The sequence below is a fragment of the Macrotis lagotis genome, chromosome 4, assembly GCF_037893015.1.
Source record: "Macrotis lagotis isolate mMagLag1 chromosome 4, bilby.v1.9.chrom.fasta, whole genome shotgun sequence".
Taxonomy (NCBI): Eukaryota; Metazoa; Chordata; class Mammalia; order Peramelemorphia; family Peramelidae; genus Macrotis; species Macrotis lagotis.
The window spans coordinates 73,535,303-73,823,660 of NC_133661.1; the positions used below are offsets into that span (position 1 = coordinate 73,535,303).

At 37.1% G+C, this 288,358-nt stretch overlaps 2 protein-coding genes and 1 long non-coding RNA gene across 6 annotated transcripts; 2 read left to right on the forward strand and 1 right to left on the reverse strand.

Annotated features, from left to right (window-relative positions):
- Positions 1-18,206: 18,206 nt before the first annotated feature.
- ERCC6 (ERCC excision repair 6, chromatin remodeling factor) lies at positions 18,207-124,486 on the reverse strand. 4 transcript variants are annotated; one of them, XM_074233134.1, is made up of 21 exons: positions 124,400-124,486; positions 122,019-123,849; positions 111,975-112,095; positions 109,249-109,357; positions 101,786-102,509; positions 74,043-74,171; positions 70,041-70,199; positions 63,322-63,457; positions 52,949-53,119; positions 51,278-51,454; positions 48,732-48,848; positions 46,238-46,333; positions 41,229-41,447; positions 40,289-40,399; positions 40,058-40,177; positions 39,415-39,509; positions 31,786-31,931; positions 30,994-31,698; positions 29,863-30,067; positions 28,142-28,220; positions 18,213-27,106 (listed from the first exon to the last, which is right to left on the reverse strand). In XM_074233134.1, the coding sequence occupies exons 2-21, from the start codon at positions 122,438-122,440 to the stop codon at positions 26,684-26,686; spliced, it is 4,464 nt and encodes a 1,487-aa protein (XP_074089235.1). In that variant the 5' UTR covers positions 122,441-123,849; positions 124,400-124,486; the 3' UTR covers positions 18,213-26,683. The 4 variants fall into 4 exon arrangements, with proteins under 4 accessions (XP_074089238.1, XP_074089235.1, XP_074089237.1 ...); XM_074233136.1 differs by having other exon boundaries at positions 122,019-122,454; positions 124,400-124,474; XM_074233135.1 differs by lacking the exon at positions 124,400-124,486 and having other exon boundaries at positions 122,019-122,454; positions 123,390-124,021.
- LOC141521035 (uncharacterized) lies at positions 65,752-82,732 on the forward strand. Its single transcript, XR_012477832.1, has 3 exons — positions 65,752-65,902; positions 77,154-77,317; positions 82,580-82,732. It is a non-coding gene; the product is annotated as an uncharacterized LOC141521035 (long non-coding RNA).
- A 124,894-nt stretch (positions 124,487-249,380) lies between the features above and the next one.
- LOC141522672 (putative vesicular acetylcholine transporter-B) lies at positions 249,381-250,985 on the forward strand. The gene has a single exon (XM_074236190.1). The coding sequence runs from the start codon at positions 249,381-249,383 to the stop codon at positions 250,983-250,985; it is 1,605 nt and encodes a 534-aa protein (XP_074092291.1).
- The last annotated feature ends 37,373 nt before the right edge of the window (positions 250,986-288,358 follow it).

A 288,358-nucleotide genomic window follows, 5' to 3' on the forward strand; every position in this document is an offset into this window, starting at 1 on the left:
AAACTCAGTAGCTAAACCAGATTAAATATAAAATTGGGAAATTTAAATAAATTAAGATGCAATACAACACAGATCATGTTAATTTGTGGTAGGTGAGTTTGACCATTACACATCATCCCACTTAGTTGAAGCTTCAGTTCCTTCACCTCCCACTTATAAGCTTTTAATAGTGGGCAAATCACTTAAGTTCTGACTCTAGTTTCCCCATCAGTAAATTGGTGAGGAAAATACCTATAATACATGTTTTTCAGGATTGCTGGGAAGCCTCCCTTAGTTCATGCATGTAAAATACATTGGTGACCTTAAGATATTAGATAAATTTCAATTTTGATGAATCTCTGTGATTCATATCCTCAAACCCAGGGACCTCCCTTCTTCTTTGAAGATGAGTGGTAGTGGTAGTTAATATTAATAGATAAATGAAAATTAAATTAACTCTCAGCTTCTACCTCAAAGTCTTCAGTTTGACAAAGTTGACAAAAAATGGAAAATGAAAAATATTAGTGCTCTTAGAGTAATTCTAAAGTGGAGAAATGGCACTGTTGTGGAAGCTTACTTGCATTTTTCTCCCTTTCAGGTAACTTGGGGCTTTATTCTTCAGCTGAACCCCAGTGAGAACTGCCTGTCATAGAAAGATGTGTCATTAAAAGTGTTCATGGGGGGCGGCTAGGTGGATAAGTGGATAAAGCACCGGCCTTGGAGTCAGGAGTACCTGGGTTCAAATCCGGTCTCAGACACTTAATAATTACCTAGCTGTGTGGCCTTGGGCAAGCCACTTAACCCCATTTGCCGGGCAAAAACTAAAAAAAAAAAAAAAGTGTTCATGGAGTGAGTGAGAATGTCATTGAAGAGATTCTTGTACTGATTAGGAGATTAAACTTAGAAGGGGTTCTTAACCTTTTTTGTGTCATGGACCCCACTGATAGTCTGATAAAGCCTGTGGTTACATTCTCAGAATGATGTTTTTTAATGCAAAAAACAAACCACATTGGATTATAATGGAAACTGATTATATTGAAAAATTGTTACCAAAATATAAATTTTTTAAAAAGTTTATGTTGGGCAGCTAGGTGGCATAGTGGATAAAGTACAGCCTTGGAGTCAGGAATAACTGGGTTCAAATCCAGTCTCAAACACTTAATAATTACCTAGCTGTGTGGCCTTGGGCAAGCCACTTAACCCCATTTGCCTTGCAAAAAAAAACCCCTAAACAAAAAAACAAAACAAAAAAAGTTTATGAAACCCAGATTGAGAATCTCTGGAAAAAATAAACCATAATGTCATTTCCAATGCTAAGATTCTGAGAATTTCAGTTTTCTAAAACTCCAGATTCCAATGAAGCTAACTTCATTCCCTTAGGTGACCCAGGTGATTTTGATCTATCTCCAATAATTCCTGCCTGAACTATAGAGGGTTTTTTTTTAAAAAACACAATCATTTCATACATATTTGAAATTATACAAGAAAATTGGTTAAATCTTTTCACCAATGATTCTGACTTCTGGGCTTTTTCCAGAAAAGCTAACATGGACCAAAATAATCATATAGCAACACCTGTGGCAATGAAGAAGAGGGGAACAAAGTACCCATTGCCTAGGGAATAACTGGGAGGGAAAAAACTGGAGTTCATAAATAGAATAGAATGTTACTGAGTAGCAAGATATTATTCATTTGAGGCAATCAGAGAAGCATAGGTATGTAGGTAAGTCACTTAACCTTGTTTGCCTTAGTTTCCTCATATGTGGAATTAGCTGGAGAAGGAAATTGCAAACCATTCCATGATCTTTGCCAAGAAAACTCCAAATGGGGGCCACAAAGTTGGATACAATTAAAACCTGAAATAACTGAACAATAACAGTACCATGCTAACTTCTGATGATCAGAGAAGCATAGGAAGATTTGTTTGAATGGATACTATATGACTCAAATAACAAAAAAGAAACTGAATATTGAGCAAGTGAAGAACCAGTAATGGCTCTAGAAAGTCTTCTCCCTAGAAGACAGACAGGGATTATTGGAGGAGATTGGTACATGTATTGTCAGATAATGTTACATTTTCAGGGATTTTTGTAGATGTGTTTTTCTTAGAAAATATCAGGTAGGGGCAGCTAGGTGGTGCAGTGGATAGAGCACTGGCTCTGGAGTCAGGAGGACCTGAGTTCAAATCCAGTCTCAGACACTTAATAATTACCTAGTTGTGTAGCCTTGGGCAAGCCACTTAATCCTGTCACCTTGCAAAAACTAAAAAAAAAAAAGGTGTATTTCTGTAAAATTAGGTGTATTTCTTTCTTAGAAAATGTCAGATGCATTTATTTTTGGGGGTATTTTCAGATAGCCAAGTGGTGAATGGTAAGAGTCCTGAACTTGGAGTCAGGAAGATCTGAGTTCAAATTCAGACTCAGACACTAGCTGTGTGTGACTCTGGTCTAGTCATTTCATCTCCACCTACCTTAGTTTCCTCATTTATCAAATAAGGAAAATAAGAGCATCTACTTTCCAGGGTTGTTTTGAGGATCAAATGTGACGATTTTTGTCTTGGTTTGTTTTTGTTTTTGCAAGGCAATGAGGATAAGTGACTTGCCCACGGTCACACAGCTAGGTAATAATTAAGTTACCGAATTTGAACTCAGGTCCTCCTGACTCCAGGGCTAGTGCTCTATCCACTGTACCACCTAGCTGCTCCCAAAAATGTATATTTTATTCTAGATCTTTACCTATATAGCGAAATTGGGGAGAGGATGAAGGTGGTAGGGAGATGGGGACAAGCTCTCCTTCTTCATATTGAGTTTCAGATGCTGATGGAACAATTCCAGATGACCAAAAGGCAGTTGATATGAAACTGAAGCTCAGTGTATTTAGATCTGGGAATCATCCTTACACAGGAGTTAGTCAAATTGTAGAAACTGATGAGATCACCACATTAGATGGTTTGGAAGGAAGAGAGGAGGCTTTTTTTTGTGTGTGTAAGGCCCTATACATAATAAATATTTAATGCATATTTGTGAACTGAATCAAATTCAGAATGGAGGATTCTGTAGAGAAAGGCATGGATGACCAAGAAAACCAAGTGACCCAAAAGAATAAGGATGAAGGGAATTCAAGGACTGAAGACTGTAAATAGGTGAATTGGTTAAGTTATAGCTTCAAGATGGTGAAAGGAAAAAAATATCAGAATGATGGAATTATGGGAAAACAGGGATACCGAGAGATCACAAATTAAGTTGGAGAAATGAGGTGGAAGAAAAAGGAGATTGTGATCTAGGAAGGGAGTTTTAGAATCCAGGATCTTGACAGGAACAGTGATGCATGATATTGAGATAAAACGATTGACCAAAATTCACCAAACTGCTACTTCAAGTCAATAATCATTAAGTGTTAGTCATTATGAAGTCACTGGGTGGCACCACAGTGCAGAGTACTGGGTCTGGAGTTAGGAAGACTTTTCCTGAGTTCAAATCCAGCCTCAGATACTTACTAGCTGTGTGACCGTAGGTAAGTCATTTAACCTTGTTTACCTCAGTTTTCTCATATGTAAAATTAGTTGGAGAAGGAAATGGCAAACCATTCCACAATCTTTGCCAAGAAAACTCCAAATGGGGGCCACAAAGTTGGATACAATTAAAACCTGAAATAATTGAACAATAACAGTACCATGCTAACTTCTGATGATGCAAAGAAAGCAAAAACTATAGTCCCTATAGAAGTTCAGTCTAACATACAACAAGATATGTACAGGATAAAGTGGAGCTAATTCACAAAAAGGAATGGCACTAATATTAAAGGGGATTGGGAAAGATTTCTTAAAGAAAATAGGATTTGAAATGGGACTAGAACTCCAAACATCAATCTCCAAGATATCGTCATACTAGCCTCATCCACCTTACTATCATGTTATCCAAAGTCACAAAATATTACTCTGATAAAATGTTTAAAAACTTTTTTTCAAGACTTGTAGTGTCTTCTTTCACTGCACGATGAATATGGATCTATGCTTAGCATGGTTATACATGTATATCCTATATTAGATTGCTTTCTGTAAGAGGGATGGAAGGAGAAAAATGTAAAAAATGATGGTTGAACACTATCATTGCATGTAGTTGGAAAAAAAATAAACAATTATTTATTTAATTTAATTTAATTTAATTTGTTTAATTCATATAAAAAAAAGAATTGGAGTAGAGGGTGAGATTGAAGCAGAAACAGAATTAAAAAACAATCATTTCCTATAATCCCCAATAAAATTTTATGTCTCTTCAGAGTGTGGGAATTTTTATAGATACTTGGGGATTAGTAGGTCAATAAACATTTGTTAAGCTCCTACTATGCATCCATCATTAAGCATCCATTGGTGCGGACATAAGATGGAAATGTCAAAGCTTGATATGAGACCCCAGGACCCCATAGGAGTGCCGTGTGGCACTGATGATAATGTGGAATTGTCTCTGAATTTAGACTTATCTGAGTGGTTTTGATCCACTTATGTAATCCTAAATTAAACAGTTGGAAGGGGAACAGAATAAACGAGTATATAATGCCCACCAAAACCTGACATTGTGATAAGCACTTTTCAAATATTATTTTATTCTCATAAACTATTGTTACTATCCTCATGTTGCATTTAAGGAAACTGAGGCAAACAGAGATTAAGTAATTTGCCCTGGGTCATACAGCTAGTTTCTGAGGTTGGACTTCAACTCAGGTCTTCCTGATCTATTCCATAGGCCACTATAAATTCTAAAATCCTATGATTCTATTGACCTAGTTTATATACAAATTGATGAAAAATAGTATTTTGGTATTTATCATATCAGTATTTACAATGATCTATACTGCTCACACACCAGGTGCCTCTTAGCTCTTGAATTCATGAGGAAGGTGCTCTAGCATTCATTTCTTTTCAAATCAACCATAAGACATAGATTTGAGTTATTCTCTGGGTTCTGGGGTAAAGGAGAGATCCTTTGTCACAATCTAAATACAGGACTACAGCTACTAGGTCTGTATTCTAAAGAGATCAAAGAAAAGGGGAAAAAAGACTTATTTGTACAAAAATATTTATAGCAGCTCTTTTTTGTTGAAGCAAAGAATTGAAAATTGAGGTGATGGTCATTCATTGGGAAATGGCTAAACAAATTGTGATCTATGATTGTAATGGAATACTACTGTGTTATGTGAAATGTAGAGCAGGATGGTTTCAGACAAGTCTGAACAGACTTACGTGAGCTGATGAAGAGTGAAGAGAGCAGAACCAGGAGAACATTGTACTCAGTAAGAGAAGCATTGTAGATGAACATCTATGAAAGATTTAGGTACCATGATCTAAACAAGAATCCAAGACAATCCAAGACAGGACACCCAGCTCTAGAGAAAGAATTAACTCTAAATGTAGATTAAAGCATACTTTTTTCACTTTCTTTAATATTGACTTCCTTTTCTTTGAAGTTTGACTCATGTGAAAACATGTTTTGCCTGACTCTATATACAACTGATATTATATTGCTTGCCTACTCAATGAGTGAGGAAAGAGCTAGAAGAAAGGAAAGAATTTGTAACTAAAAAATTGTTAATGAATGTTAAAAAAATGTTTTAAAAAGATATTTTGCAAGCCCTGTATCATCATTAAAAAAATCAAAATAATTCTCCACTTCAACCTTAAACCTTTCACTAATGGTATAGAATGTGGAATATTGCCTTCAGGTGAAAATCTGTAGAAATCCCAAGGAGAATGAAAGATTGAGAAGTATCTCTGAAAAGGGGAAAAGCAAGAGATTTTCTGAATCTTTGGTTTTGAATTAAACTTGCTTTATATCCCTAGCTTCTAAACTAACAGGCTAACCTATCCACACCCTGGGGGCTAATGCAGAACTATTTAAGTATTCATCTTAATGAACTCAATGAAGTAATTTCCCCTACCTTTTTCCCTATACCCCTAAGCCAATTTGAAAGAACCATGATTCTCAAATGACTACACTAGCAGCCCCAATTTAGGTTAGGTAAGATAGATGTATACTTAAACGGGTAATAAATAGAAAAGGAATCAGAGGAGGAAGAGAACAATTCTTTTCTTCCTTTTAGAAATGTCAGCTACTGAATAAATTAGGAGAAAGCAATCATTTATTGAACACCTAATATGGGTCAGATACTATGTTAAACACTTTACATATAATATCTCAATTGATCCTCACAACTTTGTGAGATATACCACGTATTTTATAGTTAAGAAGATGGAATCAAATGGTGAGGTTAAGTGACTTTTCTAGAGTCACACAGTCAGTAGGACTCTGTACTGAATCTGAACATGGGACTATCCTGACACCAGATCCAGAGCTTTAGCCATTGCCCCAATGGAGGGAGGAGGTGTTTAAAAGATTGGGATGCTCCTTTAGCATCCGGACCCAGTCCAAGCACCATCTTTCTGCAATAACCCCTTCTTATGTTGTTCCTGGTTCTACTTTCTAGGGTCAAGCAGAAGTTTAATCCTTTTTTCCACCTGCCTTCAGATATATTAAGAAAGCTGGCCTTCCCTTTCACATTTTTCCCTTTTGAAACTTAAACATTCCTGATTTTTTTTAATCTTCATATAGCATAGATTATGGGTTTTCTCCCATCTTGTCTGGTTTCCTCCAGTGCTCCCCAGCTTATCCAGATCCTTTATTAAGTGGGATCCCCAGAACTGAGTACAATATCCTTAATACTGTCAAACTAAGGCAGCCCTATTCACAGTATCTTTCCCTGCTATCTAATATTGCTTTAACATTCCTGGTTACCATATTGAACTTTCTACCAGAGCCCCTAGTTATTCTGCAGACAAGGTATTGTCTAGTAACAACCCCTTGCTCCTGCAATTTATACTTATAAAATTTATTTATTTTATTTTTTGGTTTTTGCAATGGGGTTAAGTGGCTTGCCCAAGGCCACACAGCTAGGTAATTATTAAGTGTCTGATATCGGATTTGAACTCAGGTCCTCCTGACTCTAGGGCTGGTGCTCTATCCACTGTGCCACCCAGTCACCCCTAAGGTTTATTTTTGAAGTTAAAACTTTGTATTTGTTACTGTTAAATTTTATATTATTGTATTCAATCCAGTGTCTAGACTTTCAAGATTCTTTGGGCTCTTCACTCTTTTGACTCTTATCATGTAATATAATGATTTTCAGCTTTGAAATGCATGGTATTTGTGCTTTCATCCACCTCAGTGATAAAAATGCTAAGGCTAAGCTCAGATCACTTGAGACTTCCTTTTTGATTTGACAATCAAACCATTAATGGACTCTTAAGAGATATGACCATTCTTCCTATTCTGAATCAATTTCTAATAGTGCCCATTTTTTCTATTATTGACTGGACTCCTGGCATGTATCTCTTTGTTATTTCTCTTTTTTTTATGAATATCATAAATTCTCAATCAAGGTCAAGAACATATGTGTGTGTGTGTGTGTGTGTGTGTGTGTGTGTGTGTGTGTTGTTAAAAGTGACTGTTTTAAACATATTTCTTGTCAAAGTTGGCTTTTCTTCCTCTATTACTTGAGTATAAAAGATGTCAACTTTCTCCTTGTCTGAGTTACTGATAGGGACTATGGGTCCCTTATTGAGACAGGATGGCACAGATTCTCTCCAGAGAGAGAGAGAGAGAGAGAGAGAGAATTGCTTTGCGGAAATCTGCATTTGAAAGGTCTCTGATTTCCTGAGACAAGATAAGACAGTCTTTCTGGCTAGTGACATGAGGCCAGGCTCCTGAATCAGGGAGAAAAACCATAACATTTATGGCTTTATTGTCTGCTACTAATCATCTGATGGTCCTTCATCTATTATATAAATAAATGGGTCTTAAGATCTTACTCCTGAGGGATCTGGTGGTCCCAAGTTGGACTCTTCCCCCCAATCCCAGACATGTGTTGTTTTTTTTTTTTTATCACAGAGTCAAACATGTATGTGTTTGTGCTTTCTTAAGCTCAAACTCTGGGAACTAACACAAGTTTGGCTAATATCACTTGTTCTTTATTAGGGCAAACTCTGGAGATTAAAATATATAGTTTTATTTTTTATTAGGGTCAAAACTCAGGATAATTTTCCTCATTTTTGGTACTGTGATTTGGATTGGGCAACAGAAATGGAAATACCAGACCTCCCATCTTTGACACACTCTGATGGGTGCCCCCCAGCTTCTTAATTGGAGTCATGGCTTTGAAAGAGGGATGTCTGTCTCTTCCTCCCTTTCCTTGCTCTAACTTGAACCAGTACTAATGACTCATGCTTCTCCAGTCTCTGTTCTGGGGGACAAAAATCATGCTTAAACAGGTGAACTCATTTCCTCTGGGAAGGATATCTTCTGGTATTTGTTTTCTTTAAACTGGAACCTTTGCTGTATGATTTGTTGTTTTTTTTAAAAACTGGTACCTCTGTTCTCTGTAGCTCTGATAATCATAAACATTACCAGTGCATATACAATTAAGAGATGGTCCCAAATTATTCAGTCTTAATTTGGATTGATCTCAAAAAAGGAATTAAAACTATAGAGGTCTAATTGCTACAATCTTTGGTTTGTAGAAGTGTCTTTTCTTCTCCCACAAACTTGTCAGCTCCCTTCCTCACTCTTTGCCCCTCATTATCTATCCCTTCCAACCTCTCACTTTCTCATCCCTCTGGGCTCCCCTAAGAAAGGATCTCACCCAGTCTGTGGACTCTTCCCCTCTGGTCGCTTTTCTGAACTTAAGTTCTGAACTTAAGAACTTGGTTCTTAAGTTTTAAACCTGGGAAATTGGAGAGATGAGAAGAGGACCTGGCTCAGCTCTCCCTCCAGTCTCCCCTTCAAACTTCCATCATAAGGAAAGTGGCTCTGCCCATCTCACTTTCCTGCTCCCATTCCTGCTTCTGTCCAGGAAGAATAAATAAGTCAGAATTTGTTAAACTATTTGGCATCAAGATAAACTGGGGAAATGCATGGATTTGAAACCTGAAATAAGTTACCTCACTTCTATACTTTATGATTGCAAAGTACTCAACACACTGCCTAGAACAGACACTATAAAAGTTAACTTATTATTTTATTAATTAGATGTAATTGCTTTATTCTTGTGAAATTTGGTAATTGTATCAGCTAATAATTACTAGTAAGGGCAATTTCTCTTATCTGCACATTGTGAGATTAAAAATTGTGCTGTTGGAAAAAAAGAATGGGTTAAGTTAAAGTATTGTAATTTAAGGAATAATAAACTAAACTGTACTAAAAGGAAATTAAAGATTATTTGACTGTAAACTTGAGATTGTTGACTGAGGTATTTGAAGTTATTGATCAAATGTTTATATAGTCCTTTAAAGAAGAAACTTGGTGATTGTACAAAGAAAAAGGAAACTTTATAATACCAAAAAAGGATTTTTAGAAGTTAGATTATCTCTAGTGATATATTTAAAGGCAAAATTTATTTCAGTTGGGGTGGCTAGGTGGTTCAGTGGATAGAGCACTGGCCCTGGAGTCAGGAGTACCTGAGTTCAAATCAGGGCTCAGACACTTAAGAATTACTTAGCTGTGTGGCCTTGGGCAAGCCACTTAACCCCATTTACCTTGCAAAAACCTAAAAAAAAAATTATTTCAGTTGTGCAATTAAAAGTTTTCTAGGCAGTCAGATTGAATGGATGAATCTTAATTTAGAGTAGAGTAAGGTTTGTTATTTTGATAAAGATTTTGCTTTTTCAGAAAAACAATGAAATGATTCAACATTTTAGGTCTAAAGTCAGCAATCTTGCCTATTTAATTATATTCCAGAACCTAAAATAAGAATCAACTCCAGAAGAATCTCTTCCTTTATAAAGTTAATTTTAAGAAACTTTTTGTTGTTTTGTTTTTGTGCTAAGAAATAAGATTTAAAAATGTTATGTTAGTGAAAAGTAATCTGATATTTATGTTTGGTTGCTTCATCTGAAAATAGAACATATGTAGAAATGTATACAAATTACTTAAGAATCACCTAAAGATGAGGGCGGAGCCAAGATGGCAACAAGAATGGATCCTGTCTTAGGCTCTCTCTCAGAAATCATCAAAACTAAGGACTTTAACTAAATTTTCAAGAGACAGAATGCACAAAGGGTCCCAAGGAGGCAGTTCTCCTACTCAAGGTAACCTGAAAAAGAGCAGAAAGGCTCTGCTCCCAGAGGTCGGAGGGGCGGCCTGCCAGAGTGGTGGCCCGCCAGAACAAAAGAACTTCAGCCTCCCGGAGGCAGCTCCAAGGCTCTGGGAGCTGCAATCACAGCAGCGGGGGAGTCTCCTGAGCTACACCGGGGGAGCACGGGGCACAAAGTGGGGGAACAGCGGGGGACCTCTGCCAGAGCGAGCACATGAAGCCCAGCCCTCAGGGCACACAGCGAGCAGGGAGCAGCAGTGTGGCCAGTACAGGAACCAGAAGCTGGAGGAGTTGGTAAGCAGGAGCCCCAAGGGCATGAGCCCATTGAACCTAGGGAGGGGAGTGAAGAGAGACTGCAGAGCTCTGTCCTCTGCCCCTGGAACAGGACACTGGGGTTCTGATCACATTCAGATCCTGATCGCAATCTAGACCCCCACCATACAACAGCAGCCCCCCCCCCACCTCAGCCCCATGGCAGAGGGGGGCGCTTATGGTCATTCACAGACCAGGAGGGAGGACAGAGCCTCACACACTGAGACCCTTGTGGGAGTGTCCCAAAAGCTCAGAAAGCGCCCCAAAACAGCCTTAGGCTGGGAAAATGAGCAAGCAGAGAAAAAAGAGGAACACCATTGAGAAATATTTTGCATGTGAGCCCAAGAAGGATCAAAATACTCAGTCTGAAGATGAGAAAGCACAAGCTCCTGCATCTAAAGACTCCAAGAAAAACAGAAATTGGGCTCAGACTATGACAGAGCTCAAAAAAGACTTTGAAAATCAAACGAAGGAGTTAGGAGGAAAAACTGGGGAAAGAAATGAGAGAGATGCAGGAAAAAACATGAAAATTAAGTCAGCAGCCTAGTCAAGGAAATCCAAAAAAATGCTGAAGAAAATAGCATGCTAAAAACCAGCTTAGGTCAAATGGATAAAACAGTTCAAAAAGTTATTGAGGAGAAGAATGCTTTAAAAAGTAAAATTGGCCAGATGGAAAAAGAGATAAGAAAGCTCTCTGAGGAAAACAAATCCTTCAGACAAAGAATAGAACTCAGGGAGATTGATGAATTTACAAGAAATCAGGAATCAATACTTCAAAACCAAAAAAATGAAAAATTAGAAGAAAATGTAAAACATCTCATTGAAAAAACAACTGATATGGAAAACAGATTTAGGAAAGATAATTTAAAAATTATTGGAATACCTGAAAGTCATGATCAGGAAAAGAGTGTTGACATCATTTTCAAAGAATTACTACAGGAAAATTGCCTTGATATCCTAGAAGCAGAGGGGAAAACAGAAATGGAGAGAATCCACTGATCCCCCCAAGAAAGAGATCCCAAAAATCAAACCCCCAGGAATATTATAGCCAAATTTCAGAACTCCCAAGTCAAAGAGAAAATATTACAAGCAGCCAGAAGGACACAATTCAAATATCATGGAACTGCAGTCAGGATCACACAGGACTTAGCAGCAACTATATTGGAAGCTCATAGGGCTTGGAATATATAATATACCGGAAGGCAAAAGAGCTTAGAATGCAGCCAAGAATGAACTACCCAGCAAAGCTGAATGTCCTCTTCCAAAAAGATGGACTTTCAATGAACCAGGGGAATTTCAAATGTTCCTGTTGGAATGGCCAGAGCTTAACAGAAGGTTTGATCTTCAAATACAGGACTTAGGTGAAGCATAGAGATTGGAGGAGAAGGGGAAAATATGAGGGACTTAATGATGATGAACTGCACATATTCCTTCATAGAAAAATGACACTGACAATACTCATATGAACCTTCTCAGTTAATAGAGCAGGTAGAGGGAGCTTTTATAGTTGAAGCACAGGAGAAAGCTGAATTTGAAGATAAAATATGGTGCAAAAATGGAGTCAATAGAAAAAAGGGAAATGTAATGGGAGAAAGAAAAAGGAGAGGGGAAATAGGCCAAGATATTTCATATAATAAAATTTTTCTTTATCACAATGAGCTATTGCAATGTTATGGAAGGGGGGAAGGCAAGGGAGAATGAGGGAATCTTTGCTCTCATTAGAGGTGGCTAGGAGAGGAAACAGCATATGGGGTATAGGCATCTGGAGTAAGAAGGTGGGGTGGGGGGGGGATGTGAGTGATGGAGGAGAGGATGGACCATGGGGGCGAGAGTGGTCAGATATAACGCATTTTTTTTTCACTTCTTGCAAGGGGCTAGGATTGGATGGCCTGTCCGGGACCATAGGGCCAGGTGGATGCTGGGCCTAAGGGGTGGTAAGGGGGCTCGGGGCCTCTTGGCCCCAGGACCAGGGATCTGTTTGCTGTGTCACTCAGCTACCCTACAGCAGAGTCAGCATGAAAGTAGAGAGAAAATATAGTACATGGTAGTGGAGAAATATGAAAGGAGGGAGTTGCAATCAGCAATGGCAATGGTGGAAAAATATGGAAGTAACTTTTGTGATGGACTTATAATAAAGAATATGATCCATCCTCGACAAAGTTGTTGGTGTTGGAACAAAGACTGAAGCACATTTTTTATTATTATTTTTAGGGGGATGCAGGGAAAATGGGGCTGGGTGGCCTGCCTGGAGCCGCATAGCAGGGTGATCATTGGGTGTCTGAGGCCGGATTTGGACCTGGGTGCTCCTGGCTCAAGGGCCAATGCTCTGTCCGCCACCCAGCCACACCTACTATTATTACTATTTTATTTTATTTTGGGTTTTTTTTTATTTTTTTGGTTTTTGCAGGGGAGTGGGGTTGGGGTGGCTTGCATGTCACACAGCTGACTGATTATTTGGTGTATGGGGCTGGATATGGGTTCGGGTGCTCCTGGCTCCAGGGCTGGTGCTCTGTCCATTGCGCCACCTGGCCATACCTACAATTATTACTATTTTTTTAATTTTAGTTTTTTTCTCTCCCCTTTACTTTATCACTCAAGCGAGTCTATATTTTTTTGGGAAGGGGGTATTTTGTTTACTCTTAAACAAGAATATTTTATTAATGTATAAAACACATTATTTGTACAAAATGAGAATAAACATTAAATTAAAAAAAATAAAAAAGAATCACCTAAAGATGTTCTCATTATCTAAAGGGATTCTGACAGCAGAAGTTTGTCTATTTTAAAATTAGTAACAGAATATGTCTTACTATAGACAATGTTTTATAAAAATCTGTTTTCTGTATGCAATATAGGATTATTGTATTTAAACATCCCAACTATTTTGTTATTTGTTAATCATTTTAAAGCAAAATCATTTGTGTAACAATGATAAAAAAAAAAGTTGATTTTTCTGTGGTATCTTGCTGTTGCCAATGTGAAATTGTAGACCCATTATTTAAGATATTTGATCTTTGTAAGCTGAACTCACTGAAACTGATTGTTTGAACTTTCTATTTCTATAGAAACTTGTTATAGAAAATATATTAACTGATATTGTTCTGAGTCTGACTCCAAGTATGATCATCAAAAGGAAACTATTGAAGGGGCGGCTAGGTGGTGTAGTGGATAGAGCATGGGCCTTGGAGTCAGGAGGACCTGAGTTCAAATCTGGCCTCAGACACTTAATAATTACCTAGCCATGTGGCCTTGGGCAAGCCACTTAACCCCATTGCCTTGAAAAATCTAAAAAAAAAAAATTTAAAAAAAGCTACTGGGTCAATGATCTCTCATGGCATCAACTCTATGGGGCTTTGATGTGCATAAACAGGAGGTGGAATCCTTGTGGGAAAGGCTGGGTGAACACCTATTTGGCATTGCTCAGAAAGGATTCTCCTTACTTAATTTCCCCAATATGATATTCACAATGTCCCACCTGGCAAACTTTCAGCTTGGCTCAAGAAATTGCTTATATCTATCTTTGCCTAGAACTCATGTCTAAATAAATAAGAGAACTTTTCCCTTTATGTCCTGGTTCTTTAAATTACTATAATCATGTCAGGTAATCAGTATAAAAACAATGTGAGAGTGACAGGACAATGTGTGGTGCAGAGTGCTGGACTGATCACAGACTCGTCCTCTCCAAGCTAAATATTCACATTCAACCAAAGCAGACTAAAGACAAGAAGAATTAATGTCAAATGATTAGATGGTCTCTCTGAGCAGGAACTAACTTGGAAGGAAAACTGAGCTAACTTGGAAGGAAAACTGAGCCACACACAGTCTACAACAGTGGAGCAGAAAAAGGGTGGGCAACTTTCAGAGATCTGGGGTACAGTACACTGCATTTACTCATCTGGGTCAGAAGACTAGCAAACATTAAGACTGGTTTGATGAAAATGATGGGGAAATACAGAAGCTGCTAAATGAAAAACAAGAACTCTACAGCTTTTATAGCAGGATAGTTCAGCCATTTCTAAGAAAGCAGCATTTAATTCCATCAAAAGTAAAGTACAGGTGAAGCTTAGTGAGATGCAGGACTCTTGGCCTAATAAGCAAGCAGATGAAACTCAGTTTTTTGCAAGTAGTTAACAAACCAAAATTCTTTTATGATGCCCTGATGGCTATTTATGGACCAAAGACATATGGTGCTTCTCAACTACTCAGTGCTGATGGATCCACATTGATCAACAACAGGAACATGATCCTAGAGGTATGGGCTGAGCACTTCTGTTATGTTCTTAACAGATCATTAATCAATGCAGAAGCCACTGACATTTACCTCAAGTTGAAGTCAGTCAGTCCTAGTTGAAGTTCCAATTGAAGAAGAGGTTTTGAATGCCCATTAGGTTCCTTTCAAGTGGCAATGCACCTGGTGCTGATTCTTTCCAGCTTAGATCTACAAAGCAGAGGGTCCACTGCTCATCTAAAAACTAATTGAAATTTTCCAGGTTATATGGCATGAAGAGGTTATCCCCCAAGAATTCAAAGATGCCTCCATCATCCATCTCTATAAAGATAAAAGGAATAGATTGCCCTATGACAATCATAAGGGTATTTCTCTTTTCAGTTACTGCTAGTAAGATTCTTGCCAGAGTCTTTCTCAATAGGCTGATCCTTCACCTGGAAGATAATTGCCTCCCTGAGAGTCAGTGTGGCTTCAGAAAGGGATGAGGAACAGTTGATTTGGTGTTTACTACCTAACAACTCCAGGAAAAATTCCAGGAACAGAAGAGAGGTTTGTATACAACATTTGTAGATTTGACCAGAGCCTTTGATTCAGTCAATCGTGAGGGTTTATGGAAAATTATGTCAAAATTTGGTTGCCTGGAGAAATTCATCAGTATTATATGTCAATCTCATGATGGCATGCATGCCCAGGTTCTGGACAGTGGATAATGCTCTCAAGATTTCCCAGTCACCAGTGGAGTGAAACAAGGTGTCTTTGCTCCTGGCTTTTTAGCATTATGTTTTCAGCCATGTTATCAAATGCCTTCATAAAGGATGAACATGGCCTTAAGGTCAGCTACCACACTGATGGCAAACCTTTCAACCTGAAAAGGCTACAAGCCAAGACCAAAGTGGAGGGAATGTTGGTGCAGGATCTTCTGTTTGCAAATGATTGTACCCTCCATGCAGCCTCTGAAGCTGAGACAAGAAAGTATGGATGGATTCGCTGCTGCTTGTATTCATTTTGGCCTAACAATTAACACCAAGAAAACACAGGTGATCCACACCATCCATATGTGGAACCATCAATTATAACAACTGTAGAAGTTTTGAGTACTGTGGACAAATTTATTCACCTTGGCAGTGTCCTTTCCAGGGAGGTACACACCGACAATGAGGTGGATGCTCATGTTGCCAGAGCTAGCTCAGTATTTGGGAGGCCCCAAAAGAAAGTGTGGGAGAGAAAAGGTATTAGACTACAGAGTTGTTGTGCTGACCTCATTGTTCTATGCCTAAGAAATCTGGATAGTCTATCAGCACCAAGTAAGGAAACTAAATCACTTCCATTTAAATTGTCTTAGGAAGATTCTGAAGATCACTTGGCAGAAGATACCAGATACTGAGGTTCTTTCTGGAGCTAAACTGTCTAGCATTCCCACATTACTGCAGAGTGCAACTACAATGAGTTGGACACGTTAGAATGCAAAAAAACTATTTTATAGTTAACTCACACAGGGCAAACACTCACAAGAGAGTAAGAAGAAGTGATACTGAGACACCCTGAAGGTCTCACTTAAGAACTTTGGAATTAATTATACAGCATGGGAGACATTGGCACAGGACCACCCAGCATAGTGTGCCCTCATCAGAGAGGGGGCTTGCACTCTGTGAGGAAGGCAGAAATGAAGCAGCTCAAAGGAAACGTGAAATACTGAAGTTCAGAGTCCCTACCCCAGGAGTTCACATGAACTTTTGTGCCTGACCTGTAGTAGAACATTCTGAACTTGTATACATCTGATCAGCCACAGTCAAAGACACTGTAGTTGTCTCAAACATAGTGAGATGCAGGACTCTTGGCTTAGTAAGCAAGCAGATGAATGAATAATGCCAAGTACAAAATAGGGTTTTAATTTTCTATTTGTAACTGACTTTTCTGTGTTTATCAGCATGACAATTGGCCAATCCAAATTGTAATATCTCTAGTCTAAGGTTCCAAATTTCATTTTCTAATAATAGAAATAAAAGTTTTGACCTGATTATTTCACAATGAAAAATTTGTGCTAAAGATGTTCTTTTGCCAAAAAATCTCTCCAAGAGACCTAAATGGATGAAATTACATCTGAACTACAAGGCAGCACTGAAGTTTACAGAGGAACTGATCTGATTTGCTTCAGTGTGACCCCCACCCCCTTTCTATTTCCCCTCCAGTGCCTTATTTGTAAGGTTCATTATCCAAAGGGGACTACCCCCCCTTTTTTTTGGTCAATGTGTCATCCATCTTTGAGCCCCATTACAGATCTTATTCCATCCTGACAACCCTAGTTTTAGGAGTTTTTGCTTCAAGGTAGCCAGTTAACTCCAGTTAGCCTCTATTTTTGTATCTGGAAAAGGGGAGTAATAATAGTACCTACCTCACAGAGTTGTTATAAGATCAAATTTAACATTTAACGTACTTTGCAAACTTTAAAGCATGATATAAATATTATTATTATTATTATTATTATTGCCAGAAAATCCTTTCTTCCAGGTTATTCATTGATAGTTTGTCCGTGGAAAACTCTAAGTCTTCTCCCACTCCAGGTAAGAACCTATAAGGGGATGCTTTTCCAACCTTGCTAAAGTTCAAAGTTGTTTTTATCTCACCTTCAGTCTATGTACACAGAGCAGATGCTGAATAAAGATTTTTGATTCTGATGGTCATTTGCCAAAATTTTTGCCCATTCACAGAAGAAAAATAAACTGTGAGAACTTCTACAATTTTACAATACAAGGAAGGCATCCTTGTTTTCATCTAAAATGGCACAAGGTTGCTTCTACCTGTCCTCAGGCTGGTAAGGCCATGCCACTGTTTTCATTTAAGACTGAATAAACTTTGAGCCTCATGGAGAGCTGGCTCAATGAGCTTCTCCAGGTCATCTGTATCGGAGGGCATATTTCTGCCTATCTTCCTTTTCTCAACTTAAAAACAAAGCCAAATGAGATAAACATAAGCCCTTCTGACATGCACTCTGGTTCCTTGCTAAAGGACATGTCACTATGAATGGATGTCTCTTCTTGTTTGGGCTGTTGGTCATCTTTGTGTCAACCCCTAAATCATAAGAACTGAGGGATTGGTCAGAAGGTGCTGGTCTTGGGTTCCCAGTTCTTTGTGCTTGGTCCATAATGGCACCTCATCAGTGGTTATTGACTGATGCTAGGAGAATCATAGAATGTTACAGTTGGAAGGGACCTTACTGGACCCTCTAGTTCAACCTTCTCATGTCTGTGTGAGGTTGAATCTCAGAGAGGTGAAGACACTTGAAAGAAGCATAGTAACAGAGCTGAGGCTCAAACCCAAACCTCAACTCTAAATCCAACATTCTTTCCATTAGACACCAAGTGGACTGAATTGAAGTGGAATTGGAGAACACTCTAGGGACATTCTTAGCAAAACTAGTGTGGATTTCCAATCAAACATTTCATATGCTTTAAAAAGAAAGACAACAGAGAGCCTCAAAGTGACACCTAAATTTTACATTAAAAACATGCTAATTAACTTAATTTATAATCTTTGCCAGATTGCAGTGATGACAGATCACTTCAGTTAAAGAGAGAGTTGAAATGTTTTCCTGGCTTGAATGAGGCTGCTTAAGGCAGAGGGTTAGGAAAGTGATCTTGTCGTGCTCATTAAATAAGGAAGTGGGTAATGGGGTTCTACTTAAAATCAGCAGGAGACATTTATATCTCCAGTCTCTAGAGTTTTAAATGGAAGTTTATCTTAACCATCAATTTAACACAAAATGAGACTCAAGCCAAGAAATTCAGTTTCATCAAGATTATCATTTCCCAAACTTGTTCCTTAGAATCTAGGTTTCTATAAAAACAAGTCTATGAAAAGTGAAACACAAACACATGCTAGTGACATTTTTCCTTACAAATGATCAACATGATATTATATATACTTGTATGAAGACATAATTGCCTTAATTTTGCCAATATAACTTGAGACAATGCCAGATATCTTTGTGGAAAATTAGGGAAAATCTATCAAGATGTGATACAGGGGAGATGATTAATCCCCTATTAACAGACAGAGAGTTGACTACCACCCAGGTCATCTGAAGAAAATGATGGTGCGCCTGGAGAAGAAAAGACAGTGTTACAACAGCTATCTTTAAAAACATCACATAAAAGAAGTATTAGATCTGTGTTCCTTGGACCAAGAGGGAAGAAGTAACTACATGAGGAAGGGAAGAAATAGTTATATATGCCAGTCATTATGCTAAATATTTTACAAATATTGTCTCATAAGTACCTTATTCTCATTTTACACTTGAGGAAATTGAGATAAACAGGTTTAGGTGATTTACTCAGGATCACACAGCTAGCAAGAATCTAAGGCTGGATTTGAACTCAGATCTTCTTGACTGCAGGTGGGCCCTCTACCCATGTCACCACTTAGTTGACAAGGTGGAAAGAGGCCATTTTAGGTTTGATGGAATAAGGAAAAACTTTCCAACCACCATACTCATCCAAGAGGAATGGATTCCCTTCAGGTTATCATCAGGATAATTAGCATTTATATCTTGCCTGAAGGTTTGCAAAGTAGTTTCCATGTTATTTTGCTTTATCCTTACAACAAACCTGTACTATTTATGATTCTCATCTTACAGGTGAGAAAATTGAGGTCAAGAGAATCACAGCTCACAAGCATCAGATCCCAAGCTCAATCAATACTCCATCCAAGAGGGTTGAGTGTCAACTGTTCTGCCAGTGGCTGAATAATCTGGAGTACTCCTTCAACCAGATTAAAATGTAACTGGGAAATAGTTATCAAAATAAATAAAACTACAATTGAACATGAGAATGTAACACTGTCTAAAATAGACCATTATTGGTGCCATTGAGAATCAACAGATTTTAGCTCTAATGTTGTTTCCACTGGGCATCGAAGTGGCACCAATGTGCACAGTGACAGGCCTGGCAGCAGGAAGACCCATCTTACTAGTTTTCTGACCCTGGGCAAGTCACTTCATCCTGTTTGTTCCCTCATCTACAAAACGAGCTGGAAATGGCAAAGAAATACTCCAGTATCTCTGCCAAGAAAACTCCAAATGGGGTCACAAAGAACCGACAAGACTGAATAAGGATTGAACAATTCATTGTTTCTATTGTAACAGATTCTTTATTGGGCAGATCCACAATTTCTTGCTTTTTTAATGATTTCCACATACCTCCAACAATAATCTATTTCATTCCAATCCAAGTGGTTTTGAGAAGCTTATCAATTAAGGAGCATGTGCTTTCATTGGGGATTTAAAAAAAATGGAAAGTGTCTGCCCTCAAGGTGATTACATTCTAGGAAAGGGGGAGAAATGGGGATTTTTCCAGTGCTCTCTTATTTCCTGAGAGTGAGCCTGGGTTTTCAAAGATCACATCTATAGAGTGTAAACTCCTCAGAGGGTGCTAATAAGTTAGAAAGATTTGAGTACTGGTTGGGTAAGGGATTCTGGGTCTGTTGTCAAGAACCAGTCCAAGTTCAGAACATGCACCACTTGAAGAGTATCTGTTAGAGGGTGATTTATTTTTTTTTATTTGATCATCTGTGGGGAAACAGGAATGTTGTATCAGTGATGGATCCCTAAGGTATCAAAAACTTGGAACTAAAGTTAGTGTTCTTTGAAGGAATTCAAGAAAAATGAGAGCTTTAGCTTTTGTTAGTCATAAAAAAAGTTGATTTAAATCACCTCCATTTCTGTGAATTATTTCCTTACAAAATAATTTTTAAAAAATCATTGTCACCATAGACAGCCTACTTTAAAAAGATGCTTTTATAGGGAATAGTGATTAGGAGAAAGTTCCATCTATAGTAACTCTGATGCCTTGCTAGTTATCACATAGTTAAAACTGACTCAGATTTTATACTAGTTTATCAACCAAAATATGAGAGGGGACTTTCCAAACTTTGCAAAATTCTTCAGGATTCAAGAACATTATAGACACCAGCTTCTCTCCATCATAATTTCAAGATCCTTCCCTACTCCCTACTTCTAGGATGCCACAAAGTTCCTCAGAGTTAAGTTTTTGGGGAAAATGCTGATTTAGAATCAGAGATGAAAATCATAAGTTTGCAATAACCCTAATCAACTAATATAATCAGTGTATGCCATTGATCACAAGATGTAAAGGAATGAAGGAGTGTGAATGGGTCAAAACAAACTATCAATACTAGTGAGCTAATGAAAGGACTGAAAACCACTGATGGTGACTAGTGTCATTTTTTGATAAAGGAGATTCCCCCCCCCCATTCACTGGTTTTGTGGGGGGAAAAAATCTCATTGGGCATGAGCCCAACAAACTCAATTCTCTTGGACAGAATAGTTCTGCAACATTACCTGAAAATTAATCAGCTGCTTCTTTGTAGGTTTATCTCAATTACCCTGACCAGGTGACGAAGGGTCACCTGATATACATAAGGATTTATATATCTAAATCTATATTTTCCGCACAAGTTTGTTAAAAAAAAGTCATGATTAATTCGTATGGATCAATAGCAAAGTAGGTATCTCAGAAAATCTCAATCAAAAACAAGTAGTGCAATATATCTCATACAACATATCTCATACAAATAGTAAAGGGGCCCTTAAAATTTCCCTTAAAAATTGGAAGTTAAATCATTAGTAAGGACAGAAGAAAATGTTTAAAATTCTGAGACAACATATATCAGATACTCTGGAATAAACTGAGAGACTCAAAACAGGGTAATAGAAAATGGAAGAGTACCTTTTCCCATTTACTATAATCTTTAAACAATCATTTTTTTTTTTTTAGCCTTAGAACTTCCCCATCTTGGGTATTTTCTCTTCAAATAAGACTCCTCCCAATGTTCTCTAATCTAAGACCTCACAATCCCAATGGAAATTTGGTTTGAAAATTAAAAGAAAGTTTTGTTATTATGACCCGTATTTCAAGTGTGCCATATTTTCCTCAGGACCAATGAGCTAAACAGTCTTGTTAAAAAGAGCAGATCAGACCTTATTCAAGTAATGCATGGCCAGTCATAAAAGTATGCTATTTTCTACTCTGGGAGATCATCAAGTTTTTAAAACTTGGGAGAGTTTTGGGAGAAGAAGGGCAAAGTAACTCCACTCTCACCTGATTTTCTTAATAAACAATACAGTCTCCCACGTTATATTCTTAAAGTTATTTCAAAAACTATTTAAAAATATATGAAGTTCCTTTTAAATAGGAATTGAGAGATAATGTAAGGAATGGTAATGACAATCAAATCTTATGTTGATACTAACAATTAACATGTGAATTACATAATTATTTTTAATACTATAGGCTGTACTTTAATACATAGGCTGTACTTCGCAGACCTATGGGCACAAGGATCAAAATTAATAATTAGGAAAAGCAAAATGATAGAAAGCAAAAATCCAATCTAAATCAACAGAGGAGTTTCTGAAGAAATTAAACCATCTCTTCTCTCTTCCAAGCAAATCATAACAAATTTAAATATTCTTCCCTGAAAGAACTAGAGGATTCTAAGAATTTTCTTCCTCCATCCCTCATATTCTCCAGACTAGATCAGAATTAAGAATTTACTAAATAAACCAAATTCATAAAGAATCTTACTCTCTATCTCAGCAACATATAAAAGGCCAATCTGTACAACTAATGGGTTTAGTTGCACACCAGTATATTTTTCACACTGAAGTTTGAATTTAATAAAAATAATTGACACCATAGAAAATGGCTTTCTGTGTTGGTTATGGGAGATGTAGAGAGTGCTGTTCATCTTAATATTAGAGTAATCTTTCTATACGTTATTCCTGGGTATGAATGCCATCACATTCCAACTTATCTGAGATATAAAAATTTTACTGAATGTCAATAATTTAAACAATCTACTGAAACCTATTAGTTCCTAAAAAACAACACAAGAAACAAAAAGTTCTTTAGCAAACAGGCTATTTATATCTTGTCAGTGAGGATTAACCTGAATAAATGAAATTTCAAGGTTCTAGCCCATCAGCATTCACTAGCAAAAGGTACATCCTTGTCTTCTATATAAAACTTAATTCTGAAAGAATTAAATCTGAATTGTTATTTTTAGATTTAAACACATACTCCTATATTTTTGGACCAACTTTTGCCCCTACTTACAAATATTCAGTTCCCATCAGCTCATTCAATCACAATAATGAATGTACTACAAGGTAGATTTGCTTTCTTGATTTGGAATTTTTCTCTTCCTCTTGAATTTCCATTAATTTCATAGGAAAAGTTATATAGTAAGGGGTGGGGAGCAAGTTGGGGAGGGTATGAATCTATATATAGTGAAAGAAAATGCCCAACTTCTGAAAAAGACAAAGACATAAATAGAAAATAAGTTTCTACTTAAGTAAAAAAAAATAGTCTTAAAATAACTCCTTGGGATCTAAAAATAGAAAATGTATGTTAATATTTTAAATTATTACATGATAAAAGAATACCTTTATAGGTATTTCCCCAAGAAATCAATAAGTATTTATTAAACAATGCTATGTGCTGACACCTTGTTAGGTTCTTAGAACACAAAGGAAAAAAACGAAATAGTCCCTGCCCTCAAGGAGCTTCCATTTTAAGAGTGAAATTACATAGACATTAATAAGCAAATACAAAAATTTATATAATAGAAATACAAGCTAATTTTAGAGGCAATCACAAGCAGCAGGGAGGCCTCCTTTAGGATGGAGGCAGCCCTTGGCTTCAGCTGAGAAAGAGGTTTGGAATTCTAAGAAGCACAGGGGAAGAGGAAAAACATTCCAAGCATAGAAATTAGTCAGCCTGGGCAAGAACAGAGAGATGGAATGTCTCTGTGTGTGAGGAACAGCAAAGAAGCATTGAATTAAATTCTAGACTCTATAAAGACAAATACTGTACAGGAAGGATAGAAAGGTAGATGGACACCAGGTTGTAAAGGGTTTGAGTTCCAAGAGAGGAATCTATATTTATTATCAAGGCAATAGGAAGTCACTGCAACATTGAGAACAGATGTAGTCAGACCTATGTCGTAGGGTTATCACCTTGGCAGCTATAAAGAGGATGGAGAGGAGAAGGTATAGTCTTGAGGCAGGGAGAGCAGCTCAGCAAGAAGGGGGCAAAGGGTCCAAATTAGGGTTCTGAGCCCATAAATAAAAAGAAGGCAATGGATATAAAAGATGTTGCAAAGAATAATCTACAAAACTTAGCAATTGTCTGGATATACTGGGAGAAGGGGAGTGAGGAGTCAAGAAAGACTCTGAGGTTGAGAACCTGGGAGGTTAGAAGGAAGGTCAAGTCCTTGACACAAACAGGGAAGTTTGTGTGGAAGAATAATGAATATTTCTGAATATGCTGAGATCACCAAAAGATTAAAAATATGTCCAGAAGAGAGCCACAGGGTGTACTCCCATTGAACAGGTGGAACATGGATGAGAATGAATTCATACATGAAAGATCAGACAGGGAGGAAGAAAACAAAGACTGGTGTCATGAAAACCAAGAGGAAAAGAGAATCCAGTGGGAGATAATGCTCCCTAGATTCAAATGCTTTAGATGTCTAAGAAAAGGGACCATCAGACTTGGAAATAAAGAAAGTGCCCCAGGAGAGAACAATTTCAGTTGAGTGACAGAGTCAAAAGGTAGACACAGCAAGAGTGAGGAGTGCAAGGAAGAAAAGGAGATGGTTTTTTTCTAAAATTTTAGCCAGGAGAGGGAATGGGAGATTTTCTTAAGATGTGGGAAAGGCCTGGATGTGTCTGTAGGGAGTAGGAAGGAACAAGAAGATCAGAAGAGACAAAGGAGGGAGATGACCAAGGATGAAATCCGGCTTGGGCCTCTTAACCACCTGGGTGACCTTAAAATCTTTGTGTTCCTGTAAAACGAAAGGCTTGGCCTAGATGGTCTACTCCAGCTCTCAATCTATTAAGATTAGAAAATTAGAAAAGACTATGAGGGGATCCAGGTCACAAGTGGAGGGGTTGGTCTTGATGAGGCAAGGGACAATGGTATCTTCATTAGAGTGTAAAGAAAAGGAGAAGATGAAGGAGATGCGTCAAGGAATTTTGGGAGAGGAAAGAAGGAGGAGCTCAAGGAAAATAGTCTCTTTTCTCAGCAAGGTATGAAGTAAGGTGAAACTACAGAAAATGGTGTGAAAGAATTGAGGAAAGAAGTCTGAAACAGCTGTCATGGAAAAACTGACAGTGAGTCAATTAAGGAAGAATAAAAGGAATGTCTTGGGTCAATGAGGGCCAAGTTGAGATGAAGAATAATACAAATCTGTAGTGGATCTAGTCTACATAGTAAAAAGAATCCAGAAAGGAAATGGTAGTGAAATGCAGAATTTGGAATTCACAAGCCAAGGGATCTGAAAGTAAAGGGCAGAGTCATGTTGAAATTATTAGCAAGAGTCAAGGTTGGGAAAGAAGAAAATGAAGTAGTTGTATACCACTATTGAACATGCTTAATAAATAAATGAATAAAAATACATAGAAAACATAAGATAAATCTATATACATTTCATTGCTGGATTTTCAAAAGAAAAAGGAAAAGTTGAGTGATTTCATCAAAGTACAAACTTTCTCTGATGAAACAATTTTGACAAATATACATTTGGCACCTTTCATCTTTATTAAGCCCTTTAATTTGTGAGGCATTATTGCCAAGTTGTTGACAAATAGTTAAACTGAGGAAAAGAGTTTAGTGACTTGCCCAAAATCATAATAGTTCTATAGCTGAAGAGAGATGAAAAATTTATCTCCCATGATAAAAACTTGACAATATTTCTGATTAGAGAAGGTTACAGCTTCTCTCAATAGATTTTATCCAAAATAGGAATGAGGACAACTGGACATGATGCCCAAACTCTTCAAAAATTATGAACACAATGAGCCTAAGAAGACAAATTTGTGAACAGTTTTGGGGCAAATGAAACCCAAAACATCCACAGTTATTACATTTGCCCTGAACATTTTTGCTTTTATAGAATTATTATTGGTACAAAGTAGATAAGGCTTATATGTTTCATTAGGTTTGTCTAGATCCTGGCTTAACCACTTAAGGTATAGAACTTTACAACCCTATTTTAGCGTTACTTGGTAATATCTTTGTTTGAAGCAAACGCATTATAAGAGAAGTTTTCAATAACTTTCTTTTAGCTCTTTGTAGATACTATAATGCATTATCTAAAGCTTTCATTCTTTAGGACGAAAAATCCTTCATAATTTAAGGGAAAAACAGGCAATAGCAATGCACAAGACTAGTAATAAAATGGGTTTGGAGAGAAATTTACTTTTCTTGATGGTAAATCTAAAAAAACACTTTAAAACTGAATATTAAAATAATTATTACTATAATATATTAGCAATTTGATTTGTGAAATAAGACTGATCAAATGGGGAAAAAAGTTTTTGGACCAATAAAACTAAACTAATATTCTGGAGATCCTGCTTAATAAATTTTATAATAATAAATTACAATGCTTTCCCTGATATCCTTTTATGAATGCTCACAAAATATGCGTAACAAAGAAACTTCAAGGAGATAAGTGTGAGGTCCCCGAATACATCCATGGATCTTACCAAATATGCAAAGGATCTTTATCGGATCCTGGTGTGAGCACCCTCCATCAATTTATCTCAGTAGATCTCAACTTAACTTAGAAGAAAAATGCTAGGAAGTGGTCCCCTGAGGATCATAGAGGTTAAGTGGGTGATCCTGGGTCTGACAGTGAATAAAAGCCAGAGGCAGGACATGACCCCAGTCTTTCCTGATTTCAATTATGCCACACTGTCTCTCTGCTACATGGTTCTTATTGCAATTTTTAAAAAATAATTTTTAGTCAGCATCATGACTTTTAGTTAGCATCTTGACAGCAACTTGGAAGTTGGATCAGAATTTTTCCTTCCTTGAAGTTGCAGTTATGAGGTAGATTCAATATAAAGTCAATGTTAAGCACTCTGAGTTTACATCATTTTCTCAATATATCTGTTAAATAAGACTCATCCACAAATTTCAGCTCCACCGACAGTTGTGGTCAACAGAACTCGGGCTTCAGCTTCCAAACGCCTTCGCCATCCAGACCTCGGTGAAACGTGCAGAGGTTCCTCAGCAGTTCTCGAAAGACACAAGACTGGGAGGCGGATAACTTGGACTCAAAGGCCTGCAGTATCTCCTGAGTGCTGGCCTGTCCATCCACGCGGGCCTGGAAAGCTAGGAAGTTTCTCATTTCTACCAACAGGTCATCATGCTCTGTGGCAGTGGGAAGGGGGGCAGAAGCCTGCTGGAGGGTCATATTCTCAGTTTCTGCTCTCTGTGGCAAAATAAGATGGTTTCTAGTTCTCATTTTAGCCAACAGTGATGATGAAGCTAAAGCACCAGCTGAAGATTCTCTGTCTTCTTCTTTCCCACTAAAATGTGTTCGAAGGGTACTTTTTTCATCTTTTTTAAAATCAGTATCCTAGAGAGAGAAATTTTTAGAGTTAAATCTTGATAGCAACCAAATCAGTTATTACAGAACATTTTAAGTTTAACTCAAAATGCAAAAGGCAAACCAAATGAAAAATTAAAATGTGTTCGAAGGGTACTTTTTTCCTTTTTTAAATCAGTATCCTAGAGAAAGAAATTTTTAGAGTTAAATCTTGATAGCAACCAAATCAGTTATTACAGAACATTTTAAGTTTAACTCAAAATGCAAAAGGCAAACCAAATGAAAAACAAAATTACTGATTTTGTTGTTTAAGTAGACAGCAACCCAAAGTTTATCTAACCTGGAGTGCCCGTACATAGATTAAGCATGAAAATTATAAGCAGTACTATTGAAGTTAGAGTAGACAAAACACATTAGGGGATGTAGAAACAAAAAATTACTCTGGAAGTGTTAATTATCTTCAATATATCCTTAGGAGTTTCTGCCATCTTGTCTGAAGTTGGGGAACAATCAATATTTTAAAATGATTGTTGCTCATGCAAAACATGTTCCAAATACACCCCTAAAATGAGATTTCATTTAAATGGGAAAAAAACTACAAACCCATTCACTGAAAAATATTTAATAAAAAATACAATAATAGAACATGAAATTTTGAAAGAGTCTAGAAAAACGTGTGATCTACATATAAACCAATAAGACAGATCTTCATTTGAAGTGGCTAAGGGTGGAGAGAAAAAACAAAAATTGAATATAAATTTCTATCTTCAATCTACCTTTGACTTGGTACCTTCAGTTTTTAGATTACTGCTCTCAGAATGTGGGTATCAATTTAGTTTTCACAGAGTTGACAGAAGTGAGAAACACTCTAGGGAACAGTAACAAATTTAATGGTTTCAAGATCAAATGATTTCTGTTCCTCAACATGAAAAAACTTTGCAAACTGTGAAGTACCACCCAGGTAGAAGATGTGCGGTGGCAAACATATACTGCTCCCCAAGGGACCCAGTGGAACCTTCTATTTTCATCCCATCAAGCCCCTCATGGGTACGATGAATATATTACCTGGCACTTCTCTTTTGTAGACTTTGAAGAAGGCTGTGGAGCAGGAAAACTAGGATTCCTCTTCTGCCCAAATCTACTCCTAAACAAGAAAAATAGTCACATATTTTGGAGCCAAAATATTCACCCCACCCCACCCCACACACACATATACACACACACAAGTTTCCCCTGGGAAGATTTTAGTTTCCTGGGAATTTTTGGGATGGAGTGGGGGCATCAGCATGCCATGGCAATCATGTGGCCCTGCTCAGAAACCCCTCACATACTTTACATTGCTAACGTTTTCCCGCCATCAAATAGGAATTACCAAATTAAATCACCATTCCTGGTCTCCTTTGACTCTTTAGATGAGGGGTGCTCTTCTAACAGCAGACAATCTCACCAATTAGCCAACACACTTAAAGGTTTGATAAAAGGTGATGAGAGACCACAGGCCTGGGAACAATTTTCATAGACGTTATAATTGCACCCCATGGGAGCTGAGATCACAAACTGAGACAGTACAGGGAGAAAGGAAGAGAAGATCCAAGCAGAGAACCTTAAGGGACACACCATGGCTGATCAAGGCTGGGTCAAGACCCAGAAAAAGAGACTATGGACTGGTCAGACACGAAGGAGGCAAGATAGGGCAGAGACACTGAATGTAGAAGAAAGCTAAGAGACCTAAGCTGGGAGCGACCAGGTGCTTGCCAACACCAAGGAAGAGACTGGGAGACAGCCAGAGACTGGAAGTCAGAGTGGGAGTAATCTGCTAGAAGGGATAGAAAGGCTCAGAAGTCTGGGTCTATGCAGAGGGGTGGCCTTTGTCACCGAAGGGCCAGCTCTTTAACGGAGACATGAGTGCAGAAGGCAGGGAGAGATGATGGAGGACAGAAGGTATTGTCAGGGAAATGAGGAGGACAGGGAGGGAGGTGGGAGGGGAGGAGGTGGCATCAAAGGCAGGGAATCAATTAGGGAGTATTACAGGTTTGCCTTGCTGCAATGAAAGTCCAGTGTATATTAGAACAGCTGATTATGGCAAAGTGGTTAATGATTTTACAAAATTTTAATTATGTTCTAACTCCTATCATTCCTTTATAATGAAGTGTTCTTTTCATATCATTTCTACATTTGGGGAAAGAAATAAGCAATAGATAATGGAATGAGCATCCTAGCTCCAAAATGTGTGTTGAAGGAAAATTGAGTATTTGTACCCCTATTTCTCAAAATCAATGAGATCCAGTCTAAGGATAGCCCACAGATGGTCAACTCCGTTTAAGAGTCACAGTTTTTTTGTTCGTTTTCATTTTAGCAAGGCAACGGTCAACTTGGGACAACTTGCCCAAGGTCTCACAGCTAGGTAATCATTAAGTGTCTGAGGCCAGATGTGAACTCAAGTCCTCCTGACTCCAGGGCCAGTGTTCTGTCCACTGCACCACCCTGCTGCCCCCTTACACATAGTTTTAAGAGGAACAACTTCCCCATTTAGGGTTCACATATGACAGGAAATGATCATGTATTATCTTTCTAATGAAAATATAGTATTTGGAAGTTTCCAGTATTTGATAGATTTGGATGACTAAACCAAGATAATAAAGAAGCATAGTATAGTAGAATAAGCAATAAATATGAAGTCAGTGGCCCCAGGTTCAAGTCCCGCCCCTCTCATTTAATGAACCACCTCATTGGTAAGGCGTGAGGTTGGACTAGAAAGCCTCTTCGTCTATGTAACAATTTCTTACTTTCCTCCAGCTGGTGCACCCGACAGACCACTGCTGCCCGTCCATGTGGGCACACCGGAGAGAGCACCCAAACACCGCTGGCGAGATATCTTCAAGGCTTTCAAGGCATCCTGGGCCACTCGATTGGCCTCTGCTTCCACCAACACATAGTCTGGACTGGAAGCCTCCATAATAGCATCATGCTTCATGACACTGTGAACTCCTCCTAGAGAGACCAATCAAAACAGCATGGGCTGGTCACTCTTAAGGGGAGGCAAAACGTCTTATGCTCAAATTTTTAAGTACAGAAAAAAACAGGACCTTGAAAGAGTTTGGTCCTATATTTTATGTAAATTAAAAGGAAGAAAAATTTTCTCTATGGAGAAAAATACAAGGAATACAAATTTGATTATTCTAATAAATCTCTTTAGTGTCATTGATATGAATATAAATTATTTTATTAATTTGTAAAACACTTTCATCACCTGAGGCTATCTCTATACCACTATACTTAATTTTTTGGGGGGGTTTTCAGTTTTTCCTTCTTCTCTTTAAAAACTATTCCTAGCTGCTATCAGTATAAGATTTTCATCTCCTCTTTCTAACATGTCAGACTGGGAAATCTCTCTCTGATCTCTTTGAATTGGGAAATCATTGAACCAAGCTTGTTATAAAACTGTGTCTAAAATTACAGTAAAGAAGTAAAGGCCCAAGGGCTGTTCAAAGTTCATTTTACCTAGGTCTGGACTTTTACCTAATAAATTAAATTAAATCTAAAACTTTAAATGAAATCTTAAATCACTGGTAGGCTGCAATTTTTAAAAAGCATTAAAAATTGAGTCATTTAAAATTAATTTCTGAAATTATGACATGCAAATAAACTGGTTACTGTTTTTCATACAGCATCATAATCATTCAAAAAATTGGCTATCTCTGTAAGCAGTTTATTGCTATAAACTGAAATCTAATTTTTCTAAAACCTCCAAGTTTTTAGAAAGGAATAAAGGTGCAACTATTTCCAAGAAGAGAGAGAGAACTGAAATACAGAAGGAGGAATATTTGGGGAATTCACAATACTGTTGGTCACCATTATAGTAAAGAATTTGTTTTTGATTCTGGCACCTCTATGGAAAATTCAATGAAAAAGATTACCCGATCTTCTGAAAAGCTTTTCTAGAACATAATCATCATTTTTTTGCTCGCTGTCCTCTTTCTCCTCATCATGCTTCCGGTACTGTTTCTGTTTGACCAGATGTGGGATGCGGGTTCCCTCAAACTTAGCATCTTTGGAACGTCTGGAGGGTTTAGAGTTGGGCTTCTGCCCTTGGCATTTCAGAGCCTTGGGTCCTTCCACTAGACCATGCTTTGTTTTCGCCTTGTGTTTACAGAGCCGGTTCTCAGTCTGCTCGCTCTCAGGGCTACAATCCGGCTTGGCCTGTGAGCTTCTCTTTTCACAAGCAAGATCTTGTTTTGTATCGACACCTTCACCACCAGCTGTCGGGCTGGTTTCAGTAATACACAAAGAGTTTAAATTTTCCCCATTCCCTGAAATTTTTGATGGTTCACCTGATAAAGATGACATATTTGTATGTGTACAATTATCTTTTATAAGATGAGCTTCAACACTCTCCATTGGATTGCTTTGGTTGCAAGTTCCTAAATTTACATCTGTTCCTTTTCCCTGATATTCTCCTTGAGATGAACCAGCAGTTGCCTCAGAAATGTTGGTATCGGATAACATGCTATGTTCCAGAGAAGCATTTGCTTGGTGTCCATCTTCTTTGTCAGCAACGGGAGAGGAGTTTTGAAATTTTCTTTTCAAATGATGTTTTGGTGCTTGGACATCTGAACCAGTTCCTAATTTATGGATTAAAAAAAAATCACTCAACATCTTGAATGAATTAGGAGTATATTTCTTTTAAGAGTAAATATTTTGTGTAATACCTGCAAAAATAGCACTAGTTTCAGTGCCTTGAGATTCATCAGGACTACTAAGAGTAAATAGCTCATAAAGATCGTTGGACTTGAAAAAACGCCTTTGTTTGGGATCTTTCAGTATCCTATTTGTTAAAAACTGCTTGAAGATTTGCCTAAAAATATAGGGGGAAAAAAACAATTGGTGTAAAATAATATCTCACTACACCCGAGTACATAATCTTTAAAATGCAACAGAAATCTAAAATAATTTTACCCCAAAGAGTTCTAAAGCAGTGCAAGAGATGTGCTATACTCAGTTACATTTTTAACCACTAAAGTCAGTTAACTTTTAAGAATTTCTATTATGGGGGTGGAGCCAAGATGGTGGCGTGAAGGCAGGAATTCCTGGAAACTCTTTCCCCCCAAAACTCCAAAAGCTTTCAAATTATGACTCTAGTAAAAATCTAGAGGGGGCAGAACCCACAGAAAGACTGAAGGATACAATTTCCCAATTCAAGACAACTTAGAAGATCTCCAGGACAGGTCTGTTCCACCAGGACCATCGGTTGGAAAAAGCTGCAGTGCAGCACAGCCAGGCTGGGAGCCCATGGCAGAAGCCCATTTCCAGACAGCTTGGCCCAGGGATCATCAGGGACACCCGGAAGGGTGGTGAGAGAACTGCCACACCAGAATGAATATGGAATAGCCCAGCAGTGAGAATTTGCAGCAGGAATCAGGGAAGCCAGCCTGTATCTCTAAAACAGAGTCCACAGACGGTAAGGGGGTTGTGGGAGACTGCAGAGGTCTCTGTTCTCCCGGGGGCAGGACTTAGCTATTTACCCACACTCAGATCCAGGTTGCAGTTTGGGCCCCACAACACCTCCATAGCAGAGCAGGGACATCCTCACAGCTCCGAGGCAGAAGGGAGAGCCTCAACACAGGGAAGAGAGCAGTCAGAGGCTCTCATAAGACCTTGAAAGAATTAAGGTCCCTGTGGGTTTTTCCAAAAAAACCTCAAAGCCTTGGAAGTGCAGGCAATCAGTCATAGGCTGAGGAAATGAGCAAACAACAGAAAAAGAATCTGACCACAGAAAATTTCTTTGGTCCCAAGGAAGATTTGGAAGACGACAAAATTGAAGCTTCTGTATCCAAAACTTCCAAGAGAAATAGAAAACAGGCTCAGGCTATAGATGAGCTCAAAAAAGAGAGAGCAGAGGAAAAATTGGGAGGAAAAATGAGAGCAATGCAGATAAATCATGAAAGCCAAGGCAGCAACTTGGTGAAAGAAAAACAAAAATACTGAAGGAAATAACATTAAAAACCAGTTTAAGCCAAATGGGAAAAAAAAGCAAAACAAAAGGCAAATGAGGACAACAATGGCTTAAAAAGTAGAATTGGCCAGCTGGAAAAGGAGATAAAAAAGCTCTCTGAAGAAAATATCTCCTTCAAAAAAAAAATATCTCCTTCAAATGCAAAATGGAACTAAAGGAAGCTGATGACTCTGTAGGAACTCAGGAAGAAATAAAACTAGCCAAAAAAAACCTAAAAATTAGAAGAAAATGTGAACTATCTCACTGGAAAAACAACTGACCTTGAAAACAGATCCAGGAGAGATAATTTATAAATTACTGGGCTACCTGAAAGTTATAACCAGGAAAAGAGCCTAGACTTCATTTTTCAAGAAATAATACAGTAAAATTGCCCTGAGATCCTAGAAGCAGAGGGTAAAATAGAAATTGAGGGAATTCACCAATACTCTCCTGAAAGAGATCCCAAAAGAAAAACTCCCAGGAATATTATAGCCAAACTCCCGAGTCAAAAAGAAAATACTAAAAACAGCCCGAAACAAACAATTCAACTATAGTCAAGATTACACAGAATCTGGTAGCATCTACATTAAGGACTCATAGGACTTGGAATATGATAATCTGGAAGGCAAAAGATCTTGGTTTACAACCAAGAATCAACTAGCCAGCAAAACTGAACATCCTCTTTCTGGGGAAAAGATGGAATTTCAATGAAACAGGGGACTTTCAAAGTTTCCTAGTGAAACAACCAGAGCTGAACAGAAAGTTTGATCTCCAAGTTCAGGACTCGGGTGAAGCATAGAGGGATGGATAAGAGAATAACTATGAGGAACTTAATGGTTGAACTGTTTGTATTCCTGCATGGGAAGAAGACCCTGATAACTCATATGAACTTTCTCAATTATAAGAGCTGTGAGAAGGAGCATATATAGACAAGGCATAGGAGGGAGCTGAATATAATGGTATAATATAGTAAAAAGATGGAGTCAATGGGTGATAAAGGAAAGTACTGGGAGGAAGAGGAAAGGAGAGAGAAAGAAAGGACTAAGATTTCACATAAGGGTCAAGAAAAAGCTTTTTCAATGGAGTGGAAAGGGGGAAGGCAAGGGGGAACAAGTGAGCCTTCATTCTCATCAGATGGCTCAGAGAGGAAATAACATACACAATAGGGTGAGGAAATCTATCTTACCCTAGGAAAAAAATGAGAGGAAAGGGATAGGATAAGGGGGAATGGGGGGAGGGAAGGGGGGGGAATAGTTGATAAAAGAGAGGGAAGGAAGATCATGGGAGAGGGTACTCAGATACAACACACTTCTAAGCAGGGACAGGGTGAAAAGAGAGAGAGAGAGAGAATGGAATAGATGAGAGAGGGGAGGAATAAGGTGGAGGGAAATACAGCTACTAATAGCAACTGTGGGAAAAATAGTGAAGCAACTTCTCTGGGTGGCTATGATGGGGAAGGCAACTCATCCCAGAGACAGAGTCATTGGAATCTGAACACAGACTGAAGTACACTTTTTTTTCCCCTTCTCCCTCTATTCTTGAGGTTTCTCATCTTTTTGGGGGGAGGGAGATTTATGTTTACTCTCATAACAAGATTATTGTAATAATATAAAATAAATAAGCAAAAAAAGAAAAAGAAAGAATTTCTATTATGACAATTACATTAAAGTAACAGATAACTCTAGTCCATATTATTTAGATTCTAAATGAAGAACAGTTTTAGCTATAATGAAAGAGAGGTTTTCCTCAAATTCAAAAAATTTTTGAATTCTAAGAAGCAAATTTTCAAAACATGAGGAGCCACTATAACCATTAGCTGAAGCAACAGGATAAGCGTCTATTGTTCATTATTTCTTTGAAGAGTTACAGGAGAGGTCCTGGTAAAGTATACTAGGATTTTCAAATGACTCATAAATATCAGTACTTCAGCATTTAGACTTTCTGCTTTTGTTCCTTTCATTTAAAATAATTATACTGTTTTAAAGATTTTCTAAAGTTCTGAATTCAAAACTTTCTCCTTCCCTCCAGGCTCCTTTCCCATGTGGAGAAAGTAATACAAAATCTATTATTCCTATGATGTTATGCACATCATATATCTATATTAGCCATGTTGGAAAAAAAAGCAGTTTTTTAATTGTGAAAAACAATATGCTTCAGGGCGGTTAGGTGGTACGGTGGATAGAATGGGTCCTGGAGTCAGGAGTACCCAAGTTCGAATCCAGCCTTAGACACTTAATAATCACCTAGCTGTGTGGCCTTGGGCAAACCACTTAACCCCACTGCCTTGCAAAAACTTAAAGCCAATATGCCTCAACCTATATTCAATAATTCATCTGGAAGAGGATAGCATTTTTCATCACGAGTCCTTGGAATTCTCTTGGATCATGGTTACTGATCAGAAGAACTAGGTCTTTCACAGCTAATCATCATTATACTATTGCTGCTACTGTGTCAATGTTCTCCCCACTCTCTTCCCTCTGTATGAATTCACATATGTCTTTATAGGTTTTTCTGAAACCATTTCCCCCTCATCATTTCTGTGTGTGTGTGTGTGTTTGTGTATGTGTGTGTGGGGGGGTATATGTGTGTGGGCAAGACAAGCAGGATTAAGTGACTTGGCCATGATCACAGAGCTAAGTAACTATCAAAAATCTAAGATCAAATTTGAACTCAGATCCTCCTGACTCCTGGGTCAATGTTTTATCCAAAGCACCACCTACCTGCCACTCCCCTCATCATTTCTTTTTTAAAAATATCATTTTATTTTTTCATTTATATGCAAAGTTAATTTTCAACATTCATCCTTTTACAAGGTTTTGAGTTCTACATTTTTCCATCTCCCTCACCAACCTCCCCACTCCCCATGACAGTAATTTGATATGGGTTATACATATACAAATATACATAAAATCATGTTTAACATTAGTTATATTGTGAAAGAAGAAATCAGAAATAAAGGGGAAAAACCCACCCTTCATCCTTTCTTAAAGCATAATAGTATTCTGTCATAATTATATAATATAACTTTTTCCAGCCATTCCCCAACTGATGAGGCAGCAACCTCACAATTCCCTATTTTCTTACTATGTACTTTTTGTTTTCTTAAAGACGTTAACTCAAACCATAGAAATTAAGTGCAGACAATGAATGCAAATAAATCTTAAGTCCATATGTGAATTACCTCTTTTCAAGTTTAAGAAGGCATAAAAATTTTCCACTACAAATGCATTTGTGAAAATGAGACCTTTCAAAGGAGAGAAAATATTCTGTTAATCAAAATTCACAAAAGTAAAAATCCTCCAAAATCTTCTATGATGAGGGTATTCAGTATTCCCTCCAATGATGGAGAAGGTAAGCTATTTATACCTATAAGTTTAACCTTCTCTTTTACTGGCTCAATGTCCTTGTTTCATCCCCTAACTGTGATTGTTCCCCAAGGCTATCCTGGGGCCTCTTTTTTTTTTTTTACAGTATTTCCCATGAGTTATTAATTATCTCTATGAGGCTGAATCACAGATTCATATATCTGATCAAATTATTTTGTATTTGAATGCATTTATTTTCTTCAGATGTATCCTATAAATAATTTATATATGTATCTGTTATCTTCCCCATTTGAATACCAACTATCATTTCGGAACGCCACTACCCCTTACGTCTACTTGCCCACCCTTCACCTACACCAGCATGAGTGCCTCTCCTGTTTCTTCTTTTTCAGCAACATGCTGCTACCTAATGATGTGACATCCTCGACCTGACCTCTTGTCTCCGTGATTATCACATTCCCAGTCTATCACAGATAATCTCTCCATCCCAGTGGTTCAGATCCCCTATCATGCAAACTTCCTTCTCTATCTTTTACCACCCACCTATTCCCATATCCTTCCATATAAGCCCCATAATATCCCACTTTAAAATGAACCATCCTTTCCCGTGTTCTTTGAGATGCCAATTCCAGAGGTAACAAACCTGTTCTTCCTCAAACCATTTCTTCATAGAAATCTCACCCCTTCTGCTGATGCGGTGCCCCTGGCCACCCTTCGTAGCAGCGTCTGAAACTTGACTCCCTGTGGAGGGGGGCACCTTCAGGGGGTCTCCATTCCTCGGGGGTTCCCTCCACCATACCACCTGGCTGGGGATCCTGTAACTGTCCTCCTGACCACCAGGATCCTCTCCTCTCCTCTGGCTCCCTTGCTTCCCTCCCCACCACTCACCCTTACTAAAGTGGTCAGTCTGATACCAGATCAAACACTCTAAGCTCTCAAGTCCTCATTCCCCACAAGCTTCCACCCCACTCAGCTACACAGAAAGAAACCCTATTCTCCATTGCACCATCATCTAGAAGCGTTCCATTTTCATATTCATAAACTTTGAAATTTCCTTATTTGAACAAAACATACTTTATGTCACCTTGCCTCTGCCGTGGAACTCCAACTCTGGTTCCATCCTTACTGTGGCCTCAGAGCCTCCATCCCTCTGTTCTTTTCCAGGCCAGCATTCCAGCATTGGCCAACTTTCCTCTTTTCCCCATCCTGTGCCCTTGGGGGACCATTCAATTCTACAGCATCATCCCCTGCCCAGATCCTGTCACCTTAGACCTCAGGTCTCAGCCTCAGATGACTCTAACCCACTGCAGCCTTCAACCCAGTTCACATGATGCTGAATAGAACTGGAGAAAGTCATCATAAGACAGTGTTGATGGGCTCCACTCCAAGTACATGTTCTCCATCCAATTTCTTGTCAGAATTCATTGACCGGATTTTCCTTTTTGATGGCTAGCCCCAACTCTTTTGAATGGTTATATACTTCCAAGGTAGGTCTACAAAGTTCCAGAGTTTGATGCAAACAGTACAAGGTGATATGTTATAAGGAAGCATTTACCACCACACAGAATTACTCTTAAACTTGGACTCCAAACCTGATCTCCTCATTGCTGATGGAAAATACATCTCATGATTTACTGATGCTTTACCTGATATTTAGGATCAGAGAATCAACAAAATTTTCAAGAAATCATGAATAATCTTGAGGTATGAATGAAAATCCCTTTGGAGGATGAGAACCTTTAAAGTGGCATTTTGCTATATTGAATACAATAGTTTTTATAATAAACAAAAAGTAAATATAAAGGGATCTTGTACATGCTTTCCATTCTTCAGTCAACATAGCAGTTGAAGAGACATAATGCACCATGCCTGTTCTCAAGCATACCTGCCACTGAAGATGCCCTCAATTTATGTGCAAATTATTTTCATAAAAACCTCACATTAGATAAAAAGGTAGGTGTATATGTTGGAAGTTATTGATGTTCTCTTGGTTATTAATTTTTTGTTATTAAGATATGGGGGGGGTGTTCAGGTTTTTGGTAAACCCCCCTCTCTAGGGACACTTTGTGAACTAATCCTTCACTATCCTCACAACCATCACCTGGAACCACAAATCTCCTCTATGTTCAATTTGTTGCTACTTTTCTCATCTTTGTTTTCTTTAGTGCTATTGCTGACTCTGTGATGACAGAATATAATAAATGTGATGGTCTACTGTCCTCAATAGTGAAAAAGTATATGTTATGAAAAGTTTTACAGATCTTTTCCATTTTCCTTGTTTGTTGTCTTTCAATTTTAATCCTTTAAATATACAGATATAAAACTTCCCCTAACCTTAAACATATAACAATTATTTCAATTAAGTAGAAAGACATTTAAAATAACATAACCTGTTTCCCATCCCCTTTTAAATTCTGGCTCAATTGAACATTGGTTCAATCACTGGAAAGAAATTTGAAAATCAAACTGAAATGCTAAAATGTAACTAAAATAACCAAGCTTATTGCCCTAGAAATAACACTAAAAGGCAAAGGAAGTCAAAGATAGAAGAGTCCTTTGGATAACAAAATATTCATCATTGTACTGCTAATTGTGGCAGCAAAGAACTAGAAACAAAGCAGGCTCCCATAAATTAGGGAACAAATTGAATTACATGAATCCAATGGCATATTTTGTGTCATAAGAAATGAACATGAAGATTTGAGGAAACATCAAAACACCTTCTCCTTGCAAAGCAAACAAAACCACGAAAAAACCCACATACAATTAGAGAAGAGCTGAAAAGACAAATCTCCTTTCCTCTGTTGCAGAGGTGGATAGAATCCCACATATACCACCACAGTTAATACTCTGGTAAGTTGTGCTGCTCATTTTCTCTTTCTCTTTAAAAAAGGGCGGGCTTGTGCGATGAGGGATACATGACAAAAAGCATCAATTAATTTTTTAAATTGGTTTGATTCCAAACATAACTAATCACAGTGGACAGTGCTATGAAGAATATGATTGTGGATTCTGCTCACCTGTGATAAATCTTCTCTTCAATGGTACCTGCCGTAAGGAGCCTATAAACAGTCACTTGCTTCTTCTGGCCTATTCTCCAAGCACGCTCTCGAGCCTGTTACAGAAAGGAAGCACTTCATCTTAGTGGAGCGTTCAATTCAAAGACAAAAGTTGCGTCCTTCCACCCCCGCCAAGTTAAGGCAACAACCTCTGAGAGAAACAAACAGGCCTCATGACCACAAACAAAGATGGACAAGTGAGAAATCTAAAATGTTTACATTAAACCTAAAACATGCAGTTCAGCAATCCAAATTTTATCAAGAGTATTCCACTATTTAAAAATATAGCAAATATCCAGAAATACTAAATTCATGATGAATCTATCTGATTATATGATTTTGGATACAAAATATTTTCCCAAATGGTAAGATACATTAATTGCACACTGCCCCCAAACTTCAGGAAATGTTGCTGTTCTTAAAGCTCAAACATAATTATTATAAGGATGCTTCATCAAAGCAATCTCGGGCATAAATTTAATAATAGTTATAAAAACATACACAGCAATTTTTGCAGATACTTAGCTCATGCCAAATTTCTTATAAAATTCACATTTAAAAAATAAGTTCCTGGTTTTCAACTTTTATTTGGAACACAACAAACCTGTGTGTCTGTGCTGGGATTCCAGTCAGGGTCATAGATAATAACTCTGTTTGCTCCTGTCAAGTTGACTCCTATACCACCCACACGGGTGGTAAGAAGAAATACAAATATGGAAGTGTCCTGTGGACAACATACAAGTCATTTAATATTTAAATGTAAAATGAGTCATTGAGGTTTAGTAATTTTTTTTGCACACTTCTTGTCTCATTTTAATGACTGATAAGATCTTACCTCATTGTATCTTGTGATCAGTGGCTGTCTTGAAGCTATTGTAGTAGTGCCATCCATTTTGAGGTAGGAATATTCTCGTGCTCTAAGAAATACTTCAAGGAGATGTAACATCTGAAGGGATTTTAATGAAATAGTATACAATAAATGATTATAATTCTAGTCCTTTGTTACCAAAGAAGATGAAAAGGATAGTGATCTATGTTAGAGACAAGTTACAATATATCTAATTGTGGCTGATCAGACCAATACGAGTTCAGAATGCTCTACCACAGATTGTGCCCAGATAGTCCAGGTGAACACCTGGGATGGGGAGTGGAGGAGCCGGGTGAAAGAGTGGAAAGAATGCTGGCTCTGGAAAAGTCACCTTCAGGAGTTCAAATCTGGCCACAGACACCACTAGCTGGGTGATCCGTGGCAAATCACTTATTTTGTCTACAAATGCTTTACATCTCTAAAAACATCTTGCCTCTTCCAATCAGAGGTTTCAAGGTAGACAAATACAACTTGTGTTCTACTGAGAGACTTAATGTACTATTCCTTTTAAAAAACGTTTTATTGATAGCTTTTAGTTCTCACATCATCTTCACTTCCAAATATGCTCTTTCCCCATTACTCAGGCAGCCCTTTGGATAGAGAATAAAAAAGTGTTTGACATCCAAAAATCCTCTATCTTTACAAAGAAAAAAGACAGTTGTTTTTGTCTTCTGCAATGGAGTTAAGTGAGTTGCCCAAGGTCACACACCTAGGTAATTATTATGTGTCTGAGGCCTGATGTGAAGTCAGGACCACTCTATTACTGCACCACCTAGCTGCCCCATCTATCCAATTTTAATGAAGAAAATTACATTTATTTTGGATTATATCCTCCCTTTTAAAATTATATTCACAGAACTCCATCTTTAGAAATAATGAGCTTCTCGTATGGAGCTCATACACTTACCTGTCTTGACTGAGAAAACAGTAACACTCGATGACCTTGCTTATGCCATATTTTTAGCAAAGATTCGACCACTATCATTTTCCCAGAACGTTTCCAGTAGCCAAACTGGTCACCTTCCTCTAACTCATCCTCTGGAATACCTTTTATAATCTTGGGACCTCCAGAAAAGAGATCAGGGTGGTTACATATTTTTCGTAATGCTACAAGTCCTGAAAAAACCTACAAAAGAAATAAAATTCTTAAAGTCATACATTTTCTCATGCTGATGTTTAAACAAGAAGAACACGTAGATATTAACATTCAGGAGATATTAAATTTTATTTCTCAGCATCAAAAGTCATATCTTCTCAACTCCTGGTCTTTTTCTGAATATATATATTTCCATTTTGCTACAAATTTTGTCAAATTTCATTTGATGTTGCTCAATTTAGAGTACCATTACATTTTTGGTGCCTTTATTAATTTATTTCAGTTTACTGATGCTTGAGCATGCTATCTAGTGGTAAATGAGAGAAACTGCATCCCTATTTTCTAAAAGGGCAGTAATAAAAGATAATGGAATTGGTCCTGAATATATTTATTTATAAGGGAAAGGATTAAATTCAGAATTCCTAAGATATCATTAAGAGATCTGGGTCATGGGAATCACTACCCCCCCACTTCCACCATCCAAAATCCAATATGGCAAAAAAAAAAAAATTCTAGGCAAAGCAATGGGTAGAGCAGAAGGAACAATGGTCTAGGAATCAAGAGACTGCAGCTCAGGTGGTTTCAACTCTGCCACTGGCTTGTTGGGTGACTTTTGGAAAGTCAAGGAAGGGAGCCAGATTAGACATTATCTAGGTCCTTTCTGACACTAGCATTCTCTCCTTTATGTTTAATGTCTAGCTAACATGTTAATTTTAAGCCAAATTTAGGGCATAGCAAAGCTGTATTCTTTAGGTAATATTCACAAACACACACACACACACACACACACACCCCTTATATAGTACATTAAGGTTTATTACAAAAAAACACATTTCCCACATACAACCTGTGGGACCCTAAGAAAATTTCTCTCTCTCTCTCTCTCTCTCTCTCTCTCTCTCTGGGTTTCAGTTTTCTCTTATATAAAATAGGAATGATGGTGGGGTAGATGATTTCTGAGATTCCTTACTGGGGGCAGCTAAGTGGCACAGTGGATAAAGTACTGGCCCTGGAGTCAGGAGTACCAGAGTTCAAATCCGGCCTCAGACACTTAATAATTACCTAGCTGTGTGGCCTTGGGCAAGCCACTTAACCCCCATTTGCCTTGCAAAATTCTAAAGAAAAAAAAAAGATGCCTTTCTAAATCAAAACTCTTGTGCTCCATTATATAGGTATGAGAAAATAATTTTACAGGTGTTTTTTAAAAATTGGACTTTTTGATTTAATAATGTGCTATTAGTTTTTTATATTTCTATATCTCTATCTTTCTATCTATATGTATAACACTGGGAAAAAATCATGCCATGTGCAAGTTTCTTCACTAAATACAATGCAAAAGAAAGAATGTTCTGCAACTAACACCTAATAATCCTAAATTCGTTGATCCTGGCATTCTAGGCCCTATAGTCTTCCTGGCTTTCAGTCTTCACACATGCTCTTATCATTAGCATCCTCTAAGTAACCAAAATGTACTCCCTCCTATGCTCTATTCATATTCTGTCCTTTCTTACTTCCATGAATTTGCTTACTCCATCCACCATGTCTATAATGGACTACTAATAATCTTTCTCCCCAAGTATTTTATAATCTAATGCTGGAAGAGGAGGAAGAGGGAAAAATGTGCATAAATAACTGTGATGTAAGGGACAGGGAAATAAGAATGCAAGGGCAAGGTCTAGGTAAAATAATAGCTATATTTTAAGAAGTTAGAGATTAATTTCTAGGGGTATCAAGAAAGCCTTAACTGAGGAACTATGAAAGATGTCAACAGATAAAAGAGTTAAATTACATAAAAATTAAAATGGAGAGATGGAAGAATAGGGAAGAGTTGAGAATCTGACATTTCCAAGTCTGAAATAAAGGATCTTAATTTATGATATTTAACCTATATGTGACCAAAACTGCAATCCCCGCCCCAGGATATTCTTTGTAATTAAAAAATACATTTAGTGATGTGACCTCTATTTCATAATCTTTATTTAATGTGACAGACAACATTATTTAATGATGTATTGAAAAAAGAAAGAAAATAAATCTCTATGGGAAAATGTGTTTACCTCAAGACAAGAAGTCCTCAAAATCCATTCTGGTACTCTCCTACTAACTGCAGGAAGTCAGATAGGAAGGAGTATCAAATCTTTTAGGAACCAATGCTTCTTCTCTAAGACTCAAAAGGCAGCAAAGCAAGAGTGGATGGAAGAGGCAAGGTTTGGAGTTGGGGATCTGGTACAATCCTACTTTGGTAAATTATTTAGAAGATTTTTGGTCAAGTCAGTTTTCCTCTTCAGTGAAGGGGATGGAATATAAAATCTTTGAAGTCCCTTCCAATTCTAAATTTATGATCCCAAGAAAAGGTGGAAACAGTTGTAACACTGAATGTTTAAAAATAACTCTTACTGTCTGATAATGAATTTCATTTTCTCATTAGAAAAAAAATTAGGTGTTAAAAGAATCTAAGGTATTACAAAAATTGGCATAAATGAATCCATTCTTTGAATACATACTGATTATCCTGCCACCTAAAAAGATAAACCAAAACTGGCAGATTATTTGCAGGCTAACACTAACCCTGGTTATCTATCATTATAATTAACCAAAAATTCTCAACAAAATAAAGGAATTAGACTTTTATGTTCCATTTTCTTTAAATATTTTGGCTTTTATTGCAATGTAAAAATAATTGCCTGTAAAATTCATTAACTTGAGAATGATAGCTAAGGCTAAAGTCTCAAGAGGAGACACTAATTAGACCAGAAAGGACTTAAAAGTTGTAGTTAGTACACTTGAGCTTCAAAATTCATTAATTCCATCTCTGTGCCAGCATAGGAACATAGAGAACTACTAGTCAGCAGACAAATCATGAACCATCTTCACTTTGTCTCAGAGTCTACTAATATTTGTAACTGAAATTATGAAGGAACGGCCTTTAAAAATCTCAATTTACTTTACAGAAATCCCTAAATTTAAAAGATCTCTCACCTATATGCCAATTGAGACAAAACACTTCCTAAATCGAGAAAACCAAAATAAAAGGATTCTTCATCAAAACATCAGTAGAATATCTTAAACTAAGTCTGAATTCAAATGATTCCAGTAACAGAGCTTAACTGATAAAGGTCTAAAGCATTAATAAATAAGCAATGTCTAAAGAATTTCCCAAAATACCAATCAGGATTTCTTCAGAATTCTAGGATTCAAAATGAGAACACACAATTTGGAAGATATGGAAAATATGGAACACATTTCAGAAAAACTAATGAATAACAATACAAATTACTGAGATAACTATTATAATCAGTGGCATACTACACAGAAATCATGATAGAACTATAAAAGCATTAAAACTTAAGAAATGTAGACTTGGGATACTGACAGGCAGGAAGTTGTCATCTCCATTCTTCTCTCTGTCTCCTGGCTTCTTTGGCTTCCTTCAAGTCTCAGCTAGTGACAAAAGCAATTCCCAATCTTCCTTAATCCAAGGGCCTTCACTCTAAGATTATCTCTAATTTAACCTATCTCTATCTTGTTCGTATATCATTGTGTGTATGCTGTCTCCCCCATAAGACTGGGAACTCCTTGTGAGCAGGGACTTTTTTTTTCCTTTCTTTGAATCTTTAGCAATAAGTCATAATCAGTTGTTAGCATACATTAATCAATGCCAGCTGACTTATTCTAAGGATAGTAGATAATGATTCTGTTTCTACTGGGAATTAAACAAGAGAACTGGAAACAAAAATGTGCCCCACAAAGACAATTCTTTTGCATCAGGGCTACTAACCACCAGAGTATGAGACAGAGAGATCTTTTAAAACGTCTTCTCTCAAGGATCTAATGTATCTGATATGGCTAAAAGAAAACCCACAGATTAAATAATTTCAAAGGTTCTTCTAGCTCTAGAAAGTTACTGATGTTAAAATAAGTACCACAATTCCTTTTTTGGGAAGCTAAGCCCAAAGGTACTAATTTATCTAAAGCTTTAAAGAATGACTGGAAATTGATCAAGGGCCAAAACTTACAGTATACATATGTATCAAATGGCCATGCCTGCTCATGGATAAATAACAATACTGAAAATCATCAAGAGTCTAATTGCCCATTATTTTTATTTTTATTAGTTTTTCTTCTGTGTACTAACATTAGAAGTTCTCTTTTCCTTAAACTGGTTAATAAAAAGCTTTCCGAATTCTTGCAATATTTATCACTGGAAATTGCCAAGATTATGTCAGATAATGTCCTTCATCCACTGAGCCAAGTTGTCAAGGAGTCACCTAGTAAACATACCCACAAGCACAGGTATAGAGAAGGGACAACGTTTTTAACTGTTGCTTTACTTATTTCAGATGGTGCTTCAAGTTAAAACTGGCATTGGACTTATTAAGAAAAGAGAAAAAGGTAAAATCCCTGTTGTAGCAGCTAGTATTTTCCTACTATAAAAATTGATACTCAAGTCCCACTGTGTAAGCTTTGGCTGAGTTTATAATGATCCTATCAGTCAAACTATTATTACAAACTCATTACTATTTAAAGGGCTTTGGGATTAGGTGAAGTATGAAAGGTGTTACAACAAACCAAATTCCATTCTATCACATATCATTTGTATAACAGGACTCTCCTGAGAAAAGAATATCTATTACTCTCTGAATTCTGAATTTAGTGTTGCTGTTGAGAGAAGAATGACTTAATAATAGCAAGATTAGAGCAAAGATGACTAAATTTTTTACATGCGGGGCACAATTTGGGTTCCCATTGGATGCTAGATATCAGTGCTTTTCTCTCTTGGGTCCATTCACTACTTCAGGGTTGTGATTTCTTCATCTAACCTGAATTTCTCCATTAAGAATTCTGTAGACTTCTTTGGAATCTATGAAGTTTTGATATACTTTCCGTTGCTCATCTGTCAAGCGGCAAAATAAGACCTTAAAAAAAGGCATAAATACATATGAGAACTTTCATATTATGTCAAAGGAAACTGTAAATAAAAAATCTGGATGAAACTATTGTTGTAAACAACAATGTTTACATTTAAAAAAAAACAACTTTAAAAGAAATTTTAAAAAATCAGGCTGCCATGACTGTACACTATACACAATATCAGGAGAAAAAAACCACAAATAATACAACTGCTATATCATCTTCAATAGTTAGTTGATAGCATATCATTTTTATAATCTATTGGGATATTTTTAAAATTGCAAGTCTCTTAATTCATAAGACTTTGAAAAAGAATAAAATAAATATTTTTAATTTAAGTGTAATATAAATTATTTCTGAAATCTTAAAAGATTTCTTCAAAGTCTCAATTCAAGTTTTATTGTCTTCTCAGATTATCCCAATCCATACTAATCTCAATTTTCTTGGTACATGTGTACAGAGTTTCTCTACCATATAGTAGAATAATTATATACTCTTCAATTATTTTATAATTAATTTATGTGTATTGGTTCCCCAGTTAAGATTCTAAGATTTTTGAGAGCAGGGGTTAATCTTTTTTTCTTTTTCCTTTTAACTTTAATTTCTCTTATTTCCTCTCACCCATTTCTTCTGATCCTCTGAGCTCCTTTGTCTCTCCTTCCATCTTGTTTCCTCAACTTTTTTCTCATCTAGTATTTTATTGCAGTTTTTCTTGACATTCGCTACCCCCTTTTTTGCTATTTCACAGTATTTTTGCAGTGTTCTTGCTAGTTTCATAAACATGTTGTTTAAGTGCATTTGTGTCTATACAAATACTACTGAAGAATTCAATGTCTGTAAGAAAAGAGCAATCTTCACCACTCTTCTCTTTTCATCTTGCAGAGTACTGGCATCTTTAGCTGAGTTTTCTAAAATCTTGTTTGTTGGACCTAACTCTCCCTCCTTCATGGGATTTTTGCAGGAGGGGGAAAAGTCAACAGAAGCCAGTTGGGATAGAGATCAGGAAGAGGCCAACAAGGCTTTCTGGTCGGTTGTGGCTGCCAAGTCACTCTTGTGGCTACAGAGGCAAGGAAGAAGTGAGACAAGCCTAGTGGCCATGAGCCGCTCCCAGTAAAAATTTATGTAATTGGTTTTAAAATATGCAAAACTGGTATAATCCTCTTTACTGTAATTTCAGACTTCAAAAAAATAAAGTATTTGGATACATGTAGATTTACTTTTAAAAATTTTTCTTCCATTCTTTGTTGCTTCATAATTCTGTCAGTGACTCTAAAGAAAGGTGTTCTTTTCTCCAGGCCTGTTTGATCTTAAAATACCTTTTCAATTTGATCCTCTTCACTTCTCACCTGGATTTGTTGTTCTTAGAGAAACATCTCTTGGACAGCTTCTGGCTTTCTTGCTCAGTCAGGGATTTTTAAGTTCAAACCCTCCTGTCAAGGGTGGGCAGTCCTTTACTATTTTTCCTTTACAATTTTCTCTACTCTGTTTCTGAGTGTATTCTGAAAAAGCCACAAGCCATCAAGCCTTCATTCCCCCACATCAACCTTCCCCCAGGTTCCACAAGATCTTCCTACTTTACCTTCACCTTTTCACTTTTATTTGTCTCTTAAAGTCACTTTGCCTTATCTCATCCCTGGTTTGCGTACTGCTTTCAAGAGTACACAACTTCATTTTTTTCCATTACATGTATAGATAGTTTTCAACATTGATTTTTTTTTTTTTTAGGTTTTTGCAAGGCAAATGGGGTTAAGTGGCTTGCCCAAGGCCACACAGCTAGGCAATCATTAAGTGTCTGAGACTGGATTTGAACTCAGGTACTCCTAACTCCAAGGCCGGTGCTTTATCCACTACGCCACCTAGCTGCCCCCCAACATTGATTTTCTATAAGATTTTGAGTTCCACAGTTTTCTGCTTCCCTCCTCTCCATGACAGCAAGTAATCTGATCTAGGTTATACATGTAAAATAATGTTTAACACACTTCCATATTAGTCATGTTGTGAAAGAATCAGAAAAGGGGGAAAAATACCATGAGAAAGAAAAAAAAATAAAACTAATTTTAAAAAGTAAAAAGAGTAGGCTTTGGTCTGCATTCAGACTTCACAGGTTTTCCTCTGTATATGGATGGTATTTTTTAATCACACGTAAAAGTACGCAATTTTAAATACTCTATTCAAAAAAAAGCAGAATTTACTTTTGATTTTGTACAGATAAAGATGCGTATGGAAAACTGTGAGCTTCATGAGATACTTGTTGTATACGAATGAGCTATTTAAAGTGATCACAGGCTAAACTATTTAGTAAAGTGTATTCAAATTAAGAGTTGAATGAATCATATATGTTTGATTTAGGAATGTTTTGTTAAAAAAAATAGTTAAAAGTACATAGCATTAAGTTTCACAAACCTGCTCATTTTTATCTGGCAATGAAAGGCTCATTTTCACGTCTGATTTCATTCTACGCAGTAGATAAGGATTTATGGTATCTCGTAAAACACAAGCACATTTATAAGCAGTTTTAACCTTTAATAAAGAAAAAAGGAAAAAATCATTACTGCATAATATAGTAAGAATTGTCATTAAAATGTTTCCTATAGAAATGATTCATTAGGTCAACAATACAAAAAAATTTATATAATTATAAAATAATATACATTTATATAATCATAAAATAACATAATGGTCACCTAACAAGCTTTCTCAAATTTAAGATAGTGTGCAAATTAATATGGGTGAAGGAATTTATCAATTTAACCAAAATTGCATGGAAAAATGGAATCAGATCTGCTCTATTATAGTTTTGCATTTTGCAAAAAAGACTAAAAATCAAAGTTTTATATGATTCTAAGAGAAGTACCACTGGGGGAAAACTCCTTTTAAATGAATCTTTCACATAATTTTATTATTGACCAAAAGCTAAAAGAGAACTGCTAATCTACAAGATTGAAGATCAAAAGCTAACATTAGTAGCAGGCTGTAGTCAAGGGAGCTGTCAGACAATAAGCAAAGATGACTGCCCACCTGAGACTATGAAAATAATTTCAAGAAAATCCCTGTGATCAGAAAAACAAAAGGCTACTCTGGTCTTAAAGGGAGCATATGGTTCTATAATGGATCACGGCTACATGAGACGGGTATTAAATATAGATAATGGCTTAAAAAAACACATAACCCAGAAAAAACATCCACTCTTAATTCACTTAAAGGCAAGGAATTCAATAAATAATTGATATATTTTTGAAAATTCTAAATTGGCTTTCTAGTTTAGTAAATTGCCAGTCAATGGAATGGGAAGAACCTTACCTAGAGTTCAAGTGTCTGAAACTTGGCTTCATAATTCAAGATCATCAAAGTAAACATAGAAAAGTCACATAAAAGAAAATACTTTAAGCAATCCTAACAAAAGTTCATATAAATCCTTTGCCACCTATTCTTTTTTTAACTGGGGGAAAATAGCTAATGTCAAAGTTTTTGAACTAATAGGGAATCTCTATTTTTAATGTCTCTTCATTCAATATATCATTTACTCATTGATGAAAATTTTAAGCTAAAAAACAAGGCACACTATGTCTTAGTTATTGGAATTAGTAATATGTTCCTCTCATGATAAGGAAGACTTCTATGAAGTCTTCTCTTTAGTTCCTCCAGAAATATAGAGTGTGAATCATAAATAAATATAATTTCAATTATATTTCTGATGTGACATAGTGTTAAGAGCACTGGATTGAAAAATAAAAGAACTGAGTTCCAGTCCATCTACATGACCTTGGAAAAATCATTAAGCCTCTTTGACTCTATTTTCTTTCATCTGTCAATTGAGGGTCTGAACTGGATGTTCTCTAGGGTCCTTTTTAGAACTAAAATTCTATAATTTTAGTCTTTGATGATATAGAAAGAGCTCATAAATTCTCAAAGATGATCATGATCTACTTTTTTTAAAAACTAGACTTGAAAATTACTGAATTATTTTTTTAAAACACTATTCAAATAGTTTTCCTAGTTCTCTACACAGGAATCTTTATTCCATTTTTTTTTTTGCAAACCTTCCTCACTCCCCCACCCCTTCTGTTTCCCTCTAATATTTGATGAGAGCACTGAAGATAATTAAGCTTCTGTTAAAGAGAAGTCTATATACTCTAAGAGATGAACAAGAAAGAGAAGCAACATAGAGTTGGGAAGTCCTGAGTTCAAGTCCCATCTTTAATACATTCTGGCCAAGTGACCCTAGGCAGAATCATTTAACTTTTCAGTGCCCTTAGCAACTCTAAAATGATCAAATGCAGAAAAGGTGCCAGTCTTCTTTGGTTAAGAGAGTTCCTCTTCAAGAGTTCCCCAAAGTCTGTGAAACACACTTCTAAGCCCTATCTGTTGTGTTTCATTCCCCATACTGAGAGGCAGCACTGAGTAGAGAGAAAGGACTAGTGGATGGGACCAGGGTTCAAGTGCTGCATCTGACACATACTGATTCTGGGTTCAGTTTTCTGGTCAACTCTCTAAGACTCTTAATTTACAACTGACCTGGGGATCTCAATGACAGGAGTGCAGGGGACTGAGACTTTCCTCTATTTCTATTCTTATATTTCCTATACCCATAATACCTCCCTTCCCCATACTACTTTACACTTTCCCTCAGTTATTTCCAAATACTTCTTATTTTATGAGTTTTTCTTTTTTCTTCATATTTAAACCAAGCTTTAAATTCCCATTTCAAATTTAAAAACCTTTTCTATTAAAACATTTTCACTGTTTTATCTACTGTGAATTTAAAGGTTTAATTTTTATATTATGCCTCTTTGATTAAAGAGGTAAAACCTAATTTTAAATATTAAAATCTAAATTAAATATCAAAATAAAGCAAATTAGAATATATACTTCCTGCCAATAAAAGAAAACTGTCATCTTTAAATTGATTGCTATAAACCCTAAAAATATTTGTTACCTGAAAAACTTACCTGCACAGGAGAAGCATTTGAATACCCTCCCATGGTAATAGGAACAGAAAATTGTTCCATGAAAACTGGCAATGTTCCCAATTTTCCCGGGAAGACAAAGTCAAAGAGAGACCATAGTTCTTTGAGGTTATTTTGCATAGGAGAGCCAGACAAGATAATCCGATGAGGAGTACGGAACTGTATTTTTAAAGACAAAAACAACTGCAGTAAAGAAAATGCAATTTCATTTTCCTAAAGTTATGCTTTAGTATATATTTTTCAAAGAATATTTCCACAAACTAAATCTGTACCACTCAATATTAACCTGAGTCCTTCCCCAACATAAAAATTCTACTTCTGTAATGAAAGATTTCCAAATTAATACAAAGGTCAGAAAATAAAGAGGATAGAGCATTCATTTTTAAGCTAAATTTAGTTCTAATTTGAATTAAATAAAATTGAAGTGAGGTTTGTTCATTCAACAACTGAAAAACAAAAACAGTGATAATCTGCTAATAAAAAAGTTCAAACATATTCAGCATTTTCTAATTGTTATGAAAAGGCACATGGAAAAATCTTTAGTTAAAAAGTAGATTCCAACTTATCACCAATGATGACTTAAAAAGGTATGTATGTGTGTGTGTGTGTGTGTGTGTGTGTGTGTTTATCAAGGTAACTATAGCAGATGTTAAGAATAAGAGATAGTTGGAGCAGCTAGGTGACACTTGTAGATAGAGTACCAGTTCTGGAGACAGGAAAACCTAAGTTCAAATATGGCCTTAGACATTTATTAATTGTGTGTGACCTTGGGCAAGTCACTTAACCCATTGCCTTAAATTAAAAGGAGGAGGAGGAGGAGGAAGAGAAGGAGGAGAAATAGTCTGAGCCCCGAGAGCTGAGGTATATGCTCCATGAATTTATGGTTAGGAATCACAAAGTTCGAGGTTTGGGCACACAGTGACCTCCACCAGTGGAGAAAGTACCTAAATCCACATAGATAAGTTTGAAGGTTGTCCTTCACTCTGGAACAAGACCCTGACACCAGGGAGGTGATGCCATGACAAGTACATGGCTTGGATTTGAACGAGACGGGTTGTGCTAAGTCACCAGATTCATTTTCTCCTCCAAGGATCCAGTGACTAGATATGAATCAGGACTACTGGAGACAACTCTGGATGCAAGGCAGTCAGGGTTGAGTAACTTGCGCAAGGTCACACAGCTAGAGTGGTATGTGTCTGAGGCTGTATTCGAACTCCCATCCTCCTGACTCCAAGGCTAGGGCTCTATCCAATGCACCACCTAGCTGCCCTGATGTATAAGATGTATAAGATTATAGAATCAGTGAAGCATATTATATTATACTGAAGTATAACAGAAAGGATTCTGTTGTCTGGCAGAACATCAGCCAAAGTTGATGATTTGTGTGAACTATAATACATCCCTGGGCCTGACATCAGGAAAACCCAAGGTCAAATTCAGTCTCAGACACTTATTAGCAGTGTGACCCTGGACAAGTTACTTAATGGTGTTTGCCTCACTTCCCTTATCTACAAAATGAGCTGGAGAAGAACACGGCAAATCATTCAGGACCTTTACCATGAAAACCCCAAATGAAGTCACAGAGCTGGACAACAACCAAAGCAATGAACAACAAATGGGAAATAACTTTTATTCCACTTGAAAGGGCTATACCTGTTTGCAAGCAAGTGTCACTGCAGCATTGGGGTTCCGGATTTTGTGTCCCTCATCCAAGATCACATAGTGCCAATCATGATTGTTAATATTATCTTGCATCAATCGAATGTAGGAATAGGAAGTAATCAAAATTCCATGACATCTTGCAATTTCTCGAATGAGTTTCACCTAAAATAGCAATGGAATATTTTTGTAAATTTATTAGCAGGAGTCATATTAAACAAGAATAATTATACAATGATCTTTCATCCTAGCAGATCCCCAAACACTTCATGAGTATGCATATAGTTTACTAATCATGTGTTTATCAGCACTGACAATTTACTCAGCACTTACTTTATTATACAGAACCAATATTGCCCCATAGACCAACAATTAAAATGAGATTAATACAATCATAAAAAACCTTAAGACTACAAAATCTATCAGATGTGACAAAGCAGTTTCAATGCCCTCAAAATGTTTTTGCTTTTAACCTCACTGGACTTAAGGGCTCAATATCAGGTGAAAAGGAATGACTAAAAGATAACTGCAAGTTTCCAGAGAGAATTCAAAGAGCCCTGTTAGTCAGAAGAGGCAAACTGTATCAAGTCATTTCAAGTCGAGAAATATTTATTAAGTGTGCATTAGTTGTAAGATATATGATTTATAAAAAGATGCAATTCTTGACTCAAAATAATCAGAATTTTTCTTTTCCCACAGTTTTTACAAGGTAAATTATGTTATTTCTTTGTTTATGTTTTAATAACTAACCTGATAGGGCTATTCAAGTAAATATTGCACAGGGTAAAACACTAATTTGGACTATATGTTTCAAGGTTAATTTATCAATTTTGTTTCTGTATAAATACGCATGATAATGTGAACTGAACTAGTTAGTGTCAGTTTCTAATTTACAGATTTTGAATCTGTGAAATCAGAATTAAGTTTTAATACAGGGGCAGCTAGGTGGCACAGTGGATAGAGCACCGGCCCTGGAGTCAGGAGGACCTGAGTTCAAATCTAATCTCAGGCACTTAATAATTACCAAACTGTGTGACCCTGGGCAAGTCACTTAATCCCACTGCCCTGCAAAAACAAACAAAAAAAAAGTCAAGTTATCAGAAAACAGTAAATCTTCCTGGTCTACCAAAATTGGGGAAATCATCACCATTATAACCAAAAAAAAAAAAAAAAGAGGAGGGAAGGGAAGGGACCAATCAGTTGGGCTAAACCACACACTAAAACGTGTCCTGTCTTTTCTATTTCATGGTCCTTCCTCCAGCCCACCCCAAACCGACTTTGAAGGAAAAAACGAAAAGGTAGAAGTTATTTGAGCAATACTAGAGTTCCACCACAATAAGACTAACATGCCAATTAGACTTCCTCACACAAGTGTAGGGTTTTATTTATAATTCTGATCCCTATATTGAGGGCAGACAAGTGATCTTTTGGGTATGTTTCTGCTACTAAATAAATATATACTTATGATTCAAAGTCAAATTCTTCTGTCTATGGCAGAGAATGATATATATACTTTAACACAAAAAGTTATTTACATCACCCAATCATCAATCATTGATTAACTGCCTACTAACATGCCAGGAATATAAAGACAAAAGTGAAATAGCTCCTGCTTTCAAGGAAGTTACAATTTACTAGAAGGACAACCCATATGTGCAAAAATGGGCACAAAAAGAGATGAATGTAACTGGGGAAGGAGAGATGACAGAAGTTCTGGGAGGGAGAAGGCACAACTCTTGCAGTTCAGAAGGAAGCCAGGGAAACTAAGAGCAGAAAGAGAAAAGAGAAGGTGAAAGAAATGGGAAGAAGTCCAATAAAGTCAATGTAGAGATCTTGTAGAAGAGGAAAGTATTAAGAAAATGGAGAGGAACCAGGGAGGAGTTAAATCATGAACAATTTAAAACAATTCCTCCTCTATCCTCTTCCTTCCCCTTCCAAGAGAATGATTCTATACAATAGCTTTTTTTAAGAAAAAGAAAATGAGGGCGGCTAGGTGGTGCAGTGGATAAGGCACTGGCCCTGGAGTCAGGAGTACCTGGGTTCAAATCCGTTCTCAGACACTTAATAATTACCTAGCTGTGTGGCCTTGGGCAAGCCACTTAACCCCATTTGCCTTGCAAAAACCTAAAAAAAAAAAAATGAAAGGGAAAAAAAGTCAAGAAACCAATCCAGACACTGAAAAAAATCTGAAAATATATGCCATGTTACAGTTCCATGGCCTATTTTGAAAAGAAGTAGCTATCTTCTAAAATCTCTTCCTTGAAAGCATTTTTTTCTTTGTAATTTTCTATTATTCACTTTTTTGTGGTTGTTTTAACATTTTAAAATTTGAATTCAAAAACCTCTTCCTTCCTCCAACCCCTCACCCACCCACTGAGAAGGAAAACAATGACACCCTTATAATACATGTGAAGACATGTAAAACTTATTTCCATCTTAGTCACAGTACACATCCCCAATAATAAATCAAGAAAAATAAAGTTAAATAAATATGACAACATGCCCTCAGAATTCAGTTTTCTCTCTGGAGGTGGGTAGCATGCTTCATCAGGAGTCCTCCGATCAGTCACTGTCTTAGATCATTTCACTGATCAGAATAGCTAAGTGTGTCACTTATATTCCTACCCTACCCACAATATTGTTTACAATGATCTCCTGCTTCTGCTCACTTCCCTTCACATCAGTTCATATAGGTCTTCTCAGGTTTTTCTGAAATAATTTCCCCCCACATTTTTCACAACACAATAGAATTCCATTACAATAATACACAACCGTTTGTTCAGTCATTCCCCAACTGATAAACATCTCCTTCATTTTCAATGCTTTATCACTATAAAAAGAAATACTTTTGAATATCCAGGTATATCCTTTTCCTTTGATCTCTAGGATAGAAACAAGAGACATCATGGTGCTAGATTCAATCCCTGCTGCAGACCTCTTCTCTCCAGACCCTCAGCCCCTACCCACCACAGGCTCTCACCACCTCTCAAACCACTGTCACCGGGTTGCCTTCCTTTAAGCCTCATTCCATTTCTTTACCGGTCACCAGGTACTCAGATGTTTTTTATTTATCTAGCTGTTGTAGTGATACTTCACACTAACAGTTTATTGATGAGAAAAGCAATGCAAACAAATTCTAAATATAAGCTCGAAAATAAAACCCGGAGTTAACTGACCCGTCTGGTCCTAAATGGACTAAAATAGGCCATTTACCTTCACACCTTCCTTCATTAAAATCCCCACCCTTCCCACTTGAAGGGCATCCTACAAGTTCTTTATTTTAGAAGAAAAAGAAAGACTCCAAGTTGCTTTCCAACTCTTTTCAGACTGGACTTCATTCTTTTGGTACCTACATCTACCAAGGTATTTGGAGAGGGACAATGGTTTTTATAAGTCAGAGTGGATGAAAAACAAGGGAAACAAAGGACTTCTGTCTGAAATTATCTACCCACATTTCCAAACTATATAGAAAGCCACAAGAAGTTGAAAATCTTTTAAACTGTTTTTGTGCCTCAAATAATGGCAGGAAATGATGCTGCCTCTCAAAAGGTTCATCACATTTTCTTATCCATCTCTAGAGGAAGATTTTAAAATACATTCCTCAGTTTTGGTTTTTGAAAAATACATATTTTTTCCCATTATAATCATGAGGAAATCCAACAAATAAGCCAAACTAAAATGACATTTCTTTCTCCAGCCCTCCTCAAAAGTGCCATCGACCCTGCTCTTCATTCAGTCTCCAAGGGCACTCTCCACATTCTGGAGCGGAAACCCATCAAGTTTCACTGGATCTGATACCAGCATTCTCCAACAGTAGGGAACTGGAGTTCCACAACAGTATATTGCCACAGACATCACTATCCAAACACTTAAGACAAATCATCTCGGGCGATTTCAAATTAAAAGCTTGTAAAATATGTAACCTCTCCTAGTTTTTGCAATTAATAGGGTACGTCTGCAATTAGGCTGACTTCCTGAACGCGGGGCCGCTGTCATTAAAAGATGTCTTGTGAAAGCACCGCTGTTGTTGTGGAGGCTCAGGAGACCAATCCCTCCTAGAGGGCAGAGAGTGGACTGGTGGAAAACAAGAGCCATAAATCACACTGTCAGGAGCAGAGAGAACAGGAGGGAAACATCGGCGCATGAAGGCCATTCGCTGTAAACACAGCGCAGCAGCTTCCCAGGCAGGATTGACTGAACCTGTAATTAATTAAAATTTCCTTCAAGCTAAATCTTTAATAAACAAGGATTTGTGCTGACAATGAAGAAAAAAAGTCTCCTGTAACACAATTTTAACACTACAACTCACAAAAATAGCAACACACCATTTCCAATTTCCCCTAGCAGGCACACATTTATTTACTCTTATCTACAGGAACATGAGTCAAGCAACTATACTGCCATCGGTTGGTTTGGAACATGTTTGGTTTGCTTTGTTGCAATGCTTCGGTTCTTTCAGGAAATGAGACTCTTTTGGGTATGGATCTCTTTTCTTTTCAGAATGCTTTCTTCATAAGACTCTAAAACACCATGTCTTAATGTTCAAGTACCTCAACCTGCAGGTAATAATTAGGGTTAGGGTTAGGGTTAAGATGGTCATAGTTGACTGTATGCCATTTTATATTGAGATCAAATAGTTACAGATTTAGGTTTCAAGGAAATGTTCATGAATGTTTGATATTTCAGTAAAGAGCACCAAAAAAATCTTGTCAACTATTTCTCTTAATAAACTTTGCTTTTTTCATCATTTTCACTATGTTGTAATTAATCATTAAAACCAAGAGTCATCTTTAAATTAAAACTATGACATACTTTGTTCCTACTCCACATGATATAATAAAATACTTCAATATTGGACAAAAGCTTTAAAATTACCTAAATGGTTTTACAAAATTCGAAGGATAACCTTAGCAGGAAAAACAAGAGGTTATAATAGATTATCAGAATAATTTATTAGATAGGTAGCAATCCTTCAATGTGAATACATATTTTACTAAGATGGTAGGTTCTTTGAAGGAAGACATTTAGTTTACACTTCCTTATATCCAATACATTGAGTTTTAGGCATTAGTAGAAATTCAATGAAAACGTGGATCAATTAGTGTATTAAGTATTTCTATATTGGGAAAGGAATTAAATAAGATTTAATGTGAAAGGGAAAAATAATCTAATTTCTCCACTAAAAGCACAGTATCTGATACTTAACAAGATTAAGGAGACTCAAGCAAAAAATTTCAGAAAGAGGGGCAGCTAGGTGGCACAGCAGATAGAGCACTGGCCCTGGAGTCAGGAGGCCCTGAGTTCAAATCCCACCTCAGACACGTAATAATTACTTAACTGTGTGACCTTGGGCCAATCATTTAACCCCACTGCCTTGCAACCCCCCCCTAAAAAATTGTTTTTAAAAAGTTACTTTAAGGTTTTATTGAAGTAAAACGGATATCTTTTCTAACATCACTCCAGTTATATAAACAGTTCTTTTCATAGAAGGGAATGTTATTGAAAATAATATAAGATAGAAATGCGATAGAGTAAAACAATTTGGAAACAAATGGACAGAGATATTTCTTATTTCTTTAACACTTGTCTACTACGTGGTCTCTTTTTTTAAGCCCTCAAGTCAAACAAGCCAGCAACAAATTGGATTAAGAAAAGAAATCTAAACTTTAATGACAAAGAACAAATAATTTTGCATAAAAGAAATATTCATAGAGAACTTTCCTATAGTCTCTTTCTTTTCCAAACCTATATGGCACAACTGGCTAATAAAAATTTCCAAGCTGGAACAATGAGAGAGAAAATATTAAGATGTTTCTATGCAAAATAGAAAGTGACCAGGTGAAGTCTGTCATTGGGTGATGAGTTTTAGTAGGCAGCTCAAAGCAGTTAGAAATAAACTGAGCATAATGACAGTTTATAAAGGAAAAATATATGGTAAAATAAATTTTACAAGGAAACTATGTACAAATTTATACATACACATATGTATATATATGGATACATATCTTCATAGACTTAATATAAAAAAACAGCATAAAAGATATACATCAGATAAAAGAAAGGGAAAGAATAACAGATTATGTCTATGCTCCTAACTGTAGGAAAAAAAAAACCAGAAACTTCCTGCATTTCTAGATGGATTATAGGTAAAATATCATTTGTAAAAGGATGTGAGATGAGGGGCGGCTAGGTGGCGCAGTGGATAAAGCACCGGCCATGGAGTCAGGAGTACCTGGGTTCAAATCTGGTCTCAGACACTTAATAATTACCTAGCTGTGTGGCCTTGGGCAAGCCACTTAACCCCATTGCCTAGCAAAAAAAAAAAAAAAAAAATTAAAAAAAGGATGTGATTTTGAAGTTACTAGTTTTTTTTAAAGTGTGTATGAGTGTGTATATGAAACACTGTTTTCACATGGGAAAGGTGGCTCTACTCCTGTTCTTTGAATAAACAGACCTCATTTGTATGCAAATTGTGTGTAGCTCAATTCAAAAGGTTGAGTCAATGTTTTGGAAGAGTTAATGGCAAAAAAATATTGCAAAAGAAAAACAAGTAAATATAATTGAAAAATAAGTTTTTTAAATGATGAAGTTTGGAATTACACTATTGTTAGAAAGATATAAATGAAAAATCCTTTTAATATCTCTTATGGATACACCATCTCCTCTATGGATTTTTGTAACAATTGTTCTATGGTGATTCTCTTCCTCTAACCAACCCCATGGGTCACCTTTGAAAGATCATCATCCAAGTCCTTCCCCTTAGTCATGGGTGGTCCTGAACCACTCAGCTCCCATGAAGTCCACTATTATCTCTATGCAGATGACCAGCTCTGAATTGATGGGCCATAGGCATTTTTAATTCAATATATACAAAACAGAATCTGTCTTCATCTTGCAATAAACTATAAAAGTTCCATTCCCATCCTCATAAACTCTGAAATTCCCTTATCTGAATAAAATATATTACCCTTGTGTGGCTAACCTCCTTGAAAAGAGGTTAACCCTGGAACTGGTACTTTGCTTCCTTTCCTCTCTCTTCTTAACTGAAGTCTGGCTTCCAAGCTCATATTCAATTGAAACTGCTCTCTCCAAAACAACCAATCGTCTTTCCCCAGTTACCAGCTGCCAAGTCTAATGGCCCTGTCCTAGTTCTCATGCTTTTCAACCCATCTGTGGCCTCTGACACTACTGATGACTCTTCTCTTCTAGAGTTTTCTCGAGCTTTTTGTGATTTGCTCTCTCCCAGGTCTCCTCCTCCTCCTCCGCCTGACTCCTTCTTCGTCTCCTCTGCCCAGCCTTCAGATTACATCTGCTAAAACAAAGTTCAGCCAGGGCTGTGGTCTAGGCTCATTTTCTTCTTCCTCCATGCAATTTTTGTTTGGTGACCTCATGAGCTCTCATGGATTTAATTATGAAGCTGATTCTCAGAAGTGTTGTCTAGCCCTAATCTCTCTCCCATCCTCTAGTCTCCTGTCTTCAACTGCCTATTAAATAGCTTAAAGCAAATAGATACCTTAAACTCAAGATATCTTCCATAGATATCTTGAATTCAACATGTCCAAAATAAAATTTATTATCTTTTCCCCAAAGTGTCCCCTTTTCTTATAGCACCATTATTGTTGAGAGTTTCACCATCTAAGGGCAGCTAGACGGTAAAGTGGATAGAGCACTGGCCTTGAAATCAGGAGGACAGGAGTTCAAATCCAGCCTCCGACACTTACATGCTATGTGTCCTTGGGCAAGTCATTTAACCCTGACTGCCTCACACCCAGGGTCATTCCCTATCATCCTGATCCATATCTGGCCACTGGACCCAGATGGCTCCAGAGAAGAAAATGAGGCTGGTGGCTTAGCACAGCTCCCCCTCACTCAAATCCAATTCACATACTTGTCATGGCATCACCTCCTGGATGCTGTGGTCTTCTTTGAAAATGAAGGATAAACATAAGACCACCATCTGCCCAAGATTCCTATCTTTGCAGGTCTGGTATCATTTTTGACCACACACATACACACAGACTCACACACACTCACTCCCCTTTAATGATCATATCAAAGTCAAGTCTTTCAGTTTTTAGGAGGGGAAAAAAAGGGAAGAAAGGGGTAGAGAAAGGAGCTGAGAAGTTCCATAGACACAAAAATTACTGAGAATAATTTCAAGTGAGTTTAACAGAAACTTTTTTATGAATCTCATTTCCTTTTAAAACTAAAATTCTTTTATAAACTAAATATTAATAATGAAATTGCAGTAGAGGAAAGAGGGAGCAAAATCTAGTGAAAATATTTGGTTTCCTGGGTACGTTTCTCAACATGGTAAAATATTAGAGGGCTTTCACTGCACACCTCCCCATAAGAATTTATAAACTCAAATGGTTGTACTTGTGGCAAAAATAAAAATCTATAATGAGCATATATTCTGGAAATATTATTACTTGAAAATGTTTAATTACATACCCATAATTTATTAGAGTAATTTGTAATCTAATATTTTTTATGGCATAGCTATCAACAAAATTATAAATAGGTACAGTCTGACCATGGTATTAGGCCACGTTTTAAAGGACAAAAGGAAATTAAAAAAGAAGACTATAATAAAGTCAGTACTCTATTAGCATAATTCTCAATGTAATATGTTGATTTTTATCAATAACTAAACAGAGGCATTCATTCCAGACATTGCAATCTATAAATACATAGTATTTGTTCTAATTGCTATTTTTGGAGTCTAGATTTTGTTAATGCTTATTTAGCATAGGAGAAAACTTAATAATTCAATAATCATTTTTAATACACCTACTGTGTGAAAGGTCCTAGGTGAAACAAAGGTGAAAATGAAATAGTTCCCAAAATTAAGGAATTCCGATCCTACTGGGGAGGATAATACATTTACATAGATAATTCAATACAAAAAAACTCAGTGGAGTGTGAGGAATCACTAATAATGGGAGATCATTGGAGACCTGAGCCAATCCCCTGAAGGAAGGCAGGAATTAGAAGAGGCAATGGTATGGAGGAAGAGTACTTCAGGCATTTAGGACAATCTATTCAAAGGCACAAAGAAGACAGAATGCTATGTACAGAGATCAGCAAGTAGGTCAGTCTGGCTGGAAAGACAGTGTTTGAGGGAGACTAATGTGAAATAATTACAGAATCTGGAATGCTAAGGCAAGGCAGCAAGGGACTTTAAATGTCAAGCATTCATGCTATAGATAATGGGAGATACTCAAGATTCTTCCTCAGAAAGTTACATGGTCAAGCCTGTGCTGTAGGTAGATCCTTCTGACCATGTTGAGGAAAATGCATAAGGGAGGAGAAACACTAGAACCAGGAAGATCAATTAAGAGACCATTACAGCTGCTCAAACAAAAGATGACTAGGGCTGCTGGTCATGTGAATGAAAATGGGGATGGGTGCGACAGATACTGTAGAGGGAGAACTGATAAGTGATAATTAATTGGCATCAATTAGATGGAGGATGGAGAGGTGGTAGAGAGAGAAGAGATAACAAAAATTAAAGCTCAGTGACTGGAAGGACTGGGGTGCCCTCTTCAAAAACAGAGAAGGAGAAGGAAGGGTAAGTTTTTTTTAAAAAGTTAAGTTCTATTTTTAACATACTAAATTCATAACATACTAAATTCAATTATACTCAGGTGATTGAAACCAGTAAGAGAGATGAGTGTTGCACCAATTTAAAGAGACTAATCTTTCCAGAATGATACTTAAACTCAACCGAGATAATGAGAGCACCAAGACAAAAAGACTAGAGAGGGAAGAAAAAAAATTTTCCAGAACAAAGCCTTGAAGGCAAAACCATACTCAAGACTGAAAAATGGACGATGCTACAGCAAAGTAGACAGAACACTTGGGCAGGAAGAGCCAGGAGAGTGGCAACAAAATGAAAACCCACAGGAAAATGAATGATAAAGATTTAAGTTCATAATGTATATCAGATATACCAGGTATTAAGTGCTGGGGAATGCGAACACAAGAAAGCGGACAGCCAATTTCATTGGGAGATTTGACTGTGAGCTCTTGAAGAACGGGGGCTGTCCACCTTTTTTGTATACCCACCACTTAGCAAAGCAGGCACTTCATAAATAAATGCTGAATGCATGAATGACTTTTCCAAGCCACTCTATTATTTCCTCACATATACAATATTCATATTAAAAATATCCCCCCAAAATACTAGAAACAAGACAAGGATAATTTTAAAGCGATCTGAAAATATCACAATAAAAAAGTATGAAATACAATAATAAAAATCTAGAATATATGTTTCAGAAACAAATGAAAAAATTCAGAGAAATAAGATCAAAGAATTTAAAATGGAAAAACAAGAAATACTATATTAATATCAATATTACCTTTTTGTTTGCATATGATCCAGTTTCATGTAAAATTGCAACTCTAAATGGAGGCCACCAAGTGTGAAATTCTCTCACCCACTGATGCATTACTGTTGTTGGGCACACAATTACAGTTGGACCCAATCCCTCAAATCTAAAATAAAAACATTTAATTAGAAAACCCTTTTGAGAAAAAAAAATATATATAGCAGAAGGTGTTTGATTAAAAAAGACTTAACAGGTTATAAATAAAAAAATACTGGCTATAGAAACAATTGTCATTTTCTTTAATGAAAAAATTTATTGGGTTTTACATGATGAAAGGTAAATACCTATATCTCACATCACGGAGTAGTTAATGGATGCAGGTATCAAAGTAGTGACAAAATTTTGAATGTTTCTATGGTACAGAATTATCCTATTTGGACACAAAATGAATAAAAAGAAAACTAAATTGAAAAAAAACTTGATAAAAACCTTTTTTTCTTATTTTATTATATAGAAACAACTGCTGTTCAGCCATTTTTCAGTTTGTGTCTGATGCTTCATTACCCCAACTAGGGTTTTCTTGGCAAAGAAAACTGGAGTGGTTGCCATTTCCTCCTCCAGCTCATTTCAAAGATGAGGCAACTGAGGCAAACAGGGTGAAATGACCTGCCTAGGGTGACACAAGGCTGGATTTGACCTCAGAAGGTGAGTTCTCCCACCACTCCATAGACCAGAGAATATGATGTACTTTAAGTTCTTTATAAGTTCCACCAAGTATCTTTGCACACATGATTCAATGTGCAAGATCTTCACCTCAACCTCACAAGGAAGGTACTAGTCTGATTTTTCCCAAAATCAAATTCAAGAGGCAAAATGGACACAGAGAAGGAGAGGACAGATTTAAGGTAAAGTCTCTAAAAGCCCTAAAATCAGCATCACTTTCTATACCATTACAGCCCTTGATAAATAATACTTTAGGCTCTCAACAACTGAATTTTCCAGATAACTGAAATTTGCCACCTTCAACAAGAATTGAGGAAATGTTAAATGCCTTTCACCTGAGGATTCCCTTGCAAGTCACTCAGGATACACAGTTCCTTTCCTTAAATAGCTTACATTCTACAGAAAAGATCCAGTCTCTCTGTGGGCACGTGAAAACAGTCACTTTAGAAGAGGGGAGATAAAAAACCCTGACCCTTTGGGGCCAAGGAGAGCTCTTCGGTAGGATGGGGCACTGGCACTGAACCCTGGACGATGCTAAGAATGCCAACCACACTACAGAGGTCTTGGCAACAAAGGGGAGGAGGGCTGGCATTCTAGGGATGAAAGCCTATTGACCAAAGGCAGAGAGAGAGAGAGAGGGGAGGGCAGGTTTTGCAACAGCACAAGAAGAGTAAACAAGAGTTTAAAAACATCCAGGATGAAGATAATTTGTTAATAACAACAGATCTTTAAAAATTTGTTTTAAAAAATTTTTAAGAGGTTGTTGTGTGGATTTGGTTTGGTTTGGTTTTTTAAAGAGGCAGGGGAGGAGGATTTATCTTACAGACTTGGTAGATAACCTATGTAAAAGGGATAGAGACAGGAAACAGCACCTCAAGTTTAGCAACAACTAGTATACAGAGCGGCTAAAAAGGGATCCCATGAAATAAGAAGGGCTGGGAGAAGAGAGAAGAGGAGACGCTATATACGCCCATAGAGGATGTCTGAGGAGGGGTAACGCGGGCATGCTGGCCTCCAGATGTTAGTTTCGCAGCTGGGCAGAGGATGGAGACAATGAAAAGGAGAGGTGATCACATGAGTAGAAAGAAGGGGATTCAATCTGGGGTGATTCACATCCATTGAGCCAAAGAAGGAGGTCTGGGCAGAAAATAGCGAATTTTGAACATGCTGAGTTTGAGATACCCTTTGAGCAGGCACATGAAGATGTCCCGTGGGCACTGTAGGCCTGGGATAAAGGAGAGAAATTATCAAGGCTGGAGACTGAGATTTGGGAGTGATCTGCCTAAAGAAAATATCCACAGAGGGAGTCTAAAAAGATCACCACCAAAGGACAAGAGACAAGGTGGACTAGTATTCTATTTTAGGAAAGTACTGTCAATTTGGGGGAGGTAAGTAAATGATAGAGCAGCATAAGAAACCGAGATGGAACAGAGAAAGACAGAAAGAGAACCAAGATGGGGCCGCATCACAAGGGGAGAAACCATGTCTGGAAAAAAGGGGATAATTGACAGTGTCAAAATGAATGAATGAAGACCAAAAAAACACCAATTAAGCAATTGTTAGTGACCCTGGTTATAGTGATTTCAGGCAAGGGGTCCAAAGCCATAAATGTGCCAAAAGTGGTGAAAAGTGACAGAAGAGAAGGACCTGAAGGCAACTCTAAGTGGGACTAGACAACCCTTCCTATAATTTTGTATTTTGGATGTGAGAAGATATAGGACAACAGACTAAGGGGATAACTGGGTCAAATGAAGCATTTAAAACTGGAGGTGGGGGAGGATGTATTTGTAGTCGATAAGGGAAAAGCCTATGGATGGAGAGAAGTTGAAGCTGAAGGAGAGGGAGCAAAAGGGGGACCAGTTCTGAAGAGAGACAAGAAAGCATGAAGGTGGGGCGCCTAGAATAGCGCGCTGGCTCTGGAGTCAGGAGTAGTTGAGTTCAAATCCAGTCTCAGACACTTAATAATTACCTAGCTGTGTGGCCTTGGGCAAGCCACTTAACCCCACTGCCTTGCCCAAAAAAAAAAAAACCCCTAAAAAAAAAAAGCATGGAGTCAAGGATACAGGGAGAGGCTGAACCCACTTCTCTTGACCAAAGTTCCCTCCTCTATAGTAGAAGTTAACAAGTCATATTTATAAACTCATTAAAGATTGTAAAATGTTTTACAGACATAATCTCATTTACTCCTGAGACAGAGGTATGGGTTATTACTTTTATTCCCCTTACACAGATGAGGAAATTGAGGCTAAGAAAGTGACTTTTACAGAAAAACACAACTGTGAAGTAACTAAAGTGAAATTCAAACACAGGTTCCCTTGACTCAAAGTCTAGTGTTCTATCCACTAATCCAAAATTGCCTTGTTTGTAAAATCAGAAGATTAGACAAGATTATCTCCAAAGGTTCCTTTCAGTTTTTTGATCCTATGATAAACTCCATCACAACCTGGGGGCAGGAGAAAGGAAATTTCTAAAATTGCTTTTAAAAAAAAATATTACAAACCACAAAATTCCTTATACCACTAAATAAAACTAAAAATTTGTCAAATTTAAGGGGGAAAAATAAGTTTAGTTTGTTTCTGAAAGGAAAAAGAAAGTTGTATATATAAATGAAAATTTAAAAATAGTGCTCCTATTCCTATTCTTTTCCCATAGAGTGTTAGAAATATTCTCTTCCTCAAAGAAGAGAAACTTTTCACCTTGCACAATGTAAAGACTTAACTGAAATAAATTGTTCAGCTGCTACCACTGCCAAATTCCCTTGTATATTATGCGGAAATCTGAAAATGGTGCGAGATGGAGAAGTTAGGGAATGGTATAGCAATATCTGTAAAATAAGCCTTAAAAAAATTTTGTTTTGATGTTAAGTCCCTTAGATATATTTCCACTTACGGACGGATGGACATGGACATGGACACACACACACACACACACACAGCATGTATATTAAAAATTATGTGTATAGTTATCTTTCATATTGTTCTGGGAACAGTGATTCTTCTCTGCCAACCTTTCTATATAAACTTGGGTTTCCATCAAAATATCATGCAGTTCAGTTCTACCCTATACAGTGATGAAATGGAATGTAATTAATGTCAATACAATGCTCATTAAGCATCTAAATCTGATTAAAAACTGTCTGCAATTTAAAAACTATTTTCAAATAAATATTTGCACATTTTTGAGGCTTCTAAAACTTTTTTTCTGTCTAGATTCTATAATTAGATAACTGAATGATCTCTTAGCTTTTAAAAAGTCAATGTAAGGGGCGGCTAGGTGGCGCAGTGGATAAAGCACTGGCCCTGGAGTCAGGAGTAACTGGGTTCAAATCTGGTCTCAGACACTTAATAATTACCTAGCCATGTGGCCTTCGGCAAGCCACTTAACCCCATTGCCTTGCAAAAAAAAAAAAACATTCAATGTAAGAAAAATTGTAGTAAAAAAATTTCCAAGTTTGGGTTATTACACCCTTTGATTTCTCTTTCTGTATTCTCTTTGTAATTGAGTCCCATTAAGTTGAAACCTGAAAGTGGTTGTCCTAGAAAGGTAAGAGGGGGTCACTAATAAGCATACGTAATAAAATGAGCCATTTCTAATTCCTAACATCAACAAACTAAAAGATCAGAAAATATTTTAATACATATTAGTGACAAGGAGCAATCCTGACCAGATTTAATGATTATTTAATCTCTGTCTATGACTGATTGTGCATCTATGCCTCAGTCTTTTTTAACCCACGTCCACAACCTACAGTTTATCAAGTCTTTTAAAAAGTTAATTTGAGGAAAAAGTCATATTTTCAAATTATAGTAATGCTCCTACCAGAAATCATTTAAAAGTGCACCCTTTGAGGTTCTGTATTAGAATAAGAATTTACTAAATGACATACAATGAATCTAAAAGAATTAACGTCAATATGAAAAGTGAACTATTTACTCCCTATCTGTAATTAACTTCGGGTCTAATATTTCTGTAATGTTACTACTCCAGAAGCCAAAAGGAATCATGGAATTCATTAAGAAAAGAGAGCATGCTGACCGGAAAAAGGTTTTTGATTTTATTTTGTTTTAACAAATGCAGTGTTTCATCTTTTTTTTTTAAGGTTACCTATTGCTAAGACTAACTACTTTCCTTTGTCCATTACTTTTGAAGTTATGACTAAAGATGAGACGTGTGTTGCATTTTCTATTTCGTTGGGTCTAAGATATTTATAGTCTATTAAATATATATATATTATATATATATAAATAATGAGAAAATATGTAACAGCTATTCAATATCCAATGAAATAGCGCCTGACAATACCATTATTCTCAGTTCCTTTATCTTTAGGTCATGAAAATAAAGTAGTTATCCAGCTTCAAAGGACAGGGTAGGTATAAATTATTTTCTTTTGTAATTTTCCATGGCAACATGGGCACATTTAAAGGGACTATGCTCCTGAGTATATCTCCATTCATAAATAGCCCAGTTGTTTGGGTGATATATAACCACATTCACTGAAGCCATTTCCACCGATACTATTTTAATAAAGATGATCTGGGCTATAATCCAATATGCCATGCTATTTCATTATGGAACAGAGGATATGAGCATTGATAGTTAATTGATTACAGCTGCTGCTCATTATTAGTACTGACTTCAGCTACTGATAGAATTGTTCCTACTCAGGAGAGAACATGTTTTAATTTTTATATCCAAACAGCACTGTAGGGAAGAATTTAGATTTCCTAGGCCCAAAACATAAGATCCATATAAGTTTTATAATATTGGAAAGAAAAAAAGAAAAGTTCAAAACTCACTCTATGGACAATTTAGGGAAATTTAGTTATCAAAAAGAAAATCTCGTTGAAGTACATAAGCCGATGGAGGGACTAGTCCTGAATAAACATAATAATATAATGCTAAATTATAGATAGTTAAAGATAAGAAGGTGCCAAAATAACAGATTTTCAGGGCTTTATAAGTTCTTTCAAATAAAATTTTTTCATTGTGGTTTTTATACAAAATGCAAATTTATGTCTAAGGTTCAAAGGAAACCCACTTTATATCTATTATGAGAAGGCAGTTACTCAAAAGACCATCTTGGATTACCTAGTTTCATAATGTAATTTAATCTATCACAACTTTTGTCCATATATAACTGTCTTTCAGTTATGCTTTTTAAAAACAAATTCTTCATAGCTTGTTTACTAGATTATAAAAGAAATCAATTTTGCTATATAGAATAATAAGTTATTTGATTTCTTCAGTATACCCAAATGAGCAGAATTCCACATTTAGATTATATTGATCACCTATTTTCAGATTCTCTTGAGATGAGCTTTTAAAGTGTTGATTTTCACACAATTCTTTAAAGATAAAACTAAAGTAAAAATATTAATATTCTCTATTATTAGGATTTATTCGGCAGATTTAGACTGCCAGAGTAGGTAGAATAAATGATAAACAAATAAACAGCAGCTTTACAAAGAAAACATACCTAGAAATATTTTTATACTGCATGTTAGTCCTAAAAGAAATTCTGGATAGCTGCTTCCAATTTCCTAATCCAAAGCTCCAACTTTCCCCATGAATAGACTTTATGTTTCCTGTAGTGCACACCTGGTGTTTTGCCAGAACAAATATTTTAATGTAAAATTTAATAAATGGAACAAAAGGTATTATATCTAATTTAAAATTCCATATTGTGTAAACTATTGATATTAATGTAATTGAGTTTGTAAACAATCCATTTGTGGAAGCTAACCTTAGACACTGTATTGACCCAAAATATCTAGTGGGGCTCATCTGCAAAATGAAGCATCAATGCCTGGAATTCATTAAAAGTGTTACATGTTTAATTTCTCCTGCCCTACAGCTCCATTGTCTCGTAAAAATTTTCCTTTGATGTCCCCCACTAAAAGAATTAAAGGAATATTGTAATTGAAATGTCATCAATAATTCACCAGACCCTCCTCCACCAGCAATACATCTGATGAAATATTAATTGAGCTCCACAGACTGACAGTCTGCAGAGGAGCACTTGCCTGTAATTTGAACCGCGAGTCCTGATCTTGCTGTAGCTCAGACCTGCCAAGAAGGCAATTATCTGGATGGTCTTGCCCAATCCCATCTCATCTCCCAGAATGCCTCCTGCCTGCTGGCAGTGCAATTCCCAGAGCCACCGAACACCTGTCTGCTGGTACCTACAGCAACGTGCCCCAACAAGAAAAGAGAAAACAGCAAATGTTTGACAACTCTGATCATAACAGAAAGTTCTCATGAATTAATCATCTGGCAAGATTCGAGTACCAGTTACAGAAACATGTTGGATGTGTTTTACATGAGGGCCGTATTTATAAGGTCATATATTATTGATGTTCTCAGCCATAAGATGTCACAAATTTGTTCTTTATAGAATACTAAAGCATTTCTAATTAAACTGACAGATCAGATAATAAGGAGCTCCTTTTATTTTTTTTAACATTAGGTCTAAATTGATGAGCTGACTGCTAAGAGATGAAGCTTCTTGTATTGCTGTCTAATTTAATTTTTGTTTATATGGAAAGAGCCATAAAAATTATAAATGAGGAAAACAATGTTCTTATTTTTATCTCAGTCTAATAAAAGATCAAGATAGGCTATGTTGATAATGCTTGCTATTGATTATGTATCAAGCAGAAATCCAGTTAAGTGAAATAATATTTTTCAGTAAGAAAATTAAATGAAAATTATTTTTTAATATCGTTAACAAATATAAAGTATTAAGTATGTTTTCAACAAATGGAATATTAAATTTATTCTGATACTATTATCAGACCTAGAAGGAACAGAGAAGATAATTTAAAAATCTGCCAACAATTTTAAATGAAAAGTAAGACTGTGTGAAGTCAAGGCCTTGAAGATTATTTTGGTTAAAAGGCCTTTTATGAGATTTTTATTAAGTGCATCTCAGATTACAAGAGGGTCACAAATTCTTTTTAAGAGTTGGCAATAGGAAAAAGAAATATATTCCCTAGTTAAAGGATGTATGTAATTTTTTTCTTCTGTAAATATTGAGTAATATAAAGGTCAGATACAAAGGAGGAAATTGAAAAGTTTAAAATGAAACATCTAAAAAAAAGTTTAAGCTTTCTTTTAGACCAAGTGGCAAAATAATTGAGCATTTCCTTACAAAAAAAGGAATTTCCTAGTTTCCACAGTTTTTGCTGTACACTAGTGTTGTGCCTACCTGAAATTTGATATTAAACTTAAATTTATCATCTTTCTGCTAAACTACTATGACCCTTATTTACCCTTATATTTTAGACATAAGTAACAAAAGTCTGAGAGGAAAAATGTGACTGACTGTGACAAAAGGAAAAGCCCTAATTAGAAAAATTACTATTCATTAAGTTTGCTAACAAAACCAAGTTATGTGGAGGGACAAGTAATCAGATGAACATCATAAGATTTAACAATAAAAATAGTAAAGATGAAACAGGAAAGAATACATATAAAAATTCTCAGATATGATAGGTTGTCTACAAGACAAAAAAAGGACCAAAATCATAACAAAGTTATATAAATTAATTATATTGATCAATTTTTTAAAAATGGCAAAATTAAGGTACACAGTTCAAAATCACTATATATTTACTACCCTGATTCTGCCACTGAGTAACCTCAGACATCACCTAACTTCCTTGAGCTTCAGCATCATCTATTAAATATCTCTTTCTTTCTTTAAGAATTTTCCTTTTATTTTAATGGGAAAACTAAAGCAGTTGAAATGACTGGGCTTGAACAGATGAAGGTTATAAAAGAAAAAATTAACATTTACTGAAGCAACCATACTGTATTGGGGCATCTTTATGTACAGAAAGGATTATCTAAGGGATGATGTGGAGGGACTGTTCTACAGTTCTGTGGGAAGTAGTAAACTACATAAAAGTAATTTCAGTTACCCATTAAAAATGATCCCCTATTATAACTGTGAAACTTTAACAACCCTTATACCATGGCAGATTGCAAATGTACTTTTCTGGACATTTCAGAAACAAAGAAATAATAACCAGTGCAGAAGAACTCAAAGATGATCATTACACTATAGATAATATGGCAAATGTGGCAAAGGACTATTCTGATATTTGTTCTTGGTTAAATACTTAATTTGTGAATTTCATGAATTTGAAGTGATTTTACTATATCAAATTGATATTCAGGAATCTTTCACAAATTTCAACTATTGAGGTCATCTCTAAATTATTATAATATTTTCATTTTAATTTGGGATAGAATTTAATTTTAAAATAAAATATAGTTTTACTATAGTTGGAAGAAGAGCCAGAAGATTAAAATTTGACTTCTCAAAGTTGAGTCACAATAATAAATAACTATAGAACAAACTTTCAACACAAAGTTTTAAAATTTAAATATGGTTCAAACTGTTGACTATTCTACTACACTAAACACTAGAAAATTTAGTGGAGGAATTACTCTATATTCTAAACTCCTTTCCCCTGTGTATTGCGCTATGCTCTCTTACTTTTATTTCAGTAAAGTTGAATACAGTAAAAATACACTTACAGTTTAAAATTCAATTAGACTGGCTAAAACTTAATTATACAAGAGAAATGAGAAATTTATCAGCCTCATCAATCCCTTCCTATGCTAAAGAGAAAAATATATATGGTTTATTATTGTTTATAAAATATTTAAAGTTCCATATTTTCAGAAGTAAAACAGATTCAATAACTAGACAATTAAACTAATTAGGAACTATTTGTATTGACTACCATAGGTGTCATTTTCTAACTTAATAAAATTTTGTTTCAATCAACTATGAACCACAATGTGATAAAAATCTTGACATTTAAATCAAAATAATCATTCACTTGATTCCTCTGACTTCTTATGACTTCATGACAGAGGACATTAAACTACTAGAGATACACTATTCTCCATTAGTCAGACTATTATGAATTTTGTTGGTGGCAAATTTCTTACCTTCTTTCTTTAGGTTCTAATTCCATTAGCACTACTTATTTATACTTTGCTTTTGCTTTTAAATTACATTATGGAAGCTAAATCTCTTAATAAGTGAAGATTTTAGATGAGATGCCAACAAGTTATTCATTTTACCTTTCAACAACTGACATTTTTGAAGTCAATGAATGAAACAATTACCTCTTTGGAATGAATACTACACTTGCATTCAGAATTAAAATTCTAGCCCTATTTCTTCCTCTAACAACTTTAGTTGTTGTTTTCGTTGAATGAGGGTAACAATACTCATTCTTCTCTTTTCTCACACTCCCACCCAAGACAATTACTCAGATTAAGAAGAAAAAACATAGATGACATGATTACAGATCTTTGGAGTAAGAGGGGAAGCTATGTTAATACATACTAGTAGTAAGCAGACAACTTGACACAATGACTGTTAACTAAGTCTCAATAAATAATTAATTTTTAACTGTCTCAATGAAAGTTTTTCCTTGGTAGAAAAAAAAAATCAACTTTTACTAGAGATAAATACCTAGGAGTTAAGGGTACAAGTAAGTATAAAGAAGCTATATAACGCTTTAACCTTCTTTACACAACTCAAATGGTTGTCATCAAAAGTAGTTTAAGGGGGGCAGCTAGGTGGCACAGTGGATAGAGCACCGGTCTTGGAGTCAGGAGGACCTGAGTTCAAATCCGGCCTCAGACACTTAATAATTACCTAGCTGTGTGGCCTTGGGCAAGTCACTTAACCCCATTGCCTTGCAAAAAAAAAAAAGAAATTAAATTACCCCCCCCAAAAAATTTCCCTGCTAACTGTTCCATACTGTCTTTAGCCTCCAAACTATTTCTGTGCAGATTCATCAGCTAACAAACAAGTCCAATATTCACTTTAGTCAATTTATTATCTTTTAATTTTAATAAATTTACATTTGACTATCTATTTACAACAAACTGTTAGAAGTGCTTTGGAGACCACAGGTGACTACTACAGTATTCTTTAAATTCTAATTTGCACTTCACAGGTTGTAGGTAGAATATAAAGAAATATGTATAATACATACTTAAAAAGCTTTTTGAACAAGAAACCTGGCACTCTAAAACCTTCATCAAATTCAGCATCACTTTCCTCAGAGTCTTCTTCAGCCTGTCTACGTTGCTCTTTGTCCTCCAATCTCTGTTTATTCCACCTCCTACCATGCAAAAAAAAGAAAAAACATGTTTTAATGAGTATGGTTACCAAAGAGAATCTGAAGCCAAAAGAATCCATACAATATCTATATCAAGAAGTAATTAATGAGGCCATAAAAGCAGGGGCTTCAAGATGTCAGTTGCCATCCTTACCCAAAGTACTGGATTCAGAAGAAAAAACAAATCTCTATACTCACTGGCTTCCATTTCAAACCAATTCTTACCTGCAGTACTTTAAATTAGACCTTATTCCCCTGAGAAAAAAATAGTTCCTCTTATTTCAAAGAATACCCCAAATCAAGAATTTCTGTAATAGTTTCTTTTTTTGTTTTGTCTTGGTTTTTTTGGCAAGTCAATGGGGTTAAGTGACTTGCCCAAGATCACACCGCTAGGTAATCATTAAGTGTCTGAGGTCACATTTGAATTCAGGTCTTCCAGGGCCGGTGCTTGATCCACTGCGCCACCTAGTGACCCTCTGTAATAGTTTCTAAGATAAACTTAAGTAATTTTTATAAAATGTCAAAGAATTCTGGTCATAAAAATCTACATGCATCTACAAAATACAGCCAATATGACATTATGGTACAATGAAAAACTTCGTTTATCTCTACCCCCCAAAATCATTTTAACTACATTTGATCTGTGCTTAATATTTCTGTATGTGGCTTTCACTATAAAAATTTAAGTATTATATTACTTTGTACAATAGAGTAAATATATAATCAAATTTATCTTAGGTTCATCTTTTGTTAAAATAATTGAAGGGACAGTTATTTAATTTAGAAGTACTATTTGCACATAAAACAACTGAACTTACATAAAGATAAGTTTCTTGAATAAAGTTTTATTTTAAAAAACATTTTATTAACATCTTTTGTTTCTTTATCAAATTCATTTCCAAATCTGTCCTATTCACTGATACCTCCTCTCCCTGCAATCTTTGCCTTATTCTCAGGTCATCCTTTGTTAAGAAAGAATAAAAAGGGAAACAAACAGTTCAGAAAAATTAACCACCATATCCACCAGGCCTGCCAGTATAATAAGAAATGTTCCAAATTTAACACTAATTCCCATCCTCTCCCAAAATACCATTCCTCTGTAAAGAAGAAATAGAGGTACATTTTCCCCCATTTCTTTTCTAGGCTCAAAGCCTGGTCTTTAAACTATGCAACGTTCGGTTTTGTTTTATTTTGATTTTTTTTTCCAATTATATTGCTGTGGTCATTGTAGACACTGTTTAAGTGGTTCTGCTTACCTCACTTTTGCATCATCTGTTTATATTCATCATACCCTGCAGACTTCCTTTTCATCATTTCTCACAATATAATAATCTTCCATGAAATTAATTTTACACAATTTGTTTAGTCATTCTCCAATTAGATAAAAGCTACTTTGTTTCTAGTTCTTTTCTACTACAAAAAATGCTGACAAAAATATTTTGGTATATATGGTGCTTTTTTTTCTATCTTTGACTTCCTTGAGGTACATGCTAGACAGTGGTTTCTTTGGGTCAGAGTATGGTTATTTTATTCCCTTGCTTAGCCTAATTAAAAATTGCTTTCTAAAATGATAAGACCAATTCAGTATTAATTTTTTCCCTTTTCTGCATCCTCTTTGCAAAGTTGTCAAGTATAAGTGAACTCTCAGAGATTTATATTTGTTTTGATGTCAACAATTCTGTAGTATTCTTTTATATGGTTATTATTTTTAAATTCTTTTTAGACTTCTTCAACCACTCAGAATAAGGTCTAATTGATATAGAATTTCACAAAAAAGGTATTTTTTCCTAATTTTTAAGAAGAAAATTGTAGATACTAATAATTCAAAATTGTGAAAGTCATGGCAAATGGTTTAAGATGCTTTTCTATTAATATGATCACAAAAGTTATCTTTTCAATTGAATATTATTTTTTGGATATTCACAAAACATTGAAGATTTTTTATTCAATAAATTTTAAATCAAAAATACATTTCTTCAGCACCTAAATGAAAAGTCTCACAAATGGAAAACTAGATTCATCACTAAAAGAATAGAAAAAGATTTTGTTTTTGCAAAAGTAAGATTCAATTAGAAATAGTACAAGTTCATACACAAGAAGATTCCTAGAGATAAAATTCTATCTAAGCAATCACAAAGTTTCTTATGAGGAAGAAAAAAGAAAATTTTTCAATTTTTTAAATTTGTTTCAGGTTTTGTTTTTTCCTTTCATGTTCCACCACTCTTGTTCTGATTCTTCTCTCACCAAATGACTAATACTGAAATATGCTTAACATAGTATAACCTATATCAGATTATTTGCTGGCAAGGGGAGTGGGAAGTAAGGGACAGAGGCAGGAAAATGTGGAACTTAAAAGCTTACAAAAAGTGAGTGTTGATACCTTTACATATAACTGGGAAAAATTTTTTGAAAATCAGATTTCTAAAAATATTTTTAAAAAATTATGTGTACCCTGGGCTTGAAATAATGCAAGTCCATACAAAAAAAAAGATTCTAAGAAATAAAATTCTGTCTATGCAATCACAAATTTTCTTATGGGGGAAAAAGTAAGTAATGGCCCTATACAGGTTTCTCTGATGAGAAGATGGAGAGAGGTACATAATTAAAGAAAAATTGAGGACCAAAAAAGAAAGCACAAAACTCTAAAAACCACATCAGAAAGGTGTAAAGTTCAAAATGAATTGTGACTGATGAAAAGTGGTAATGACAGAAAGTGCCTTTTAAAATTTTGTTCTAAACAAGCATAAACCACATTTAAGTGAAGAACAATGCATAACATAACAATCGGTTGGACATTTGTTCCAACATGATTGATATGTTAGTAAACAATGTGAGCATAAGGCAAATTTCATATCTGATCGTGAGCAATTTATGAGAGCACAGTAAAGTGCCCCACTTCCCATGACCTCACCAGTTACAACACAGCCCTTCCACGGTCTTCCACAAGCAAAATTCAGGTCTTTTTAATTGTATTATCTTCTACAGCAGTGATGCCGGAGGAGCTATAGGTTGAGGAGGGCTGGTCCTCAACCATGAATTCTACTGCATCCCCGGAGATACAGACTGCCGAGAGCCACAAAACCTAGAACTAGACACAACCTAAACAGCAGGCTGAGGCCACGGATGCAGCCACTATTTATCAATACACAGTACTTAGGTAATCTTTCAGCATGTTCTACATATACAACTGGGCTGCCATTTTTATTAGGTAGGAATCTAATCTTTTTTATGTTGCTGATGAAGTTTTTGAGTGTTAGGCCCTTGATCTCATTCCCGCCCCCCCATAAATCCTGCAGTTTTACTATAGAATTTTGTACAACACAGTGATTTTAAAAAAAATTTTAAATTAAGAGCTCAGAAGTACTAGCAAGAAGGACTGGAAAAATCATAAAGAGAAGAAGACATGTTAATAGATTGGTTTTCAAAAGGGAAGAAAAGATTAGACCAAACCACCATGCATTTCAAAAGGGGGTAAAAAAAGTAGGTTCTAATAACTACAGGTAAAATTTCAGATATATTTCTAATCATACTGGGAGCATCTAGAATATAAGAAAGATTCACTAACAACTTATTTTCTTTCTGATGATACAACTTTATTAGCTTGGTAGATCAAGGAATGTCATAGGCATGTTATACTAAAATTTAAGCAAAATATTTGATGGTCCCTCATGTCAACCTTGTGAATAAATTAGTGATCTAGATGATAGCACTATTAGGTAAATTAGCAACTGAACAGTAATAGCTAAAGCAATGATGATGAACTGATGTGCTGTCCATGAGGAAGAAGTTCAGAATTTTAGAGTGCAAAGCAACATTTTGGATTACCTAAAACTCCTTTATTTTAGAGATAAGGAAAGTTAACTGCTTTGTCTAAGATGAATCAGCTAGAATATGCCAGAGCTGAGTCTGTAATTCAGCCAGTATACACCACAATACCTACAACAAATACTAAACCTTATTTATTAAGTGCAGAACGCTAGGAAGCATCAAGTTTATATAAGACACATTCCTTACCCTCGTGGAACTTAAGGTCAAGAAATAATCTGAGAGAACCACAACAAACAAATTAGATAACAGCATTAGAAAGGCATACAATAAAGGTTACAAGATATCTGAGGAGGAAGGTTATGAACAAACAAGGAATCGCAAAGTACGGCAATAACATTTCATTTGGACTTTGGCATAGGAATTATTTGGGGAGCAGGGAATAGTCTTAAGTTGGACTAAAACACAGAGGGAAGAAGCAAGAAATGTGGGAAAATTCTGAAAAGATAGAATGACACCGGACTGTGGAGATATTTGAATACCAAGGAAAGGAAAATGAATTTCACCTGGTAAGCAAAAGGAAACAAAATGACAATATCTATTTCTAAAAAAGATTATTCTTGCAATGGTAATGTTTGTCCTTCATTTTCAAAGAAGACCACAACATCAGGGAGGTAATGCCATGACAAGCAAGTGAACTGAATTTGAGTGAGGGAGGCTGTGCTAAGTCTCCCCCAGAGTTATCTGAGTCCAGTGGCCAGATCTGAATCAGGACAACTGGAGATGGCCCTGGATGTGAAGCAATCAGGGTTAAGTGACTTGCCCAAGGTCACACAGCTAGTAAGTGTCATCAGAGGTTGGACCTGAACTCCTATCCTCCTGATTCCAAGGCTAGTGCTTTATCTACTGTGCCACCTTATAGTATAAAGACTAAAGAATTCTAAAAAGAGAAACCAGAAAATGGTTGGGAAGCTATTGTAACAGTTCAAATAAGTGGCAAAACAGCTTGTATCAAAATGGTGAAAGTGGAAATATAAAGGATGGGATAGATAGGAGAAGGTAAAATTTATAAGATATGGATATGAGAAGTGAAGGTCGCATTTAATTCTAAGATTCCATAATTTAACAAATGAAAAAAGAAATTTAATACTAATATCTTTTATTACAACAATTTTTCCATCTCCAGTATGAAAATGTTAGACAAAATGCTATTTTTAAATATGTCTTCAAAATGGATCATTCATTTCTTCATTACAATACTGGTACTAAAGATACCTTCATTTCTGAAAAACCATTAAGGTAGTTTCTTAAGTTGCTAGACAAGAATATCAGAGAAAGGTCAGAACTACAATAACATAAAAGAAACCTGATTCTATCACTATGCTAAGGTCTTACAAATTTAGAATAAGAAGGTCATTGGATATTTTCCAGTAAAACGATGACACCTACTGAATTTTGTTAAGCAAAGTACATTTCCTCAGAGTTATCTGTTAACTGCTAAATTTCCCTGAATCTATTGAATCTACACTTTTCGTTTGTTTCTTTTCCCTCTTTCAATTGTGAGAGAATTCTACAGTCCTGGGCATAGAACCACTGAAAACCACATAAACTATTATAAAAATAATTGTATTTCCATGTTTACTATTCCTTAAAGAAAGATGAAAAAACTACACATATTTTTTAAACGACCAAATGACCACTAGAAGTGGTGAATACAATTATCAGTGCATACAAGCATTTGAAATCTATAGAAACAAGTTGCCCCAATAGAATCACAATTATATTGCACAGACAAGTATGCCTGCTAACCATGTGCATATAAAGCTGAAAGATTCTTTAGTCACCTGAAGTACGATTCATACTCTATTCAACTTTGTGGATTAAAATCAATACCAGCACCATAGTAATAACAAATGACTACAAAGCAATTAGCAAACTTTATCTCTTTTGAATCCCACACTATATCCATGAAGCAGTCCCTCTAGTGAACCATGGGCCAGGCACTAATGTTCTAAGTGCTGGAGATAAAAGAAAGGTGAAAAGTCTGGGTCCTCCTTACATCCTAATGGGAGACAAGATGCAGACACCCAGGTACATACAAGATCCAGAGGGTCCCCAAGGTCAATGGAGCTAATGCCTGAGGCCCATAACATTCCAGAGCCATCCCCCAAGAGAGGGAGATTGCCAAAGAAGCAGAGGATGAGACCAAGAAGGGCTGGCCACATTCAAAAGACCAAAAGGGCAAAGCCTGGCCCTAGCACACAGCCCCATTCAGGAAGTAAAGCTGGGAAAATGAGTAATTTTAAAAAAAAAATCACAATATAAAAAAATTATTGCGAATCTAGATTCTCTCTCAATCACTCCTCCCACCCCCAAGAAAAAGCTTAAGTAACTCTGTAATAAATGAAAGTAGATATTCAAGGGAAGAAAAGTGGATTTTCCAAGAAGGCTACTTGGATAACTAGAAGAAATAAAAGAATGAAATTAAAGCTATGGGGAAAAGAACTAAAATGAAAATAAGTAGCTTAGAAGAGAAAGCGTTAACCCTTATGCAAGAAAGGGGCTTTCTGAATTCTATAATAGATCAAAAAAGATAGCAATAGGTAAAAGACAAAGATTTACACATATGGATAACTTATACTGAAAATAGGAAGACAATCCTAACAGGAGGATGGGAGGGAATGTACCTTTAATAGAATATAGGGCTTTTAAGTATTTTTAATGAAAAAGTCAATGAGAAGGAATTCTGAAATACAGACTCAAGATCAATCAATTAATCAATAAACATTTATTAGATATGCCTGCTATGTCCCAGGCAGTATAATGAAGAGCAAGAGGAAAGAGAAACCGAGAAATGCAAATATATTTGAATAATCGGAATGAGTTTATTATGATGTAATGGGGAAGAGAAATAAGTTTATCTTCAAAACCTTAATGTCATGAAAGGGTAACCATAACAGATACAATAAAAGTGGCCGATTCTGTTCTGAGGGTTTGTAAAGGGTAAAAAGAGGAATATATCCACAGTGGAAGGAATGGGTCAGAACCTGATAGTTCTCAATATTGTGACAAAAGAGTCAAGGAAGTCGCAGAGTGGGCATGAGACAAACTTCTCTCTTATCTGAATAGACAGTTTGGTGCAGAAATAAATTCAACTTAACAAAGGAACATGCAGGGAGAGGGAACATCCATTAATCCTGAAAGGGAATAGTTACAAGCAAAACCACTTCCTGACTGGAAGAACTAAAATCCAAGGTGCAGACTGTCTCTTAGACAATTGGGGACTGTCTAAAAAAATAGTATACAAATTCAATTTTGTAAGAAATGACAAGAGAAAATCCCATTGTATGAATTGATGAGCAGAACTAAAAGAAGAATTTATGCAAGTATGATAACACGGTCACATTTCCAAAGGATCTACATTGAAGCCTACCTCCTGTCAGAGAAGTGATAGAAGGTGCATAAAATTTTGGGCGGCATGATGACTGATTTGTTTTGCTTGACTAAGCTTATTTGTTACAAACTCTGTCCCCCTCCCCCCTTTTTTCCTCCTCTTCCTTCTCCTAGTTTCTAAAAGCTGGGGGTTGAGGTGGGGTAGATTTAGCAATAGTGAAGGCAAAATTAAGAGGGTCACTATAACCTTTTTTAAAAATACACAACTGGGAAGACTTACATGAACTGATGGAAAATGAAGTGAACAGAACCAGGCAAACATTATACACTAATGACAAAGCTGTAAGGATCAACTTTGAAAGACCTGACTACCCTGATCAAGATAACGATCCAAGACAATTCCAAAGGACCTCAAATGAAAAATGCTATCTACCACCAGAGAGAGAACTGATTAAACCCTGAGAGTATTTGGAAGGATACTTTTTTAAACTTTATTTTTCTTGGATTTGTGTCTTTTCTTTTGCAACATGGTTAATAAGGCAATATGTTTTGTATGACTTCATATGTATAGTCAATATCAAATGGCTTGTCTTCTCAATGGCTGGGGGGAAGGTGTGAGGGAGAGTATTTGGAATTCAAAAATCTATCTTAAAAAAATTTTGTACATATAATTGAGAACCTTTGATGAAATAAAAATATTTTTTAAAAATACATATTAAAGTAGAAGGAAATTCAGAAGGAGGTACACTTAAGCAGGATAATTTTGTTAACAACACAAAGTACTGATTATATTTTTGAGGTTGAAGAACAAAATAAAAATTCATCATTTGATGTGTAACCCTCATTTCATGGTTTGCTATGTATCACAATTGTTTATTGGTTTTTAGTTCAGAATAAAAAAAAAAGAGGGAAAGATCCTATATATACACCAATATAGTTACAGCAACTCTTTTTGTTAAAGTAAAAATCTGGAATCAAAGTGATTGCTCATAGATTGGAAAATAGTTGAAAAAATGGCTGTAAATTAATGTAATGAAATATTAACTGTATCACAAGATACAGCGAATATGAGGAACTCATAAAACACTTGAATAGATTTATATGAACTGCTACATTCAGAAAAGCAGAACCAAAATAGTAGATCCCAGTGACCATAAAAATAAATAAAAACATCTCTGTATGATCTTATTATATAAATTAATATCATGACCAATGTTGATTAGAGAACTAATGGAATTCTCCTTTCTCGGTAGAAAGCTGAAAGATGATGATGATGGGCAAGAATGCTACACATGATGTCAGACAAAGTCAACATGTCTGTTTTGCCTGTTTTACTACAATGGACAGCTCTATTTGGGCAGAAGTGACAGTGATATATCAGGGGGAAACATTAATAAAACTTGAAGATTCACCATAGTCATGTCTTCCAAGTGTTTCCTGTTTCTCATATCTTGGACAGCTGAGCAGTATATCCTGATAAACCAGGCTGCCCTGGGGAAAATACACACAACAGAGGGAAAACACATCTAAATATATAAAGTGAAAGACAGTGAGGAGCACCAGAATCCAAAGTCACAGTAATCTTCTAACTACAAGGTCACTGGTAGTTGTCCTTCACTCTTGAAGACAACCAACCACAACATCAGGGAGGTGATGCCATGACAAGCATGTAAATTGGATTTGAGGCGGGGGGGGCTGTGTTAAGTCACCAGTCTCACTTCATCCTCCAGAATCACCTGGGTCCAGGGGCCAGGAATGAATCAGAATGACTGGAGATGGCCCTGGAAGCGAAGCAATCAGGGTTAAGTGACTTGCCCAAGGTCTCACAACTAACAAGAGTCAAGTGTTTGAGGCAGGATCCCAACCCCCAACTTCCTGATTCCAAGCCCAGTGCTCTATCCACTGTGCCACCTAGCTTCCTCAACTACAAGGTTATACCTGTCCTTTATACCTCCTCACTCAGTATCAGCTTCAGTATAAGTAGAATTTAAAATAAAATAGTCAAACAATAAAGTTGATAAACTTGGAACTACTGCCCCATGGTACGGTTACCTCAACTTTCTTGCTATGCTAATAAAGATTGTAGAAAGGGACCTTATATTTATCTATAACCTCTAGAATTATCTAAACACATAACTGAAACAAATTTGTTCATTTTAGAGGCTCCTAGAACATTTCTTGCAGATAGCCTAGGACCCTCAACACAGTAGTCTTGGAAATAGCAACACTCGCAGCCCACTACTGTCAGCCATCACTCAGGAAGGCAACACCTGCGTTCAAGATGTGGTCTGCCAATGAGGAGTTCTTGCAAGTGCTACAGCCATAGCTATTGAAGACTCAAAAAAGAAAGCTATCTCCAAAGTCCTCAGCCTGTCAAATGGCTCAACATCAGGGACAGATATGATCTTATCAATGGACATAACATTCAATAAGCAGCACTGCCATCTGCTTTGCCACTCTGCCCAAGGTCCATGAGACCTCTGCACCCAACTGAAGCAAAAGCCTAAAGCATGCATGTGAGCTCCTGAAGAGCTGACCTAGGGTTTAGCATAGTGCTTTGAACACAGTAAGTGCTTAATAAATGCTTTATTATTCATTCTTTCATTCATAAAACAGCATTCTGTAAATTATTTATTACACCAAAACATCACTGTACAAGGTAAAGATTCCCAGTCTCTAAGTAACACAAACTAGATCATTACCTTCATTTTAAAATTCTGCAACAGCAAGTTTCTTCATACATAAAACCACAGTAGAATTATGCAAAACTGTATAAGCATCTTTATATTGGAGGAAACAGGCACACGGTGGTTCAATAAGTTGTCTACATACACAGAGGGAGCTGATACCAAAGCCAGGATTCGAATCCAGATTGTTGAGTGGCCAAAAAAATGGAAATAGCAATGGAAATGTCTCAATTAAGTAACTGTATCCAAGAAACAACAGGGCAGCTAATATAAAGAATCAATAACTTAAGCAGGCTCGGTTATGCTTTGTTTAAATTGGGGGGGGGCACTTAAAAAAATCTTCCCATCACCAAGCTAAAAAAAAAATCACATAATAGTCACAGCTGCAACCAAATAAAATGAAGGAGGCATGTTGTTCATTGGCAGCTTTTCTAACTACACAGACTACTATCATATTCAGCCCACCCTCCAAATCTATTGGCATCCTTCTACAAGGAAACTTAGCAATAAAATTAAAATACTGATCAAGATGGAAAATTTGGTATGAACAGCACATTCCCCAGTTTCCCCAAGATACTTGAAGCAAATTACGAGGCCCCTGACTGGTTTCTCAAAAACAGTGCATTATGAACAACTTTGACCAAGGGACAAAACACCAAAGAAATGATGGCAGGAATAGTTTAACTGCCCAAGCTGTCCCTTGCAGTTGTTGTTTTAACATTTTGTCATTGCAGATAGTCAAAAGGGCTTGAGTTGCTTCATTTTGCAGCCAATTTTCCACTAGTACACATTCAAAGTTATACATGAATAACAAGAAAAGAGGGAGCAAAGAAGACAAAGAGAAACAACATTTGCAGTCCCAACCATAACATAATTTTTCAAAGAGCACTTATAAAATATAGTTTGACAATTTTCTAACCCATTTTGCCTTACTTTTTTGCTATAGTCTATCCTGCCTGCTGGTTAAAAAAACAAACAACAAACTACCAAAACCTTTACAAGCTATATGCTATTTTACATCTCATGAAGAAAAGGGTCAACTGCAAAAGAACAACCCGAACACAAACCAGACCTGCCCAATTACAAAGCAAGGTTTGATTAGAGCTTTTTAAGGGAAACGTAATTTTTAAAAAGTGCTATTAATCTAGACTTTAGACTCTGTTGGAACAAGATATATGAAAACTGGACAATCTGTTTTCCAATTTCCAAATCTGTTTTTTGACAAGCCTTAGGACATAGGCCCTTAAGGGTAGCATTACACAGAGGATGAGCAATTTAGTCATTTTTCTCCTACAATTCTAAACTGTTTTCCAAAACAGTTGTTTATTCAGTCCTCCAACAATATTAAAACTCAGGTTGTACCTTCAACAATAACTATGTTGTATAGATCCTCAAAGGCTAAGCCAACAAGGCTTCTCCTGTCATAATGATCTCTACAGTCAATTTTAAAAAGGCATCACCAGAAAGTTAGCCTTCAGTCACATTGCCTTGGACTTACTCTGATTGCACATTACAAAAGGCCATGGTTAGTACAAATAATGAAACCTGAGAAGTCATATTATTCATTTTTGAACTATAAATAACAGTTCTATGTAAAATATGGTTAATGGAAATATATAACAAAAAATATGTAATGAAAAACTTTAAAATTAAGTCCTTATCTGTTTACTTGCATAAAACAGGAAAGTTAAGACTACCCTGAGTCTAGTCACATCCCCAATTCTGGATCCATTTATCTATACTATCTTAAGAGGTGATTTCTATTCCTTTTTCCCACATGAAAAGGATAAGACATATTAAAATACTTTATTAAAATATGGTATGCTAAGACCAAAGTTATTATAAAGTCAAAAGTAGTTATACAGAAAGCACAATTTTTAAAATTTAATTTACTAAATATTGTACAGAAAAGACTAAAATGAAAATATGACAAAAACATCATCATTGTTTTAAAAATATTTTAGCAACATAGACCAAACTGTCTTTCCTTCCTTTATATCTCCATTCACACATTGGGAGTGGTAGAGTGTTATCTACAATTTGTGATCACACAATCATAATGATCAAGTATGGCTGGATGCCCTAGGAGATCACCTAAAATAGTAAAGCTTTAAAAATAATGTTCTTGCAATATTTTTCAAAAGCTGGGCTAAAATAAATTGAAACCTAATCTTCAAAAACAGCTCTAGCTGCCCACGCTTTCTAATCTGACTGCCAAAGAAGTGGAATGATAGATGATTGGACCCTCTCAGAAAACAAGGATTTAAAAACCCAATATATAAATAAATGAAAATCCCTTTATTACCTCCCAATAGAAATGTTAAGAGATCTTTAGACCTAAACTTTAGATCTGGGTTTTTAGTTTTTTGGAAATGTCAAGTGCTGGAAGGCATCTTTTTTCCAAAATGAGTCTTTTTCATCCACATTAAAAATGTGCTGATCAAAGTATTCACATCCTGTTATTTTCCCAATACACCAGGATACTTAGCTATTGCACAACATATACATCCACATGCAATGACAATGTTGAAAACTCTTCAATGGCTCTCACAAATCACATTAATTGAATTTGACTGGCATTAAATGTGGCCTAGTAACATTTGATAATGTGTACTACACTGAATTTTGTATTATGGCAGCTTACATTGTGATATTCATATTTATCTCCCCTGGAGAGACTGTAAGTTCCACAAAGGGAGGAGCTACTTCATTTCTTTCTTTGTATTCTTGCATCTAGTATGGTGCTTGCACATACTAAATGATTAATGTTTTGGGGTTTTTTATTAAATGATTTACCAATTAAAAAGGGTTAAGAAAGTATACATATTAACCTTTGAAGTAATGAGATATAATTTTTATAAGAACTCCTAAATTTAAAATGACTCGACTGGTTAAATGTCATGCCTCAAAGGTTCCCTGGTTTCCATCTGCTGTTCTTTCCTCTGCTATCTGGGGTCCAGAAGAACAGTCAAATCCCCAAACACTTGAAAATACCCATCATGCCCCTTTGAGTCTTCTCTGCTCCAGAATGTAAACATAACCAGTTCCTTCAGTCATGCCTCACAGGGTGAAAATTCCAGGCCCTTGGCCACCCCAGTTTTCTTCGATGTCCTCCATCAGTGGTGGTGCTAGAATCAACCACAAACCTCCAGAGTGGGGTCTGACCAGAGGAGAGCTATGCTTGTCCACTTAGTCCTGGAAGCTCTCTGAAGAGTAGAGAGGAAGAGGAAGGGAAATTCCTGCCTCTCAACAGAGCCCAAGACTAATTAGATCTTTGGCTGCCATATTACACCAATGATTCAGAGTTTGTAAACCATGAAACCCCTAAACTTTTTTTTCAAACTTTTAATTCTGCCTTGATCACCAGGTTCTTATGAAGTTGATCTTTAAAATCCAATGATGTTTTCCATTTATCCCTGGGGAATTTTACATTAGTCTGTCAAGATCCTTTGGGCCCCTGACTGTCATCTGGTGAATGAGCTATCCCGGCTAGTGTTGGGTCATCTGTGCTAATTTTGAACTTCTTCAAAATCATCAGGCCTCCAGGTTGGGTGGATTCATTTAACTGTATTATCATAGGGTCCTTTTTCACAAGAATATGTGATCAACTACTTTGTTAAAATTTATATAAATCTATTTCCATAGAATTTCTTAATGTATTAGTCTAATGTTAATGTTCCTTCGGATTCAACTTTTGTGATCCCAAGATGCCAAAATTGCCCCTGGGGTTTTTCTTGGCAAAGATACTGGAGTGACTCACCATTTCCTGCTCCCGTGGATGAGGGCAAACTGGGATTGAGTGACTTGCCCAGGGTCATTCAGCTAGCAAGAATCTGAGATTTGAACCCAGGTCTTCCCAAATCCAGGCTCATTGTTCTATTTACTGAGTAACCTATCTGCCCAATGATTTAATAGTCCATTTCAATACAATGCTATAAGGTTAGTCTGACATAAAATATTCTTTTAGTTACTTTTTTATCATGTATTTAAACACCAAATAAAAGACATTTCCATTCACCATGTGGAATATAAAAAAAAACAAAGTTTCTTTTCCTTTTAAATATATTAAATTCAACATTACCTATTATTTGTTTTTTCTTCCTCTTCTCATTTACCTTCTCCCCCATTATATATAACATGTTCTTGATTAATCCATTCTGGCTTTTTTTAAAAAATTTAAGGTAATGGGGTTAAGTGACTAGCCCAAGGCCACACAGGTAATTATTGAGTGTCTGAGGTTGAATTTGAACTCAGGTCCTCCTGACTCTAGGGCCAGTGCTCTATCCACTGTGCCACCTAGCTGCCCCTCACTTTTTTTTTACCAACTCTTTAATGATCCACTATAAACTTTTGCCAGCAAAGTCCTATCACTATCCTAAAATGTGCAGACTATTTTTTTCCTCATTTTGAAAATCAGGATAGTGTCTTTTCTTCCAGTCATATATAATTTAAAAAAATGTTTAAGTAGAAAACAAAGCCAATCAATGCATAAAAAAACTGACAATATATGCAAGGCTCCACATCTGTGTACCCATCCCCCTCCACTGGAAAGGAGTAGAAGAAAGTTTCTTCTCATATTTTCTATATCTTTTCTTTTGAGTTAAGTTTGCTCTTTGTAATTTGGCAACATTCATATTCAATTTATATTATTTTTTCAAGTTTGGAAGAAATTAATTGTATCTTTTCATACTAGCATTTAAAAATCCAAAGATGCATGGAAAAGTAAAGCTCTTAATAGTGTTTAGCAAAGTAAATGGTAAACCAAGCAATTTACATGAGAAACAAAAGTCTAATCTTATCCTATATATGATAAAAGCTAAAGAGTAAGTAATCAAATTTTAGTCTCCCTAAGAAATATATAATTCTTTCTATTGTGTGTATGTATATGAAAGCAATAACAATAATTACCAATTGACCCCACCCACAGCTACTGGTAATATATTAACATAGCTTTTAAATCACTAAAATAAGAACCTTAATAATTAGACTAAAAAAGAAAATTCATCTTATTTGAGAACAATAGATTACTAAAAAGAAGAGATCATATATAGCTAATGGTTATTTCATTATTCCTATCAGTAATACTAATGGAGTGACAAATATAGCTATTTTTCCAAATATGTAATCATCTAAACATAAAATTATTTTCATAAAAACCATGTTTCAAACATCTTAAAGATCATGGGACCATAGCTTTAGGAGTGAAAAGAAATTTAGAGAACATCTAGTCTAATTCTCTCATCATATAGAAGAGGAAAGTAAAGCCCAAAGAGGCAAAAGATTTCATTTATTCATTTTTGGATAAATCATTATGACTTCTTACTCAGGAGAGATGTTTCACACCACAAATTAAACACTACTCTAATGAGATAATATTTATGAAACCCTCAGTAGTATCTAGAACATAGTAGGTAATAAATAAATGTTTACCCCATCTCCTTCGCTATTCTATGAAAGGTGTGTTCATCGACTGATTAAAAGAAATGTTTGGCTTGAAGTTTTCAAACATATGTCATTTAAAAAAAAAGGTCAAAATTCATCAACAAATTAGCTCCCTAAACAATATCTCTGAAGGAGATTGAAGATATTCATTTATATTATTTTGTTTTTTCAAATATATTTTATTGGGGTTTTTTAACATAGCTAAATTTCTTACTGTGCCTTTCCCTCATCTCAGAGACATCCTATGTGACAAAGAATTTTTTTAAAGAGGAAAAAAAAATCAGCCAAGTATTTAGTAAACAGCAAAGCTAAGATTTAAAATGAAGTTCTCTGAATTCAAAACAGTATTCTTGCCATTATTACACGAGTTACTGTTGTTTTCAGAATTGGTTGGACTTCAAGGAAGATGAGAACATGATTTTGATCAGTTCCAAGTATAGGAATTTGTCCAAATTAAGAATCAATAAACAGTTTTACCAAATATTAAAGTATTTTTCAAATTCTAAAATTCCTAAACCATCCATTTTTGACCTCTTTTTACTTCCAAAATAAATCTTTGTAACATACATACATACTTTGAAAATCTCAAATTAGAACTGATCATCTTCAATAATTTGTCTGCAACTAAAACTTCACCAGAAATGTAAACATTTTCAAAAAAAAATTTTTTTAGAATTTTCCTCCCTATCTTCATCAGATCCTTAGACTTCACCGTGGGAGTAGAGGTTTTTCAAGAACCAGACTTTCATGCCTCTTCCCAACCATCCCACTTTCCAGGTCCCTTTAAGGTAGTGTGTTCTCCTATTAGAATGAAAGCTCTTTGAGGGCAGATGCAATCAATCTCCTTCGCTTGCATTTGCATCCCCAATTCTTAGTACAGTGATTGGCACAGAAAGCTTTTATTAAGGGCTTACCAACTATGTGCTCACTAAGAAGATACCAAATATAAAATTAATCAACACAGACAATTGTTTATAACATAGAAAAATTATCTGCTTTCTTACATATTGATATGTACTTTGAAGTACAAAATATTATCAATATATTTAAATAAGTCATAAAAATGAACATATAGTCTTCAAAATATCAATGAATTCACAGAACATACTATTTGATGACCTTACTGCTATACAGCTTTAATTTTATGTTGTCAAGGATCACTGACCCAAGAGCAGTTTAACTCTGCACTGGTTGTGAAAAAAAGCTATCTATCATGCAGTTAAATCATTCTTAATATAGTATTACATTTAGATAGCAAGCTTGTTTTCCACTTATTGCAATACCCAAGAAAGAATTCCTACAACAAGCAGCACAGTAATGAGTACAATTTGATTTTTTAAAAATATATTCAGGCACCAAGCTGGGTATTTAATATAGTTTGAATTTCTGTAGTATAATATGTTTTCTATTTCAGACAGCTAAGAATCCCTTAAAGATGATTCTAATTTACTAAATTGAGATACTCAGTGTTTTATTTTTCTTATCTTCCTTTTTATGGTCTATCTGGGTGGGTTTAATTGGTACATACTAGCAGATGAAATACACACAGTTAGTAGCATAGACCTTACATACTAAATTAAGACTGATGCAGACAATTATGCACTTGAGCTTAGAATGAAAGGTGTGTTCATCGACTGAACCAGAATCAGTCTTCATTTGTGTCTTAGTTTTGTCATTTAAAAGAACAGTCAACCTGCTCTCTAAGAAAATGTCCTTAAGGGAATATCCCTATTCCTTTTTTATTCTACCTTTAAAATACAATTCCCTAAAAGCCCAAAAATGTTAAGGTAATAAGATTTATTTGGACAAAAATGGATTTCTTCAGAAACTGGTGACACAGACAAGTGCCACTTTTTAAATTTGTTTTTATCTGTCTTGGAAAATCTGCAATATCCAAATTTCTAAAGATTAATTTGTTTTAAAATGAGCAGAGAAGTCAGGAATTTCAAAATTAAATTGTGTCTTTGATATAAAAAAGACCTAATCAGATTGGTTGAGGCAAATGTAGCTCCCTAGATTTAAATAAATTAGCTATTTCTTAATTATCCTATTATAATAACTTATCATATGAAGACTGTTAGAGATAAACATTTTAAAGATTTTATTAAAATCCAATGATAATGCAACATGGAATATTAATCTTCATGATTAATATTAATCATGATAACTCAGAAAGCCGATTAGGTAGCTTCCAAAAGCAAAATGAAGTTTATATAAAGGAGTTGCCACTGAAGGTTTTGTGAACTTTTTTTAGAGTTTAAAAAAAAAAACTTGGCAAGTTTTAAATTTTAACTTCCTTTTGCCAAAGCAGAATTACAGACTTATAATAAAATAAGATTAATTTAGGCAATTAGAAGCTTTTAAAATATTATTATGAATACAAAGCAATGTCAAAACTAGAACAAACAAAACTGTTTAACTTTCAGTTTAAGTATTTACCCTTCAGAAATAAGCAATCACTTCAAATCAGGGTTTAATATCTTGTGTTATTGATTGTCTAGATTTAAGAAAGTGCATTAACAATACACATTAAACTTATATTTCCCTTCCCACATCCCAACTCTGTTGTTAAAACATTCACCAGCATACTCCTTCCCTATCTTGCTATATAAACTTTATTTACATTCAGGAGTCTGGTAGAAGGCTCAGATGGGAGACTGGTGGCTGTGGGCTAATGACAACAATCCTAATTCAAGACACTGACAGCGTGTTCTAAGGTTTGCTCATTTGAGGTTCACAACTGCCCTGGATACAATAGTGTATCATTTCAGTCCTTTCTGACTCTTCATGACCCTATTTGGGTTTTTTTGGACAAAGACACTGAGTGGTTTGCCATTCCTTCTCCATTTTACAGATGAGGAAACTGAGGAACAGGATGAAATTAGTGTCTGAGGCCAGATTTGAGCTCAGGAAGGTGAAGCTTCCTGTCTCTGGGCCCAGCGCTCTATCCACTGAGACACCCAGCTGCTCCTCTTGCTTATTAATTTTTTTTATTGTTGGAAAAACTTTCAGTTTTATATTACCATCATTATAAACAGATCTGATGATCTTTGAATATATTATTTTCATCTTAGTCACCATAATTCAGGGTCTTATCAAGCCCATTTCTAGACTATGATGGCTGTGTTAAAGAATTTGAAGGGTCGTCACTTGGAGGAGTAAGAGGTCAATTCAGAGGCAGGACAAAACCTCCCACCAATCAAGCTGTCCAGTGTGAGAACCGCCACAGAGGTCTTCCAGGAGACGCGACACGAGCTGGGTGCGGAGCCATGAGGTCCCTCCCAACCCTCCCAACATCAGCCTCTCTAAAGTCAATTAGCCACACCAAGTCTCATGAATCAGGCCCAAGGATCCTTTCATTTATGTGTGTGTGACAAACACATGTGTCGGGGGCACAGGAAACAACTCCCAACACTACTCCACTCCAGGATCCTACAACCACCCCACTGACCTATGAGCCCTAAAGAAGCCCTGACAGTCTTTCACAAAGTATGAATGAAAGCTGGGAAGCCAGGACAGGGACTTAACACCTGAAGGCTTCTCAGGGACAGGTAGGTAGGTGACTATGGACAGAGCTGTGTGACCTTGGCTAAGTCAAATAAGCACTCTGGGGTTGAGTTCATCTACAAAATGGAGGGGACGGAGCAAGTGAACAATCCAAAGAGCCAGAGTTCTGGAAGGCCGGTCTCCAGGCACCTTCTTGCCATAAACTGCATCTGCTCCCAAGCTCCGTATCTGCCCGAACCTCAGGCTCAGATCTGAGCTCACTACAGAGACAATATCCAACCCATCTCATCTGTGGAAATGCCTCCTGCCTCTCTCCATTCTGATCACAGAAGAACCCCACCAGCTCCAGGGGGTCCCCTCACCTCCACCTATTAGATCAAAGTAGTCAATGGCAACACAATTTTGTGGACAACAAAACATCATGATTATGACTTGCTCATAATATGCAATCAATAAATAATTACTGAATGCAATGCTTGTCAGTACTCACCAACTCAAATATATAAAAGAAAATAACTAAAAAATGACCGAATGTGAAATCAAGGAAAAAACTCTGTAATCAATGGTGTCCTAGAATCCCCATAGATGTCCACACAACATTAATCAAATTCTCTGTCCTAGCACTGGCTTGGTCAACATTCTCAGAAGACCAGTGTTGCCCAACACCCATATACCACACATACCATACACCCACATACACCCACACCACACACATCAGACACACCATACACACACACATACATCACACACCACACTCTACACATAAACACCACATACCTCACACACACCATATAAACATCACACATACACCACACACACCCCATATAAACACCACACACACACACACACATACACCACGAACATCAGACAAACACCACAACACACACACACACACACACACACACACACACACACACACACACACAGAATTCTTTTCCTCTCATGAATGCCGAGAAGCAGATTAGGCTGAATGACTGCACCATCTTGTGATTATACCTGGAAACTGCACTTTGCCCAGAAAAGCTCCAGGTCTGAAAAAGAGCATTTGTTCTTCCCAGCTCCAATTCCTCTTCTCTCCCCACCATGCCTGCTTCCACGGTCACCACAGAAAGAACCAAGGACAGCAATATGCCAGACTTGGAGAGTCCAATCAAAAAAACAGCACTCAGTCAGTACTTGCTACAGGGGCCTAAAAGATGGGGTTAATACCATTCTCCAACACTAATATTATAAAAACAAAAATTTTAAGCTGTCGTATTACATTTATGACAAAAATTAATTCTACAACAGACCAATACCTGTGCACTTCCAAACTATTTTGGGGTGTTCTCAAGCTTCTGCTGATGGAGAGACTGAGGCTGGGGGTATCCAAGGCAGAGGGAGCTAGGCCCGGCTGGATGTCCCACCCTAAGTCTGGTGAGCCAGCAAAGCCCTCAGACTGCCTAAGATGGGAAAGAGAAGGCAAATCAGCCCAGAACAGAAACAGAAGAGAAGAGGTCTGTGCTGATAAGCAATGGAGTCAGCAACATGGTCAACAAACATCCAGTTTAGTAGAAATAAGGAGACTCAAAACAAAAGTTTTTTTTGGCAGGACTAATAAAAATATATGTTTTACTTTACTACACATTTTTGTTACAAGAAAAATTGTGAAAAGCAAAGCATTTTTATTCCCAATGACAAGGGAAAGTGGAAGGGAAAAATATCTTTTATTACAAAAAATTTAAAGAATGTGTTCATCATACTTTCTCAAGAAACTTGTTTAACATGAATCAATTAACTGATTTTCTACCATATATTTTTCAATATGTAATATTTAATAATAAAAGAACAAAGACAATTTTGATGCACAAGCTTTATCTACATAAATCAGACATTCAAATAGACAAGAGTTACAAGAATGTGTATACCATAGTATATTATTATAGTTACCAAATAAAAGCAGGCAACCTATATTTAAAAGGCTATACTGAAAAATGAATATAAAAATAAATCAAACATAAATTTGAGATTTGGGGATTTATGTTTAAACTGAATTAAAAATACTAACTTTAACCCTACCCATGAGAGAAAACTAAACTATGATCTTTCGGTCTTATAATCCAGGAGATGTTTAGCTGGAAGAGCACTAATTACTCAGGGAAGGGATATTGGGGGGGGGTAAGGAAGGAGAGATGGTAGAAAATGAGTGGTTCCAGTCGTCAGGGCAATTTAGACAAGTCCCTTGGGACCCCTCAAAGTTTTTCTCAGAGCTCATTCCAGTCCAACTGCCCCAACCACCATGCTCCAGGACACCAGAAGGTACTGACTCTGCCTTAAGATTTGCCCCATGCCTACTACCACAAATCACCTCTCCTTAGTGGCATGAGTGCACCCCTTTTTATTAAAAAAATAAATTCTCACAGAGTTTCAGTTCCATAAATCCATGCCTAGGATTTATGATAACAGTCAACTGGAATAGCAAGATTCCAGAATAATGGGAGACTCAGAAGCTGATACCTACTGTTCTTATTTAAACTTTGTACCCATGTCAAAATAGCAACACAAATCCAAGACAAATTAAAAAAGGGAAAATATTTCCCTCATCAGTTGTTGAATCACAGAGTAGCAACAAGACAGAATTTTCAGAAAACTCAAGGAATTAATCCACCAAAGCACATCTCAGAATTCCTCTCTCAGAATTTGTCATAACAGTACATAGAACAAATACAATTGATCTCAACATTTAACTTTATAAGTGAGGGACTTATATGAATATATGTCCAAATCTAAATGTTTTGATGTCAAGGACTTCACTTAAGTTTTCCAGAAACCCTAAAAACCACTCCATAGCAGACACTTTCATGCAGTCAAGATGAAAATGAATGAGCAAATATGACCTTGCATATCAATAAAGGAATGAAGATAATGCCTAAGATAAGAAATGAAAATAAATAAAACTGTTCATCTTTATTTTTCTTCATAGAAATAGTACAAAATGGAATATAAATGTGTATTTTTTCAAGTTTTTTTGATACCTTTTGGTACCTTGATCGAGTTCTAGAAGTCTAAGACAAAACTCTTAGACCTCTATTTTTCTCAACATAGCTTACTTAATCACAACATATTTTAATCCATTACAGTTATCTATAAGAATTAGAAAGAATTTTCTTCATCTAATTCTCTTCCTATAGTAACAAATTTTTGGTTCCTATTTTTTCCCTTTCTGCATCATTTTTGTTAGTTTTCATTTGTATGAATATAGTGGACAGAGTTCTAGCCCAGAAAGACCTAGGTTCAGATACCACACTGGACACTTAAAACTTATTTGACCCAGATTGAAGCATTCAGCCTCTTTGTGTCTTAAGTCAATTCTAAGACTGACCTACTAAGTCAAATAATTTGGGAGCAAGTTCTTGTATTAGGTATGGTGAAACTATTGATTCTTTACTGTTTGTATCTGTTAAGAACTACTAGCTATTTTCAAGATTGACTATTTCTGTTAATTAGACAGTTCCTGTCTTCTTTAGTCATAATTTTTGAAAAATTTGTGTAAATAACAAATTTAATAAGTATTGTTCAAGTTTAAAAAAGAAAAGAAAAAGCCAAATCTAACATCTTTAATGGGGTTGTTAGCACAAAATATTGACTCAGAAAAGCCTTTACCTAATAAGAAGACAAGTAGTAAAAAACAGCTTTTAAAAAAATATTTGTTACTTCAGAAAGAAGAACAATCTAATTTAAGAGGCATCAAGTTTCAATTTTTGCAGTTCAGAGTGGATATTGTTAAGCATGTTCCTCCCAGCTTGATGAAATAGGCTTTTTGGAGATTATATATATATACATATATACGTATATATATATATATATATATTTCTAAATTTTATTTAAGGAAAAAAACTCATTTTCTGAGTTTCAAAATGTGTAGCTTTATACTGATCATTTATCACCAAACCATTGCTAAGTTAAGTAATCCTAAAGGTCTTTTTCCTCACCTAAGGGAATACTGCTATAATTTCAAATGGATATTTACATAAAAAGCTGAAAAACTTTATGGAACAAAATATAAATAAAAGTGAATATCTAAAATGTTCTTAATATACTTCCCAATTTTGAATATTTTATTTTTTTATTACATCTCCCAAACTGAGAAGTGTCTAGGGGTGTTAGCATAAGAATTTCAACTATGGACAGCTACAGTTTAATAGCCATAATAACCATAGCTGTGAAATTTCAAGACATGGAATGTTTTGGTGGCAATTAAGAGTTACTGGCATTTCTGAAATTCATTTAAGATATTATTGTAACTTTAATAAAAAATCAATCTAGGATATGGCTGTGATTATTTTGTTTTATAATTTTAACGTTTAAGAATAAAATCTATTTCATTGAACTTAAGCAAACATTTTAGAAGTGTTCTAGGTTAGAAAGGCTATGCTATAAGGCAATAAGGTACAACAAGCTCTGGCAGGTCCTAAAATGACAAAAATGTCTGAATACTGATCACATAGATGAAATCATAGAGCCTTGAAATATGGAAGTTTAATCAGGTTTTGATCAAAACAATGATCTAATCTTTAAAAAATAACAGTAAAAAAAGATTTTCATTAATATCATTCTTTCTTTACTCAAAAGTCCTTACAAATATTTTATGGTACTTATTCATATCTGACCAATATGAAATGATTCAAGGACAAATACTTCTATTAAAGAAGATTCATATCTGACCAATACTCAATAAGTCAACCACAAATACTTCTATTAAAGAAGGACCTATCAGTACAGCACAGTCCTTTTCTATGTTATGAGCTTTAACATTGTCAGATCCTTCCTTTTGACAGAAAAGTATATTTGAACAAAAAGGTAACAAACTCTATAACTCAATTCAACATACACTGAATAATTTATAAATCTACAACTTGAAAAGGGATTATACTGGATATTAGGTTCACAAAGGAAGATAGTTCTCTCATCAAGAATTAGATATAACTGCTCTCCATCTAATTGGGGAAGTAAAGAAACATAAATAACTATGAAATGAGGTAAGGAGAGGTAAAAAATTTGAAAATAACAAAGATCAATCTAGGAGAGAAGGCTGGTATCAGGGAAGGCTTCATGAAGGGTATGAGCCTTTGAAGGGAGAAATGCCAAGAAATGGGAATGGCAAGGCAGAAGACGGAGTCATTGCAAGCAAGGGGTGAGGAATGACAAAGGCAAGGAGAGGAGAGAGAAGGTGACCAGGAGGATAGTTTAAATTATACTGAAACCAGATCATGAGCAGACCTGAATAAAAGAGTTTTATATTTTATTGTGTGATGCTTTACGGTTTATATGTTAACTCATCTGATCTTCACAAGTATTCTGGAAAGTCAGTCCTACTATAATTCCCATAAGATAAAAAAAACTGAGGTTAAGAGGGTTTTCCCCAAGACACACAGTTGCTAAGTGTCTGACACAGGAGTCAATCTCGGGTCTTCCTGACTCCAAACCCAGCCCTTGATCAATGGCCACCAAGTTTTGGAAAGTCACCAAATTTGGAGTAGGAAAAAGACACCAGTATGATTAACAGACTGGAGAGAATGATGATAGACTGAATCACAGAGGAGACTGGTAAAAAGGATAGGACACGGCAACTGATTGGACAGGGAAAGTAGAAATATAGATCTGGAAATTATTTGAATAAAGGTAATAACTGAATCTGCAGTGTAGATAAAGAGGAAAAGTATAGTGAGGGGGGAAAAAATTAAGGACAAAATATTGGGCTATACTCAAGTATGAAAAGAAAATAAGGGACCACCAAAAGATATCAAAAAAGAGTGGTCAGAGGGCCAGAATAAGAATTATGAGAGAAGTGTCACAGAAGTCAAGGGAACTAAGGATATCAAGAAGCAGAGAGATCCACTGGGTCAAATTCTTCAAAGAAATCAAGCCATATAAGAACAGATAAGGATTAGTGACAGGGAAATCACCAGTGACCCTGCTACTGGAACCCATATTGCAAAAAAGATAAGGAAAGGGGATAAAAAGAAGTAAAAGTTGAAAATAAAAATGACTTTTAATAGGGAACTGAAAGCAAAGGAAAAAAGGATGGAATAATAGCTTGAGCAGATAATAGTCAAGGAAAGGTTTCAGTTAAAATAGACCTGCACATGTCTTCAGGCTGAAAGGAAATATCTGACAGGGGTAACTTTCATTTTGCCTGGAGAAAGATGCCTATCCCCTTCTCTCTTCTACAGGATGCAGACCACAGTTTAGCTCCACTACTATCTGGTTTTCAGCTGTTTAGTGGGGAGACAAATGTTGATCAAGATAGACAAATTCAGTACTAACAACTGTGATGGCAGACCCAACCATGAGTCCAATGGCTGCAGGTCTGTGCCCCCCAGCTGGGAGGCCACCTGCTTCAGGCAAGACCCTCAGACTGTCAATGTCCCCCAGGGCTGGGTCCGGGGCCCCTTCCTCTTCTCCTTTATACTCCTCCATTCAGTGCTCTCATCAGTTGCATGGATTTCATTGCCGTCTCTTTGCTGATGATTCCTGCCCTCACCTTTGCTGAACTAAATCTTGCACTTACAACTGCCTTTCAAAATCCCCTTCTCTCTCCCACTAAGTTTTCCTATTTCTACTGAGGACCACAGCATCTTGCCAGGCTCTCAGGCTCCTCCCCCTCCCATCACCTAATACTGCGCTCTGACACAGCCCACCCCACCCAGGGGTCCAGGCCTTATCACCTCCAGGCACCCTCCATTCAGAGCAGGTCCACACTCAGTGAACCTCCGGCGGCTCCCTATAGCTGGTCTGGCATTCAAAGTCCTCTGGAACCTAACCCCTCCTGCTTGTCAGGCTCCAAGACAGATGCTCCGATCCAGTGACACTGGCCTCCCAGCGAGCCACAGACAAGATGCGCCGCTCTCAACTCTGCACTTTCTTTGGCTTCCCCCCAGACCTGAGAACTGTCATTCCCCTGCTCCAACCAGGGAACTCCCACCTTCCTCTACAGGAAGCGTTCCTTTCTTCTCTTAATTATGTCCATTCATCCCATAAACAGCCTGCTTGGGATCTATTTGTTTCCGAGTGGTCTTCCTCCTTAGTTAAGAGTTCTGGCAGACAGCAGGGGCTTACATTTATATAGCAGCTACTATCCACAGTGCTCTATACACAGGCAGTATGATGCAAAGACAGGAGTGTTCAAAGATATAAGCATGAAGACAGGAACCAAGGAGGAACAGACAGAGGAAGAAAAGATGGGCTTCAAATTTTAATGATCATTTTTTAAATAACTGAAAAAAAATTATACTGTTCTGTTTTAAAGTATCAATAAGTATTTAAATTTGACACAAGTCTTTAGTATCTCCGAATGACAGATCAGGAACAACAAACTAACTAAGCAGAACTTTGGAAATATAAAATCCCACATAAAATTTAGTCTATTACCATCATCATCATCATCCTCATCATCATTATTATTATTTAGTCATCATCATCCAATGAAAACATACAGTAAATACAGTTAATTTTCCTCGCCTGAAAGAATATTTATTTGCAACATTGATTTCATGCAAATTTAACTGAAAAAGCATGCTAATCTGCTTTAATTTATTTATATAAACTAACCATATTACTTTGATATCAGAGATATTTCTCAAAGAGAAAATGAAAGCTATAAAGAAAAAGAAATTCAATACATATCTTCTATATTTTCTAAGTATACTTCCAGAATTAACAGTTTTTTATAATTCAATAGATAACTTTAAAATTAAATCCTAGGAATACTTCACTTATTTGGAGTTGCAGGAAAATGAGAAACTCTATTATAGGTGAATTTCACAAATACCAGAAATCTATCTCTTTTAAGTATCTTACCCATTTATTTATGTTTTTCCCCAAATGAATATGCTCCTTAAACATTTTTCTTGCTAACTATTATTAGCTTTCTCTTCCTTTATCTAGAAAATAAGAAGGCTGGTTAGATGATCTCTAAGCATTCTACAAGTTCTGGGTCTGTAACTCTATGATGAAATGAAATGCCATTTTGCTTTCTCTTTCCTTGCTGTCAGGCTTTCCAAAGTCACTTCTTCTATCAGAATAGGACACCCCATAGAAGTCCACCAAAATAAAATGAAGAATTTTTATTATCATTACAACTCTAACAACTAGAACAGAGGCTTAGACATCACATCCTCCATGAGAATGTGTTAAGGATATAGTTACGATCTCTCCAAGTAATAATGGATAATATTTCCAGAAGTTTCAGAGGAAAGGAATGCAAGCTTTATGATTTCTATTTTACAATGAGGAAATTGGGACATAGATACTGAAATGAGCAACTTGCTAATCATTTTGTAGCTAGCAAATAACCAGGATCCAGAACAGAAGTGAAGGTCTTTCAATTATAAAATTAGTACTCCTCTACTTTAACTGGAATATTATTAAATAATATTTAGAAGTCTTAATTTTTCTTAAGCTTGAAGGATTCAATTTTCACATGCAGCACTGCAAAAAGAAACAATTTGTATTATGATGCAGTGTGGTAAAATGTTTAGTGTCAGACCTGAAGTCAGGAAAATTTAAGATTTGAAAATTCCACCTCTTCAATAACAATGGGCAAAAAACAACTTCACTGAGGCTGTTTCCTCATCGAAAAATGGAACTATTAAAACCTATAAATAACTATTCCACAGAACTGTGGTGAGTCTCAAATAATGTATAAAAAAAACACTCTCCAAAGATTAAAGTGCTATTAAAATATTGGCTATTATTACTATTATTAGTAGTACAAAAGCTGTTATACAACTCAACAATGTTTAGCCCCTCAATGACTCCTTCAAGCCCAACTTAATGACTAACCTTAATCGTTGCTTATAATAATCCTCATCTCCATCATCTAGGCATCTCTTGATTTTACCATTTCTTCCTATGGGTTCTTCTTCTTCTCCGGAGCTGGGAAGATAGTCATCATCAGTTTCATCTGTTGGAATTTTATTCTGCCGCTTCCTGTGCTTGGATAAAAATTTTGGCTTATGATCACGCCTATTTGTCGCATGGAGTGCCAGATCTTCTTCTTCCTCCTCCTCTTCAGGGTAGAGAAGCTCATCACTGGGTAGATACTCTGAATCTTCACTTTCATCTCCATGACCATACTTGGGTTTCTTTGGTTCCAAAGGTTTCTTTTCCTTTAGAAATCCTACTTTACCCTGGAACTGAAAAGCCCTACTTTGAAGTTTCTTAATATGCTTTTTCAAACGCTTATCTGTTTTCAACTGCTTCCCATTGGTCTTGTTCTTTTCTTTTTTATCTGAAGTTGGAATAACATTTAAATCAACTGAAGTCGGAATTTTCTTCTTTTTTTTCTGTAGGCATTGTTTTTTCCTTTCAAAAGATAATTTTGCCTGATCTGCCAAGTATTTTTCAAAGTCTGATGCTTCATTAAGCATTAATTTTCTAGGCTTTTTCTCTTGATTCTGAGAGATTTTTGTGCCAAAAGGGGTCATCTGGCCAGTCCGAATGAGCTCCTCCCATTCAGTTTCCTGAACTGGCATGAGCATGCTCCCAAGAGATGATGGTCCAGGTTCTGCAAGATTAGAGGAAACTCATTTGTGTCTGACATAAAATGTTCTATGTCTGAATATTATAGTATGGGTCTTGAGCCAAGACAGAAAACATGTCAAAAAAAAAAAAATCAAACAAGTAAAACTTATCATTTGTGTCAAAAAAAAATCAACAAACTCCCCCAAGCATTACTATTTTCATATACATTGCTTACATATACAGAGTAAATTCTACTAGTTTATGTTCAACATTAAAATTTCTCCATTCACAGTGCCTAAATACTGTTACCTTGAATGGTAGGAATGAAATGAGGGAAAAAATTGTTACCCTGTATATATCACATATCTTTATCACACCCATACATTCCTAATGATGATACTTTGATTGACAAATGGTCAGGGGATGACAAAATCATAAAGTACTAAATCACATGAAGTGCTTGTACTTTACTCTGAGCTAGCTAGATGAAAACTAGAACACCATATTCAAGTCCATGGATCATATAGTGAGGAAAATGACATGCTGGAAATTTTTCAGTGAATCAATGGGGAAGGTAAAGGGACTTGAAATAATGTCATATGAATACTGGGAATGTTTATAAGAAAAAAAAGAATCTGATTATTATTTTCTAATGTGAAAAGAACTATCGTGTTGAACAGTCATAAGAATTAATCTCAGAATAGGGAGCAAATGCAGAAATTACAGGAACAAAGAATTTAATTCCACTTATGGAATATTCTAAAAAATCAGATCTGTCCAAAAATGAAATGACCTTCATACTGAAATACTGAGTTCAACATCCCTGATGATGGTCAAGCACAAGCTGTATGACTACTTTCAGGCATACTACTTTCAGGATTCAAGTATCAAGTGGAAAGGTAACAGAACTACAGAATCCCAAAGTTAGAAGTTACCTAGGGGCCATCATGAATGATACAAGAATCCCTTTCAGTGTGTGAAAAACCACCACCACCAGTGGCTGCCCTTTCCACTTTCAGACAGCCCGCCTCATGAGAAAGCTTTGACTGATCTCAAAACTAAATCTGGCTCTTTGAAAGGTCACCTATTACTCCTAATTCTGCTTTCTCAACCCAAGCAGAAATCCACTCTTTTACTTGACACTCCCTGAAAGGCCTTTAGAGCACCATCATGTCTTCAAGTCTTTCTTCAACCAACTCTTATGGCACAACCTTCAGACCTTTACACCATCCTACCTGCCCTCCTCTGGTCGCGTCTCAGATTAACAATGTCTTTTACACAATCTTGTCACACAGAACGAATACCTGATCAGGGCAATATACAGCAGGACTATTGACTCTAGTTATATGTTTTATGTCCATCTTAAGAGCGACAGGTCATGCCTGCCCCACCCCCTTCCCCTACCCTGTAACTGTGAAGCTCATTTTTCCTTTTTTAAAATTTTTTTTTTTTAATTTAAGGCAATAGGGTTAAAAGTGACTTGCCCAAAGTCACATAGCTAGGCATTTGTTAAATGTCTGAGGCCGCATTTGAACTCAGGTCCTCCTGACTCCAAGGTCTATCCACTGCGCCACCTAGCTGCCTGAGGTTCATTTTCTGAACTCAAATAGAAGACTATGTTTTCATCTTATTTAGTTAGTGTCATGGTCTAGATCATCCACCACCTCTCTCAATTCCACCTCTGTCCGATCTTTTTGCTATCTGCCTCAACTTTGCATCATCTGCAGATCCAAGGACATTGCCCTTGTCAAAATCATTGACAAAAATAACCAGCCCTGAGCTAAGTGCAGAGCCCTTGGGCACGCCGGAGGACAGACATTAATTGCATTTCTGGGACTAACTGCTCACCCAGTTCCAAACCTGTACTATTTCTTCATCCACACCTCTCCATTTTTGTCTGCAAGAAAAGCGATAGAAACATAGTTAAATGCCCTGCTAACATCTAGCTACCTGATAGTTACAGAATTCCTGAGGGGTACTAGTAGAGTGACCCTATTAAAAAAAAAAGGAAACAAGATTAGAGGGCCATTGTGTATGATCAAGGAGGAGGTCCCCCCCTACCCTTTGTGATGACTGTTCTCTTCTTACTAACCATCTTTTAATAACACCCTTTCCAATCGACTGTCTCAGGTTTACACAAATTCTATGTGTCACTCTCAGTCTATGATACCTCTTGAGATTTCCAAAGTGATTTAAAGCTCACTTGGCAAAAATAAAAAAGGAACACACTTATTCTCTCCTTACCTACTTTAGGGAGCAACTCTTTTTAAATGCTTTTCTATCCTTTCACGTCTAATTCATGACAAATAAGTATTTAATATCTCCTATATATGCCAGACATACTGGGTTAGATACTGGGGACATAAATACAAGAGTTCTATCCCTGCCCTCAGGAGATTACATGCTCCTGAGGAGATACAAAGTGAAAAGATAAATACAGAAGGAGGAGGAAGAGGATGTGACAAGCACATGAACTGGATTTGAGTGAGGGAGTGCTGTGCTAGGTCACCAGCCTCACTTTCTCCTCCAGAGTCATCTGGGTCCAGTGGCCAGATATGGATCAGGATGATTGGAGATGGCCATGGATGTGGGGAAATCAGGGTTAAGTGACTTGCCCAAGGTCTCACAACAGTAAGAGTCAAGTGTCCGAGGCTAGATTTGACGTCAGATCCTCCTGACTCCAGTGCTAGTGTTCTCTCTATTGTGCCAAATACAGGATATATCCAAAAGAAATATATTATGATTTGGAGGCAAAGATACTAACTCTTGGGGTGATAAGTAAATGCCTCTTGAAAAAAGTTTCACTTAAGCTAAGTTGTGAAGTGAAGGGGCTTGGGGAGGTCCCAAGGGACAGAGGGGAGAGAGTTAAGGTATTGGTCTTTGCTAAGGCCTGGAAGCGGGAAATAGGATGCCATGAATATCCAAGAGAAAGTTGGCCAACCTGGATAGAGAGCACAATGCAGGAGGAAGGGTGATGGATAATCAGTCTTAAAAATATAATGGTATTGTGCTTTAAAAATTGGTAAGTACAATGATCTTAGAAAAAACATGGAAAGACTAGCACAAAATAATGAAGAGTAAAATGAACAGAACCAAGAGACATTGTATACAGCAATATTGTTTTAAGAACAATTTTAAGCAAATAAGTCATTTTGATGATTATTAATACTCAAATTAACAACAAAGGACATATGAAGGAAGACACTGTCTACCTTCAGAGAAAGGCCCACCACCTACCACCAAACTTCCAGTGTGCTTTGTCTGCCAAGAGACACCACTGATTGATACCAAGATTACAGCACTCCTATACCTCTGATGATGTGTGTCCTTCCTTTTTGAAGACCACCAAGATATCAGGGAGGTGATGCCATAACAAGCATGCAAATTGGATTTGAGTGAGGGGAGCTGTGCTAAGTCACCAGCCTCACTTTCTCCTCCAGAACCGTCTGGGTCCAGTGGCCAGATAGGGATCAGGACCACTGGAGAGAACTTCCTACATTTTTCCAAATGAAATATTATTTAACAACCTCTTTTTGTGCAACAGACTTTAACTGCAAGTGTAAGACTTTATGGATACCCTTACTGAATTTCTTCTTATTAAATTCAGTTATAGGGTTACAGATCTAGAACTGGAAGGGACTTCAGAAGCCATTTAGTCACCTCTTCAATTTACAGTTGAGGAACAGGAGGCACAGAGAGGTTAAATGATTTCCCCAAGTAACTGCTGCGATTGAAATGCAGACCTTGGTTCCAAGTACAGCACACTTTCCCTTGTACCCCACTGCCTCTTGACATCATGTCACCCTGAAAAGATTTTTTTGAATTCTGATGGCCAAATTATTAGCTATCCTTCAAAATTCTGAATCATCTGCAAATGGAAGTATATCATCTATGCCTTCATTCAGATCATCTGATTAAAGAATGCTGACCAGCAAAGGATCAAGGGCAGCTCTCTGGGATACTCCACTAAAAACCTTTTTCCAATCTAACCCTGACCATTAAACCTTATAAAATACATTTTATGCTTGATCAAAAGCTAATCAGGCCAATAATTTGAGTCACAATCCAGAAACCTAAATTCCCGTTTTTAAATACTATATAATTAACCAGCAGTTCCTTTCCAAAATCTACCTATTTCTTCCAAAATTTAAATTGCCTCTAACTTCTAACATTTTCAGTTTCTTGTCCAGAACTTCATAATCTCTAGCAATATCTTTGAAATTTTTTTCAAAATTTAACTTAAAAAAACTGAACAACCAAAGGGTATATTTCTAAATAAGGCAGATTGATGGTGATAGTTCATTTTTCTTTTCTAGAATATGTAATTAAGACCACCTTTCTTTCCCCTTCAAACTCTCTAATGCTTGTTCTAACATGGACCACCAAGAAATACTTGTGGATCACTGGTATTCAGCACTTCAAACCTTTGAGCCATTTAAGGTCTAAGAAGATTGCAAATTTTCTTAAAAGACGGATTACCTCCTTTTATTCATCTACTTTATAATTTTGAAGTAAAAGTTTATTAAATGCAATCAAATAATTCTAACTAAAGAAAGCTTTGGTCAAAAGGGGTTTTATAAGAGCAGAATGAAAAATGGTCCTGGCTGAACTACATGTGCTTAAAACTGGATTGCTCAGAATACAGGGGACCTTAAGAAGAGGCTAAACTAGGCTCTAGTTTATTTTCATTTCATTTTTAGAAGTTTCCTAAAGTTTCCTAAACTTCTAGTCAGGTTCTCTGGGAATCTGAGCCTCCCCAAACTCTCTCTTAGTCCATGGCTGCTTTACTAGAGACTTCACCTAGCTAGAGTCAATTGGGACCTAAGCAATAGCCAGCTGGCCTCTACAGCATTCTAGATACCTGGCTGCCCCTAAAATCTCATTGGATCGCCCTTGCAGTCAAAAGGTGGAGGCTCAAGGACCTCTTGTTACCAGCTATCTGATCATAGGCTACTTAAATCTGCCCACATAAGTTGCAACTATAAATGAAGATGTCGAACTAGGTGATCTTTGAATTCACTTGCAGCTCAATATCTAAAACCACCATAAAAATCCTCCATTGAGAATTCACCATGGACGTCAAATGTTCTTTAAACAGGTTTCTATTGCTTGTCATTCGGGGAGTCTTCTCACCCTGAAGGATGCTGGCACCACTATGCTACAGCAGACTTATCAAGCTGAAAGATTCCTTTGCCTCTGAAGCCTCTTCTTCTTACTGGTCAGTTCCTCCTGGAACTCTACCCTGCCCCTGCCCCTCCCAACTCTTTGGAGTTCTCTCCACCAGGGGCTCCCCCTCTCAAACTCCCCAGCACATCTTCCCAGGTACTGTTCCTCACCACCCACCTTTCCCTCCCCCAATCTGTCTCTGCCTCAGAGCTACCTGATATTTTTATCTGCTGTTAGAGGAAAGTTGCAGTCTACATGGATGGAACATCCTAAGCTGAAAAACCACAGATCATTTTCATACTGCCTACCTTGCATCTCTATATTTATATTTACACACACACACACACACACACACACACACAAACACTTCAGGGCCTTAATTCTGGTCCAAATATTAGCATATAAAAATAAAAATATTCTTAAGCTTAGATTTTAGTCACTACCTATTCCAAAATAAACAACCATAAAATGTTAATGAAAAAAAGGAATTTTTAAAATCTCACATTGTGGACCTTATATGACCAGACACAAACAAGAGGTTTTTAGAAGCAGAAACAAAGTACATCAAAACAGAAGAAAGCACAGAACAGGTTCCTTATGAAGTGATATCTCAAGTTTTAAAGATGATATAAGAGAAATATTTTTCTAGCCAGCAAACCAGCTTTTCTTTAAAGTATTATTTGAAAACATCACCAATTATTATTTTGCCAAGTGATAGATTAAATACATAAAACTATTTCCTCTCAGAGATTTCAATGCAAATTCATAAGTTGCTATTTCAAGTAAAGTTGAGCTCCCCTTATAGCAGATGGTTTCTATTTTAGATTATCTCCCCTCTTTATGTCCTTCTCTGGAAATTACTATCTGTTCCATGTCTGGGCATCAGAAGCTTCCCCAATCAATTGTTGGTGACTCCCTTTCTTAGTATCAGGAAAGGAAAACCAGGAATGGTACAATATGAAATGAAATTTGGATTTAGACTTAAAGAACTTTACCTGTATAACCCTAACAAATAAATTGATGTGCTGGCCTCTCTAAGACTCTGTAAGGGGGCTGGACTAGAAGATCTCTTAAAATTTTCCCAGCACAAAATCTATGAATTTATAATACAGCTCTCCAAAAACCTGCATATTCATCTTTCTCCAAGATATATTTGAACAAACCCCTTGCCTGTTCCCTATAAAACTTAGCAGCCATTTACAGGATGTTGTCAGGAGAAACTCTGCCAAAAGCCTGGATTTGCCGAGTCCAACGCTGGCTTCTCATAAGCCAATCATCAAACTTCATGAGAACCAAGGCACAGCAATACTTATTTCCTCACTGAAAACACACAAAAGTGCCAAAAAATCGTATAGTTTCCACAATGTATGACACCAGGTTTTGTGAACCTCCTCTGTATCTGCTTTCTCACACTCTTAAGTGTCTATGTAATGACTTAAGCCTTTACTAGACTTCTCACGTAAACTTCCCCAAGTCTCAAAACAATGAATAATAATAAAAACATACTGGCAAAAAAAAATTATCCTATCAATTATCTTTAATATCTTATATACTTCTATAACAAAGACAGGAGAAAAGTGGTAATAACAAAGAGAAAGAAACATTTGTTCTCTCACCTTCATCCTCTTCTAAATCCACAAGACTTGCTTCAATATCTTTCTCTGTTCCACCAAGGATGGCTTGAAGACGTTTTTGTTTGGCTTTAATCTTCTTTAATTGTTTTTCCTTGAATAACAAATATTCAATTTAGAAAAATGTTATCAGGGAAGATTTTTTTTCTCTTAAATTCAAAAGGTTGATATTAATATCTATAACACTTTGAAACATGACAAAATGATAAAGAGGAACCTTGTGCACATATATTCTTAACCTCAGATTACTAGCATTTGTCTTTTCAACTACAGATATCCAAAATATTTTTATGCAATACTATCAGTCCCATGCTATAAACATCAAATCGATATGTAAAATAGGACAATATGAAGCTTCAACAAATTTGATACAAAATAGGCTTTGAAAACTATATTTTCAGTTTCTCCTTCTCAAGTATAATTTCCACACTTATTCCAAGACAGTGGCAAGACAATGAAATGATTAACATGATAAAATGTAAATTTCTAACAATGGAGTACTGTTGAAACATAAATGTTCAGGTAGTGAAAATGATTAACTAACTTTGATTATCTATTTATATCTACTTGTATTTTTCTCATATTTTTGAGAAAAAAAACAAGATAAATAACTCCACCCCCTCCAATAAAATCCTAGCTTAATGATTCATGTAGAGATAGTGCAAAGTTCTCAAAGACTACGCCAATGAAGATCAAGCTCTGGGAAGTCCTACCAACCTGGAGATAATTCAAGTATAGAACTGACCACAAGGCCTTAAAGAGATCATCTGAGGTCCACTAGACCCATCAAGTTGGCCCACTGGATGATGAATCTTTTGACTACAACAATACACAAAGATCATCCAAGAAAGGACTACAATCAGCACTGGTGAATGCAATGTGCCCATACCAAAATAAATAACCAATCCTTGAAGTATAAAGTACAATCTTCTCCCTAAAATCTCCCTTTTTACCTTATCTCTCTATTTCCCCCCTAGGCTTTTACCTCACAATGTACCTCCAATCCTGTAAAGAGCTAAGTAAGGCAAAGAGTTAGGGAGGAGATAATTTCTTTGGTCTTCTTCCCCTGAATTTCTAGGATATTAACTTGAAAAGAAAGGCAATCCTGAGTCTAATTATCACCTTTCAATCACTTATAAATTTCCTCTCTAGTTTTATTTTCTCATATTAATATATCTCTCTCGCTCTCATTTCAAGAAGACACAATTTTGTATTCTAGAGAAATTGTTGAAAGAAAAAAATGTTACTAAATTGAATTAATTTTATAACTATTTGAGTAACTGTTCTTTAGAAAGAAAAAGAGAATTTTTTTAAAGACTGAAAAAGGCTTCAGCTTCTAAAAGTGGCATGTAGCTCCAGGTCTACATGCCTGAAAAATGTCCTCCACAGATTTTAGCAGAGAAACAGTGGTAAATTATTAGTCAAGAGAGGATGATAAATTTTAAAGATACTGTTGTACTGTCATCCAAAGAAATGATTGGTTCAGGGATAAGAACTTCTACCCCTCCCTGCTCTCTCACCTATCAATATTTTTCTTCCTTCATCCCTAAAAAGGCTTAGGACCCATTTTACCTTCACTTGTTTGCCTAAACACCACCATCTACACTATCTACATCTGTCACATCTACTTTACTTCAACTCTCATAAACCCTACTTCTAAGATGTCTCCATACCAAACTAATTAGTGAGTCTCACTTCACCCATCTACCTAGTCACCTATTAAGACAGTTAAACCAGTTTACCACTTGTCTTTTCTAATTGCACACTGTCTCCTCCAGGTGCCATCTCTGACCCGCTATGAAATGCTCCAGACACTGGGTCTGTAAGTTATCAAATAGCCCCCTCTCTGATTTCCCATTCCCCATCCCTTCATCCTTTGATACCTTCCAAGAATCTCACAGTCCACTGTGTCTGGATATTCTGGCCGCCACAGCAAATCAAAAGAAAGCTGGGGGAGAGACAGAAACTCACAAGTCTATAAAGAAGGACTGTTCTGGTACAGTAAAGAGAAAACTTCAAGGTGTTTCCTATCACATGAATCAATCGATAAATATTTATTAAGCAACTACTATGTACCAGACCCAGTACTGGACACTGGAGATACAATAGAGTAAAAGGGCCCTTCCTTCAGAAAGTCTCCATTCTATGGGGAAAGACAAATGAGTACATGTATGGTTAGATACAAAGCATAGAGAAGGTAATGGGGGGAGGGAGAGGAGGATGGGAGCTCAGGCACCAGAAAAGACCTTAAGTAGAAGACGAGCTTCCCTAAGTCTTGAAGGAAAGTAGGAATGCTATGGTTCATACGCAAGACAGGAACACAGGACATAAGGCAGGAGACAAAAGTGTTTGCATAGTATTAAGTAAATACAGGATAGGATAAGGACTTTGAATGTGAAAATGGGGGAGTCGGGAGAAAATATGCAAGTAAAAGGAAACTGGGTAAACTCAGGATATTCAATTCCATAAAAAACACCATGCTGGCATAAACTTGGGAAAGAAATTTCTGTGTTTCTGTAAATGTTCAAAATATTCATGCAATGATAAGGATGAAACAGTTAAAAAAATAAGAACTAAAAAAAATTAAGCTAAATACAAACTGACTTCCTTTGAAACATGTATAATACTGTGTTCAATGCTCTGTAAATGAGCAAATCATCCATGTGCTATCTTTTTATGAGAGAAAACATTGAACATTTGTTTCCAATTACCTTGTTACATTTTTGTCTCTTTACAGAATCTAGTTTTCTGTTGATGTCTTTATTGTTGACAGCTTGAGGACTAAGATGTTCAATAATTGTATTAATTTGCTTTAGAGATGTTGTACATGACCTGAAAAATAAGGGGAAAAAATATTTTCTACTCTACTGTATTTTTCAACTTTAATAAAAGGTAGATGCCAAGAACCAATAACATTCCATATCACATTAAATAGATATAAAATGAATAATAACTATAATTTTTACTGTTAGCTTCAAAACAACTAAAAAAAGAATCATGGGAGGCCCAAACCCAGTAATTTTCATTCGTATGGCTATTTTAAATGCAGCACACATTCAAAAACTATTAAGTTAGTACCATTTGTAAGTCATATAAAAGGAATTGTCTATTAATAAATATAGAAAGTTTGAGTTTTAAAAACTCATCATGGAAGTCTCCTAAATTTGGAAATTTTCTCTGAATTTTTAAATGATCACTATTTATTATCTGAATTGTATCAATGACAAAAGAATAATTTATTTTTCTTCCACCCAAAACAACTATCTATTATTACATCTGGTTATATGTAGCACAAAAGAGGCAGTACAGTGTAGTAGAAGGCATCAGATTCACTTGTAGCCCAAACCAGATTAAAATGTAACTGGGAAATGTTAAATGAAATAAATAAAAACAAAACATATATAATGTTAATCTGTGAATTATCATGTTGCCCAAGGTTCTTTTTCCATCTGAGTTTGACATTACAGGTACAGTGGATAAAGTGTTGCACTTGGAGCCAGAATGACTGGTCAAATCCCACCTCCCACCTGCATGACCATGACATGGAATCTGTACTGGTGAAAGGAATTCCCCTGACAAGAAAAATCACAGAACTCTGAATTATTATTGTTCATCTAGATTCAACGAAAACAGGCATGAATTTGACACTCAATTTTACTAATTCCTTCTTCAAATTTTTGCTATTTCACTTTGAGAGAAACTTGTTGCCCAACATATGGCAGCCATCTAATATTATTTCCAAAATAACTGGAAGTAACGATTTAATTTTCATAATGCAGATTCATGTAATTTGTTATCCTTGTTAAAATATTTGTGATAAATGTGTTAAAAAGCTTTTAGATCTTAGAATCTAAGCACTAAAAAAGAACCTCTAAGGTCATCCCCTACAATAATCCTTCCCTAATAAATGAAGGCCTACTTTTAACATTTCTGATAACTAAACCAGCCAGACTCGATATACTCACAGTGAATGATCAATAAAGGCATGTTGACTTAAGTCTCTGTATCATCGAGGAAATGGTTCATTCATTTTTGATATGAAGTTTTTCTTTCTGTTCCCAGTGACTTTAAAACAACTATAATGTCTCCCTAACATCTAGTCTTTTCCAAGCTAATTCCCTCCACTTCATTCAGTCCTTCCCTAGATGACAAATTATACACATAAGAATCTGAGCATTTAGCCAAGGAAAGACTAAGTCCAACCAGAGTTGAACCAGAAAGAACTAAAAGCACAGGGACAACCAAAAGAAGCAGAAAATAGGATTCAGCAATACCAGAGAAGGAAGATACCAAGGAGGGCCCCTCAGTCTTCAGGGATATCAGAGCAAGAGATTTGGAACTCATATCACCAGTTGTAACCAATTCCTCCAAGAGTAAGACAAGCTGCAAGAAAGTCTATTCTTCACTTAATAATTACCTAGCTGTGTGACCTTGGGAAGTCACTTGACTCTCCATTGCCTTGCAAAAAAACAAAAAAAAAAAGAAAGAAAAAAGAAAAATAGAAAGTCTATTCTTTTCCCAGGTGTCCCTTCTAGGACACCATCAATAGACACCAAGATATATTCTGCTGCTTCTTTACCCAAATTCAGGTTTCCAGTAACCTGGAATTTTGTCTCCATCACAAACTGGACAGGAATCAACTTGAGATAGAGATACAGTCTAAATTAAATCAGAGAAACAAACTTCTGCATAAATGTTAATTTTCCTGAGGGCTTCAAAATTATTGTGACTAAACTTCTAACCTTTTGTCTATTAGAAACTTCTCATCTTAAAACAACAGAGGAGGGAACCCACATGAACTTTAGAGACCATTGCATTGTCCCTAGCTTAAAAAAAAAAAAGCTAATCTGTAAAACTGGATGTTAAAATACTCACTACAAAAAATGTGAACATGGAAGCCTCCAAGACATGATCTAAGCTGAGAATAAAAAAAAGGATTTTTAGCTCCCCTAATTCTGGTCAACATATTGCTGTTAATCACATTAGGATTGGGGTTTTCTGTTTGTTTGCTTTTTGGTCAACCATACCAATGACTCATAAGGAGCTGGTATTCAATTAAAATTCCCAAATATTTTTCCCATCAACTTCCCAATTCTCTTAGTATTTGCTAAGTTGATTTTTAAACCTCTAGGAGGACCTGATATTTACCTATATCATTATATTCTAAGATATTTTAGATCCTGATTTTGTCATAAAACATATTAACTTTCTCTTCCACCTTAATGATACTCACAAATTTGATAAGCATGCTGTGCAAATCATTTGTTAAAAAAAAATACATACACACAAATATAAAACACAGAGCAAAGAATCTGGTTCTGTGGCATGTCACAAGCACAAGGGGTTTCCTTTCAGGTTGATGACAAATGTTTCACTTGTTCAACCAATTATGAATTCATTTAGTTCAATATCTAGCCCAAAACCCATTTTCCCCACTTTGTCTACAAGGAAATCAAGAAAAACTGTCTCCAACGGCATCCTGCAATAGCCACCACTTCTAGAGCCACTTAGGTGGCCTGGGTGACACAGCGGCTAAATGCTGGCTGGAGTCAGGAATGCTCATCATCCTGTGTGACCCTGGGAAAGTCACTTAGCTCTATGTGCCTGGGTTTCTTCATCTATAAAATAAGCTAGAGGAAGAACTGGCAACCACTCCAGCATCTTTGCCAAGAAAACAAGAGTAAGACATGACTAAACAACAACTACAGACACTTCCTTCATCTACCAGGCTAGCAATCTTCCCCCTCAAAAAAGAAAGGGGGGGGCGACTAGGTGGCACAGTGGATTGAACACTCACTGGCCTTGGAGTCAGGAGTACCTGAGTTCAAATCCAGCCTAAGACACTTAATAATTACCTAGCTGTGTGGCCTTGGGCAAGCCACTTAACCCCATTGCCTTGCAAAAAAAACTTTAAAAAATAAAAAAAGGAGGTTTTGTCTAACTTATTTTTAATGCACCCATTCTGGCTCCTAGAGACCACAGCTTTTCTTTCTAAGTGTTCATATACCATGTGATTACTGGTATTTCTTTACAGAATCTCTCTTCACTTCCTCTAGAAATCTTACTTACAGATTACACCTCAGTACCTTGGGACAGAATTCATCCAGATCAGAAAATGTAAACCCATTTAGAACATCTGGTGGCCTCTTATCTCCTGACCAGTCTTAAGTTTTATTTCCTTTTTAGGAAGTTTGTTCTACATTTTCCTGTCTAAATACCATTCACCTTGGCATAGGAGATATGAAATAACCCAGAGTTACTGGACTCAATTCTTTGTCTAGTTAGCAAAACATCATCTGCCCCAAGGAATGGATTCCACTCCTTCACTGTTCCTGTTTTAAAGGAACCACAAAATAGTCATTTTTTTAATGATGCTTTAACATTTTCTTATGAGTTTTAATTCATACCAGACATTAACTTTCCCAGCACTGATCCAAGAAATTTTTCTGCATTATCACTGGTTCCATGTTCACCCTTCCATCACTTGTAAATTATTTTTTAAATATGAACTCAGAATTCCCCAGACAAAGACTCTTCAAATGTTTCTACATTGAGAATTATTTGTGAAAATATAATCAGTATTTCATTTTTGAAAACCTCTCTTTATGTTACCTATTTAATCCTCCCAATGACATATCTCCTAGTCTCATTTTACAGTTGGGGAAACAGGTCTAGAGCTTAAATGACTTGTCCAGAATCCCACAGCTAAAAAGTTTCTATGGAAAGATTAAAACTCAGATCTTCACATTTTTATTATATTAACACATTATCCCACAATTGATGGCCTTTATTATATTCTGCAATGTTCCTGTGCTCTACATATTCATATAAATCTTCATTAAACATTCAAGTCTTTATGATAAAAACATAAATGAGAACTATGTAAGTTAAATAAAGTGAGAGTTCTTGGATATAGGAGTCAGACAACAGTAAAAAGAGATTACAGGGACCCTTTACTGACTACTGGGTGCAGATGGCACAGAGTAGAAAATCTATCATTAAGGTGGGTCACAGTTCCAGGGCAGAGAGAGGTCCTTATGGTTGACCACAAGGATAAAGGGACCCCGGTTATAGTTCCAAGGCAAAGAGAAGGACATGTGGCTGCAGGAGCAGGGGTCCATCCTGAGTAAAGACCTGAGCAGTAACCACACTTCTCCCTGGGTCATACTACTGTGGATGCATTAAAAACTTTACCCTTGAACTAGTTTCAAAAACAACACCACAAAAAAAAAAAGGGCGAAGCTTGGGACAGTGCCTCCACTCCTAGATAAGCACCTGCTTAGCTGAAAAAAAATGAGCAAACAGCAAAAAATCAGAACTTAAAGCTTAAAAAGCTATCACAAGGGCAGAAAGACAAGACACAAAACAGAAGAAAACAACAATGTGAAAACCACTACAATCAAAGCTTCAAATAAAAATATTAATTGGTCATAATCTAAACAAGAATTTCTGGAAAAGTTAAAAAAAGAGATGAGTGGCAAAGGAAAAATTAGGAAAGTAAATGTGAGGCAAAAAAATTATGAAAAGAGAAATAAGTTGGTAAAAGAGGCACAAAAATTCACTTTGAAAAAGAACTCTTTAAAAAGGAGGATTTGCCAAATGGAAAATGAGTTCTAAAGTCTCACTGAATAAAATAATTCCTTGAAAATTAAAACTGGGCAAATGGAAGCTCATGACTCTGACACCAAGGAACAATAAAACAAAACCAAAACAATGAAAAAATAGTAGAAAATGTGAAATAGCTCATCAAAAAAAAATTTACCTGGAAATAGAGCAAAGAAAATTTAAGAATTATTGGGACTACCTGAAACTCATGATAAAAAAAAATCTATATATTATATTTCAAAAAATTATACAGAAAAACTGCCCTGAGAGCTGAGACTAGAAGGTAAAATTTTGTAGGAAGCTACTGATCACCTCCTAAAAGAGATCCTAAAATGAAAACTGGCATGAATATTAGTGTCAAATTTCAGAACTCTCAAGTCAAACAGAGAAGAATGCTAGCAACCAGAAAGAAATAATTCAAGTATCACAGTGCCATAGTCCAGAACACACAAGATTCAGCTGCTTCCACGTTAAAAAAAACAAAGGACTTGATATGTGATGTTCCAGAAGGCAAAGGAGTCAGTATTACAGCCAAGAATAATCTATCTAGCAAAAACTGCTTATAATCCTTCAGGGGGAAAATGGGCAAATAATAAAAGAGGACTTTCAAGTATTCCTGATGAAAAGACCAGAGCTGAATGAAAATTTGATTGTGAAACACAAGACTCAAACAGAAGATAAACATGAAAGAGGAATTATATGGGATTCAGTAAGGTTAAATTGTTTATTTCCTATATGGGAAAACGATACATGTAATTCCTAAAAACTTTATCATTACTAGGGCAGTTGAAAGCATTCTAAACAGACAGAGGGCACAAGTGTGAGTCAGTTAATATGGGATAAGCTCAAAACAAAAACCAATTAAGAAGATAAAACTTGCTTAGTTGTATGGCCTTGGACAAGTCACTTAACCTTTGCGAAAATCACACACATAAAAAAAGAGGTAAGAGAAGAATATACTGGAGAAGGAGATAGAAGAAGTGGAAAGGGGAAATTTATCTCATATAAAATAGGGACAAGGAGGAGCTATACAGGCATTTAAAGAGAAACAGGATAAAATAAAAGAATGATTAACAGAAGAAAATAAGATGGAAGGAAATACACAGTAATCTTAATTGTGAATGTGAATGTGATGCACTCATCTATTTAACAGAGGCAGATTAGCAGAATAAACCGAAAACCAGAACCCAACATGTTTACAAGAATGACACTTGAAACAGAAAGCAAAAGCAGAGTTAAAATAAGGTAGATGGAGCAGAAAATATTATATTGATCAAAGCAAAATAAAACAGACCTAATTAGAAGAGATAATCAAAGAAACTACATTTTGCTAAAAGGCAAATAACAGGGAAATAATACCAAAAAATTTGACAAGTTTAAGAGGTCTGATAAACACCTTTTTTTCTCAAATAAAAAAAGAGTTTGTACTATTGTTCTATTACAAACCAGGAGGGATGGGAATTCAGGGAAGCCTGGAAGGATTTGCATGAACTGATGCTGAGCGAGATGAACAGAACAAGAAAAAACAGCAACATGGGGGTGATGATCAACCTTGATGGACTTGCTCATTCCTTCTGTGCAACAATCAGGCACAATTTTGGGCTATCTGCAATGGAGAATATCATCTGTATCCAGAGAAAGAATTGTGGAGTTTGAACAAGACCAAAGACTATTACCTTCAATTTAGAAAAAAAAAAATTATCTTATTATGCAATTTTGTGATCTCTTATACTTTATTTTTCTTCCTTAAGGATATGATTTTTCTCTCTCATCACATTCAATTGAGATCAACGTATACTGTGGAAACAATGTAAAGACTAACAGAATGCCTTCTGTGAGGAGTGGGGGGGGGGAGCAAGAATGGGGGGAAAATTATAAAATTCAAAATTAATAAAATCTTTCTGAAGAGGGAAAAAAAGCATGTTTCAGTTTTAAAAAAAGTTCTTGAAAGTCATCTCAAAAATCAAAAACTTTTGACTATTTCATCACAACAATTTTTTTTTTTTTTTTATCAAGAACACCTTGCCTGGGGCAGCTAGATGGCGCAGGGGATAGAGCACCAGCCCTGGAGTCAGGAATACCTGAGTTCAAATGTGGCCTCAGACACTTAATAATTACCTATCTGTGTGGCCTTGGGGAAAGCCACTTAACCACCATTTGCCTTGCAAAAAATAACATAAAAAATAAACCACCTGGCCTAAAATACTCAAGAGTATACATATGGGAAAAATCAACAGGGAAGAGTAAATATTCCTTAATAAGGAATTCCTTTATATTTTGCCTGACCGCATGTGTATACAATTTTTATCAAGCTGCTTACCTTCTCAAGAAGCAAGAAGGGGAAAGAAGAAAGGGAAATATTTAGAACTCAAAATTTTTAAAAATGGATATTAAAAACTGTTTTGACATGTAACTGAAAAAAAAAAACATAAAAATTTCCGAACATAATTGATATGTATTGTTGATACTGAGTGTCCCTATCTCATCAAGGCTAGAAAGCAGCAATGACAGAGGGGCCTGATCTCTCTGTAGAACAGCAGAGAAGCTTTGTCCAGCTCCATTTCCTCTCTTGGTCAGTGTGTCCCAACTTAAGCAACTTAACAGCACTCTGATCTGGGGGTCTCCTCAATATCAGGACCAGACACACACCCTATCAGATTTAGTCCTATAGCAGCTCAGAACTCCTTAACTAAAGTGATTCACCAGCTGCAGTCACAGATTATATGGCAGCATGACCAAGTCACAATAAAATGATTTAATTTATCTGAGGTGTAATTTTTAATGAGACTGATTTTTACAAGTGACTAATGAGCAACTCATTAAATTAAAACCACACTTGACAATTTGGATCAATGTACACCTGGAAACAATGTAAAGACTGGCAAACTGCCTTCTGGGGAGGGTGGGGGGGAGAGAAGTAAGATGGGGGGAAAAATTATAAAACCCAAAATAAATAAAATCTTTAAAATAAAAAAACACACTTGACATTATATTTATAGTTCTTCTACAAAATATTTTTCAAAAGCTACAAAAAATTTAATTTATATAGGGCCTTCACAAAGATCCTGTATAATTTTAAACTTAAATGACCTAGTTATAGATATAACAAAAACATTTCAGAACCTCTGACATAATGGTCATCATAAAATGAGTATCCTTTACCTAGCGGAATGGAAATCCACAATGGCTGAGGTGAAAATTCAATTTGCTTTAAATACTACAACACTAAGAATGTTGGACTAAAATTATGAAACCATTTCATATGATTAAACAAAAACCAGATTCAGGTTAAACAAGTGCATATACTAGACCTTATGTTTTGTGTGTGTGTGTGTGTGTGTGTGTGTGTGTGTATAAAATGTATATATAAAATGTACATTGTCCTTAGGCAATTTTTAAACTTTTAAACTTTAACAACTTTTTTCAAAAACAAAAGTAAATTTTATTCTATCTCCTTAAGAGAAGGAACTTTATTATCCTACATATGGTCAATTGCCATCCAGGTATTATTTCTAAAATATAGGTTTCTATTTTCATACTGCAGATTAAAATTATCTGCTTGACATCCCAATTTGGGATTTTATATCCTTTCTGAAGATTTTTGAAAAGATATTCTGAAAGAGCAATTACCTCATAAAATAACAAGATTTAAAAGTTGGTAGTATTTTCACCAAAATATATTTATTTAAAATGGACACTACATAATCTTGAATATACTAAGTCACTTTTAAACTAAAACACCCCAATGATTTATCAGATTTTTTCCTGAGGTCTATGTGCCACAGTATTTCTAACTCGTCAATCCTATTTCTCATTCAGATGACCCACTTAAAACATATTTAAAAACTTATAATAGTACAAACACCCAGGCAATCAAACCCTAGTCTGATATTGTCGATTTCTACCAAAGTAGTAGGGCACGGGTACCAAACTTCTACTTAACATGATATGGGTAGGGAAGAAACACTGTCCTATTGTGAATTCTCCTTATGAGAATGGTTCTGATCTTAAGTAACTGTGGTGTTAAAGATAATCGAGTCTCTTCTTGGCTTTACCACTAACTCCCTTTCTAAACCTGGGTACTCCTAGACTCTCTGGGCCTAGGGTCCCTCACCTTTAAAGTGAGGGAATTTGTTTTCTGAGGTCTCTTCCCACTTTAAAATTTAATGATTCTAATTCAATTAGTCAAGACAGTCAACAAGCATATATCTAGGCTCCCAGCTAAGAGACAAAGAAAGGAAGAAAACAGTCCCTGTCTCATGGAACTCACAGTCTAATAGCGGAGACAATAGTAGACAAGTAGGTTAAACACAAGCTACTCATAAGCACATGCATAAATTACTTAACCTCAATACAAAAAAATAATAATCAGTAAGTCAGAGATCTAAAGTCAAAATAATCCTACAAGATCATACAGTTAGGCCTGAGAAGTTAAGTGATTTCCTCACACAAGGGCAGTGAGAATTCCTGATATGGGTCTTCTAGCTCCAAATTCAGCAAGCTTTCCACTACACCATGTGGTCTACCAGATGACAGAATGCAGCAATATTTCTTTCCAGCTTAAACTTTTATAAAATGAATATAAATTACAAAATTTTTTTCCTTCAATTAAATATATGCGTGTATATATATATATATATATACACACATGCATGTACAGATAGATAAGATAGACAGATAGATATATAGTAGATAAAATGCTGAAATGACCAAGATAAAAAGAAAATGACAGACAATGATTTTTAAGAGGCAGCGCACAGTGCCCAAAGAGGACTATATCCGATGTCAGAAAAAATACTAGGTTTAAATCCCTGCTAAGGGTGAGAGCTGGAGTTAAGTCTCCTCACTTGCAAAACTGGACTATGATGCTAATTCCCTTTCTGCCTTAGAGTCTATGACCCTATAAATTAACCTATAAAAGTTTAACAAAGAAAACAATTATGTGAGTCAAATAAGTAGTTCAGCAGAAAATTATTCTGTCATCATCCCTAACTTCTTCAGGGTAAAGTTTAATAAAATTTAAAAGTAATAAATTCTACTTTAAATAGCACACATTTGAATTTTCTCTAACTTCTAAAATGTGAGTTTTTTTTTAATTTTTCACACAATTCTTAAACACAAACTCCAAGTCAAAGATTATATTCACTCACCTGAGATCATCTAAAACTGAATGGTATTCTTTTTCTGCTTCGGCTACTTGAGCTGCCCTGTTAGCTTCATTAATTGCATCATCTACCTGTTGAAGCACTCCTTGCTCTAACACATCTTGGTCGTAGACATCAACTCCCAAACCTTTGAGTTCAACTGCTTGAGCACTGTGCTCTACAGATTGAATTTGCTGTCTGTTTATATGCAATACTGGCTGTCCTTTCCTTGGGACTTCAAACAAACCATCCACTGAAGTGGATGGCCTATTATTACAAGCAGAAGGGGTGAAACATTCTTCCATTTTATTAAGAGCGCCACCATCTTCTGGCCCAAGGGCTGTTTCTTCAGCATTACTGAAATGCTGCCTATCTAAATCATCTTTCTCTTGAGTTTGACCTGAGTGGTGAGAAGTCTCATTAGGCATCTTCTGCAGAATATCTGAAAAAGAAAATTTGCAAGTTAAATCTTTGCCCCAGCAAAGCCTGAGAATTTTACCTTGTTACTGAAAGCAGAAACCAACTTTTCTGAAAGGTAAAATAATAATTGTGTAATTTAGCATTTTATAAAGTCAGAGTTTTAAATGCATATGGATTTTCTTTAAAAAGTTTATTGGACTGATTTTGAATACAATAATAACACAATAAAACTGATACCTAGTTTGAAAGTTGGTCATCTAAAATACTAAGTTATGCTACATTTTGTACTCTCTTTTTAGTTTTTGCTTTTTTTTTTTGCAAGGCAATGTGGTTAAAAGTGGCTTGCCCAAGGCCACACAGCTAGGTAATGATTAAGTGTCTGAGGTCTGATTTGAACCCAGGGACTCCGGACTCCAGGGCCAGTGCTCTATCCTCTGTGCCATCTAGCCGCCCCTACAGTTTGTACTCTCAATAAACAAAAGTTTATTCAGTTGATCAAGAAAGCAGTGGTCAGTTTGAATCATTCAAATGTGCATTTTCACTCTGCTGAGTCATAAACAATATTGTAAATTTTAAAAATCAACCTCTGAATCCAAAAAGAGGGGAAAAAAATCCTAGTAGTATTCTAATACTAAGAACCTCCCATGGGAAACAGCAGAAGCCGCAACAACATATAAAAGAAGCAGACATGGGGCGGCTAGGTGGTGTAGTGGATAAAGCAACGGCCTTGGAGTCCGGAGTCCCTGGGTTCAAATCCGGTCTCAGACACTTAATCATTACCTAGCTGTGTGGCCTTGGGCAAGCCACTTAAACCCATTGCCCTGCAAAAACCTAAGGAAAAAAAAGCAGACAGAAGAGGACTGAAAAGACCCAGATTCAGCCCTTACTGCTTGTTCAATCCCAGACAGATAACTTAATTTCTATAAATGTATAAAGTGAAGTAATAATGACACTTGCCTTACAGAATGTGAATTGGATCAAAAAGGAGAATTTATATGAAAGCCGCCTGTCAGTGACAACCCACAAACCAAAACTGTAAATATGCATAAGAATCTGAGCAGTTAATTTCGAGTCTTGCCAGTCTCCCTTCAATGACTACAGTTGGGACGGCTTATCCACAGAGGTGGCTTAAGATGGAAAAAAACAGACTAAAAGATCTGATCCCCATTGTCAGTATGGGATTTTTTGTGAAATAACAAAGCTCGGCAAGCAACGATATGATCAAATTCTCTTATATATAGGCAACCATAAAGTCATCAAAGCGCAGAAAGCGATGATGGTTGGGAATGATGCGTCTCGCTTTTCGGACTGGCAACCAGAATTGCGGTCATCCCAGGAACGTGCTTCTCCTTGTAATTAGGGAACACCAGCTCCTCAACATCACTGTTTCATCCGGTCCCGACTGTCAGTGTGACTTCTATGAAGTAACAAAGTGCAGTAATATTGCAACATCATCAAATTCTCTCGGACCCGGGAAAAGTTATAAATTAGTCCAAGTACAGAAGCGGAAGAAGAGTCTGGCAACTAAGTGGCGCGCGCCGGGCCGGGGAAGGCCAAGCGCACCAAACCTGCGGTCTCAAGTTCAAGGCTGGACGAGGAGCCACCCATCCGCCTCTGGGCGTCCTCCACACACACTAGTGGGGGCGGCCGGAAGGCTGAGTCTGGGCCCCGATCACGGGGACGCGGCTCCGAGGGGCCGGGCCGGGCCGGGGCATCGGGGCTGGGCCCCGCCCCGGGCCGGTGAGGAGGCGCCCCCCGCCAGGGCCCCGCACGCAGCCGCAGCCGCTGCTCCTGGGGGAGAAGAGACCTCGCCGGCCTCGGGGTCTCCAGGCCCGGCTCGGCCCGCGTCTGGGGCAGGAGGCCGGGGCCCTGGCCCTCGGGGCCGCAGCCGCGGCGGACGCGGCTCGGAGGCCCGTCCGGCCTCCCCGGCGGCGCGAACGCGGGGAAGGGGGGGGGGGGACACTCACGGGAGCCTGGAGACCCGGATGAAGGGGCCGCCGCCGCCGCTCGCCGTTGTGTCTCCGGAACAGGGCCGGACGCCGGCGGAGGGTTACTGCGCGTGCGCAGAGAGAACCGACGAGGACGCATGCGCGGCCGCTCCTGGGCGCCCCGGACTCGTTTTCATGTAGGGAGGAACACATCCGGGGCGGGATGGTTGTGCCACCGTGCCACCCTGCCCCGTCCTCAGGCTAATCCCCTGCAAAATAGCGCGCCCGAGGCACGGGGGACCCGAGGAGCTACCAACTGCAAAGCATGAAAGCATAAAGACTCTTTTATTTTTTCCCAATTGCACACCGAGGGAGCTTTCAGCATCGTCCTTCGGCGCGTCCACATCTTGCTACCTCCCTCCCAACAGTCTGGTAAAAGCGGTCCGTGTCGTCATGTTGGGAAGGAGGAGTTGGCACAAAGGGGGAAACTAAGAAAGAAAAAAACATAAAGAAGTTTTAAAAAGTGGACGCAGCCTGCTTTGGCCTGCATTCAGACCCCGCAGAGGTCTGCAAGCGGATGGCATGGTCCGGAGCGGGCACCACGGAACTGGCCTCGATCTGCCCAGAGGAGCTGCACCCATCCTGGTCACAGTGTTCTCTGGCTCTGCCCCCCTTCACTCAGCATCAGGCCATGAAAGTCTTTCTAGGCTTTTCTGTTCTGTTTGCGAGGCTGTGGGGTTAAGTGGCTTGCCCAAGGCCACACAGAGTTATTACAGAAACACTAGTGAAAATCGTTTCCCGGATTTCTCCATTCCTTATCATTGTGATTGAATTGGTTTTATCTGGGCACACTTTTTCTTCCTCCATCTGTACTTTTCTTTCCCTTTCCCCTTATCCCTCCTCACCAATGTTTTACTTCTGCCTGCTGCACATTGGCCTTTCCTCTGTTCCCTCCTTCCCTTTAAGTAGAATAAATGTCTAAACCCAACTGGGTATGTATCATTACCTCTTTGAGGCGAATCTGTTGAGAGTACGATTTACTCAATATTTACACTCTCCCTACTTTCCCTCTACTATCCTAGACACTTTGTGCTTTTTCATATGGGGCTAGTTATCCTCTAATGTCTCTACCTTCTTCCAGTAAAATCCTTTTTTTTTTCAGATCTTCTTTTAAGCCTATCTTGTACCCAGATCCTCTGCCAAAGTATAATTCTTTAAACTATCCAGATAGAAGTAGACTCATAAACATTATCACATAATCAGTTTAAGTATCCTCCAACAGTCCCCATAGAAATACAACCCTCAAGGCGGCTAGGTGGTACAGTGGATAGAGCACCAGTCCTGGAGTCAGACCTCAGACATTTAATAATTACCTAGCTGTGTGGCCTTGGGCAAGTCACTTAACCCCATCTGCCTTGCAAAAACCAAAAAAGAAATACAACCCTCATGAGGTTAAGTATAATATTTTTAACTGAAATTTTATTTCATTTTCCCATTTACATGCAAAAGTAGTTTTCAATATTCATCCCTGTCCTCATCACAACATGCATTCCACATTTTTCTACATTTTCTTCCCTCCTCCATTCCATGACAGTGAACAATCTGTAAAAGTTGAATATATATAATTTGTTTAACATATTTTCATATTGGTCATGTTATGAAAGAGGAATTAGAACCAGGGAAAGGAAAAAACATGACAAAGAAAAAAATTGAGAAGGAAGTTCAAAAAGAGTAAACACAGTATGCTTTGCTCTACATTCAGACTCTAGTTTTTTTAATCTGGATGTAAATGGTATTTTCTAAAGAGTTCTCTCAGGATTATCCTTGATCACTGATCTGGTGAGAGGAGCTGAATCTACCATGGCTGATCATCTCACAATGTTCCTCATTTGCAAAATGAGTTGGAGAAGGAATCCAGTGTCTTTGCCAAGACTTAGACCCAACTAAAATGACTCAACAACCATTTAAAAAGAGGACTTAATTGATAGTATACTAGATTTATTTATTCTACTTACAGAAAAGGGGAGGAATGACCTCAAGAGGGTTCTTCCCACAGTTACCAATAACATCTCCCTTATTTCCTGGGCTTGAAGATAAAAGGGCATTTAAGAATAGCTATTTCAAAGGGAGCTAAAACTCCATCTTGTCTGCTAACTTGTTCTAGTTGGCCTTGCTATAAAGATAATAAAGAAAATGACCTTTTTTGTTTTTCATTTTCTGGATTTTGCCACCAAGTCTCAACTACCATCTCCTATCACTCTAGGGATTCCTTTCTTCCATAGTGGATTCTTCCTAGAGCCTCCATTTTGAAGAAGAGCTAAGGACCAGTCCCATTTTACTCTCTGAATTTTCCATCATTGCTTTCCATTGTTGCTGCTAGCTGGTACCATATTGCATGGAGCTCCAAGCTTGTAGTCAAGAAAATCTAAATTTAAATTTGGCCTCAGATACTTATTAACTATGACCCCAAGGTCATATGACCTTGGGGAAAGTCATTTATCTTTTTGTTCAGTTTCCTCATCTGTAAAAGGGGGGTGAAAATAATAGCACCTTTCTTACAGGGTTGTGAGAATCAAATGAGATAATAATTGTGAAGTGCTTAGTACAGCAAAGTCTGATACAAACTAAGTTTTCCTCCTTCTCCTCTTTCTCTTCCTTGTCCTCCTCTTCCCCCTCCTCCTCCTCCTCTTACTATTTTACCATAATCCCCTTCTCATTTTTAGTTTTCTTTTATGTGACTTCTCCCATTAGAATGTAAGATCCTTGAAGGCAGAGAATTGTGTGTGTTGTGTGTGTGTGTGTGTATCTCCCTCGTATTTGTATCCCCAACACTTAGCACAGTGCTGGCTCATAGTGAGGATTGAATAAATGTTTGTTGATGTCTGTCTTTAGTATATAGAGAAACCTCAGGTTTGGCAAATAAACCTCATTCCCCTAAGATACTAGGTAAGACAGTTTATCAAATTGTCAGTCAATCAACATTTTTTTTTTTAGGTTTTTGCAAGGCAAATGGGGTTAAGTGGCTTGCCCAAGGCCACACAGCTAGGTAATTATTAAGTGTCTGAGGTCAGATTTGAACTCAGCTACTCCTGACTCCAGGGCCAGTGCTCTATTCATTGCACCACCTAGCCACCCCCAATCAACATTTGTTAAGCATCTTCTAGGTGCCAATCATTGTACTAGAGGCTAAGGATAGGAAAAGAGGCAAAAGGCAGTCCTTGTCCTTAGGGAGTTCACCATCTAATGGGGAAGATAACAAATAGACAAATGTGTATGATAAGCTATATACAGGATAAATAGGAAATAATTAAAATAAGGATAACACTAAAATTAAGAAGAGTTTGAAAAGGTTTTCTATAGAAGATTGAATTTTAGTTAAGAAATAAAGAAAGCCAGGGAAGCTAGCAGTACAGGATGATGCCTGGACTATGGATAAATAGCTCATAGCTCTACACTCTGCCTCACCACCAAGATCTATCTTTGCCTTCTTCCTTAAACTCATAGTTACTCTTTTTTTTAAAAAACATTTTTTAGGGGTTTTTTTGCAAGGCAAATGGAGTTAAGTGGCTTTCCCAAGGTCACACAGCTAGGTAATTATTAAGCGTCTGAGACCGGATTTGAACCCAGGTACTCCTGACTCCAAGGCCAGTGCTTTATCCACTATGCCACCTAGCCGTCCCTCACAGTTACTCTTAAATGGCATTAGAGGAAATGGAGGTGGAAACAAAAGTTTCTTGCTTAGGCAATTCCCTGCCCTGGGAAATCCTCTTACCATCTCCCTTTCATATGTCTTGTGTCATTTTCATTGATTTAATTTGAAACTTTAATAACATTTGAGGACTATCTCTTATAGTTAAATACTAGTAATTTTGGAACATGATAGAAAATTTCAAAAGTAATAAATTAAGGCATCAGCATACATTTGTTCACACAGTGTATGAAAGTGCCATTTTATTATGCATAGTATAAATTAAAGATTTAATTTTCTTTTTAAAGATAGTGCTACATCATTTTCACCAACCAGGTAAAATAATTTAGAAATGCTTTATTCTTTTTTCCATTTACAAATGTGACAAATGCTACAATTCATTTGATGAATATCCCATGTGACATCTAAGGTGTTTCACTGGGAATTGCAGCCCATACCATCTTGTGTAATGCCTCCCATAAACCTATAAAGGGAAATGGAATCACTTTAATAATTAGGAAGGGAGTACCATATATGATTTTCTCATGAATGTCACTGTCAAGTGGACTTAGCAAGGTCTCTCTGACACATGCAAAAAAGATTTACTCTAATGTACATATGCAATCTTTTCATATTGCCAATTTGCACATATTCAAACAGCTTGGAAAAAAAAAAAGAAATCTTCCCAGACTAGCTTCTTAATTATAGCCTAGAAGTTGACACAAAATATTCCTTGGATTAAGTAAAAGACAAATCTTTAGCTCTAAATCATCTACCTTGAATTGTTAGTTTAGTAGAGATCCAGATTAAAATTTAGCAACTAACATCCTCTTACATGGTGATAATGGGAAATACTTAGCATCCCTGGTCCTCAGTTTCTTCATCTGTGAAATGACAGGTTTGGATGAGATTGCCCTATGAAGCCCCTTCCAGCTCTGGATCTATGATCCTATGAAATTTAATAGCTCAATTTTAACTATTTGAATTTATATTACATAGGCAATCAACTTTTCAAGGCCATTTAGTTTATTTAATACAAAGAAGATGCAAGGAGAAAAGTTTCTTCACTGCTATACTGGTATGCCATTTGACTCTATTCCACCATCTTCTGATAGCTCATGGACAGGTAATAGAGGATTAGTGCTAGTATCCAGGGCCCATCTCTAAATCCTGGATTAGAATAGTAAAAAAGGAGGAATTGAGGTTAAGGGGCAGCACTGAAACCCAGAGAAGTAATTTATTTTCAACAAGATATATAGATGAGTCCTGGAGCTGAAACTTGAACCCAGGTCTTCAATTCTCCCTTATTTATTCCACATTTGTTGGCATTGTGCCAATTATTCTGTTTGAGAAAGTTTACTTTCCTGATTTTAATAGAATGGGAAGATTTCAAGATACTGTGCTAAATATAAACAAGAGATTCAAAGGTAAAACCCCTTTCTTCAAGGTTCTTAGTTTTTCAGGAGAATTCTGCAACAGCATCTTATGGTTTGTGTCCTTCATTATTGAAGAAGATCAAAACAACATCACTCTGAGACAAATTACAGTGTATCTGACTGACTGATCAACCCAATCCAAACTCGGAATGCTCTACCATAGGTTGGCCTCAAATAGTCCATGTGAACACCTAGGGTGGGTACTCTAAAACTACATATGTCACATTTCCTTTGGGCTGCTTCCATTCTGTCTTGGTTGTAGCACCTCACTGATTAGGGCACTGCCTGCTGGGCAGTCTTGTGCCAGTGTCTCCCATGCTATACAATCAATTCTAAAGTTCTTCAATGAGATCTTCAGAGTGTTCCTATATTGCTTCTTCCGACCCCCTCTTGAGGTCTGGGTGAGCTCTCCATAAAATAGTCTTTTGGACAAGTATACACCAGGTATTCTAACAATGTGACCAGTCTATCCTAGTTGTGCTCTCTATAGTAATGTTGGAATGCTAGACAGTTTAGCTCAAGAAAGGACCTCAGTGTCTGGTACCTTCTCCTGCCAGGTGATCTTCAGAATTTTCCTTAAGACAATTTAAATGGAAGCAATTGAGTTTTTTTGACATGGTACTAGTAGACTGTTTCACATGCATACAGCAGTGAGGTCACCACATTGGCTCTGTAGACCTTCAGGTTGGTAGTCAGTCTAATTCCTCTTCTCTCCCATACATTTTTTTGGAGCCTCCCAAATACTGAGCAAGCTCTGGCAATGTGTGTGTGTCAACCTCATTATCATTGTGTACCTTCCTAGAAAGGACAATGCCAAGGTAAGTGAATTTGTCCACAGTGCACAAAACTTCTCCATTTTCTGTAACTTTTCCATTTTCTTTCAGTTGCACATAAGGATGATATGGAGCTGGCTGATGGAGCACCTGTATTTTCTTTGGTTAGACCAAAATTAGCACAAGCAGCAGAGAATCAATCCATTCTTTGTTGTCTCAGCTTCAGAGACTGCATTGAGTGCAGCTAGGTGGTGTAGTGAATAGAGAACTGACCTTGGAGTCAGGAGGACAGGAGTTCAAATCTAGTCTCAGCCACTTGACTCTTACTAACTGTGTGACTTTGGGTAAGTAGCATAATTGCCACACATCCAGCGGCATCTTAAGTCATCCTGATGCCACTGGATCCAGATGGCTCTGGAGGAGAAAGTGAGGTTCATGACTTATCCTAGCACTCCCTCACTCAAATCCAATCTACATGCTTATCATGACATCACTTGCCTGATGTTATGATCTTCTTTGGAAATGGACAAAACACAAATCATCTGCAAACAGAAGATCCTGCACCAACACTCCCTCCACTTTGGTGTTGGCTTGTAGCTTTTTCAAGTTAAAGAGTTTGCCATCAGTGTGGTAGCTGACCTTGAGGCCACAGTCAACCTCAGTGAAAGCACTTGATAACATGGCTGAAAACATTGTGCTAAAAAGCATGAGAGCAAGGACACAATCTTGTTTCACTCCACTAAGGACCAGGAAGCATCATCCACTCTCCAGAACCCAGGCAAGCACGTTATCATGAAATTGGTGTACAATGCTAGTGAACTTCTGCCAACCAAATTTTGACATAATTTTCCATAAACCCTCATGACTGATGGTATCGAAGACCTTGGTCAGATATACAAATGCTGTATATAGACCTCTGTTCTGTTCCTGGCATTTTTCCTGGAGTTGTCAGACAGCAAACACCAGATTGAATGTTCCTCAACCCTTTCTGAAGCCACACTGGCTCTCAGGGAGGTAACCATCTTCCAGACTGAAAGATCAGTCTATTGAGAAAGACTCCAGGGGGCGGTTGGGTGGTGCAGTGGATAGAGCATCAACCCTGGAGTCAGGAGTACCTGAGTTCAAATCCAACCTCAAACAATAATTACCTAGCTGTGTGGCCTTGGGCAAGCCACTTAACCCCATTGCCTTGCAAAAACAACAAAACAAAAAAAGAAGAGAAGAACTCTAGGACCTTACCAGCAATGACTAAAAGAGAAATCCTCTGTGATTGTCATAGGACAATCTATTCCCTTTATCTTTATAGAGATGGATGATGAAGGCATCCTTGTATTCTTGGGGGGTAACCTCCTCATGCCCTATAACCTACAAAATTTCAGGCAACTTTTGAATAGCAACGGACCCCTCACCTTATAGATCTCAGCTGGAATAATGTAGCCCCTTCCTCACATTAGTAGGTAAGCAGTGTGATCCTTAAGGGCTGCTTAGTAACCCAGGGGACTGCCAAATCTCTCTGCTGCTTTCAGTGAGGAAATGATCCTATGACCTGGGTTGCCTGTGTGCAGAGTTGTGACTTCAGCTCCCAATGTAACTGCACTTGCCACTTCATCACTTGTCTGTTGCCACTGGACTTTGAGATGGGAATGGTAAAGTGGAATAGGTGATGTCTTTTGTTGCCTGCATAAATTGTATTTAAATGAGGCAGAGCTGCACAAAGTCATCCACCTCACTCTTCCACAGTCATCACGATCCAGCAAGCAAGATGAGTCAAGACAACTGGTGATGACTCTAGATGCAGTGGATGACCTTGGCGTCTTCCATATCTAACTTTGATGTCTCTGTCCTCCACATCACCTGCTTCAGCTGGCTTCATGGCCATTGGAATGAATTGTTCTCTTCTGCCCATTCCACCAAGTGGAAGACTTTACGTGCTTGGGGTGGACACCCCTGACTATTCACTAATGAGTTTGAGACTCCCTAGGTTACCCTCGACCTATTTTAGCCCACCTGCCAAAATGATTTGTTGGGGTATAGCTGCTGTGCATGCTATGGCTTCTTGGAACCACTGGTGAAAGTGGCTCAGATAACAAAAAAGGCTTTGCAGCCCTGAAAAGAGCTCAGCATCCCTCATACCAGATGTACTAGTCTTCCTTAAACACACCCTATACCTCATGTTAATTGCTATGAGCACTGATGACTTCTCTCTCCTTTATTATTTTGTTGTCTTCCCAATTAATTCCATTCACTCTATCTGCTTTAAAAATTCAATTATGAGTTTTCAATTTGCTGTGCAAATGATAGTGCAATTGTCTCAAGTGATAGTAGAAACACTGATAAGTGTCACATTCCTGTTGAGGTTTTGAAATTTCCATACCCATTGCAATAGCTTCTTTTCTTTTTCAATTGAAATTTTATTTTATTTTTCCAATTACAAGCAAAGATAGTCTTCAACATTCACCCATCTGCAAATTTATAAATTCCACATTTTTCTATCGCCATTTATTCCTTCCCCCTTCCTCCTGGTGATGAACAATCTGGTAAAAGTTGTACATATACATTCTTATTTAGCACATTTCCATATTAGTCATGTAGAGAAAGAAGAATTAGAACTAAGGAGGGAAATACCTGAGAAAGAAAGGGAAAAAACAAAAGAAATTTTTAAAAGTGAACATATGGGGGGTGGCTAGGTGGTGTAGTGGATAAAGCACCGGCCCTGGAGTCAGGAGTACCTGGGTTCAAATCCGGTCTCAGACACTTAATAATTACCTAGCTGTGTGGCCTTGGGCAAGCCACTTAACCCCATTTGCCTGGCAAAAACCTAAAAAAAAAACCAATAAAAAGTGAACATATGCTGTGTTCTGCATTCAGACTCCATAGGTTTTCTCTGTATGTGAATGACATTGTTCACAGCAGGTGTCTCAGGATTATCCTTGATCACTGAACTACTGAGAACAGCTGCATCCATCATAGTTGATCATCTCACTATGTTGTTAATGTGAACTGCTCGGGGACCTATCCTGAGCCGTCACCTGGATACATACCTCTTCCCCATCTTCGGATGTCACGAGCCCTCCTTGGGGATGGAGGGCAATAAACTGGACAGAACACCAGGTAGCAGTCTAACAAGCAGGTCTTTATTGTTTACATTGCAGTGAAAAATGGCTCTCGTCTTCCCCAGTCCAGTCCCTTTTATAGTCCCGATCTCCTCCCCTGTTCCTCTCTCATAGGTGGAGCCATTCCTGTTAACGGGGCATTCCCAGCGCCATGTGGGTAGGTTCACACCCCCAGGTGTCTCCTAACCCATAGGTGGCCAAGGTTCAGAGCTGGGTCCCTGACAGTGAACAGTGTTCTCTTGGTTCTGCTCACTTCATTCAGCATCAGTTCATGTAAGTCTTTCCATGCTTCTCTAAAGTTTGACCATTCATGATTTCTTACAGAACAATAGCACCCCATAATATTCATATACCACAACTTGTTCAGTCATTCCTTAATGGGCATTCCTTCAATTTCCAATTCTTTGTCACTATAAAATGTACTGCTATAAATATTAATTTTGTGAGACTTTTTGTTTTTAAGATTTCTTTGGGATATAGACCTAGTATTAATATCACTGTATCAAAGGGAATGAACAGTTTTATTGTCCTTTGGGCTTTATTCAGATTGCTCTCCAAAAGGACTGAATCAGTTCATTTTGATGTCCCAATTTTCCCCCATTCTCTCCAAATTTGAAGATTTTCCTTTTTTTGTCATCTTAACCAATCTGCTAGGTGTGAGGTGGTACCTCATAGTTGTTTTAAATTCCATTTCTCTAATCAATAATGAATTGAAACTTTTTTCATATGATTATAAATAGCTTTAATTTTTTTCATCTGAAAATTGCCTGTTCATGTACTTTGATCATTTATCAATCGGTTAATGATTTGAAATCTTATAAATTTGATTCAGTTTTCTATGTATTTTAGAATTGAGTCCTCTATCAGAAATACTGTGAAAATTGTTTTCTGGTTTTCTGTATTACTTCTAATCTTAATTTCATTGGTTTTACTTGTGCATAACCTTTTTAATTTAATATCATCAAAATCATCCATTTTGTAATCTATAATGTTCTCTATTTCTTGTTTTGTCAATACTATCACATCTTGATCAATTTATACCCATACCCTTTATTTAAATACTGTCCCTTCTGTGGTCTCAATAGAAATAACCACATCCTCTGTCTAATTATGTTCCTTTCAACTGCCTAAGAGAAATACAGTTTTCAAGAATTACAGATATTGTCTTCCCATTTAGTGTTATTGACTAACATTTTTCCTTAATCTTATTGATTGACTTTTTTATTCATTCTGTTTACCTTATTATATATCTTGAGACTTGTATTTGAAGATCAAATTTTCTGTTCAGTTTTGGCCTTTTTATCAAGGTTGGAAGTTCTCTATTTCATTGAAAATCCATCTTTTCTCCCAAAAAATATATTGAATTTTACAGGGTTGTTGATTCTTGGTTGCAATCCAAGCTCCTTTGCCCTACAGAATATCATATTCTAGACCCTCCAGTTCTTTAATGTTGAAGCTAGTAAATCCTGTGTAATACTAACTGTGGCTCACTTGTGTTTAAATTGCTTCTTTTTGACAGTTTGCAGTATTTTTCTTCTTTAACTGAAAATTCTGAAATTTGGTCATAACATTCCTTGGAGTTTTTATTTTGGTATCTCTTTCTGGGGGTAGGGTGTGATTGGCAAATTCTTTCAAGAACTATTTTACAGGAGCAGCTAGGTGGTGCAGGGGATAGAGCATCTACCTGGAGTCAGGCGGACTTGAGTTCAAGTCCAGTCTCAGATACTTAATGATTGCCTAGCTGTGTGATCTTGGGCAAGTCACTTGACCCCAATTCCTTGCAAAAAAAGAACTATTTTATCTTCTTGTTCAAGGATATTAGAGCATTTTCACCATGATAATTTTGTACATAGGGGCAATTAGGTGATGTAGTGGATAGATAGAGCACCAGCCCTGGATTCAGGAAGATCTGAATTCAAATGTGGCCTCAGACACTTAATAATTACCTGGCTGTGTGACCTTGAGCAAATCATTTAACCCCATTGCCTTGCCAAAAAAAAGATTATTTCCTGCAAAATATTGTCCAGACTTTTTTTCTTATTATGACTTTCAGGTAGACCATAATTTATAAATTATCTCTTCTGGATCTATTTTCCAGGTCAGTCATTTTTCCTAAGAGGTATTTTACATTTTATTCTATTTTTTCAGCCTTTTGGTTTTGTTTGATAGAATCTTGGTATCTCATAGAGTCATTAGTTTCCATTTGTCCAATTCTAATTTTTAGGTTTTTATTTTCTTCAGTTAGTTTTTGTCTTTCCTTTTCTAGTTGATCGCTTTTACTTTTTGATGAGTAAATTCCTTTTCCAGTTAAGCAATTTTATTTTTAAAGGAGTTGATTTTACATTTGATAAATTTAAATTTTAAAGGTATTATTTTCTTCAGTCTTTTTTTATAATTCTGCTTGACTCTAATTTCTTTTTTCCATTTTTTTCTTCTTCTTCTCGTCTTTGGTTTTTAAAATCCTTTTTGAGCCCTCCCAAGAGCTTTTTGGATTTGGAACCAATTAGAAAATCCCTTTGAGGTTTCATATATAGGCATTTTGTCACTACTTTCCTCTTCTGAAATGGTGTTTTTTAACATCCCTCTCATAATAGTAACTTTTTTAAAGTTTGCACTATTTTGGTTTTTTATTCATTTTGATAGTTGAGGTCTGCTCCTGGAGAAAAGGGAGCACAGTCCCAAGTTTTCTATGCTGGGTCCAGGGGTCTGGTCCCTGGTTGACCCCTTGCTTATGGCATTGCCTATGGTGTTTCAGGGGCAAGTGATTTGCTCCTTGAGTTAGGGTAAGTTCTGCCTATTGCCCTAGCATTCTTAGGTGTGAATTTTGACTTCCAAGTTAGGGTTGGGACCCTCACTGCATCCCCACTGAGCCCAGACCTTAGCTGTGGCCAAGAAATTCCCATTGGATTGCCAGTTTTCCTGCCTATGCTGAGTTTTACTCCCCTTTACCCATGAGAAACAGACCTTTACTGAAGTTCCTCCATGATATCTTGAGTTGGGAACTTGTTTCACTCTGGCTTTTTTGTGAGTTCTATCACTTTAGGTCTATTTAGAGGCTTCACTTAATGTTATTTTGGGAAAACTCATTGATTTTTATCTTGTAATAATGTAGCAGGCAGCTCTGACCCAAGAGTATTTCCTAATCTACTTTCTGTCATTCCCATACTAAATAAATGTTAGCTATTACTAATAAGCAACAATAACAAAAGTCATAACATTAATTTATGTAGCAATTTTAGACTTGCCAATCACTTTAAAAATTATTTATTGGGGAGTGGAGCCAAGATGGTGGCATGAAGGCAGGAATTCCTGGAAACTCGTTCCCCAAAATACTCCAAAAGTCATCAAATTATAGCTGTAGCCAAAATTTAGAGGAGCAGAACCCACAGAAAGACTGAGTGATACAATTTCCCAGTCCAAGACAACTTAGAAGTTCTGCAAGAAATATCTGTTCCACCAGGACCAGGGGTTGGAAAGAGCCACAGTATAACTGGGAGGGCATCTGGGTCTGTGGCAGAGGGAGCGGTTTCCAGACCACATGGCCCAGGGATCATCAGGAACAGTAGGAAGGGGTGGTGAGAGAACTCTGCCACACCAGAGTGAGTTTGGAGTGGAGCACCAGTCTCAGAGCAGCCCTGCAGTGAGAACCTGCAGCAAGAATCAGGGAAGCCAGCCTGTACCTCAGAGCACAGCCCACAGACGGTAAGGGGGTCGTAGGAGACTTCAGAGACCTCTCTGTTCTCCCTGGGGCAGGACTCAGCTGGTTGCCCACACTCAGATCCAGGTTGCAGTCTGAGCCCTCACAAGACCACCATAGTGGAGCAACTCCAGGGCAGAGGGGAGGACCTGAATACAGGCAAGAGAGCAGTCAGAGCCTCTTTGGAAATTAAGGTCCCAGTGAGTTGTCCCAAAAACTCATAAAGCCTTGGAAATGCAGTAAATCAGCCATAGGCTGAGGAAATGAGCAAACAAAAGTAAAAGAAGAATCTGACCATAGAAAAGGACTTTGGGCCCACAGAGGATCAAAATACATACTCAGATGATGACAAAATTGAAGCTTCTGTCTCTAAAACCTCCAAGAGAAATATAGAATGGGCTTGGACTATGGATGAGCTCAAAAAAGACTTTGAAAAGGGAGGGAGAGGAAAAAATTGGAGGAGAAATGAGAGTGATGTAGATAAATCATGAAAACCAAGTCAGCAGCTTGGTGAAAGAAATACAAAAAAATATTGAAAAAAATAACATGTTAAAAACCAATTTAGACCAAATGGGAAAAAAGAGCAACACAAAAGGCAATTGAGGAGAAGAATGCCTTAAAAAGCAGAATTAGCTAGCTGGAAAAGGAGATAAAAAAAGCTCTCTGAAGAAAATAACTCCTTCAAATGCAGAATGGAACTAAAGGAAGCTGATGACTTTGCGAGAACACAGGAAGAAATAAAAATATACCAAAAAAGCAAAAATTAGAAGTAAATGTAAAATATCTCATTGGAAAAACAACTGACCTTGAAAACAGATCCAGAAGAGACAATTTTAAAATTATTGGGCCACCTGAAAGTCATGACCAGGAAAAGAACCTAGACTTCATTTTTCAAGAAATAATACAAGGGGTAGCTAGGTGGCACAGTGAATAGAGCACCGGTCCTGGAGTCAGGAGTACCTGAGTTCAAATCCATTCTCAGACACTTAATAATTACCTAGCTGTGTGGCCTTGGGCAAGCCACTTAACTCCATTGCCTTGCAAAAAAAACTTTAAAGAAAGAAATAATACAGAAAAATTGCTCTGAGATCCTAGAAGCAGAGAGTAAAGTAGAAATTGAGGGAATTCACTGATTATTTTCTGAAAGAGGTCCCAAAAGAAAAACTTCCAAGAATATTATCACCAAACTCTAGACCTCCCAAGTCAAAAAGAAAATACTAAAAACTACCAGAAACAAACAATTCAACCATCCTGACTCTATAGTCAGGATTAGACAGGATCCGGTAACATACTTTAAGGGCTCTAGGGCTTGGAATATGATATTCTAGAAGTCAATATTGGTTGGTTTACAACTAAGAATCAACTACCCAGCAAAACTGAACATCCTCTTTCAGGGGGAAAATGGATTTTCAATGAAACAGGGAACTTTCAAACTTTCCTATTGAAACAACCTGAGCTGAACAGAAAGTTTGATCTCCAAGTACAAGACTTGGGGGAACCATAGAGGGTGAACGGGAAGAACTAATTATGAAGAACCTAATGATGTTGAACTGCTTGTATTCCTGCATGGGAAGAAGATACTGATAACTCATATGAACTTTCCATTTATAAGAACAGTTAGAAGCAGCATATATAGACAAGGCACAAGGCATAGGAAGGAGCTGAATATAATAGTAAAAAGATGGAGTCAATGGGTGATAAAGGAAAGTACTGGGAGGAAGAGAAAGGAGAAGGATTAAGATATTTCACAAAGGAGTCAAGAAAAAAGTTTTTACAATGCAATGGAACAGGGGAAGGTGAGGGAGAAAAAGTTGAGCCTTCATTCTCATCAGAAATGGCTCAGAGAGGAAATAACACACACACACACACACACACACACACACACACACAATAGTGTTTAGAAATCTATCTTCCCCTAGAAAAAAATGAGAGGAAAGGGATAGGATAAGGGGGAATGGGGGGAGGGAAGGTGGGAGTGGGTGATAGAAAAGAGGGAAGATCATGGGACAAAGTACTCAGATACAAGACACTTCTGAACAAGGACAGGGTGAAAGGAGAGAGAGAATGGAATATATGAGAGTGGGGAGGAATAGAGTGGAAGGAAATACAGCTAGTGATAGCAACTATGGGAAAAATAGTGAAGCAGCTTCTCTGGGTGGCTATGATAGGGAAGGCAACTCGTCCCAGAGACAGATCCATTGGAATATAAACACAGACTAAAGTATACTTTTTTTTCCTCTCTCACTATTCTTGAGGTTTCTCATATTTTGGAGGGGAGAGGGGGTTTATGATTATTCTCACAAGATTATTAATATAAATAATATTAATTAATATAAATAAATAAAATTATTCATATAATATTGATATAAATATATTAATATTGTGTTAATAATATATTAAATTATATTAAATATATTGCCATGTAATATATTATATATAATAAATGTTAAATTATATTAAATTATATTCAATATATATTAATATAAATAATATAAAATAAATAAATAAAAAATGCTTACTAAAAATAAGTAAAAAAAAGGAGCCCAAAAATTATTTATTAAACACCTACTAGACATCTCATGAAAAGTTTTACAACTATTTTTCTCATTTTATCCTCACAACAAATCTGGGAAGGAAGTTATATTTTTATCCCCATTTTATGGTTAAGGAAATTGAGACAAACAGGAATAAATTGACTTGCCTAGGGTCACACATCTGGTAAAGGTCTGAAGTCACACTTTAATTAAGGCCTTCATGATTCCAGAACCATTCATTGTGCCACCTCTATGATCCTCACAATAGACTTGGAAAATAGGTGCTATCTCCATTTCCCAAATAAGGAAATCGAGGCTGATAACATTTAAGTAACTTGCTTAGAGATTCACAGCTAATAAGTATCTATTGAAGGATGGATTTGAACTCATATCTTTCCTGACTCCAAATTCAGAGCTTTATATCCACTCTGTAATCAAAGAAATCACCTTGTCCCATTCGAACCTGAAGAAAAATACCCTCCTGCCTGACAGTGTTCTTCTGAATGAAATGTGTCATTTCCTGAGATGTTATACATTTCACTACAGGAAATTTCCTACAGGGGATTCTTGCCCAATAGGAGTTGAATTGAATGACCCTTAAAGTCCTTTCAATGTTTCTAGGCCTGCCTTTCTGAATTTATTCAATTGTGTCTATTCTGTCTGTCACCCTTAGTGATTCATTTAGAGTTTTCTTGGCAAAGATACTGGAGTGATGTGCTATTTGCTTCTCCAGTTCATTTTATAGATAAGGAACTGAGGCAAGCAGGGTGATTATCTGAGGCCAGTTACTATCTGAGATCACATTTGAACTCAGGTCCTACCATCTCCAGGCCTCTACTCTATCCGCTGTGCTACACAGTTTCTCAGAACTTCTGAATCATCTCATCTTATAGATTTTGTTTGTATTTGGTTATTTATGTGTTGTCTCTTTTATTAGCATGTAAGCTCCTCAAAGACAGGATTTGTTTAAACCTCAGAAATAAAGTACTGAGCATAGTGTATAAATAATGTTTGTTGGCTGCCCAAGTGGTCCATTATTGAACATTGTTTGAATCTCTACCTCTTGGTGGGCTCCTTTGTTCTTTATTGTTGTTTTTACTGTTATTTTTATTTTTACATTACCTCCATTTCACTTATGTCCTTAAAAAACCCTGGACTGGGGAAGCTAGGTGGTGCAGTAGATAGAGCACTGGCCCTAGAGTCAGGAGGACCTGAGTTCAAATTTGACCTCAGACACTTAATTTTTACTTGGATGTGTGGCCTTGGGCAAGTCACTTAACCCCACTGCCTTGTAAAAAACTAAAAACAAACAAACAAAACCCTGGATTGATCCAGGCATCCTTGGAAACTGTCAACCTATATCTCATCTTCCCTTCTCAACTAAACTTGAGAAAGCACTTACACTCTCAAATCTCCATGATTTCTCTCCCTTCTAAACCTTCAGCAATCTGGCTTCTGATCTCATCATTAAACTGAAATTGCTCTTTCTGAAGTTACCAGTGATTTCTCTCACTCTTTTAAAGTACACAAAGATATTTGTAGATGATCTATTTGCTTTCTTTTGTTGTTTTTAATGCTATTTTTATTTTTATATTACCTTCACTTTTTAGTACATCGTGCTCCCCTACTCTGACCAACAAGTCAAAACTTGTAACAAAGAATCCCCAAAAGAGAGAAAAAACAGGTCATCAAAACTACTCATGGTTCAGTTCTATCTGATAGTATATACAGCATTCCAAATTCATGGTTCCTACTTCTATCCTCTCAGTTCATGTAAGTCTCATTATAGCATCACTTTTTTTGAAAGCAGAATACTACATCTTTGTCCTAATGTTGTCAAACTGTAGACAAGGAGTTAATTTTAGTTCTAGGAACAGAAGATGGTCATGGCAAGGACCCCAAGGGTTCTACCCACCCAGGAGCTGCCTCCTAAAGAGTAAGGTTTTGCTGTATAACACAGTACTACAGGTCATCAAGAGATACAAACTAAAAAGGGCTAAGATAAGGTCATTTTATTGGGCAATCTGTTTTCTTATCATTGTTCTGATGAGAGGAGCACAGTCAGTTCAGGATGAAATTCTGTAGCAGCTCTGGTACATCATATTATAAATGTATGAACTATGACTCTCACCTGAGACATGTAGATTAGAGAGGAATCCATTATACAAACTTCAGGAAAGCTATAATATAATGATACTTGAGGGAATAATAGAGAACTAGATAAACCTACCCTTATGAAGCCTCTGCCTTCCTCCCAGATACAGCTGTCCTGTTGGGGCAGGAATGCTCAGTCAGACCCAGGCGCATGTAGTCCCTCTGCATTATCATCAGGATTAGCAACTCCTTTATCAAGAGTCTGTACTCCTAGAGATGGAGAACATCACTAAAAACAAACTAGATGATTTCGATTACATTTAAATTAAAAAGCTTTTGCACTGTAACCAAGATCAAAAGAAATATAATAAACTGGGAAACAATCTTTACAACTAATGTTTCTGACAAAGGACTCATTTCTAAAATATACAGAGAACTGAGTCATATTTTTTTTGAAAAATGTCATTCCCCAATTGACAAATGGTCAAAGGATATGCAAAGGCAATTTACAGATAAGGAGATCAAAGCAATCCATAGTCATATGAAAAATTGCTCTAAATCATTACTTTTTAGAGAAATGCAAATTAAAGCTTCTCTGAGGTACCACTTCACACCTCTAAGATTGGCCAATATGACTAGAAAGGATAATGATCATTGTGGGAAGAGTTGTGGGAAATCTGGGACACTATTACATTGTTGGTGGAGCTGTGAACTCACCCAACCTTTCTGGAGAGAAATTTGGAACTATGCCCAAAAGGCAACAAAAATGTGCATACCCTTTGATCCAGCAATACCACTACTAGGTCTATACCATACCATGAAGAGATGGTGAAAAAGAGTAAAACATCACTTGTACAAAAATATTCATAGCAGCCCTGTTTGTGGTGGCAAAGAATTGGAAATCAAATAAATGTCCTTCAATTGGGGAATGGCTTAGCAAACTGTGGTATATGTATGTCATGGAACACTATTGTTCTATTAGAAACCAGGAAGGATGGGAATTCAGGGAAGCCTGGAGCCATTTGCACAAACTGATGCTGAGTGAGATGAGCAGAACCAGAAAAACACTGTACATCCTAACAGCAACATGGGGGTGATGATCAACCTTGATGGACTCATTCATTCCATCAGTGCAACAATCAGGGACAATTTGGGGCTCTCTACAATGGATAATACCATCTGTATCCAGAGAAACAACTGTGGAGTTTGAACAAAGAACAAGGACTATTACCTTTAAGTCAGAAAAAAAACTGATATCTTATTGTCTGATCTTGCTATCTCTTATACTTTATGTTTCTTCCTTAAGGATATGATTTCTCTCTCATCATATTCAATTTGGATCAATGTATACCATGGAAACAATACAAAGACTGACAAATTGCCTTCTGTGGGGGGTGGGGGGAGGGAACTAATATTAGGGGAAAAATTGTAAAACTCAAAATAAATAAAATCTTAAAAAAAGAGTCTTGTGCTTCTGTACCTCATCCTTGATAGTAGGGTCCATTTCCAGGTTGTATTGCCAGATACTAGTCAAAGCAGAGCATGCCATGCCTGTCCTGCAAGTCAAGCTATCCCTCTGCCTCAACTTAACTCTGATTGCAATAGAGATAATTCCCTACTCCTTTCAGCCAAATCTAAGATGAGACTGAGCCGTTCCTAAGGGGGCCCAAAAGACTACAGTTGGAGTTAGTAGCTACCTCCTTTATCCCCGGGAAATCATTTTTGGAGGTCGAGAGCTTCAACCTGCCCCTGATTGAGGTGGTAGAAGGAGTAATGTTCAGTGCTTTCATCTCATAGCTAGGGTCTTGACTGCTAGAGCCTTCAACCACAATGCTTAATTCTGCTCAGATGGTTTCATCTGAAAGCTTCTTCTTGGGTATGTGTGTGAAGCTAAGACATGAAGTGAATTGTGACTTACTCCTCAAAATCCTCCCAACTTACAAAAAAAGAAAAAATAAAAAAAAAATTCTTGCCAGGGATTCATTTCTGGAGACCTAAGACAGGGGGTTGGGGTGGGGGAACTGGAGATGAGGGTGATGTTTATAAGAACCCTCTATAATATAGCCTTTAAACCCACTTTTTCAAAGGGCTCTATTCCCCACCCCCCACTCCAGACCCTCCAACCAGTTTGCATTACCCCAGCAAGCAGAGGCCTCTTCCTATCCTCCATACATTTACATCCAAACCTCTTCTGCCCTACAGATACTCCAAATCTGGCTCCCCATCTTTTCTGGTATCTTACTCTTTCACTACTCTCTCCCACAGTGCTCCCCTTCATTTACAGATCCAGAACTGATCTAGAACTGAAAAGCACCTAGAGATCATCTACTGCAATCCTTTTACTTTATAAATGAGGAAGCTGAGGCACTCAGTAAGTTGGCAGAACCCAAGTCTTCTGACTTCCAAGTTTCCTGCTCACTCCATTTTGACACACTCATTGCCTTTGTCCCCAAGATTGCTCCTTTCCTTTCCCAATCCTTCCTGTTTCAACTCTCAACTGGTTTCTTTCCTCCTCATTCTTTTGGTTTCACCTCTTCACTCTTTTGATTAAAGGAATCAGTCTTTTTTCAAGATTATCCTCCACCAGTATCTCTCAGAGACTTTAATAGGGAGCCCCACAGAGGTCTGGTTTACAAATATGCCTGGATTATGGGGAGAACACATTACAGTAGAATCCTAGACAGGGGAGAAATTCCAAAGATCTCTAGACAAATCTAATGGCCTTTTCTCACCCCTCATCCTTTTTTAACCTCTGGGTAACTTTGGACTCTCAACCACCCTCTTCTATGAATACTCTCTGAGTATTTAGGACACCAATCTTCCTTGATCCTTCTCCTTCACATCTGGCCACTTCTCTTCCTCCTTCAAACAATTTAAATAGGTGATCTCAGTTCAATTATTATCTCTATTTGTAGATCTCAATATCCAACCCAAAACTTTCTCCTCAGTCCTATTCTCTCATATCAACTGTCTTGTGAATATCTCAAATTGGATATCTTACAGGCATCTCAAACTCAACAGATAGGCAGATGAGTAAGCATATAATATAAATTAGTGCTTTTGATATTTCATGTTTTTTCCTTATTAAAAATACCTGAGAATCTTTTCTTGTCTAGTATCTTCCCCTACTTCAGATACTTTGCATATTCATCCTTCAGTGTCTTCATAATTGTGTCTCTTTTAACCTGGATATCTTGATGACAAATACTTGGTCCAGCCTGTCTGCTTTTCCCATTTTTGTTGGGAAAAAAAGCACCTAATCTTTAAAAACAAACAAACAAATAAACAAACAAATAAATAAACTGGTATTATCCTCCATTGCCTCTCTTTGCTTTATGAGATGATGTTCCTCTTAATCATCCTCAATCTTTCTTTGTAGGAATTTACAAATAATTTTACATTTTGAACCAATGTTGCCTTTGTCCATCATCTCTCTCTCTCTATTTAGCAAGTAAGTTAAATGCTTCTGGACTCTCTGATCATTGGAATATTTTGTGACAATATATTTCCAGTGGTTAAATTTCCTGTGTAAAATTATTATAATCAGTATTGATGTCATGTCTGATATCCATTTCCCCACTTCTCATTGTTGATTACTGATTTAAATAATTCAGGATTGAATTATTTTAAATTTCATGACTTATCTTTTTCTCATTTTTATTCTTCTTTCAAACTTTGCCCTGGCAAATCAATGCTCTGACTGTACACAGAGAGCTAATTCAGGAAAAACTCTCACATCAATGACAAATATTTACCTGTTTATTAAAATATATTATATTTCATTGTTTATTTAGTGTTCACTATGTAAACTTCCTTCCAGTTCTTTATCACTTGGTTCTATAGAGCAAAATACCATCTTGAAGTCTCTCCTTTAACAAGATATTTCTAATCGGTTCATCAAAGACATTGGGGATTCCTCAAAAAACATAATAGGAATAACCCTGTTCAATGATGTAACCATTAGATCACGCTTAAAAACAGGAAGATATATTTTTTTACCAAAGATGTTATCACCCTGATTACATAAATCCGAGGCAGAGCCCATGTTGAAGAGACATTCTTTTTACATTTGTGAGTTAGCTTGTGTTCATTGCATCAAGACTTGGAACCCTACAGAACTTTCTGCAAGATATCTGTAAGCTTTCTAAAGACCATGACCTCACTTTCCATTGTCCTGATTAGATCATTTGAATTAAAAATCTAAAGAGTTTATATTGTATACAAGATGTACAATAAGCTGGGCCCAGAGTTAAAGAGGAGGGGAAAAAAGGGGGCTGGCATTTGGGAGCTACAAAATGGTAATGAGGAACCAATCCTGTGAAGCATGTAAAGATTGTACACCCCCCCCCCCCCACTTCAGATCTCTGTGTGCTTTTAACAGACATTCTAAAACTCATGGAAAGAGTAATCTGTGCATCAAGACTCTTGAATCACTCAGAGGAAAATAAAATGGATAGTCTTTTTTTAAAAGGAAAGAAAATTGCTAAGTTCTTTTTTGGTAACTCCAAGTTTCCCAAGGAAAGAAAGACCTATATTCTACTGGTATTTCTGAACAGTGGAAAATTATGAAGAAGAGGAACATAGCACAAGCAAGCTATATTTTACAATCAAAGAAGAACTAAGAAAAGCAGAGGCAAAGAACATTATCAGTGTTCAATATAATTGTTAATGTTCATATCAATATATGGGTTGGTCATATGTCAAGAGATAACAGGTAGGCAATGTCAGGAGAAATAAAAAATTATTTCTGGGATATTAAGTGAATACCTGTGGTGAATTTATGGGAGATCATGGACAAAAATATTCATGATAAGTAGGTATGGATGCATTATAATATATATTACTGGAGGATACATTCAAGTCAATGAGGTCCCAAAGTATCAAAAGTGTCTGGCACATGTTAGATATTTATTGAGTGAATTGAAAACTTTCAATGATGGGAAACTTACTGCCTCTTAAAGCAGACCATTCTTCTCTTATAAAATGGGAAGCTTTTGACTACATTAAGTTGAAATCTTTCTATATCTTGCATCTATTATTCCTAGTTCTACTTTCTGAGAAAAAAAACAGAATGAAATCATTCTCTCATCACATGAAAGCCCTTCAAATACTAAACATAGCTCTCAAGTAGCTCCACCCCTTAAGTTCTTTCCTCCAGGCAAAATACTCTTTGGTTGACATGGAATGACAACTAAGCTTTGTTACTCATTTTTTAATTCCTCAGAGACTGTTGGATTCCATGTCTTCCCACTCACACACAACAGCAAGAGAATGTTGGCATTTCAACAATGGGTCTTAGTTTCTATGAGAAACTTGGAGTCATTAAAAGAGCTTTGTTATTCCCGTGACATTCTGTTATTGTCCTTCAGGCACTCTATTTTTATCAATGTTCTTAACATATGTGTACCTGAAATTGAATATAACACTCCAGATATCAAATAAGTAAAGCAATTTGTTCAGTGGACCTATCACTTCCCATATCCTGAGAAACTTTGCCTATCTTTTTTAACTGTGTAAGGTTGCATTAGCTTTTTGGCTCCCATCTCACCCTTTTGATTCATGTGGAGGTTGCAAGGAACAAACCCCCCCCCCCCATATCTTTTTTAGACCAAATAGGTTTAAATGTTCAAGGAAGACTAGTCCACTGAGCCCTTTTCAGGGCTGCTCATCCATCTTTGATGTCCACTTGATTCAGCTAACTCTCCCCAGTGTCTCCAAAAAGCATGTAGCATGCCCAATGGCCACACTCTAGTAAACCACCTCAGCAGACAGACTAGGTTGAGGGTAACCAATAAGCTTCAGTCCCAGGTGAGTTAGAGGGGTGTCTAACCCCAGCGGGTGAAGACTTCCCCTGGCAGAATGGACAGATGTGAGTAATTTGTTTCAACAGATCATGAAGGTGGCATAAGTGGTCATCTACTGCAGTCCAGGCAATCACCACTTGTCTTGACTTGTCTTGCCACTAGACTTCAATGACTCTAGAAAAGAGAGTGAGGTTGGTGACTTCACACAACTCTGTCTCTCTTAAATCCAACCTGGGCATGAGTTAAAATACATCACCCATACCATTTTACCATTTTTACCTACTTCAAAATTCTACATCAATAGGCAAATGATAAAGTAGCAGGTAAAAATACGCTAGTGGCTGTAGTCACAACCCTGCACATAGGCAGCCCAATCTTCTCATTGGACTGAAGCAGAAGTGGAATTTGACAGGCTCTCCTGGATGTCTGAACAGTCTTTTTAAAGGTTTGTACTGCTCACCTCCTGGCATGAGAAAGGACTTAAAAATTGTCTCCTTCACTTACCCTAACTCTGAGCTGCTTATCAAGGCATGTGGGGATCCCTCTAAAATGTAATAGAACGGGGTGGCTAGGTGGAGCAGTGGACAGAAGCACTGGCCCTGGAGTCAGGAGTACCTGAGTTCAAATCTGGCCTCAGACATTTAACAATTACCTAGCTGTGTGGCCTTGGGCAGGTCACTTAACCCCATTGCCTTGCAAAAACCTAAGAAATAAAAAAATAAAATGTAATAAAACTGCAAAAATGATTCTGTTCAACTTTGGCACATAGAACGTGTGCATATTAATAGACAACAAGAAATTCACTAGACCCAAAATATGAACATCTCTTGTCGTAAGAGAATTTAGCAGGTATCTCATCTAAATAGTAGGCCTGACTGAACCAAGGCTGGCAAATGGAGGCCAGTTTATTGAAGTCAGAGTTGGATACAAGTTTTTCTGGAGTAATTGCAGTGTTGGGGAGTGCCAAGAAGTTGGAATAGGTTTTGCAATCAAAACTAATATAGTCCACAAGTTTGGATGACTCCAAAAGGAGTAAATGACAGGCTCATGACAATGAGATTGCCACTTGCAGAAAAGTGTCATGCCACCATCATGAGTGAATATACTCCCAACATGATGAACTATGATGAGGTCAAAGAAAACTTTCTGAAGATCTGAAGGCTCTCATCATCGATGTGCCAAAATAGGACAAACTTGTAATTCTAGGTGACTTTAACATCAGAGTAGAAAGTCTATTAGACATGACAGGGAGTCCTTGGAAGAAATGGTAACAGAAACAATAATAGCAGTGGCCTCTTACTAATTTAGCCTTATAAGTCTCATGACCTTCTGATCACCAACTCTTTCTTCCATTTACCTAAACACAATAAAACATGGTGCATGCACCCTTGCAGCAAACATCAATATTTAACAAACTATGTGATTGTAAGAAGAAGAGACAAACAGGATGTGAGAATGAAAAAGGTGGTGTATGGTGCACAGTGCTGTTCTGATCATAGACTTGTTCTCTCCAAACTAAATATTAGGATTCAATAAAAGCAGTCCCAAGGCAAGAGGACTACCAGAAGACTTATTGTTAATAGATTAAAGAGCTTCTCTTGCATTTGTTGTTAACTTGGAGGGAAAGTTAAGCCAACAACAGTGGATCAGAAAAGGAGTAGACAGATTTTAGAGATTTGGTAGTGCATTTACTCATCTGGGCCAAAACACTTGCAAACATCAAGATTGTTTTGACAAAAATGATGAGGAAATTCAGGAGCTGCTAAATAAAAAACAAGAACTCCACAGGGGTTGACCAGCAGGACAATCCCATCTCTAAGAAGACAATGTTTAACTCCATTAAAAGTAAAGTACAAGTGAAGGTTAGAGAGTTGCAGGATTCTTGGCTCAGTAAGAAGGCAGATGAAATTCAGTTTTATGCTGAAAGCAACATTCTAAAGGGTTTTTGTGATGCCCTGAAGGTTATTTATGGATCAGAGACCTTTGGTGCATCTCAACCACTATGGGTCAAGCACTGCTCTACCCACTGGGGATACTTCCATCTATTGCTCCTAGTTTTCCCCTCTGGGACCAAGTTTAATGAGTCTAATCTGCCTCCTTAACATGAAAACCCTTCAAGCATTTGGAAACAGCTGTCATGTCACAACTTGTTCAGTGCCCCAACTTTTCTCTTCCCCACACCAATTACATCAGATTTTTACAGCCAATAAGAATAGGAAATGGCCTTGATGACTCTTGCTTTCCTGGTCACTGCCTTACAACTGTGTCCTTAGACATTTGTGCTTGACATTGAACACAGTAGTCCAGATATAATCTGACCATCAGGGCAGGGTGCAACAAGAAGATCAACTTTCTCATTCTGAACATAATGAATATTTGCCTTTTTGGAAGATCATGTCACATGATCTTGAGACAAAAACTCAAGATTTCTTTCAATAGAATTGTCTAACCAGGTCTTTCCTATCCCAGACTTGTGCTGTTGATTTTTTGAATTAATTGTTGGCATTTGCATTTATGACTATTTCATCTTACTAGGTTTGGCACATCATACTAGCTTCTGAAGATCTTGAATTTGGGCTCTGTTATCCAACTATCTCTCACAGTTTTATGTCATTTGAAAAAAAGACAAATGTCCCCTTGGACTCTGAGGCAACAATAACTGATTTCTCCTCTGCTTTTTCTTCTAGTTGGGGAGCACCTGTACATGTACCTCTCTATAAAGGAACTGAGACCAAATTCTATCTGTGATCAAAAGAGCATTAAAATAAATTAGCCTAATTAAAACTAGGCAGTGTTAGTCTGTAATTCTCAGATCAAAGTCTATTGCACTATAATACACATAGTATTTCCCACAAAGTTCCCCAGTAAATTGTGAGAGCCTTGAAGAAGACACTTTTTACTGCTCTAAAATTCTCCTCTGTACAATTATGTAATTGATTATGTAGAAAAGAAACAAACATTTACAAGACCAAGCTGAAGCCCAAGTAAGATAGAACAGAAAACATCATTTTAAGGTCACTTTTAAATTAAAGAGCATAAGGCATAGTAAGGGCAACTAGAATAGAGAAGATTCTTGAGGCCATGCCATAGAAGGATTGGCTGAAGAAAATTAATATTACATCCCAGAAAAGAAAAAACTCAAAGGGAACATAATAGCTGTATCAACAATTTGAAGGGCTGTTGTGTAGAAAGGGTCAGACTTAAGTCTGTTTGGCTTCAAAAGAGAGGTCAGCCTCCTTCATTAGAGCTCTTCAAATAGAGACTGGATGACCACTTATCATGGGGATTCCTTTGGAGTATGAGTTGAACTGAATGGTCCAATAGATCCCTCCTAGTTCTGCTAGGTATTGCCATATTTCACACAATGTTCCAAGTCTTATCTTTCTAAGTTCAAATCAGCCTCAGACACTAACTGTGTGACCCTGAACAAGTCACTTAACCCTTTTTTGCCTCAATTTCCTCATCTGTAAAATGTATTGGAAAAGGAATTGCAAACCCTCCAATATCTTTGCCAAGTAAGCTCTAAATGGTGTCACAAAGAGTCAGACATAATTGAAAACAGCTGAAAAATCCTATCCAATTCTAAAATGCCAACATGCTATAAGTGTCCCATTTTATAGATGAAACTTAAGACCCCAAAATATGAGTTGACTTCCTTAAGGTCATACATTTATTAAGCCAGATTTTACCATCAATTCCAATGATTCTAAATTTGTCTCCTTGTAATTTTTTCCAATTTCTGCTAGTTCTGCCAACTGAGGACAAGGTCAAATCTGATATCTCTTTCACAGGACACCCTTTCACATATCTGAACATAATCATGTAGAACCCATTGAGCAAGCTCTCCACCCCACTCTAATAGCCTCTAAAGAATCCTAACACCACAACTTACTACTTAGGCCAAGAGTTCTTTTCCTCTTTTACTTTACAGACAGACCCTTCTGGCAGACTGTCAAACTTTGGGGACCCCTTTTCAGAAGAATGTTTTAAATGCATAAAATAAAATGCATAGGGATTGTGAAGGAAGTCAATGATATTGAAATATACTTATAGAAATTTTTTTTTAAAAATTCACTGATCCCAAGTTAAGAATCTTTGAGTCAGAGAAACTCAAGTTCTATAATTCACTGTGGTTTTATGTTTTCATTAGTTTTACTCTTAAAAAAGCCATTTTTGTTTATGAGTCTCTTTTATGCTTTCTCCATGACTCTGCCACATCAGAATGAGATGCTTTTCCTCAGAGTATTTCTCATGCCTGAGTTCTCCACTTCATTAGCTGCTCAATAAATGTTTGCTGAATGAATAAAACAATAAATAAATGTGCACCTGCAGACAGGCAGCTGTTGTAGTAGGACCAATGTTGAATTTGGAATCATTTGTTCTGAGTTTAGTGATGGGCAAGCCTCTTAAATTCATTGCCACTGCCTTTATTACCTTGAGCTAGTCATTTAACCCTCTTGGGCTAAGGTTTCTTTATCTGTAAAATGAGGGGGCTGAACTAGATGGTCTCTAATGACTCTTCCAGATTTGTGATCTATAATCTTAGGGTCTCCCAATTTTTCATCTACAGAGTCCAAAGGTTGGGTTAGATGACTTTGTCTCTAAGGATCATTTTTGCTCTAAATCTTAGGATCTTAGGAAGGAGATGGATTATAATGTCTGTAGTAGTGTTAGAGTTCAGACCCTAATATGTTGGGGTTAGTCATAGGATGTCTGAGAGAATCCACCAAAAATGAGTTCTCTCTCAAGTAGGCATTTTAATGGGCACTGTGGGCTGGAAATTGGGAGATACACTAGCAAAGATACATGGTCTTAATTATAAAGAGAGAGAAAGAAAAAAATTATCTTAGATGAATAAATCTTTTCGAAGTGGGTCTGGATGTCAGAAATTGGTGTCACCAAGAGTCAGAATTTATAATTTAGTTATAGATATGCTTATTAAAGAGGGTTTTTGGATATCAAAGAAGACCCCATATATAAAATATATAAATATATAAAATATAATATAATGAATATATAATATATAAAGATAAAGATATAATATATGAATATAAATATATATATGATAATATATAAATAAACCTCTAGGCAAACAGAACCAATCCTCATGCAAAAGGTAAAACAGTGAAGATGGCTCCATGCAGGCCAAGAACAGGGGATACTGATAATGGGCAACCAGAAGACAAAAAAGTTTTGGGTAAAAGTAGAGGTCAGGACTGCCAAGCCAGCAATTAAGTCAAAGCTAAAATTCCTGCTTTTAGCAAGAGCCTAGGGAAGACACTCAGAGCAGATCTAAATGTTGGGGTGGGGATCATTAGTTGGGACCTCCCATCAATAGGTTTGTCTTAACATAATCAATAAATACCATAAATCAATTAAATTTAATGACCATTGATTATGAAAATTTTATTCATTTCTAGTAGTATTAGTGATACCATGATAAAAAATTTGATATTTTAATAACTCATCCCCTCTTCCTCCTCCATCTTCTTTGACAGTTTCACCAGCAGCCTTGCCTCTTGGATCAGAAAGTCCTGGAGGCTTTAACCTGTTCATCTCTGGAATGTCCACTCAGGGCTCCTAGTCCGTGATTTCAGATAAACCCAAGGGTTGTGTTAGAACAATTTCGGGGGTAAATATTTAATCTCAAAAACTGGTAAATGCTCCAAGTTAGGGTCTGGTTTGTTAAATTGTCTAATCTAAATAAAGCAATAGAGAAAATGTTAATAACTTAAATTAAACTTAAAAGTATATCATAATACAATTTTTTTTTTCTGAAAAACTAACTGTTAAAACATTTACTAGCAAACTCCTAGTAGAGTTCCAGGAGAGCTTCATTTCCTTTCCTAGTCCTTGCACATTTTTCAGACAATAGTCTTGATTCTGTCAAAATATTTTGGAGATACTCTGACCAGCAAGTTTGAACTTAGTATAACAATAATTTTCTGTGCTCTGGATGACCCCACCCTCTGCAAAGGGTATTTCTTGGCCAACACCAGGTGTCCACTGAGAGATTTAGCTCCCCCTATTTCCTAGGGTCATCCAAAGCATGTTCACAATCCCTATTCCTTGTACTGTGCTTCTGTTCCCACCATAGAACTCTGGTTCTGTACCACAGAGTAATAAACACCCCCCAAGACTTGAGACTTGATTGTTCCCTCAGGACCCAAGCTTGCCTGTATTGTCCCAAGAAGTGTCAGCTATGGGAACTATCTCAAGACTTAAGAATGATTGTGGTGTGGACAACTCCTTTTATATAAGTAGCCCCAGACTCAGCAGTATTAAGCACTCCTTTTTAGGAGAAGGGGCTTCTGCCCAAGAGCACCATTTTCCTCACTCTAAAATTAATTGAACTTCTGTTTGTGTCCCAACTTTCTTGCCTCTAGTTTACTCTATTTTGATTCCACCAGGTTTGAGGCCAGTTACAGCATAGTTAACACTTCCCGTGCTCATGCTTCTCCACCTTACTCTTCCAAGTCTAAAACCATGATTAAATCTACCTTGCCATTGTTCTTGGAAGGGGCTGGTCAATCTATTTCCCCATGACACTCTTCCACTAGAACTTCTGACCAAAGTTCCCTCCACTGGCTGGAACTCCCCCATGGGTGCTGTCTACCTCTATTAGAATATAATAGTCCCTTGAGATTAGGGTCTATCTTTGCTTTGCTTTAAATTTAAATCTCTTGATACGTAATGCTTCATAATTGTTCCCCCCAATCATTCATATTTCATATTGTGCTTTAAAATCTGCAAAGCACTTTACAAACACTATAGCTTTGGAGATTTTTATCATTTCACGAGAAAATTGAGGCAGACATAGGTCTCGAGATTTGCCCCAGGTCACAGGAGTCTGAGGTTAGATTTGGACCCAGACCTTCCTGGCTCCAGTTCAGTGTCCATCCATCATGCCGTGCTGCCTTCTTGAAAAGGATATGGCATTAAAAATGTCTGCTGTCTTCTGCTGCAGCAAATTCAATCAGTTAACCTTAAGGTATAATCACATCTGCCACACAGTTATAGAATAAAATTTCTCTGGCTTCTGGTTAGCAGAATTAAGGGTCACTTCCCTGGAGGCACATTAGCTTGGGAAGAAGACACTAAATATTAAACCAAATAGATTGGCATGGAAAAGAAGGAAACTATTATGGAGGAAAGTAGGGGAAGGAAGAAATCCCATTTGCTTAAAGAAGGAATAAGAAAAATAATTCTATAATATCTCAGGAAAAGAAAATAAAGATGACAGAGCACAGAGCCTGGAGTCAAGAAGATCTAAGTTCAAATCCTACCTCAGACATTTACTAGCTATGCGACCCTGGGCAAGTCACTTAACCTCTATCTGTCTCAAGTCCCTCATCTATAAAATGGGGATAAAAATAACACTTCCTGCAGGGTCATTGTGAGAATCAACTGAGGTAACAGCTCTTAACACCTCATCTAGTACATAGCAGTTGGTTATCTTCTCCAATCCTAACCTTAATTCCATTTCTAATTCCAGGTCTGGTGAAAGAAAGAGAGAGAGAGAGAGAGAGAGAGAGAGAGAGAGAGAGAGAGAGAGCAAGAAAGAAGAAAGGAAGCAAGGGAGGAAAATAAAGGAAGGAAGGGAGAGAGAAAAGGAGAAAGGAAGAAAAAAGAAACTCATAAAGAAGTAGTCTAGAATTCTGGGAAATTGAATCTTAGAGGGAACACATAATGAAAGAATGATGGATACAGACAGAAAAAGTTCAAATACAAACTCTGATTTTGACTCCATGATTTATTATTTTTTTCTCTATTGATATAGCTCAAAGTTGACCCCTCTGTAGCTTCTGATTGTTCTGTCCTTCAGCAACAAGAGGAATAAGACTATTCAAATTAGTTTACCTATTCAAATTACCTCTCTCTTATAGCATACTTCCTTAGCCCACTATTTTAGCTGCAAAAATAGTAATAAGCTGTGGGATTTTCCCCTTATGGAATAACAGCAGTCATAAAATAATAAACTTAAGGGAAAAAACACAGAACAAATATATGGCTCCTCAATATGACTCAGTATCCAATTTCCCAACTAATTTAGTTCTTTCTCTCTATTTTCCTTCCTTCCTCCCTCCCTTCCTTCCTCCCTCCCCTCTCCTCCCTTATTTCTTCCTTTCTTTCCTTCTTTATCTCTCTTCCTTCCTTCCTTCCTTCCTTCCTTCCTTCCTTCCTTCCCCTCCCTCCCTTCTTTCCTTCCTTCCTTCCTTCCTTCCTTCCTTCCTTCCTTCCTTCCTTCCTTCCTTCCTTCCTTCCTCTCTTTTTTGGCTCTGTAGATTCCCTGTTTCTTTTCTCTCTTTTAAATTAGCCTTGTCCAGGTATCATCATTTTCATTGCCTCCCAGATCCCATTTTGGCAGAGGAGGTGAAATAGTGTGGGCAGCTGGAAGAAGAGTAATTATGCTGTTCAAAATGAACTAGCAAGACTGGGAAATTAAATTGTACTGGGCTTTCTCTCCCCCTTTCCAGTCTTAAGGGGTTCGTTGAATGGATGCTGGCAAAGCATGGGAGGAATAGCTCAGTGCACAGCTGTCAGGTTTGGAGGCAGAGCTGGGTGGCAGCAGAGGCAGTATTCAGGCAGATGCCTACAAGGAAACTCAAATAGGATAACAACTTGGAAAGCAAGCAACCCAGAGCCCAGTTCCCATAGCCAGTAATTAAAAGGCAGACTCTTCACTCTGGCTGACAAGATTTAAAGGGACAGCAGCATCCTCTTCCATTCGGTTTTCAGCCACAGCATCCAACTTTACAGATTGGTCTTGTCTAGACCTGCCTTTTCATAGTATTCATTAAACACCAGTCATGAAAGTATCCTTGAGGTCTGTGGAGTTTAACATGACCATGTTAGAGATGAGAAAGAAAAAAGAAAGAAAGGAAGAAAGAAAGAAAGAAGGAAGGAAGGAAGGAAGGAAGGAAGGAAGGAAGGAAGGAAGGAAGGAAGGAAGGAAGGAAGGAAGGAAGGAGGGAGGGAGGGAGGGAGGGAGGGAGGGAAGAGAGCTGGTACAAAACCAAATCTGTTCTTGTCTTCTCTTCATTACTCCCCAGATAAATCATTTAGAGAGAAAGACTGAAACATTTAAATTATAGGAGAGAGGACAGGACAACATAAAACCCTCTAATTTTCTGTGCCAAGTTGTCAGCTTCTGATAGGTGCCTTGCTTTATTCAGCATCTTCTAGTGTACTGGACACGGAGTTAGGAAGATCTGAATTCAAATCCAGCTTCAGACACTTACTAGCTGTGGGATCTTGGCCAAATCACTCCACTCTGCTCAGTTTCCTCATCTGTAAAATGAACTGGAGAAGGAAATAGCAAACCAATTCAGAAACTGCCAAGAAAACCCCAAATGGGGTCACAAAGAGTCAGACCAACTGAATAGAACACACACAAGAAGTTAGGTGGTTTGGGGGCCAATCACATCCTTTCTCAAGACTGCTTGGAACTGGTTTCTGGCCCTCCTGGATTAACTGGGAATTCCATCTACAACAATAAAGCTATTGAGTCTCCTGGTACCACAAGCAACTGAATCTCTTTGTTAAGTCATGCCAGTGTAATCAAGATAATAAATCCTGATATGGGAATGGATGTTGAATTGTATGGAGCAAATTTGGACAGGCAGCAGGACCCTTTGTATTGAATATTACTGAGAAGTAGCGGTCTTTTTTAATTCTTTCTTTTGTAACAAGAGGGTTTGCTGACTACAGAAGGAGTAAAAGCATATTTACCATAACTATAACTAGAAAGGACCTCACCTCAGCTTGCTATTTAGTCAACTCCCTGCTCTAACTAATTATTCTAGCTAATTAGATGCTAAACTCTGCTATTTTTATACTTCTGAAATACAAGTATTGATAGTACCTTCAAAATTCAAGTGTTCTGGGAAAAAAAAAACCCTAGTCACCAAACCCTAGTCCTGTCTCTGAAATTTATTTTCCTTTTTGATGCCCTCATCTCTCATCTTCTGGATATAGTTTCAGGATATGTATTTGGTACTCTTTACTTTACAAACTCACCATTCACCCTACCCCAGAATCAATAGGGAGGTGCACACTTTGTACCTCTGAAATGTTTGCCACTCTTTGCAGAAGGGCACCCAAGCAGCCATTCCTCTTCCTTTATTATATCGGCTTTCCCTTTTTCTTGCAGTGCATAGTAGTGATTAGAACCTTTCACATTATAAGCCTAGAGCGATGCAATTTATGAAACCCTGACCATGTAAAGCTTTTTATCTCTGGAAAGGACTTCACAAAAGAAAAGAACTTGAATTTTCCTTCTTAGGCAAGAAGGCAAATAATATCATTTCAGTCCATCAAATGTTGAACACTAGAGGGAGTCATTCACGTGAGGAAAATCTGAAAGACTGAAATGAGTCATCACTTGTAAAATTATTGCTAGAAAATCTTTTTGGTTGACACCCTAAAGAAAACTTCTTTTCTGGGACAGAATCATTCATTTAATTATTCAAACTGTATTATGCATGACTGTGTGTTGATGGGTACAAAGGTATTATATCCCCCATTTTCTTAATGCTATTAGCAGGAGATGGAGAAGCAAAATTTGACCAATGTGAACACACCGTATAGAGATCTGTAAACAGAGTATTCACAGAGTTCACTTATATGCACTGGCAAATTGCCCTGGACAGATAAGACACACAACCTAGGGCAGTCTTCTAAACAAATATGAAAAATCTAGCGGCACAGGTATTTTTTTTTTATCAGACTAGGGTAGCCTTCTAAATAAATATGAAAAACATAGCAAGACAGACATTTTTTCCCAGTTCATCCCTCTTCCACAGGGTACATGTAATGAATGAGCTGGGCATCTTCTCTATTCATCTAGCACAAATGGATATTCATTGAAGGTTGTTCTATAGAGACTCTTGTATGTGTATCATTTGGTCGCTGTCATGTAGAAGAAAGATTAGATTTGTTCTTCTTGGCCACAGGGAGAACACCAGAAAGAACAGGTAAAAGCTTTGAGAGAGACAGATTTAGAAAGAGATTTAAAGAAAATACATCTTAATAATAAGAGCTATTCCAAAATAAATAGGATATTTTGGGAAGGAAAGAAGCAATGATTTATTAAGCATCTATTATATACCAAGCACCTTAACAAATGTCTTAATATTTCTCACAGAAACCCTATGAGGTAAGTACTTATTATCCCTCATTGTAAAGTTAAGGAAACTGAGGTTGACAGAGGTTAAATGACTTACCTGGGGTCACTCAGCTAGCACATACCTGAGGCTATATTTGAACTTGGGTTTTCCTAGCCGCCGCCACCCCCCAGCCCCCGCCACCCCCCAGCCCCCAAGCCTGTCTACTACATTGAGGTAGTAAATTCCCTCTTCCAAGAAAATCTTCAAGTAGAGACTGTATTGTCAGTGATGTTGTAAAGGAGATACTTCTTTCTAGCCTATGATGTCCCCACCAAGTCTAAGACATTGTGTGATGCATGACTTCATCTCATTTGATTATATTCCAGCACTTCTTAACCTATATATCTAACTTTGGGGAGGTTATGGAGTTTTTGCAAGAGATCTCTAAATAAGTATAGACATGAAACTCTGTCATCTTTATCTTCATTTAGCTACAACAAATATCCAGTGTGAATAATGGACTATGGGTCAACATTTTAATATGATTCTACACTCAATTATGCTTTAGGTAAAAAACATTACTTCATTAAAACCACTGAGTATAACAATATTATAATTGTTTTATTTAAATAGAACACAATTTGGAGAAATATTAAAGAAATATGAACAACTAGGTACAACTATTACAATTGTACCTGAGGCTGTGAAATTAAACTAATCTTATTCGCTCCCTTCCTACTCTAGGTCGAAAAGACCAATTCCACCATGAGCTCTCTCCTCATGTAGATAGTTTTTAAGAGCTGCTCTGCAGTTCTGAGATTCCCTAGACAGATTCATGCTCAGAGTTCATGTAGATGACTTTTATTTCATCTATTTTAAGATCTGGCCTTGCAACCCTCTTGTCTTCTCTGGTCTCACTCAGTGAAACTTTTGAGACATCCCCTGGTTTGGTTCCCACCACCCAATTGCTTCTTTCAAAGTTTTAGACTGAATGTTTCTTTAAATACTTTCTGCTCATTCTAAAGAAGTCTGGGATTCTTACATCTTTTTTCCTATAAGCAGAAGAAAGATAATGGTCATATAGAAACTGGATCACAGGTTTTTAGTCTGAATCCTGGTTCTGCTTCTTATTACCTGTGTGGTTGAGTATGCTAACTGGAACTCAGTTTTTTCATCAATAAAATGAGCATATTGGACTCCATAAAAGATGGGAAACTCAAATAGAAGGGGGAAGGTAGGCCACTAAACCATACATAAGGATCTCTACAGACTACCTATTGACTTTTTAAAAAATGTTATCTATGTTTTATTGTATTTTTAATTTATTTTTGTGGGATCTTTCCCAAATATGTTTTAAACTGGTTCAGCTACACGGGATTGTATTGTAGTACCTCTATATAATCTCTATGATTTTTTTTCCACTGCTAAATCCTATGATCTTATGATCCTAAGGCCTGTATTTGTCAATGTAACTCTCCTTTGGCTATCTCTTTCCCAACAAAAGACAGGTATGAGAGGCTGCTTGATTAGATTTTTTCCTTTAACTCTTTACCTTTTGAAGTTTGGTTTAAAATATCCCTAATCTGCATATAATACTCAAATTTACTAGATCACTGGATCTATACTTTCATTTTACATATTAGGAAATAGAAACCTAGAGACATTAGTACCCTACTCAATTTATTATGTCCTATATTTGAAGTACCTCTAGGGGACAGCTAGGTGGCGCAGTAGATAGAGTACCGGCCCTGGAGTTAGGTCCTGAGTTCAAATCCAGCCTCATACACTTAATTTCCTAGCTATGTGGCCTTGGGCAAGCCACTTAACCCCATTGCCTTGCAAAAACCTTTAAAAAAAAGAATGAAGTGCCTCTAAAACTCTGCCCTCTGTTGGAGACACCATGGTCTTTTCATGGAGCATAATATTTTAAAACCTTAAAAAAGAATATTAGGATTATTAAATAAGTATGAGGTGGTTTCTCCATTTCACCATATATAATATGTGTGTGTATATGTGTGTGTGTGTGTGTGTGTACATATCATTGAAATCTATTGTAAGATACTTGATAGATTTAAATGGCATATTCATCAGTTTTAATTTGCACAAATGAGAATTTAGGATACTTCCTCCACACACACATACATGTATACACACAAATGTGTGTGTGTGTGTTCACATTACAGAGTACAGTTTGCTTTTTCTCATCTGAGGTATAACAAAGACATTAGTTAGACAGATTGAAATGAAATCCAATCTGTTTGTTCTAAAACTCATTAAATCCAAATATTATGGAGAATTCAGTTTGAATGTGCATTTTTTTCCAGTCAAGAGGAGAGAAACAGTAGGCGAAAACTTAATGGTTTCTATAAGGGGATCTCAGAAATCATTTAATCTAATTTCTGCATTTTATAGATGAGGAAGCTGAAACATGGACAGGAAAGGACCTGGTTGAACTTTGACAACAAAGTTAAAATATCAGATTTTTAAAATGACTAGTTAAAATGTGTGTGTATGTGTGTATGTGTGTATTGAGGGAGAGAGCTGATCCAGACCTATAATTTCATCAGTGTAGCTTTTCAACGTACACTGTATTTCATATGTCACTTGTCCCCTTAGAGGGACATCCAGAGCAATAAGATATTAAGAGATTTGTTTATGGTCTTATGGCTAATATGTCTCAGAGACAAGGCCTAAACCCTGGGACTTCCTGACTCTAAAACTTCCCTCTATTTACTGGGTCATATTCTCTTTTAGCTGAGGGGGTAACTTTTGAAACTATTCTTCAAGAGAAATTTTTGGAGGGGAAATTGTAGGAGGTTGATGTCTTTTAAAGGAAAATAATGAGTAATAAAATGTGTTGATACAGTGGAAAGAGTCAAAGAACTTGGAACCAACTTCCAACTTGATCAATTCCTACCTTTGTGACTTTGGGTAAGTCTCAAACTGTTGGGTTCATCCAATTTCCTCAGCTATAACCTGAGGAATGTGCACCCAGTAATAATGAAGGTTCTTTCTAGTTATTTTTTTTTTAGGATTTTGCAAGGCAAATGGGGTTAAGTGGCTTGCACACAGCTAGGTAATTATTAAGTGTCTGAGGTCGGATTTGAACTCAGGTACTCCTGAATCCAGGGACGGTGCTCTATCCACTGCGCCACCTAGCCTCCCCCTCTTTCCAGTTCTAAAGATATAATCCTATGACCTAGAAATGAAGAACCAAAGTCTAGAGTAGAAAACACCAACTTTCCAGAGTCCCCCCCCCCCCAAATTAGGCAAAAATGATTTTATTATAGACATAAGGGTTACCCTTAGTAGAAGACCAAAAAGGTTTGACTTTCAGTTGTCATTTACTAACACACCTTGTGCAGTTCACTAGACCTCTCTGGGTCTCAGTTTCCTTACCTGTTAAATGAGATTGCACTTGAGTATGTTAATAATTGTTGTTCTTGGGAGGGTTGAATTAATTAGCTTTGGAGGTCAATTCCAAATCTAAGATTCTGCAAACCTGTGAGTAGGTAATCTTTAACCACCTTTCCAGTTAGAACATTAAGTAAAGTTGCTTTTGCAATAGTATACCACATCAACAGAATATTTTGGCAATGAACATTATTTTTTAACTATAATTACTAATTAATCCAAGACTATTAGATAACTACTACTTCCTGGAAGCCAATAGTTTCACAATACTGGTAACTGACAGGCAAAGTTAGACCTAACCTATGGAAATATAAGTGAATCAGGTGGGTTTTTCTTTTCCTTCAGCATCTTAGGTGGACCATATTCTGGGTCTAGCAGGCTCTATTTATCCTAATGGGATAATCGGTCTACCCAGTGTCTAGAAAGATTCTATGTTCCTTCTAGTTCTAAGATTCTAGGATTTAAGAAAAACTGAGAACATGGAAAGACTGAGAGTAAACCACCATCAGCATGATGCAGCAAAAAGAACTCTGAACTGCAAATCAGGAGAGATGAACTCTGGTTACCACTCAGCTAAGGACCCTCTAGGTGACCTTGGGTAAATCACTGAACTTCCCTGGGTCTCTTGTCTTCATTTGAAAAAAGAAAAATAGAAGTGGTTGTATACCTGTTCAGGACCCAGGATGGGGCGGGGGGAGATTTCAGGGGTTAAACCCTGTTAAGGGTCTATTTTTGGTCTTAAGGAGAAGGAGGATTGAGTAGCTGGCATTTGTGGAATAAAGTGGAAGATTCAACTGAGAGACACAGATAGAGCCAGAAACAGAGACATAGAGATAGAGACAGAGAGACAGAGACAGACAGACAGAGAATCAGAAAGCAATAAACATCTAGATATATCTGAAAATCGGTGTAATTATAAACTTACTTGATAATGTGAGTTCATCATTTTATTAACTATTAGTAGTTAATTGATTATTTTGATTCCTTTTTAAGGTATAGACATTAGGAAAGAGAACATGCAAATATTGCTCTCTCCATTTTATAGATGAAATATCTGAGGCTCAGGAAAGTCAAATGTGTTGTCTAGGGTAACACAGATAGAAAATGTTGTAGTCATTCAGTTGTGTTCAACTCTTCATGGGATCATGCATTATACTATCCATGAGGTTTTCTTGGCATGGTTGGCCATTGCCTTCTCCAGTCCATTTTCCAGATGAGGAAATGGGAGCAAATGAGATTAAGTGATTTGCCTAGGACCACCCAACTAGTTAGTGTCTGAGGCAGCATTTGAACCCAGGTTTTCCTGACTCCAGGCTCAATGCTCTATCTATGCACTGAATCAACTAGCTGCCTCCCTACATGCATATATATATATATACATATATATATATATATATATATATATTTATCTTGAACACACAAAAATATATGCAAATATGTATGAGTAAAAATCTCATTTGATCTTTATACCAACAATCCAGTGAGGTATATGTCACTATGCTCCCCATTTTATAGATGAGTAGATTGAGAAGTTATTTGACTTGCCCAGACTTGGACACCCATATAAGCCAAGGTGGCCAAAATAAGGTTCAAACTTATGTCTTCCTGACTTGGTGGCCAGCACTCTTTCCTGTACCCTACCTCACTGCCTTAGGCAGTTACAATCAAAGAGAGAGACTAGAAATGAACCATTAACTATTATCTAATTAACTAACAATTAGTAACTGACTCATTTAAGAAACTGGAAAATGACAATTCGTCTGACTATTTGAGCTCTTCACTATAATAGTCTGACCCATGGGTTATCATTTGTCTTAAGATGGAAGTCTCTTCCAACTCTGAGGTCCTATGATCCAGTCAAAGGTGGGATATAAACTGGTTGGGTTGACTCAGATGGAGGCTCTGAGGTGTTTTCCAGCTCTTAGAAGGCTTTATTCTTCTTGAACTCTAAGTTATTGATAGATTGGTCCAGTGAAAGCCATAGCCTTGAACTTCAAACTAAGGGATGAAGGACATGTTGTGCTATGAGTAGGTGGTGGAGGGTGGCAGAAGGAAACTAGAATACAAAAATATACAACTGAAAGGTAGGTCATAGAACTGGATACACACACACACACACACACACACACACACACACACACACACACACACATACACACACATGCAGAGACACCAGGGCAAAGGAAATAAGTAGGAATATGGGGCATCATCTGTTCTCAGGAAATAAGTCATGCCTCAGGGAACCTTAAAGATGGCTCATTCACTGTGAAACAATTCAGTGCATTGGGAGGAAAACATAAAAGCAGGAAAAGAAAACAAATGGAGCTAATGCTACTGTGAGGCAAGAGAGAATTTTATAAAAATTGTCTTCGGGTATGAGAAAAAGAGTAGCAGACAATAGATAGAACCCTAGGGCTCTCCACATTCCGATGAAAGTAGGTTAACCTAAGAAAAATCCAAACAAAATAAACTTTTAAAGCATTTATTAATCACCTCTTATGTAGAAAAATAGAATGCTGGGACTTGACCCATAGAATCAGAAGAATGTTAGAATTAGGGTTAGTCCTTTGAGATAATATAGTTGAATTCCTTCATTTTGTATGTGAAGAAACTGAGGCCTTATATGTTTAAAGTGGAAAGGACACTGGATTTAGAAGGATCTAGAATTGGATTTAGGAAAATCTGAGTTCAAATCTTGTCTCTGATATCAGCTGTGTAACCTCACTCTCTAAGACTCTATTTCCTAATCTGTAAAATCTATAATTGTACCTAAATCAGAGGGCTGTTTCTATTAAATGAGATAATGAATGCAAATCTTTTTATAATCCTTTAAGTATATTATAAATGTAAGCAATCCACATCATCATTGCCATCATCATCATCATCATCATCATCATCATCATCAATCACCAATATTAGGACTTGGACAAAGATCACACCAGGTCTTGAACTTTTTGCTCTACATAAGTACAAAAAAACTTTCTGTGTGCTTCACCTTCATGAATATTCTTACCAAGAACTACACTCTCCTGACCACTATTTTGTCCCCATTTCAGTCAGCACATATAACAACCTCCATTATAGCCAGAAGCTTAGGGATGGCAGCATGGCAGTGTAATAAGATGGCTCACCACTTCCGGCCTTCCAGTGGTCATATCATTGACCTTTTTCTTGAGATGAACAGGGATGAATCCCTTGATGTCTTTCTAATTCCTAATCAATCTTCCAGTTCTCTTATTTCTCACCATACTAGAATCTTCAGAACATGAATACAATGCAGACTCTTAGAAAAGGTGTTCCTTTGGCTTGAAGAATGTCAGGAATACTGAGATGGTGAACAGGAAGGAAAGAGCCCTTCACAGATCTGCAGTTGGAAGGGACTAAAGAGAATATCTAGTGCATCATTTTACAGATGAGTCCCAAGAGACAAAGTGATTTCCCAAAGGTTACAAAGATAGTGAAACTGGAGAAGGGGGATTCCAATCTGGGTTCTTTGACTCCAAAGTCACCATTCTTTCCTCTTATACCTCATTAATGGAAGTATTTTCCCTAGAACTGGGTCACCTAATCCTCTGTGCATATTCCTCTTACATTGGGGGTATTTGTTGACCCACCATCCCTTTTCTTATGCTTAGGGACCTCAGCCTAGATAGTTATGCTCTGATCGTCTAAGAAAGCTCTGTTTGAGATGACTCCAATTGCAGATTACCCAAGGTCCTTCCTTCTGCTGTCTCCCATGGTCTTGGGGTGCCCCAATCTTTCTGATACTCATTTCATCCTTTGAGCTGTAGTTTCTGGTTGCACAGCTAAAAGAAAATTGCACTGGGAAGTCTGGTAATATGCTTCCTCTTGCATTTCAGCCGACCATCCCTGCAGTTCTGTGTCTATGTAAGATTTCTGCTTAGAGATCGACAGATTTCTCAAGGTGCTTTTTAAGACTTCCTGGTTTATGCTGGCAAATTGTTAATCAGTCCATGACAGCATAAATAAAATTAAAGGGTTTAATTAAAACTAATGAATGAGTGAATGGAGAATACATGGGATGTTCTACTTGGAGAGCCTTGGCGCTGTAAATAATTAAAATGTCACAGGGAATGAGATGTTTTAGCAGAAATGTCGGAGCAGCAAAAACAGGGGCACAATGAACTAACTCTCTAAGTTTGCACTCTGCAAGTTGGCTTGATTGGAGCTTTGGCAAATCCAAGGTGACCATTTGCCTGAGCTTATTTTCCTGGATTCAGGGCCCTCCCAATGAAGATTCGGGAACTTGGGGACTCCTGAGAGAAAGAAAGTGACAGTTCCACTGTATTCTGCCTTGTTCAGGTCACATCTGGAGTTTGGAACTGAGTTCTGGGAGCCTTAGTTTCAAAAGAACTTTTGACAAGATAGAGAATGTACAGAGATGAGCATTCAGAATAGTGAATACACTGGGAACCATGCCATGTGAAAGACAGACAAAGGAACTCAGCCTGGAAAGAAGATTTAATGTGGGGGAGACAGAGAATGTACAGAGATGAGTATTCAGAATAGTGAATACACTGGGAATCATACTATGTGAAGGACAGGCAAAGAAACTTGGGATATTCAGCCTGAAGAGAAAACTAAGTGTGGAGCTAGAGAATATCCAGAGGGAACCATGCAATATGAAGGACAGATAAAGGAACTTGATATCTTCAGCTTGGAGAAAAGACTTAGTGAGGAACTAGCATCCAGAAAAGGACTACAACTTTCTTAGTTTGACCCCCAGAAGCTTCACAGGGAAATTAGAGGGAGGAGCACTTCTAATGAACGATCAGAGCTGCCCAAAAACAAAATGGGGTCCTCCAAGAGATGGTAGGTTTTCCATTCCAGAGATATTCAAGCAAGGGAGAGATGATTATTTGTCAGGAATATTATCAGAGGGAATTCCTGTTCATGTTTGTGTTAAACTAGTAAGGACTAGTTAAACTGATTCCTTCCATATCTGAAGTTCTGGGAATTCAGGAAACCCGATTACATAACAAATTAGCCATCCCAGGGAAAGGCAACTTCTACCTGTCTATATTTTACAACATTCAATTGACTTGGAAAACTAGGGGTTCAAATTCTGATTTTGCTTACTATTTGTGTGACCTTCTGAATGTTTCAAAACCTCTCTGTACCTCAATTCCTTCACTTGTAAAATGAGGGTGTGTTAGACTAGATGAGTTTTAAAGTTTTTTCCAGTTCTAATCTATTATCCTTTCATCCTAAATTATTGTATATATTTCTTCATTTTCATGTCCCTGTATCTTTCAAAAATTGTATCCCAGATCCCACCACCTCTATGAAAGCCTCTATCCTTTTCTAAAACTCTTCCTCTTGCCTTTTTCTAAATGACATGCTCTCCTTTATTTTAATAACTCTATTTGACTTGCCTCTTGTCTGTAATCTCCTTTCTTTTATTTGTTTGTTTGTTTATCTTTTTATTTATTTATTTGCTTGTTTGTTTATTTGTTTGATTATTTATTTATTGTTTTTGCGAGGCAATGAGGTTAAGTGACTTGCCTATGCTCATGTAGCTAGGTAATTATTAAGTGTTTGAGATCAAATTTGAACTCAGGTCCTCCTGCCCCTGTAATCTCCTTTCAATGGTTTTCTTAGACTTAATTTTTGAATTTTTTTTATTTTTCCAACTATATGTTATGAAAGTTTTTCAACATTCATCTACTTGCATATTTATAAGATACACATTTTTCTACCATCCTCCCATCCCACTTCCCTCCTCTCAGTAGCAAATAGTATGATAAAAGTTGTGGATGGGCATTTGTGCCTAACATGGTTACATATCAGTCATTTTGTGTATGAAGAATTAGGGCTAAGGGAAAAGACAGAAAACCTTGGGATAGGAAGAAAAAACATAAGAGCAGTTTTTAAAAAGTGAACATAATATTTATTCAGATTCTGTGGGAGTTTTATTTTTGCTTTTTTTTGTTTTTTTTTTCCCACTGAATGTGAATGGTATTGTCCATGACAGTTTTCCTAGGGTTGTCCTAACTCTCTGAGCTACTGAGAAGAGTTGCATCCATCATAGTTGAACAACTCACAATATTGTTGTTAATGTGTACAGTGAACTCTTGGTTCTGTTCCCTTCATTCCATATCAGTTCTTTTTGTGCTTCTCTACAATCCAACCATTCATGGTTTCTTATAGAAGAATAGTACTCCATAATATTTATACATATAATATATATATATAATATATATATATATAATATTTATATAATTTGTTCATCCATTCCCCAATTGATGGGCATCCCCTCAATTTCCAATTCTTTGCCACTCAAAAAAGAGCTACTATATACATTTTTGAACATGTGGAACTTTTCCCATTTTTTATGATCAGTTTTATTGCTCTTTGGGCATAGTTCCATATTGCTCTCCAGAACAGTTGAATCAGTTCATAATTCCACCAACAATGCATTAATGTTTCAATACTCCCACAACCTCTCCAACATTTATCATTTTCTCATTTTTTCTTAGACAATCTGATAGGTGTGAAGTGGAACCTAATAGTTGTTTTAATTTGCATTTCTCTAATCAATAATGATTTGGAGCATTTTTTCATATGATTATATATATATATATGTATCTTTAATTTCTTCATTTGAAAACTATCTGTTCAAATCCTTTGACCATTTATCAAATGGGGAATGACTTGTAACCTTATAAATTTGATTCAATTTTCTATATATTTTATAAATGAGAACTTTAATAGAACCCCTAGCTGTGAAAATTGCTTCCCAGCTCTCTGTTTTCCTTCTAATCTTGGCTGCATTGATTTATTAGTGCAAAAACTTTTAAATGTAATATAGTCAAAATCATCCATTTTGCAGTGTGACTAGTACTCTATTTCTTGTTTGGTCAAAAATTTCTTCCCTTTCCATACATAGACTATTTCTTGATCTGTTCATTGTTCTAAGGCATCACCCTTTATGTCAAAACCCCTTTGATCTTATTTTGGTATATAGAGTATGAGATGTGGGTCTATACCTAGCTTTTGTCATACTATTTTCCAGTTTTCCCAGCAGTTTTTTTGTCAAATAGTGAGTTCTTATCCTAGAAGCTAATATCTTTTGGTTAGTCAGACAGTAGATTTCTATAGTCATGTGCTGGTTTATCTTTTGTACCTATTCTGGTATATGCTTGGTCCATTTCTCTATTACCAGGCAGTTTAGATGACTGCTGTTTTGTAGTGTGGTTTTAGATCTGGTAGAGCTAGGTCACCCTTCCTTTGAAGTTGTTTTTTTTTCATCAGAAATTATCACCATCATCAGAATTAGTGATCTTCTTGAATGATACCTGGAGTAAAACTAGAGGGAAGTAAATCAGTACTGGAAAGGACTACTTAATGAGGCAAGGAACTAGCTCTCTACCATTAGAAGGATTTCTATATAATTAGATTATCATTTACCAGGGATGTGATTGTTGATACTGGACTATATTATATCCCCTCCCAGAATTTTTCCAATATTCTCTAATTCTTTCTTGAGCCAGACTAGAGACAGGGAAAACCCTAAAATAAATCTTGGTAAAAGCAGACATCTTCTGTGACACTACCCATATTGCCATCAAAAGATAACTCATTCAATATTTTTATCACACATATGATTACTGCTGTGTCAGACACCAGTTAGTCATTTTCTTCTGTCTTATTTTTCCATTTTAGAGAAATTCAGTTACTTTACTCTGTTCTTCATGCTATTCATATCTTAAAAGCCTGATAAATAACCTTGCACAAATAATCCTCTCAACTCAAAATTATAGAATTTGTGATAGAATCAGAAATAAACCTAGGAGTTTTACTTTCCAATTCTTATTACACCCAAATAATGTTTCTTCCTGATGAATGAACATTTCTCTGCCAATTGTGTAAGAGATAGAGTGCTGACCTTGAAATTTCATTCACATTCTGCCTCTTACACATTTTCTGTATGTGCATGGCATAACACTTAACCTTTTAGAGACTCAGCTTTCTCATCTGCAAAATAGGGACAATAATGTCTCAAAGAGCTGTTGTGAAGCTCAAATGAGACAATGACTCTAAAGTGCAGTTATAACTTTACAATGCTACTTAAATGTCAGCTATTATACTTCAAAAGAATTATACTTTTGGATGTGAACAATTTTAGGGAGATTGTCCACTTGGAGTGACTCTTAACCACACCATTTGTTGGGAAGTTTGATGATTCTCTGGTTGCCAGTGAGAACATCAATATCAGGTTGCCATCATTCTTTTTGGATCTTGAGCAAGGTCTGTTCCAAAAGCTTAGTTTATTCCTCTCTTAGGATTAAGAAGTGAAGACAATAAAGGAAGAAAAGAGAGAGGGATTTTATAAATGGAATTTAACTTGAAATGAGTCAGATTAGAGAGTAGGCAAGGAAAATAGCAAAGGACTCTGAGGAAATTGTCAAGAACTGAATCTTTCCTTGCTTCCCTTTTTCTTCTCATATTTAAATATTGGGACAAACCAATTATGCGATCAAAGTGTATACAGTTTTGAATATTTTCTATATGCCAGAAAATAGACAGAGTGTAAAGGATGTCACATAGTAGGCACTCAAAAAATGTTTATTGATTAACTGATTGACTGATAGAGGCAAAAGCCACTGTTGTAATCCTCAAAGAGCCTGCAGTTATAAGGAGGCAGGACTTTTAATAGGATAATTAAAGAAATGTGGCTAGTCAGGATATGACTTACTTATTTATATCATTTATATTAGGCATCACACCATACCTAGATTTCATGGAATGGACTCCAATCTTGAAAACAACCCAAAGGTCAAGGACTTGCTCTCTAATGGCCATGTTTGCTATAGGGAAACGTACAAAAAAATTACACAGCTAAACAGATATTCTTGAATTTATTTCTTTAAACAAATGTTTTTGATGTCTTCATTTTTAATATCAAATTATTTCTCAATATACTCTTCTCTCCCCTCTCCCTACAAACCTCCTTTGTAACAAATAAAAATAGTTAAGCAAAACTAATTCAGCAAATGTATCTGCCATGAATGTGAATATAAATGTCATATTCAGCACTTAAAGTTATCTGATTTCTGGAATCAATATTGATTATTATATTTGCTCAAAGTTTAGTTGTAATTTTGCATGGTTTTCAATGACAGTATTATGACGGTTACAACTATTGTTCTCCTGGTTCTACACATACCACTCTGCATCATTCATTTAACAGAATTCCTCATGTTTGGTATTTCTTACAATACATTATGTTCCATTACATTAATATGCCACACTTTACCAACAATTCCACAACTGATGGACACCTACTTTGTGTCCAGGTAGCACAAAAAGTGCTACTGAGACTATTTTCACATATAAGGAAATTTTCTGTTGTTGTTAATGTCCTTGTAGTCAATAGTAAGATTGTTGGGACATTTGAAGCTTAGTAACTTTCTTTTTTTACATAATTTCAAATTATTTTCCAGAAGCAATTCACAGCTCCATCAACTATCTTAGTGTGTCTGATATCTCTGTCCTTCATCTCTTATCCTTATCATTTTTGCTAATTTTATGGATATGAGATGAAACTTTGATCATATTAATTTGCATTTATCTTTTTATTAGCAATTTGGAACATTTTTCCATATGTTTGCTAATAATTTGCATTTTTTGGTCAGTGGTTTATTCTAAATCAGTGTTTTAAAAAGGAATCATTTCCTCAAATATATGATCAAAAATATCTGTCAAAATTTCCCCAAAGAACAAAGATAATTCACTGACCTAGAAAAGAACAAAAAATTTCCATAAGTTTATAATTGGCAATACCAAATAACACAGCATGTTCAAGGAAAATTAATACTGAACAGAACACACTGGATAAGAAAATTAGTTGACCTCTAGAGGCCTTAAAGATAGAGTTTTCAGAAGAGTATTAAAAGTAGAAATGAGATTATTGAGTAGAAAATTTCAGAGCTATAATTAGGGACTAGCCATCAGAACTGATCCCCAGGTGGAAAACATAGAGGGTGATTATAACACTTCCCATGTTATGTTTTCTGTCCTTCTTGGTCCTACTCTCATTGTAACATGTAGAACACATCCTGAGAACTCTTTCCTCTCTTTTCATACTCCCCTGGCAAGAAACTTTGATATTGATATCCTGAGGTATGAAGAAGAAAGGAAGAAGAAGGAAGAAGAAAGAAGAAAAGAAGAAGAAGGAGGAGAAGGAGGAGAATGAAGAAGAAGATGAAGGAAGAAGAAGAAGGAAGAAGAACAAGAAGAAGGAAGAAGAAGGAGAAGGAAGAAGTATGAAGAAGGAGGAGGAGGAAGAAGAAGAAGAAAGAAGGAGGAGGAGGAAGAGTAGAAGGAGGAGGAGGAGGAGTAAGAAGGAAGAAGAAAAGAAGAAAAAGAATAAAGCAGAAAATGAAGAAGGAAAGAAGAAAACAAAGAAAGACAGAAGAAAAAGAACAAAGAATCATATGTTTTCCTCATACCATTATTCCTCCTTTTTTCAGGTACTTGCCATCTCTTGCCAACTCTTTGGAGTTTCTGATTCATTATTATGAAGAAACCAAGCTTAAGACATTTTGCCAGGCATTTCTGCTTCAAACCATTTGATCAGTGAGACAAATACAGCCCTGCCTATATCAGTTCTCTGACTTCATTTCTTTACAAGCCACATTGTCCAACCTGAAACAGATGCCTTGGGCCAGCACAGCACAGCACAGCAAGGGAGCTTGGATAGATTCTGCCTTTGTAGCCACTACCTTTGTTGGCAGGTGCATCATTTCAGTCCCTTGCTGACCAGAGTATTCCTTCAGCATCTCATTTAAGACATCAAACCCTTAACCTGATGGAAGCCATTGATTGAGGAAGCTGCTTGTCTTTCATTCATCATTGTGAATAAGAATCATTTCCGGATTCAAATTGTCCTTTAAAGATGCTTTTATTGGTTTTATGATTAGGCCAAAAGGTTGAAGCTTTCAGAAATGTTTTCCACCTGTGATAGAAAGAAATCTTACATAGCAAGGGGAGTAAAGCACTGCAAAGTGATTTGCTAGTTGAAAAGCAGCTTGACTAAAGTGCTCTTAATCAACAGATATATCCACAGCACTGCCTTGGAAAAGGAAGATTGTTTTTCAAAAGTCACCTTTTCAGTACTTTTTCTTCTTTGCAAAACCTCAGAAAATTCTGAGTTTGGAGCTAACCTTCCCATGACAATGATAAGATCTTAGATTTATAAATGTCAGGAATGTTTGAAATCATCTAATCCAATCCCATTATTTTACAGATGAAGGAACTGAAGCCTGGGAAGAGTAAATGATTGTCCAAGGTCACCTGGGTAGTAATAGACCTGAGAGTCAATCCCAATTCCTTTGACATTGATCCCAGGACCCTTCCCCCTGTACCAAATTAGATTTTTTTCCCTTTCAACTTGAAGGAAGGAAGGTGATATCAGTCACATGATATGAATTTATATGGACCATAAAGATAACCCAAAGATTCCAACCAGAAGAATTATACCATTTTAAAGATTACACAAGTACAAAGTCTCCTGTTGATAGAACCATAAATTTGTCAAATCATTCTGCAAAACAACTTTGGAATTATGTAAGTCACTAAATAATACTTATCCTTTGACCTATTGATTTCCCTACTAGACATATAGTTTAAATGGGGTCAAAGAAAGAAAGAAAGAAAGAAAGATTCCCAAATATGCCAAAATATTCATAGAACCACTTTATATTAGCAAAACAAAAACATAACCCCTGGAAACAAAATGGGTGCTCATCAATTAGGAAATGGTTGGACAAAAGGGGGTTTATGAATTGTCGTGAAATAATATGCCATTAGAAACTATGAGCATAAGAATTCAGAGAAACATGAGAAGACTTGCCTGAACTGATATATAACAAGATTATCAAAACCAGGAAAATAAGGTGCACAGGGAGTTCAATAATGTCAATGATCATGGTTGAATTCTGCATACCTTCAGGATAACCATTTCAATATATCCAATAGATAATTTAGTATTATTGTACTGGATCTTCAGAGGGGGAACTAAGGACATATGTATATAGATATTGGACAAACACACATATGCATACATTCACCTATAGATATAAATGTATATAATACAGTATGTACAATTTACATATACACACATACACATTATATAATAAATACTCATATATCTATATATGTTTATGCATCATCTAGATAAAAATGACAAATCCATGGGTGTTGATGGATTCACCAAATAAGAGGGTATAGACTAATGATATTAAAATGAAGCCAAATACTGTGGAATAGTAAACACCTATCTCAAACCCAAAATTAAAATGAAGAAAAATGTGGGGAAACTGTGGATATAGCTGAATACTGGACATATGGTAAGATATGGTGGCTGTATCCATTGGTTTTGTTTAATTGTTTCTCTTTGAAAAAAGTGAGGCAAAGGTATTAATGAATGAATCAATCACTAACCCTTTATTAAGTGCCTATTATGTATCAGGGTCCGTATTAGCCTCTGGTGATACAAAATTAGAACAGTCCCTGCTCTCAAAGAACTTATATACTATTCAGAGAGATAATCTGTATATGAGGAAATAAATGACATAAAACCCATAAAATCAATAAAATGTTATTTTATTGGGGGGAGGGGGTGGAAAGACTGCATGAATATTTAGAGCCTTAACCAAGATGAGTAGCCAGGGCTTTGCCTCAATAATATACTTCCTTTTCATTGAAGTCTTCTTTCATTCCATCCCACAATGTGATTTATTCTTACTTCTTCATCCTTCCCAAGAACCACCAAACCTGCCAACCCTAAGGTTCTCATCATCATGGAATTTCTTCCTTGGAATCCACCTTTCCTTCCTGCTGTGCTCCAATTCTTGCCTCCAGAACAAATTTAGCTGAGGATTGGGGAGATAGGAGTATGGCAGGAGGGACAGAATCAGGTGCAATTGGTTTATTATCTTACTGGAGTCCAAAAGTGATACATGGCATTGGTTCAAGATTTTATATGTATTTTGATAGTCCTCTTGTTAAAATGGGAAATTAAATTCTATGCTGCCTGGATTCATATATGATGCTTTCTGTTGAAGAGTGAGCCCAACTGGTCTTTAATTTGTAAATTCAGTTTTTGTTCCCAAGCTGAATTTGTCATGGCAGGAAGAATTACTAGTTATGGTTCTTAACATTGCATCTACATCTTTATTTTATCGAGTGTCCAGTCAGTATTCAATACACATTTCATTTTAAATGAACGCAAAAAATAAAGCATCAAATTTCATTAATGGTTTTAACTTGATAGTACTTTGGTCACTGAGAAAAAGCAGGACAGAGATGGCCTAGTAAAGAATCTATTCCAACTCATAGGGATCAACACAAATTTATCGTAGTATATTAGCCAATATCTTGTCCAATACAATAAATATGTTTTAGAGTTCTACTATTGCTCTTGGAGAACACTTTTTTTTTAAGGTTTTTGCAAGACAAACGGGGTTAAGTGGCTTGTCCAAGACCACACAGCTAGGTAATTATTATTAAATGTCTGAGGCCGGATTTGAACTCAGGTACTCCTGACTCCAAGGCTGGTGCTCTATCTACTGTGCCACCTAGCCACCCCCTGGAGAACACTTCTATCAAAATTAATAGAAGATTTTATCCCACAATTAAGGAAATTTTCTTGATGGTTGCCCCAATTTTCTTTCCTATAATTTTGTCTCAGTACTCCTTCCTCATGGTATCTCTAACACTATTCTGCTCTGTCTATGCTCTAGAAATCATTGAGGTCTTTTGGTGATGATTTATTCAATTTTTAAAATCAATATTCCCCACCTACAATTAGAACATACCTCTAATGAAGAGCTAGCGTGGACGTGAAACAAATCAACACAACTTTATTTGCCTTCTTTCTGCTCCTAGAGTCTACTACCTCACAATTGAGAGATGGGAGGCAGTACTCTGGAGTCAAGATTAATGAATGTAGTGATCGTAGTTCTGACGTCTTTCTTTTTTGTTTAAAGTAAATTTTGGTGATACCTTTTATATCACCAAAATTTTCCCCAATTATCCCCCTTCCATTTTCCCTCCTAGAGAGTCATCTCCTATACCAAAATATTTTTAAAGGAAAAAAAGAAACAAAAATCATTGAAACTGATCAATACAGTTCTGATGTCTTTTAATGCTATTTCCTTTGCATTAAGTCATTGCGTAAGTTGTTCTCATGGTTCCACTTATGTCATTTTGTGTGAGTGTTCACCACATTTTTATTTCTTTAAACAAGATAAGCACATGGCATTTCAAAATAAAAACTGGTGACTATGATACTCTGCAGTTAGCTATTTGAGTCAATAGCATAGAGATTCAGCCAATTTAGTATCAAATCCATAATCTTCTTTGGCAAAATTCCACTTCCACAAAGCAATATGCATAGGAAGAATGGATTATGACACAGGATTGCATCTCCCCTTTTAGGAAAGATTCTCTTGTTGGGGATGAGAGAATAGAAGTACAAAAATGCAGCTCTGTGTGTGTGATATAAAAGAGTGGAAAGTCTGGTTGACACAATTTGTACAGCAGAGAAAACACAAGCCTCAGCAAGTATCCAAAGTGAAAGCAATTTGGAAGTGGTCTTGGGGAGAGCAATTCCCTCCCCAACAGGTATAAACAAACCTAAACTGAAGCTTTTTACACAAATGATTATAAATAAAAGCAAAAATTTTGTCAAAGCAATGGCGTACCTGCAACATATTGGCCCCTTGGTGTCATTTGAAGAAAATTAATGTGGAGGGCCAAAGAGATAGAGTCGGCAATATGTAATGCTCCAGAGACCTGCGGGGGATTTTGCTCCTAGTGAGGCAGAAATAAATGCTCTTGGCAAACCTTAAGGGAGAAATAAGACATGTGCATAAGTAAGATTAATCAGCAAAGCTCCTGTCTACCTAATGAGTCATCTTTGACATCATAAAACTTGGGGGAAAAAACATACAAGGTTGTTACATGTCAAATCAGTGCTACCTCAGACAAAGAAAAATGAGGGAAACCTGAGAATATAGCTTTGGGCAGATATCATGAAGGTCAGTTAATAGATACAAGATGTAAAAGGTATGACAAGACATAAAAAAAGAACCAAAATAAACATCACTCTAGTTTGATGCAACCTAATACAGGAAATCTATCCAGATTCCCCCTGCTGTTAGCACTTCTTCTTGAAATCACTGTTATTCTATGTAATCTGCTGCTACTTCCATGTGTACATGTTGTGCTTCTTCACTCTCTTAAGGGCAGGGTTTAAATTTCCAGCATTATCACCATGCTTTGCACATTTCTTGTTTGTTTAGATCTGTTATTTTGTCTATAAGGGGGAAGTCTTTGAGTGAAAACTTCCTTTATTAATGCAGACAAACAACTTACCTGTGCCATCATCTTACAGAATTGACTTGGGGATATTTGGCAATTGTTTGACTTGGGGATACTTGGAGATTGTATCCATGGTCCATGGTCATAGAGTCAATATGTTTCAAATAAGGACTTGAACACACAGCTTCCTGACTATAAAACCTACTCATTTTGTAGGTGATTGATAAATATTTGCTGACATGAGCTGATTCCAAATTGGACCTTCTCAGAGGATGAAAACAAGGAAAATGTCCAAAAATGTCTTTTCTTGTTTCAAAGGTAAAAAAAGTTTGAAAACTAATTCACTCCTTCAGCACTGCTTTTTTTTCTCATTTCCCTCTTCTTCACCTTATGGAGGAAATTTTAAAAAATCTTTTGGATTATATCTATTTTTCAGCTAAAACAAAGCCTTATAGCTCAGTCTGAATGGAGACTTATTGCCAGCCTACTGAGAGTTTTATAAAATGAAGAGAAATAGCTTGTTGAGCCTAATAGAACTTAGATAGATCAACAAATGAGTCATTTTTTATGTTTTTCTCTTTTCCTCTTTAAGAACTGCCTGAAGCAGAATATTATCCATTGTATCCCTGAGAAGAGGTTACTGGTCTTTGATCATTGACTGATCCCTAACCTGTCTGACTGAAGAAACCAGGAGAGAATTCATCCTTTAAGTTTGAGACACCATGTGAATAAGTTGTTGATAAATGATAAGAATTCAGTCAGGAGCTTAAAGCAAGCATCCCATTTCCCTGATGCATAATAAATTTTGTCCTAGACTTGCATTCTGTGTCTTTCTTTGTTTTTTTTAAAAATGTTTCTTATAAGCAACAGATTCTGTGTGGGAGGAGATGTTTCTTACTCTTTTTCATTTTATTGGATTATTTAATCCATTCACATTTAAAGTTATGATAATTAGGACTCTCTGACATTTGTCACTAATGAAGCTTTTTTTAAGTAGAATTTTTCTTTTTTTCATTTATCTCTAATGAAGCTTTTTCTTCCAAAGTAGATTTTTTTCTTTTTTCATAAGGAAAAATAGTACTTTGTCTCTTTAGTTATTTTAGCTTACTCTATTTGCAGGTCACCTATTCCACTGACTTTCCTCCTTTTATCCTCACACCCATTCAACTGCTTATTAACTCCCCTTCCCTAGTTTTGAGTTTTTTTAACTTATCTCCTTTTTTCTCCCTTTTTAAAAAAAATAATTGTCTAAATCTTCCTTTCTTTCCCCCTTTCTTAGTTAAATAGTCAAGTAAAACCCCCTTTTACTCTTCCCTTTAAGTTGTTTTATATTTTGTATTTTATATGCTTTTTATGAAATAAAAATTTCTTTCCCCCATTTTATTCATTATTTTTTCTTCTCTTTCTATCCATCTCTATCTATCCATCTATTCATGGTCCCTATACTATTAAATTTTTCTTTGGTCTGGGTTCCTCATGGAATTAAAGCTATTAAGATATTTATTTTGAATTCCTGCTTCTAAATATTTTCTATATTATTCTTATTCATCTTGTGCTTTGACCCCCTTTTTTGTTGTGCTTCTTTTTTAGAAATATCAATTCCTGATATTCCGTGATAAAGAGGTAAGAAGTATTGGACCATGATAGGAGTTTTCCTATTTCCCTAACTATGTAGTTTATTTCTACCCTCTGCCTTCCTCCAGGATCATTTTCACCCTTTAACTATGAAATCTTCTCTCAGTCCATGTCCCCCCTTTCATTTATCCCCAGGAGCCCTGAATTTTCTTTTTCCTGATGCAAGAAGAGTAGGCTCTCTCTAAGGACCATGCAGATTATAGTCATTGTAAAGTCTCCATCTCTATCCTCTTTCTCTCTCCTTCCATGGGAGTGTTCTTCAGTAAGACCTTCTCTCCACTGAACAAGATTTACCCTTTTCTTCCCATGTCAGTCCCTACCTCTACCTCCTCACTCATTTTCCTATAATCTACTTCATGAGGGACTACAATAATTATTTTCCTTTTATTGATAACCTTAAATTTGATTAGGAAATATCACATATTATTTATTTTCTTTCTCCCTCCTCCCTTGTTATGCACTTTCCTATTCTGGATCTTATTCCTATAAGACATATATTTAAACATTAATTCCATTATAGGTGGGATCTTGTGAGTTGAGTCTTATGATGTTTCAGTCCTTCACCATCAAGTCTATTTAATTCTGTTTTCACCCTTGTCTGTCTATCTGCTTTTAGCAAGGAATCTCTTAATGGTCTCTTAATTGTGAATTTGTTGTCATTGTTGTTAGGTGTGTTTTTTCTCTTTTTTTCTGGAGATGATTTATTTCATTATCTGAATCTTCCTTGGTTGCTGAATTTGTTTACCTGTATTTCTATATAATACCTGTATTATAATAAAGTAAATAATTCATTCAGGCAGTTTCTTTGTAAGAGCACTTCAATAGCCAGGAAGTAAACATTTATTAAATGCCTACTCCACAACCAGGTGCTGAGCTAAGCTTTGGAGAGATAAAGAAAAGCGAAAGACAGAAAATGCTCTCAAGGAGCCCACAGTCTGATGGAGGAGACAACATGTAAACAACTATACACAGATTAGTTATGAATAGAATAAATTGGAAATAATCAACAGAAGCAAGGAGTTAGAATTAAAGAGGAATGAAGAAAGGCTTTCTGAAGAAGGTGATTTTAGTTGGAACTTGAAGGAGGCCAGGGCTCTCTCCCTTAGGTTTAGTGGTGAGCCATACCCACTGGTATCTTTCCCCTAGGTCCTGCTCTTTTTAGATCTCTAATGGAGATCTGCTGCCTCTTAGAACACTACTACATCACAGATCTAGATAGACCAAATATCTTTGTTTTCTTTTTCCTGGAGGAAGGGAGAGTTGAGTTCTGTTGCAAGACCATTTATGTAATCCTCCCAGAACATGATGACTGGTGGAGGGGATAGGGCTGAGAATTGGCATTAGGGATCACCCTTGTCTATCAGCATTAGGGATCAGCCTTCTCTGTCTACCTCGTTAGGTTTCTTGGTGTCTTAGACCTCGGACACAGCCCACATCATTATTACTCTGGAGAGGTTTGAGAGGTTACAAGGATCATCAAAAGGGTCTAGTTCTCCATCTTATTGGTCAGGTTGATGGTTGGTTCCAAAGTTGCTTCTCATTCTGATAATTGACAGAAGCCAGATCTTGGTCACTGTCTGCATATCCATCCAATATCTCCAATGCTTCCTGGGAACAGAGATGGGCTCACTAGTGAAGTCCCCCATTTGTCTGTAGTTACATGTTATATTATGCTATAAGCTCTCAGAAGAGAAAACTATTAAACAGCAGAGAAGGAAGTTATTGATTAGGGGCTGGGTTCAGTTAAGTAGTTTAAAAGCAGCCCTTCCCAGGAACTGGTTAAGGCTGCAAGGGGTGGGGGGAGGAGGGATAAAATTAAATCTAGACTTTCTCATAGAGCCATCTTAATCAACAAATTGGGATTCTAGTAAAAAAAATAAACAAATATTTGTTGGGTAATAAGGCTAACAACTGTGTTTTTCTGTCTTTCAACTCAGCAATGGTTGAAATCATAGGCATACCTAAGGCATGGATCAGGGGTACTGTCTTATTGGAGTCCACATGACCCACGCCGATGTACAGCTACCATCTTAATATATTTACAAAACATCAGGCAAAACAAATTCTTAATTTAAAGTGGGTTTCATACAATGAAAGAAACATAGATTATCATTAGTTATCGCCATCTCTTTCCCCCCAAATCTTCTTTGCTCAGGGATGACACCTGGTGGTGCTTTCCATGAATTAGGATTCATCTGTTTAAATAATCTTTTATGTAAAAAAAATTAGTTCTATGCATTAAAATGGGGGGGGGTTCACGCTAACACACACACATACACACGGTTAGAAATACAGGGAAAGCAATTGAATGAACCAGATTTTTTTTTCAAAATAAATGGACTTTATTCAAATCTGAAGTTAAATCCTTGTCTGTAAAGTCCAATATAGTAACAGAATTAACCCCAGGAATGGTTCCCATAAGGCCACAACCTGTCCTGGAGACGGGGATCTTTGGCAGATCCTCAGATGGAGCCAAGGCAGTAAGTAATTCCCCCTGGGAAGAGCAAGTTTCCCTTTGTTATCCCAAATCTAGGAGGTCACTTTCCAAGCTTGGGTGAGGGTTGAACACAGTCTGAAGTTCCAGGACCTTATCAGGGGGCAGATAAATAAACACATAGAGATAAATACATATAAATATACATATATACCTTTTGGCCATTTGTATTTCTACCTCTAGGAAAAATCTCTGTCGAAGGAATTCCTGGGTTTGACTTTGAGTCCTACTCTGAAGTAATAAAAACTAAACTATGCCACCGAGCAACAGTGTTGACAAAGTCATGTCCTTCTAGTTGTGTATATAAAATAGGTTAAAGGGTGCAAGGTTAACCCCCTGGAAAGGAATGAACTCCTCTTGCATTCTGTGCCTTAGCTTCAGGTCTCTACTACCTCCCCAGTAGCTTCCTTCCCGTCCTAAAGAAATCTCTACTAGGAGAATTCCTTTCTCCTGACCATCATTTTGGAAAAAGCCCTAGCCATGTACACTTCAATTCTAGAATGACTCATTCAATGGGCTTTCCCAGCTATTTGCTAGTCACCTTGTCTTGAATTTGGCATTATTTTCACTCTCTTTGTTATTTTAAACTCCTCTTCATTAAGGCAACTAGGTGGCATAGTGGATAAACTGGAAATGTGGAAGACTCAGAACTGAATGAACTCAAAACTGACCTCAGATACTTCCTAGACATAGTCTTGGGCAATTCACTCCACTGCTGTTTGCCTCAGTTTCCTCATCTATAAAATATAATAATAGTATCTATCTCCCATTTATAACCTTCGGCAAGCCATCTAACCACTGCTTGTCTCAGTTTTCTTGAGTATGAAATGGTTAATATTAGAACATAGGCATCTAGATGGTCAATGAATAGAGCAGCTGGACTTGGAATCAGGAAAACTCATCCTGAGTTCAAATCTGACCTTAGACATTTAGTAGGGGGTGTCACTTTGGGCAAGTGATTTAATTTTGTTTACTTCAGTTTCCTTATCTCTAAAATAAGTTGGAAAAAGGAAATGGCAAACTATCCAGTATCTTTGCCAAGAAAACCCCAAAATGTGCAGACACAACTGAGATGACTGAACAAAAATAACAAATAACATTTGACTTCTAGTGTTGTTGGGAGGATCAAATGAGATACTTGTAAAATGTCTGGCACATAGTGAATGCAATATAAATGTTGGCTATTGTTATCATTACTTTCTGCAATGTGTAACCCCATTAAGATGTAGATTTCCTGAGAGCTGAAATCCTTATTTTGGTCATGCTTAGCATAAAATAAATGTCCTATCTCTGTCTTCAAATTCAGAAAATACTTCAAAATGAGAAGAAATAGTGCATTGATGAGACAAATTCCCCCCAAAAGTAAAGACACTAAAATAGGGATATAACATCATTGGCTTCTCCTTGAATTTTCCAAAAGTAAATAATTCTATTAAGAAAAATGCATATATATTCCATCTTGATCACAATAAGGGACACTTCTGGGTACAGACTGTCTTCCTAAAATTAGATCTCTTAGAGAAGAACATGAATGATGAACAATGGAAAAATAACACTGACCAAAGGTCACTCTAACTGAATTCCATTAAACTCCCCAAACTTATTTAGAGCCTATTCTGTGCCCAGCACTTTGGGCTATAACGGTAAAAAAAAAACACAGACCTCCTCGCCTTGGAAGGTTTAGTTGTATTTTTCTAGTGCCAAGTGTAGGAGATAACACTCATTCCACCATTACAGTCAGGGGGAGGAATGCTGTATTTGAGGAAAAACTGGTCAACTGGCTTGACTAGGATTTAGAGTACCTAAAAGGAATAATGTGAAATAAGATTGGAAAGATGGCTCGAGTTTTATACAAATCAGATTTGGGGAGTGGGAGAGAAGTGTAGATCAATATAGTATTGATTAATGTCTGCTTCCTACTTAGAAGGAACATAATACCCTCACTTAAAGCATGGTCTAAAGCAAATAGGACATCCCAAGTACAAATTAAGTACACGTCTCTACCTAACTATTAAAAGTTCCAGTTAAGTAAACATTTGGTTTCCTTTATAGATAATAGAAAACTACTTTTTTTTCAAGGATGAGATGGCATCGAAGAATCAATTACAAAATAAGGAGAAATAAAGTATTGACGACTCAATTTCCCCCAAACATAAAAAACACCATTCCCTAATAGTGTAATATCCCCAGTCAGTTCTGGAAATTATTTTCTTAGTTTTCTACCAGTATCACTGGTAGAGCCTAAATTTGGGTCTGAACTCAAATTCCTTCCCATTCCCCTGTTATAACACAAAGGAAAAATTACTGGTGTCACAGGTCCTGGATTCAAATCCAATTTCTTATACTTACTCTATGGAATCTTGGACAAGTCTTTTAACTTCTCTATAATGATGTCATTTTGGTCTTCTTTGACAATGAAGGACAAGAATCATCGATATACTTTTAAATGCATATATAAACAGGTATATCTTTGGATAAGCTCAATCTAATTACTAAATCCTCATTCAAGAGCCCAGTTTCCATGGTTCCTGCCTTTGCTGTCAGGTGAAGAATGAATAGAAAGGACGGAAGACAGAGGAGCCTTCACATGGAGTCTTGGAGGGGGGTGGAGTACTGCCATATGTGAGCTCCAGGCCAATGAGGATACACCTATCAGCCTGAGGAATGAAGTCTTGCCTGTACAGATTCTGACCCCTTAAGACCTAGATCTACCTTGGGGTAGGCAAGGATTTGCATGAGCTACCCCAGCTTAAAGCTGACTGGTCAGATAAGATAATTGAAGTAGTGCAGGGCAAGCCACAGAGATATCTGGGGGTATTCAAGCCTAATATATTAAAATTTGGTTAGCTTCACTCCACCCATTCTAGGCCCTGACAAAAGAGATCTTATCCAGAGGTTGTCCCAAACAAATGTCAGAAATTTTCCTGCTGAACTCAAGTTCATAGCTGATGCTAAAGGACTATGTGGCTGAGATTATATTTAAACTCAGGAAGAATTTAAATCTCAGTCATAGAATCTCAGAATTTGATACACTAGACAAATACTATAAATCTCAACCTCAATTGAAGGAAAAGAGAAGAAATCCCCAAAAGCCATTAGCTAGCTTCTTCATTTTAACTAACTGCAATTTCTAACAATGTGCTAAGCCCAATTGTTTTTAACACTGCTGAATGGCTATGATTGCTGTTGACTAAATTTTGATACCATGGGCCAAGCTCTTACTGCTAGGTTCTAGTTAAGCCCCATCAGAAGTTGCCTCAGAAACCATCTAGTCCAGCATCTACAAGAACAAAAGTTGAATCTAAAATTGACCCAATAAGTTGGATATTCAGACTTCTCTTTATTTTTTTTAAGGTTTTTGCAAGGCAAATGGGATTAAGTGGCTTGCCCAAGGCCACACAGCTAGGTAATTAGTGTCTGAGGCCGGATTTGAACTCAGGTACTCCTGACTCCAGGGGTGGTGCTCTATTTTTATTTTTTTAATATTAATTTTATTTATTTAAGGCAATGGGGTTAAGTGACTTGCCCAAGGTCACACAAATAGGCAATTATTAAGTATCTGAGGTTGGATTTAAATTTAAGTCCTCCTGACTCCAGGGCTGATGCTCTATCCATTGCTCCACCTAGCTTCCCCCCCATCCAGACTTTTCTTAAAAGTCATCAAGTGAAGAAGACCCCATTCTTCCAGAGGAATGACTTTAGGATAGTTCTGATTGCTTGAAAGTTTTTCTTTCATCAATCCATCAACAAGCAAATATTAGGTTTCTAATATGTGCCAGGCTCAAACTGTGACTTACATATATGGCTTTGAGTTCTGCCCCCTGGCATCCAACAGAAACATTTAGCACCCAATGACAACTATCATATCACCTTCTCCCAGTATTCTTTTCTTCTTTTTTTTTTTTATTTTTGCAAGGCAATAGGGTTGGGTGACTTGCCCAAGTTAAGTAAGTATTAAGTGTCTGAGGCTGCATTTGAATTCAGATCCTCCTAACTCCAGGGCCAGTGTTCTATCCACTGCTTACTTAGATGCCCCCAATATTCTGTTCTTTAGGCATAATGCTCCCTAGTTCATGAGGACTGAGTCCTAGAATGTAAAGGAATTTTAAAAGACAGTGCAACCCTCCTATTTGACAGATAAGGAAAAAAAGAAACTCAGATAAATGAGGCGATTTGCCCAAGATGGCAATGTTGACAAGTGAAAGAACTAAGTTTCAAACCCTTGATTTTAAATCCATCATACTTTTCACTGGACCAGTTTCTTCAACTAATCTTCATGTGACCTCAGCTCAATGTTCTTCATTATCCTTGTTGTCTTCCTTTAGACTCTCTCCAGTTTATTAATGTCCTTCTTACACTGAGGTATCCTGAGATGAATAAAATATCTCAGCAATATCTTATCAGAGCCATTACAGAGGAATAATACCTCCTCTCACTCTGGTTCTCTTTTCCTTTTCCAAGCGTCTACCAAGATATTATTTTCTAGAATTTTATCATGATAGACTTAGAATTACTTTGTTATTGTTGTTAAGTCATTTCAGTCATGTTTGACTCTTTGTGATCCCATTTGGAGTTTTCTTGGCAGAGATACTGAAGTGGTTTGCCATTTCCTTCTCCAGTTCTTTTGATAGGAAAGGAAATTGAGTCAAACAGAGTTAAATGACTTGCACATTGTCACACAGCTATTGAAAGTCTGAGATTGTATTTAAACTCAGGAAGATAAATCTTGACTCCAGGTCTGGCTCTCTATTCACTGCACCACCAGCTGCCCCCAGAATTATTTTATAATAATAATGATAATAATAATAATAATAATAATAAATATTTCCATCATATTGAAGAAGTATGATTTCTTCAATAGGTCACACTGGATAATTACTGAACTTAGGACAAGACAACAAGAGTCAACATTGCTTTTTGTGTGTAAGAACCTATTCTAGGCACTGACAAGAGTCAAACTAAGCCCCGAAAAACCAAAGGAGAGACATACACAGAGACATACATGCAAATGAAAAGTAGAAACAAAATGCTATGAGAAATTTGAAAAGTTACTTCTTTTAGATCCCAAATCTCTTTACTCAGTGAATTGACTTGGATCTTATCCAGAGGTTGTCCCAAACAAATGTCAGAATTTTTCCTGCTGAACCCAAGTTCATAGCTGATGCTAAAGGACTATGTGGTCAGCATGTACTTGAGACAAAGTTGTGTTCAAAGTTACAGAGATAACTGACACATGTTGGAGGGCTTTGTTGTAGTCCTAGAAGGACCTTGTACACCAAAGAAGCATAACAGTGTAAGTTCTAAGGATGAGAACAGAAAGAAGGTCAAGTCAGTTGAATAAATTGATGAATAAAATTGTGACCCTCCAAAAGAAACCAGAAGAGAAATTGCAATGTTTTATATTTACCAGAAGGTGGTAGCACAGGCACAATTTTTTAAAAAGATCATTTAGACAAGTTCAGTCATCAAAATTTGATAGCAATTCAGTTTATAGAAATATGGTACCATAGATTGATTCCTGGACCCAGGAATAAAAAATTACTTAATACACAATAACCTACTAACTTATATGTCTTATCTTCATTATTTTTTTCTTTTTAAACTCTCCCCTCTTCCTAACTTCCCTACTTCTGTCCTGGGTACCATCTTCTTCCCAATTACCAAGACTCACAATGGAGGAGTCATCCTGGACTCCTCACTCTCTCTTTCTCATCTCGCTTCCACATATACAATCTGTTGCCAAGGTCTGTCTATTGTACCTTCATAACATCTCACATACCCCACTTCTATCCTCTAACCATGGTGCAAATTTTTGTTGGGTTGGAAGCTTGGAAAGGACTTTAGAGACTATTGAGTCCAACTCCTCCTTCTAGTGATTACCCACACTAATGTCATCATTTTCATATGAGGAATCTGAGGCTGAGAGGTAACATGAACATGGGTTCATACAGTTAGTAGTGACAAGAATCCAACCTGATTCCTAGTCTTTTACTCTATGGGACTGTTCTTAATCTATGCCGAACTCTCCCTGAAGTAGAACCATTATCAAATCATCTCGCCATTCACTAGACTCAATTCATTTAATCAATGATTCTTTGACTCTATCTGAGTTTTTACCACTTTCTTTTAGAGGCCAGAAAAAAGTTCTGATTGTTACTGATCTTTCATCAGCCTCACCATTTTGAATTTTCTACTAGTAAAAAAAAGATACTCAATCTCTCTTCAAATCATCCCCTCTTGTCCTCCTCAATTTATATCATAAGATGAATAGAGATTGCTTTTGTTCATATTTTACAGATTAAAAAAACTAACATCCAGAAAGTTTAATATGACATGTGTTTTGTTTTTTAAGATCATATGCTCAGTAGAAAATCTGGAACTAGAAACTAGAAACCTAGAAACTAGGTTTATCAATTCCTAAACCAAGTAATATAGTCACATAATTTCAGAGCTAGAATTGGAACCTATAGCTTCTGACATCAAAGTCAACACTTGCTTCATTGAATTCAATGTTATATTACTGGCAATGTTAAAGATGTTAAAGGGAGACACAGTTTGATGTAACACTCTCCAAAGACCCCCACCTCAGGCAGGTTAGGCTAGTATGTCCTTCAAAGGTTCCAGAGATTTAATTGATTCAGGAAACTGAAGACTGGGGTTGTTGACATAGTTGCCTGATTATCTGAAGAGAAATCCAGCCAGAACAATAGAGGCTGGAGTTCTTTCCTCAAACACTGGTTCATTAACCACAGTAACAATTTAATTTAAAAATTAAATAAAATACACAAGATTACAAATGAAGTCCATTATATTGAAATAAAGTTATCACAATAAATTTTAAAAAAATGAATCAGTTGTGTCTTCAATGAACTTCCCATTCTCTATTCTCAAAGACTGGGGCTAACAAAACCTTTTGTTAAAACTTTGATAGATGTTCTGATTTCAAATCTGAGGGACTCAGCTGATCTAATTATATTTGACTTATGAATGAATAATTTGAACACTATTCAGCCTATTCTCCTTCAAGAATCTAAAAGCAGGTTCTGAAACAATTTTTTTTATTCCTTACCCCAAGCTGAAGCCATTGAACAGTCTGTTTCATAACACCACTAGGTGGCATCCTCTGACCATTTTCTTAACTAAGTGAGGTCCCTTATGTTAACTACAGGTAAGACAATTCCACCTGAAGGTGACTTGGAATATCATCACCAATGCATGCTCATGCTATAAACACGATAGTTTCTGGTTACTGAGCTGCCAAGTGTAGCTAAACCAACATTTTATTATTCTTGGCCAACATGTCAGACAATTATGGTCTATTCACCAGCATTCAAAGATATTTAATTTTTTCAACTTATATTTGGACCTTTCCTCAGAGGATAATTACCCAACTCCTATGGACATTCTGAACTCTTTCTACCACATTGTCAGTGGGTAGAGTTAACTTCTGAGGAGAGAGTTAACCCCAGAAGAAAGTTGGACTAGCACAAGTTGGCCAAATGAGCTATTTAGCCCTTGGGGATCCTGGCATCCCTTTTCTCTAATATCCATGTTTCTATAATGATTCTTTTCTACTTGCCTCTAAGGAACCCTGTGTCTACACACAATCTCTCTCTCTCTCTCTCTCTCTCTCTCTCTCTCTCTCTCTCTCTCTCTCTCTCCCACACTCCCTTAAAAACTAGAGATCATGACCAGTATGCTATCGTACTCAGGAAGATTTGTATTTTTACAGGTCTTTACAGCCAAAAGGGAGAAGCTTTAATGGTGGAATTTCCTTTTCATTAGTCAATGCACAGGAACGGTACTTTGTGGGTTACAGATTGTTTGGAACACTTGAAATCACATCATCACAACCAGGTGTTGACTTGGTCTATCTGTGAGTATGGTCAGTGCTGCCAGCATCTGATATTGCTAACTAAAGAAGGTGAAAGATCAGGAGAACCTCAATCTACTCTCAAGTTATTGGCAAAAATAATTCAGAAGGAAAACAAAAAGAAAAACAAATCTGAAAAGAGAAAGGGGAACCTTAACCCATGTCAAAGGTTGAAGGATGAGTGAATGGGGCATAGAGAATGGGCAGAAGTGGCATAGTGGAAAATGAAATGGTTTTGAACTCAGGGAACCCCCTAGGAACAACCTTAGGATATGAACTTGGTCAATTTTTTGAGCAAATGTTATGAGACCAAGAATCTACAAATTTTAAGTTCCATTCCCAGCCCTGCTATTATCTGTTCAATCAATGGCATATCATTTCACATTTGAGGAGTTCAGTTTTGTCATCTGTAACATCAAAGATTCTGAATCTTCCTTGTGTCACAGTCCCCTTTGGCAAACTAGTGAATTCTTATAAAATTCTCAGAACAATGTTTTTTTAAAAAAATTAAATAAATTGCATAAGATTACAAATGAAGTCCATCATATTCAAATAAAATTGTCAAAATATTTTTAAAAAACAAGTTCACAGATATCAGATTAAAAACTGTTGGTTTAAATAATCTCCAAGTTCCCTTCCAGTTCTAAAACCTATTGTAGGTAGTGCCATTTTTATCAAATCTTTGGAGCTAGATCTTTTAAGAGGAAATTATTCCTTACTATTCAAGCAATAATAAAGATACATACAACAGCAGATCTGGAAGGGTTAAATGTCTTCTAGTCCATCTATATGTGACCAAGAATTTTACAAATTCATCATCAAGTCATCCATCTTTTACTTGTATAATAATAGTGAGAATTCCACCACAAACAATCCAGAAAAGAAAGAAATGAGTCCTGGTGATTGTCAACTCCTTGCCAAGGAGCTCCTACTATGTACCAAGCATCATTGTGTTAGGCTCTAGGGATACAAAGACAAACATGCATCAGTCCTTGTCCTCAAGGAGCTTACAGTCTATTAGGAGAAACTATATATACATACATATATATATGTATATATATATGTATACCCACACACACAGATAACTATAACTAACCTGTGTACAAAGTAAAATAAGGTAATTTCAGGAAGATACTAGTAAAGGAGGAGTAGTCTTGGGAGCTGAAGTCTGAAAGATACTAGAAATTAGAGGTGAGGAGAGGGGGCATTTAGGACAAAGAAGGCAGCCATTAGAAATGAACTGTGATTGTGTCACAGAGAAGGTTATGGATGTGAAAATGAATGATTTGCAATCAGCCTAGAAGGCCTAGAAATATAGATTAGAGTCAGGTTAATAAAGAGCTTTTAAAGCTTTTAATGTCTTCTTTTTAGAAGACTTTTTATTTGATCCTAGGGGTAAGAGGGAGCAAATGGAGTTCATTGTCAATTTTATAGTAACAATTTATTTTGTTGGTTTTATACAGACAATAGGGAGGCATTCTGTCTTCCTAGAACATTTATCTGGGATGTAGCTGAGAAAGATTTTTCAAACCCAGTGACTACTACTTATATGCTATGACTAATTATACTTCTATAAGGAACTTAGAAAACATTACTAGACATAATTAAATTCTAGAAAAGAAATTGAAGATCTAAGAGACAGGCACATCTCTTACATTTTGAATTAAAAGTAGATGCTTCCAAAAGAAAGATGAATTGGGAAATAAACAGTTGAGAAGAAGGAATGAGATAGGATTTCTGGATCTCTGATTAAGGTACTGGAATGATGGCTTTCCTATCTAGGACTGCAGTATATTTAACAAGGGTCAGTTGAAATTTATTTTCGTATAAACTTGTCGATCATATCCAATGGCTTTAAACTGAAAATGGTATTTTATTTTCCATTCACTGGCTTCTTTGGAGCAAAATTTGACAAGTCTACTTCCTCTTCTACAAAACCTTGAAGGCAGCTGTCATGTCCCTCTTAAGTCTCCCTAAAATTCCCAGTTCTATGCATCTATAGTATGAATTTAAGGTTATACGCTACTTCTGGATGCTCTCCATCTTATCAATTTCCTTCTTTAAATGTGATGCCCAGAATTGAACATTGTCTTCCAGATATCATCTGCCCAGGGCAGGGTGCCATAGGACTGTTCCCTGCTATGCATCTTAATGCAGCCTAAAATCCCATTAACTTTCTTGGTAGCCAAATTACATAGCTGACTCATATTGAATTTCCATTTCATTAAAAGCCCCAGATCTTTTGCAGACAAACTTCTATCTAGCCAGGCTTCTCCCATCTTGTACCTGTAAAGTTGATTATTTGAACACAAATATAAGATTTTTACATATACATACATAGCTGTTCAATTTAAGCTCCTTAGTTTGAGCTTGACTTTTCAAGATTAACATCATCTTAGATGCTGTTTTCAACCCTCTCTTACCTATTCCTACATATGTGTCATCTGCAAATTCAACTCTACTTTTCCTGCCATTGATAAAAATATTAAACAGCACAGGGCCTTATCCAGATAACTGTTGTAATCTATTGTAAGTTATTTCCAACTCTTATTACTTTGAGTCTATCCATTACTCTGAATTATTGCATTCCATCTTTCCCAGAGTTAGTATTAGAACATTTGTCAGATGTTTCACTAAATCTAAGTAAATTCTAGTTACACAGATGTCAAAGAAAAGGCTGGCAGGCTGCATGTACTATACGATATTCTTTTAGGTTTGTTTTTTTTGCAAGGCAATAGGGTTAAGCTCTTTCTCTCTCTCTCTCTCTCTCTCTCTCTCTCTCTCTCTCTCTCTCTCTCTCTCTCTCTCTCTCTCTTATTCTTCAGTCTTTCAGAGATCACTGTCAGTGATTATAAGTATATGATTTACCTGAACCTGATACCTAGAATTCACCCAGAACAACTAGGTGCTCTATTATTATCTTTCTACATAGAAACTGACCCTATAGTAACAATTTTGTCATGTCCTTTCCCCATCCCAAAGTGAGAATCAGAAAGGGTCAACTTGAATTCATTTTAAATGTCAAGGCAATGTTGTACTTACAACAAGTAGATAACATGCTGGGCCTGGAGTTAAGAAGACCTGAGTTCAAATACAACCTCAGGCATTTACTAGCTGTGTGACCTTTCCTTATCTATAAAATGAGCTGGAGAAGGAAATGGTAAACCCCTCCAACATCTTTGCCAAGAAAGTGCCAAATGGAATTAGTAAAAGCCACAAATTACTGATACAACTAAACAACAATAAAATTATATTCACTATAATTATGATCTTGGAATTCAGAAGAACTGGGTTTATATCCTACCTCAGACACTTGGTAGCTATGCAATCTTAGACAAATTGACTATATCTTTCAGACTCAGTTTTTTCATTTGTAAAACTGGATAATAATTGCATCTTCCTCTCATAAGCTACAGCAAAACCTTAAATGCTAAATACTAGCTATTATTATTATTATTATTATTATTATTATTATTATTATTATTAATTGTGTGAACCTGGTCAAAAGTCACTTAATCTTGTCTCTGTGCCTCACCTAGAACCTCCTAAAGATTTGCCTACTAATGAACCAATTAGTCAATCAACAAGTATTATTAAGCATCTACTAGAGGCACTGGAAAGCTAAAAACAAAAATGAATCAGTCCCTGACTTCAAGGAGTTTACATGTTACTAAAGTAGAAGAAATGAAATCTCCAACTCTAATGGTGGAGACAAGAGGGGAAGGTTCCCCCAACTCTAACAGAATCACAGCTACTTAGCTTATTTATATAATCTATTTTATTACTATTTATTATTACTATTTTGTCCTCTCTTGGGATTGAGTTCAGATAGAAAAGGCCTTTGGACAAATCATTATCTTCTATTTTTAATTTACTTGTTAAATCAGAAGAATAAAAAATAGATGTTTTTGTAAATGAATTCAAGTGTTAGTATATATCCTTATCTTCCATGAACTTGATGACAAAAATCCTTGGCACACTTTCAATGACAGATAGGACAGAGGGCTATGTACCTAATTTATTTCCATATCATTTCAATCTCCTCTTTTAGATCTCTTTATTTTGAAAGTTATTCATTCCTTATAGCTTGTATATGATGAGTATTTGTCATGGCAGCATTTATTTCAAAAGGTTGTTCTTGAGTCTTGGGGGAATGTCAGAATGTTATCTCTGTAACTGGGGAGGTTGAAACTGATGGATCACTTGAGTCTGGAAGTTTTGAGTTGCAATGTGCTAAGTCATTCATGTGTAAGTAAGTCAGGATCAATATTGTGAGTCCCTGAGGAGTAGGGGAGTGGGATATCAGAGAGCTAAAGGAGGGATGAACTGTTACGGGTTAGAAACAGAACGAGTTAAAGTTCAAATGCTAATCAACAGTGGTAATGGAACTGTACCTAGTCATTGACTTGGCAAACTTGGGAGACTTGGTCTCAAAAAAAGAATAGTTTTCTGAGTCAACATTATATCCAATAATTGAAGGTTACAATTCTTTCTACAATAATGTTCTGGTTTCATTTCAGGTTATCAAATGAGTTCTCAAGGATTTTTTTGAGGTCTGTATATGTAGTATGTGATTTGTAGTCTATAACTCCATGAAAAAAAGTAAGGTTTTGATGGATAATCCTAGTCACCAGGTCATGTTGATGCCAAGTGCTACATTTTTATAGCAACTCAATTGCACAGTTTTTATTATTTCTTTTATTGTTTTTCTGCATAATTTGTTTTGATCAATAAGTCTGTAAATTCTGGTAGCGATGAACTGATTGTGAATCGCCATTATAACCCTGGTCCCAGCTTGAGCAAACAGATCCATATGAGTTAGCCATTTGTTCTACATTTGTTATATTACTGGCTTCATATGTGAGTTGTTTCTTAGTCTCTCTCTCTAGAGGTGAGCCACTTTTGAGTTCTCCTTAGCCAAACTTATTATTTTGTTGGTGTAGGGTAGAGATATCCACAGAGGCAAGTATCTACCAAACTAGCATATAGCCCAATTAGATTAAAATGTAACTTTAGTTACATTTTAATATTCAAGAAAATTAATAAAAATACTGCACAACATTGATCACATTAACTGGTGGTTTTCTAAGTCAATATTCAGTCCTCCAGGATTCATCACCATTTGATTTGAACACCACTAGTATAGAGAGCTTCTATATAGGAATCAAAGACTTCTGAAGAAAATAAACACCTTCTCTCCAATTTATAGACTTAGAGAGCTGCCTGTGAACAATAAGAAGTTAAGTACCTCACCCAAAGTCACACAGCCAGTATATGTCAGAGGTAGGATTTGAACCAAGGTCACTAGGTTCCAAGATTCCAAAGATTGCTCTCTATCCACCAGGAGATGCTGCCTTTTCTATACAATGATATGCTAATTGTCCATACTTACTATTGATTAGTGAATTCATGTTTGTTTGTTCCAAAATTATTTCTGTTGGGTTTTTACCTGCATATTATCTCTTCTGAAAATGCCTTACCAGGGCGGCTAGGTGGCGCAGTGGATAGAGCACCAGCCCTGGAGTCAGAAGTACCTGAGTTCAAATCCGACCTCAGATACTTAATAATTACCTAGCTATGTGGCCTTGGGCAAGCCACTTAACCCTGTTTACCTTGCAAAAACCTAAAAAAAAAAATGTCTTATCAATCTTTTTAGTCCTTTTTGGTGAGAAAGTACTAATCTTTCTATAGCTGCCTTATAGTGATGAATCCTGTTTTTTGTTCATATTATAGGAGGTTTCTTGGGATACTTTCTAAATCTCTTTTGGTACCTTTCACAGTTTTGAAAGTGTACAATGACTAGGTACTATTACCTAGGTGTTCATTATTTTAAATATATTCTTCCTGTGAAGCTTTGACCATAGGATATCATTGAATCTTTTAATATATTCATCTAGTTTTCTCCTTCATGGATCTATACTTTCCTGGAGAAGCCCAAAGTATTTGTAAGTATCACCTTCATCCCTTGGTTCAATTTGGCCTACAAATTATCATTACTATGATAACTTATTCTCTTCATCTTTTTTCAATAAAAGTTTAGATAAAATAATTCTAGTTGGTATCCTATTATTATTCTTTTACATTTAAAGTTCGGTGGACTATGACATACAAATACTATAAAATAAACATAAAATAATGTTACAATATACTATAACATACTAATTATATACTAAATTGAATAACATTGTACTAATAATATACTATAAATAAAATTGTTGCTTTTTTATAATTGAATAAAAGTATTAGGATATAAACTTACCTTCTATAGCCTGCATTCTTAATCTTTTGTGTGTGTGTTATGGATTCTTTTGGCAACAATCTAGTAAAGTCAATGGATTCCTTTTCAGAATAATCCCTTCAAAAGCTTAAAATAACATGCATAGGATTACAAAGGAGACAACCATACAAAAATAAAATTATCAACATATTTTTAAAGTTCACAGAACCCAGCTTATGAGCCCTGTTACACAGACTCATTGAAAACATCTTCTTTACTAAAAAGATACCTGAAGTGATATGCATCTCATCATGTTCCCTCATAATTCTGATCTATATCAAAGTTCTTTTTTGTCTAGAGAATAGAAAAAATTCCTTATAATTACAGAGTTTCATGTTTAAGGGAAATTTTTACATCATGTGACACAAACAGTTAAAATTAAGTTAGAATCCTATATAAATTTTTTTACTGTAAACGAAACTCCAAAAGATAAGAATTGAAAGTCTAACCTCTTTCTCTTTATAGAATAACTGAGAGATTTTTCTGTAACAGGAGAAAATTCTACTGATTTAAATCAAACTTTAATTCATTTGGCAATGCAGAGACAGAATTTTCAGGAACTTTTATGATTTTTTAAAGAAATACCTAATGTTTACTTAGTTTTAGTTGTTGAGTAATTTTGTAATAAATCTTAGGGTCAGAGACTATGAAACCTGGAAGGGACTTAAGAAGTCATTTACTTTAAGTCCTTTAATTTTTAGATAAAGAAACTGAGGTCCACATTTTCACATATGGAAATAAGCCAGCCTTTGAATGCTTTTTTAAAAGAAATTTTGGAGGAATTTAGTATTATTTACAAAAACAAGAGCTGTACATATTGCTTATTGGTAAATTCAAACAATCAGGCTTGCCAGCAAAGTGGGCACTCTAAGCAGACCACAAACATAGCCTATGGTACTCTGGGGCTTTCTAGAACTAAGGTCTCCATAGTGAATACAAATTATTGTACCATACCACACAGCAGAGAACTATTTGGGCTTAATATGAGCACATGGTGAGTCGAGAATTTTTCTCTTGCAATTAAAATAGATAAGTGGATTATTTTTCCGACTGTAATGTTCATTAATGGCTCACATTAAAATAGCACTATCTAGTTTACAAAGCTCTTTTCCTCACAGCAACTTGCTTAGGTAAGTATAATTATCCCTATTGATGGAGGAGGAAATTGAGGCTCAGAAAGCTGTGTGTCAGCCAGAATTACAAAACTAATAAATGTCAGGGCCAGGATTTGAACATTTGTTTTACAAATCCAAAAATTCTTTCCCTCTCGATACAATGGAATGAAAGTCAGGTTAATGATGTACAGCAACACAAAGTTCGGTCAAGATTGTTTAATGAAACTCACAGTCAGAAAGTATGGGGGGGCGGCTAAGTGGCACAGTGGACAGAGCACTGGCCCTGGAGTCAGGAGGACCTGAGTTCAAATCTGGCCTCAGACACTTAATAATTTCCTAGCTGTGTGGCCTTGGGCAAGCCACTTAACCCTGTTTGCCTTGTAAAAAAAAATAAGTAGCAGAGGGTATGAACAGATGGACAAAGATTCAATTCAAGCAAGTTACATTTAATCAAGTCATTGACCATGAGCCCTCCCTGGACCCCACCTTCCCATGGGTTAGAATGCAGGTTGTTAGCCCAAATGTGCAGTGGGGTATGAGTTATGACATCAATAAGCACCTACTATAAACTAAAAACCATACTAAGCAACATGGCAGAAGGTCAAGAACAGCTGAGAGCTTGGGTTTATATACATAGGATTTTCAGACAAAAAGTCTGCTGTGAAAGTATCATAGATGGGGGCGGCTAGGTGGCGTAGTGGATAAAGCACCGGCCCTGGAGTCGGGAGTACCTGGGTTCAAATCTGGTCTCAGACACTTAATAATTACCTAGCTGTGTGGCCTTGGGCAAGCCACTTAACCCCATTTGCCTTGCAAAAAACAAACCCTAAAAAAAAGTATCATAAATGAAGTGATGGGATCAAGATACATTGACCAATAACAAAGATTTTTCTAAAGATAACCAGGAGGGCCTATAGAAGCCTCAAGGATAAGGAAGGTAGAATGATAATTGTGCCATACGAAAACTAGGAGAAGTGACTAGTACTAGAACTGGATAAAGTTAAACCTTACTTATACCAGCATTGTATAGCCAGAACCAGGCCTAGCAATTGAGAACTTAGCTATTCATATGACTATGCATCTTCAAAAGTTTCATGCTATCTCATCAAAAATCTGTCTTCAATACTAAGCTAGATTGCTTACCTCAGGTAAATCATCCTATTTTGTGAATTTCTTTGGAATGTTTCAAAACAAGTACATGACTATTATAGCTATTCTCAGATATATGTGTCTTCATGTTCTACTTAAGCTTATGCATCTTCCCTTTGGAGAACCGGCATTGCCTGTATTGTCTGTAGTCATCAAATCACAGAATATTAGAATTGGGGAAATGAACCACCATTGTTACCTGGTCCAACCCACAAGAAATATTTTCTACTCTATAATCTACCCTACAACTGGTCATCTAGCCTTTGCTTGAAGACCACCAATGAAGAATAAGTCATTTTCTTCTGAGACAAACTATTTTATTTTGGGATAGTTCTAATTATTAGAAAGTTTTTTTCCCTCTTTTACTAATCTGAATTACTTCACTGCAATATCCACCTATTCCTAATTCTGCTATCTGAAACCAATGAGAAGGAGTCAAATCTTTCTTCCACATCACAACTCTTCAAAAGTTCAATATAATTATCTTGCTTTACCCTTCCAACCTCACTAAGCTTTATCTTCTAACTAAATATCCCAGTTCCTTCACCATCCCTAATAAGGCTCCTCACCCAATAATGGACGCTTTCCATCTTTCCAATCTCCTTCCTGAAATATCATGATCAGAAGTAAATACACATACTCTAGATATTATGGACCATCTCTCCAGTCATGAAATGATGCCTCTCTTCAATTGAATTGGCAGAAATTTAAAAAATGCTCTCATCCCTTCTCTATGGCCTGTTTACCCAGGCACATCAGTCCAACTGCTCAAAGCCTTGTCTTAACAAGCTGAGATCCATTAAGATCTTAGTCTTATTCTTTTCAACAAGCTAGCCCATTTCTCTTCACTTTTTATATCAATGTTTCTTCAATCCTCAGATTCTTTGCCTTTCTGGACTCCTTTCTTTAGCCACTTAAATAACTGCCAGTTTTGATGCCTTTTGCTGAAGATTATTAGTGCATTGAAATCTCTGCTCTAACACTTCCAAATGTCCTCCTTTGTTCCCACCATTTACTCTAACTGAAGGGGGAAGGAATTCTCTTCCCCGCCGCCTTTGTACTTCATGGTTTGTACTTTTCTTAAGTCTTAGCCTTTCTTCAAGGCTGAACTCATGTCACCTCTTCTCTGGAATCTTAATAGCTGGCTCAAGTCCCTATTGTCCTCTCCTTGTTTGAACCCCATATTGCACTTATGTACTCTCTTACTCACTGGACTCTCAGCAGAGGGCACCATCATTTTTCCAATTACATGTTATGGAAGTTTTTCAGTATTCATTCACTTGTATATCTTTAAGTTATACAATTTTGTTCCATCCTCCCTTCCCACTCTCATCCCTTCAGCAGTGAATAGTCTAGTGAACATTGTACATGTTCATTTGTGTTTAACATGTTTACATATTAGTCATTTTGTGTCATTAAAAGCCCCAGATCTTTTGCAGACAAACTTCTATCTAGCCAGGCTTCTCCCATCTTGTACCTGTAAAGTTGATTATTTGAACACAAATATAAGATTTTTACATATACATACATAGCTGTTCAATTTAAGCTCCTTAGTTTGAGCTTGACTTTTCAAGATTAACATCATCTTAGATGCTGTTTTCAACCCTCTCTTACCTATTCCTACATATGTGTCATCTGCAAATTCAACTCTACTTTTCCTGCCATTGATAAAAATATTAAACAGCACAGGGCCTTATCCAGATAACTGTTGTAATCTATTGTAAGTTATTTCCAACTCTTATTACTTTGAGTCTATCCATTACTCTGAATTATTGCATTCCATCTTTCCCAGAGTTAGTATTAGAACATTTGTCAGATGTTTCACTAAATCTAAGTAAATTCTAGTTACACAGATGTCAAAGAAAAGGCTGGCAGGCTGCATGTACTATACGATATTCTTTTAGGTTTGTTTTTTTGCAAGGCAATAGGGTTAAGCTCTTTCTCTCTCTCTCTCTCTCTCTCTCTCTCTCTCTCTCTCTCTCTCTCTCTCTCTCTCTCTTATTCTTCAGTCTTTCAGAGATCACTGTCAGTGATTATAAGTATATGATTTACCTGAACCTGATACCTAGAATTCACCCAGAACAACTAGGTGCTCTATTATTATCTTTCTACATAGAAACTGACCCTATAGTAACAATTTTGTCATGTCCTTTCCCCATCCCAAAGTGAGAATCAGAAAGGGTCAACTTGAATTCATTTTAAATGTCAAGGCAATGTTGTACTTACAACAAGTAGATAACATGCTGGGCCTGGAGTTAAGAAGACCTGAGTTCAAATACAACCTCAGGCATTTACTAGCTGTGTGACCTTTCCTTATCTATAAAATGAGCTGGAGAAGGAAATGGCAAACCCCTCCAACATCTTTGCCAAGAAAGTGCCAAATGGAATTAGTAAAAGCCACAAATTACTGATACAACTAAACAACAATAAAATTATATTCACTATAATTATGATCTTGGAATTCAGAAGAACTGGGTTTATATCCTACCTCAGACACTTGGTAGCTATGCAATCTTAGACAAATTGACTATATCTTTCAGACTCAGTTTTTTTCATTTGTAAAACTGGATAATAATTGCATCTTCCTCTCATAAGCTACAGCAAAACCTTAAAATGCTAAATACTAGCTATTATTATTATTATTATTATTATTATTATTATTATTATTATTAATTGTGTGAACCTGGTCAAAAGTCACTTAATCTTGTCTCTGTGCCTCACCTAGAACCTCCTAAAGATTTGCCTACTAATGAACCAATTAGTCAATCAACAAGTATTATTAAGCATCTACTAGAGGCACTGGAAAGCTAAAAACAAAAATGAATCAGTCCCTGACTTCAAGGAGTTTACATGTTACTAAAGTAGAAGAAATGAAATCTCCAACTCTAATGGTGGAGACAAGAGGGGAAGGTTCCCCCAACTCTAACAGAATCACAGCTACTTAGCTTATTTATATAATCTATTTTATTACTATTTATTATTACTATTTTGTCCTCTCTTGGGATTGAGTTCAGATAGAAAAGGCCTTTGGACAAATCATTATCTTCTATTTTTAATTTACTTGTTAAATCAGAAGAATAAAAAATAGATGTTTTTGTAAATGAATTCAAGTGTTAGTATATATCCTTATCTTCCATGAACTTGATGACAAAAATCCTTGGCACACTTTCAATGACAGATAGGACAGAGGGCTATGTACCTAATTTATTTCCATATCATTTCAATCTCCTCTTTTAGATCTCTTTATTTTGAAAGTTATTCATTCCTTATAGCTTGTATATGATGAGTATTTGTCATGGCAGCATTTATTTCAAAAGGTTGTTCTTGAGTCTTGGGGGAATGTCAGAATGTTATCTCTGTAACTGGGGAGGTTGAAACTGATGGATCACTTGAGTCTGGAAGTTTTGAGTTGCAATGTGCTAAGTCATTCATGTGTAAGTAAGTCAGGATCAATATTGTGAGTCCCTGAGGAGTAGGGGAGTGGGATATCAGAGAGCTAAAGGAGGGATGAACTGTTACGGGTTAGAAACAGAACGAGTTAAAGTTCAAATGCTAATCAACAGTGGTAATGGAACTGTACCTAGTCATTGACTTGGCAAACTTGGGAGACTTGGTCTCAAAAAAAGAATAGTTTTCTGAGTCAACATTATATCCAATAATTGAAGGTTACAATTCTTTCTACAATAATGTTCTGGTTTCATTTCAGGTTATCAAATGAGTTCTCAAGGATTTTTTTGAGGTCTGTATATGTAGTATGTGATTTGTAGTCTATAACTCCATGAAAAAAAGTAAGGTTTTGATGGATAATCCTAGTCACCAGGTCATGTTGATGCCAAGTGCTACATTTTTATAGCAACTCAATTGCACAGTTTTTATTGTTTCTTTTATTGTTTTTCTGCATAATTTGTTTTGATCAATAAGTCTGTAAATTCTGGTAGCAATGAACTGATTGTGAATCGCCATCATAACCCTGGTCCCAGCTTGAGCAAACAGATCCATATGAGTTAGCCATTTGTTCTACATTTGTTATATTACTGGCTTCATATGTGAGTTGTTTCTTAGTCTCTCTCTCTAGAGGTGAGCCACTTTTGAGTTCTCCTTAGCCAAACTTATTATTTTGTTGGTGTAGGGTAGAGATATCCACAGAGGCAAGTATCTACCAAACTAGCATATAGCCCAATTAGATTAAAATGTAACTTTAGTTACATTTTAATATTCAAGAAAATTAATAAAAATACTGCACAACATTGATCACGTTAACTGGTGGTTTTCTAAGTCAATATTCAGCCCTCCAGGATTCATCACCATTTGATTTGAACACCACTAGTATAGAGAGCTTCTATATAGGAATCAAAGACTTCTGAAGAAAATAAACACCTTCTCTCCAATTTATAGACTTAGAGAGCTGCCTGTGAACAATAAGAAGTTAAGTACCTCACCCAAAGTCACACAGCCAGTATATGTCAGAGGTAGGATTTGAACCAAGGTCACTAGGTTCCAAGATTCCAAAGATTGCTCTCTATCCACCAGGAGATGCTGCCTTTTCTATACAATGATATGCTAATTGTCCATACTTACTATTGATTAGTGAATTCATGTTTGTTTGTTCCAAAATTATTTCTGTTGGGTTTTTACCTGCATATTATCTCTTCTGAAAATGCCTTACTAGGGTGGCTAGGTGGTGCAGTGGATAGAGCACCAGCCCTAGAGTCAGAAGTACCTGAGTTCAAATCCGACCTCAGATACTTAATAATTACCTAGCAATGTGGCCTTGGTCAAGCCACTTAACCCTGTTTACCTTGCAAAAACCTAAAAAAAAAAAATGTCTTATCAATCTTTTTAGTCCTTTTTGGTGAGAAAGTATTAATCTTTCTATAGCTGCCTTATAGTGATGAATCCTGTTTTTTGTTCATATTATAGGAGGTTTCTTGGAATACTTTCTAAATCTCTTTTGGTACCTTTCACAGTTTTGAAAGTGTACAATGACTAGGTACTATTACCTAGGTGTTCATTATTTTAAATATATTCTTCCTGTGAAGCTTTGACCATAGGATATCATTGAATCTTTTAATATATTCATCTAGTTTTCTCCTTCATGGATCTATACTTTCCTGGAGAAGCCCAAAGTATTTGTAAGTATCACCTTCATCCCTTGGTTCAATTTGGCCTACAAATTATCATTACTATGATAACTTATTCTCTTCATCTTTTTCAATAAAAGTTTAGATAAAATAATTCTAGTTGGTATCCTATTATTATTCTTTTACATTTAAAGTTCGGTGGACTATGACATACAAATACTATAAAATAAACATAAAATAATGTTACAATATACTATAACATACTAATTATATATTAAATTGAATAACATTGTACTAATAATATACTATAAATAAAATTGTTGCTTTTTTATAATTGAATAAAAGTATTAGGATATAAACTTACCTTCTATAGCCTGCATTCTCAATCTTTTTTGTGTGTGTTATGGATTCTTTTGGCAACAATCTAGTAAAGTCAATGGATTCCTTTTCAGAATAATCCCTTTAAAAGCTTAAAATAACATGCATAGGATTACAAAGGAGACAACCATACAAAAATAAAATTATCAACATATTTTTAAAGTTCACAGAACCCAGCTTATGAGCCCTGTTACACAGACTCATTGAAAACATCTTCTTTACTAACAAGATACCTGAAGTGATATGCATCTCATCATGTTCCCTCATAATTCTGATCTATATCAAAGTTCTTTTTTGTCTAGAGAATAGAAAAAATTCCTGATAATTACAGAGTTTCATGTTTAAGGGAAATTTTTACATCATGTGACACAGTTAAAATTAAGTTAGAATCCTATATAAATTTTTTTACTGTAAACGAAATTCCAAAAGATAAGAATTGAAAGTCTAACCTCTTTCTCTTTATAGAATAACTGAGAGATTTTTCTGTAACAGGAGAAAATTCTACTGATTTAAATCAAACTTTAATTCATTTGGCAATGCAGAGACAGAATTTTCAGGAACTTTTATGATTTTTTAAAGAAATACCTAATGTTTACTTAGTTTTAGTTGTTGAGTAATTTTGTAATAAATCTTAGGGTCAGAGACTATGAAACCTGGAAGGGACTTAAGAAGTCATTTACTTTAAGTCCTTTAATTTTTAGATAAAGAAACTGAGGTCCACATTTTCACATATGGAAATAAGCCAGCCTTTGAATGCTTTTTTAAAAGAAATTTTGGAGGAATTTAGTATTATTTACAAAAACAAGAGCTGTACATATTGCTTATTGGTAAATTCAAACAATCAGGCTTGCCAGCAAAGTGGGCACTCTAAGCAGACCACAAACATAGCCTATGGTACTCTGGGGCTTTCTAGAACTAAGGTCTCCATAGTGAATACAAATTATTGTACCATACCACACAGCAGAGAACTATTTGGGCTTAATATGAGCACATGGTGAGTCGAGAATTTTTCTCTTGCAATTAAAATAGATAAGTGGATTATTTTTCCGACTGTAATGTTCATTAATGGCTCACATTAAAATAGCACTATCTAGTTTACAAAGCTCTTTTCCTCACAGCAACTTGCTTAGGTAAGTATAATTATCCCTATTGATGGAGGAGGAAATTGAGGCTCAGAAAGCTGTGTGTCAGCCAGAATTACAAAACTAATAAATGTCAGGGCCAGGATTTGAACATTTGTTTTACAAATCCAAAAATTCTTTCCCTCTCGATACAATGGAATGAAAGTCAGGTTAATGATGTACAGCAACACAAAGTTCGGTCAAGATTGTTTAATGAAACTCACAGTCAGAAAGTATGGGGGGGCGGCTAAGTGGCACAGTGGACAGAGCACTGGCCCTGGAGTCAGGAGGACCTGAGTTCAAATCTGGCCTCAGACACTTAATAATTTCCTAGCTGTGTGGCCTTGGGCAAGCCACTTAACCCTGTTTGCCTTGTAAAAAAAAATAAGTAGCAGAGGGTATGAACAGATGGACAAAGATTCAATTCAAGCAAGTTACATTTAATCAAGTCATTGACCATGAGCCCTCCCTGGACCCCACCTTCCCATGGGTTAGAATGCAGGTTGTTAGCCCAAATGTGCAGTGGGGTATGAGTTATGACATCAATAAGCACCTACTATAAACTAAAAACCATACTAAGCAACATGGCAGAAGGTCAAGAACAGCTGAGAGCTTGGGTTTATATACATAGGATTTTCAGACAAAAAGTCTGCTGTGAAAGTATCATAGATGGGGGCGGCTAGGTGGCGTAGTGGATAAAGCACCGGCCCTGGAGTCGGGAGTACCTGGGTTCAAATCCGGTCTTAGACACTTAATAATTACCTAGCTGTGTGGCCTTGGGCAAGCCACTTAACCCCATTTGCCTTGCAAAAAAAAACCCTAAAAAAAAAGTATCATAAATGAAGTGATGGGATCAAGATACATTGACCAATAACAAAGATTTTTCTAAAGATAACCAGGAGGGCCTATAGAAGCCTCAAGGATAAGGAAGGTAGAATGATAATTGTGCCATACGAAAACTAGGAGAAGTGACTAGTACTAGAACTGGATAAAGTTAAACCTTACTTATACCAGCATTGTATAGCCAGAACCAGGCCTAGCAATTGAGAACTTAGCTATTCATATGACTATGCATCTTCAAAAGTTTCATGCTATCTCATCAAAAATCTGTCTTCAATACTAAGCTAGATTGCTTACCTCAGGTAAATCATCCTATTTTGTGAATTTCTTTGGAATGTTTCAAAACAAGTACATGACTATTATAGCTATTCTCAGATATATGTGTCTTCATGTTCTACTTAAGCTTATGCATCTTCCCTTTGGAGAACCGGCATTGCCTGTATTGTCTGTAGTCATCAAATCACAGAATATTAGAATTGGGGAAATGAACCACCATTGTTACCTGGTCCAACCCACAAGAAATATTTTCTACTCTATAATCTACCCTACAACTGGTCATCTAGCCTTTGCTTGAAGACCACCAATGAAGAATAAGTCATTTTCTTCTGAGACAAACTATTTTATTTTGGGATAGTTCTAATTATTAGAAAGTTTTTTTCCCTCTTTTACTAATCTGAATTACTTCACTGCAATATCCACCTATTCCTAATTCTGCTATCTGAAACCAATGAGAAGGAGTCAAATCTTTCTTCCACATCACAACTCTTCAAAAGTTCAATATAATTATCTTGCTTTACCCTTCCAACCTCACTAAGCTTTATCTTCTAACTAAATATCCCAGTTCCTTCACCATCCCTAATAAGGCTCCTCACCCAATAATGGACGCTTTCCATCTTTCCAATCTCCTTCCTGAAATATCATGATCAGAAGTAAATACACATACTCTAGATATTATGGACCATCTCTCCAGTCATGAAATGATGCCTCTCTTCAATTGAATTGGCAGAAATTTAAAAAATGCTCTCATCCCTTCTCTATGGCCTGTTTACCCAGGCACATCAGTCCAACTGCTCAAAGCCTTGTCTTAACAAGCTGAGATCCATTAAGATCTTAGTCTTATTCTTTTCAACAAGCTAGCCCATTTCTCTTCACTTTTTATATCAATGTTTCTTCAATCCTCAGATTCTTTGCCTTTCTGGACTCCTTTCTTTAGCCACTTAAATAACTGCCAGTTTTGATGCCTTTTGCTGAAGATTATTAGTGCATTGAAATCTCTGCTCTAACACTTCCAAATGTCCTCCTTTGTTCCCACCATTTACTCTAACTGAAGGGGGAAGGAATTCTCTTCCCCGCCGCCTTTGTACTTCATGGTTTGTACTTTTCTTAAGTCTTAGCCTTTCTTCAAGGCTGAACTCATGTCACCTCTTCTCTGGAATCTTAATAGCTGGCTCAAGTCCCTATTGTCCTCTCCTTGTTTGAACCCCATATTGCACTTATGTACTCTCTTACTCACTGGACTCTCAGCAGAGGGCACCATCATTTTTCCAATTACATGTTATGGAAGTTTTTCAGTATTCATTCACTTGTATATCTTTAAGTTATACAATTTTGTTCCATCCTCCCTTCCCACTCTCATCCCTTCAGCAGTGAATAGTCTAGTGAACATTGTACATGTTCATTTGTGTTTAACATGTTTACATATTAGTCATTTTGTGTATGAAGAATTAGTTCTAAGGGAAAAGAAAGAAAGCCATGGGATAGAAAGGAAAAACATAAAAGAAAAATTTTAAAAAGCAAACATAGTCTTCATTCTGATTCTGTATTTGGGGGGGGGATTTTCTTATTTGTTTGTTTTCTGGATGTGGATGGAATTATCCATAACAGCTCTCCCAGGATTCTTCTAGATTTCTGGACTGCTGAGAATAGCTGCATTCATCATAGTTGCTCAACCCACAATGTTGTTGTTAATGTGGACAGTATTCTTTTGGTTCTGCTCCCTTCATTCAGCATCAGTTCTTGTAATTCTTTCCGTGATTCTTTAGAGTCCAATCATTCATAGTTCCTTATATAATAAAATAGCACTCCATAACATTCATATACCATAACTTGTTCAATCATTCCCCAATTGATGGGCATCCAGAGGGCATCTCTTTTTATTTTTTATTTTTTGGGGGGGGCACCATTTTTAATTATGCTCCCACTGATATACTATTGGAACCCTTACTCTCTTGTCTTTCCACCATAGCTAAACCCATATGAGTTTTCTCTATGTTTGTGCTACTAAAACATGGACTTGTTTAAAAGCACCAAAAAGGTCAATGATAACCTATTCCCTGTTTCAATCTTAGATGCTACTCAGGTATTAATGACTCCCTATTCCATATTAAGTCTATACTTTTTTTCCTGAAATTCAGGGCCCTCTACCATACTAGTTTTAATTCCCACTTCTGTTCCCCTTTATGTACCCCACATTGTATTCAAACAAAACCATTTGATGTGCCTCAAAGACAGTCTTCAATATCCTACTTGTACCATTTTCTACACTGTTCCACTTTACTCACTTAAATCCAATTAACAAGCAAGTCAAGACAACATCTCTGGAAGTCATTCTACTTCAAAATCAAAGGACAAACAAAAGCATCTTAAGGACCAACTCAAATATCACCCCCTCTACATGCTTTCCCTGATTTCTCCTACTTTTGAGATGCCACAGAAATTTATTTCTCCTTTTCTCATTGAATTTTCACCATCTTGTATTTGTCTTTCTCTCCCTAAGAGACTGCAAGCTTCATGAAGGCATTAATTATGTTTTACTCCCCTTTCTATCCCTTAAATCACTTGTCATAGTGGGGTCACTTATATAAAATTCTCAGTAAATATGTAGTTAGAAAGAAAGGGAGGAAGCAAAGGAAGGAGGAAGGAAATAAGGAAAGAATGAAAGAAGAAGGAACCGGAAGAGGGCTACAAGAGTTGTTAGAGAATTAAGAGACATAGATCAAAATACCAAAAGCCTTCTTTATAAAATTAAACAAAATCATAATAGAATGTGTATAGGACAAACAAACAGTAAGACAATCAAGGAGTGTACTGAACAAAAAAGACTCAAGAAGGTCATATTTCAACTTCCAAATGTTAAAACATATTACTAAGTAATTACATCAAAACTATAAGGTACTAGGACCACAAAAATGAATTAGATCACAAGAATAGGATAGATACCTTGGACATAACAAATATAAACAAAAGATTCATTTTTCATAAACCTACAGAAAATAAAGAACCTGGGAAATGAATGATTCATTATTTTAACAAATGTACTTTAGAAAATTTGTTGGCAATCTAGCAAGAAAGGAATTTAGACTTATATTTTACACAGTGTACTCTCAGTGAATTCTATCTGGATGAGAGCCTTAAATATTAAAAAAAAGCACTATAAAAACAGGGTTGAAAAATGGAAGAAAACATTTGTCACTGATAGGGAAGGGAAAAGGACTATTTTATGATTCAACAACAGAAGAAATGATTAGGGGAATGACAGATGTGTTCCACTAAATTAAAATTTTTAAACAATGCAGCCCAAAATATGTTTAAAATAAAAATAAAAGATAAAATATTTATAGCAAAATATGGTAGATAAAAATATTTAAATTTTATGCCACAGTTGAAGTCCCATTACTCAAAAAACAATCAATAAATATTAAATAACTAATATGTGCCAGTCACTGTGTCAGGTATTAGGAATACAAATTAAAAAGTGAGACATTCTCTGCCCTTAAGGAGTTTATACAATGGATAAATTATCAAAAACATGAACAGACAAAAAAACCAAAATGTTAATGAAACAAGGATGATGTCTGGAAGTGGGCATGCACAGTGGTCCTTTTCTGTGGGATATGTGTCTGGCTTCCTGTGAAATGATAAGCATGACCTAAGGACTCCTGAACTAGCTAGAGCTAGCCAGATCTAGCTACCTTCACATGAGGCTGTTATAAGTGAAGCAAGGAGAAAGATTCCAACCATCTTCTAAATACTTCCTTTTTGGAATACCTCCAGTATTTGTTATCTCCTGGACTTTCAAGTAAAGGGAGCAGATTTCACTCCCTAGTTTGCTACCCTCTTCAGAAATAATGATTGGCCATAAGAACACTTGTTTGCCTAAGTGATCATGAAGCTTGACATTTGTGTTTAGGCTAGAGATCCCAAATCATTAAACCATGATTCTAAGAAATTAGATGCTTCTGGCCCTTGCAGTAGTTTGAGAATTTGAGAGCCAACTAACTGCCGATTGCAAGGGTCTTCCTGCAATTCTATGACTTTTCAGAGGAGAAGATACTCACAGGATCATCCTAAATCTAAACAGATCAAAAAAAAACCCTGCCCAAATGGCAGATCTTGTCCTTTTAAATTCCTCAGACTATGCAAATGTGAGGCAAAAGTGCATTCAACAGTCTCACAAAGTACTTTACCCTTTGGGGGAAAGTATAATGTTAATGACAGACTATTATTTTCTATTTTAACTATTTGTCAATGTGCACTTGTGTTGTATGTATTTATTTTGTGGTACAGTAAATAATACTGGATATCTATTCTTTACAATTGAATGACTTTCTAGAAAGGATTTTATTAATACCTTTTTTTGGAGAGAATCTAGATATATAAGTTAAACAGAAGTTTTATTTTAGGGATTTTTCCTGGAGTTCTACTGTGGGTGGAGATATAACAAGCAAGGGGTTGAGACAAACCTGAGCTCTTTTAGGGGACAGGGCCTGTGAAAATAATTCTAGTTCATATGAATCCTTTCCTGGAAATGAGCCTACCAAACTCATTTGAAAAAAAGGTTCGACCTCCAAAATAATCAGACACAAACACTTTTAAGTATTAATTTTTACCCACAAATTGGCAAAAGTAATAAAGAGCAGAAATTCTGTGCTGTTGAGGTTTTGGAGAAATGGATACATACATTTATAGTTGTTAGACTTGAAAACTTTTATAATTGGCAAGACAATATGAAACTTTAAAAATTAATCAAACCGGGACAGCTAGGTGGCGCAGTGGATAGAGCACCAGCCCTGGAGTCAGGAGTACCTGGGTTCAAATCTGACCTCAGACACTTAATAATTACCTAGCTGTGCGGCCTTGGGCAAGCCACTTAACCCCATTGCTTTGCAAAAAAAAAAAACTAACTAAAAAAAATTAATCAAACCATTGAGCCAATAATTCATTTGGGGGGAATAAACCATGAAGATATAAAAAACAACCAAAAAAGACAGCTTTTATAGATTTACATACCAGTATTAGACATAATAGCAAAAACAAAATTTTAAACCATGTAGTGTTACTTTTTAAGTAATTTACTCTCTAAATTTCCTCATTTGTAAAATGAAAAGTAAAGTACAGCACTAGAAGGTTCTTTCCAGTTCTAAATCTGTGATACTTCTAGAACACTCTAAAGACAAGGTCAAAGATGGCTTCATCTTGACAAAGGAATGTTAGAGGTAAAAACAGTCAGGATGAGCAGAAATAAAGGGTTAAGAGTATTCGCCAGGAGCAAGAAGTTCAAAGGGCAACTCAAAAACTGGAAAATAAAAAAGTATTAGGAGTTGTCTCCTAGTACTATACCTTCTAAAAACCAAACAATAGAGGGAGGATCCATCTCTAGCCGCTCCCACATCCATAACTTGTGCCAACTCCTAGGGAACAAAGAACTACCAATTTCTATACCATCCAAAGGAATGGAAAAGATTTCCAGATTTACCTTACGTCATGTAAACAATCAAGAACATTGGGATCATTTCCTACCTAATTGAAGAGGGAGGGTAAGGATATAGAGAATCTCACCCTAATGAGGAAGAAAGATGAGTATCTCAAAGAGGACAACCATCTTCTACTTAGAGTTCTGGTCTCTGGGGAAGCAGAGGATCAACAAGGAGGGACAAGTTGAAACTAATTCCAGTTCTGAAGGAGAGTAAGTAGTTATTAAGATTCAGTCTGCCTAAATTAGGCATCAACTCATAGTCTCATCACTATCAAATGCAATCAGCCTTATTGGGGACTTTGAAAACCTTAAGTGCCCTTTTTGAATACTAGCTATTATTATGGTCAACTTTGGTTTCCATTGTGTGATGTCTCAGTGCTCCTGGGCAATGTGCAAAGCTCACAAACCAAGTGAGAAAATATAGGTATGGTGAGTCTTGGTCATAGTTAAGTACCTCTTTTTTCTGTCAGGGTAAGACATAAGAGGCAAAGGAAAAGTGGTGGTGAGTAGGGTAAATGAGGAGGTAAATGAAGAGGCGATCAAAATTCATCAGAAGGAGAGGTGATTAATAAAGAACAAATTTGGAACCAGCACCTCCCAATTTGAGAGGTAGCATGTTATAGTGACTAGTGCACTGGAATGAGGACTTGGGTTCAAATCTTGTCATTTTCTCAACATAGGACAAGCCCCTTAAAATGTCTGTGTCTCTTTTCCTTACCTGCAGAATGAGAGGTCCTTGATGGACTCTACGTATCCAGATGATACCATGGATAGAGTACTGTCCTTGGAGTAGGAGGACGGGAGTCCAAATCCAGCCTTAGACACTTGACAATTGCTAACTGTGTAACTCACTCAACCCCTATTGCCTCAAATCGAGGACCATCTCCAGTTGTCTGATTTATATCTGGCCACTGGACCCAGATGGCTCCGAAGGAGAAAGTGAGGTGCACAGTGCCCTCACTCAAATACAATTCATATGCTTGCCATGTCATCATCTCCCTGAGAATGGACAGACATCATCATCATCATCATTATCATCATCACCATCATTATCATCATCATAAATACAGAACTTTAAGGTTTGTAAAGTACTTTGGTGCCTTTGTTATATTCATTTCCCTAATGAAAAATCTGAGGCAAACAAAGGTTAAGTGACTTCCTCAGGATCATACAGTTGGTAAGAGTCTGAGGCAGGATTTGAATGCAGTCTCATTTTCTCTTTATGCCTGCCACTCCTAGATTCTATGAGCCCATGGCTCTTCTAACTCAATCTCTAATCCTATAATCCTGTGACTTATTTCCTTAGTCAGTTTTCAATCATGAAAAAATAGATTGGCATAGAGTTGGAGCCAGAGGGAATATGAAGAATTGCTAGGGATGGGGAGGGAAGAGCTTGTTTTTTATAGTCAGGCTATAAACTACTCCTGTTGCCAGAATGTAAGAGGCTCAGGGGAATTAACTGTCCCAAAGACAGCAACCACTGTGAGTTTAACAGTGTGTATTGATGATGTGTTTAGAAACATAAATTTCTTGTATCAAGATTCATGATATTTCTTCAAATGCACATACATACTTAAATGGAACAGAAAAGTCCTGAGAAGGCATCAAGGGATCATTCTACTAAACTGGTAATAAGAGAACCTAGGATCAGATCCTAATTCATGTGGGTAATATTGCATAAGTCATTTCTCTCTAGATCTCAGTTTTCTCATGAAGTAGTTGAGCTAAAAGACCCCTAAGGTCATTTTGAAGAATATGTGAGTAGGGAGAGGAAGCTGATGGCTTTGTTATCAATGCCCTTCATGTGTGGTATGTCAGTAGAGGAAACGTGGTGATGGAAGGCAGGAAGATCAGATTTTGTCAAATACAATATGGCAGGAAAATATTGGACAACATCCAGGACTGATCAATCTGATCTTAATAATTATAATACCAACACCATGCAGATGGCTTCCCCATCCTGTCTCTTTGGATGCATTTTTAGGGATGGTACATAATCTGAGGGCATGGGGGAATGATGTAACTCAGAGAGCTCCAAGTATTTATAACTAGTCTCTTGGGTCAGCATCTCTCTAATGAACTATGTTGTATTGTGGCTACTTACATAATGTTACCAAGTATTTATAACTAGTCTCTTGGGTCAGCATCTCTCTAATGAACTATGTTGTATTGTGGCTACGTATATAATGTTATATCATTACTAGAATGTTAATTGCATTAAGGCAGGGGTCATGTCATATCATACATCAGAGATACCATGTTGTAGTGGAATCTGGAAGACCTGAGTTTCAATCCTAGCTTCTAACAATTATCTGCTATGTGACTCTGGGCAAGTAACAGGAATCAAGGGATCCTGAAATTAGTGAGACACCTTTCTACAGCATTCCCCCCAAAGTCCTTCTTCCACTTCTGTTTGAAGACTTTCAATGAAGTATCTTTGTCTCTTACTCCTCCCAAGGCAGTCCTAGTACCCACCTTTAGTGGATTCCCCCATTGCGAGGATCCTGGACCATACTTTGGAGAGAGACAAATTAAAAAATCTCCAGGTGAAAAATTGGAGAATCTTCAAGCTCAGAATCTACACTGAAAATATGGTTTCTTGGTCAGATATGGATGATTTTTGAAAAAATATTACTCAAGGGAGCAACTAAGTGGTGAAGTGGATAGGAGCACCAGTCCTGGAGTCAGGAGGACCTGAGTTCAAATTTGGCCTCAAACACACTTTGACCTAGTTCAGCAACCTTGGGCAAGTCACTTAAACCCATTGCCTTAAATTTTAAAGAAAAAAGAAAAAAAATCTTACTCAGGCTTGCAATAAAATATGGGACCATGTTCTCAGAATAGAATCAATAGAAGACCTGAATTTCCAGTGATAAAAGAATTTCAACTGTTCTTCTAAGGGCAATAAAAACAGTGGAATATCTCATTGGTGGGTCAATAAGATTAGTTTGTCTCCCTTTCCCTGACTGATCTGCTTTGATTCCTGTTATACCAAGCCTCCAGGTTGACTCATCAACAACAGTGCTTTTATCATGGATGTCTTCAGTGAGACCTATATAATTCTTTGCCCCTTTTCCTCAATCCTTCCCTTGCACTTGTAGAGGGTTTTTGTTTTGGGTTTTTTTTAAAAAAAAATTCATTGCAGACATCTGTCTTCTTTGTTGTCAGAGGCTTTATTACTTCACCCCCTCCACTCCTATTCCAGTTTATCATTCCCAATATTGTGATTAGTTTCAACTGTACTACCATTTTCTACTCTCTTCTTTAAGTTCTGTCCCCCACACCCTTTATTTAACAGTCTTCTTCCATGTTCCATCTCCCTTAGCTACAGTTTCAACTCAAACCCTAAAAGTCAATAAACAAGCATATCCTTTTATCCAGAGATGCCAGTACTAGGAATACACCCCCAAGGAGGTCCCAACTGTACCAAAATATTTATAATAGTACTTTTTGTTTTAGTAAAGAACCAGAACAAGGGAGAGAGTACTCATCAGTGAAGAAATAGACAAATAAATATTGGCATATAAATGTCATTAAAGCTGTAAGAAATAATACTATGATTGATTCAGAAAAACCTGAGAAGACTTATATGAACTAAAACAGAGGGAGGTCAGCAGAATCAGGACAAAATTTACATGACTACAAAAATGCAAAAGAAAATCACTCTGAACTAATACAGAGCTCTGACAATGTACTAACTTAATTGTGTCTTCCTAGTACTGATTATAAAGCATGCTTCCCCACCTCTTTCAGGGAAGTGATTGATTAAAGGTGTAGAACGGGCAAACATTTACAGATATGAGCCATAGTTAGATTTATTTTGATTAATCTGACTTGGTTATAACGCAGAAATTGTATTAGGGACTGGGATAGGAATGATGGTAAGTGGAGAGTTGATGGGTAATGAAAGTAATGCAAAAGAAGAAAACAAAGAAAAGAGAATCAATGAAACTTTTTTTAAATATGCAAAAGAGAGCAGAAAGAAATGCAGAGAAATATAGACAAGTGGGGAAATTTTGTTACTAGGCTATTAACTTTAATATATACTAAAAAATAAACAGGGTAATTCAAGTTTTTTCTCTTTTTCTTTATTAAAAAGTTTGTGTTGCTTAAGTTTATAATTTTAGAAAGAAAATTTTGAAAATTAATATAAACTTACTCCAATTTTACTCTGCAAGGTTTGTAACAGAAGAGCAAAAAAATATTTATAAATTAAACTGTAGGTCCTCTAAAAAGAAGATCCCTGACCTATTAGTTGACATGTAACTGGAGAAATAGCAACATTTACATTTGACACAGTCTCTTTGAGTTCACTTTCCCAACCCCAACTTGTACTAGCAGATTGGGCCCCTACAAAGTCCCTGAAGTTCCTTAAGATTCTAGGGCAACACTGAGGAGTGGTTGGTTTGAGTACTATTATTACCTACAAGTCCCCATCTCGCCATCATTTCCTAGAGATTAACCACTTGATAACTCCTCAATGTCAATAAGCCAAATAAATAGCTTTTGCACAGAGATCTACAGAGAAGATCTACATCCCTCAAATTATATTCATGCCTCTGCAAGTCTACTTGGTCTGTGGGGAGAATGGAGTCCGGCCTAAAATAGTTATTAGAAAATATCCCTTTCCCCCAACAGAGTGATGAGGTAATAACTGAGTTTGGGAGGTCTTTTATCCCTTCAAGGATTGCCCACCAAGTTCACTTCTGAGTCAGGAATGTTGCACAGTCTCTTCACAAGCCATGGTTATTACTTCCCCAGACTACAGGACTCCAGCTATTGAAGGGATGCTAGATGAATTTGGTAAATCTTCCAAAAGGTTTGATTATGGGGTAGCTAGGTGGTGCAGTGGCTAGAGCACCGGTCCTGGAGTCAGGAGGACCTAAGTTCAAATCTTACCTCAGACACATAATAATTGTCTAGCTGTGTGACCTTGGGCAAGTCACTTAGCCCCACTGCCTTGTAAAAACTGAATAAACAAAACTAAAAAAAGGTCTGATTACCTTGGTCCTCTCATCTCAGAAAACCTATCAACTTAAAAAGAAACACATCAGGAATAGAAGAAACCATGCATTCACAGACTCAGACACAGACACAAACACAGACACAGAACTGATTGGATTCAAGACAGTTGAGGATGGTGCCCCTACCCCTACCCAAGGCTTACAGAAATTCTTTTCCCTAAAAATCACCCCCAAACCATTTGCATTCACACTCAGTTTCAGTTAGTTGCTAATTAATCATACTTTGAAGTTGGGAAAAAGTGTTCTTTCATTACACAAGAAGCAACCTAAACAAATCTCTTGGGCAAGAACCACAAAGGGTATATTCAACATGTTTAAGGAATGGGTCCTCATTCATTTCTCATTCTTGATATAAATAAAACCAAACAATATAAAGGAGTTAATAATAAAATAATAATGTTTGTCCTTCATTCTTGAAGAAGGCCATGACATCAAGGAGGTGATGCCATGACAAGCAGGTGGATTGAATTTGAGCGAGGAAGTGCTGTGCTGTCACCAGCCTCACTTTCTCCTCCAGAGCTATCCAGGTCCAGCAACCAGATAAGAATCAGAACCACTGAAAATGACCCTGGATGTGAGACAATCAAGATGAAGTGACTTGACCAAAGTCACACAGCAAGAGAGAGGTAAGTGTCTGAGGTCAGATTTGAACTCCTGTCCTCCTAACAGAAAAATGGAAGGGAGGCTCACAAGTTCTCTTTGGATAGGCAAAGAAAAGAGTCAGCTCCATTGTGAACCCCAAATCTGTACTCAGATGAGCATAAACAAAACAAAAACAAAAAACCACTGTAAAGATAAACTTATAAAAATCTAATCTTATGAAAAACTCCCTAAACAGTGCTTCTTTAGTCCAAATTCTTTTTTCCTATTCATTGTTTCTCTTTGTTCAGAATTCATATTCTTTAGAGTCCCCTCACCCTTGCTGGGCTGACTTGTAGACAATTGTAGTCTGTGAAATCTCACCTCTTTCTCTAAATCTTTTTAAATTGGTTCTCCCCTAATCAACTTTTCTTAGTTTTCTACTCATTCTCTTTCACGAATTCCAAGATGGAGCAATTACTTCCTCACAATGTTTCCATCATTTCCACTTGAGCAACCAGTTCCTCCTTGTTGGTCAGAATAAGATGCAGACTTAATGTCACTTCACTGATTCCTGAATCTTTTGAAGGATGAAATTATTATGTAAGCATGTCAAGAAATTATTGGTTTGCTCAGTTACTCTGCTTTTGAGAGATGGGGGACAGAGAAAAAAAGAGAGAAACAAAGAGATTGAGAGAGAGGAGAGAGGAGAGAGGAAAGAGGAAAGAGGTAATCAGAAAAGGGAGAAAAATGGAGAGAGACAGAGAGAGAGAGAGAGAGAGAGAGAGAGAGAGAGAGAGAGAGAGAGAGAGAGAGAATTAAGCTTTCCATAATGATTCTATCCAGGATCTATGCTAAACTTGACATATTTTTCTCAACTATTCATCTCTTTTCTTTTTTCTGTTCATTTACTCTATTCTGTACTCTGATTACACTAGCATTCCTGTTTCTGTTCCACTGATCTTTACTCAAATGCTTTGTATCATGATTTTCAGCTTTAGTTCCTAGGTTTCTTCATATGGGTCTAAGATACAGTCAGAGGCACTATGGCATATCCATTAAAGACTAGCCACAGAATCAGGTAGAGCCGGGTTCAAGCTCTGTGTGACCTAGGACAAGTCATTCAACTTCTTAGCCAGTGTTAAAGACTACAGATGCTGATGTACTATGCTAAAGAGAATTCATCTCTGAGGGATCCCCATACTGATGAAATAACAGGTCATCAACAACAGTAAAACAACACTAATAAATCTAGTTCCTTTCCCCCACTTCTTACCCATTTTGTTATTTTTGAATAAGGGAAAGCCTTCCATAGTCACAGAAGCAACTAATAGCATAGTGAATAAGAGCCCTGGACCCAAAGTCAAGAAAAATCTGAGTTCAAATCCATTCTAAGATACTTATTAGCTATGTAACCCTGGGCAAGTCATTTAACCAAGGTCTGCCTTAATTCCCTAATCTGTAAATTAATTTGTAAAGGGAATCTACCTCTCAAGGTTGTTGTAAAGCTAAAGTAAGATAATATTTTAAAGAATTCTGCAGTGCCATATAAATGATAGCTGTTGTTGCTGTTTTCTAGTCATAAGTCTTATCCTACCAAGACTCACTAATACATATGAAGTCAAATCTGTCTTCTAAATTAAGATTGTAGCTCATCATACTTTGTGCATTTGTACTTTGACTTTTGAGGTCATGGGCAGTATATCAGACTCATTTGTTAGATTTCATATTCTGTGAATTTCTGGTTATTTTAACCTCTATTTTCCTACTCTATTCTCAATGGTTTCAAGTCTGGTGGATATATAAATGATTCATTGAGTAATATAGAAATATTTGTTGATTATTAATAAGCTTCAGAATTTTGAAAATAGTATCTTACATATAAAAAGGTATGAAAATATCAACTAGGAAATAAGTTATTTGAAAAAGAAATGAGGGGGTCAAACAATGAGATCAAGTAAAAACAGAAATAACAAAAAATACCAATATCACTGGTACTCAAAAATATGTCAACATGTCCAGGGGAAAACTTTCAGTACATTGTATAGAACATCTAAAAAGTATTATTTGGGAAGGTATGGACAATAACCATGCAAGATGAAGAAGGCATGAATGGATTACTAGTGATGCTATGGGAAAATTAAATCAAGGAAATTAAACAACCCATCAAAGTTCTTAAACAAATACTTTTCTTATCTAATCAACAAATAATTTATAAAACACAATTATATTTAGTTCGTAGAAATAATCTCAGGGCAAAATTTTTCACAATAGTAATGAAGAAGAAGAAGAAGAAGAAGAAGAAGAAGAAGAAGAAGGATAAATAGGAGAAAATGCTCCTGATAATGATACAGAAGTTAGCAAGAGCTAGTCTTTAGCTATAGCTTTGAGATTTGCAAAGCATTTTACCCCTGCTCCTTTGTTCCTCAAAACAACACTATGACACAGGCAACTAGATGATACCAGAGTATACAGAGATGTTGGGCTGGGGCCAGGAAGATCTAAGATCAAATCCAGTCTCAACTCCTTACTGGCTGTGTGATCTTGAATTAATCTTTATTTGCTTCAATTTCCTCATCTGTAAAATGGGGATAATAAGAGCTCCAACCTCCCAGGTTAATTGCAAAGATCAAAGCAAATAAAAATTATAAAGCATCTAGTACAGTGTCTGACCCATAATAAACATCATATAAATAAAATATGCTGTAGATGTTATTATTATTATTCCCATATTACAGATGAGAAAGGGAAACAAATAAGAAAAGGGGGGAAGAAGTAAGGAAGAGATTGTAAGAAGAGATAGGAGGAAAACTGGAGAAGTTAAAAGAAGTTCAGTGTTAAGATATGATAAAAAAAAAAAAAAGGCTGCCAAGATATTTTAAAGTGCTAAAGGGGTGAGGAAAGAAACAATTCAGGCATTATGATCACACACTTAGCAGTGTGAAAAAACTTGTGCGGTAAGTGTAGATAGCAGCTTCTTTTTATTTTCTTGATTTGCCTTCCACACATAATCTTTACTATAAAACATAGCCCTCCCTTGACTTTCTTTTTGGCTACCTTTTTTGAGAACTATTAAAAATCTGAATCAGATGTTCTGCCTTTAAAAATAATAATTACTTTGGTTTACCACCAATGAATTTATCTAAGAGATTTTAAAATATGTTTCCTTCCTTTCCTTTTTCTGGTCTAGAATGATGAATGATGAAGATGATGATGATGATGATAACCTATATACATATATATATATATTTATACATTAGATTTATAAATTACTTTCATCACACCAATCCCTTTAGTTTGTTAGAATCCATAGGATAAGCAAATGAATCATAGAATTTGAGAATTGGAAGGAATCTCAGCAGTCACCCATTCCAATGCATACAGAAAAGGGAACCTCACTATACCATACCTGACAAATGATCAGCAAACATTTTCTTGAAGATTTCCAAGGGGTCTCACCATGTCTTGGGCAATCCATTCCATTTATAGACAATTGGAATTACTTGGAAATTTTTTTCTAATATCAAAACTAAATGGACTGCTTTTATATTTTTTTTATTACCCTTTGACTTGCCTTCTGGAACCAAACAGAACAAATCTAATCCCTCCTCCAAAGGAGAGTCCTTCAAATATTTGAGGAAAACTTCAATGTTCCACTTCTCTTCTCCAGGCTGAACATTCCCAATTCCTTCAATCAATCCTTATAGGACTGTCATGATTGAAATCTGAAAATAAGGGAAACTAAGGCTAAAGAGTTCCAAGCACAATCAGTTTATTAGTAATAGCTAGCATTTTGACAATAAAGCAGACTTAAAAACACTTCAGATAGTATAACATCTCTGAATTAAGTTTACAGAGCATTCTTATAGACATAAATGAAGAACATAAAAATGGGAAGCAGAAATAACAAATTAGGAACATTGATTTCAAACTAACAAACATTACAGGAATTCTCAGGGGAGTCTACATTTTCTGATAGATTGGATTATTTTAGGATTTTCTGTTATCATCATGGAAAGTTGTTCTAAGTCAAGAATAGAAAACTTCCACAGGAATGGGGAATTTTGTCTAGTGAGTCACTCTCAGGACATGGGGAAACATCAATTCTAAATTCCATAATACATCTAAGAATGGAATTTGAATGTGCTTTAATTTAATGATTAGCACAGAGTTAAACACTATGAATGAGTATGATAGTGATAGCCCAGACTACAAAGGGCTATTTAATACAGTGACAAATATTCCACCCCCTTGAAAATAGAAAAACAACAAAGAAAACTAGGAAGAAGGCTCCTACCAGGAAATATTGTCTCACACATGGGTTTGTTTTGTATTTATCTCTTCTTTTATATTCATGCCGCTATGACCCCATCTTTTTTCCTATTAAACTCATGAAATTACTGATGACTAAAACTGATGATATCTAAGTAGGCTATTGCACAAGTGTATGTAGTCAGGGGAAAGGTGACAAAAACCTTTCTGTATAACTGAAAAACTGTCCCAGGATCACTAGCTCCCATGTTATCACTGGAATCTGTTGGTGCATAACCATTCAGTTATCATAGGTAAGGGTCATATAGGTATAATTCTATGCTGACCTGCTGTACTGTTGAAATCCACATCTTAGAACAAATAAGGGACTTACTTATGGTTATGAACTGTGGCCTAGGCTGCAGTCCTCCAAAGGCAATGGAGAACATAGCTAAGATAAGGTAGCAACGAGAATGTTTGGGAGAAATCATAATGAGTAGAAAGAAATAGATGTTGTAACTAGTAAAGTGTTCAGCAACCATTTCCCCAGACTAGTCAAAAGTTCATAATTAGAAAGCTGTGTGTTTGACCCTCAATTTTCCAAGTTAATTAGGCTAGAGAAAACAGGTAATAATATTAGAATTAAAAAATCAAGATGAGAAAGAATTAGTTCTGGAGTTGTTCTGACAATTCTATATATGATGACTCCAAAAATTATGAAACCAAAAATGAACAGCAAGGAAAAAGCAATTATTCATCTCAAACTTCCTGAGCTTTTATACTTTCAAAGGAATTTACTCTGGTATAGAGGACTTTTTAGGAAGCAACTACCATAAGATACTCATAGTTTTCATACTTTGTTGGCATATCAGTCAGTATGTCAGTAAGTATTGGTGATGAGGCAGTTTTACAGTTAAACAGTGTAGCCAAGAGTCCTTTTCTCCTATCCTGATTGCAATTGCAGTAGTCAGAATCACTTGGAAAGGGCCTTTCCAGATAGGCTAAGAAACACTGGTTCATAGGAAATTCTTGTAAAAGTCCAAAAATCCAGTTTGTACTGCAGGCACCTGAACTATGGAATGTAGGAACTAACATATATACATTTCTGGAACAAACCACATGTAGAGGGCCAGCTCCTGGGAGTGATTTACACATATCCTTGGTGACCTTTTCCATCAGAAATATGTATGTATTATTGCTTATTGTATGGATTTGTTGGCTCTCTAGTGAACCCTGAACTGGGATAATCTGTGACTCCAGAGGTGGTTGTTAAGGTTTTTCTGATAGAGAAGTATGCAGATTTCTAAGAACAAATATTATAAATTTACCCAGGAAATTGTGAAACTGGGTCTCCTTTAACCAGTTTTTCCTGAGATAAGTTTTGTTATAAAAAAATCTGAGTTTCCAAAAATAAATTTAGTAGATTCTTACATCCCAACCTTGCATGTTTGGGTATGTTTCTACTCAACCTGACTTTTGTAAGTTCATGTCCAGACCCACACCAGAGCTATCGCAGACAGTAACCACGTTGTCAGGATAGCTTCCCAAGTTACAAGGACTGTAGGAAGACAAAACAAAACTTAATATAATATAATAGAACCTTCTAACTTAAGTCTTATGTTTCTGATTTTACTAATAAAGCTATAAAGAACATCAAATTAAGAACACATTATTCAACTGAAACCACAGAGAATTTCAATTGTTAAATCATGATGATCTGAATTGGAAAATGAGTCTCTTAAAATTCTGAGATAGATGCTTCACAATAGGAAAATAATTTTATCCTCTTCATAAATATCAGTGCACTTAATAATTGCCTAGCTGTGTGACCATGGGCAAGTCACTTAACCCCTTTGCCTGAAATAAATAAAAAAAAATTTTTTTAAGTTTCACATTGTTCATAAGATATCAAAAGTCACGCTCAAAATTATCTAGGTGGAAATTTTCCTCTTGAGATAGAAAGAAGCTTGATGGGAAGTTGAGTCAAGAGAATTTGACTTTTATCTTCAAAAAGTAACTCTCTCAACTTCCTCTCAAAGATAACACAGGATGTGGAAACCCCTAAAATGGTGGATTATTGGCTTTGCCATCTTCTGTATCTGAAATAAAAACTCATATAAATAAAAAAAATTAAAGTCTCCCAATAGCAAAACTTCATTAATCATATATTAAGGCAGGATATAATTATTGTGTTCATGTGACAATTATTGTGTTCATGTATTTGCTTATATTCATACAGTATTCATTAATTGATAAGGTTTTCACATATTCAATATAGTTGTTGAAGACAAAAGTTAACCACAAATACATATGTTCTAAAGTATATATAAATAAATATGTGACAGGTATTGATGTTTTGATATGCCACTCCTCCCTTGATTTGCCCCATTGATAGAATTAAAAAAGGTAAAGTACATCTGGTCATTTTAGATGAACTATTAGGAATTTGAAGTCCTAGAAAAAATATATTGAAGGGAGATTATTTATAGTGACTAGAAACAGATGTTCACATGAAGTATAAGATGCAGATAGATTTAATACAGGAAATGGTGGAGGGCCAAGTTGGTTAAATGTTTCATAAGTTCGACAAGCAGTACAAATATCACATCCTGGTCTTTTACAATGTCCGGGGCTTATAACTGAACTCAAGTGGGAAGTCCCTTTAAGGAACTACAGTGGAAGATGATCTCTAAAGAGGATTTTACTATGCTTTTCTCCCACAGTAAGTCATTATATTATTATTATTATCATTATTATTATTATTATTATTATTATTATTAATTATTTTCTAATTGAAAACAAAATATACTCTGTTAAATAATTAGAAGTTTTCAAACATATTGTAGTTATATAACATATATTTATCATATAACATAATTCAGATTAAAAGTGAAAGTAACTTGCATAACTTTTTTTAGCTTTTATAATACAAGAGAAAATTTTTCATGCCAATATTATGTATTGAAAACATGAAATTTATTACTAGTCAGAAGACAATGATTCAGTGGAATGTACATTTTAATTATATTATAGAGACAATCATCCATCCTATTTCTTTTGATATTTTACTAATCATAACCAATGACATCTAATACCTAGCTTAAAGCTATTCAATATGAAGTAATTAAAATCAATTTAAAAAGTAACATTTATTCATTTATTCAGTACTAATCACAGGCAGGGCTATTTAAAAATGTATTTCTTAAAGATTAAAGGATTTCAGAGGTCTGCTTTCCATAGTACTGTAGAATGTTTAGTTTTTGACTTTTAAGTTTTAATTTGAACCACTTCCTAACTTACATTACAGAATTTATATATAGTAAGACTAAAGTCTTTCCTTTTAGAAGACTAATTTGAAGGAAAAGATAATCCATTGAATATCTAATTTTTAAATTTTGCTATCTTTCAGCAATCCATTAAATAAGATACAAAACTTATTTTAGTTAAATGACACCAATTTAGTCTATTTCAAAATAGCCATTCACTGTTTTAGACTTTTATAACATAATTTCTACTGCAGGATTAACAAGATATTATAACTTTAACCAAGCAGTTACACATTTAGATCACAACTTTAGTTGGAGAGGTCCTCAAATATCTTATTAAATCATAAGTATTCTGCATTTTGAGGCAAAAGGCGCTTCATTATTACAATTTTTCCAAGACTGTTATCACATTTATTTTGCTAACCTAATAGGTTAGTTTCCCTATTAGCTTCTCTAATATCATTACATAATATGTTAGAAAAAATTCATATTACAATATGTAATTAAAAGTATCTCCTAATTAAAAGAGAACTTTTCTTTTTTAATGTTTTATTTTGTTTTTTTCCAATTACATGCAAAAATAGTTTTCATCATTCATCTTTTTGTAAGCTTTTTAGTTCCACATTTTTCTACCTTCCCCTGTCCCATGTCAGTAAATAATTTGATATAGGTTATATGTACAATCATGTTTAACATAGTTCCTTATTACTAATGTTGTGAAAGAATAATGAAAAATAAAGGGGAGGAATACCCTCTACTTCTTTCTCATACAGTATTCATTAATTGAGAAAGAAAAAAACATAAAACAAGTTTTAAAAAGTAAAAATAGTATGCTTTGGTCTTCTTTCATACTCCACAGTTTTGTTCTCAGATGTTGTTGGCCTTTTCCACCTTAAGTCTTTTAGAATTGTCCTTGATCACTGAGGAGCTAAGCTCATCATAGTTGATCGTCACATGGTGTTGCTATTAATGTGTGCAATGTTCTCCTGGTTCTGCTCATTTCACTCAGCATCAGTTCTTGAAAGTCTTTCCAGGTTTTTTTGAAGTCTTGTTCTTACAGAACAATAGTATTCCATCATATACATATGCCATAGTTTATTCAGCCATTTCCTGATGGCATCCCCTCATTTTCCAATTCTGTGTCACTACAAAGAGCTGCTGTCTATTTATATTTTTATACATGTGAGTCATTTCCCCTTTTTATGATTTCCTTAGGATACAGACCTAGTAACAGGCTTTTTAGATCAAATGATAAAGCAGTTTTTAGCCTTTTTGGCATAGTTCCAAATTGCTTTTCAGAATAGTTGGATCAGTTCACAACTCCACCAACAGTGCATTAATGTCCCAATTTTCCTCACATCCAGAATTCACATTTCTAATAATGGCTGTTATTCTTCCATATTTCATACTACAAGAAAAACTAGAAGCCTAAAGAATTTCATGGGTTTAAAAAAATAACACCAGACTTCTCAAGTTCTTCTCAAGTCAAATTTCATCAATGGAGTTAGATAAAACCTTAATTTATCCATCTTGGAAAATCATTCATATTAGTACCTTTAAGATGTTATTTAATTAAAAACCCAATAATATTAATCAACATTTATACAGAGGTCACTATGCAAAGCACTATAGAATCATTTTATTCTTCCAACAACCCTGGGAGCTAGATACAAATATTTGTTAATCATCTTTACATATAAAGAAGACTGACAAATTTTTTGATATATCACATTATAATGTAGTTTCAGAACAAAATGTTTACAAGATGAAATCCAGATTTATTATCCCAAATGACAATATTTGTATTATTTTCTCAAGAGCACTGTTCTCAGTTAATTTGTGCTTTAATTTTTCAAAATTCACTGTTTTCAATTACAAAGTTACTTAATCCCACACATTAAAAATGATGCTGAGACTATCACTACTGAAATAAGATGATCAACAAATAATACATTAAAACAATTCAATGTAAATTAAATAATAGTACCTCTGTTGTTGTTCAGTCATACTGGATTTTTTCATGATCCCCTGATAGGATGCCAGACCCTTCTATCCTCTACTATCTCTCAAGGTCTGTCCAAATTCATGTTCATTGCTTCTATGACACTATCCATCCATCTCATCCTCTGCCATCCCCTTCTCTATTTGTCTTCAGTCTTTCCCAACATCAGGGACTTTTCCAATGTGCCCTGTCTTCTCATTATGTGGCCAAAATATATAAGATTCAGCAATGAACCTTTCATTGAATAGTCTGAGTTGATTTCTATAAGTACTGATTGATTTGATCATCCTGTCCAAGGGACTCTGAAATCTCTTCTCCAGTATCACAATTTGACAGCATAGATTCTGCAGCACTCAACTTTCTTTAAAATTCAACTGTCCTCGTCATACATTTTTCTCCCCCAAAAAACATAGTTTTGACTATATATACTTGTGTTGGTAAGATAATATCTCTGCTTTTTATTTTTAGTATGCTGTCCAGATTTGCCATAGCTTTCCTTCAAAGGAGCAAGTGAACTTTTTTTTTTTAATTTCATGGTCAGTCACTGTTTGCAGTGATTTTTGAGTCCAAGAATATAAAATTTGATACTGCTTCTATTTTTCCCCCTCTCTTTTTTGGTCAGGAAGTGATGGACTATTGCCAAGGTATTAGCTGTTTTGATGTTAAGCTTCAAGGCTTGCTCTTGCACCCTCCCTTTTTACCCACATCTTCGATCATGTCCATTTTGCATGAAATATTCCTTTGCTATCTCTAATTTTCTTGAAGAGACCATTGCTCATTTAAGAAAATCTTATCTCCCCTTCTGTTCTCTAGAATTCCGCATTCAATTAAAAATAATCTTCCCTTTTTCCTTTACCTTTCTCTTTCCTTCTTTCCTCAGTAATTTGTAAAGCCTCAACATACAGACATTTTGTTTTCTTGATCTTTTTCTTTGGAAAGTTTTTTGTCACTCCCTCCTGTACAATATTATGAATCTCAGTCCATGGTTTTTTTATGTCTCCCTTTCAGATTTAATCCCTTAAATCTATACATCACTTCATCTTCCTATTCATAAGCGATGTTAGGACATACTTATCTGGCCTTATGGTTCTCCCCATTTTTCTTGAATTTATGTTCAAATTTTGCAAGAAGAAGCTCATTATCTGAGTTAGTCAGTTCCAGATCTTGTTTTAACTGACTATCTTTAACTGATTTCCCCACCTTTGGCTGCATGTATATATTTAATCCAATTTTGATTCACTATCTGGTGATGTCCATCTGTAAAGTGACCTTTGAGGTTATTGAAAAAAAATGTTTGCCATGCCAACAAATTATCTTTACAAAACTCTATTATAGTCTCTGTCCTGCTTCATTTTGTACTTGAAGGTCAAACTTGCCTGTTATTCCAATTATCTTTTAACTTCCTACTTTAGCATTATTCCAAATCATTCAATGTATCATCTTTTTTGGGGGGGGTTATTTCTAGAAGATATTATATGTTGTCAAAGAATATCAAAATTGACATATATACCAATCAATAAAGTCTTTGATTTAAAATAACTATTATATCAATTTTAATAACTCTTGGATAGTAAAGTTGATTGTTATCCTTTCTAAAATATAATTAGATTTTATCAAAAGCTCAATAATGATTTGCATTAACCTAATTTCATCTTATAAAATGTCTGTTTTAGTATTCAAAAAAATGGAGTGGCTAGGTGGCGCAGTGGATAAAGCACCAGCCCTGGAGTCAGGAGTACCTGGGTTCAAATCCAAATCCACTCTCAAACACTTAATAATTACCTAGCTGTGTGACCTTGGGCAAGCCACTTAACCCCAATTGCCTTGCAAAAACCTAAAAAAAATATGAGACAAGGGACATCCTGAAACAATTCACATTTTTTTGTTCTCTCAAAACTTTATATTTTATATTAATAGAAGTCATATATTACTTTCAGTTTTATCTTTCATAATATGGTCACTCTTCATATAAGCTAAATGTCCACTTAATTGCCTCCTATATGCTCCTATAATTCTATATTCTTACTTAATTCCATTTTCAATAATTCTTAAATGAATTTATAATCTTACTTCTATTCAAATTCAATTTTGAAGTAATATTGCTTCTACTAATTACAGCACAAGTTCAAATTTTTAGTTTACCTAAACTAATTTAAAAAACAATGGTATTATTGAATTTCAATTATTTTTCAATGACTTCAATTCCCATATTACAATAGTAACACCATCACAACTATATGCTATAATTTGCTTAGCAAAGGCCTAATCCCTTAGATTTTGGTTCATTGATATCTATATATATCTATATATATATATATATATATATATATAATATTATAGGGTTTTTTGTACACATAGTTCTTTTCTTTTTTTCTTTGACCTCTGGAATATAGACCCAGTAGTGGTATTGCTAGGTCAAAGAGTCTACACAATTTTATAGCGATTTTGAATTACTCCCAAATTCTTTTCCACTAACAATTCATTAGTGTATCTATTTTCTTTTCATCCTCAAGCATTTTTTGTTTCTGATAGCTTATTATGTAGTACCTCAGAGATATTTTTAATATGACTTTCTCTAATCAGTAGTAATTTTTTTTATATGATTATAGATAGATAGCTTTGATTTCTTCTGAAACCTGCCTATATGCCTATAACATATATTTGGTCTTTACATATATATATATATATATGTATGTATATGTATATATATATATATATATGTATATATATATACATATACATACATATATATATATATAATGACTGCCTATGCAGTCATTTTGTTTTCTTGATCATTTTCTTTGGAAAATTTTTTGTCACTCCCTCCTGTACAATATTATGAATCTCAGTCTATGGGTTTTTTTATGGCACTCCATCAGATCTAATCCCTTAAATCTATACATCACCTCACCTTCCTATTCATAAGTGATGTTAGGGCATACTTATCTGGTCTTATGAGTCTCCCTACTTTTCTTGAATTTATGTTCAAATTTTGCAAGAAGAAGCTCATTATCTGAGTTAGTCAGTTCCAGATCTTGGTTTTTGTTTTTGTTTTTGTTTTTTCCCAAGGCAATGGGTTTAAGTGGCTTGCCCAAGGCCACACAGCTAGATAATTATTAAGTGTCTGAGGTCGGATTTGAACCCAGGTACTCCTGACTCCAAGGCCAGTGCTCTATTCACTGAGCCACCTAGCTGCCCCCAGATCTTGTTTTAACTGACTATCTTTAACTGACTTCCCCACCTTTGGCCGCATGTATATATATTCAATCCAATTTTGATTCACTATCTGGTGAACTGAGAATGACTCCTATTTTTATAAATCTGACTCAGGTCTCTACCCAGTATATACATTTATATGATTTATATGTATAAATGTGTATGTGCATATATATGTGTGTGTATATATATATATATATGCACACACACACATATATATGTGTGTATATATATATATATATATATATATATATTTGACAAATAAAGCCTTTATCAGAGGAACTTGTTCTAAAATTTTTGCTATTAATTCATTGTCTATGCTACCTTTTATCAAAATGTAGGTTCCCAATTATCTCTTTTAACTAGATTTTTTTTCTTTTGCTTTTACTGAGATCTACCCCTACCTTTTTTACTTCAGCTAAAGGCATATTATATTCTGTTCCAGTCCTCTGTTTGAATCCTGTGTCTTTCTGTTTCAAAGGCATTTCTTGTAAACAACATATGGTTGGATTCTTGTTTTTAATCCATTCTGCTATCCATTTGTAAACTAATTCCATTCATATTCATGTTTATGATTACTGTGCATTTCCCTCTAACCATTTTCATCTGCTTCTCTCTCTCTCTCTCTCTCTCTCTCTCTCTCTCTCTCTCTCTCTCTCTCTCTCCTGTCACTCTTCAAAAGACTATTTTTGTTTCTAACCACTTCGTCCCTTTGATCATTCTTCTCCTTTTCTCTCATCTCTTTCCCATCCTATTTCTCCATGAATCAAGTTACATTTCTATACCCAGTTTAATATGTGCATGTGTATATGTGCATATTATGTCTTTGAACCAATTAATATGTGAATAAAATTTAAGCAGTACCCAAACATCCCCTTTTCTCTCTCTTTCATTGTAAAAATTCTTAGTTGTACCCTGCTTTATGTGAGAAAAATTCCCCTATTCTTCCTCTCCCTTCCCCTTTTTCCCCAATGCATCCCTCTTATTCTCCCATTTTTTGGAGATTATTCTAATATTTGAGCCACATTCATATTCTTTATCTAAGTAAACTACCTTTAACTATCATAACAAAGTTAGGAGTTACATGGATTATCTTCCCATATAAAAATGTAAATAGTTTAGTAAATCTTTTATGATTATTCTTGCATGTGTATTTTTTTATGCTTCTTCAGTTTTGTGTCTGAATGTCAAATTTTCTATTCATGTCTGATCTTTTCTTCAGGAATGTTTAATCTCATTAAATGTCTATTCTCCTTCTTTCTCCCCACCTCTCCTTCCTGCCTCCAAGGACTGTAGTCAGTTGAAGGGTTATTCTTAATTGTAATCTTAGCTCCTTTGCCTTCCAGAATATTATATTCCAATCCCTTGGCTCCTCTAATGTGGAAGCTGGTTAATTTTGCATGACTGATTGTGATTTCACACTGTTTGAATTGTTTCTTTCTGGATGCTTGAAATATTTTTTTTTACCTGAAAGATCTGAAATTTGGCTTTAATATTTCTGAGTTTTCATTTTGAGATCACTTTCAGAAGGTGATCAGTGGATTCTTTTTATTTATATTTTATCCTCTGAATCTAAGATAATGGAGCAGTTTTCCTTTATAATTTCTTGAAATATGATGCCTAGGTTCTTTCTTTTATTTTATCTTTTACATAAGTTATCTTTAATTATCTCTCTTCAACCTTTTTTCTAAGTCAGTTATTTTTCTCATGAGATATTTCATATTTTCTTCTATTTTTTCCATTCTTTTGAGTTTGTTTGGTTGTTTGTTATGTCATGGAGTCATTAGTTTCCATTTGCCCAATTCTAATTTTTAAAGAATTCTTTTCTTCATGAGCCTTTGAAGATTTGCTTGTTCTCCCTCCCCCATCCAATTTGACCTATACTGATTTTTAAGGACTTCTTTTTTCAGTGAATTTTTGTGTCTCTTTTACCATTAGACTAATTTTCATTTTTAAGGTGTTATTTTCTTCAGTTTTTTTGTTCCTCTTTTACCAAATTTAGTTTTTTCCCCATAATTTTCTTACATGACTCTAATTTCTCTCATAATTTTTCCTCTAACAATGTTATTTCTTTCTATAACTCTTGCAGCAATTCTTGCTAGTCTTGGGTCCAATTTGCACCTTCCTTTGAAACTTTGTTTGTAGCTCTTTTCCATAATTCCTTCTTCTGAATTCATGTCTTCATCTTCCCTGACCTTATAGTAGTTTTTTTAAGGTCAAATTCCTTTTGTGCATTTGCTCATTTTTCAAGCCTATTTCTTGACTTTGATATTGATGCTAAAATTGAGCTCTGCTCACCTAGGACTGTTTTCAGAGTTAGTTCTGGGGAACTGCCAGTTTTTGGAAAAGATATGGTCATTGCTCTCCTGGTTTGTACTCTGGTTTTTACCCAGTAAGAGCCCCTGCTCTCCTATAGTCACAAGTACTAGAGCCCTTCTTTGCCTTGGAACTATGACCAAAGCCCCTGCTTTGTTCGGACCAACCCAGGCACTCATCTCCACCCTAGAACTATGATCTAGATCTCTTTATAGGTAATCTGGTTATCTACCAATGCCAGCTATACTCAGTGCCAGCAAAAGGTGCCCTATAATCTCTCTGACTGATTCTCTGACACCCTTACTGTCTCTAAGTCAAGAAATTCCAATGTTACTGCAACTGTGGTCCCTGTTGCCACTGTCATATGTGTGAGTTCTAAACTGACCTTCACCCCAATGGCACAGACTTCTCCTGCTGACCTCCTACATTTTCTTAGAAAAATGTCTAACCCTCACTTTTTGTTGGCTCTGCTGTTCCAAAATTTGGTTTCAGAGTTATTTTAAAAGTTGGAGAATTAAGAGAGAATTCATCTGAGTTCTAATTCATCATCTTGGCTTCTTTTTAAGAACATAATAAGTTCAACTTGTAGCTTACAAAACTGCCCTGCTTGCCTATATTTCTTTCTGAGCTTCCTTTTGCTTCCTTCTTGCATTTTAAAAAAGCTTCAATAATTTCATTTTCTCCCTTCTTTCCTTTTATTTCTTTTTATTTTGAATTACCTGTTCTTATCAAACTATGCAGGTCTTTTGTAATAATAGTTTCTCTTTCTAACTGATTAGTATTCCTTTCCTTTGTGAAAATGTCAAGAAAATAAATTTTCAGACAACTATATTGATCTTCTAGGTCCAAGGATTAACATAATAATAATAATAATAAGACCTTATATTTGTCATAGAACATGTGATTTACTTTTTTAAATTTAATAGTATTTTTTCCAATGACATATAAAGGTAGTTTTCAACATTCATTTTTGTAAGATTTTGAGTTCTAAATTTCTCTCTCCCTCTCCTCCCCCTTCCCCAAGATAGCAGGCAAACTGATATTGGTTATATATGTACAAACATGTTCAATATATTTCCAACTTTGTCATGTTATGAAAGAAAAATCAGAATAAAATGGAAAAGCCCCACAAGAAAAAGAAAAAAGTAAAAAAGAATATGCTTTGGTTCACATTAATACTCCATAGTTCTTTCTCTGGATGTAGTTAGCATTTTCCATCATGAGTCTTTTAGAATTGTCTTGGATCATTGTATTGCTGAGGAGAGCTGTCTGTCACAGTTGATCATTGAATGATGTTGCTATTACTAGGTACAATGTTCTCCTGGTTCTGCTCACTTCACTCAGGATCAGTTCATTTAAGTCTGTCCAGGTTTTTTTTAAAAAAATCTGACTTCTCTTCATTTCTTAAGCACAATAGTATTCCATTCCAAATACTACAACTTGTTCGGGCATTCCTCAATTGACAGGTATCTCCTCAATTTTCAATTCTTTGCTACCACAAAAAAAAACAGCTAAAAATATGTTTATACATGTCAGTCATTTCCCCTTTTTTATGATCTCTTTGGGTTACAGACATAGTAGTGATATTATTGAATCAAAAGTAGAGCATTGTGATTTTCAAAAGTAATTCTACATACATTGTCTCATTTGATCCTGACAATGACCTTGTGTGGTAGATAGGATAAGTTTTTTAATAAGTTTGGATTTTTTTTACTCTTTTAGAGATGAGGAAACCGGAACAGTGATGTTAATCAATAATTCATTTATGGTTCCACATATCACAAGAGTAATCATTAAGAGTAAAGACTAGAAACCAGGCTCAGTATTTTTTCATGAGCCCTGCATTCTAAACATGAAGATAATAGACTTGAGCCTTCTTCATCCTAGCCATATCATCTAGCCAACCAGTGCAGTCACATAAACTTGGGGACTACTGACTAATCACTGTGAGCTTCTGCTGCCAATGATACAGAAATATCAACAAGGGAGAAATGTGGTTATTAGGCCATCATGTCTCTCTGGCTATCTTCCTAGTCTCACTTTTCTAGGAATGCCATCTGTCAAGAGCCCCCATTTAGCTATGGACAAATATGGCACAGTCTATTTATTTTAAGGACAAAATAATTTTAAATAGGAAAACTAGATGAAATTCAGTGGTGCTATACCCAGGGGTGTTGCTAGTGGCTTTATGCACAGAAAGATTTAATTTGGGAGATAAATATTAGACGCAAACATTTACCTCTTTAGGGACCACCTGTTTCCTCTGGTGTTGCAATCCAAATAGGTTTATGTTCTTTTACTGCAAATTAGAACTCCATAATGTCAAGCCCTCTCCCCAACACCTGATACCAGGTCCATTGGGGAATCATAAATGAAGGACTGAGTGTGGGGTAATTTTTTAAACCAGAAGATTTGAGTTTGCAACCTAACTCTGCCATTTATTAGTCATGATTGGTCACTTCATTGCTCAGGGTCTCAGTTTCATCTACGAAATGAGCAGTTAGATTAGGTTATCTCTAAGTTTTCTTTAACTTTGATATCTTATGATTCCACATGCAACCTCACCAAACACTGTTGTTATTGTTTGTCCTTAATTCACAAAGAAGACTATGACATCAGGAAGGCGATACCATGACTTGCAAGTGAATTGGATTGAAGTGGTAATGTCACCAGACTCACTTTCTCCTCCAGAGTCACCTAACATACTATGTTGCTGAATACCAATGAAATTCTTCATGAAACTACAATGATTTCAAGATTCTAGGGTCAGTTATTTCAATGAACTTAAATAATGCTGTCTTCCCTCTTATGATTTAAACTTATTAGAAATAAGGATAACTTCACTTTTTGTATGTTGTTTCCCCATTACTTAGCATGGGTGCTTAGGATAGCAACAAATATTCATTAAGTGCTTAGCACATAGTAGGAACTTAATAAATTCTTGTTGATTGGTTGATTTTAATCTTCTCAAAAATAATTCAACCTCTTTCCTCTTTGCCTTTGTCTCTCTACCAATTCCCTCCCTGTGTCCCTCTCCCTCCTTCTTTTGCTCTCTTCCTCTATCTCGTTCTCTCTCTCTCCCTCTCTTTCTCTATCTCTGTCTCTTTCTGTCTGTCTGTCTGTCTCTCTCTCTCTCTCACACACACACACACACACACACATACACACTCTATATGAAACTCTGTTGACATAGACTAATAAAGACTCCCTCCACATTAATCATCTAATTTTTGCTCTCATTCTCATCCCCACACATCTTATGCTTATCCAGGCCCACAGGAATGATTTCTCTGGCAACTGGGAAATAATTTTTTTTGTTTTATTTTGTTGATATTTTCTTTTTTATTGAACACAGTAAGGAAAGTGAACATGGTAAATAAACAGAACAAAAGCAAGTGTACCTCCCAAAAGAATTAAGGAAGGTTATGCATAAAGATAATTGTGACAGGCAGTACAAGCCACCCATACATACATATAATGTCATTTGTTCAAGAAGGCTGTATGCTTTAAATTGAACAGGTTTTGCCAATGCTGTCCATCGTATTTATCCTGATCCAGTTGCCATTTAATGTTATCTTCACATTCTTAACTGTAGTCAATGTGTATTTTCTTCTTTTGGATCTGCTTTCTTCCCTCGGTATCACTCCATATAAGTGGATAGAGATCATTTTTTATGTGAAAACCAGTATGTTTATAAAACTGATTTTATAGAATTCCTCATGACTTGTAAGCAGCATACAGAAAAGAAGAATAAGGAAGGAATCACCGAGCAGAGAGCATCATCTCTCCCTGGCAGTGTTGACTTGAAAACAAAGAAGTTAATCCCCACTTTTTCAGTAGGACCAAATCCTGATACCTAATACATTCTCTCTTGGATGTCATTCGACAACTTCCTTCTAATTATAGGAGTTGGCATTTTTATCATACTCTGTATTTTACAATATAGTGTCTCATTTGATCCTTACAAATGAAAAAGGTAGCTCCTAGGCCATTATCCCTATGATATGCATTATGAATATGTATTTGTATATGCATATGTAAATATAAGGAAACTGATATTGAGAGAAGTTGTGACTCACTCAGTAAGTGAAATATTTGGAATCCAAAGGCAAGTCTTCTGGCTCTAAAGTCATAGCTCCTTCCACTAAACCATAGCTGTTTAGAATCTTCCTGGCTGAAGGGGTGATTGATTTTCCTCTACAGTGATTTCATTGATACCTAGTTCAGTGAAGGCAATGTCTCATTAGTGAAATGGAAGGGAAGGAGAGATTAATCAGAATAAGCAAGGAACTGTGCTAAGCACTTTGCAAATATTATTTCATTTGATCCTTTCAAGAACTTTGGAAGTTAAATGCTATTATCCCCATTTTATAATTGAGGAAACTGAAGTAGACAGAAATTGCCTGACTTGACCACAGGCACACAGTTAGTAAGTATCAGAGGACAAATTTGAACTCAGGTCTTCCTGACTTGAGGACCTGTACTCTATCAACTTTGCCACCTAGCAGTCTGATATCTTCCTATGTAAAGACCTTTTAATTTACCTGGCTAGCTCCATTAGAGCAAGAGAATCATCATCTTTAATCCAAAAATCTTCAAAATTCAGATTAGAGAATCACAAAAAATCTAAGATTTGAAGAGGGACTCAGAAACCAGATTCATCCATGGGGTGTATGGGGTGTTCAGGGGGACCAGCGCCCCTGGAGTAGGTAAATTTTAGAGCTCCACCTTTGGTGTGCATCTTCACTCAACTCTCAACTGTGGCCCCAACAAGTTGTAGCATGCCCTGTGGCCACACTCCAGTAAAGCATTTTGGTAGATGGGACACACCAGCTTGAGAGCAACTGAAAGGCTTCAATCCCCTTGGTGAATTAGGGGGATGTCTCCCCCAAGCATGTGAAGACTCCCCTCCTCCCTCCCCCTCATGTGGAATAGGTAGATGAGAATAATTTGTTTCAATGAAGTTGGTGCTCTGGAGCCCTTAAGAGTTTGGTCAGACTTCAAAGTTGCCAAGGTCATCCACTGTATCATGGACCATTTCTAGTTGACCTGACTTTTGTCCTATAACTAATTTTTAAAGACTCAAAGTGAGGTTGATGACTTAGTGTGACCTTACCTCATTTAGACACAATTCATGTACATCAAGACATCATCCCATGATGTTACTGATTCTCTTCAAAATGAAGAACAAACCATAAATTCAACCAATATGTTAACTTGCACTCACTTTATAGCACACTTGACAAATGGACATCCTGTTTTTGTTAGAAGACCCTGCGGAGGGAAAACCATCTATCTCCCAATTGTTATGAAATTTTTGCTCTCGTTGAGTTGAAATCTGCCTCTTATTTTTTTCTAATTCTGCCCTTTGGAACCAAACAGAACAGCCTAATCCCTCTTCCACATAACAACCCTAGACATACTTGAATATAGCTATCATATCTTCTCTTCCTCAATCTAAATATCCCAAGTTCCTTAGAGTAATTAACATTTGCTACACACTCTAAAATGTGTATTAACCTCATTGCCCTCACCTTGGCATTTACTATTTTATCAATATAATTCCTAAAACATTCTTCTATAACTGAACATAATATATTTTAGTTGGAATCTAAACAGGTACAATTGTAATGTCTTCCTCATTCTGTATATTGTGACTATCCCAGTGAAGTTTAAAATGTTATTATGGTTTTGGGGGTTGTTTTGTCAAGGCAGTGGGGTTAAGTGACTTCCAAAGTCACACAGCTATGTAATTCCAGGGCTGATGCTATCTACTGAGCCACCTAGCTGCCACCTATTATGTTTTTTAATGGCCATATAACTCTATATTTGAATTTATAGTCTACATAAAGCACCAGTTTTTTTAAGAAAATGTCTAACTTAACCTCTGTCATCTTGAGTTGGTTTGTTTAACCTGTGTAGGACTTTATCTTTACCTATCACCTTATCATCTTCAACACAGCATTCCAGTCTGTCAGTATTTTTGTTTTGTTTGGATCCTGACTGTCATCTAGTATATTACATATCCCTCCCAACTTGGGGTTATTTGCACATTTGAGAAAAATGGCATCTATATTCTTTTTCAAAATGTTTTATTGATTTTTTGTGTGCTTTTCTTGTTTCATTGTCACTTCCCAACAGTCTACAGCTCCATAAAACCTTCTATCATAATAAAAAGAAATATTTATCAAATAACTATCCTAGCAACTGAATCTGTTAGGTTATACAACATTCCATACCTACAGTTTATTATTCTTTAGTACAATGAGGCACTTATAGTTCATCAACTGTTTTCCAGAACTAAAAATAATAATTGCAATTTATTAATCCTTGCATCAAAAATAATAATAGCAACATTTAGTATTTATATAATGCTTTAAGGTTTACAAACCTTCCTTTTAGTGTTTTTACTTACAAAATTAAAATTATTCCACATGTTTTTCTGCTTCTTTTCACTCTAACTACTCATAAAAAGTCTTTACATTTTTCTCCAAACCATTTTCTTCATTCAACCTCTGTAGTAACATGAAATAGGTGAAACACGTGGGTTTTAGATTGACAGGCAAAATCTCACTCTGATTTATTCTATTAACTTCCTACCTCTTATATCACAAGAAATTTAGGTTCCTTTCATACTAAGAATTGGTTAGTAAGGCCTAGATGAGTATAGCATAGGACATAAAATTGACTATGATGAAAACTTCCAGGCATGTCTTTCTCTTCCCCCTCTACACTCTATTTCTTTTCCTAAAAACCAGGACCACATTTTCCCTTCTCTATTCCTGAGGTATCTCTTCTGTTCTCTATGATCTTTGAAATATTTAATAATAGTAATAATTTATATAGTACTTTGTTATTTACAAAGCACCTTACATAAATTCATCTCATTTGATCCCGGCAACAATTCTGTAAAAAAACTTATCCTCATTTCATAGATGAGGAAACTAGGCACATAGATGTCAGTTTGCCTAAGAAAACACAGCTCCTAAGGGTTTGAGACATTTAGATGTGGCTCAACTTTAAGTCTGATACCCTATCTACTGCTCCAACAAACTGCATCAGAACTCTTTCACAGTCCTTTTTTTCTTGTCCTTCCAGTAATCTTAAGATGTGATTCATCTAACATGTTACTTGAACTCATCAAAGGCAGTTAGAACTCTCTTATCATAAAACCTACTTATCTTATTTAATCTTCATTTTGTTCTGCCTCTTCTAATCTATAAATTAGTCTTCTTGAACAGAAATCTTAAAAAAGTTGAGCATTTCTCTTTAACACAATCATTATAATCATCTCATCTGCCCCCCATCCCAGAGTAGCCCCATCCCTTCTTAGATCCAACTGATTTTGCTCCATATATCTTTTACAATTTAAGAAACATTTTTGTTGTATTTAGTATTTCTCCAAAGCCTCAAATAGTTTATAACTTAAGCACTTCAGACGTTAATCTAATAGAATCATGACATACTTTATAATCATCTGCCTTATCTCCCATCTTCTGTACAAGCCTTTGTAAAATTGAAATCAGTCAAGAAATCCTTTGTACATTCCCAATGGAAGCAGGAAGCATTGTCTTGAAATGAGAGTTCTCATCCTTAACTTTCCCTGTCTAGCATAGGAACTAAAATTGGCAAAGGGAGTAGTGGTAATGTTGGGTATCTATATAACAATGCTCATTATGTGTGTTCATGGGTAGCCATTAATAATGTATATAGCATTCAAATATCCATTAATATTTTATAATATGTATGCTTATTATGTATGTTGTTTTTAAATAAATTGTTGCCATTTAAAATTGGCTTCATTAATTTAAATAACATAATTGGACTCAATCTGCCACTGCACTTTTTGAAATCTCTAGGTAACAGTTACAACAAACATTTATTAAGCACCTACTATATATTAAGTACCCAAATATACTGAATGTTGAGGAATACAAAGTAAAGCAAAAGACAGTCCTAGACCTCAAGGAGGTTATATTCTAATGGAGGAGACCATGCACAAGAAAATATATACAAATAAGCTATGTGCAGGTAAATAGAAAACACTTGACATAGGGAAGGCACTAGAATTAAGAGGATCTGACAGAAACCCCCAATCATGCTTTCTATAAATCTCCATCATTTTAGGCTTAATCATTTTCCTAACAAAATAATTCTACCCTCTTTCTTCAAGTAGCTTGCCAAATGTCACAACAGACACTTCATCACCCATCACTTTTGTGCCGACCGTCCATATACCTGGAAGCCATTCCCTACTCGCCAGCTCCACTTCTGCCTTTCAAACGCCTGGTTTCTCTTAAAGCTTAGCTCAAAATACTTTTGAAAAAGGATTTTCCTGATTCCTCCCCTAATAATTAATTCTTCCCCCCTTAAAAGTTATCTTTACTTTTTACATATTTTGTATCTTTATACATTCCCATGATATAAGGCCATCATACATAATTGTATGTATAGCTATCATTTCCAAGATCAGTTCCTTGATGGCAGGCATTATTTTATTTATAACCTTTGTATCCCCCAGAAACCAATACATTTCTGGCACAATAAAATCTTAGTAAATGCTTGTAGATTTATTAAAATCTCAATTCAACAGAATTCAATAGACTAGATTTTCCCCTTCATACTCAATTTTTGATGGAAGAAAAAAACAAGTCTAAATATTGTCAAGAAAACAACTCCTAGACTGTGTCTTGAGGTTCTTGGTATTGACTCTGGGACCCTAAAAGATAGTCAAAGAAATAATATTAACAATTTGTGTACACATGGCACTTTAAAGTTTATAGATTACTTTGCCACAATGCAGGTATGGTTATCCTCATTTTAAAAATGAAGAAGCTGTTTCCTGAGCTAAATGGCTTACCCTGATAACACAGTTGGGGAAGGCCACGTTATTTTTATTCATTCACAGTCAGTCAACCAAACATTCATCAAATTGTAATTATAATGGTAGGAAGAGAGGATCAAACAATTTACAACAATTCTTCCCCCAAAAAATGTTGGATTGATTATGAAGTTATGAAATGAGGACAAGCACATCTGATTCTTTGGGTATTTGTCAGGAAAGACCATGAATGGTCATAGGAAATGAGTGGCAATTACACTTTAATAACCACAGAAGGTAAAGAGGCAAGCTCAACAGGAGTCCTGAGGAGATGGCAGGGGAATTGTGGATAAGATAATAAAGGAAGGCTGGCAGCATGAAAAAAGGACAGGGAGAGGAAGAGGCAGAGAATGTCACTTATATAACTATGTATCGTTAATGCTACTGAGTGGTCTCAGTAGCAAGAACCCAATGAAAATTGAGAGAAGGGGTGGAATTTGAGTATTTTTTCATTTTTTTTTTTGGACAAGCAGACTAACTCCTATCTGTGCCATTTTGGGATCAATACATTAACATAGCCAAATCATCTCAAAGTTATTGATAAAATTTCAAAATCATCATCTCAAAGTGTTCTATGGGTCTGGAACTGTGGCAGTCTGAATTTTTTCCAGAATTTACATATAAAATAGGACCAGAAACCTTGATAAGTAGTGCCAAGATAACTTCTCCTGATTTGGCACATATTGTTCAGTCGTCTCAACTCTGTCTGATCCTTATTGATCTCATCTGGGGTTTTCTTGGCAACAATACTGGAGTGGTTTGACATTTCATTCTCCAGCTCATTTTACAGATGAGGAAACTGAGGCAAACAGGATGAAGTGACTTGTCCAGGGTCACACAGCTAGTAAATGTCTGAAGCCAGTACATATTACCAGTATGTGAATTTTGGTTACTCTATGATACAATTTATAAAATATGCTCCTCTGATCTTTGAGACAGTTTATACATGACTTGTTATCTTATTTCCTACCATAGGTCATTTAAACTGACTATATATAAAAACTTATTTATTATACTGACTGGGGTGGGGGAGTAGTCTGGGGCACCAAAACAAGATACAATTTTAATACAAAGGTGAAAATAAAATTGGTGCAATGCTTAAAAGGTTGCCCAGAAAATTCAGTGACCCAAGATAGTCCACTCCCCAAGCATTCCAGTTAATTGAGCTTTAATTTACTTAGACCATTTCTACCTTAAAAGATCCCAAGACACTTACCTGACCTTTGGGATTGCTCCCTAGGTAGGGAGAATTGAGAGAAGAGGAATTAAGTGGAGGCCAAGAGAGGTCTTCTGATAAAATTCTTAAGGATAATTATGAACTCTGAAAATAAAAAGCCCTAAGGGGAAAATAGGTTCATTGTTTTATCTTCTTTCTGGAAACTTTCTCCTTAACTGACCTCTAATATTTTCTGGCAACTTGTGTTGTAGGATTTTAGTAGTTATTCCCCCTTAAAAATATAGTCAAGAGAACAGCAAAGCAAACCACACCAATAGCCTAAGATAATCTTATTTCTGTCTAGGTGGGAGCTGGTTTCTTTAGAGCCATTAGGGGCACAGTAATATGCAGTGATGGGGTCACAGCAAAATAAAGATTTTACAATCTCGTCTTATTGCCAGCTCAGCTTCCTTACCATTATATGTTTCTGTCAGTTTCATGACCATGAATATAAATTCTTATTTCCTTTGCAGTTTTCCTCTTTAGAGGGATTTCCTTTTGCTAAAATTCCAAAAAGAAATGTGGACAAAATCTAGTTTCCTTCTGGAGATAGCAATGATAACCTCACTAATGTAGTGTTATGCTTTCCCATACTTTCCAGTGGTGAATCATAGTGTTTTTAGTAAGAGGGTAAGGATTAGGAAAAAGCTTGAAACGACTGCAATCATGAGACAGTGTGTAGGTGCACATATATTCACCCCATTCCATTTCATAAACCTATATTAAAGCGCCTCCAAAATGCCAAACAAATTATTTGGTGTGGGAGTTTTTGTTATTTTTTCAGTGTGTCTGACTCTCCATGACCCCACTGGGGTTATGTTGGCAGAGATACTGAAGTGGTTTGTCATCTTCTCCAGCTCCTTTTTATACATGAGGAAACTGAGACAGTTAAATGACTTACCTAGGGTCACACAGCGGTAAGACCAGATATGAACTCATAAAGTTGAAGGAGGAAGAGAGGGAAGGAAGATGGAGGAAGGGGAAAAGATAGCAAGAAAGGAAGGAAGGAAGGAAGGAAGTTAACTATCTGATGGATATAAAATGATATCTCAGAGTTGAAACTGATTTACATTTATATGAAAAATCTTCCAATTGATAAATGACCATAGATATCAATAGGCAGTTTTCAGAGGAAGAAATCCAAGATATCATTAGTAATAATGAAAAATGCTCCAAATCACTAATAATTAGAGAAATTCAAATTTAAAAGTTCTGAGGGTCTATCTCACAGTCATCAGACTGACAAGTTGACAAAAAAGGAAAATGTCAAATGCTGGCAGTGCTGTGGGAAAACAGGTATATTAATGTATTGCTGATGAAGCTGTGAATTGATCCAGTCATTTTTGAAAGAAATTCAGTTGCCCAAAAGCTATTAAATTATGCTTTCCCTTTAACCTAGGATATACCAATACTAGATCTAAATCCCCAAAAAGAGATCAAAGAAAAAGAACTGTGTAAAAATATTCATATTTATAAACTTATTTAGATTGAAAGTTCATTGAACTTTGTAACCCTGGGGCCTAGCTATTGCTTAGTGCTTAGAAGATCATAGACTCTTAAATGTTTAATGATTGATTGATCTGCTGGGTGGTAGCAAAGAATTGGAAACTGCCCATCAGCTGGAGAATGGCTGAACGAGATATGTATATGATATGAAGGAATAGTCTTATTTTATATGAAATTATGAAGAGGATGGCTTAAGAAAAGTTCTATTAACTGAAGCATACTGAACTGAACATAATCAGGAGAATAATTTATGCAATAACAACAATATTGTAAAGACAATCACCTCTGAAACTATTAGAGACTTGAATCAACACAATGACCAGCCATAGTACTAAAGGCTAAAGATGTGTCAAGGCTATCCATCTCCTGGAAGAAAGGATTCAGAGTGTAGATGAAGACACTCTAGACATGACCAATCTGAGGGCTTATTTTACTTGCTAATGCATGTTTATACAGAGAATTTTTTTTTCTTGATTTCTCTAAGGGAGGTTGGTAAAGGGAAGTGAGAGGGAGAATAGACAGTTTTCATTTAATAGAATAAAATTTAATTTTAAAAGATTCAATAACTTTAATTGATGATGATGGCAGTGTGTGGGGGTGATGGTGATGATGATGGATGGTAGATATGACTCTCCAATCAACCAATACCTATACAAAATACATCTGATAGGTCTAGACCTAGTCAGAGATTCAAGTGAAAATGATCTCTTTCCTCAAGATGCTTGAAATTGGCCTTAGAAAACAGCAATAAGCAAAAATTGTAAAGGACTGAAAGTAATATATAATAATAGGAAGTAATTAGGTAGTAATTACAAGGCTTTAGTCCTTGTCCTTAAGGAAATGAACTGTCTGTCAAGGTCTTATCCCAATAGATGTGATTGCTAGAAGTTATAATTTGTTTTAAGACTCCTGCCTCCTGACAAATAAATATTACCTTCAAATAACAAATATTAATTTTGGGTTTAATTTATTATTATTAACTATATAATGTAATATAAATTTCACAATATATTACATTATGAACATTACATGTATGTCACATAAATATTGCCTTGTAATATAATAATTCAAATATATTGCAATATAAATGAATAAATAAATATGATGTAATAATAAAAATATGTAGCCATTTTGTGGTTAATGTGATACAGGCTCAGGGGGAGTTCGTCCTTGTTCAAGACCACAGAATTCATCAGAGCAGGCAGGTCTGGCTCCTACCTCCTAGCAGAGTGCTTTTTTCACATTGTCCCTCCAGGGTGGGCAAATGCCAAGGAGGGAAATGTCAAAAAGTGTCCGAGCAGGCTGCCAGCTACAGAAGTGGGAGAAGTCTTCTCTTCCAGGCTGTTGCACTTAGGTGATTAGAGTGGTTCAGCACCAAGTTGGGGGGGGGGGGGGAGAGAAATGCTCCTGTCTTTTAGCCCTGATTCAGTGCTTTCCATCACCTCATCCCTCAGTGCATCTCTTTCAGGCCAGGGCTGGAAGCCAACTTTCCAATGACCTCACTGTTGTTGGCTAGCCAGGGTAGTGCACAGAATAACAATACCCACCTTGCCATCCTGTTCTTCCTTCTTTTCCCAGATAGGGGCTTGAGAGCTTGGAGACAATGGCTCTGACCAAGTAAAGGAAGTAAGGCAAGGAGGAAGCAGGGAGGTATAGTGGAATGGTGGACCTGGGGAGTGAGAAAAGATCTGGGATCATACTCTACCTCAGAAACTGTAGTATCTAAATTTAGTGATCTAAGCAAGCCATTTAATCTCTCTCAGGGTCAATTTTCTTATTTGTGAAATGGAGATACAGCATCTACCTAACAATTTTTAAGAGGAACAAATAAGGTAATACATACAAAGCTTTGTAAACCATGGGGCTATAAAAAGATTATTATTATTATTATTATTATTATTATTATTATTATTATTATTATTATTATTATGGAGTTCTATCTGCCCTGTACATTTCATTAAAGTTGAGAACTAGTATCTTGTGATGTTCCAAACCCCTCTGGCCAAGGAAGAAAAAAAAAGTGAGATTGTCTAAAATGCAAAAGCAGTCTCCCTAAACAGATTTCTTTCTTTCCCAAGAAAGAAAACCTCTAGTAAAAGCAGTTTGGTATATCAAGTCCAGCAAGAATTCTCTTATGCATGATAATGCAGTTATTAAATCAATGAATTTCCAGTGGAAAGGTACCATGGGAATAAATTAAATAAATAATTTGACATTTTAAAAAGATGAAAGGGGGGAGAAAGGCATTTTAGAGATTATCCAGCCCAATCTCTTCAAAAAATAAATAAATTAATCCAAAAGTCTTCATAGAATTCCTCCTTACTTAATTTACATGACCTTCTTATCTCATAAGGTTGTAGTGAAGAAAGCAATTTGTAAACTTTCGAGAGCTCTCTAAATCTGACTTTGTATTATTATTATTATTATTATTATTATTATTAATTTGTCCTTATTCCCAAGGACTGTACAGTCTTTGAGGAGAAAAAACAAATTGCTCTTAACTATTGAATGACCTCTGAGTCTAGAACTCAATGTCTCTGTGTTTCTGTTCCCTCATCTGTAGAATGGGGATGAGAAAGAAAAGTTCTGCTCTAAGTCCTTTGAAATTAAACCTTTACTAGTTTTATGTCCATAAACAAATCACTTGGAGAGATTGACTTATTTTCTTCCTTTATATAAAAAGGTATAAGAATAATGTCACTCACAGTTGTGAATATCAGATGAGATAAGGCATGGCAGTACTTCACAACCCTTAAGATGCTATCTAAATATCAACTGTTATTTTTATATAGTGAGGATCATGGTGAACTAGAGAAGGCAGATCTTGGGGTCAGGGATCCAGTTCTGGGAGTCATGTCCTAGCTTCTCTCTCTCTCTCTCTCTCTCTCTCTCTCTCTCTCTCTCTCTCTCTCTCTCTCTCTCTCTCTCTGTCTCACACACACACACACACACACACACACACACACACACACACACACACACACACACTCAGAATTCCTGGTTTCCTCTCTGGGCTCCTTTGAAGACTAAATTAAAATCCCATCTTTTGCTGGAGACCTTTGTATGTCTACCCTTCTCCCCCTGACCCCATCCCCTCCATCCACCAATCCATCCATGCATCCATCTATAGCTTATGTATTGTCTTTCCCATTAGAATATGACCTCCATGAAGTCAGGGACAGCCTTCTTTCTCTGCAAAATTAGTAGTCTACATGGTGACTGGAGCCATGAAAGTATTTTCATAACTGCTTGACTAATATAAGCCTTTCCTGATACAAATCCCATCCAGCTTTTCCCCCTCTCTGCCCCCCTCTCCCCAAATCAGCTTGCATTTGCTTTGGATATTGCAAGTTCCTCCAGGCAGAGACTTATCTCATTTTTTGTCTCTGCGCCCCCCGCCCCGGTGGTTAGCACAGTCTCTGGTACTTGGCAGTTGTTTAATAATGCATGGAGACTATTGGGCTGTGTGAACATACACAAGTCACTTAACCTCTTGGAATACACCACGCAATTTGAAGACTATAAATTACAGACAAGTTGCGGATCAACACAGGCGGAGAAAGTTTCCACTGGGAGTTTCCCCAAAGGTCTGGATTCGACTGCCCTCCCGCCGCCGCCCCCCCCCCCCCATGTTAGGTTCAATGAGCAATGGGAGCAGGGAATGGGGGAAGGGTTAGAGGGCACTGGACAGCTCAGGGAGTTTCACAAAAGTGCTACCTGAGAGTAATCTGAGACTAAGGCTTGAAACTAAGCCGGAGTGGTGCTCTCTTCACACCCCGGAAGCTCCAGACTCCCCCACCCCGACTATTTTGCAAGGAAATCTGGAGAGGTTCTGGAGAGGATTCGTTTTGGTCCCTGGAGATCTGCCATTTCTCGAGACCCAGACAGCCCAGTCTTCCCTTCCTGGACCCTGGCTCAATGCAATACCGGAGATACACACATCTGGGAGCAGAGACTAGGGGGTGGTGAAGCCTGAATGGAAAGGAGGGTCAGGGGAAGAGGGACTCTGGGGCGCCCAGTTCAGACCCTAATAGGATTGGGGTCCTGGAGGAGAGGGTCGGTGTGGAGAAAATCTGTCGATTATCCAAAAACTGGCCACACACACACACACACACATTTCCAGACACACCGTTTAGTGGGAGAGGGATCAGCACCTCTGGGATCTTAGTCGAGGTACAACTCGTCCTGCTGGACCACTACAGCCTGTCGCCAAGCGCCTCGCCACTGCTCGGAAATCATGCCCAGACACCCAAAGCGCCGGTGTCCAAAGAAGCCTGCAGCCTTGCGATGGGTGATGAGTTGGAGGCTGAATTGGGTCCCTTCAGGGACTAATGGTGAGGGCCACCGATCAGCCTCCACCTCCACCCCCCACTCCCCTCTGCGCTCTTTTGTCAGAGACGCTGGACATTCATGCAGACAGAAACCCAGCTCGGGACACTTGCCGCTCCCGGGGAGCGAGATGCAGGTGTGATGGATGTGAGGATGATGGACGTGAGGACGGCCCCCGAGGGCCAGGGGAAAGCAAGCTCCCCTGAGCCACCAATTCCGGTAACCCGTCTCTAGGGATCCTCGTCCTTCACCACCCAGTCCCTCTGGGCAGGGGGAAAAACTGGGATCTACTGGTCTCTATCGCTCCAGATCTCCCCGATCTCCCATCCGGTTCTAGGCTTACGGGCATCACTTAAGAGCCTACTATGAGTCAGAGAGCTAGGACTACCAACAAAGGCAAAAATACTGTGATCTTTGCCTCCATGGAGCTCACATTCTGCTGCATGTTCTAACATGCAAATAACTATGTGCATACTAGATACTCACACACATCTATACCCACAATCTATAATGCGTGTAGATAATAAAATAAATACAGTGTAAATGAAAGGTCACTTTAGAGAGAAGGCACTAACATTGCGTATAATGGAGGTTAGGGACCAGGAAAGGAATTCCAAGGAAGATGAAGGGAGCCAGGGAAGCTAGAACTGAGCAAATGCCGGGCATTGGCCGGCATTCAGGCTAGTACCAGGGCCAGGTGCCCGAGACCAAGAAGTCACTTTCTCCTCCAGAAGCCACTCTATCGTCTCAGGTACCCAGAGGCTGCCTCTTTTCTCTTCCTCTGGGAGAAGCCCTCAAGTTAATCCACATCTACTCCCTCACCTTCTTCCCCACCCTGTGGGGGTCTGGGGGGGCAGGAAGAAATGTGGTCTTCCCTTTCAAACAAATGCTTCTTGCCTGCCTTCCCTCCTCTCCCGCCTTTCCCCCACCCAGTTTAAAATCCCGTGGAGAGAGGATGGAGGAGGGGCCAGGGCCAGGGCGGGGTGGGGTTGGGGGGGTAGAGGAGGGAGTGGAGGAGGGCTTCTCTCCTCTTGGCCCTCCATTGGCTCCGGCCCCTCCATGTGCCGCATTAGAATGAACAGACGCAAGCAGACCCGGGCACCACTCGGGGCCGGAACTCGCCGCGTCACAGCCCCAAGTGGGAGCCAAAAAAAAAAAAAAAAGAGAAAGAGAGACGGAGACGGAGACGGAGACGGAGATGGAGATGGAGATGGGGGAGGGAAGAGACAAGAGGAAAGGGGAGGGGGCAGAGGGGAGGGGGGCCGCTAAGTGAGAGTTGAGAAACAAGAAGCATGCACCTGGGTCTGTGTCTGGGGCAACAGAAGCCGGCTCGGCGCTGCCTGGCGGAGGGCAGAGCGCACGGGTCTCGGGCCCCGCCGGAGATGCGCCCTCGGCGCTAGGGCGCGCAGCTCCCCCGGGCCCCGTGCGCCGCAGGGCTGCGGGGCAGGAGAGGGCCGCCCGGTCGGACCCGAGCATCCCTGCTCCGGGCGGCGCACGAGGAGGCTGCGGCCCGCGCGCTCTCTCCGGACCATCTGGACATCGCCCGCCTAGGCGCCCCGGGCGCCGGCTGAGCCCCGGAGGCTCCCGCTGACCCCCGGACGCCCGCGCCTTTGCTCCCGCCCATGCCCCGCGGGTCTCGGGCTCCTCCTCGGAGCTGAAGCATCCGCCGGGGAGGGGGAGTGCCCTCGGAGCCGCGAGGGGAGGATGGCGGCGCCCGTGGGGCTGGCCAGAGCGGCCGCGGGGAAGCTGTCGGAGGCGGTGGGCGAGCGCACCCGGCGCCTGGGCTCGGCGCTGCGGGAGAGCCCCCGGCAGCGGCGGCTGGTCCTGGTCATCGTCTGCGTGGCGCTCTTCCTGGACAACATGCTCTACATGGTCATCGTGCCCATCGTGCCAGTCTACATCGCGGGCCTGCACGGGGGCGGCGGGGAGCGCCCGCCCGACCGCCCCCAGCCCGGGCCCACGCCGCCCGCGGCCGCCAACGGCAGCGGCGCCTCGCCGGCCCCGCCCGGGCCCCCCTCCGCCTCGGAGAGCGAGGACGTGAAGATCGGGGTGCTGTTCGCCTCCAAGGCCATCCTGCAGCTGCTGGTGAACCCCCTGAGCGGGCCCTTCATCGACCGCGTGGGCTACGACGCGCCGCTGCTCATCGGGCTGGCCGTCATGTTCGCCTCCACCGTGCTCTTCGCCTTCGCCGAGGACTACGCCGCGCTCTTCGCCGCCCGCAGCCTGCAGGGGCTGGGCTCGGCCTTCGCCGACACGTCGGGCATCGCCATGATCGCCGACAAGTACCCGGAGGAGCCGGCGCGCAGCCGCGCCCTGGGCGTGGCCTTGGCCTTCATCAGCTTCGGCAGCCTGGCCGCGCCCCCCTTCGGCGGCGTCCTCTACCAGTTCGCCGGGAAGCGCTACCCCTTCCTGGTGCTGGCCGCCGTCTCCCTGCTGGACGGCCTGCTGCTGCTGCTGGTGGCCAAGCCCTTCTCCGTGCGGGCGCGCGAGAACCTGCCCGTGGGCACCCCCATCCACCGGCTGATGCTGGACCCGTACGTGGCCGTGGTGGCCGGTGCCCTGACCACCTGCAACATCCCCCTGGCCTTTCTGGAGCCCACCATCGCCAACTGGATGCGAGAGCGCATGGGGGCGTCCGAGTGGGAGATGGGGCTCACCTGGCTGCCGGCCTTCTTCCCGCACGTGCTGGGGGTCTACCTCACGGTCAAGCTGGCCGCGCGCTACCCGCACCTGCAGTGGTTCTACGGCGCCCTGGGGCTGGTGGTCATCGGGGCCAGCTCCTGCACCGTGCCGGCCTGCCGCACCTTCGGCCAGCTGGTGGTGCCCCTGTGCGGCATCTGCTTCGGCATCGCGCTGGTGGACACGGCGCTGCTGCCCACGCTGGCCTTCCTGGTGGACGTGCGCCACGTCTCCGTCTACGGCAGCGTCTACGCCATCGCGGACATCTCCTACTCGGTGGCCTACGCCCTGGGGCCCATCGTGGCGGGCCAGATCGTGCACACCCTCGGCTTTCCGCAGCTCAACCTGGGCATGGGCCTGGCCAACCTGCTCTACGCGCCGGTGCTTCTGCTCCTCCGCAACGTCTGCTCCCTGACGCCGTCCCGCTCCGAGCAGGACGTCCTTCTGGACGAGCCGCCCAAGGGCCTCTACGACACCATCCGCCTGGAGGAGCGCTCCGGCGGAGCCCAGCCTCGCCACGGCCTGCCCCCCGCAGGGGAGGGCTCCCCGGGATGGGAGGGGGGAGGCTCCGGCCGGAGCCGGCCCGGGGCGCTGTCCGGGGAAGAGTCCTCCGACTACGAGGACAGTTAAAAAGATTCAGGAGCAGCGTCCCAGGGAAAGACCTGGAAACCGCCCCCCCCCTTGTCCCTCCGCCTCCTCCTTTGCTTCGAAACTTGATACGTGAAGGGTTAAGCTAAAGAAAACCAACTCCCGCGACCCTGCCTAGGCTGGGTGGGTGGTGCTCGGAGGGTCTCACAGCCCGGTCAGTGCGATGTGTCTCCCTCTCTCCTCCCAGGACGCCTCCCCAGCGTATGCAGTTTGTGATCCTCGATGTCTCCCTTCCCTTTAGCTCCGCTGCCTCACAGATGTGACCCAGGCCCACTTCTCCCCCCCCCCCCCCCCCCCCCCCGCCCCAACCCGGTCCCTTTACCGGCCAGGCCAAGAGTTCGGGACTGGCGCGGGGAACGATCTCCTCTGTAGTTTGGAGACGTGGTTCCTATTCGGTCTTCTGGATCCACGCTCCCGGACAAGACAACTCACCCTTTCCTCCTCAGCCCTGAAGCTTCCCGGCGGGAGTGGGTGGGGTGCTTCTCTGACCTCTGCCCATCCCACTTAGCTGGAGTCTATGTGTGCAAAAGTTTGTTCGAATTTGAAAAAAAAAACCCAACAACCCATAAACCGCGTGTGACATATTGTGTATCTCCGTGCAGGGGGGACCAAAACCCGTGTAATATCATTCGAGTTATATGTGCAGGGAGAGGAACTCAATAAATAGTGTATATACCGAGGCCGCCTTCATTGCTAGGTTTCTAATTCACCATGCAGCTTGTTAGGGTTGTCGTTTTTTCCAAACGGTTCGTGAAAGAGGACCAGGACCTCAGGCAGGTGATGCTCTATGAGGTGCAAGTCAATTGGAGCGACGTGAGGGAGGATTGCGCAAAGCGCACCAGCCTCGCTTCCTCCTCGGGAGCCCTCCGGGTTCCGAAGCAAGATAAAGCCTCAGGATGCCTGGGGGTGGCCGCGGATTCAGTGGAAGAGCTTGGCTTTTTAAACCAAGGTCTTTAACTGGTCTCAGCTGGCCCAACTCTGAGAGGCTTTCCTTCCCAGATTCATTTTTTTTTTGACTACACAAAAGGGGTCGTTCCTTGCTTCATTTCCTTCTTTCTTACTGGACTTAATCCTTGAATGGGCGTTGCCTCCGTCCAGCAGACCAGCTAAAGACCTTAGCTTTAAAAGACTAAGGTCTCCCGCTGCATCCGCGGTCATCTCCAGCCGTCCTGCTCCGTTTCTGGACACGGGCCCCAGATGGTGCCGGGGGAGAAAGTGAAGCTGGTGACTTCGCACAGTCCCCCTGCGCTGCCATCACTTAAACTCAAAAGTTGGGAGGGAGGCCACGTTCTGGCTGCCTCTTGGAAGGGAACGGGTGGGAATGATTTCTACACACACACACACACACACACACACACACGCCGAACCCTATAAGATCGCAGGCAAAGAAGAATAAGGAGGTTTCGGTTAGTACTTAGAGACTCACAAGCCCAAAGTCTCTCCTGCGATCATTTCTGTCTACCCGAGACTGACTCCGGGAACAGTTTTTCTTTGGTTCCTCTACTGATCAGCCTCACTAGCGCCGCCCCCCATCCTACCCCCCAACACATACATCCTAGTGCCCACGTGCTGGCTTCTCGCATACTTGTCTTCACACCGACACCCCTTCTTTTTGCGTTCGCGCGGGGCGCGCGCGCACACCACACACACACATACACACACGCATACACACGCACACACACACACACACACACACACACACACACACACACACCACGGTCACATATATGCCCCGTACTCACTCCTCCTGCCCTGCCACGTATAACAAGCTACATTCAAGCCCAAGTCACCAAGGGCTTCCTCCTCGCCTGCAGCCTGTCCACATCTGTATCCCCCTTCCCTACCCTGCACCCCCGCTTCTCACAGCCACAACCTGCTCTCCACCTCGTGCCCACAAACCAGGCCCCGGAACCCATGCCCCTAAACTCCTCCATCCTCACCGGTTCCTAAGCTTTGCTTCCTGCAGTCCTTTCTGAAGCACCCACCGTAGCTCAGTGGCGTCTCCTGTTACGGGAGAAGACAGTTAGCATTGTGCAGAAGCGCCCCCCACCCCCGCCAGCCCAGCCCCTGCACACACACAACACACACACACACACACACACACACACACACACACACACACACACACACACACACCCTTAAAACGCAAGTGTATTTAACACTTCTGAACTATCTCAGAGACATTAATGACCACACAATGTACACGGTCTAGTTTTCCTCCTAGGAAAAACTCTCTCACACCGGGATTTTCAGTCTCGATAGAGTATGTGGCATCTGAGCCCCTCGCTCCGAGTCGGTTGATGGTCTAAGACCTGGGATAAGCGGGGCAGGGTCCAGGGGGAGGCGCCACCCGCTCGGGCCGGGGCTCTGTTCCAGACTCAGACTCACAACCTCCCCACAGCCTCTCCCCTAGATGACAGACGTCCAAATAAAGGAAAAGGCAGAAGGTAAAACCTCGTTACGGTCCAGCGAGGAGGCAAAGAAACCGACCCAAGACCTTTCAAAAGCAAATTTGTATGTGTGTTTCCAGGAGAGGTCTGTCTCTGCACATTTCTAGAGCCCCCTCGATAAGAGGGAGTAATATGTTATGTCCACGTATCAGGATGGGAGAGTATCTTAGTTGCTGTCTGTGTGTCGCGTGTCTTCCTGCGTCTTTGGGAACACCCTCAGGTAGGTGGGAATAGGGCTGAGATGCTTCTCTCTCTAGAGTGTGTGTGCGTGGTTGTGTAACAAGATATCTTTATAACTGCGGGTCTGTGTGCAAACTGAGAGTTGTGTAGTGAACGTGTCTCGGAGGGCTAAGAAATGGGAGGATAATGCTAATTGTCAGAAAAGAGACACGCCTCTTGCCTGTGCAATGGCCTAAGAAGGTGAGCCGGGGACAGCTGACTAGGACTTTGGGCAGGTACGCAAGTACTGAGACAGCCAGAGAGCTCCCGCATCCAACATATCTCCCCCAGGACCTGTTGGGCTCATCCTGTTGGCCCAGGCTCTGATCACTGAGCCCCTAGTCCTCTGTCCTCAATCCCTCTTGGGAAAGAAAGGGCTCAGTAAATCTTAGCAATTTGGGAGGAAGGAGTATAAAAATCAATCCTTGGGTCCCAAGATTTAGAAGAACAGTGTGTGTGATTGTGCACAGGAAGAGCACCAACACTACATCATCGATGTGTACTAGGGTATCTTTGTGTGTGTCTATTTGTGCTCAGCTGTGTCTATGTATGAATCGATGTGTTTATATGAATGTATATCTATGTATCCATATGGTGTGAATCCCTGATTGGGTATATGCAGGAATTATATCTCTGCCTATGTTCCTGAGTGGTTGTCTATGCTAAGTGGCGTGTTTATGTTTGTGGTGTGGTGTGGTGTGGTGTGTGTGTGTGTGTGTGTGTGTGTGTGTGAGAGAGAGAGAGATAGAGAAACAAAGACAGAAATAGAGGCAGAAATATAGAGAGACTGAGAAAGCTATTAATCATAAATGGGGGTAGGCATGGCTGTTTCAATCCAACATCCAGTCCTGGGACCAGGATTGGGTTCTCAGGATTTCTCCAAGATCAAGATTCCACCTCCCACCCTTGGCTTAGAACTCCCAACTTCCTTCCACTTTTCCCCTCTTGCAAATGTCCCTAAGAGAGCAAACACAGACTAAAATCCAAATTCAGGAAATACTATTTTTCTCCTTTGTCCTTCAACCCTCTTCCAATCCTGACCAAGTCTATGAAACTCGAGTTTATTTGTGTTAATGTGCAAATGTTATGTTTCCATATATCTGCATGTGATGCTTCCCCTTTGTACAACATGCTCAGCTACCCAATTAAGTTTTAAAAAGTTGATTATGGGGACCCTAAAAGATATCCTGGGAAGGTGGAGAGGCAGAGATTGTAAGAGACAATGGATTGAGCATAGGGTACCAGTCAGTGATCTCCCCTGAATGCCAATCTACCCATGCTCTGAGAGCCTTCTCCAGAACTGAAAGAGAAGATAGCAACAAGGGAGAGGAGATGAAGAGAGGGGATAAAAATATAGAGGGAAAGGGGAAAGAGAAGGAGAAAGAGAAAGAGAAGAAACTCGAGAATGTGGAAAGGTGGACACGGAAAAAGTGGAAAGAGGGAAGAGAGAAAGAATAGATGGAAGGAAAGAGAAAATAAATAGAAAAGGAAGGGAGAGGAGGAAAGAGTGAGGAGAAATGAAGGGACAGGAAAAAGGGGGAAAGTAGGTAGGGAGCAGGGAAGCAGGGTAGAGAAAAGAACGAGAAGAGGGGAAAGGAAGGGGAAGGTCCAAGAGGTATGTCTGGGAAGAAGGAGGGGAAAAGAAAAGGAGAGAAAGGAGGGGGAGGAGAAAGGAGGGTTTCTCTGAGGAGGGGAGGGAATAAGTGAGGAGAGACGCGCCCGGCTCGCTCCCAGCCAGTCCAGTGGCCGCGGGGAACTGGGCGGCGCGTCGGGCCAAGCTACCATGGACAGAGCCTGCCGCTCTTGGGAGCAAAGCTGATTCCTCTGGTTGCGGCGATTGACCAGACATCGGCATGCCAGTAACCCTGCACCCTGGCACCCTGGCACCCGCCTTCTGACACCCACGGTTGCAGTTGCTCCAGTTTACACCAGGTAAGGCGAGAATGTAGCAGATTGGAGTTGGGTGGGGTGGAAAGAAAGGACTATTAGTCCAATCTGAGAGCTTTCCTAGTAAAGGAGGAACTAAAGACAAGAGGAGAAAGTTTTAGGACTCTCCCTAGGTCCCCGTTGGTCCCACGTGGGGATTTATTTAGGGGTAATCTCCAGTTCTGTACATGTTATGGAGGAAGTGCTTGCGGGACATTCACAGATTGCCCCAGGAGGATCTGGGTGTCAGCTCTTTGGGAAGTTCCAGCAGTCAGACACCTATCTTAAGATATTCTTGTGTCCATCCCCCTTCCTTTACCTATCCATTCCCTTCCTTCACCTGGACTCTACTGAACACGTAGGGATTTGACTTCTCTTCTAGCCACCAAGGAAAGCACTCGGCACCCAATCTGTGCCCTCGATATGGGTAGACTTGTAGAATGACTAGGGCAGCTCTCACTTGTATGTAGGGACAGGGAACGAGACTCAAGATGTCTGTGATACTGGGTGTTAGCTTATCAGGTATTAGGAGATGAATAGTCCAGGCAAAGAGGGGAAGTTGGTGTTAAAAAAAAAACCCAACTATGTGATTCATGCCTGCCCCAGCCCCAGGATCTTTCCTGATTCCAGAAGATCTCGTTCCCTTCTTCTCTCTGGATAGATATTCTCTTCCTGAGTAGAGTGAGGACTGGGAAAAGACTACTTCAATAGCTAGAATCTGTTACAGTACTTTCTCTATTATTTCTTTGATCTTCACATAACCCTGTATGGTAGATTCTATTATTATGCTAATTTTACAGATGAGGAAATAAGGCTGAAAGAAGATGGGTTAAGAGGATGGAGGAGTCTTAAGTAGACTCCCCAGAAGGGAACGACAAAGTCAGAAGGGAGGAAGATAGGACCATTGGTCAGGATCAGTGTTGCAGACAAAAGGGAAAAGATTATGAGTATCAGAAGAGGGTTGGGGGGGGGAACCCAAGAAGTGGGTGGGGAGAGTGGAACCCTGATTACAAATAAGGCATTGACTATATAATTGTGTTGGATAGCGATGTTTTCTTTTAGTATAATGGGGAAAGGGAAATGTCATAACAAAGGGAGGTCTAGCTTGGAGGTGGGAGAGAATCTTAAAGCCATGGGGATGCCAAAACTTGACTTTTAGGGACTTGGAAGATAAAACTTTCAGACCAAATTGCCTCTCCTTCTCCTTTCCTGATATATTCATCTCTCTACTCCTGATTTACCAGTGTTTAAAAGCATGAATCCAGTTTTCATGATTCATCCAGAATCCATGTTTTTAGATTGCCTCAGGAAAGTAATGTAGTAGTAGTAATAATAATATAGTATCAGCAATTATTCTTATATTATGAAAAGAAACCTAATGTCATGGATAGAGAACAAGTTTTGGAGTGAGGAAGGTCTAGTTTCAAGACTATCTCTCATACATAATAACTATATGGCTATGATCAAGTCACAATTTCTCAGAACCACAAACAACTCCCCATGGCAATAATAGAGATTAAAAATGATGGTCTGTATTGATGAAAAAGGTTTCCACCCAATAAAGTTTTCCTATCCTCATAAAATCACAAATCTAGATTATGTGTGTGTTATTGCCATAAATAGAAAGGGAGTAAAATCACTGATGGTGGTCCCATGGACCATAGGTATTGGAAAGGAAAACTGCTTGAGAGAAGTTATAGAATTGCAAAAAATCTTGGAGGTGATCTATGCCAATCCTTTCATTTTATGGATGAGGAAGCAAAGGATCAAAGAGATGAAATAATTGGCCTGAGGTCACAGAGGTAGTAAGCTGCAGTAAGCAGGTAGCAACTTGTGGCCCTTTGCCTCCAGGTTCAGCACTCCAAATTCATTATTCTTTCCATAACCATAGATAGTCAGTGTCCCTAAGGGCTCCATGCATTGAAAGGTGAAGAGAATCCAAGAGAAGTCTAGATGGTAGGAACAAATAACCCAAAGTCAGATTTTACCTAAAGGGAGAATCAGCCTTAACAAAGTTCCAAGAGATGTTCTCTAGGTTATTGAATAGATTTAAATAGGAGCTAGAGAAAGAAGATAACAACCAGGGTTGGAGTCATAGAGAATGGAAGAAGCTAACAGAGGAGTTTGTAAGGTCCTCTAAGTTCAGTCCATCTGAATCCAAGAAGAAAATCTTTTCCATTTTGAGAGTACCTATTCTGACTATAATTCTCCAGATAGGTTATTCACATGGGATCAGAAAGGGAGAGGGGCCATTCAGCTCTTAGAAACAGTACCAGTCAATCAGTCTGTCGCTAGATTACAGCAATTGCAGGAATCTTTTCTGGGGATATTGACCCTCCCACTGCACAAGATGCAGAATTATTTAACTCATACATTGCATTATTCCTCTTTATATTTCCCTTACATTCACCTAGTAAAGCACCTTAAAAACCAACTTTACTTTAGTTGTAATAAAAAAATTTTCCACAGTTTGACTAAGAGTTTGAGGAATATCTGAAGACTTGAGAAGGCAAAATAATATCAATGGCTATGAAAACACAGAGGCTGCATCATCCACAGATAGATATGGAATGCTGGGAGCAAACTCAGTATAATGAGGTAGATCATCTGATTTGGAGTCAGAAGATCTAGACTGAATCCTGGATGTTCTATTCAGATCTTGTATCACATTTGGACAGGACTTTTCTGGGCCTCTGTTACCTCATCATTAAAATGAGGGGTTTGGATTAGATGTCCTCAAAAGTCCCCTCCAGTTGAAAAATTATGTGCTTTGCAATGGAAAGTGAGGAAAACCTATGGGAAAATATACAGCCTATCCCTTTTCTGTCAGGGATACTTTCTTACAAGGGATCTTCAAAAAGACTTCTGTTGTCAAAGCACTAAAAAATTCTGAGTTGTCCAGCTTATCTAAAGGCAGTGCTCATGTGGTGTGATTTGGGTGACATCAGAAAATACTCAACCTGCTCAAAAAGTATCTCCTCCACCAGTCTACTATGGCAGCTTAAATCCCACCATTAGAATTTCCTTTCTTTGAGAGTTGGACTTTTTTTTGGTCATTTAACAAGCATTTGTTAAGTGTCCACTCTACACCAATACATTTCTTTCAAGGAAGCTTCCACTGACTTCTATTTTACAGGGAAAGAATTTATCAGGTTTTCTTCTATGATGGGAGAGATCCAGCATGAGGGTAATAAGGAGAGTGGAATGGGGAGGAAGATAACAAGATCAATCAGCAACTCTTTACTGAACTCCTCTGTGCAAGGCAAAAGGGAGGAAAAAGAACTGAAGGGGAAAGGGCAGCCCCAAGAAAAATATCCCTGCCTTCACAATCCTGCCTGATGCCACCTGCTTCCTCACCCTTGGACTAATGCTTAAGGGTGGTGCAGGGTAAGGGAGGAAAAGAGGGAGGGAATAGCTGGGCCTTCCTTGTCCAAGCTTTTCACAATTCAGGGGGAACAAAATGTAAACTCACAAGCATTGATGGACCTTATTTCAGAGTAACTTGGAATTTTTGAACAAGAAGAAAATTATTTTTTCCAAAGCTACCTTTGTCTCTGAATGTTATTTTGCATTCATTTCTAAGGCTTCTGGCCAAGACTTTCCTCCTCCTTTAGACACACTTGAACATATATCACTTTATACAGTCGATTATCTATCAAGAATAATGCATTCTCCACTTAATCTCATGAAGCTCCTGATTTAGGTTTGACTGCCACAGGCTCTGTCCCCTCCCCATCTCCTTTCTGCCCCCTTTCTGTCCCTCTCCCTGGCTGCTGTCCAAGATCAGAGTCTGGTCTGTCTTTAGACAGAGTTTACCAGTCAGTTGTAGCTACTTGGGAGATTGAATTCACCAATGAGGCCTCTTTTAAGAAATATTTATTCCAAGTCAAAAGAGTAAGAAACTTAAAGGGGATAGAGAGGGCCAGGATTCAATAAGACAATGAACATTAGTGGCAGTCTGGAGAGAAGGAAAAAAAACTAAGGTAGAGAGAATAAAGCACTGGATCTGGGTCCAAATCCAACCTAAAACACTTACTAAAACTATGACCTAGGACAAGTCATCTAACCTCTATGTGCCTCAGTTTCTTCATCTGTAAAATATAGATGTTTGGCTTGTTTGACTTCTAAGGGCTCTCCTAGCTCCAAATCTAAGATTCTATGACCTATGCCCATTCACAGATATCCATAACTCCCCCTACAGAGCCCCAGGATAAAGAGCAAGGATAATAGAGATTCATTTGATTTGGTAATTCAAAGATAAATAGGATAGTCATCATATAATTCCATACATATATACTAATATACATCCATGGAATATACTAATATCCATATATGGAAAGTACCTTTAAGACAATCTGGTCTTCCTCTCCCATAAAAATCTAACTCAAGAGAGGCAAAATAATCTCCCCAAAGATATATAACAATTAGTGAAAAGATAAGAACTGAAATTTAAGTTTCTTGGATCCCAAGCTATAGAGTTAGGGATTATTAGAATTTAAAGCAAGCTTAGATATTTTGGTTCAACTTTCTCATTGGAAAGTTATCTTAAAACTGTAAAATAAAGAACCTCAACAAAAAAACAACCTTCATATAAACAAACAAAATTTTTAAATGAAATCATATGTGAAAATACAAGCACAAAACACATACATTTATGTTAATGAATATACCAAGATTATGTTCAAAGCAATGGCGTTTTGTTTGTTTCTATGTACCTTTTATCTTTTGCGCATTTTAATTTCATTATTATTTTGTCTATACTTTTAGTTCATCTGGTTTTTTTAGATGCCACCTCTTTTATGCAAATGAGGAGTTCCAGAAAGACATAGTGATTTATCCCAAATCATACAGCTAATTAGTGACAAAGCTGGGTGGTTCCCAAGTTATTGCTCTGGACTCATAGAATTTCAGAGCTAAATGGTCCATAAGAGCTCATCTAATCCAACCTCCAAATTCCCATCAAGATTGAGTCTCAGCAAAATCAAGACAAAATTAGAGGCAACCCTAGACCAGAAACCAGGTCTCCTCCCCTACAGTATATTAGGTAAACTCAGGGCACACAAATATTTCTATCTAAGATACAGTCCCCCACATCATTTTAGAAGGGCAATGAGGTCCTTGGAATAGCAACCCAGTATGGGTTCTATGTTCATCCATATCTTCTGTAAGTACCCAAGGAAACCACAACATATCTTAGCTTTACTTTCTCCCTTTCTAATGCAGAAAAAAATTCCTGTTCCCACTTTCCTCATAGTGTTTATGGAGGAACAGTTAGGTTAGACTTAAGATTGAAGAGAAGGGAGTAAGGGGACTCAAGACTTTGAGGGTATTGTCAGGTCTGATTTGCAAATGAATACTGACTTCTCCCAATCTCTTTTGTTCCCTAGCATTGGGTGAGTATCCCCAACAAGCACTGACTGCTGAACTCAAGCCAGAAGGGGAGCAGCTAAAGCTCAAAGATGCCTGTTCTGGAGAAAAAATTCCACAAAATAACTGAAAAGGATGCCAGCAGCAAAGAGGAGGCTGTAAGTGATTATATACCTAACTCACTTGATCAAAGTAGAAGAGTACCAAGCTCTGAATGACTTGTGGGCTGTCTTGAAATAAGGACTCCAGATTTCCCAGAAATCATTTCCCATGGAGTTCTTCATCTCTTATTCAAAACAGTATTCATTTCTTGGGGGTGTAGAGAAGTAAGAAGCTTCCAATTTGATTGTATCCTCCTCTCATAAAAAGGGTTCAGCTATTATGGAGTTAGAAATGGAAAGATATGGGAGTATTTCACAGAAGCCATAATCCTGATTCCAAAGAGGTATCATGGTCTATTCACTCAACTATAATTATGAAATTATGCATAAAGCTAAGGGGAAGTATCTAGAGGGCAGAGTCATGAAGCTATATGGAAGCCCTAGATTTTCCTTGCTGGTCTCTATCTTCTTGCTTGAAGGATATCTCTTTCTCTGAGAGTCAAGAAAGCTCAGACTATTTAACCCGCTCTATTGCCCCAAACTATCTCCAAATCCAGCACAGCAGAAGAAGAAGAGTCTTGGATCTGAGATCTGATGATGCAATTTCATTTCCTACACTTTCAGCCAGGCCTTCATAAGGGGGACTGTCTTAAGTATGTGGGCAGTACCAATCTCATTCTATGAATTCTTTTTTCTTTTTTAAAAAAGTATATATATTTATATATTTTATATGCATTTAAAATTTGTTCTTCCTTCTTCATCCCACCATTGAACAATAGCAACAAAAAGAAAACCCTCAATATACAAATGCATAGTCTAAAAAAGCCATTTCCCACATTGGCAATGTCCCAAATTGTAGGACTCTCACATATTTTTATCTTTAGTCTTGACTCTGGTTAGTTTTGATTCTGTTTCATCTTTAGACTTCTTGTCTTATGGTTTGCTATTCTATTCTAATTCTAAAATCTTTCAAAGTTGCTTTTCCTCTATAATTTTGTTATTTTTGTATAAATTGTTCTTTTAATTCTACTCTGTATTTAAAACTACTCTGTAGTTTTGTATTAGATCATAGAGAACTTCCTAGCTTTCTCCAAAATTGCCCATTTCATCATTTCTAATGGCACAGTGATATTACAAATTTACATAGCATTGTTTTGCCATTCCTCAAAAGAATGACAGCTCCCTATTAAAATTTTTTGTCCTTTCTATGGTCTCTTTAGCTTGGGTCAAATGTGTATGTGTACTTTTTGTGTACTTTGTGTAACATTTTGGTACTTTGTAAATTTTTGTTAAGTTGTTTTCCTCTCTCCCTCCCCACTTGTCACTAGACAATGCCTCTATTTGGAACAAATAGATATGTATCTATGTAAATAGATATAAGTAGATTTATATACATATATATCTATATAAATATTTGTAAAACCATACAATACATAATTCCACACATTAATTTTCTGTCCTCTCCAATCCACCCTTCCCACAGTCAAAAGGTTTTGTAAAAAGAAATATATTTATCTTTCCTTCTTCCTGTCCCTATGAAATATTTTTTTAAAATAAGAAATATAAAATTCTCATGGCAAATATGCATAATCCAGCAAAACAAAACTTCACATTTACCAAGTTCAAAAATATGTGTCTCATTCTGTATTTTAAGTCCATCAACAAGAGATGTGTAGACTGATAGTTTACCATTCACAAGATAAATCTTCCATAAACATGGCTTCCTACATATCACTCCTACCCCACACTCCCTCTCCCAATACTACCTTCAAAGCATTTTTCAAAATTCCTGAGAATAGCAGACCATATTTCCAGTCTCTGCTTTGACATTGTCTTGGATAAGTCACTATGTGACTCAGTTACCTTATCTATATTGAACTTAAAATTATCTAAGTCCCCTTCCAGTAAGTTCATTCTAACCATCTAGGATCCTGCTTCCCTTGCTTTTGAATACCTATCCAGAGTACAAAATAGTGTCCCCTCATTATTCAGGGACTCTATATAGGGTACTCAAAGGACAAAAAAAAATTACAGAACCTTAGATTGTTTGCACTGTAGGACCAGAAAGATGAGCTCATTTTCCTCTTGTTCTGTAATTAACCTCTCTTCTCCTTGATGACAAAGGGAGTCATTTCATAGAAGTGTGGATATCAGTATATCAAGATACTGGTTTTTACGTGTCTTACCATACCCCACTGCAGACATAAGTGCCAGATTTCAACTCTGAGAATTCTTCCAGGAACATGCTTATATACCGGCTAACAGCTTACATAAGATAATGTCACCATATTCTAAGTATTTAGCAATTGACTCCCCAGAATGGACAAGATTCCCAGAAGGTACCAGAATATCCAAATGTTTGATCAACCAACCAGTGGATTGCAAGGTTTCCCTAGACTCTTGCAAATTGGAAATAGTAGGGGCAGCTGGGTGGCACAGTGGGCCCTGGAGTCACGAGTACCTGGGTTCAAATCCGGTCTCAGACACTTAATAATTACCTAGCTGTGTGGCCTTGGGCAAGCCACTTAACCCCGTTTGCCTTGCAAAAACCTAAAAACAACAACAACAACAACAACAACAAACCAAAAAACAACCAACCCAACATTCCACTGGATGATAATCGGCATCTGACTTTAGGGAATTCACTGCCTTATGAAGTAGTCTATTCCATGAGGCAGCAGTAGAATAGAGCAAAGCACTGAATCTAGGACCAGAGAGATGCATTTAGATATGATCCCTGTCACTTTTTGTATGATGAAGAGCCCATTATTTCATGTCTCTGGGCCTCAGTTTACTCACTTATAAAATGAGGTTGAATTAGATGATCTCTCAGATTTCTTCCAGCTCTAAATCTATGATCACATAGGATAGCTAAAGTGCCTTCTAGTTTTAAATCCTCTTTTGGGGATGGCTCTATTTGTTAAGGTTTTTTTTTTTTATATAATGGACCCAGAATCTATATCTTTCTAAATATAGACACTAGGACTCTCCTCTAAAACCTAGCAGAATAACCCCTTTAAATTATCAAATTCTATGATTATATGCCCAATCATAAATTTCTTTGGAGCCAATAAACTTTGAACCTGTCCTAATTTATTTGCTCACAAAAAGATTCTTTGCAGTTCACATCTCTTTCCTCCTAAATGAAGGGGCTCTGCTCCCAGGTCAGAGAAAATTCATTTCTATAGGCTCCCCATTTTTCCCCCCACTCACTGGGTAAACTGTACTCTGCTTCCATGGGGAAGAGGAGACAGGCTTTTTTATGCTTCATATACTAGCATATACCTACTGGTAGGATATACTCTAGGATTTGAACATTACAATTTGAAGGAACCTTGGAAATCATCAACATACCATTTCACAGGTGAAGAAACTGAGGTCCTTAGTGGTGAAGTAACTTGCCCCCAGGTTACATGGGATTGAAACCTAGATCTTCTGACTCTAAATTTGATGCTCTTTTTACTAAACCATACTTCTGATCTATACATCATCACAATATTCCTCCTCTAGGTATTCAAGAGAATAAGCAGACCAGAGTACATCCAACCTTGTTACTTCATTCCTGTCTCATTTATGAGTCTCATTTAATTTTTCTCATTGGGAAGATTCAGCCCAAAGATTCAGAATTGGAGTCCACTTGGTAGGGTGCCACCCAAAGTCACTGTTGCTGTTCCTAAGTCACTATCCCCCAAGAACTCCTTGCTTCCTCTCCCTTGCTTTCAAGGACATTTATTGCCCTTTAGTTGGGCAAAGGTGGGTGAATTTAAGGTTGGTTTGGTATTGGTTGGTAGAGACAGGATTAGGTAAATGAGGTTGAAATATAAATGGGAATGTTAAGGTATCTTGTTGCTACAAGTTCAAAGGTTGCAACTTATGCTTCCTTATGCTAGAGAATAACTGGAGATTTTTTTTTATCTCCAGTTTCCAGTTTTCAAAAGTAGATGAAAGATTTGATTCCAGTTAGTTTTTCCACTGACTGACAAAAGGACATACTACTAAGGGTAAATGCTTAGTCATTATCTGGAAATCCGTCTCCTTCATATCAGTGAGATCACAAATTCCTTTTGCTGCAGAACACAGTATGTTTTTTGTAAAACAGCTCATTTGGTTCCATGGCAATGGTGAGGAATCTTTGCTTTTTAAGAGTCAATAATTCTAAGAAATGGGGAATCTACTGAGGGACACATACAAATAAAAAAGCTTACTTTAGGGTTGAGAGGTTTTTTTTTCAGTGATCTATGCAATCTTCATTTCACATGTTTTAAAATTTTTAACAAAATAAAATTAAGTTCAAGGATTTTTTCCAATTTTCAATTTCATGTTATATCCTTTTAAGGGAAAGACAAGGGGAAAGGGAGCAAAAGACAAGGAAGGAAAAGAAAAAGAACTTATAGGAAGAGGAGGGAGAAATAAAGGCAGTTAAATAGAGGGACATATATAGCAATTATGTTGCAAGCAATTAAGCTTACAGAGAATGCAATTAAGACATATACAGAGCAAAAATAAAAGAAAAAAGTTAGGAAATAGACTCCTAACTGGCTACAACATGAAACTAAAAATTAAAAAAATATATCCAGTCCTAGTCTTTCCTGAGCTCCAGCCCCAAATCAACTACCTATTATACAATCAAGTTGAATGTCTTATAGGCTTCTCAAAATCAACATGCTTAAAACAGAACTCATTATCTTTTCCCAAAAAAACCACTCCTCTTTTGAACTCTCTGTTGCTATCAAATCATAAGTATTCTGACATTCATCTAGGCTTATAATCTCAATATCATCCTAAACTCCTAATTCTCTCTCATTCCACAAATCCCATCAGTTGTCAAATCTAAACATTTCCTTTTTTAATAGTATTTTATTTTTCTCTATTGTATGTTACAACAATTAACATTTTTTTAAAAGTTTGAATTCCAAATTCTCTCCCTCTCTCACCCTCCCCTCCCTGACACAGCAGGCAATTTTAAATAAGTTATACATTTGGAATCATGCAAAACATATTTCATATTAGTCATTTTTTAAAGAAAACACAGACCAAAGGCGGGGGGGGGGGAACCTTGAAAAACTCATCCTGAAATAGTAATTGGTAGTGGTATTGCTAGATCAAAACTATGCACAGCTTTATAGCTCTTTGAATACCGATTCAAATTGATCTCAAGAATGTTTGGATCAGTTCACAATTCTACCAACAATGCATTAGTGTCTCCCAAATTTTATTATTTCTATTCTCTCAACATTTCTCATAGCTGTCCCCTTCTTCAGACTCACATACTCTAGTTCAGGTCTTTATCATTTCTTGCCTGAACTAATTCAACAGCCTTCATTGGTCCCCTTAACTAGTTTCTTCCTTCTCTAATCCATTGTATCTTTCAAAGTGATTTTCATAAAGCAGTGGTTCTCAGACTGTTTTAACAGAACATTCCTTTGAACTCATAAAAATGATTGAGGTTCTCCCAAAAGAACTTTCATTTATGCTAGATTGACATTTATTGTACTGAAAATAAAACATCTTAGTTTAATTATGAAAATATCAGGAGAGTCATGAGGATTTCAGGTATCCTCAGATACCTGTGTGCCCATGTCACAACCCCCCTAATGAACAAACTCTAGTAACTTACGTCTGGGACAAAAAACAAACTCTTCAATTCCTCTTAACCTGTCCCCCAACTTACTTTTCTGACTTTATATCTTCTTCCCTTTCTTGTACTATATTATCTTGTCAAATTGACTTTTTTGGTTTTCTTATACACAACAATCCATTTCCTAGCTCTGTCCCTTTGCTTTGACTATCTTTCAAGTTGGGGATTCTGACCCTCCTTACCTCCATCTCTTAGAATCCCTTATGCCTTTAAAGTTCTGCTCCAATTATCACCTTTTACACAAAGTCCTTCCAGTTCCCAGATTGTGCCATCCCCAACAACTATTTATCTGCTTTGCATGAATCTAATAAATATATATACATATAAATATACACATATGTATATTTGCAAATGTATATGTGTATATTATCTCCCCCATTGAACTATAAGCTCCTTGAGATCATAGACTGTTTTACCTTTTGTCTTTCTATCTCCAGCACTTAGAACAGTTTCTGGCATATAACAAGCACTTAATAAATGCTTGTTTATTAATTAATTGATGAAGAACCTGAGTTCCAAGAAGGTTTTGTCTTGCCTAATCACCTCTTGCTGGGAAGATCATGAAAAAAGTAATGTTGGTGGCATAGATCTTGAAAGAAGGAAAGGATTTCCATGGAATATTGAGGAAAGAGTCTCTTCAAGGCATGTTTTAGAACAATTGAAAGTACACAGAATGAGATAAGACACATCAAGGAGCATAATAACCCAACGTGGCTAGAATGTATAGATTATAAAGAAAGAATAAAATGAAATTAAAATAATGTTTTTTTCAAGCTAAATTGTGAAGAATCTTAAGTGTTCAGCAAAGGATGTATTTTATATATGAGATAATGGTGTACCATTGGAGGTTTTTGAGTAGGGAAATGACATGATTAGGAAATTTATTTTGACATCACTCTATGAAGGATAGTATGGAGGAATGAAAGATTAGAGGAAGAAGACTAGTTATAAGGCTATTACAATAGACCAGATAGGAAGTATTGATGGTCTTAAATAAATTGATACAGTAGAAGCAGAAAGGAGAAGATAGATTTGGGAAATATTTCTTTGGTAGGAAAAAGAAGACTTGACAACTAGATAGATGTAAGAGATGAAAGAAAGGCAAGATGTACACATGAATCCATCTAGCCTGGATTAATAGGAAACTGGTAGAGCCAAGAGAAAAAAAAGGAAGTTAGGAAAAGGGGTAAAATTTCAAGGAAAATGGATGAGTTTTTGTTTTAGACAAGTGTGGAACTTGAGGTAATAATAGTCTATAAAGGTGGAAATGTTCAGCATATAATTAGAAACATGGGACTAAAGTTCAAAAGAGAGCATATATAATCGTTCATAGATGTAGTCAGTCAAGAAACCATTCACATAGTGGAAATAAATGAAGTCACAGTAGTAGACAAAATTGCCAAAGAAAACAGTAAAGAGGAAGTAAAGAGGAATGTCAAGAACATTCATTCAGCCTTTGGGGTTGTTCATGCTTAATGGATGGGAGAAGGAAAGAGAACTAACCACAGAATCCAACATAGAACAGACAATAAGGTTGGATAAGAATCAGAAAAATGGCATGTCAAAGAAACCAGATGAGGATCTAGAAATTTCTGTGGTTGACAATAGCAACTTCTGCAGAAAGGTGATGGAAAATGGGGGCTAAGGAAGAATCATCAGATGTGGCAAAAATGAATCATGAGTGATCTTGAAGAAAGATTAAATTTTGTGAGGGCAGAAGCTAGTTTTTGTGGGATTAAAGAGTAAATTAGAAAATAAAGAAAAGATGTATATCCTACTCTTTCTGGAAATTTAGCTTTATTTAGTAGAGTAAAGGGAAAGTGTTCTTTTTTCAAGATGCGGGGAAGAAAGAAATAGAGTAAAATGTGTTTAAGATAAGAGGCAAAAGAGATGTTGGATGAAATGAGGTATTAGAGAAGACAGAAGGTGATCATAGTTGTGGATAGAAAGTTTAGTTTTTCTCAAAGAGAACAATTTCATTCTCTGAGACTAGAGGAAGAGAGGATTTGAAAACACACCTTTTGAGTTAGTGAGAAGATCTAATGTAGCTCATGTTAGAGCAACTCAGTTTTTAATTTTCAGTTCTTTTGATGTCATCTAGAAAGAAAGAAGGATGGAATTGGAGGATTGAGAAAAGTGTAGAATTTTGGCAGTTGTTACCATGGGAAATATCATAGATAATAAAGGTTGTCATATATTGGTGAAAGTTCATTTGGAATTAGTGAGCAATTTTTTTTTGGCAAACTACATCAGCACAACTTTGTGGCTTATGTGAGCTCTTTCCATCAGGGGTCAAAGTGGATAAGACGGATCCACCAATCAGTAAATATTTGTTACATACCTAATTTGTGCCAGACATTGTGCCAGGTGGTGAGAATACAAAAACAAAGTTGAAATAATTCCTGTCTTCAAGGAGCTTACATTCTAACAGAAGAAAAAATATGTATGCAAATGAATATATATATATGTATATAAAATAAGTATTCACAAAAGAAATACAAAGTATTCTTGGGATGGCTAGAGTTAAAGTAAGGGACTTAGTAAGGCAGAGAGAGAGGAAAGCAAGAGTCACAGAAAGTATAGCTTTGAAATAGCTAATCATTGTTTCAGGATTGTGAAGGGAGTTGAAGCCAAAACAGGGATTATAGACTGAGAAAACAGGAAGTGGTGGAGTCACTGGGGATTCCAGTGAAGGTGAATAACAGGCTCTGTGAAAATGAGGGAAGAAGTTTCTGGTATTTGTGAATGTTGAGGTGATACCTACATGGAGAACAAAAATGGGACCTGAAGAGGAGTATGAAGGAATGCTTAAGCCAAACTTTGAAGAGGTCACAGTCTCCAGTGTGTGTAGGGATTGGAAGTAGCAGAAGAAACAAGATACAGGTAGAGAGAGAAAGTAGTCTCTTATCCTCAAAAGATGAAGCCCTATGTTCTCCTAGTCCATACCTCAGAGGTTGGGCTCCCAGCCCAAACCTTCTTGACCTGTGCCATTGCTAACATTGCTCTCTGCCCATGCTCAGGTGCTGCCCAAACTCCCAGTGCCACCACTCCAGAAGACCCTGGCCATGTACCTCCGGTGTATGAAACATCTGGTTCCTGAGGGGCAGTACAAGAAGACTAAGGTGATTGTGGAGCAGTTCGGTGCCCCTGGGGGCCTTGGGGAAGTCTTACAGCAAAAACTCCTGGAGAGAAGGGAGAAGATGACAAACTGGGTAAGAAATAAACCCACAACAAAAGGCCATCTAGAACAAGTAGAAGGAATGGAAGAAAAGGACATGGGAAGTTCATTATTTCCCATAATTTGACTTACTTTTAAGTCTCTTTCTCTAGGAAAGTCACCTCCACCCATAGAATTTTGTGGCACTGAACTTTACCCATACAAAAAAAAACCCCAGAATAATATAGTTTCCTTGCACATGTGGGGATTTCATATACTCCTCAAGGTTTTTCTAAACACATTCTTTTATATTTTTAAACTTGTGTTTAAAGTATCCTAGTGAAAGACATGTTGATGAATGTAGACAATCATAGAATTCTTAAGACAAGCGTAGAGAGCTGACTAGAAAAGTGACTCTGAAGTCAGGAAGACCTGGATCCAAGCTCTGTCTCTTACACAGACTGACTATGTGACCCTGGGCAAGTCACTTAAACTCTTAGTGTTCTACACAACTTTCCAAGACTATAAATGACGGAATTGTTGCTCTTTTGATAGTGGCACTCTCATTCAAGGAAACTACTATGTCAGCTTCTGAGGAGAAAAGAGAACTGCAACAGACCCCACCCTTAGGAAATTTGCCACAGTAAGGTCATCAGAGATGTTATTAGTTTTCCATGAAAGTTAACTTTACAATGTAAAAAGTGAAGGGTAGAGAGGTTTAGTTAGAGAGCATTCAGTGAGTTAATAAAATAGTTGGGGCTAGCACCATACCTAGTCATCTGAGTGGAAATATTCATCAATTCAACCAACACTTTTTCAGATTCTAATATGTTCAGAACATTTTTTCTAAACTCTGGGAAAGCTATTAAGTTTAGTCTCTCCTTATGGGACTTATAACCTAGTAGAAAATAAACACACACATACACACACACACACAGATATACAAAAGAATATCTGATAAATTCATTATTAAAGTGAAAAAAAACAAAATTCTATGCGAGGTAAAAGGGGTAAAGGTTATTGAGCATAGGGAGATCAAGAAAAGCTTCATGGCTTTTGATGGAAATACCCTTCCCTATACCTACCCATTCAGTAAATCCTAACTCAATTGGTTTGATTGAAATTTAAAATTTAAAAGACAGGCATTTTTAGCACAAAGAACAAGGCAAAAAAATGCATCATAGTAGGAAAGCAAAAGCATGAACAAGGGGTAGAAATTGCAAAGAAGGGGCAGCTAGGTGGCTCAATGGATAGAGAGAGCACTGGCCCTGGAGTCAGGAGGACCTGAGTTCAAATTCAGCCTCAGACACTTAATAATTACCTAGATGTGTGATCTTGGGCAAGCCACTTAACCCCACTGCCTAGCAAAAAAAAAAAAAAAAAAAAGAAGTTGCAAAGAAATAAATTTAAGCTTGATGTTGGAAAACTGTCCTAACAACTAGAATCTGTTCAGAAGTTGACTGCGTTGTCTCAGAGTTGAAGGAGTTTTCAAGCAGAGGTTGAACAGATCACTGGGCCAACTATTCAACCTGTCTTAGACTCAGTTTTCTCATTTGTCAAATGGAGTTGAGGGACAGCTAGGTGGCTCAGTGGATAGCACACTGACCCCTGATTTAGGAGGACCTCAGTTCAAATCCAACCTCAGACACTTAATAATTACCTAGCTGTGTGACCTTGAGTAAGTCACTTAACCCTATTGCCCTGTAAAAACAAAAAAACAAAAGCAATTTTTAAAAAATGGAGTTGGACATGTTAGTCTTTAAGATGTCTTCTAGTTCTAAATCTACAATTTCATGATCCTTTGTTTTAGGGGGGATGGGAATGGATTCTATTCAGATGTACATAGATAGATAAGTCTCTCCTTAATTCAAATTCTATTTTGAAAACTTTGAATCATAAATTGGGAGAGAAGCAGCACAAATCAATGGAAGCTTAGAGTATCTAGAGGAAAATAATAAAAGATAGAGAATGGTAATAGATTTTGAAAGATTTAAATGTCAGACTTTTTTGAACTTCACACTTCTTCTGGGATAGGTTTTTTGTTTGTTTGTTTGTTTGTTTGTTTTAGGTTTTTTCAAGGCAAATGGGCTTAAGTGGCTTGCCCAAGGCCACAAAGCTAGGTAATTATTAAGTGTCTGAGGTCACATTTGAATTCAGCTACTTCTGACTCCAGGGCCAGTGTTCTATCCAATGCGCCACCTAGCCACCCCCTGGGATATGTTTAAATCTGGCTTAGTCCACCCTGTCTGTCAGTCAATGAGCAATTATTAAACCCTTGTTATATAGGATGAACTAGTCAAGGTTTCTTCATCAAAAAAAAAAAGCAACCAGAATTCATGAACTATAAAATCCACCCATGTAAGTGGAGTGTCTCATCTTGGTTCTCAAGTCTTAGGAAAGAACCTTGTACTCCAGAGGGGTCAAGTTTGAACAACTTCTTCCATGTAAAAGATAGATTGTTTGAGTCATATTCAGTTTCTAGAGACTTACATATATTGCCAGTTCTTTGGGTTTCTTCTTTCTGAGACAATAATCAAATGGATAAACCATGTTATAGTAAGGATACTTCCTAATTCCCTTCAGCTTTGTACTTGTGCATTGTGGGAAAAAAGAGTCTCTTTAAAATGAGAGAACAATGACTAGAGTCTTTTTTTCTTTTTTCCTTTTTTTCCTTCTTTCTCTTTTCCTTCCTTGCCCCTGAGGATGCCATTTATATTAGAATAGCCATTAGAATGTTAAACTCCTTGAGTGGAGTCAAGTGTTTGTTTTAATTTTTCAACAACTCACACACTGTAAGTATCTAATAAATGTGTATTTAATTAAACACTGGCATCAGCAGACCTTGTGTACCAATAGCAAAAACTCTTCTCATGATGATGATGAAATGATGCTGAAGATAACTACAATTTTGTATCACACTTTTCTATTTTTCAAACTACCCTCTCAAACATCATTTTATTCAACCTTCATAACCATCCTGTGAGTTAATCAGGACATGGATGATTCTCACCAAGTTAAAAATGAGGAAACAGACTTTGAGAGGTTCCATGATTCATCCTAGGTCAGATAGCTTATGGCAGGGGCAAGATGAGGAATCCTTGTCTGGTGCTCAAAAATGAAGTGAATTTGGGAGATGTGTCAAGACTGGGCAGACAAACAATAAATTGTCCCAATTTATCACCTGCTGAATGATTGAGGATCTAGGTCCAGACAAAGAAAGATAATCCATCTGTGTTCATTAAAACCAAGAATAGTGTGTCAGTTCATGCTTCTTCACCTGACTGAGTTACAGTGTTCCCCCACCACCACCTTTTTCCTATAGGTCTTTGAGTACTGGCTGGAAGACATGTATCTCAACAACCGTTTGGCTCTTCCAGTCAACTCCAGTCCAGCTCTGATCTTTGCTCGACAGAATTTCCAGGATGTGAATGATCAGTTACGGTAAGATTTCTTTTAAATTCTGTGTTAAATCTTTCACAAGGTCATTTCCCTCCCCACACCCATATACCCTTTTACTGTCATCTACCTATCATAGTGCACAGAGATGGGGAAAGGAGAAAGCGTCCCTCTCTGACTCCATAAGGCAGAAGTTGTCGAATATTTTGCTCTCTGGTGGCCTTCTGGCGTGGGGCCCAAATCACATTAAATTGTAATTGGGAAATATTAAACTAACTAACTAAATAAATAAAGACACAGCAAAAGATACTAAGAAAATGACTAAAATAAAATGACTAAAAATCTGTCAATATATAGCTCACAGGTTCCTTGGGCAGGGATTTGTTGTTGTCACTGGTGTCATCATCGCCATTGTTGTTCTTGAGTCATTTCAGTTGTGTCTGACTTGTAGTGATCTCATTTGGGCTTTTGTTGGAAAGAGACACATACTGAAGTGGTTTGTCATTTAGTGGCTGGCATTTCTGAATTTGACAGTGCTGCTATAAGAGATATTTGAGAAGTGCTTCCTCTGTGAGTAAAACATAAGGAGACAGTCATCCAGGGTTGTCATGACCAGAATGAACTGAGAGTCTCACTCAAAAAAACCATTCCTTTGGGGAGTTTCATGTCTAGATCGGAATTCAGAGCTGGGGAAAAGCATTTGTGTGCTTAGACAAGATTGGAAAAATAACACTACTCCCCTCCTCCTAAAATCCCTCCATCATGCTTTAAAATTTGCTCCCATTGTGTTTTACTGTTCACTAAGGATTTTCAGATTTGACTTTAACACATGAAACTTGATTAATCACAAAATAAATACCCATATGCCACAAAGAGTAGAATTTTTTGGCATCAGGAACATGCTTTTATGAAAATTTCCCTCATTATACCCACATTTTGTGTTGATTCTTTAATTACCTACCTTGCCTAAGCCTAGTCTTGGCCCTGGGACCTTGACGATTCCTAGGTCATATTCTTTCCATGAAGGAAAATTGCCAAGCTTTAGACAAAACACCATTAAGATATACTCAAAACCATCCATCACAGACTGTCCCCAAACTAAAGCATTTTATAGGAAGGATAAAAACCATTCCTTCTTTTTTCACAGAATGTCTTCCATATGCTACAATTTCAGAGCTCACTGAGCTGTAATACAAACCTCTGTGCTAATTGCCCCTGTCTGAGGTATGATTTACAGGTAGGAGAAGTGAGGAAGAGGAGAAGGAGAGGGAAGAGAGAAAGAGAAGAAGAGGAGGAGGGAGGGGCAAAGGAAGAGAGGAAAAGGACAAGGACAAGGAAGAGATAGAGGAGAAAGGGGAAGAAGGGGAAGAGGAAGAGGGAGGGTGGGAGAGAGAGAATCCTTCAGGTACTTCAGAGAATGGGAAGCTTCCATTCATTCCCGGGTTGAGCCTCCATTGCTGTTAATATTCCTATGCATTGCTTTCCTGGGTGCGCGATTCTGAAGCTTCTCTTGTCTACTGTTACTTCGTCAGCAAGCTCTTTTGGTAACCCTTCACCTTCAATTCAATTCAACTAGAAGAGTTCGGTTAGGATATGGGGTATTGCTAGTGATACAGGGACAAAACAAGCAACGAAAAGCAAATTGTCCAGGGTTCTGGTAATATATTGTTGCTGTTGTTGTTACTTGTTCTGAGTTCAAGAAGAAGACCTTGACTTCAAGGAGCTGATGCATCCGTACAAGTGAATTGAATTGAGAGTGGGGCTGTGCAAAGTCACCAGTCTCACTTTCACCTTCAGAGTCATCTGGGTCCAGTTGCCACATAGGGACCAGGATGACTGAAGTCTGGGTCCCACTAGGCAGATAAGACCAAGCCCTGGATGCAGTGGGAGACCTTGACCTTTTTTGAGGCAGATTTCAGTTTGACTGAGGACACCCATTCAGTGATAAAGACAGGTAAGAAAGAAATGAGGCAAAGAGGGCAAGAAGGACCACTAGCACCTAGTCCAAAAAAATAAAAATCAAACTGGGAGGACAAGACCCTCAGGGTTTTGTACTGATTAGTCAAGTAAGAAAGAAATGAAGCAAAGAATAGCCTCTCTTGCACAGTCAAAAGAAAATCCACCTGGAACTTACATTCTGTCTTGGATAGTAATTATATTGAAAGGAATTGGGGATTTAAAACCTAAGGTTAGGAACTACTATGGGAAAATAAACTTTTATAAAATGATGCATGTGAATGTTATCTCCCCCTTTAAAATGTATACTCCTTGAGTTCAGGGACTATTTAATTTTTGTTTTTGCATCCTCCTTGCTTGGCACAGCATTCTTACTTAAGTGCTAAATATTTTGTCAGTCAAATAGGAATAAGGGATGAGATAAGTATAATTGTACAGGGAAAAGATGTTTTTTTTTTGATCTGTGCAAAAGTCTCCTTAAAAAATTTTACAGAAGAAGGGGCAGCTAAATAACTCAGTAGATAGAATACCAGCCCTGGAGTCAGGAGGCCTGAACTCAAGTCCAGCCTCAGACACTTAATACTTACCTAGCAGTGTGACCTTGGGCAAGCCACTTAACTCCATTGCCTTGCAAAGTCAAAAAAAATTTACAGGAGGCATCCCTTAGATCTGTGGCAGAAATTGTTCACAATACATTGATAGGTGCTTCTGCCAATCATAACTATCAACAATGCAGAGATGTGATAAAAATCAGTTTATTATGCTCAGAGCATAGACTCACTGTACATAAAAATCAGTGCACCCTGAGAAGCAGTTTTGGCTGCCTTATATGGGTTATAGTTATATAGGCAGGAGGAGCTACAATGGAATTTCACAGAAAAAAAACAGAAGGGTGAAATCTGATTGAGGCAAAACAGTATACTCGTAGTTAAACACTGTCAGAAATCTCAAACTTAAAAATTAATTAGATAGATTAAGAAATAGAGGGGCAGCTAGGTGACATAGTGGATAAAGCACTGACCTTGGAGTCAGGAGTACCTGGGTTCAAATCCAGTCTCAGATACTTAATAATTACCTAGCTGTGTGGCCTTGGGCAAGCCACTTAACCCCGTTTGCCTTGCAAAAACTAAAAAAAAAAAAAAAAAGAAATAGTAGCAGGACTATATTTGAGTGTCTCCCCTTGATTGTGCAGACTCTCCATGGAGATCTGTTCTACTCATCTTAAACAAATGGCAGTAAGAAGGTTAAACCAGAAATGCCTTTACCCCAGAGTCAGCTAGAAGACTTAACTAGGCAAAGAATCAGGATGCATTCAGGAAGCTTCTTACTCCTTTTTCAAGGGAAAAAATAATAATTCACGTATCTAGAAAACTTTTAAAGTTATGGGGTTTCCAATAAAACAGGTTTTAATAAATTAATCAATCAAGTATTCATTAAGTATCTAGCACTTTGAAAGGTACTTAAGGGAATGTCACTCTGGCTCCCCACCTTCCACTGGAGTTCAGAAAAGCTTCTCTAAGTTCAATACAATGTGTGTCCAGAACTATTTAAAAAAACAACAACAGATCATGAGCTTCCATGGAAGTCATCCAGAGATCACATAGTTCAAATCAAATGTAATAGAACTTTTCTCCACCTAACCCTGAGTCACATTCTCCCTCTAAACATCATCAGTGGGAAGAATGCATGTCTCTAGGGAACACACAAGAATGACTGTGTACTTGGGGAGCACTTGAGGCCAAAGAACACACATAGGAAGCATGGATGTAGGGGAATATGTTGCCAGTCCACATGTGTAGAAGGAGGACTCACAGGTAGAGAACACATATGGACACTCATTTTTTTCTGGCTGAAGAATTTCTGATGTCACCACCACACTGCTCTCCTGGGCCTACTCCCCTGCTTCCATTAAATATGTTCTATGTAGTATCTGCTAGACATGACTTCACTGTTAAGCTTCTACTGGATAACTCTGCTAATATGCTAGCTTTTCCTTTTTTGTCTGCTATCTCCTTTTTTGCTTAGATCCCAGAGGCTTAAAAGTCTCCCTTGATTTCTGTCCATTCCTAATTTCTAGTCAGCACTCTTTCAAAAATCATATTTAAGGGATTCCTTTCAATAAATTGTGAAATGCTATCTAAATCTTAAGCCCTAAAAATTTTTCTCAACTCCCAAAGATTTTTCAGGTCTCCCATGCAGAAAGGGAGGAGAAGAAGGACAGACTAAAGAAGGCCAGGTGGGGGTAGGCACAGTCACCTCAGTGCTTTGTGTTTTAAATTTCAGCCACATGCGTATTTTACCAAGAGCAAAATTCCCATGTTTTGCATTGCTTTCTTTCTATGCATATAAGCAAGAACTCACTAGAGACAGAGGTTTGGATTGTTAATTAATAAGACCAGGGAGTCTTTGCTAAGAGTCAAATGACAGTAGAGAATGGAAATATTTTGGGAATTCAGAGGGAGAGAGATCACCAAAGCATGGAATAGCCAAGGAGAGGTTCATAAAGGAGCATCTTAGCCTGAGTCTCCTAGAGGTTGAGGAGAGGTGGGGGTGGAAGAAGTCTAAGAGGAGTTTTGGGACACTATATTGATTGGAGATTTGCAAAGCACTTTATATATATAATCTTCCTTGAGCATCACACTAACCCTGTTATATAGATAGTACAGGTATCATATTTTTCTTTTTACAAATAAGGAAACTAAGGTTCAGACAAATTAATAATAGTTTATTGAACTGAATATTATGCACAGGCAGCTAGGTGGAGAAGGATAGAGAACTGGGCTTGGAGTAAGAAAGATTCATCTTTTTGAATTCAAATCCAGACTCAGACACTTACTAGCTGCGTGACCCTGGACAAGTCACTTTATTCTGTTTGCCTCAGTTTCCTCATCTGTAAAATGAGCTGTAGAAGAAAATGGTAAATCACTCCAGTATCTTTGCAAAGAAAGTCAAACAAACAAACTAATCCAAACGAAAGTTGGTCACAACTAAAATGACTGAACAGCAATACTATGTACAGAGCCTTGTAGGCCATAGGCAAAATTAATCCGAAACTGGGCCTTAAAAATAGAAGATACTCTTCTTCTCCACTCCATTCTTTGTTTTTAATTTTCCTAGCCTCTGTGTTGTGGTAAGAGAAAACACTACATTTACTACAGCAGATGAGTGTCAGGTGATTGAATGAATAAATGAAAAGATTATTTATTAAGCATCATATGCTAAGTAGAATTTAAGTATAAAGCTTGATGGGAATGCAAATATAAAAGTAAAGACAATCCCTGCCCTCAATGGCCATACATTCCTATAGGGAAAGACCATATACATAGGGGAGTGACTAGAGGTGCACTTTGGATAGGAAAGCTACATGAAGGGTGAGTAAAGTCATAAGGGAGAAGCAGATTGACAGCTCCCTTCCAGAAATGATGGCAGAGCTGATTTGAATGGTTCCAGGTTCCAGACCTGAAGGGAGTCTAAAGGAAAAGGTTCATATGCAATAATGGCAAGGTGACTGGCTATCATAGTGCCCAAAATGGGCAGTTCATAGATATGTGTCGTATGAGTAAAGGGAGCAGGGAGAGGCAGCAGTTACTTGGATGTTGGCAGAAGAAGAAAAACCAAGGAAAAAATTGACAAATAATAAAAAATATTTGGCAGAATGATTTTTAAACTAGTCTCACAATTGCATCTGATAAGATATTTTTCTCAATATACCATCAAGTCACTGTTTCATACACTAAAGAAAATAAAGACAACAAAAAAATTTCTTGACATATGTTCTCTGGCTCTATTTTTCATATTCCCTCTTTAAAAAATGTGGGTCAATTAGCAGATTTTTTTTGTGTTTTCTTTCTGTTGTTGACTTCCCAGATTCATAAAGACAGGGTAATGCAAAAACCACATCATCATCACTTTTTTGAAAGGATTCAAAACAAAAACCTTTTTTAAAAAAATGTAAAATGTAAATGTTTTGCATGTGTTTTGCAAGCTAAGGTTCTGTTAGCCTTCTCTGGTTTCCCATTATTATGCCCCTGGTCCTATCAGAAAGACTGTTTTGCATTCACATTGAAGGCTCTTCCAGAATCTAAGTAGCAGTCTCCCTTGAGCACTGGCCTAACATTTGCCTAGTCCCTAGTGGTAATGAGGGGTTGGGCAGACATTAACAGACTTGTTATGACCCCAACCCTGATCTCTCCAATCCCTTTTAGTTTCCAACCATATAGCCTACTTTAATATATCCCTAGGAATTAAATAAACATTGAAGTTTACAGATAAAAAGGACTTTAGAAGTTACCTAGTTCAACATTCCACACTATGACAATAGTCCAACATCTTTTTTTGGAAGTCATCTCCATGCTGACAGAATACCAAGATTAATGGTCTGAAATGCTATTACATTTCATATCTATATTTCTATTGCTATGCCCACATATATATACACAGACATAGATATATAATACACACATGCATACATATAAGCATATTCACATTGGTGGTTCTTAATCTTTTTTGTTTGTATTCTAGAGCCTTTTAGAAGACTGAAAAAGCCTATGGATCCTGTAGAATAATTTTTCTTTTTGAAAATTCATAATTGAAGGAAATGCTTAGTTTCATTTAGATGCTAGTGAAACTAAAGGTAAATATTTATTATGAGGTTTTGTTTTTCTTCTATAACAAAGGAGGAATTGGGAGAGAGAAAATAGATTTTTGTTAATTGAAATAATTAAACTTTTAAAGATCCAGAAAATAAAAATGTAATTTTTTTTCCTGTCCAAGTTCACAGAAGCCTGAAATCTATTCACAGAGCCCTTATGAGTCTGCAGACCCCAGTTCAAGAAGCTCCGGCATAGATAATGAACATAAAATTGGAAATGTCAGGGAAGAAAAACTATTAAATTCCTATAGTAGATTTTTTATTTGCATGAAGAGGGGAATTCCAAGAAATAATGACACCTCCTTAGTAATATATCTTTCAGACAGAAAGTCTTTTGCCACCTCATAAGGGAGGAAAGTTGGCTGGGAAGTCTGAGTTTAATTCATTCCTCTATAGTTTTTTTTAAAGTTTTACAATTCATATATCCCAGGCAGAGTGTTCCTTTTCATTTCAGATTGCTTTTATAAATTATAAATTATTTAAAGAAAGAATTTCTTTGTCCCTGAATTGCAGTCTGAGAGAAATTCCCCACCAGGAGCAATGGTAGATTTGCTATTTGATTTACCCTGCCAGGCATCCATGTATCATAATGGAAAGAACACCAAGAATTAACCAACACATTTCATTAGATCATATCCTTAGTTTCATATTGGATTAATTATTTAAACTTTATTACCTGTTTTCTAACTGTAGAATGGGGCAGCACTTATAATAACTATTGTTTGTCTTCACTGTCCTTAGCCTTCCCTTTCTTTGTCATTTCCCACTTTATTCAACATGTGCTAAGGGAGTCCCTGAACATTTTTGAGTAGAGATGTGTTATTACCAAACCTATATGGAAGAAAGACTGTTCTGACAGTAGCATAAGGAATAGATTGGCAAAAAGAGAGAGTGGAGGCAGGGAAAAATGTCTCATTAGAAGGTATATGGCAAAATTTCAAGCAGCTAGTACTGAAAGCATATACTAAGGTGGTGGTATGGGAGCAAACAGTAAAGGACAGTTTTAAGAGCTGTGAAGCTAGTATCAATAAGATTTGATGATCGATTGAATATTATCAGTGAAGGAGAAATCAGAGTTTGAGACAATCCTAAGATTAAGAATACGAGAGAATGGAGAATGGTGGTTTCTAGACAGATATGGAGAAGTCAGAGAAAGAGGTTTAGAGAGAAAGACAATGAGTTCAATTTTTTAAATTTGTTAAGTTTGAGGTGTTGGTAAGAATTTCAGGTAGAGATTCCTGAAGGAAGTTGAAGATGCATGGCTGGAGCTTAGAAGACAAATAAGGTCTAAAGATATAAATTTGGAAGTCTTTTGCATAGGTGGCCATTGAAGCCACAAGTATGCATGAAATTGCCAAAGGAGAAATGTAAGGTAAAAATAGAAATCCAAGAAAGTCTCGAGGGATCATCTAAATGAAGAGGATGCAGAACCAGTGAAGAAGGAAGAGAAGCAGTAGAAGAAGGGTAGGACCAGGAGAGAGTAGGTGTTTCAGAATTAGAAGGAAGTTTATCAAGAAGAAAGAAGTGGTTAGAAGTACGAAATTCTTATGCCCAAAAGGCAATAAAACTGGACTTACCCTTTGCTCCACCAGTACCACTATTAGGTCTGTATCCTGAAGAGATCATGAAAAAGTAAAAAATTCCATATGTACAAAAATATTCATGACAGCTCTTTTTATAGTGGCAAAGAATTAGAAATTGAAGGGATGTCCATAATTGGGGATTAGCTGAACAAATTGTGGTATATGTATGTGATAGAACACTACGGTTCTATAAGAAATCATGAGGGACTGGAAAGCCTGGAAAGATTTGCATAAATTAATGCTGGGTGAAATGATCAGAACTAGAAGAACATCATACACATTAATGACAACATTGGGTGACGATCGACCCTGATGAATTCATTCATTTCAGTGGTACAATAATCAAAGACAATTTTAAAAAACTTGTGATGAAAAAATACCATTTATATCCAGAAAAGGAACTGTGAAGTTTCAATGAAGACCGAGGTTTATTATTTTCAATTTTTAAAAGTTGCCTTTTTGTATTATGTCATGTTTTCTCTAATGTTTTCTTTCTTTCATTTGGATCTGACTGTTCCTTCACAACCTGATCAATATGGATATATGGTTAGCATGGTTATAAATGTAGAGCCTATACTAGATTGCTTTCTATGCAGGGGAAAGGGGGAGGGAAGGCAGGGAGGGAGAAAAATTGCAAACCAAAAACTGCATGAAAAAGATTAGTTAAAAACTACCATAGTATGTAGTTGGAAAAACAAATAAATAAAATATTTTTTAAAAAAATTTAAAGAAGTATTGGGGTGGCTAGGTGATGCAGTGGATAGAGCACCAGCCCTGGAGTCAGGAAGACCTGAGTTCAAATCAGGTCTCAGACACTTAATAATTACCTAGCTGTGTCACCTTGGGCAAGCCACTTAACCCCATTGCCTTGCAAAAAAAAAAAAAACTAAAAGAATACCAAATTCTACAGAGAGGTCCAGAAAGATGGAAACTGAAAAAAAGATTAGTAGCTCTTTAAATATCCTAAAGAGAGGAGCAGTTAGGTGGTGTAGCGAATAGAGCACCAGCCCTGGAGTCAGGAGGACCTGAGTTCAAATTTGACCCCAGACATTTAATAATTACCTAACTGTGTAACCTTCAGCAAGTCACTTAACCCCACTGCCTTGCAAAAACTAAAAAAAAAGACACCAGAAAGAACACTTTGGTTAGAACAGGGGTGTGACAGAATTTTAATATTTTAAGAGGTTGATGAAGGAGTGGGTAGTAAGAATATGGCAGTATTATTAGGTATAAAAGCCAGTTGAACACCTCAGGTTCAAAATTGGAACAAAATGAGGCAACTGTCCAACTACAGTTAACAAAAAGAGGTTTGCTTGGCTATAGCAGAGGAAGGAGAGAATTGAATATAGCTTCCCTGTGCCAGTGTTGGTATACTACTGGTCTGCTACTCAGAAATCTCAGGGAGAAATCACAGCTAGGAACTCCTGATGCTCTGATCCTTTTGTTCCTGAGCAACCTTTTTATTTTCATTTTTTTCTTTTCTTTCTTTTATTTTTTTCTGGTGAAATGTAAAGATTGTTTTAAACATTCATTTTTTGTATGTCAAAAAAAACCCAAATATTTTGAGTTTCATATTTATCTCCCTCCTTCCCTTCCTTCTCCCCTCCCCTTGGCAGTGAGTATAAAGGTTACACATGTACAACTATGTTAAACATATTTCCAAATTAGTCATGTTGTGAAAGAAGAACCACAACAAAAGGGGGGAAAAAACATGAGATTTAAAAAGTGAAAATAGTATGCTTTGGTCTGCATTCAGACTCCATAGATCTTTCCTCATATACCAAGAGTGGATGGTATTTTCTATCATACCTTTTGAATTGTCTTTGATCAGTGTACTGCTAAAAAGATCTAAGTCTACCACAGTTGATTATTATACAATGTTGCTGTTAATGTGAACAATCTTCTCCTGGTTCTGCTCACTTCACTCAGCATCAGTTCATGTAAGTCTTTCCATGTTTTACTGAATTCCACCTTTGAGCAATTTAAAAGAGCTTTTCCATCCTACATGGTGAAGACTCTGATAGAGCCAGCTCTTACACTGACATAGACAACTTTTTCAATAAGTTCATCGGTGAAGAGAGGGGAGAAAAGAAACAATACAGTAGTTGGGATGGGCTAAGATTGAAAGAGAGTTGAGGATGTTTATAAACAGGAAGAGGCCAGTGGTGAGGAAGTCACTGAAGATACATTAGAAAGAAGGGGTAGTTACTGAAGTACAGTCATGAAGTGGGAATGAAAGAATACAATCAAGAACACAGGTAGAATAACTAGACCTAGTGATTAGTAAAGATTATCTCTTGATTGATTTAAAAAAAACTGGGATGATATTGCACGGGTCACAAAAGAGAGGTGTGAATATGGGAGCAGTTCTGTAAATTGTGAGGAGCAAAAGGAGCAGTCTTTAGTGGAGAGAGATGTCAGAATAGTATGTGTATGAGACTGCCAAGTGCATCATAATATTTCTTTCTCCTGCCCCCCCCCACCAAAAAAGGACTTATGTTATAATTTAATTGCATGTTGTTCTTACTATTTTATTTTATTTCTCTGAACTTAACAAATATAAAATTAAATAAATATTTCCATATAAATTGTTGAACAGAAAGAGAAAATTATACATAGAACTCCAAATATCTAACATGTAGAACTTATTTTATTTTAGAATATATAACAAATTCAACATGTAATTTTCAAAGCTGTTCTGATTGTGATTCTTTTTGTTCTTTCTTCTGTTCTCACTTGGGGGGTAGAAAGGGGAACCCTATCCCTAACTTTTCTCTCTCTCTCTCTCTCATTCACCTCTATCTGTAAAAAGAAAAAAGAAAATCTTGGTGATAAATATACATAGTCCAGTAAAACAAATTCCCAGTTGTCAAAAAAAATGTACATATTACTCTGCATCTTGAGTCCATCATCCTCTGTCTGAAAATATATAGTATGCTTAATCAGTTCTCTGGAATCATGGTTTGCAATTGAATTAATAAGGTTCTTTTTTTCCCTTTTCTGAGGCAGCTTTATGGTGTGGTCATAGTATAAGATTCTTGTTTTTTAAATAATATTTTATTTTCCCCAATTGCATTTAACATACATTAAAAAAATTTTTTGAGTTCTAAATTTTCTTTCTTTCTCCCTCACTTCTTCCTCTCCTTGACACAGTAAGCAATTTGATATAGGTCCTACATATGTAATCATGCAAAACATATTTCCAAATTGGTCATATTGTGAAAGAAGACACAGACCAAAGGAAAAGAAACATGAAAAAATAAAGAAAATGAAAAGTAATATGTTTCTATCTACATTCAGATTCCATTTGTTCTTTCTCTGGATGTAGGTACTTTTTTTATCATGAGTCATTTAGAATTGCCTTGAATATTGCTGAAATAGCTGTCATTCACACTTGATCATCCTATCATATTTCTTTTGCTGAGTACAATATTCTTCTGGTTCTGCTCACTTCACTCTGTGTTATGTTAGTGAGTTTTTTCAAGATTTTCTGAAATCAGCCTGTTTGTCATTTTTTAATAGCACAGTAGTATTCCATTACAGTCAGAAACCACAACTTGTTCAGTCATTTGCCAATTGATGAACATTTCCTCTATTTCCAATTCTTTGTCACTTCAAAAAAGTTGCTATAAATATTTTTGCAAAAGTAGATCCTTTTCTCCATTTCCCCTTTTTTCTGAAATCTCTTTGGCATACAGATTAAGTAGTGAGTGGTATTGCTACATCAAAGAGTATGTCATATAGCTCTTTTTGGACATGGTCCAAAATTGCTCTCTAGAATTATTGTGATCAGAGTTCTTAAGTTTCAAAGTTACTCTTCTTTATAATGTTGTTATTGTATAAATTTTAGTGTACATTAATTCATACATCTTTCCAGTTTTCTCTGCAAGTATCATTTTCATCATTTCTTATGATAAAATAATATTCCATTATATGTGTAACCACTGAATTTGAGCATTTCCCAATTGATGGGTATACTTTAGATTCTAGTTCTTTATCATCACAAAAAGAGTTATTATAAATATTTTTGTAAATACAAGACCTTTTTCCCTTGAATATGTGCCTAGGAATAATATTACTGAGTCAAATTGCATATTTCAGTGATTCTGGGATCATAGGGCCAAACTGTTTTCCAGAATACTTGGATCAGTTTCACCCTCAGCAATGATGTATTAGCTGTTAATGTTTCCTTTTGTCACCTTTGTCAATTTGATTGATTTGAAGTAAAACATAAGAGTTGTTTTAATTTGAAAATCTCTAATTATCAGTGGTTTGGAGCATTTCTCATATGGTACTTAATAGCCTGAATTTCTTCCTTTGAAAATTGCTTGCTCATGACTTTTAACCATGTATCTATTGGGGAATGGCATGATATATACTCTTTTAATTTTAAAAAGTGAGTTATTGCATTATGCATAAATATTTTGATTGGACTCAATAAATGCTTGCCTTAAAGAAATAAAACAAGATTCTTTCTGTGAGAAGGTTGCCAAGGATGCAATGACTTTGGAACAGGGTCTCACTTATATTAAAGCAGAAAGGTAAAGGAATGAAGACTAAAAAGTTCAATAGCATAAAGTTGTGGACAATAGAATCAGAATTCCAATGTGTAAAATGGAGACTAGAGTCAGAATGGGAGCAGCAAGGAGCACAAATGATTAATAAGGGGTGGTTTCATCTGAGCATGTGGTAAAACTGGAGCTGGATTGTTGTGGCATGCTCCCTTAGAAGAACTAAAGAAAGTGAGACTCTGCAAAGTATCAATTGTTCTCATATTTGAGATGAAAGTTGAACTTTAGTATTTAGTGATGGTGTTCTCTTCCAGTTATACTTGTATTATTTGATTGAGGAAGCAAATCTTAAGAAATTTGTACACTAGGCTTCTGAAACCCCGGGGAAAGCAGTGTCAAAAGACTTCAAGACTTCTTCTAGGAGAACTATGAGTTGTCTATTCTAGGTGTAAGCAAGTAGGATGATGCAAGCAGGCAGAGGGCAAGAGCCCTTGAATATCAGTCCAAGGCATTTATATTTCAGGTATTAAGGTATGATTTCAGGATTTTTGAGCAAGAAAATGACATGGCAAAAATCTGGGAAGACTGACCTGGTGGTACTATGTAGAATGGATTGTAGACAAAGGTAAAGAAGCTAGCAAGAAGTTACGGTCATAGATCGTCCAAATGTGCATCCAAGCTGACTGGATATAAATCTTGGTTCCTCAAAATATTTGGTAATCTACTGGTCTTACTGCAGATGTCTGGAATTTATCTGTGATTTAAATATCATAAGATAAAAATCCCTGACAGCAATTCCTAGAAGAATTCTCCTGATTTAGTACAAATTACCAGGATGTGATTTTTGAGTAATATGTGATACAATTTGTAAATTATGTTTCTTTGATTTCTTGCTTCCTGTCACTTGAAAGGTCAGATGGTGAGGTTAGAAAGTCTATTGTTTAAAGAGGATGGCAATGGAGGCAAATGAATATAAAGCTGTTTGTTGAAGAAAAGAACAATGGGCCAGATCTGAGAAGATTCCAACAGTGGGTAGTGGAGAAAGCAAGTCTTTTTATAGGATATGAAATAAAGGAGGCAGGGTGGTATGGTTTCTGTAGGGACTGAGAGTCATTTGGGGTCTCTATGGAGGTTGTTTTGTTTGGGGCTCACCAAGGTGTGATTGGGAGTTGTTTGAAAGTTCTATGGAGGTTAGGATTTGAGACCTCAGGAAAGAATAATTAATGGGACTCTACTGGGGAATAATGAAACTCAGGCCTCCATCCAACATTCTAGCCTTTTTGTTTTAATTTTACTGAGGATCAGGGTTGGAGATCTGTTCTTCTGGAGCTGCTTCTAGCTGAATGGAGGCCATGATGTCAGCAAAGGGTAAAGGGTGGACCTAAAGGGTGGACCTAAAGTAGCATCATGGATTTGGCCACCTGAGATGTTGTAGTGTTCACTGTCTTTTATATGAAGGATGGAAGCATCCAGAGCAAAGGAGGACCTAAGAAGAGTACCAAAAAAAACCCATGACAAATGGGGTTAATATGGGAAGGAGCCAAGGGAGTATATGGAAAGACTGAAACCAACTAGACCAGGTATCATTTGATTTTTTTCCTATTACATGAGGCTATATCAATCAATTTTTAAGCAACATCCCAGATTTATTAATATAGAGACAGTATTCTTTGACCAGGAACAAACAGATCTCCCATCTTGGCAGTCAATAGGTCCAGGCCCCATCTGTTTTGCAAGGTTACAGAATCTTTGGAATCCATTTGATCTTGAATCTGTAGAAGGCTATAGCATCAAACCTTTCTTGAAGATATTGCTTTAGCTGCTAAAAGTAAGAAATTGTGATGCCTCCTACCCCTTTGGCCACTCCAGAAAGAATGCCAATAACCACTAAGAGAAGAATGAGAGTGGGGGGCCTTTAGTCCCTTGCATGTGTCTTGAGGATGACAGGAAAACATGGTTGTCAGAGGTTACCTCAATTTGGGGTGATAGGTAGACTAGGGAACAAATACTTTTCCACTTGGTTGGAAGACATAGATATGCAGCATTCCCAAAGAGGAAGAAGATCCTATCTCCTTCCAAGCATATACCAAAGTGGAGAGAGATGAGATGAGCAAACTCATTCCTCTCCCTATTTCAAAGCGAGAGAGAGCCTGTGAGGACTAGACCTGTCATGGGTTGTAGAGGGGAATGTTCTATCTCAGGTTCAGCCAAAAGGAGTTTGGTTCCAGTGTCCACTGGTATGCTGTGATTGTTGGGTGATCATGTTCCCTCAGGAAAAGCCTTGTGAACATGAGTGGAATATAGTCCCCAAAAGAAGGACCAGGTTCAGCTGGGAAGTTACCAAGGACGAAAGGACATCCATACATGAGTTCAAAGGGGTTCAAACCAAAGGGGTGAACT

Coding starts and splice junctions, on each gene's coding strand:
- ERCC6 (XM_074233134.1), bottom strand. CDS start 122,440: ATGCCTAATGAGACTTCTCACCACTCAGGTCAAACTCAAGAGAAAGAT. Junction 31,932..39,414: donor GAAGAGAAGATTTATCACAG/GTGAGCAGAATC, acceptor CTATATTTTTAG/GCAAATCTTCAAGCAGTTTT. Junction 28,221..29,862: donor GGTGCACCAGCTGGAGGAAA/GTAAGAAATTGT, acceptor TTTCTTGTTTAG/GAGTAGATTTGGGCAGAAGA.
- LOC141522672 (XM_074236190.1), top strand. CDS start 249,381: ATGGCGGCGCCCGTGGGGCTGGCCAGAGCGGCCGCGGGGAAGCTGTCG.